General features: G+C 37.8%; 10 protein-coding genes across 25 annotated transcripts; 3 read left to right on the forward strand and 7 right to left on the reverse strand.

The window, feature by feature from the left end:
- Positions 1-1,028: 1,028 nt before the first annotated feature.
- Positions 1,029-5,269, forward strand: col10a1a (collagen, type X, alpha 1a). The gene is made up of 3 exons (XM_038272957.1): positions 1,029-1,161; positions 1,459-1,582; positions 2,822-5,269. Exons 1-3 carry the CDS (start codon positions 1,156-1,158, stop codon positions 4,654-4,656), a joined length of 1,965 nt encoding a protein of 654 aa, XP_038128885.1. The 5' UTR covers positions 1,029-1,155; the 3' UTR covers positions 4,657-5,269.
- A 10,660-nt stretch (positions 5,270-15,929) lies between these two features.
- On the reverse strand, positions 15,930-18,697 carry marcksb (myristoylated alanine-rich protein kinase C substrate b). The gene is made up of 2 exons (XM_038273130.1): positions 18,344-18,697; positions 15,930-17,455 (listed from the first exon to the last, which is right to left on the reverse strand). Exons 1-2 carry the CDS (start codon positions 18,437-18,439, stop codon positions 16,904-16,906), a joined length of 648 nt encoding a protein of 215 aa, XP_038129058.1. The 5' UTR covers positions 18,440-18,697; the 3' UTR covers positions 15,930-16,903.
- A 6,943-nt stretch (positions 18,698-25,640) lies between these two features.
- On the forward strand, positions 25,641-52,423 carry fyna (FYN proto-oncogene, Src family tyrosine kinase a). The gene is made up of 12 exons (XM_038273142.1): positions 25,641-25,798; positions 38,309-38,565; positions 42,468-42,564; positions 43,892-43,990; positions 44,160-44,263; positions 45,357-45,506; positions 45,594-45,758; positions 47,896-48,075; positions 48,203-48,279; positions 49,098-49,251; positions 50,296-50,427; positions 51,010-52,423. Exons 2-12 carry the CDS (start codon positions 38,319-38,321, stop codon positions 51,216-51,218), a joined length of 1,614 nt encoding a protein of 537 aa, XP_038129070.1. The 5' UTR covers positions 25,641-25,798; positions 38,309-38,318; the 3' UTR covers positions 51,219-52,423.
- Positions 52,424-54,280: 1,857 nt separating this feature from the next.
- On the forward strand, positions 54,281-82,080 carry si:ch211-266g18.10 (titin). Of its 12 annotated transcripts, none has more exons than XM_038273242.1 (29): positions 54,281-54,704; positions 56,445-56,642; positions 56,727-56,810; positions 56,887-56,991; positions 57,070-57,225; positions 57,340-57,483; positions 58,215-58,358; positions 58,990-59,133; positions 59,645-59,788; positions 59,882-60,001; positions 60,094-60,213; positions 60,290-60,334; positions 60,508-60,555; positions 60,640-60,666; positions 62,635-62,754; positions 62,839-63,651; positions 69,136-73,427; positions 73,875-75,063; positions 76,198-76,269; positions 76,471-76,518; positions 76,850-76,891; positions 76,991-77,059; positions 77,245-77,286; positions 77,423-77,470; positions 77,737-77,781; positions 79,792-79,982; positions 80,064-80,105; positions 80,184-80,213; positions 80,315-82,080. In XM_038273242.1, the coding sequence occupies exons 1-26, from the start codon at positions 54,695-54,697 to the stop codon at positions 79,905-79,907; spliced, it is 8,385 nt and encodes a 2,794-aa protein (XP_038129170.1). In that variant the 5' UTR covers positions 54,281-54,694; the 3' UTR covers positions 79,908-79,982; positions 80,064-80,105; positions 80,184-80,213; positions 80,315-82,080. The 12 variants fall into 12 exon arrangements, with proteins under 12 accessions (XP_038129170.1, XP_038129187.1, XP_038129195.1 ...); XM_038273199.1 differs by having other exon boundaries at positions 54,283-54,704; positions 69,136-74,033; positions 74,064-75,063; XM_038273204.1 differs by having other exon boundaries at positions 54,283-54,704; positions 73,458-75,063.
- Positions 82,081-84,113: 2,033 nt separating this feature from the next.
- LOC119775393 (fatty acid-binding protein, brain-like) lies at positions 84,114-86,484 on the reverse strand. Its single transcript, XM_038273364.1, has 4 exons — positions 86,323-86,484; positions 86,037-86,209; positions 85,853-85,954; positions 84,114-84,778 (listed from the first exon to the last, which is right to left on the reverse strand). The coding sequence occupies exons 1-4, from the start codon at positions 86,393-86,395 to the stop codon at positions 84,728-84,730; spliced, it is 399 nt and encodes a 132-aa protein (XP_038129292.1). The 5' UTR covers positions 86,396-86,484; the 3' UTR covers positions 84,114-84,727.
- Positions 86,485-87,850: 1,366 nt separating this feature from the next.
- On the reverse strand, positions 87,851-112,380 carry usp40 (ubiquitin specific peptidase 40). 2 transcript variants are annotated; one of them, XM_038273308.1, is made up of 31 exons: positions 111,709-112,380; positions 111,568-111,635; positions 106,985-107,098; positions 104,630-104,794; positions 104,346-104,492; positions 104,119-104,262; positions 102,734-102,862; positions 102,487-102,603; positions 102,197-102,304; positions 101,915-102,118; positions 100,262-100,397; positions 99,680-99,761; positions 98,934-99,105; positions 98,757-98,841; positions 98,575-98,645; positions 98,083-98,492; positions 97,549-97,690; positions 97,392-97,452; positions 95,871-95,924; positions 95,589-95,677; positions 95,338-95,424; positions 95,001-95,037; positions 94,809-94,873; positions 92,110-92,184; positions 91,818-92,024; positions 90,578-90,696; positions 90,404-90,469; positions 90,049-90,259; positions 89,807-89,902; positions 89,619-89,713; positions 87,851-89,203 (listed from the first exon to the last, which is right to left on the reverse strand). In XM_038273308.1, exons 1-31 carry the CDS (start codon positions 111,905-111,907, stop codon positions 89,113-89,115), a joined length of 3,846 nt encoding a protein of 1,281 aa, XP_038129236.1. In that variant the 5' UTR covers positions 111,908-112,380; the 3' UTR covers positions 87,851-89,112. The 2 variants fall into 2 exon arrangements, with proteins under 2 accessions (XP_038129236.1, XP_038129228.1); XM_038273300.1 differs by having other exon boundaries at positions 100,262-100,400.
- Positions 112,381-112,638: 258 nt separating this feature from the next.
- LOC119775374 (thrombospondin-type laminin G domain and EAR repeat-containing protein-like) lies at positions 112,639-130,796 on the reverse strand. The gene is made up of 15 exons (XM_038273345.1): positions 130,451-130,796; positions 129,161-129,384; positions 128,599-128,945; positions 126,634-126,724; positions 126,381-126,537; positions 126,169-126,300; positions 126,017-126,087; positions 125,775-125,936; positions 125,462-125,669; positions 123,558-123,790; positions 121,260-121,438; positions 121,031-121,132; positions 120,304-120,573; positions 114,621-114,624; positions 112,639-112,650 (listed from the first exon to the last, which is right to left on the reverse strand). The coding sequence occupies exons 1-13, from the start codon at positions 130,533-130,535 to the stop codon at positions 120,420-120,422; spliced, it is 2,145 nt and encodes a 714-aa protein (XP_038129273.1). The 5' UTR covers positions 130,536-130,796; the 3' UTR covers positions 112,639-112,650; positions 114,621-114,624; positions 120,304-120,419.
- A 1,690-nt stretch (positions 130,797-132,486) lies between these two features.
- sumo3a (small ubiquitin like modifier 3a) lies at positions 132,487-136,269 on the reverse strand. The gene is made up of 4 exons (XM_038273375.1): positions 136,115-136,269; positions 135,078-135,206; positions 134,611-134,682; positions 132,487-134,456 (listed from the first exon to the last, which is right to left on the reverse strand). The coding sequence occupies exons 1-4, from the start codon at positions 136,133-136,135 to the stop codon at positions 134,394-134,396; spliced, it is 285 nt and encodes a 94-aa protein (XP_038129303.1). The 5' UTR covers positions 136,136-136,269; the 3' UTR covers positions 132,487-134,393.
- A 2,461-nt stretch (positions 136,270-138,730) lies between these two features.
- On the reverse strand, positions 138,731-148,658 carry pttg1ipa (PTTG1 interacting protein a). Its single transcript, XM_038273354.1, has 7 exons — positions 148,411-148,658; positions 147,702-147,754; positions 147,305-147,413; positions 143,644-143,746; positions 143,240-143,305; positions 142,642-142,688; positions 138,731-139,370 (listed from the first exon to the last, which is right to left on the reverse strand). The coding sequence occupies exons 1-7, from the start codon at positions 148,493-148,495 to the stop codon at positions 139,333-139,335; spliced, it is 501 nt and encodes a 166-aa protein (XP_038129282.1). The 5' UTR covers positions 148,496-148,658; the 3' UTR covers positions 138,731-139,332.
- A 2,368-nt stretch (positions 148,659-151,026) lies between these two features.
- On the reverse strand, positions 151,027-223,659 carry myo10l1 (myosin X, like 1). 4 transcript variants are annotated; one of them, XM_038273285.1, is made up of 43 exons: positions 223,228-223,659; positions 204,636-204,734; positions 189,301-189,459; positions 188,711-188,898; positions 184,291-184,425; positions 180,989-181,113; positions 180,890-180,903; positions 180,668-180,752; positions 175,110-175,216; positions 174,774-174,903; positions 174,564-174,682; positions 174,319-174,465; positions 173,085-173,185; positions 172,940-173,006; positions 172,721-172,813; positions 172,558-172,626; positions 172,386-172,468; positions 171,140-171,242; positions 170,604-170,684; positions 170,370-170,494; positions 170,145-170,262; positions 169,489-169,595; positions 169,132-169,408; positions 166,660-167,505; positions 166,352-166,475; positions 165,098-165,236; positions 164,853-164,957; positions 164,673-164,768; positions 164,486-164,579; positions 164,336-164,391; positions 161,831-161,973; positions 161,240-161,434; positions 160,955-161,112; positions 160,749-160,869; positions 160,459-160,607; positions 157,866-158,014; positions 157,566-157,773; positions 157,292-157,428; positions 157,064-157,187; positions 155,824-156,174; positions 154,846-155,022; positions 154,568-154,759; positions 151,027-154,406 (listed from the first exon to the last, which is right to left on the reverse strand). In XM_038273285.1, exons 1-43 carry the CDS (start codon positions 223,246-223,248, stop codon positions 154,302-154,304), a joined length of 6,222 nt encoding a protein of 2,073 aa, XP_038129213.1. In that variant the 5' UTR covers positions 223,249-223,659; the 3' UTR covers positions 151,027-154,301. The 4 variants fall into 4 exon arrangements, with proteins under 4 accessions (XP_038129213.1, XP_038129206.1, XP_038129203.1 ...); XM_038273278.1 differs by having other exon boundaries at positions 165,095-165,236; XM_038273275.1 differs by having other exon boundaries at positions 166,612-167,505.
- Positions 223,660-230,822: the final 7,163 nt, after the last annotated feature.

A 230,822-nucleotide genomic window follows, 5' to 3' on the forward strand; every position in this document is an offset into this window, starting at 1 on the left:
GAGCTGTATTGAGAGAAAGACATTTGTTAAGATAGAAAAATTAGCAAATGCTGAAATAAGAATCTACTTTATAACATTTTATCCCACCTATACCGCTCTGACCAAATAGGGGTCAGGACGGAAATAAAAAAAAAAACCCTGATAACTCCCTTTAAATATAGTTTTATGTAAGTTATAAAATATTTTTGACTCATCCAAAGGGTCCAAAAGACTTTTCTCCCTACCAAAACACCCAAGAATTATATTGTGTGAACTTTAAATAATTCTTTTCAAATCCTCAGAGCAAAGCTTTCTTTCAATCCAAGTCCTTTGCCCTGTTTTTAAAGAAAATCTTGTCTGAATCACAAATAAAAACAAACAATAGAAACTATTTCCAATGAATTACTGCATATATTATCATGCAATACAATTTTTTGTTGTTGTTGAGAATATACAAAATGATTGATTTTGAAGGAAACACACTTTTTACATGTAATATCTCTGTATCATGCCTATGGTGTGTTATATCATATTACATATTACTATATATACAAATGTATATAGTAACCAAAAAGATTTGTGATAACAGACAATGCACTGAAAAATGAAATCACTAACTAAAGACACTTAAAAAATAATAAGTAATATAACCCTACCCTTATAACTAATCTGTTATAACAGTAAGGCCCAGAATAATCTTTAGAATAACTTTGGTTACTCTCTAAGTCATCAAATTGACAATCTCAACAAATTGAGTATAAAAAAATTATACTAATAAAGATCTATAGTCCAACAGCAATCAAAACTTAATAGACTCAAAACTTAATACAATTTTAATTTATCTAGTTTTAATTACAAGAATGATCATTTCTATCTTTGAAGGAAGATAGAAGAAAATGTGATAATCATGTGTCTGGATATTCAAGACATGGAGGCACCCTGACGTGACATGCCCGCTTTGGGAAGATCTCTCTGCTAATTACAGCCTAGCTCTAAGGAGGGAGGTGCTTTTTTGGTGAGTTTTTTTTAATGATGTGAGGGGCAGATATGGTATAAATACCCAGCATCATTGTACTGGAGGGCAGCATATCCTCAGTTGTGCTCTGCCCTTAAGGATATACAGCAGCACCAGGAGCTCTCTGGTGCAGAAGAAAGTTGGGTTTCTTCTTCTATTGGATGCCGGTAGGTGTGATTTTTGTTTCCCTCTCTTTGTGTTTCTTTCTCTGGAGGAACATGTAGGAGTTCTAAGATTTTGTTAGGCCTTGGTTAATTGGAGAAATTAGTTTGACTTTGGGATGCTTCATTGACAATACAAAGAAGATGATGCATGACGTCTTATGCGTATTTTACTGAGTTTTAGTGCGGATATGCAGCTTGAATAGAATAAGCAAGGACATTCTCTTTAAATGCTAACAAAAGTTTAATAAAAGCTGTAACTGTGTTATGCTTACATTGACAATCTTCTTCTGTTCCCTGCAGGTTTGGGATTGCAAGATGGACCTACGAGTGGCAAGCATCTTCCTTCTCATTGTGGCCTCTGCAGCAGCCACTGGAAAGGGCTATGTGGTGAAAAAAGTAGTCCCCATGAATGTTAAGAGCCACGGTAAGCAAAACATTCTTAACTTAAGACTCTTTAGTTAAAAAAAAATAAACAAGAGAAGCAGCTGATCTGCAATGTAAAGATCTTACCTGAGCCACTCCTTCCGACATCTTGAAACTTGAGGAAATAGGCCACTTTGTTACGGCAGATGGAGACACCACTGGCTGACAGGCAGATGCTGGTCACAGCTGTATAGGATTTTTTTAAAACTGAGCTGCACTCTGCTGAGCAGCAGTGCTGTCTTCTGATTGGCTGCCTCTGGACCTGCCTCTCTCCAGTCACCATGTCTGTTTACATCTGATGCAAAATAACAAACCTGTTTAGTCAGGGTGTTTTCTGCTCCTAAAGGTGGCAAAACAGAATAACTATCATTTTTCTATTTTACCCAGAACACAAAATCTTATGCCTTTAGAAATTGATGAATACAGTGTGATGTTAGCATTTAAACCACTGATGTTTAGATAAGTGCAAAGTTCTACAACTGCAGATGTATCACTATATTGCCATACATATTGGAGAAATATATGCCACATTTAAGCTTGTAACATCTATAAAAAGAAACAATATCTAATACGTTTTCCAGTATAGTCAAAAAGCATGTACCATCCAAGAATATGAATGTTAATATTCCTTGCAGTCTTTTAAAACATGGAAAATAAATATTCCAAGTTACATTTCTGCAAGTAAACACACCTGCTTGTATTTCAGGAAAGGAACTGTTAGTGGATTATTTTTGGTTTTGACATTGACAATTAGAACCCAGTAACTAGGGTTTTTGTTTGTTTGTTTGTTTGTTTGTTTTTTTACCAGGGTGTGCCTGCTTCACACAAGACTAAAAACATCTGTTTATGTTTTATCTAAACTGGACCAGAATTAGTCAGAGAATAAAACAGAAAGAGAGGGAGTTTTTTTTTCACAATGACTGCAATAATAAGCAAATAAAAAGGCCCCTCTCATTTAGAGCAAGTCAGATAAAAGGTCCATAATGTCTTTATTTAGGCAATAGGTTCTTAAAGGCATCAGCATATTGAATTGGAATCACCTGCATACAGATACAAACATACTAGATTTTAAAACAAAGTTGTTGTATTTTTTTTTTTTTTTTTTTTTTTTTTTTTTTTTGCTATAGCTTGAAAATGCAGAGTGTTGGATCAACCCCCTACCAAAAAAACAAGATGCACTGTAATTTTTTGTTTGTTTGTTTGTTTGTTTCTGGTGCTGATGTTGTTTCCTTTTTCACAGTGGTATCAATGGCAGGTGAGCCTGGTCCTCCAGGTGAGCCTGGCCCTGAGGGACCTCAAGGCCCACCTGGTCCCCCAGGTCAGGATGGAGTTGGTCATACTGGACCTCAAGGACCCCCTGGACCTCCTGGACATCCTGGCCGCTCTATTGCTGGCAAACCTGGAACTCCAGGTGGACCTGGCAAACCTGGCATCCCTGGAACACCTGGTGAGAGGGGAGAAACCGGAGCCACAGGCCCCCAGGGACCAAGAGGAGTTCCAGGCTCTCCTGGAAGCCCAGGACCTGCTGGTCTGTCTGCAACTGGCAAACCAGGACCTTCCGGCCTTCCTGGAGCAATGGGACCAAGAGGAGAGCCTGGCCTGAAAGGACATCCAGGTATCCCAGGACTTCCTGGGCCTAAGGGTGAAAGGGGGTATGGTGCTCCTGGACCACAAGGCGAGACAGGACCTCAGGGACCTATGGGTCCAACTGGAGCCCCAGGTTCACCTGGAATTGGAAGGCCAGGGAAACCAGGTGCTAATGGTGAGCCTGGAAAGTCAGGTAGCCCAGGTAGAGATGGTGCCCCTGGTCCCATGGGACCACAGGGACCTAAGGGACACACTGGTGCTCCAGGTGTAGGTCTTCCAGGTAAACCAGGTGAGAATGGTGCCCCAGGTTTGCCTGGTCCTGCTGGACCTAAGGGTCATCAGGGACCTTCTGGAGCTCCTGGTGCCCCTGGAGTTCCAGGTTATGGAAAGCCAGGTGCAAATGGTGAGAAGGGAGAGAGAGGTGCCCCAGGTAGCCCAGGTTCCCCAGGAGCAAAGGGAGAGCAAGGCCCAACAGGTTATACTGGTGCCACTGGTGCAACTGGCCCAACAGGTGCTGTTGGACCTAGGGGTGAAAGAGGTTTCCCAGGAGCAACTGGCCCTGTTGGTCCTAAAGGTGACACAGGTGCAACTGGTGCTCAGGGACCTAAGGGACACAAGGGAGATCAGGGAGCACAAGGTTTCCAAGGTAAGCAGGGTTACCCAGGGGCAGCTGGTCCTCCTGGACCCAGAGGTGCCACTGGACCTGCAGGTGAGAAAGGTAATGTTGGTGCCCCAGGTACCCCAGGTGCTCCAGGTATTCCAGGGCCTGCTGGACCCAAAGGACACACTGGTCGCCCTGGTGAACCAGGTGCTTCTGGGTCTGATGGAGCTCCAGGTGCCAGAGGGCCTGCTGGACCACAGGGGCCTGCTGGTGTCCCTGGCCTCAAGGGACATCCAGGTCTCCCTGGACCTCCTGGCCCCGCTGGTCTCTCTGCAAAGGGCATTTCTGGACCTCAGGGTCCCCCTGGTCAACCTGGTGAGCCTGGAGCTGATGGAGAACCTGGCCCAGCTGGCCCCCCTGGTCCCCCCGGACCTCCTGGTGAGGTTGTTTTTGAGAAAGGCATGGGATTTAGTGAGGTTATGGTCAAGTCCCCCATGTCAGCATTTACTGCTGTTCTTGCCACCCCATACCCTGCTGCTGGCACCCCCATTAGATTTGACCAGATTGTTTACAATGCTGAGAATCACTATGACCCTGAGTCAGGAATCTTCACCTGCCAGGTTCCTGGAGTTTACTACTTCTCCTACAGCATCCATGTTAATGGAGCTCATGCCCTGGTGGCTTTGTACAAGAATGGTCAGCCAATTATGTTTAGTTATGATGAGTATAACAAGGGTTTCCTGGACCAAATGTCTGGTAGCGCTGTCCTCTTACTTGATGAGCATGACACAGTCTACGTCCAGATCCCTGATGAGGATGCCAATGGTGTATTTGCTGCAGAGAATGTCCACTGCTCTTTCTCTGGATTCCTTATTGCTTCAACGTGATACGTTGATGCAGAAGTTTCCAAAAGCAAACCAACTAATTTTGCAATCTATTTCTCAAAGTAAAACTCCCTGTTCATTTTACGCAACCCAACAGACAGGCAGTACAGCCTTCTTGAGGAATAGTAGCATCTTAACTTGAAAACTACAAGAAATGGGTGCTTAAAAGAAGGAAAACTAATTTATAAAAATAGCTGATTTAAGGAGGGAGAAAGCAATACACAATGTTCCAGTGATGTTTTGTAATGTAAACAGCATGTGAAATCGAGGTGTTATAACTGTTGTGTCCGAAACTTTTCTCTAACACTGTTCCTTTAATTCTGACTTAAACTGGTCTCTTTAAACTTAGTGTCTGTCTTCTTTGTTTTTGTAAAATCTTGTTTTTTTTTTTTGTTTTTTTTTAGGGTTGAAGGGAACAACAGTCTAATAAAAATACATTAATTCTTTTCTGTGCAACATGTGACTAAATGTGACTTGAATATATTGTGAAAAATAATGATGAAATTGACTGTTTTTTTTCTAAACCAAACTGTCTTAACAGCAACATTGTTATAACCCTTGACATGCATTGTGTCATGTAAAACATAAAGACCAAAATAAATAACGTCTTAATGAATTTTTTGCCTCAGACTTATCTTTATGCTATTGTCTTCATGCAAAAATGAATATACAGAATCTGTGAAAATACTAAACAATGATAGTTCCCACTGAACCAAACGGGATAGACACATTTAACAGGTTTTTGGATAAAAGGTTTTCAAAAGTCTATTAACCTTCTCGTATAATGCTCCACATTTGTGACAAAAAAAAAATCATTTGTACATGCAGTGAGGAAAATAAGTATTTGAACACTGCTATTTTGCAAGTTCTTAGAAATCATGGAGGGGTCCGAAATTATCATTGTAGATTCCACAGTGAGAAACATTCTCTAAATAAATCCAGAAATCAAATAAGTATTTGAACACCTCAGAAAATCAATGTTAATATTTGGTACAGTAGCCTTTGTTTGCAATTACAGAGGTCAAACCTTTTTCTGTAGATTTTCACCAGGTTTGAACACACTGCAGGAGGGATTTTGGCACACTCCTCCACACAGATCTTCTCTAGATCAGTCAGGTTTCTTGGCGTTTGCTGAGAAACACAGAGTTTGAGCTCCCTCCGCAGATTCTCTATTGGGTTAAGGTCTGGAGACTGCCTAGGCCACAACAGAACCTTGATATGCTTCTTACAGAGCCACTCCTTGGTTATCCTGGCTGTGTGCTTCGGGTCATTGCCATGTTGGAAGACCCAACCTCCACCCATCTTCAGTGTTCTAAGTGAGGGAAGTAGGTTGTTCCCCAAAGGTTGCAATACATGGCCCCGATCATCTTTTCCTTAATATAGAGTAGTCACCCTGTCCCATGTGCAGAAAAACACCTCTAAAGCATGATGCTACCACCCCCATGCTTCACAGTAGGGAAGGTGTTCTTGGGATGATACTCATCATTCTTCTTCCTCGAAACACGGTTAGTGGAATTATGACCAAAACTTTCTATTTTGGTCTCATCTGACCACGACTCCTCTGGACCATCCAAATGGTCATTGGCAAACCTAAGACGGGCATTGACATGTGCTGGTCTAAGCAGGGGAACCTTTGATGTCATGCATGATTTCAAACCATGAAGTATTAGTGTATTACCAACAATAACCTTGAAAACGGTGGTCCAAGCTCTTCTTAGGTCGTTGACCAGCTCTCCCATGTAGTTCTGGGTGGATTTCTCACCTTTCTTAGGATCATTGAGACCCCATGAGGTGAGATCTTGCATGGAGCCCCAGTCTGAGGGAGACTGACAGTCTAGTTTAGCTTCTTCTATTTTCTAATGATTGCTCCAACAGATCATTTTTCACCCAGCTGCTATGCAATTTCCCCGTAGCCCTTTCAACCTTGTGGAGGCTTACAATTTGGTTTCTAGTGTCTTTGGACGGGCACTTTGGTCTGGGGCATGTTAGTAGTTGGATTCTTACTGAGTGTATGGGGTGGACAGGTGTTGTTATGCAGCTAACTTCAAACAGGTGCATCTAATTTAGGATAATAAATGGAGTAAAGGTAGACATTTTAAAGGCAGACACACAGGTCAATGAGGGTCAGAATTATAGCTGATAGACAGGTGTTAAAATACTTATATGCAGCTTTATCATACAAATATATAGTTAAAATAATAATATATTCTGATTCCTCGATTTTTTTTTTAGATTATATCTCTTACAGCAGACATGCACCTACAATGACAATTTCAGACCTCTTTGTGATTTCTAAGTGGGAGAACGTGCAAAATAGAAGGCTGTTCAAATACTTATTTCCTCAATGAAGAGCAACAGAGTTAGGGGTTGCATCCATGTAAAGAAAATCCCAAATTCTCTTTGCAAAAATCAAAAAGCTTGTGGGACAGCATCTTTTCAACTGGAAAACAAGTTTTCTATCATTAAAGGCAATCTAAATACAAAAAAATATTAAGATTAAATTACAAATCCGGTGAGATGCCATTTGTCCATGATAAGAGATTAAACTCTATCATCTCTAATATCAGTGACTGGAACCAGAGAATGGAGAGGATGAAATAAGTTCCCAGGTTTTTTATTTTTTTAACTCAACTCCACCTCACACTTGTGAGATCTTGGAAATGTTTAACTGGCTGAAAATAACCCCATTGGCTGATTTGTGACAAAGGCTTTCTGAAGAATGGATACCACCCCAGAGCAGTTTAATGGCACCCAGTGACAGTTGTGAAGGTTGTGTGTGGTTCTTCCACAGGGAATATCAAGGCCTCTGAAAACCTGATGTCAATATCTCTCATCTGTAAAGCTATCATGCAAATCAAAAAATTACACCAACCAACAAATAGCAGCAGGGTCACCTGGTGGGAATTTGTTAGGATTTATCACATTTTTTTTTGGCTACATACTAAACTTTACTACTCAAGAGTATAAAAAAAGAAAGTTGGACTCTATTTACTTGACTTCTGAAGGAGGCATTTAAGCTGAAATGTATTTATGGGTATTACAGTTAAGGGGGGTGAATTCAAATGCACATCACACTTCAGATTATATCTAAAGCTATAGTGTGTTATTTTAGGCAACATAAACTGGTCAGACTGCTGACTGCAGCAACATGAACCGAACTCAACGCCTCTCCCCCTCCAACAATATGGCTGCCTTCAAGGTAGAAAATGGCTCCTGCAACATCCGAATCAACTGTCTTGTCTGTGACGAGGAAGTTTGCTTACATAGATAATTATCTCTACCATACCAAGGAGAGTTTGTGTGTCTGTCTGTCTAAGGATCACTTGAAAAGTTATGGAGGGATTTTAATAAAATTTTTATCAAAGGAGTCCCATATACCAAGGATGATCTTAATTTGGATGCAGGATCTTTTTAAAAGATTCTCTAACATTGGGAGATAGGGATATTTGCCAGCACACGCAGTTCCCTACTATACCAGAGGGTGGCAGCTGTCACTATTGACAGCCTCAACATCAGACTCAAAAAGTCCGGAGGTGATTTACTGAAGACAAAAACACAAGAAAAGGGAATGTTGCTGTATTGGATCAATTGAAAAAATATGAATGGATTTTATGATTTTTTTTTTTTTTTAACAGATGTGTGCTTCATGCCAAGGAACAATTTCTTTAAATTTGGGAATGATCCAGATCATGTGCGAGTTTAGCTGTAGGTGTGAGACACAATTTGGGTAATAGTACTTTATTAGTCTGTATAGGTAATAGATTTTATAGACACCTAACTTGGTGTAGTCACATTTGACCCTAATGGCAATCTCTACAGTCAGTAATTTATCAGCTCTGTGATGCTGTAGAGCAGATGTCTGCTTCCATACATGCAAGACCTGCTCCCATGTAATTATAAATGGCCATTTCTAAGGCAACACGAACATAAAGATTGAGACTATCCAGGTCATAGATGATAATAAATAGCAAACCTAAGAATAATATACTACATTTCAGAGTACATCTCTGAATAGTAAATCACCCCTTCCGAGGATGCTGTTATAGCCTCACACCATGAATGCTGCTGTCAACCTTCTATAATATTCTGTGAATGTAACTTTGTGTTGTTAAATATAAATCAAGTATTTCCTTGCCTGTGTGGTAATTTGTGCTTCTGATGCATGAAGACTCTTGACTGTGTGATTTGTGTGCACATATCTTCAATCTGTGTGCATATCTTTTTGTTTTGTTTTTTCGAAGTAACATGTTCAACACTCATTTACTTGTACCTGAACAATCTGGCCGTTAATGAAGGCTATTTTTCTTTATATCTATGATGACAAAAACAACTCCTGTTAATAGTTAAAAGCAAAAGGAAAATAAAGTCTGTTTAACTGGCTGTTTTAAAATACACGGGAGAAATCATTAAAAATGTTGTACCTTGAGATGCGAGGTACACCCTGGACAGATTGCCAGTCCATCGCAGGGTAACACAGAGAAAAATAGGACAAACAATCATTCTCACGCACTCATTCACTTATAGTCATCTTTTTGGACTGTGGGAAGATTGGGTTTTAGCTGTAGTTGCTGTAGCTGTAAGCTAACTCTGGATCTCTCCTCCTTTGGTGCAAAGATTATTACCTCAGTTTTGTTTTTGTATGGCATGTCCACATATTGATCTGTTCTACTCCTATAGCTAACACTCTGATGGGTTCATTATAACCATTGTGATGTAAAGCTGTGTCTGCAGGAGGAAGAGTTAAGAATACCATGCCAATAGAAAAAAGCAGCAGAAGCTCAGTTTTATTTATTGCTTTTCTCTCTGTACAAGTAGAAATCTGCATTGTGTAAATAGCAACATGGATTAATTCAAATTTTAGGAAATATTTGTAGAAAAAGTCCTGCTGTCTGTGACAAAGCTGAGCTTGGTCTTTAGTGGAACCTCATACGGGACAGATATGGAAGTATATTTTAAGTCCACATAGTCTTAGTTTCAGCTGTAGTCCTGGAAGAAACAAGAAAAAAACTAACTTTGGTAAGATTTCTAATCATTTATAGTTATAGTCCACAGGAAAATAGTTATTATTGACCTTTATCTACAAGTAAATTAAGATTCTTCAGCAACGCTCCAAGAGGCTTGTAGCTTTGCATCATGTTTGCAAATAACACTGAAAATTTTACCCAGTGGATGATTTTCATGGCCTGGTGGAATTTTGGGAAATCTGCTTGTTTGGTGAATAATAGGGAAAGAAACATTGAAATCTTAATAATGTATAGCCTGGTTCTTTTTAAGATCTTAACCCAGGGTTTCTAGTTGGCAGCTTAAAAATGTTTTTAAACGCTTTCTTACTGTGGAAGTCTGTGTGAACTAAAAATAGTTTGGGTGTGGAATAAGGGGCAGGGATGGTTGTTTGGCAAGGCAGCAGCTGTTTGATCTTTCTATGGTGAGAGGGCGAGACAGTGGTTAGGTGAGAGGCCCAGGGCAGAGAGTAGAGGAAGCTGCTTTAATGAAACTTAGGATCGCTATCCACAGGCTGAAACCACTGAGAGACACTCTGTGGTTAGAGGATGAAGAGGGACAGACAGGAGCATGGTTTTAAGACTACCTCTGTTGATTTTTATTAACCACATTCCAAAAGGAGCTCGCCTCTCATCTGCATTCAGGATTACAAACAAAAAAAGAAACAGCAGCTTTTTGGATGGAGAGTGATGTATGGGAGTGATGAGATACTTCGGCAGTGAGGCACACTAAGGGACCCAGCTAAGGAACAAATACCTCACCAACTTAACCGAGCTGGACAAGAAAACCAGGAAGCAGAAATAGAAATATTATGTGTAAAGCACACCCTCCTTGCGGTGGCCAAAGCTGCAATGCACAAAGTAAAACTGGGTGCAAATGAAATAGATGGTTCCCAGTGAACATGGACACAGCTGTGGACTGTGAAAACCACCATGGAGAAGTTTGTGGCAGCCTTAGATTTTTAAAATAAGTCGGGTGTTTTTGCAGGGTTTGAGGTTTGGTAGGAAGAATGCCGATGTGTCAATACGGAGCAGTTGCTTAAAGCTGCAGTCTGTAACATTGAGGAGAGAGCAGACTTCGATTGAAAATTTGAAGAAAAACAGGTTTCACGCCACTCCCCCACCCTCTCTGCTTCACTCATGCCCCGCCTCCAAGCTCCACCCCTCTGACAGCATCTGCGCGGGCTACCGCATGCGACCAGAGGGGGGGGGGGGGGGGAGGGGGGGGGGGATTCAGCGTGTGTGAGCTATGATTGACACTCCATCAGACGCTCCTCTGGCTGTGATTGGTTGTTTTGACTCGTCCCGAATTATTCTTTCCAGATTGAAATACAGGCAGTAGGCGGTACCAATTGAAGCAGTTTTTTTCACAGGTTACATATCACATGTACTGCTGTCTGGGCATAGGGACAGTTTTAGCCAATATGACAAAAAAGTGATTTTTAAAAACTTACAGACTTCAGCTTTAATGTGAATGTATTCAAATTCGCTTTTATACACAAAAAAAAACTCATTTCCAAGGCATTAAACAGAAGATTTCAAAATAATTGAAACTTTTATCAGGCATATGGGTTTGTAAATATAATAGTTAATGGCTGGTAAATGTTTACTTCCTGCATTGGGTATTGGATTTTAACACAAACTTGCCAGCAACAGGAGCTCCTTAACCCTGAAGCAGCTGAGGCCAGTAAAGGCAGATTACATGCTGCCTTGTTAGAACAAATTTTTTAAAAAAATTATTTGATGTATTGTGAGAGTACTTTCAAATTTTAACCCAATCTCTAATCAAAAAGAGAGATCATATCTCTCCTATCCTGGCTTCTCTTCATTGGCTTCCTGGTAAATCCTGAATAGAATTTAAAATCCTCCTTCTCACATATAAAGCCTTAAATGGCCAAGCTCCATCTTATATCAGAGATCTGATTGTTCCTTATGTTCCTAACAGAGCACTTCGCTCTTAATCTGCAGGTTTACTAGTGGTTCCTAGAATTTCTAAAAAAAAAAAAATAGAATGAGAGGCAGATCTTTTAGTTATCAGGCTCCTCTCCTGTGGAACCAACTACTATTTTTAGTCTGCGAGGCAGACACCCTGTCTACTTTTAAGGCTAGGCTTAAAACTTTCCTTTTTGATAAAGCTTATAGTTAGAGTGGCACAGGTTATCCTGGGCTATAGTTATGCTGCTATAGGCTTAGACTTCTGGAGGACATAGGGACCCCCATTTCATCATTCTGCCTTATTCTATCTCTATTCTCCCACTCCGCAGAATCTGTTAGTTCAATCTCTAACATTATGCTCTCTCTGTTTTTTCTCATAGTAGTTTCACATCGTCTGTTCCTGTTTGGCTGTGACGCCATCCTAGAGAAATATCAGCTGTGCTGCTGCCATCAATACCCTTGTTTATAGATGTTATAGATCAGCCTGTTTTCCAGTGTAGTCCTGTTTCTCTGACTGTGACTGGCTGGATGTGCTCTCTTCATCCGCTGACATCGGAGCTGGCTCGGAGCTCGTCTGCCTAGCTGTGTGTTTCCTGTTCCGTCTTTACAGCTGCTTTTTGTATCTCTGCTTCTGTCTCCTTAAACCCTAGTTGGCCTCCGCAGATGGCCGCCCACACTGAGCCTGGTTCTGCTGGAGGTTTCTTCCTCTTAAAAGGGAGTTTTTCCTCTCCACTGTCGCTACCATGCTTAGTGTGAGGGATGTCAATGAGTTCATGGAATCAACTGGTTTTCCTTAGATAGAAAACATTGAATCAATTTGACTGTATGATCTGGTAAACTGTAAAGTGCCTTAAGATAAACTGAAATTGAATTTAGTTTAAATGAATAACTGATTTTTTGAAACAAGTCACAAGACTCAGAATATCGGGAGACCTCTGACATCTCCTCCCAGAGCGCATTTTATCTCTTGAGCTGATTTCTGAATCAGCTGGAAAACCACAAAACCTTGTCAAACCTGGCATAGATTGAGTTCTATCAGATTTTATCCATTAATGTGCTTTTTGGCATTGCATTCTTGACCTCTTTCTAACTAATTGTCTGTGAATTCTATGCCAGCTCTTTTTGTATGTTTTATATTGGATGTGTGCAAAAGGTGATTAGAAATTCGTCAAAAATATCCTACTAATCCATAACTTATTTATCATAGACCCATGTGGAAGTTTCATTATTATCAAAATATTAATCATCATACTTTTACAAATTTATTTATGTCCCAAGAATTGATTAACATTTTTTATTATTTTTTCTTAATCAACAAATGTAATCATTGCTGGAGATTTTAATACTGTAATTTACCGTAATATTGATCGCTCACACCCTCGAAATATTAAAAGAAACAAGAATTCCACTGAAATCCTAAAAACATACATGAAAAATGTTGGATGCAATTGGAGAAGTAACGCTTCATCTAGAGAATATGCTCACCTTTCCTCCATCCATCAATCCTCCTCCTGAAATGATTTTTCTCTTATTAGTACCTGACCTCACAGCACATAGGGGAGCAAAACCCACCCAATCATAAGAAGTGCTGTCCCATTCTCTCTTGCACTAAATATCAGTTCAAAAACTAAACACAGAGATAGTACTTTCACTCATCACTTCTTCAACATAACAACTTTGATATTTTTATTAAAAAATAGGAGAAATCTATCATCCCATCAACTGTGAATCCACCAGGAGATATAGTTCACCATCAACAAGACACCAATAAGTAACTGAAATCTTTTTGTAGTGATCTATATTTCATAAAATAAATTACAAATCAATCTGATCTTAAATTTCGTTTAGAAAAATAAAACTCCTCACAATGATAGAATTTAGAAAAGCATTAAAAAAATGTCCAACAATAAATAAATCACCAATAAAATATAAAACACCTAATGGAGTCCCAGAAGGATAGAACATTAGTTCTAATTCTCGATAAGTTGCAAAAGAAAATTTAATCAATCTCTCAAATATCCTCCCAAAATAAATACATGTAAATGTTTAGAGGCGAGACTCTTAAACATGTGATCATGAGTGCTATGGGTGCATTATAGTGATAAACACCTAAACATGCCATGCGCAATATTTATCACTTTCTGTGCAATATATCAGTAAGAGCAATACCAATGTAATATTAATCAAATCAGTGTAGTGTTAGTGAGTAAAATATAAATAATTAACTTTTTTGTTTCTTTTGTATAGTTATTGACTTGTTTGTCTGTACTATGATGTACTTTATGGTGTCTGTATCTGTCCATGTTTAGTGTGTTGTAAATACCTTATTTGTCTGTAACATTACTATGCATCAACCCATTTTTTCTCTAAATGAAAAATAAAAATACATATCCTCACAGATGAATACAGCTGCTATGACACTCTTAAAACCAGTCAAAAATCCTATCTATCCCTCCAACTGCCACCCACCTTCTTTAATCAACGTGGATTTAAAAATGATCGCCAAAGCACAGAATAGAAACAGCCTGACCAGACCGGGTTTATTAGAAACAGGAACATATCAGATAGCATTCACAGATTATTCAACCTCATAGAATTAACCTGAAAAAAAAACATACTAAAATTATTGTTTCATTAGATGCAGAAACAAGCACTGACTATAGTATACTATGCTCATCAATAAGGGCCATAAAAACTACTAATGGCATCACGTCACAGTTCAGCAGGGGACCAGACGAGGATGTCCACTCTCTCCCTTTTTGTTTGCCATCTTCATAAGACCGCTAGCAGCAGTAATCAAATAAAACAATAAATTTCAGCCTGTTTCACAACACACAATACCTTAATATGCAGATAATTTATCATTACATTTACAGGATCCTTATAATTATTAAAGACTTTTCCAAAATCACAAATTAAACTTTAAATTATATTATACCTCTTATAATAATTATACCTCTGCCTGAAAAAAAAGCTTAAGGCCAAAATAATGCCCTTCCACCACAGATTGGTGATATCAAATAATTAGGAATCGATACCGCCCCCAGGTTGTTTAATCTTAAATATACTCCTTTGATAGAGAGAATAGAAAAACTACCACTCTTACTTATCAGCCGAATATTAACGATCAAAATTAAAACACTACCACAAAATGATTACTTGCACTCAACTCTAATACCAACAGAAAGAAGGTTTAAATCATTTAATTCAATCATCGCCCAATTCCACTGGAAAAAAATAAAACAAAAAACACCACAACAGCAAACATTAGGCAGATTAGCAGCACTCAACTGTAAAGATTGTTGATCTGGGAGTTTCTACATGGCAGCACAGAGGAATCATTCGCCTTCACAATTTATTTTTAAAATACCAGTTTATCTCATTTGAAATGCTGTCCTGAATTTCTGAGCTGGAGAATTTTATATTAGGGACAAATAAATAACTATCTAACCTATACAAACTTGTTTACAAATTGGGACACTCCTGCCACACTCCAGGTAACCAAATTCTCAATTTCTTCCCCAAACTATGACTTTTAGATTAAAACCTGCCTTAATGTTTTATTTTCTTATAAACTGCAACACAAATTTACAACTAATTCAGTAGAAACCCTGTCACATCAATCAAGGAAATGTTTTGTGATTCAGAAACATGCACACAATACTCTATGGGTAACACTGATGATGTCCAAATCTACTTTGTATGCGTGTGGTCCTACTGAAGATAAATCCAAGAAACAGATTATAAAGGATGACTGATTCTAGTTGTAAAGCTCGTTCGTTCGTCCGTTATTAAAAATAGTAGGAAGTTAGCACTATTTCAAAGCATGGTCTGAATCTGCTTCTTTGGCCTTAAATAAACAAGAAATTATGTCTCAGATGTCACAGTGTACAGGCAATAAATATAAAGTTTACAGAAAAAAAAAAAAGAATTTTAATGTAGAATTAAGGACATTTGACTAGATTAAGTAAAAACCATCTTAAAAAGGTAGGAATTAATATATTCCAATTAAAAGAAATGTACCTCTCTATATAACTTATGTCTGAAATCAGAAATAATGCTTACAAATGTACTTTAAGCCACTGAGTAAAATCTGATCTGTAAAAATACTAATTGGTCCTCAAATTATTTCAACCTGTTTGGCTCAGAAATGTTAAATGAAAATTACTTCAGCTTCACTTTAATGGCGGGTTTGATTGCCAAAATCTAAAATGAAAAATCTCCCTTCACTTCTCTTGTGCTCCACACGAAGGAGCTGTTTAGCAAAAAGGTTGATCATTCATACTTCTGCTGAGCCTTGTTTATTTTGTAGTGAATAATGGGAAACAGAAAAGCTCACAGTTTCGATCCACACTTCATCGCTTTATTCTTCAGAATTCACAGGAAACAAACTCAACACCTTGTTACCAGATTTTGCAGGCAATATTACATTCCATACTGAAAAAAATGTGAGCCTCGTTATATACAGAAAGAGAAGCCGGTAGAGGACAGCGTCTAACATCCTGACTTAGTGTGCTTTGGACGTGTGGATTCAGAGTGGTGTTGTAGTCATCACAGCTTGATGCAAAAGTCTGCTTAAAACATCTCCCAATTTTATTCATTCTTACAAATGGCGGGGAAAAAAGAAAAACTTCATTTACAATGGGTAGTCAGTTAAAAACTTCAGTCATTAGGTACATCTCAGCCATAAAACCAGTAATATCAAAGTCTATACAACGTGCATTACTACAGAATTTTGAAACAGTGGAATCTAATGCAAGGTGGTGAGCACCAATTGTTTTTCAGCTAAATCTATTTCAGGAATGGTTTGTGTTCACAGGAGCATTGAGCTTAAAGAGTTGTAAACAACCGTACACTGCAAATGACAACTTTTAAGACTCACTTTAAGGACTTTCCTTTTAAATATCACATTATGTCAGATCTTGCAGAGACAGCTTGAGCTGCTACATCCAATTGCCCAGCACCAAATACTTTGATTAAATAGAACAGAAAAAACAAGTTCTGCAATGTCATGGTATTTCCCTTAAAAAATAAAATACAAAAAAAAAAAAAAATTCCACCCATGTTTTGCACTTTTACCCTCACCCATGTTATAAATGCAAGCAGTGAGGAAGCAGCCCTCTCTGCTGCACCTCCTATCTGTCACTGCTTGAAACTTTGCAGTTATGGATGAGATGGTTGCAGAGTAGTAAACATATACAAACAACAAAAAAGAAAAATTAACACAAAAAAAATTCCCTGGTTTTAGACAAGTCCTTGTGATCCTTCAGACAGGCTACATCGTCTTCTTCATTGCGGTGCATCGTTCAGCGGGGTTACTCTGTGGCGGCGGCCTCTGGACTGGCTGCCGCCTCTGGCTCGGATTTAGCCGGCTTCTCCTCTCCTTCGGCTACTTGATCCGCCTTTGGCTCCTCCGCCTTGGCCTCCTCAGTTGCAGTTTCCTTGGCCTCCTCTTCACTTCCATCAGAGGGCTTGGTCTCCTCTTTGGGGGCCTCAGGGGATTTCTCTGCTTCGGCCGGCTCTGCAGCCGCAGTCGCCCCTTCCTCGGTTGCCTCCTCAGATTCTTTCTTGGTCTTCTTGAAGGAAAAGCCACTGAGCTTGAAAGAGGGCTTCTTGAAGGAGAACCGCTTTTTCTTCTGTTTGCCATCCTCGCTGGTGGACGGAGTACCTTCCTCTGCCTTGGTGGTTGTCTCCCCATTTGTGGCGGACTGCTCCTTGTCCCCTTGGGCCTCAGCACCCTCTACTTTCTCACCTTCTTCTTTTGGCGCCTCTTCAGTAGGAGTGCTTCCATTGGCCTGTACATCAGCTTTGTTGGCATCCTCTGCAGCTGGAGAAGTATCCCCATTGGTCTTGGCATGCCCATTCTCCTAAAAGACAGTCACAAAAAAATAAGAAGAAGAAGAATTTTGTCCTCTGTATTCATCTCCTGAAAACCCCTCTAAATTATCAATATTGCTATAGTTAATTTAATTCTGAATTTAAGAGTTAATAAGTCCCACCAAAATTGCATAGATATCTGTTACTAGGAGAATGACGACACATCTCTGGTTTATAGGCTCAGGTTTTTAAACTGCAATAAAACTGGGACGCCACTAGAGGGCGTTCCGTCTGTGGAAAGGAATTTCAGATTTCTTTAAAAACAATAAATCTTCCTCAGCTACATAAATTCAAACCAATTATCGAAATTTTTGAAAATTCAACACATTTCAATCCAGTTAGTTTCAGAATTTCTTCATTCCAAAGGGTTTATATTGTAAAAAAAAAAAAAAAAAACGCGTTTTTTTCTGGAATCTGGCAACAAAGGCGTGGTACCGTTTTTTAAAATGGCCATGCTACTGTGAGAGGCGACAAAAAAAAAGCCTGCTACAAACAATTCTACCACAACAGAAAACATTTTCCTATTATGAATCTAACTAACCATAAATTATTAAGCTATTAAAATGTTTTGAACATTTAACTTGTAAATAAATACATTTAAAACGTAAAAAAACGCACCCGACAGAGGAGTTTTAGGACAATTAAAAGAGTCTTGTTGAAATTGGGGTTCTGAAAAGGCCTTGAAAAAATATAAATTGCATTTTGGAGAAATTGAAAGCATGTGGCCACTTTCCCTGAAAGCCGGGGAGAGCGTGGGGATGCGCCACGGGGAACATGGGGCGCGCCATTGACGCAACATATTGCTAAATTGAGACCAAATTCTGTGAAGGCAATTAAGAATTTATTAATTGGGGGGGGGAAAGAAAAAGCTTGTTTACCTGTCCATTAGTCTTCGATGCAACAGCCGCTCCTTCTGCGGGCTTCTCCACTGCGGCTTCGTCTTTTCCAGCGGTTTTGGAGATTTGCGCTCCCATGCTTTTGTTCCAACAAAGGAACCCACCGATCAAATGAATGAACAAAGACCGCAAGCTTCCTCCCGAAAAAAAAAATTCAAGGCTCGTCGATTTGCGCGAAAGTAAAGAGATAAGCGTGGAATAAAAAAATGACCGCAACGAGAGTAATGAGCACTTGGGGGGAAATGTAAGGAAGGCGCAAAAAGGAAAACGATTTTTTTATTTTTTTTTTCTCGCAGAGTTTGTAGATGGGGAGAAATTGGCCCCGCCGCAAATGAGATGCGGAGTACAACGCCCCAGTCCGCTGATGAATGGGCGCTGAGGCGATGACGACACAAGCCACGGGGTCTCCGCCAATCACGAGCCTGGAATGTAAAGCGGGGGAGATGGGGGAGGTCGCGTGGAGAAGAGGGACGTGGAGTGGGGTGGGGGGCGCGGACAATGGAAGAGACACAACAACATGGCCTACAACTTTGTGGATCCACAGGATGCAGGCAGATTGGATCGTTTCCACTGAGTTTTACTGAATTAAAAACATAACGAGGATACCGTTTTTAATGGTATATGGGAACAAACTGAGGAACCTTAAATATGAATTTTGGATTTCTTGTTTTTGTCCCCTTTTTTCCGATTTATTTTTCTCCAATTCATGGAAGAGGGTGGTTGGCCATATAATTGTGAAGAGCCCTTGTGTGGTTGTTTTAGTTTAATGCCATTTATTTGTTTTTATTCAGACATCAAACAATGATGTCATGGCTCTTTAAACTTTTGTTAGGTTAACTGAATTTTTTGCATCTGTGGGTATGCTTTAAAGCAAAATTGGTTTCCTTATCATGGAAAAATAAAAATGCATCATGATAATGGACCTCTAAATGTTTTTACCATTTTTAGATGTTTGATGATAAATAAAAATAAAAAAAATTAACTTTATTGATCTCACAATGGAGAAATTAACTCTCTGCATTTAACCCATCCCCTTCGGGGAGCAGTGGGCTGCTACTGTGCAGCACCCAGGGAGCAGTCAGTTATGAACTCACAGTCTCAGGATTCCAAGCCCTAAGTCCTAACCACTAGGCCGCCACTCCCCCTTTAATGTCCTGTTGTTCAATTATACTGGTATGAGTTACCATACTGTTCATGATGCGGACACAATGTGTTTTGGAAAAGCAGAGGACCTAATTGCAATTTTGGCTAAAGTTGACAAGGGAGTGGCATTATCCAAAGTTAAATAGACTTTTTATACACATGGACTGAAAGGCTATTTAGAAAGGAAGAAGCCATTACATAAAGCTTTATTCATATGATACCAGTGTTTAACATAAAATTGATGGCACAATGAGAATGAACATTATTTTGAAATGTTTAAGGAACATCTCAAGACACTAGCCTGGAAGTGAAAGCTTAAGTACAAACTGGTCTTTAGAATCAGCTGTAGTTTTGATGTAAATGAGCATCAAAAATACTAAAATTTGTATCATTGAAAACTCAAAAATTTGTCAAATTACTAAAATTACTCTAAATTAGTTATACCTAATCCATATATCTCTCCTGTTTTAAATTGGCCCTCCAGACTTTTGACTAAAGGTTAGGTGATGGCAAGATTTTCCAACCTGGAGGATTTAATCTGCAAATTAGAAGTAGTCAAAAGGTAAGAATGTATAAAAATCAAGTCAGAAAATACGTCAATCAGTTTAGCTAATAAAGGCTTTTCCAATGATCATACAAAACTGTACAAATATTTATCTATCTGCTTTTAATGTAATGTCAACAAAAAGGGAAGTTATTTTTAAAAGCCCTCTGTGCCATTTTAAATGCAAACAAACCTCTACATTTAGTCTCCGATCAGCTCATCTAACACACATCTTCTACTGTAATCAGAATGGAAGTTGTTGTTTCTGAATCAGAATCATTATAGTCCAATATGAAAACATCATTGTGTTTAGATCGTTTCAGCCTGTCTGCTGCCATATTATCAGGGCACCCTCCTGGCATATGCCCTTCTGAATAAACAGACCTCCCCTGTAACCATAAGCCCCTGTACCCATAACATCCCTGGTCGCTTCTCTTGCATAATAGTGTCTTGTCTGCTTGTTGCAGCTGGAGCATCCCAGTGACCCAGATATAATGAGACTTTATGGCTCTGCTGTCTGCTCCGCCAGCCTGCAGCACTCCAGCTCCACCAGCAGCAACAAATCATCTCTCTCTCTACCACTGAGCCACATCTCTATGGTTACCGGTCCAAAATGGCTGCGAGGTAGAAGCTGAGAGCAGGCTGACGCTGCGCTTTAGCAACTGTGACCTCTGGTTGTGAAGGAGCAGCGTGAAAGTGAAGTCGAGACTGCACAGCAAACACTCACAGCAGACTGAGGATTAGGGTGACTTCTTTCACACACCCCCGAGACCTCCTCTCTCATCATGCTAACTAGGCCATGTTCATTGTTGCTGTATTCTGATTACATGCAAAGCTGAAATTATGATGAGAAGCTTCAATTAATATTCAAACCTGCGGATAAAGGCAGCGGGGCATGGAGTGGTTTCAAACAACAACAAAAGATTAAACATTTAGTTCACTGAACTGAAGATTCTTAAATACAATGCTGGAAACCCAAGAAAGAAAAATGTTAAGCATATGCACTTTTCGGTTATTTCAAACCATGCAGCTGAGTTATTTCAGGGAACGTGTGCATATATATATAGTAAAAGAATAATAAATTTTTTCAGAGCCACATCTTTATAAAAGTTGAGCAGGATATTAACGCAAGAAAAAATGAAAAACAAAGCTAAAACCCTTATGGTGAAAATAAAGACAATGAATCTATTTAGGTAGTGTGTTTTTGAAATCCGAAAAATTAAAAAAAAAAAAGTTAAAAAAAAAACCTATCTACTGGAATTTGTTTCCAAGTTTGAAAGAACTTCGCTTCCAAGTTTGAAGGTAAATGTCTTAAAACTTGGAAACAAAATCCAGTAGATTTTGGGATTGACTATGACCTGGATGACAGAATCTTCACCAGCAATACCAAAACATCATCCTGCATTTAAAATTCTTACACTAAGTCACTTAATTGTATTTGTTTTGTATTATTTATCATTTTATTTTTAAAAAATAAATAAGAAATGCTCCAAAATGCAATATATGATGTTTTGTGGTACCTGACCAATAAAACACATCCAGTACATGCTATTCTAATTGAGGTCAAAGCAATGGACAATTCTTAGCTCCAACAAGCAAGGGGATTCCCAAAGAGCCAATTGGCTGGTAGCCTCAAGTCCTGTACCAGAATTTTTGCTGTTTTTCTTTATCATTTAGTAATAATGATATAATGATAAAATGATAATGAACCTTATTGATCTCACACTGGAGCAATTCACTCTCTGCCTTTAACCCTTCCCCTTGGATGTGGGGTTAAGGCACCCAGAGTGAAGGCTGTGGGGATCGACCCAGGTACTTGCAACCTTCTCAGAGCACAAGCGCACTACCAAAACCACTAGGCCAACATAAAAAGCTCAGTTTGGATATTTGTTGTTCGAGGGAACAAACTATCAACCCAACTGCATATTTCAGGAGGTATTGGCATGTAGCTATTTTATGTCCCATAAAGAACAACAGGCTTGAGATTTATTAATTCATACGAGGCATGTTCCCCTGTCTTCCCCATTTGGTAGAGTAGCTATGAGAAATGGAGCTCTAAGATTTATACCCTACTTATGTTGTGGATTGTTAAAGTCATAATTACTCTGATCACCTGGAATTGTTAATGTATAAATAAATAAAAAAGTTGTTTGTCTCTGTGTTGGGCTTTATTCCTTATCTAGCTTTCCTTGTCACTGCAAATGACTGTAGATTTAGGCAAGTTTAGGCACACAGTTTTTAAGTAGCCTTTCCCTGATGTATTAAGATTCACAAATATGGCATGGTCTCTTGCCTTTTTCATTTGAAGAGCAGTTAAACGCCAGAACACACTGTGCAAGTTCAAAATGAGTGCAGGCAGATCAGGCTCTGGGTACAGGACTTGAACATGTCACACTCTACAAGCTTAATAGCATTAATTCAGTATAATATGACTTCATGACTTGTTGCAGAAAAATTAAGTAAAAAAGAATTTAAAAAGATATCTCAGTCAACCAAGGATTAGAGTGCAGCTAATCGGACAACAAAAAGAGGACCAAAGGATGAAAAAAATTCAAAAACATTGCAGTCGGGGGGAAAAAACAGGACCAAAATCTGATGTGCAACAATTCTACTTAATAAAAATCTGACATATTTATATAATATTTGGCTCTTCTTAGGTCATCTGTGGTTTTGAGACTCCTGACCTTGCAGTCAGTGTAACTGTCACACCAAATGACCACAGACCAATAAGTCCCCCTCAGGACAAGAGATTTATTGATAAAAGACTGAATCAAAGCAACAGGATATAGCATTAGCATTAAGTTTTTTGCTCCTCAGCTCTGGAACCAACTCTCTGAAAAAATGAGATGAGTGAAACTTTTTGTTAACTTCAAATTTAGATTTAATATTAATGTTTGTTAAGTGCCAACAGCTGCCAGCAACCCCATTAAACTGGTCCTGGCCCGTGTTATGGCCCCTGTACTAAAAGCTTACAGTGCAAAATAATAAAAATGTTTTCATTCAAAAAATTTTCCATTGATTTAGGAAGGTAGATTTGATTTTCCAACGGAATAGGATGATTTATATTAAAAATAACAAGTAAAATTCTTTTAACTTATTTCAAGTGCATAATGACTGATGAGCAAAAATACTTATTACTTTTGCAGCTCATCATAAGTACCTGCTCAAATGAAGTGCTAATATGCTTATTTAAGTACGTTTTAAGACATTTAGAAGTTGCAGACAGCTTGAAGCTTCAGTTGTAATACAACAGGATCACAGTTTTTATCCGTTAGATCAGCAACCTTGGCTATGTGGCTCACTCAGTGGTGTCAAAAGTACACACATTTGTTACTGAAGTAGAAGTATAGATATTGCAGTTTAAAAACACTCTGGTAAAGGTTGAAGTATCAACTTGACCTCTTTACTAAAGTGAAAGTGAAAAAGTATGTGCTCCAAAAACTAATTAAAGAATAAAAGTATAAAAAAATTCGAAAAATTCTTTGAAATAGGGCCAAAGATAAGGGAGGTCCGATGGTCTCCATCTCCCGATACGCTCTCACCTGTTTCTGAACTTTCAGACATTTTCAACACCTTTTCTGAATCCGACATTGTAGCATGGCATAGACAATTCACGTTTACAGTTTGAAGAACACCTGCTTGCTTCTGATGATTTCCTTTAGCTAACCAATGAGTGTTTGCGTTCTATGACTCATCTAATTACACTAGTTTCCACTAGATGTGGATGGCGCCAATGATCTGCATTGGATGGCGCACATGACGTGAAATAAATATTTATAAACATTAAAGCGAAGCCAAGAGTAACGAGTAATGTTTGTTTTAAAAATGTAAGGAATAGAAGCACAGATACTTGTGAAAATGTAATGAGAAGAAGTCAGAAGTTAGAAGAAAAATAAGTAATGGAGTAAAGTATAGATACCTAAAAAGTGTACTTAAGCACAGTAATGAAGTATTTGTACTTCGTTCATGGGCGGTTCTAGACGGGGGCCAACAGGGGCCAGTGCAACTGTAGATCATGTCCTGGCCCTTGTTATGAACCCTGTACTGAAGACATAATACTCAAAGAAATTCTAATTATGATATGCGCTGGAACAGACATGTTACTGATAGTTCGTTTGGTTCTATTTCATTTTCTTCTTTACAAATCCTGTTTTTACTAATTATTTAATCACAATAAGGTGATAGCTTCAATGGATGTGAGATAGGATCCCAGTTTTCATCTGCAAAATGTTTTTGTTTTTTTTTAACAAATTGCTCTAATTTTTTACAGCTGAAATAATCAGTTTTTCTTGAATTCCAATTCAGATTTTAATTTTGACTTAAAGCTACAGTGTGTAATAATTACAGGGATATACGGTCAGAAATGTAATATATTATACATAACTATGTTATTTATCATCATCTACGAGCTCAGCCTTTTAACCTTAATATTTGCGTTGCCTTAGAATTCGTTATTTATAATTACATAGGAGTGGGTCTCGCAGCCATGGAGGCAGAAAACTTTGCGCTACGGCAGCGCAGAGCCAACAAACTAGCGATTGTGAGATCGCCCATTACGCTCGAAAGTAACTACGGCAAGTTGAGAGAGATGAACTGAACACACAGACTAATGAAATACTATCTGTAAAATTATCTATGTAAACAAACCTCATCACTTGAGAAGGTAGGTGATGCGGACGTCGTGGAAGACATTTTGTCCCGTAACGCTCGCCGTACTGTTGGGGGGGAGAAGCGGTGGGGGGGAGATGTTCATGTTGCTGCAGTCTGCAGTCTGACCGCTAGATGTCGCTGAAAATTACACACTGTAGCTTTAAATTAAGTCAAGTATTTGGATCCCTTGCCCTGTTTTTTATTTCATGCTTTCTGGGCCCCCATGATAACACGCTGGCCCCCTCCTGGCCCCCTGGCACATTTGGTCCAGAACCGCCACTGACTTTGTTGCTTGACACCTCTGGGCTCACTAAATTATGCCTTATTTGTTTTTTTGCTTGTTATTGTGTGTGTGTGGGTTGCAAGACACACTGGCCCCAGCCTGGCCCCTCTTGCTAATTTCATCTAGAACTGCCACTGCCTTAGAATTAAAATCCCTCTTTAAAACAGAAATCAGTACAGCTTCCAGAGAACTGAAATCCACTTGATTAAAAGAAAAAAACAGAGGGAAAAATATATCCAACAGAGTCCTGTTTTCCAGCATTCTGACGGATGAGGAGGTGACCCACATTGTAAACTCTCATTGAAGGAAAACAGTGTCAATCAGGGCGGCCTGGCTCTGCATCAGCCCCACGCAAAAACAACTGCCACAAGACAAAAGAGACAAACCGGAAGTTAAAGCAGTGACTCACATTTATGGAGTAAAATGTGACATATTTGCACATAAATATGTGATAATAATGTTGATTATTATACACCTATTTGATGATAAGTGAAACAATAACTTAAAAAGTGTAAGGGATTACATGTATTCAAATAGAAATCATAAGTTTACTCGAGAATAAATAGTTTTATTTTGAAGGTCAATACCGGAAGTAATGGTCATTGCTATGGCGACTTGACAGCGTCCTTTCTCCATCGTCATCATCCGGACACACGGCGGCGACAGGCTCTCCGGCAGGGACGAGTCTCCCTCCTCTGCTCTCCTTCTGTGTGAAAAAAAACAAAAAAAAAAAACAGACGAAGGAGTAAAAAACATCAAGGAATTCCTCCAGTAAACCTCTGCTGCAGACTCCGATGGATTGATCTGATTTTCTGCGGTAAAGTCGCTTTTGTTTTAATCTTACTTTTGCACCAACCGGTGCAGCCGCCTCGTCCTCTATGGGCTGAGTCCATCTCGTTTGAGAAGAGGGGAGATAAATAACACCTTTTAAAGCGCTGCGGTCATATGATCAGACTGTGTGCAGAACTGCTTTATTTACCACTTTAAGCGGTATAAGTGAGGATAAATGAGGGGAAGCTGGTGATGTTTTGCGGATGAAGGGGGTTCTTGTGTTGCATCTGCAGCAGAGACGGATGGGTTGCAGAGCAGAGCTGACTGCTGAGGCCGCCAGCACAACAGTCACCACGACCCACAGACAGCTTCTATTGATCAGTCTTTGAATCATTGAGTTAATTGCATTGCAGTGCTGTTCAATATCCAATTAAAGCTGATTTAATCGGGTTATCTGTTGTGTCTGGAGGCCCACCCATCCATCTTGGAGGCAAACACATATGGGATGATGTGTTTGCTGCCCTTTTTGAAATAACTTAGGATGCAGCAAGTGTTTTGATTGACAAATCTCCTTTGATCACCCTAAAATAGGGATGGTACATGCTGTCTGTGGATTTTTGCACAATTGTCTATCTAGATTGAAGATGGGTGGTGAATTACTGGTAACTAACAATTCAAATGTTTATAAATGAGTAAATAGAGGACTGCCATGTTTTCACACAGATTACCACTAGTTTTGAAGAGTGATCATGAAATTGTGGTACAAGTGGGAAGCTACAACTAATAAATGTAAGGGTCAACTAACTTCTGCAATAAGAGCCTCCAAGAAGGAATGACTGATCTTTGCTTTGATCCGAATCATATCAAAGTGCAAGAGACCAAATTTCACAAACTTTACAGCATTATGCTGGTTTTTAACAGCATTAACGGTCTTTCTTTCTTAAATAATATGACAAGATGGATTTGCATATTTTTTTGTATATAATTGTCATATTTGTTAATTGCCTCTCCCCATGGTTTGGGGTTTTCTGCTTTTATTTCTTTCCAATTTGTATGTTGATTCTTGGTTCAATATATTGATCAATTAACGGTTGAATTTCCCAGTTTATATCTCTATGAGAATGAATTATAAAAAAAAAAGAAGAAAGAAATCACTTAATCTTTGTACCTCTAGACTCATGATGTAACTAATTGTATTGAAAGATTTCTTTAGATAATAAAGCTGAAATCTTGTTATTTGCCTATAATTTTGGATCTTGGATTTAAAAATGAACTCAGATCCAACATAATGATGCTTCCAAATAAAAAAAAACTGGGGAATTTTCTTATTTATATTGATAGTGGCCAAGCTAACTGATATTTTAAAGTTTTTTTTAGCAACATATGTCTCTGTTCTTTGTAGATCCTAATGCTATAAGAACCTCTTTATTGTTTGATTAAATACAAAACAATAAAATATTTACAAAAGGAACAGCCCTATTGTGAAGAAAGAAAGATGTATTTGTTATATACCAATACTCCATACCTACCTATTGCTGCACACTGTTGGTCAGCTGGCTCAAAGAAGGCTCATATGCTTTCGTTGTTGCCAAGAACAGCAGAACAATGGCTGTTTGGAAATATTTCTGATCGTGAACTCATTCAATAGTTCCATTCAGGAAACTGAAAGAGACCTGCTTCATTGCTTTTTGTTTGGATAACACTGCACTCTAAATACACCAGTGAGCGTTATCACAGATCCTTCCTCCCAGCAGCTGTAAGACTCTATAACCACCACACTGTTCCCAACAACCTCAATAAGTTGTTACAATCATGCTGATTTTGCACAGTTTCTATCATTTTACACATCTCTTATGTTGTTGCTATTTTCAATCCATCACTGTAACAATGTCCATTTATTCTTCAGGCGCACAGTTTTTTAACTCTTCACTTTTATGTTATTCTTATACATTTTTCTAAGGTCCACATTTGTGTGCTGTAAACACCAGAAGGAAGACATTTATGGTGGGATTTTGGCTCTTGCCTGACATGTGTTCTTGCTGTTGTTGTTGCTCCCAAACCATCTGAAGTTAAAAGCAACTCTTAATGAACAGATCGAAAGAATTTAGACATATGTTTAAATTAACTTTTGAAAAGAGTTTTTCGCTGATTCTATATCTGGATCCACTGCATCAACTCCTAACTCTGTGTCCCCTCTTTTGCTTTGTGTTGTGTTTAGCGAATGCATTTTCAAAATTTCCTGTCCACTGGAACAAGATTAGAAAATACCAATTTACTGTTCCTAAATTTTGGCAAATATGCTCGTATCTCCGGGTGTCTTTGATAAATAATTTTCCGAGGCGATGCCGTAAATTGTCCAAAATCCAGCTGATTGAACGGACGTTTACACTGGTCTCAGTTACTTAACAGCATGACTCAAAACACTCAACTGTGAACGTTGTGACTCTTAAACGCAGCCTGGCTTAAACAACCTACTGTATGAAGCTCAGCTGTGGGTTTTACTCTGTTCATTCAGGACGGGAAGAAAGCTTTGAAAGCTTTAACACTGCGTTTCATTGTGCTCATAATCTTGTGGCCAAGTGAAATGTGGCCATTGTCCTGCTGTTGATACACTGAATGAACTTGGTTGTCTGACACAAGCAAATGTTGTAACTATCCAGAGAATGGCAGCCATAAGGAGAAGACTGTTTGCGTCGCTGCAAGTCCAGCGCACAGAGCATCGCTTGTCACATTTCGTTCGAATGGCACACAGCTTCAAGTGATACTCTTCTTGCACTTGTCTTTGTTGGTAGAACAAAACATTGAATTTTGGTCTTGGATAAGGTCAATGCGTGTGCGTTATCAGTGGGAGGAGGGTGGTAAGTTCAACCTTGACTCTTAAATATCAATAGTCTGAAAGAGGCAACAAACAGGCCTGTCTTTTAAAGGTGCTGTTTGAATTGCAAAGTGATCATATGCATGAAGAGTCATTAGTTAAGTGTTTTTAAATGATAAAGACATTCCAGGACAGAGGAAGGAGCAGCTGAGAAGAGTTTCTCTGTCTGTTGGTTGAGTTTCAAAGGCTCAAAGCCAGCATTTTAACTTTGATTTTTGGATCTCTGTATGACTGCTTTATGAAGGCAGATGTTGGTCTTTATCATTAAATAAAAAAAATGTTCAATAATAGGAAAAAAAGTATTTGAATGCTTTGAATTTGTATTTATGTGTTACAATTTACAAAAAAACTAAATACAGTGAATATTTACTTTAAAAAAAATAAGGCCTTTCCCTCTTTCTGTTGGATTGATTAACAATACCGTTCATACCTTTAGACAGTATAAAGAATTGCTTGAAATACTATCGTAAAATAATAATTTTTTTGGAAACCATACTTTTTCTAAAAAAGAAAAGATTAGATGACATTAATAATTAATAATAAGCTTTTTTTCTATAAAGTCAGGTGAAATTTTTTAAAAATGTAAAAAACAAAGATGAAAAAAAAAAAGCTTTATCAAAAAAAAGTATATATATTTAACTAGCAAGGAGCATGCCAAAACAATGCTGGATGTCTTGGAAGAAGAGGATGGATGAATTTTAATGGGATCATCTGGGGCTTGCAGCTGCAGGCTGGAGAGATCCAGACTAAAAGTGGCAGTTCTGTCAAAGCACATCCATTCCCCAAGCTTGATAAGGACCTTCACAATGCTACCTATAGGGCAGAGTAGAACAAATAGGTTAAACGAAGAAGATACGGGATGGAGTTGGTAGAGAGAATCCAGGGAACAGGATAGAGATGCTGGAGGAAGGAATTAGGAATGAAAGTTGAAGGAAGCAGGAATGAGGGTTTAAGGGGTGAAAAAGGAAGGGGGGTGGAACTGCTTTTATTCCTTAATAATAGAGCTCTAAAACATATCGCTTCCATTTTATAATTGCAATATGTCAGAGGTTAATTCCTTAAATTAACCTTAGCAGTTTTTGAATGTATTCCCCCATCAGTGTGTTTTGCATTATACCGGTATATAGGATTAGTATTAGCATGCATCTGTGGTTTAGTTTCCGGTAATTTACCCTACCCTAACACCCTTTCTGTCTTTTCAGTGTGCCACAACCATTTTCTGAACACAATACTTTTTTTCTTCATTGCTTCTTCAGGTTTTTAACTTCTGCCAGTTTATTTGTGGTTCATACTTGAAGTCTCAGACGACCCTTTTCAAAGTCAAACTCTTCTAGCTCAGCATCGTCTTTCTACTCTAACCTTAACCCTTCTCCTTAGCATGCTGTGGGCCTCCTTGAGGCAAGCTGTTCACTTGGGTCTAAAAATGGCAAAAGAATTGTTCTGTCTGAGACGGATGTGAAGTCCTAAGGCTGGGAGGCCTTCATGTGCTTTATTTGAGGGCTAAATGTGTCACAGGTTCAGTCCCTTGAAAAAGAGCTAAACAACTTTAACCTTTATTGCATTCTGTCACATTATGTGAGACCAACAAAAATATAGCAAAATGATCAAGTAAAAACAACATGTTTTGTTTTTTGTTTTTATGAATAGTAGCTAATTCAAACACAAACAATTAATCTAAACCATTTCTTTTGGCTGATAATATCTGCTCCGGTCTCAGTTATTTGGTAGCTTCTAATGCTTGGCACACACTGTTCAACTTTATTGGACCAGACTTGAACACATCACACTAAGCAGTCTAAATGTGATGATAACTCCTGTCACAATAAAATATGTTCTCCCACTCAGCCTATTACCGGAGCGCAGCCGCATCACACAGATCTGACGTCTTTATCATTATGTCAATAAATAGGTACGAATCTACTGATGCTATTAATACCTTCAACAACTTTCTGAAAAAAAACTATGAGTTACTACAACATTTGATTTCACTTAAGGGTTAATAAAACCTTTTTGAATTGATTTGGTTGAATGTTGATTAACTTATTAAAGGAGTCTTATGTTGGAAAGAGGGAAAGGAATATCTTGGGAATTGAGACAACTATAGAAGTAGGCAAAAGCGCTGTCATACTTTGCAATTTACTATGTTATCTCCTAGTATTTAGCTGATTAATTTTGGCCTATCACTACAGTTCAAACGCCTCAACGCAGCATGATGATGCTACTACTGTGTTTCTCCATGGGTTTGCTGGTAATACAATCGTGTGCAGTGTTGGTTTTCTACCAGCCAGAAGGTTTTAGACCTGAAAGTTCATTTTCAGTCTCATCTGGCCACATTTGCCCATGTTTGTTGTGTCCCTCAATATGTCTTGAAGCAAATTGCAAATAGGAATATTCGGATTCTTCTTGCCAGTTTTCTGCAATATACAGATAAATGGTGTGGACCTATCCATATCCAGAGCAATATTCTAGTCTCTTAGATATTGATTACTTACTCCAACCATTTTCCTCCTGTCAGTACGCTTAATATTTCATACTTATGCAGAGCAGCTGCAAAACATTCATCTGAAACAGACAGTGCTGCTTTTGTTGGGCTGATGAACATCATAGTTTTATAAGCTACACACAGAAAATATACCGGATTTAAAATATGTATTGATTATGTGCTTGCAGTATCTAATACATGTCTTGGGGGTGGTTGTGTGTGTGAGGGATTCTGTAAACGCCAGAATATCGAAGATGTGAATATAAATGTCAAAGAAGATTATCTGATATCTGGAGGATTAGAGCAAAATCTTCACTTTTCCTTCTTGCATTCCTGCCATGGTCTCAGCTCTGATTCAGGATCATGCTGTAATGCGTGCTTTTGGGTAGTTTATGAGGCTTTATGGGCAGTCGTGAATCCTGTTGATCTCTTTCTGTCTGTTGCTGATTCTTAGTCTCTTGGTTTGAAAAGCAGAGTGGAGCAAACATTAACCTGCTTAGAGGAAGTGAAAAAAGAAAGAATCTCATGATGCTTCCAGTCCTACTATTGCTGTTCTTTTTCTGCAGGTAGAGTAAGCAACGATTTGTACTAGTCGCCTGATTTGCCCCGAGTTATAGTTTGCTTTTACTGCTGCCTGTTGACAGACAGAGAGGCGGCAGATTTAGAAAGCAACGGAGCAGAGTAAAGTAAATGTTCTAGAGATATTACTCTTCACTTCAGTGTATCACCTCACAAGTTAAGAGGGGGGGAAAAAACATTTCAACCAAGATCCAACAATCCTGCTGCAACCTCCATCTTCTCCTTAAATACAGCACATTTCAAAAGTATTCTCACCATCTGAACTATTACACTATTTGTCATATTAAAGTCACAACCTTTGATATATTATATTGGGATTTTATTTTAGGGACCAACCTAATGTGGTTTCTGGTTTACTAGAAGATCTTTTTTGATTAAACAGATCAAAGTCTAAGAAATGTGCTCTGCATTTTTATTCAGCCATCGACCCGCCCCACTGACTAACATCTACAGGTGCTGGTCATAAAATTAGAATATCATGAAAAAGTAGATTGATTTCAGTAATTCCATTTAAAAAGTGAAACTTGTATATTATATTCATACATTACATACAAACTCATATATTTCAGATGTTTATTTTGTTTAATTTTGATGATTACAAATGACAACAAATGAAAATCTCAAATTCATCATATCAGAAAATTAGAATATTACTGAAGACCAATAAAAACAAAGGATTTATAGAAATGTTGGCCAACTGAAAAGTATGAACATGAAAAGTATGAGCATGTACAGCACTCAGTATTTAGTTGGGCCTCCTTTGGCCTGTATTACTGCAGCAATGCGGCGTGGCATGGAGTCGATCAGTCTGTGGCACTGCTCAGGTGTTATGATAGCCCAGGTTGCTCTAATAGTGGCTTTTAGCTCTTCTGAATTGTTGGGTCTGGTGTATTGCATCTTCTTCTTCACAATACCCCATAGATTTTCTATGGGGTTAAGGTCAGGAGAGTTTGCTGGCCAATTAAGAACAGGGATACCATGGTCCTTCAACCAGGTACTGGTAGCTTTGGCACTGTGTGCAGGTGCCAAGTCCTGTTGGAAAATGAAATCTGCATCTCCAAAAAGTTGGTCAGCTGCAGGAAGCATGAAGTGCTCTAAAACTTCCTGGTATGTGGCTGCGTTGACCCTGGACCTCAGAAAACACAATGGACCAACACCAGCAGATGACATGGCACCCCAAACCATCACTGACTGTGGAAACTTTACACTGGACTTCAAGCAACGTGGATGAAGTGCCTCTCTTCTTTTCCTCCAGACTCTGGGACCTTGATTTCCAAAGGAAATGCAAAATTTACTTTCATCAGAGAACATGACTTTGGACCACTCACCAGCAGTCCAGTCCTGTTTCTCTTTAGCCCAGGCAAGACGCTTCTGACGCTGTCTGTGGTTCAAGAGTGGCTTGACACAAGGAATGCGACAGCAGAAACCCATGTCTTTCATACGTCTGTGTCTGGTGGTTCTTGAAGCACTCACTCCAGCTGCAGTCCACTCTTTGTGAATCTCCCCCACATTTTTGAATGGGTTTTGTTTCACAATCCTCTCCAGGGTGCGGTTATCTCTCTTGCTTGTACACTTTTTTCGACCACATCTTTTCCTTCCCTTCGCCTCTCTATTAATGTGCTTGGACACTGAGCTCTGTGAACAGCCAGCCTCTTTAGCGATGACCTTTTGTGTCTTGCCCTCCTTGTGCAAGGTGTCGATGGTCGTCTTTTGGACAACTGTCAAGTCAGCAGTCTTCCCCATGATTGTGTAGCCTATAGAACTAGACTGAAAGACCATTTAAAGGCTTTTGCAGGTGGTTTGAGTTAATTAGCTGATTAGAGTGTGGCACCAGGGGCCATCAATTTTGAATCTTTTCACAATATTCTAATTTTCTGATATGATTATAGAGGCTAAGCCAAAGCTTTAAGCCCCTGAGGTGGTACACCAGGGTAAAGTTGACACGCCGATTACTTAGCCGCTTAATTGAAATGAGAGCCGTCCTTGATGTTAGTGCAGGTAATCCATTTATTTGCATGACTCGGCAATGTTGACAATAACACCGTATACATTGTTTCTGCGATCCACATAGCTTTCACTTCTGTATCGGTAGTATTTTGCGTTGCGTTGCGTTGCGTTGCGTTGCGGTCAAAAACTGTTTCCCCCTTTCGGGTGGAACACACCTGTCCTCATCAACACCGGATCATACCTATATAGACAGCTGACAGATCATGTGACCCAAACCATTTGGAATACAGAAATTCATAATCTGCTCCTACACACTGGCCCCTAATTGTTATGGCAGGCAGACGTAACAATTATATGCAATAACAATAGGAGCAAATGAATACATAACTGTTGATTTACACCCCCTGTATCAAACAAAGTTTGGTAATAGGTCTTTCAATGATATTGTTCTTTGTCTGCAGTTTTACAGATCGCACCACGCCTTTTTTATCAGAAAAAACCGATATTACTTTAGCAAGAGGCCAGGAGCCACGTGGGGCAGATGAATCCATGATGACGACGACATCTCCAGATTTCAAATTTTGCTTCTGTTGATTCCACTTCTGTCTTTCTTGCAATAGGGGCAAATACTCCTTGATCCAGCGTTTCCAAAATAAATCTGAGATGTATTGAACTTGTCTCCAACGGCGCTTCACATACATATCTGACGGTTCAAACAGCCCAGGTGGTAAGGCAGGTTTTCCTTTTAGTAGCAGTAGATGATTTGGTGTGAGAGGTTCCAAGTCATTTGGCTCATCTGATAGCCTTGTTATTGGACGATCATTCAATATGGCCTCTATTTCACACATAACAGTATGAAGTCCATCGTCATCCAATCGTTGCTGTCTTAAAACGGAGTTGAGGATGCGCCTAACAAGGCGTATCATACGTTCCCAGACTCCACCATGATGGGATCCTGCTGGTGGATTGAAACTCCATTCAACTCCAGATGGCGTAAGAGCATCTTGAATCCGTTTATGATCCAATGAAGCGAGAGCTTGCCTCAACTCCCGTTCGGCTCCAACAAAATTTGTCCCATTGTCCGACCTGATGTGAACAGCTTGACCCCTTCTGCTGATAAAACGACGTATTGCATTAATGCAGGCATGCAGGGAGTTTGCTACTTCCAAGTGTATTGCTCTGCTCGTCATACAGGTGAATATCACACCATATCGTTTGCATTGTTTTCTGCCTTGCTTGATTTCAACAGGTCCAAAATAATCCACTCCAACATTTGTAAATGGAGGCAAATCTGGAACAAGTCTCTCTTTTGGAAGATCCGCCATCCTCTGCTCCAAAGCTCTCCCATTAAAACGTCTGCAATTGCGGCATTCAGATATGATTTTTCTCACTGCTGCATTTGCATTGGTGATCCAATATTTCCTCCTAAGAGTTGACAGAGTATGGTTTCGTCCACTGTGTCCCAACAACTGATGAATATGTTTAAGAATGAGCCTGGAGATATGCTGATCTTTAGAGAGAATAAGAGGGTGTTTTTCTTCCATGGGCATTGCTCCTTTACTTAACCTTCCTCCAACTCTCAACAGCCCATTATCCAACATAGGGTCCAGTTTATAGATGGAACTCTGTTTGCTTACTGTTCCAGTCTTGGACAGCAAGCAGGAAATTTCATTTTCGAACCTCTGCTGCTGACAATAGCGTACAATGGCCAACTCAGCTTCCAACAGATCCTTGGGCTTTAAGGCGTTGCCCTTTGATGTCACTGCAGCCTTTTTTCCTTTCACTTGCCCATTATATTTAACCCCTCTTCTCCTTCCTCCTTCTCTTCAGACTCTGGACTTGATTCCCTCCTCACTAACCTCCATTGCTTCCTCCTCCTCACCTATCTCCTTGACCGGCAATAAATTCATTAATTAATCATGTATGCATCTTATTTCAACACACAAGTCAATGTAACCATCAAGAAACGTTCGAACTTCTGATACCAAACCATTTTGCATCAACTCTTGTATCTTTTCCTTTAAATTGCTAGCTTTATTTAGATTAGCCTTTCTATCAGCTTGCAACCGATCTAACCGATTGGCAATTGCTTTAGCAGAAAGTTTAACCACTCGTTTGCCCATTTGTGTGTCACAACTGCTGGTCAGAAAGTCCTGTTTGTCAGCAGTAGATGGCGCACTAGCACCTGCTGGTAAATCCACGTCCGCTATGCAATCCTCCATAATAAAAGTTCGTCAGTCAATAGATTGCAACCAGTTAATTGATACAAAGTTCCTCCACTTCAGCAACCAATGCATTGGATTTATGCCATTATGTGTGCACACGTTTAGATTTAGATTCAGATGGCCATCTTACTAATTGTAGTGCTACACATACCTATTTGATGCGTGCATTTCAAATCCAGCAACGAGGAAATCCCAAGTGTCCTCCTGAACGCCGATCCTGTCCGACGTCACCCCAGGCTGCAGATGAGCTGATGCCAATCAGCTGACGCTCCGTTCCCAACACACAGGCTCCATCTGCGTCCCTCGTCGTAGACAAACGCCATCCAAAGTTCCTTCTCCACGATCAGTTCTTTTCATAAACAGTTTTTGACTTTTATATAGAGGCTAAGCCAAAGCTTTAAGCCCCTGAGGTGGTACACCAGGGTAAAGTTGACACGCCGATTACTTAGCCGCTTAATTGAAATGAGAGCCGTCCTTGATGTTAGTGCAGGTAATCCATTTATTTGCATGACTCGGCAATGTTGACAATAACACCGTATACATTGTTTCTGCGATCCACATAGCTTTCACTTCTGTATCGGTAGTATTTTGCGTTGCGTTGCGTTGCGTTGCGTTGCGGTCAAAAACTGTTTCCCCCTTTCGGGTGGAACACACCTGTCCTCATCAACACCGGATCATACCTATATAGACAGCTGACAGATCATGTGACCCAAACCATTTGGAATACAGAAATTCATAATCTGCTCCTACAATGATGAATTTGAGATTTTCATTTGTTGTCATTTGTAATCATCAAAATTAAACAAAATAAACATCTGAAATATATGAGTTTGTATGTAATGTATGAATATAATATACAAGTTTCATTTTTTAAATGGAATTACTGAAATCAATCTACTTTTTCATGATATTCTAATTTTATGACCAGCACCTGTAAAAGGGAGATTTTGATGCATTCTCTTGGTTATTTCATGGTAAAAGTATGATGAGGATTTTTCTTTTTCTGCTGAATGCATGCCACCCATAAGGTAGGTAAACCCAGGTTTTAGGGGTCGTAGAGCCACAGTGAAAACCTGCTAATGCAGGAAATATATATTTGAGAAAGGGTTTTGAAAAAGAAGCCTTTCCCCCACTGTACAGTTATGCATTATTTTGTGTTGGTTTATCAAAAACAAATACCTGCAAAATGTAGAACTTTTATATACTTCTGGGAGGGTGAAGGATTTTGCAAGATTTTTACTCCTTTTATTTAGTCGATTGTATTTCGGGTGCATTGCCAAATATAATGATGCACAGAAATCATAAAGATTTTCACAGCAAATAAGCTTCAGCCATTGCAAAGTAGTTGCAATATGTTTATGACAAATATAAGAGAAGAAATTATAACTGGTGTTATTGCTAGAGATGCACTGGATCTGATATGGGAGATCCTATCCATTGCACTTCGTTCTTTATGCTGCTTATTTATTGATAAAAAATATAAACTACATTAATATCTGAGTCAATTTGTTTTTAGAAATGTTTGTGTTGGCTAAGGCTTTCACTCCTTTTAAGCATAGAGTTTGATCTTGTTTTTACATCATTGTTCCTTTTACACCCAGCACTCATGAATCATGCCCCCATGAGCCAACAGCCTATGGTTTCCTTTGATGCAGAGAGCTGTGGCAGGTTTCTATCTCACTAATACCACCTCTCCATATCCACTGACATTGCAAACATGTATGTTTCCAATTAGCTGCGTCTGAAGTCGGTGGGCTGCTCGTTCTGATGAAAGACAACCCTGCGGCCAGCCATGTTTCACCAGCTTCAAGCCCCTCTTCCAGGGACACCTTGAACGTAGATGTTGATTAGGGTAACTGGGTCTATAAAAATGGAAGGACTTCATCTAAGGAGATCGCCCCACTCATTAGAGAAGCTGGTTTAGTGAGGCCAAATCTTCCTTGCTTAGGGATAAAGAGCAGTGCCAGGAAGCGGTTGGCCGCTGTGTGTGTGTGTACGTTTTTTTTTTCCTCACTGTTTTGGACCCATAGATGCATGCGTGTGTGGAGCTCCTTTTAAAGTAAGGAGAAATTAGCTGCTTGCCGTCTTGTAAACGTGGTGGTGTGGGCGTAAATCCTTTGCATTTGTGAGATCATGTGACTCGTTGGAGAAGTAAACCGTTAATCAAACGTTAAGTGTTGCAAGTTGAGGTGGATATTTTGAAGCATGGACGTACAGTACGGTCACATCCTGTTCTCCTGTTAAATTAGAGTTAGTGTCGTGTTTAATTTCAGCCTCACTGTAAGATCCTTCTGAAGCTTTTTCTCAAGAGGAAAAATCTGAAATAATGGAAAATTTAATCATAATTTCCCCAAGAGCATTGGAGCTGTTATTTTCACCTACATCCTCATTCTCTCTCTCTCTCTCTCTCCAACCATCCATCCATCTCTCTCTCTCTGTCGCTCACAGACGATAGAGGATGGGCTGTGTCCAATGTAAGGATAAAGAAGCAGCGAAACTCACAGATGACCGCGAGACCAGCCTCACACACAGCTCTGGGTACCGCTATGGCTCCGACCCAACGCCGCAACACTACCCAAGCTTTGGCGTCACCACCATTCCCAACTACAACAACTTCCACACCGCCGCCACTCAGGGGGTGACTGTGTTCGGAGGCGTGCACACGTCCTCGCAATCTGGAACGCTTCGGTCGCGTGGAGGGACAGGTGAGGCTTATGCCCCAGCAAATTTAACTTCAGCAACACTGGGACTAGAACTTTTCCTTCAGTTGCAATTGGATATAGAAAAATATTTGCACTTCATTAACACTTGCAGTTTCTCATCTGGCAGTCACAGACTGCAATCTGGTTACCTGGAATATTCAGTATAACAACGACGAGAAGTAGCACACTCCTAACACTGGAGTTGCTTGAAGAGAGTTTTTGTTGAAGAGCTTTAAGAAGTCTCATTTAAAGTTTGCCACAAGCATTGTTGCAGACAAAGCAAACAAAAAGGTGCTCCGATCTAGAACTAGAGTTCTCGAATCTTTTAGTTATCTCTAGTTATTTTTCAATTATTCGATAAACTCCATTCAATGAAAAATATATATTAATCCCAAAAAGGAAAATTCAGTTTAAATGAATCGAAAAAGAAACACTTTTATGAAGTAAACATTCCCAAGTAAAAAAAAAGGTTTGAATTTAGTAGATAAAAATGTATTGCTTGTTATAAAAAAATACATACATAAACATGTAATGACATATATATAATCCAGATTTTAAATCCAACTTGGAAAATGTTCTTATTAAGAGTTTTTTCCTAATTACTGCAGAATGTAGTTTATTCTTTCAGCAAACGAAACATTTTAGAGTCTCTATATCAATATTTTAGATAATCGAATCAAAATGATTACCGAATTAGTTGACAATTATTTTAATTTATTCATTCTTAATCATTTCAGCCTTATTCTGGTAAGAATAAGGCCAGAAAAGCACAGTGGAGGAACAACTAGCACATCTCGTCCCGTTCCCACTTTGAAAAGTTTTTGTGGCAGCATCACAATGTGGGAATCATTTTCTTCAAAACAAAAGTAGCAAAAGGCTTCAAACACGGGTGGAAGTTAACCTCCAAGCAAACAAGCAGCCAGAGCTACAATGGAAAGATTTAGGTCAAAGCATTATTAACTTTTAAAATGCCCCAGATCTAAATCCAGCTGAGAATCAGTGGAGAGAGTCAACAATTGATTTTCACTGAAACCTTTAAATCTAGCTGCACTAGTTTGATGTCGTTTTTAACATGGCTCTATCCTCAGGTCCTTCATCTACCTGTAAAAAACTAAATGATCAGCAAGTGTATTTCTATACAAAAAATAAGAAGATTGATTGAAAAAGATTGATCCATAATTAAACTTGTTTGTTTGTGATGATATCATGAAACCGAGCTACAAACTTTCAACATAAGGCAGTGTCAGAACAGTACAATTTAAATTGAAAAACATTAATAGTGATAAGCACATCAGATTTTTTTTTTTATTATTAAAGCTCATCCTAGTTTGGATTATTAGATTTTTATGCTGTGGTATTGCCACGCTGCTTTAAAGGAAGCTCTCCGTGAAAGACATGCGACCCCAGCCCACTGGTTAATGGAAAACAGAGTGACCTAATTTATAGCTGGTGCTCTGTGAGGCACATCTGAGGAGCAGAAGGACCAGAAGAGTCTAAACCCCTCTTGGTTTTGGGGAAATGCTTCTGCTTAAGAGCTTAAAGATACATAGGATGCATTCATGTACAGTGTTTCATATTAACCGTTCTGAACCTCCCTTTTTCCCAAATTATCCTAACAAATATGTTGAGTCAGCATGTTAGCCTCCATGAATAAGACATTTCTAGGGTTTTTAACAGAACTTTTCTGTCAGGAAACCAAATAGTTTCATGTTGATACAACAAGTAAGAATCCAGCTGCTAAAGAAACCAAGAGGAGATAGAGGGCAGGCTTTCCAGTTTTAATAGGATTTAGATTCCTTTCTAATATAAGGCAGTTTTTTGGCATTTAGTTCCTGGGACTTCCTGTGCAAATTTCATCGTATGACAAAAAGAAAAAATATTAGATTCCTTTACTTACAATGCTGCCATAACAGCGTGCTGGCAGAACAAGTTGGTTACTGTGATAGAGTCTGTTTACTATGATTCAACACCATGACATTGAAGTAGCATTCCATAAAACAGGGCAGTGAGCTGAAAAATAGCCTCATGCTTTTGGAGAGACGATGCACGCTAGAATATTCAAAGAACATGTTGCCTGTTTGCAGTTTAGTTGGTTTAAAAGTTTTTTTTTAGGCCAGATGTAAAAAAAAAAAAAAAACATGAACATATTAATTTGAGACCCCACCCCCCACCCCGCAAAAATCCATGAAATGTTCCATTTTTGTATATGCTTAACAGACTCCAACATGTCGGCCTCTACTGACTCCAATCAGCATATGCTTGTTTTCCTGCAAAGGGGGTTTTGTTTTGGCTCTGCATGATTTTTGAGCCACTTCCTTTATCCATCCCTCTATGTTTCTTTACGTATTAATGTCTCTTGTGCACTTTCTCAATTGTATTTATCCCTATTAATAGTTTTATGTGTCTTTCTTTTTATATTTCTTGTGTACATCTTGCCTTTCATACTTCTTTCCACATTTTTTCCTTCCTTCCTTCCTTCCTTCCTTCCTTCCTTCCTTCCTTCCTTCCTTCCTTCCTTCCTTCCTTCCTTCCTTCCTTCCTTCCTTCCTTCCTTCCTTCCTTCCTTCCTTCCTTCATTCCTTCCTTCCTTCCTTCCTTCCTTCCTGCTTTTGTCATTGTCTCCTCCATCCTTGTATCCTACCTATTCACATTCTTCCCTTACCTGCTTCTTAGGATCCTTAATTCTTTTTTTTATGCCAGCTCTTCCATCTTTGTGCCGAACATTCCTTTATGTCCTCATTGCCTTTATCTTTTTTTGTCCATCTGTTTAAAAGTTTCCCCTCCTTTTTGGTTCTCTTGTCTCACCTTCCTTCCTCCTTACATTTGAGCAGCTTTCCTTCCTTGTTTCCTACCTCTCTCCTTTCCATGTGTCCTTCCTTACTTTACTTTTAGTTTTTGCAGCCTCCTAATTACACTCTTGCCCAGTTCAGAAATAGATCCCCCTTAAATTCAGAGAATAGTGTTTAGTATTTTAAGATGGACATAAAAACTGAAGGAAATGTAGTTAAGAAGTAGAGAATGTTTGCCTAAAGAAATTTAAACGAATAGTCAGACGTATTAAATCAGTTTTCTGCTCCCTGTTCCTCCCTTCCTTCCTTCCTTCCTTCCTTCCTTCCTTCCTTCCTTCCTTCCTTCCTTCCTTCCTTCCTTCCTTCCTTCCTTCCTTCCTTCCTTCCTTCCTTCCTTCCTTCCTTCCTTCCTATAATAAAGACATTCACTGTAAAATCAATTGAAGTTGTTCTCATAGGTCACCTGGGGTAGAAATAAGTTTCCCTATAAACAATATGTTATCTCCATCAACAATGTCTTAGTAAAGTTTTCCTCTTTTCAAACCTAGATGTAATGTTTAGAACTCACGATCCAGTGTAAAGCTTGTGTTTACTTCCTGGTTCCCCAACGAATCATGTGAGAGTTCCCCGGGTTTGCCAAACCAGAGTTTAGCAATCCTTATTTTATGTCGAGAAAATAGCGGCAGACTGCAAACTTGGAAGCAAGCGAGAGAGGTGAACCAGGAATATTCTGAGCAGTACCTAAAAAGTCTCCCAATCCTTCCAAAGTGTTACCAGAACAAATAAGAAGCAGAGTCCTTCCTTCGGCTTGTTAATACGGGTAATTTTAGATGCAAGCAGATATATTCAGATACAAATTTTCCTGACTGATATTAGAACAGTTTCTGATATATTAGTTTTTGTAAACATTTTTATTATTGTCTGAATTTATATCTTTATGCTGCATTTTTATTGTGTTTTATGTTTTCAACTATGTCCAGCAGTTCGTTTTCAGCTGTTAGCTGTTTTAAAGCACTCTACAAATAAAGTTAATGATAATGATGATTCTAAAAAGTTCTCGGTTTGTTTTTTTTATTCTCCAAGAACTTTATATGGGATACTCTTGTTTTCCCACAGGAGTTACTCTGTTTGTGGCTCTGTATGACTATGAAGCCAGGACTGAGGATGACCTCAGCTTCAGAAAAGGGGAGAGGTTCCAGATCCTCAACAGCACGTAAGTATGAAAACATCTGTATGACAGCATGGGAAGGGCGGTGGTCATTTTCTCCTCCTCTGATTTACTTATTTTCTGGGCTTTTATTTTTCCCCATAACCTAAATGTTGCATCAGGGATAAAATGCCACTGGGCACAGAGAGCAGTTGGTGTCTGTATTTCAGGCTTAGATCAGTTGTCAGTGCTGAAGAAAGAAAAAGTGTTCTCCTGACAGACGGAGCAGACTATCCTCATGAATACCATCAGTTAGATTCATCCACACACTGATAAGTTTGAAGAAAAACATTTGAAAGTACACACTGACACTAGCTGTTTAAAGGCACATTTAAACCGGTTCGTCGTTATCTTAGACTAACATCACCAAATAATTCTTACTCACTGATCTCAGTTTGTTTTAACTGTGCACTTAGAGGTACTTTATTGATTTTATGACAGCTTGACATAAAGTAGTTCATAACTATAAAGTGTAAAGTTTCCAGGGTCATGTGTACCAATTTGGCCCCATCATTGTGGCTCCTGATAACTTTGACCAAACAAATAAAAGCACTATTTGTTTAAATTGCTTTTTTTTTCTTGTTCAGTGTGATACATCCCTATAATTTATGTCAATTTATGTGCATATAAAAAGTTTTTTTTATCCATTCTCTATGAGTTTGTAAGGTCTAAGGATTTTTTTCTACTAATTTTCTTTAGCTGATTAAAGACCTTTAATTTTTTTCTTCACTAAATCTTAAAGAGACTAAAGTCATCACATGATTTTGCAATATAATAACGTTTTTCAAAGTCAAGTATTTGTAAAGCTTGACAAGTCCTTTTTCCTAGTCTCTAATATTTCCAACAAAGATTTCCAACCTCTGGCCTATACAGTGAAGCACGGTGGTGGCAGCAGTTTGCTTTCTTCTGTAGGAATGGGAGAACATGTCAGAGATGATGTGTAAAAATAAAGGTTTAAAAACCTGCAGGAGTTGGAGAATTCTTCAGACTTATTTATTAAAATGAACTAGTCAAAGTCTAAAACTAAACCCAATAAATGGGCTATTTTCTGCCAAGATGGAAGCTCACAGTCCCATCTGACTCAACTGGAGCTATTTTGTAAAGAAAATAGGTCAAAGATTTCAGTCTCTTGATGTGCAGAGCTGCTAGAGAAATGTCCCAGAAGAATGCAGCTGGATGCAACCAGTGGGATGGAATACAAGTGCCTGCTAATTTTTCAGATTGGATTTATTTAAATATCAGTCGCTGTTTCTCTCCTTAGATTTCAGCTGTTCAGTCTTTGTTTATTCGAACATGCCTGCTTCATTTCCCCTATTTAATGGTTCTTTTGTAGGGAGGGAGACTGGTGGGAGGCTCGTTCCCTTACTACAGGTGGAACTGGATACATTCCCAGTAATTATGTGGCTCCCGTGGACTCGATCCAGGCAGAGGAGTGAGTTCACCTTTTCCCATCAAATCAGATCCTGTCATTCACAGCTGTATTCAGCCTGTCCTAAACACCGTTCTTCCAACTTCCATCTCTGTCTTTTGTTTAAAGTGACACGCTGTTACACCCACTTCAGAACAAATATTAGACCTGTTGTTTTTTGTTTCCCCTCCAGCTGGTATTTTGGTAAATTAGGCCGAAAGGATGCTGAGAGGCAGCTGCTGTCCGGTGGCAATGCCAGAGGCACTTTCCTCATCCGTGAGAGCGAAACAACCAAAGGTATCACCAAGCAGTGACATGCTGACATATTGAATGGTTTTACTCTTTGGGAATGGTGCGTGCCAAAAAACAGGAACATGTGAAAACAAAGGCCACATGCTGGGGATCTGTGGAGTTTGGAAAAGTCTGCAGTTTTATTTCAATAGGTTTCAGGTCCAAATATGTATAGGGAAAGTAAAATAGCAATATAGTAAAGATTCTGTCTTTCCAAATGTTTCCCTTATTTCATTGTCGAAATGTTTTGACCCTCCTTCCTTTCTTAATTCCTCTTAAACAGCATCCCTAGGCTGTGTCCTCTCTACTCCCTCCTGTTTGATGCATGTTTTTCTTTCCTTTCTTTAAAGTAGCCTTCCTCTCTTAATGACTTTGGTTCACCGCTTCTCTTCTTTCATCTGCATTTATCCCTTCCTTCCTTCCTTCCTTCCTTAGTCTCTCCCTCCCTCCCTCCCTCCCTAGTCCCTACTTCCTTCCTTCCTTCCTTCCTTAGTCCCTCCCTCCCTCCGTAGTCCCTACTTCCTTCCTTCCTTCCTTCCTTAGTCCTTCCCTCCCCGCATCCTCCTACCTTGCTTCCTTCCTTCCTTCCTTTTTCTGCTTTTGTCATTCTGTCCTCCATTCCTTTTCACATTCTTCCCTTACCTGCTTCTTAGGATCCTTAATTCTTTTTTTTTATGCCAGCTCTTCCATCTTTGTGCCGAACATTCCTTTATGTCCTCATTGTTTTTTATCTTTTTTTGTCCATCTGTTTAAAAGTTTCCCCTCCTTTTTGGTTCTCTTGTCTCACCTTTTCTTCCTCCCTAAATTTTAGCAACTTTCCTTCCTTGTGCCCTACCTCTCTTCTTTCCTTGTGTCCTTCCTTCCTATACTTTTAATGTTTGCAGCCTCATAATTACATTCTTGCCCAGTTCAGAAATATATCCCTATATAAGATAGTGTTTTGTATTTTAAGATGGACATAAAACCTGAAAGAAGTGTAGTTAGGAAAGTAGAGAATGTTTGCCTAAAGCAATTTAAATGAATAGTCAGACGTATAAAATCAGTTTTCTGCTCCCTGTTTTCTTACTATTTGTTGAGGTGTGCCTTGTCTCTGTTCCAGGGGCGTACTCGCTCTCCATCCAGGACTGGGATGACATCAAGGGAGATCACGTCAAGCATTATAAGATTCGAAAATTGGACAATGGTGGCTACTACATCACCACCCGGGCTCAGTTTGAGACCCTCCAACAGCTAGTTCAGCACTACTCTGGTGAGCCGGCTTTATTTAAGGGTGCAGTAACCAATATGAAAGTTGTTTTTTTTTGTTTTTTTTAACACATTTCATGGATGCTTCCAGCCAGGGCTGCGGGGCTGTGCTGTCGACTGATCGTGCCCTGCCACAAAGGCATGCCTCGTCTGACCGACCTGTCCGTCAAAACCAAAGACGTGTGGGAGATCCCGCGGGAATCTCTGCAGCTCATTAAACGCCTCGGCAACGGCCAGTTTGGAGAGGTCTGGATGGGTGTGTATCTTCTGGCACATATAATTATTCAGACAGCTGTGGGCAAAGTTGCACAACAGCCGTATGTGATTGGACCTTATATGAGAGCTGTTTTTAATTTGTTGGTTAAAGCTGCACCCATCTTGCCTGGACCAAGATCCCCGAGAGGATTTTGCTTTAATCTTCATGAAACACAGCATTTCCAGTTTTCTTTTAGAAGTTGTTCTAGAGTTAGCATTGAGAAGTCATTCATTTTTCTTTCTAAACTTTAACGTTAAATCATAAAATAAAATCCTAAGCTTGGAACTTATCATGGAGATTTGTTCCGTGTTCAGAAAATAAAAAGGGTGTGGTATAATAAATGCAAACTTAACATGATATTATTCAAAAAATAATCTGTTGAATGAACTTCTTCGGAAGAGAGGCAAAAAAAACAAAAACAAAGACAAGTCTGTGGAACATGGTGGTGTCAGCATCATGCTATGGCATGGTTTTATTTAGCAGCATTAGAGAAGCTGGTCTGATGGAAGTTTTGATTCACCTTTTCCTTCAACTTTTCCTCCAATTTGATCAGATCCTTCCCCCCCAGCCCGTTTAACTGCTTCCTTCAGCCTGTCGCCTGCTTTTTGAGTAACTGCTGTGGATAAGCGCTCTACATGTGCTGTTTACTGATTGGCCTTAAGTGTGATCAGCTATATGTCGGCTGAATTGGGTGAAATTAAATCTAATTTATTAAGGTTGTAGAGAGAATGACACTTGACTGCAATGTCCTCAGCAAGTCTGTGAAAACTCTTAATCTGAGGGAAAGCAAACTCAAAAGAAATTATCTGTCCATGCAGAAGGATTATTTCACTGGACCTTTGTTCACTTGATTACTAGAAATATGCAATGTAGTCCTAAAAGATGATATCATATATAAATTTAAATCTAAGGTTTTTTGTTTTTTCTAGATAAGATCCTCCTGCCTTAACTAGGATTGCTACACGTATAATGGGGTCCTATTAGGTTTCTTTTTTCACTAACGGCAATCATAAACCATTGCTGAAGTAAGAGACAAAAACATTGTAGAGTTTCTGAAATACAAAAAGGCAGAAGGTGTTTTATTGAATAATGACCTCAAATCAGCTGATCAGACACAAAATAAGCTGCTCTTCTATATTTCCACAGAAATGCAAAACAAAACAACCATAAAACATCTTCTGTAATATTCTATTAAATAAAAAGAAAGCATCCTGTGAATCCTTCTGCAGGAGGCTTCATGCATGAACTCCAGCAGTCAGGGAGTCAATGGAACACGTGAGCGTATATTTGAAAAGACATACCACTGCTGCACTAGTTCAACTTCCAGCAGGAACCTGATTCAAAGAATGTACGTTTAGACATTTTTCAACTTGTTTTCATGCAAAGTCTGCATCGGATTCAGTTTCCACATTGAGCTGACGCATTTTACAAATATCTATCAAAACTGAATCGAAATCAGATGGACTTCTTGTTATTGTTGTAGATATTTCAACCTTTGACTTTTAATGTTTTGGTGGTGTGTCAGTCGGATATTTAAGATCTAAGTATAGTTGACAATCAGACCACTGGGATACTCCATTTCACTACCCTGACCTGGATGATTGAAAATCTAATCTAGAATTTCACAAGAGCAATATAAAAAAAGGATTTCCTTTTTTCATTAGCTAAAAAAATAACTTTATTTCTTTTTTTTTTGCATAAATATTCTAAAGACACAGTTTCAAGAGTTATTACTTTTTTTTAAATGTCTGAGTGTTGTTATTTTTTTGCTCCAAATACAAAGGAAATGTGTAAACATTTGTATTTTTTTTACCTTATTATGACCCAGTTATTTTTAGTTGGTGTATACAATCATTGAAATCTTCCCTTTTTTTAAAATAACATAGGCTTAGCAGCTCATGAATAATTGAATTTTGTTTTTTTATGAAGACAAAATGTAAAAATGTTAAAGGGGGTAGAATAATGCAAGCCTCTTTGCATTACTTTCATCCTTGTGTTTTGCTGATTCTGCAGCATTCACCTTTTAGAAGTTATTTTCCTTCGATCTTCTGTTTTAAAATGAAATTGTCCAGACATCTTTAGAGAATTGTGTCCTACTGCAGCTTTAATGCTTTTATTCATCAATTTTTTTCATAAGGCACATGGAACGGCACCACAAAGGTGGCTGTGAAAACCCTGAAACCTGGCACCATGTCGCCTGAATCCTTCCTGGAAGAAGCTCAGATCATGAAGAAGCTCCGCCATGATAAACTGGTGCAGCTCTACGCTGTAGTGTCTGAAGAACCCATCTACATTGTTACAGAGTACATGAGCAAAGGTAAAACCGACTCTATTGTTTCATATTATTCTTCTAATAAACAAATGAGACATCCAGGGAATAACTGAGATACCTCTGTAACAGATCAAACTTTAAATGATGAACTAATTTTTTTTTGGTCCATTAGGAAGTTTGCTTGATTTCCTGAAAGATGGAGAAGGACGAGGCCTCAAACTGCCCAATCTAGTTGACATGGCAGCCCAGGTGAACCGCTAATGATCCCTAATGATTTCTTCAGGCCTCTTTTATTTCCTATGGGGGAAAAATTTCATCAAACCCTTATTTTATAGTCGTTTTATTTTAACATAAGGTTGTCAAACATAAAATCTTAAGCTAAAACCACAGCTAAGGTGTTAACATAGTTTTGCTCCGTTATTATTATTTGTATTTTATTAATTTACACTTCATATATATTTTATTTCATATCAAGTTTTATGTTTGAACTTTTTATCTCTAAGAGGCTAGCTAGGGACAGTGTTTTTTTTAAGTTAGCTTTAGCTAAAAGCTTTTATTCATGACTTCTTTCTGGTATTTGACATCTGAATTGGCTGGTTCTGCTGGAGGTTTCTTCCTGTTAAAAGGGATTTTTTTTCTCTCCACTGTCGCTACAAGCATGCTTAGTGTGAGGGATTGTGTTCGAGTCAATGAGTCGATGCAATCAATTGGTTTTCCTTAGATAGAAAACTTTGAATCAATTTGACTGTATGATCTGACTGTTGCCTTAAGATGGAAAGTGTTGTGAATTGACGCTATATAAATAAATTAGTTGAATTAAATTTTGACTGCATTTTCCCCTACTAAAATAAAAATATTTATTTTTTTCTCAGGTTGCTTTAATCACTATCAAATAGAAAACAATTATTTAGCCCTATACTTCCCAGCTTAGCAGTTTCTATAAGTCAGCACCTCTAATATTGTGGCTAATATGCGTTTCTATCTAATTAATGTGCGAAACTTAGAAAGAAAGTCATTGCTTAACAAACATTTAATGAGACAAATAAAAGAAAACCTCCCTTTTCCAGGTGGCAGCAGGAATGGCGTACATTGAGAGGATGAACTACATCCATAGAGACCTGCGTTCTGCAAACATCCTCGTAGGAGATGGCCTCGTGTGCAAGATTGCTGATTTTGGACTTGCCAGGCTCATTGAGGACAATGAATACACAGCAAGACAAGGTAGGTCAACCTTGTGCTTTTGAAAATACTTTTTTAAATGCAAGCTTTGTAAAAGAAAAACATTGCTTTGGGAAATAATGGTTAGTGAAGCTGTGCACAGGATTGGTAAAGCTCTTTCTTATTGGCTATTTTTATTTCTGGTGAATCCAAACCATAACAACAGTTTCAAAGTCTGTATTTTTAACTGTATTTACTTTATAAGAACAGATCTTAATCACAAACACTATTCTTTTCTGCAAAACATATTGTGTAAGGCATTTTACTCACATCAAAAATCTTGTTTACAAGTTTATTTATTAATTTAGTTTATATGTTTAGGAGCAACTAGGAGTTGTTACAGACTTCTGTCATTTGCAGGTAAAATAGTGGCTGATAACAAAAGCTCAATTGAAGCCCTTTGAAAATAGATACCAGACATTTACAGTGTAGAAAAGGACATAACTTGATGAGGTTGAAGTTTAAAGTCTGATCTTTGCACACATTTCATGTCTTCTTGTAGTTTTCCTTCAGCAGTTGTCTTTCGCCACACGATGTTTAAAAATCCTTGTAGTTAAAGGAAAAGGTTGGTGGTTTAGTAGATGGAAAATGAGATCGGTAAACATCTAGAATTGGTTCTAATGCAGTCTTTGAAAAAACAGAAGGATGTGGTTGGAACATGGTTGAAAAGCAACTGAATATATACAAAGGAAGGGGGCATAACTGAAGCCAGAAGACTACGTCTAGTTCAGCTGTTTTTCATCCAAAGGTTGGACATAAACTATTCAGAGTGAACTGCCAAGCTCCATTAGCCACTGTGTCAACATGGCCAGCTGCTCACTGGACAACGGCTTCAAAACGTTTGATTGTTTAACCGAGACGGAGGAGGATAACAGAACTGTTCCATGATTTTCTCAGTGGATTGATATGATTTGAAACCACAGATGAAGCCTGACCTACTTAATACTGAAATATTTGTTTAGGATCTACAAAAGTGATGTAATGAACATGTTGCAGCAGCTGGAGAGACGAGTATTCCGCATAAATCTTACATCTTTGCCGTTTCAGGGGCCAAGTTTCCGATTAAGTGGACGGCTCCAGAGGCTGCCCTGTACGGTAAATTCACCATCAAGTCAGACGTTTGGTCGTTCGGCATCCTTCTCACTGAGCTGGTGACCAAGGGTAGGGTGCCCTATCCAGGTAAGAGTGAATCAGAAAAAAGATAGTGGAGCTTTGTGTGTCTTTTACGTTCAATTAGAGCTGCCTGTAGGTTCAGTTTAGGTTAGGGTCTTAGCTGAACTCAACAGCTAGTGGGGAACATGGTGGTGGTAGCCTCATGCTGTGGGGATGCCTGGACAAGAATCCTGATTTGGGTTAATCACAGGATGGATTAAGCTAAATACAGGAGGATAGCGTGTTTCAGACCAAGCATCAAGCAAGGTTTTTCAGATTTCAGTTTTTTATATTTAAACCATGAATCCTTCTCCTACCGCATCACTACTTTGCACCATTTGATGCTGTTCTGTAACATAGAACCCCACTAAGTTACACATATTCTAATCTGCTTTAGTCTTCAAAAATAAAGATAAAAACATTAAATGAAAAAATCATATGTCAAATCATATTTAACGTCATATATTATTTCACTTTATTAAAACACATAAATATTAAACTTAAATCAAGCAGTATATCACAAACTCATAGATTTATGGAGCTGCTTGTTGCTATTTAAGCTTTGGATGAGGTCAGTGAGAGTGGATTGCACCGTTTTCTTTTCCCCAGGCATGAACAACCGCGAGGTGCTGGAGCAGGTGGAGCGAGGTTACCGCATGCCGTGCCCACAGGACTGCCCCATCTCCCTGCACGAGCTCATGGTGCAGTGCTGGAAGAAGGACCCAGAGGAGAGGCCCACCTTTGAGTATCTGCAAGCCTTTTTGGAGGACTACTTCACAGCCACTGAGCCTCAGTACCAGCCGGGGGATAATCTCTGAAGCGCCTCCGCCCTCATTTCATGTCATTTCACAAACTTTCCACCAGAGGGAGCCATGTACCTAATTTTTCGGTCATCATAGAAAAGCTTTTTCTTTTTAAATGACTTCTTCCACATTTTAATGGAAACGGCAGATGAACAGACCATCAGCTCCAAGGAAGCTGATGGGGGCCAGAAGTAAATAACTTTCATAAATGAGCAACATGACTTGTGTACTTTGTATGTATTGTAAATAGAAAATGCTCGTTTACCTAACTTTTTTGTTGTTTCATTTTATATTACTTTTGATAATTTGGGAGCCTGTGGATTTTTTTCTTTTCTTTTTTTTTTAATCCAAGGTCAAAAAACGCTTTCAGATTGCATTTCTTGGAGCAGTGTATGGCACTCGGTTACTTCAACCTTCAGTAGAACAATAACTGCTTAGTGCGTAGTACTAAGCAGTATCAAACATTTTCTTGCAACAATTTTTTTATGATGCTAATTTAACAAGAAGTCTCTTCTCAAGAAAACTCAGATGTACTATTAAACCAGTTTTTGCCTTTTCATCTTTAGTAATCTTATAACGCAAAGGAATGCCTTCACGCTTTATAAACACTAACCTGCATCATGGACTTGTCCTATAAAGCCCCACCTGCTGGGCTCTGGCACTGATACCTAGTGCATCCATAGCATTTCGGCTTAAGGCAACAAGTCTTAGCTCAGCTTATTGTATTCTTTAGTTTAGCTTTTTGTAGTTGAAAAGCTGCAACATTATTTAGGGGATTGCTTATTATACCGATGATGTATGTTGCGCTGACATATGGCGGCAGGCTGCATAAGATCTCTCCTTTTTTTTTTTTTTTTTTTTTTAGCTTTGACATGCTGAGAATGAAGGATGTGTACTAGTATTTGTCTCTGCATTACGTGTATTTTGAAATAACATGTTTTTATGTTCTACCAGTGTTATATGTTACATGTTAATTTTTTTTATAACGGAAGTGTCAAACCTGCCTCTGGAGATGATCCAGGACAAAGCGCCATCCCTGTGTGTATTTATGTTGCTTTCCATGGGTGGTAAAAGAGAACAATAATTTTTCACTTTTTGTTTTTTTCCTAATTTATTAGGCATACAAATGTTTTTTTTGGTTTTGCTGTCGCTATTATTTATTGTCTGTCTGTTATTTGTGCACAGCTGGTTTTGAAATAAACAATCTTTTAATGATCAGATTTCTGTTTCTAAAGTTGTTCTGACGACTAGCAGTCACACAATGCAAACGCCCCCTTTTTAGAGAGAAATTTGAACTGGAACTGTATCGGATGAATGGAGGCTAAAGGAGGAAGGGACCCAGATTAAAATGAGGATGATGGTGGAGATGGCGTAGGGTAGCTCCATTATAAATAGAAAGAAACGAGGTTGAAGAGGCTTTAAAGCAGAGTCGTGGTTTATGATTAGCCCCAGTGGAGGTGTGGCACCTAGGCTGTTAGTTTTGTATCAGCAGGTGATTGGATGAGGCATGAGGCTGAAGACTTTTAGTTTGATTTTTTGCCTTCAATTCAAAATTTCAGAAATAGTGTTGCATTCAAACCTTATTTAGTAGCCCAACAATTGTTTTGGCTTAGAAAACATGTATTTCTGGTTAAATTATTATTAGTATACAGACAGAAAAGTGGGATTGAATAGAGAGGCAAGTGTATGGGTCATGTGCTATATGTCTAACACCACAGCAGCATCCCAAACATTTATTATTCTTTCTAGTTTTATGAAATTAGTATGGAATCAAAGCTAGGGATAAATTAATAGCTCAACTTCTTTTTTTCACAGAATGTTTTACAGACAAACAATCAGAGATCTTAGTTTATCTTAGTTTTTTATGGAAAATGAAGGCACTATGAAGACAGATTACTGTTAAATCACAAACATAAACAATCCCACTGAAAATAAATCCTTGGGTTATTCTAGATTACCCAGCTAGACATACATCTGTGTTTTCGGAGTGGAATAGATTAGAAAATCCCTTTATTGTCTCACAATGGGGAAATTTTGGTCTTTACAGCAGCAAAAAGATTATAGGAAAAATTGTCACACAAATGTGCACCTTAGAAAAATTTATAAGAATAACATAAAAGGGAAGGGTTAAAAGATAAGCAAATAAAATACTGTACTGCAAAGTGTTTTCACAATATAAATACTGTGCACCTGGAGAATAAATAACCAATATACAGCTGCGGACATTGTTACAGTAATGGATATTTGAAAATAGCAGCAATATGAGAGATGTGCAAAATGACAGCTGCATGTTATTTAACTGACTAAGGTAGAAACTGTGTAAAATCAGCCTTGAATGTAACAACTTATTGAGGTTGTTGGGAAAAGTGATAGTTATAGAGTCTTACAGCTGCTGGGAGGAAGCATCTGTGATAACGCTCCCTGGTGCATTTAGGGTGCAGCAGTCTGTTACTGAAGGAGCTCTCCAGTTCAGCAACAGCTTCATGCATGGGGTGGGAGACATTATCCAACAGAGATGTTAATTTAGTTAGGATCCTTTTGTTTTCCACCTACTGCACTGAGTCCAGAGGGCATCCAGTCACAGAGCTGGCCTTCCTGCTTTTGGTGTTGACCTGTACCTAGGGAAGACAGCAACACCCCCACGGAGATACTGAATATAACCTGGGTAGCATCATGCTAAAAAATCAAGGGTGATTGAGTCACATTGTCATTAAAACGTATTTCAACATATAGGAGAGTAGAAAGTGTCCTAATATACACAGGGAACCTTACTTATGCAGAATGGAATCATTATATAAAGACAAATCTCCCATATGTTTTGTTTATTCCATATTTGGGGAAGATAGTTTGTTGTTTATGAAGCTGATCTTAGTTGCAGCCAATAAGAGTTCCTCATTCAACCAGCTGATCTGACCTTGCACCCCCCCACAAATGCCAAAAAAGGCTCTGATAGAGCAGGTGGTGAGTAGACCTTTGGCTAAGAATAACCTGAACTTTCTGAGTTGGGGTTGCGAGAGGGGGGTTAAAGTTATCCTAAATCCATCTGGTCTCTTTGCTGACCAATACCCATGTGAGGCACCAATAACACTGGGTGGGATCGTCTGTCTGTTCCCCTAACCCCATCCAGAACTTTGCTTTGCTTGGCCCCTTCCCTCCTTGCTCTGCTGGTCCCCCACTGTCCCCAGTCCTGCCTCTTAGCTGCCACACTGGCAGCTCCAAATTTCCCTCCAAGCTTTCACTTTACCCTGTAACAATTATTATTTTTTTATTTCATTTCCCATTCCATTTTTTTTTCACCACGTCACTTCGGATAACTGGAGGATCAAAGAAGAAGAATTGAAAATGGAATAATTTACTATGTGGAACTAGGATTTATTTTTCTTTAAATAAGTTGATGTGCTATAAGTTGGATTGGATATATTGAAGCAATCCCCAGTCCGTTCTAAATGAAGAGGTTTGGTTCATCTCTCTGAGATAGTCACCATATCACCATGGCTGAAGGTAGGACAGCTATAGCAATAATCAGGATTAATTATCTAATAAATCAAATCCTGAAGGATATCTGCTCTTTTAATACATAAACAGGGATGTTTTGATAAACAGCTTCTTCTTTAGAGTATGTGCTGAAATGGTTGCTATAAATACTAGATATCATGTTGCAATAGAATTGGCATTGCTCTCATATGACAGACATGACTTCAGCTGCTGCTGCTGACTTTAGGTTTGAACAACTGTGGTGAGAAAAGAAAGTTGGGCTTTTCTGATTAAAGTTGTTTTTTTTTCTATCCCAGATTGAATCACTTCCAGTTTTTCTATAGTTCCCAGGTCGATAGCTGCTGTTTATTCCTTGGAGTCCTGGGTGTATTTGCATTTACTGAGCATTGTGAAAGTATTCTTAGCCCTTGAACATTTGGTCAAGTTACAGCAAAAAATAAAAAATACAAACTGAATTGGACATTATTAGGACTCTTATGATAGAATAAACACAATTTAGTGCTTGTTTGTAAAGTCAAAAGGGAAGCACACATAGATATAAATTGATGCTGAGTTTTTTTTATATAAAAATATGTAAAATGTGACCTGCTTATACCCCTACATATGACTGAGTGAAACCAGCTGATGCTAAAAGCTGTCTAATTAAGTAAACAGGGCCCATCCATGTTCTGATTTCAGTATAGATCCAACCGGACCGCCTATCATCAGACATGGCAGCAGCATGATGCAGTGGGCATGATTTCACTGGCATGAGTGGCAGTCCTGGTTAAAGCATCATGGAGCTAAATAAAAGTTTACGTATACAAAAACTACAGCAAAAGCAAACATTAGACTACAACATATGAGATAGAAAATGCTGCACAAGAGAAATGCTGCAAAATACATGTATCATTTTGTCTTCTACTTATTTATGTGCAGTTCTTCAAATCTTCATTGCGCTATCATAAAACTAATTCCAAGAAAATATACAATGTTAAGATATATGAAGATTGTTGCAAGGCAGTGTCGGATCATGAATAAAGTCATCTTTATACAACAGAAGCATTTAAGTCATTTCTTACATACAGCCAAGATTAAACTGTTTCTGTTTTGATTTATGTTTTTTTTAGAGACAAATTTTATTTTAAAAGACTTATTATTTAATGGGTAGAGTTTTTTATTGTTTTTTTTAAACAGAGTTTACTAAAAGCCTCTGATTAATCACATTTCCTTTTTATCAGAGGCTTCTAAAAGCTAGCTCAAGTGGTAATTCACCGCTCCTGCAAAAAGGAGGTCTGGGTTTGCATCCCAGCTGAGGGGAAGGAGCTGTCAGTGTGGGTCCTAAGGCAAGACCATTCACACTAATGCATGCTTTGGGGATTGGTGGCCCAATGGTTAGGGCTGGAATCCTGAGGCTCTGAGTATAAGCACCACTCCCATGGACTGCCGCTCTGGGTCTATGAGCAAGACCCTTTAACCCCACACTGCCCCCCGGGCGCCGCACAATGGCAGCCCACTGCTCCCCAAGGCTTAAATGCAGAGAGTTAATTTCGTTGCTCTGTACTTGTGACAGTGTAATGACAATGAAAAACTCTGGAGGAAAAAAAAGAATAAAACATTTTACATATGAAAACCATAAGGTATTAATGCCCCCTGGTGAAACAAACTCTATAATTAAGTCTCATCACTTTTGATTCCTTCTACAAATAAACAGCTTGCTACTGATGCAGCTTGACCATCCAATTATCTTGTATATCGTACTCACAGGATCCAGCCCCCCCTCGGTGGGTGCAGCCGGGGGCTCCAGCAAAGTCGCACAAACAAGCTCTCTCAGATCCAAAGGTGTCGAGCTCTTCAGAAAGGTGAAAGTATCTGTTGAACTGCTGATTGCACTAGCTGCTCTCTTGTCCTGGATAGTTGTGGGTGTGGTGATGTTTGACTTTGTAGAGTACAAAGCAGTTCCAGGTGAGTCCCAAACGCTTAGAATTGTGTTGACACATATTACACAGATTTCTGAACATTACTTTTTTTTGTCCTTAATGTCCCCAGATGTTCACCAAATCATTACGGACCCAGTTCAAGCTGTAAACGATGCTGTAGATGAGGTGTCCAGTCTGTTCAATAAGTTCCAAGGTACAAGTGGGAGAAATGCTTCATCATAAATATGCAAAGCAGCATTGGAACTGAACTGGCTTGGTTCTCTTTTCAGAATGTGCTCCTGATTTAAGTAACCCCTCATCTCTTGCATCTTATGTCGTTGAAGAAGTTACAGAAGCTAAACATGCATTTGTTCAGTATTTTTCTGATGAAGAAGGTACGACAATGTACATTTATCCAACAAAACAGATGGGAAAAAAAGGTGACATTTAATGTGACTGTATCTGAACTACAGGAACCTTCTACCTCAGCTACATCGATCCTGTAGTCATTGGAAGAAGAGCTTTCCATTCAACCAATGACTTTGTGTATGGAGTGATTGGCTGCTTCAGGGACGTACTGTGTGCCATTGTGGATACTGTCAAGGACACAGTTTTGGATCTAAAAGAAGGTGCATCTTCAGTTTGAATTCCTACTTCTAATTTCTCTAGAGATTCCTGTTCAAACCGGCAGCTTGAACTAATTATGAAAATGTTCCTCCAAAATGCTGTTGCCTTCTCCTCAGGAAAAATTGATCTGAGCTATATTGACCCTGTGATAATAGGCAGAGGGTTGTTCAGGGTTACTAATAACTTCATGTCTGAAGTGGTGGGCTTCATCCAGACTGTGCTCTGCCTCCTAGTGGACTCTATATTGGATGTAGTGAAAGGTATCTACCTACACGTGAATGCCATCTGAGAACAACTTCAAGTCATATCAGGTCAATTAGGGCACCCTATGACAACACTTTATTAACACTGGCATAAATTGCAACATTTTTACATTTATTCCAACATGAAAGTCAGAGGGAGCACTTTAGTGACACCAAGAAAGCTCCTTTAGGCCTTAGGAAAGTAGATTAGTGGTTTGGTCAGAGATAAAATAATGACTACAGACAAGAACAAAAGCTTAAATTAGATAAGCTGAAATAAGTCTGTAAAATTACTAGAATGATCTAGTGCAGGGTCTGCCTACTGTTGATATGAAAGTGCATGCCTCTGTATTCTGAAAGAGATAGCAAATGTTTTACTTTGCCCGAGAGGTGTGCGAGGAGGATTCACTTGCTTTGTGAGAAAACCATAGCTGCAAAAAAAAAAAAATTTAATAAATGTTTGACATTATTAGAGTATACCATCATAGAAGTCAACAATATTTCTGTTAGGTATCACAACCTGTTTGGAGGAAATGTTAGACCACCTGAAATTATATTGATAATGGAGCAGAACTTTACCCTGCAAATAAATCTTTTTCTTTTCCAGAAATGAATCTAAAAATAGATATCATGGAGATTCAATTTGTGGGGTGTCCTAATTCTTCACATGACTGTTTTGTTCACACAGTTTGGACTACATTTTGTATCAGGATTTTTTTTTTTTATTAGATCACATTTGTGTTTTTCAGGAACCACTGACATTAGCTTCCTCGATCCTGTGCTACTGGGCAGGAATTTTTTTAACGTTATAAATGATGCTGTTGGTGGAATAACAGGCTACATCCAGGACACACTCTGTGCCATCATAGACACTGTACTGGATATAACTAAAGGTAGTACATCTCATTTAGATAAATGAATAATTAAGATTCCAAAGATAAAATTTGATGCCGTCAAATCAGCTGGTGTATCGTTTTAAAGCCACTGTTGTTAAAGTGAACAAAAAGCATGTGGCAACAGTGGAACTAAATAACTCACTTTCAACAGCAAAAAAATGTCTCAGTAGGAAATACATTTTTGAAACTGAAAATTTAATAATTCAAAGCAGATAAAAAAAAAACTGAAATACCACATTTGGGGAGGGGCTTTCTATGAAAAAGACTATGAAAAAAGCAGCAAAGACTGAGCTTATAGTACAAATGGAAAACTCATGTTTTATTCAAAATAAGATATCTATTTTAAACGTTTGAATTAACATTTCAGTGATTTTAAAAAACAAATTTGTGTTTTTGAGTGCAATTTTTCACACACAAAAAAATCCAGCAGAAACTCTGCTTCACATATTAGCCCACAATATAATTTTTCAGATAAGAGAAATTCAAGTACATTTCTTTAATAACATGTCTCATTATTTATTTATTAACCAACAAGTCTTTTATTGACAGTGGTGTTGCAGCGCCCGATACAGTAACACTTAATTGATGTACCCTTAATTCCCTGAAGCTCTTCCTGTTTTGCTCTTAGGAACAACAGATGTCAGCTATGCCGACCCGGTGGTCCTTGGCAGGAATTTCTTCCACATCACAAATGATGCTGTGAGTGGATTAGTGGGCTACATTCAGGACATACTTTGTGCAATAATAGATACCTTACTGGATATCTTTAAAGGTACGGCCTCCCTGCTTTCTTCTTTTTATTTTGTAATCATACCAGAAAAGAAAACTATTTTGTATTCGAGGAAAAATGTTTTACTATTTTTATAGTTTAAATGTTTTTTTTTTCCTTTTAAATAGTAAATGCATGAACAATTTTACATTTTAACTGTTAGATTTTCATCCTAAATAAACTTAAACAAGGAAATCTTTTGTATATCCTTTAATTTGCTTTACTGATTTTCACAATGTTTAAAGACAGTTTAAAATGTCTGTAAAAATTGCTAAAAGTCTACGTGGTTTAGATTTAAAATTAAAAATCCAGAAGTTTTATTTAAACTGAACTTACATGTTGGGTGAGATTACGTTTACTATCAGCTAACTTTCAATGTAGGTGTTTATTTGTATTTTTGTGTTCTAAGAAATGCTTATTGTGATTCTCTTTAGTGTTGAAATGTTAATTAATTATGCATAATTATTAATCCTAATAAACGACTCTTGTCCTTCCAATTCTGTGCTTTTCACAGGAACAATTGACACCAGCTTTGTTGACCCCGTTGTCATTGGCAGAAATGTTTTCCATATTTTGAATGAATTTGTAAGTGATATCACAGGATACATCCAGAACTGGCTCTGTGCTGCCTTGGGCGTAGTATTGGATACGTTAAATGGTACAGTAACAGTCAGATTGATTGACTTTTATCTCAGTTACACAGTTTATTACAATTTATTTAAAGCTTTTGCAATTTTTTTCTGCTGCTCAGACATACAGGAGGCCGTGGGATTCAGCCCCTTATCAGCTCTGAAAACAATTGTAGAATTCGTCAAAGAACAGATAACCACAATTATGGGCTTTTTCTCCACAATGCTGATGCGTGAACAAGGTGTGCCATAAACTATCCTGATGTAAAGTATTAATTTCATATATTTAATAACATTCCTCGCATTCATTACAAAAACATGCTGTGGGTTTCAGACATCACCCCAGAAGTGTCTGTTGACCCAATGAAGGTTGTCGAGGATGCAGTGTTGGAATTTAGCAGCAAGAAGGAGTTGTTCTTGGGTTACATGTCAAGCGTGCTGGGTGGGGATCAAGGTAGGAGTGTAAGCAATATCCGTTAATCATGAAATATACTTTGAGATCTCATAAATGCTTCTTTGCTCTGTTTTAGGTGAGCCTGCCATTCCTCTGGCTGTAAATGTTGTCACTGAAAAAGGTTTGACTTTTTGATTAATGCTGTAATGCATGACTAAATATGTTGTCAGCAAATTCATTTCATAAATGTTGATAAAGATATGAGAAAAGTTTAGGGCAGAGCACGAAGCCTTGTGTTTTTTTTCAGTAAAGAAAGTGTTATAAAACAAGAACCTTTTTTTTTTTTTTTTTTAGATGAAGCTGTTGTTTCTCCATCTGATATTCACCTGGTGAGAAAGAAAGGTAGGAGCAGCAATATTTTACTGTGTGTTGTTGGAAAAAAGCCAGACATTTATTCATTAAAACAGCTACATATCTGCACTGTAGGGGAATTTTTACCTCCACTTGAAAAAGGTAAGAAAAAGCCATCATGCAGTGAAGATATTACTTTATTTAACACAAGCAGGTGTGTTGCAAATAAATGAAGTGAATGGATTGGGTGAATGTTTTCCTCTAAAAACATCCCTTGCATTTTGGCATTTAACTGCATTTCCCATAATTAGGTTTATGAAGTGATGTTTCTTATCCAACGTCTTAATGTGATACATTTGCCAACATTTTAACACAGTTGGCCTTTGTTTTTTCTTACCGTGGCATGACTAAATGTGTGTTATTTTGTCTCATAATAAATACTTTAAACAACCAGTTGTTACAGTTTTACTGGCTCTTTTCTATGTTATCAACATTTGTTGTTGTATTCTTTCACAAAACTGCATTGTGTTCATCCTGTTAATAAAAGGTGTATGTATGCATATGGGACCATAAAAAAACATGCCATAATGTTGCACTTTTCTGTTTTGAGCATTTTGCTTTGTGACTGAATGTAAACTGTATGCGAACACTATTTTCTCATTCATTTGCTTTTTTTCATACTTAAATACTTCAGCATAATGCAAATATATCCTTGATCAGTATCCAGGTGAGAATCACTGAGAATGTTCAGCAGCATCACTTTGGTCGGTACAAAATGCAGTTTTAAAATCATGATTTCATGTATACAGGGAAGAAAGGCTTTTATAAGGCCTGGCCTTATGGGAAAAATAATAGGCACTGAAACCTAACAAATTGTTCAGAACACACTGATTGTATGTCATGTGGAAAGTTTGGCTCACTAATATTGAGGTGTTTTTTTTATTTGGTCAGTTATAAAGCGTATCAAGTATAAATTACCTACTGGTATTTAAGATTCAAAGCCTTTATTCTGCCATAGATTTTTGGGCCAATCAGGTTGGACTTGCTTTCAATCTCCAGATCATTGTCTTCTACACAACCAAAGTTTGCTTAAATTCTAAACTGATAGTGGGGCATATTTTCTTTCAGGATTTTGTGATATAGAGCAGAATTCAGGGTTCAGTCCATTTGTGTGTGATCTAGGTCAGGAAAGAGAATTTGGAAAGGATCTTTGTGTTCTCTTTGTCTGCAGTGACCTTAAAATTCTCCCATTCTCACACAACTTTAATCCTCTAAATGCACTAGGATTTTGGATCATACAGACATATACATATCCTGCAGTGCTCCATATTAGCTGTTTAGTGACTTCCTGGAAGAGATTTAATCACTAATTCTAGTTGATTAGAGGTGAGGTGACGATTGCTTATAACACACTGATCCATGTCAGTGACTTTCTAATCTGTTCAGGGCATAATGGGATTTTTTAGCCTATTTTATGTTGTGAGAAAGTTTGTGCTTTCTGACATCAAGAATGGCTTTTGAAACAGAACTTAGCTTTCCTAAAAAAAAAGGGAATATTGTTCATTAGTTAATTACTTTATTATTATATTCAATTTATTTATGATTTGACAAAGGTAACAACTGTTTTTTTTCCCATAGAGTCAGGTTGATGTTGAAATTCTTTTGTCCTTTTTTAATGAAAAAACAACTGAAAACTGCATTTTGTATTTACTTATTGAAGGTCTTCCAATGATTATGTTTTTAGATGTGAATTTTTTATCCAGAGATTGTTTCAGATTGAAGTTCAGACCAAAGTTTCTTGCTTTTACTGAAAATAAATTGGTTAGAAATTTTCCTGACTGAAGGTTAGGAAAAAAATATTTATTAGGTAATTGATTCATCTGAATAGTGCCAGTGTGCAAATATTTTCAACCTATACTGTTTTTTTTTAATATGCAATTGTATTAACTGTTTTTGTTGTTGTTGTTGTGTTTGTTTTGACATATGCATGAAATCAAAGAAGTTTGACATTCATTTTTACATTTTCTGTCATTTTCACACTTAAAATTTGATCTAAAGACCAAGTTAAGCTGCATTTTTATGTAGATTATTGGATCAGAGTTTAGTGGTGATGATACGATCCTGATACAGTTGCAGAAGTGATGCATGCGGGCGAAGGTGAAGCCATCTCTGCTGCAGAGCAGGCGGAGGTTGAAGAAGCAACTGGAGCTACTGGTGACTCTGGAGTGACCATAGAAGAGGAAGACGAGGGTATTCATTCTTCTTTTTTTTTTATTCAGTCACATTCAGCAAGCTGAAATTGAGCTGCCTAATTTGATACTATCACATTATTAGTGAAACACGTGGAAGAAAAGCAACATAAGCCTTCACTGAAGGAAGGGGTCATAAACGTTGGAACTAAGGAAGACAGAACTGTAAAGGAAGAAGAGACTGTAGATGATATTACATCACTGGAAGTTTCCACACAACTGGTGCATGAGGAAGACAAAGAAGACAAAGATGAGAAATTAAAAACAGGACATGAACAAGATAAAACAGAGGATATCTTGGTTGAAGAAGGAGATGGAGTGTTTGAAGGGCAAGAGGAGGAGGAAGATAAATTAGAAATGGGACAGGAACAAAATGAGGAAGACAATAAAACAGAGGACATCTTGGCAAAAGACGGAGAAGAAGACAGATTAACAAGAGAGGGCGGGATAGATGATCAAGAAGAGAAACCCAAAATCGAAGCAAGATTAGATGAGAAAGGAGAGGAAGAAGAGGGGGAGCTTGAAACTAAAGACTTGCAAGAGGGTGGGGTAACAGAGAAGAAGGAAAAACCAGAGAAGATAAAAACTGAAGGCACAGCACTAGATCAGGAGGAAGAGGAGGAATCCACCACCAATGAGGAATTCAATGACGAAGAGGGGAAAGATGACAGAACTCAGCATGAAGGTTTGGAAAAACAGCTCAAACCTCTTCTGCCTCAAACTCCTGTTAATGACAGTGTTGTACCCGAAACTGGTGAATCCAACATGGAAAAATCTGGATTATCTCCAGCATTTAATTATAGTGAACTAAAACACGATCATGGTGAAAATAACAGCAACAACGAGACTAAAAAGCCAAAAGCGTCACAAAAAGAACACATCGACCGCTATAAGACAGGTACAACCATCAAAAATACTCAATTTTCCATTAAGGTGTTGGAATATGTAAAAACATTCCCTGCATTAACCATATTAAATGACTAGTTTATGCATTTTTTGCTATTGCTATTATATTTAATGTCATATTGAACATTCATCATAAACACTTGCCATCAAACATGAGCTTAAACCCTTTAAAAAGTAAAATATTTTTAGATAAACCTTAATAACACCAAGATAAATTTGGGCTTAATTAAATATTTTAAATGCCCACTTAAAGGGTGTTTTCAAAAGGTCATTTTAATCTGATTAATTCACATAGAACAGATATTCTTATTCATTGAATATGATTGTATATGTTTTGGCTAGGCGAGAGAGATAGTAGATATATCCACAATATAGATATTTAAAGAACTGCTGCATTGTATAACAGGGAGCTATGATCAATGGAAGATTGGGACAAAAGAGAAGAATATAGAATGTAAAAGTTTAATACATATATGATTGAAGAAAGTTTTAGTTTAATCCAGGCTTTGTCACCTATTACACCTTTGTTTTTTTAATAGAGCTTTAGTTTTCAGCTGAATGTTTAAAGCAAAATATCCACATTTGATATGGAAAAGGTGTTGGGCTTATTTTCTTACAACAGCTACTGTATCTGTTAAACAGTTGAAACTGTTTTTCATTTTATAGTTTAACTTATTAGTTAAAGGTACAGTGGAGGTTGTTCTTTTTCTGGGGTGATCATCTAAATAAGTGGTCCTCCTAATTGTAAATCATTCTGGTGATATGTTTACCTTAGCCTGTCCTATGTGCTCGTCCCCATTTTCACTTACCTTTGGTGAGTCTGACATTGTGGAAAAATTGCAAATCTTCTTTTGGAAAGTAAGCTTGTATGAGCGATGCAAACAGCAACTTTTAAACAGCGTGCACGAGGAGAAATGGGCTCCTGCATGCTCTCGCACACGTTTAATAGGCGTTCCCTCTAGGGAGTGGGTACAGGGTTGTGCATGTTCTTTTTTTTTTAAGTGGAAAGGGTGGATATTTTCAGAAATTTGCTAAAATCCTCCACTATACCTTTAAGTTTATAGTTAAGCTTATTAACTTTTTTATGCAGTTAACTTGAATTATTAATCTTATTTTTTGCTTACTTTATAGTGGGTAACATATCACACACAGTAGGCAACATTAGGTTACTATTATTATTTTATTAAGCAGTTACACTCAGCCTCAAGACGCAGGGGGACCCTGCAGACCACATACAACCTAACAATGTTGCTTCTTTTGCTGCAAAGTGGTTTATATCCAGAAATGGTAACTTGGCAGATAAAGAGTTTTAGTAATAGTATGATAAAGACAAAAAAGACAAAAAAAAAATGTACAAAAAAAATGCAACCCCATTATATGTGGAATCTGAAATTGGCTGGTTAAGGCTGCTTGTATTATTCCACTGTGAACAGGGTTTCTGCACAAACGGGACTATTTTTAGTTAAATTTAATTTTGACCATTATTTTTCACTCATTTCCTTGTTACATTCCTCTATGGCCCCTTTCCATATTTAACCTCACAGGATATATAACAGGGTTAATTATTATTTTCTTCTCCAAGCACAACATTCACAATAACACAGCTCAGCATTTACCCGAATGCATAAATACAGTCAGGTAAAGTTAGAATAAATATAAAGACTTATAACATAAACATTTTGTTTGAGCAGTCTGCACCGACATGGGAATAAAAAATCTAAATAAAAACCAACACAACCCCAAAGACTGTAAATCATAACCAATTATAGGCTCTAAAGAAAGTAGGTGGCTGCTAATGCTTTGTTGTGTTTTGTTAATGATTCTGTGGGACTTGTAATGCTGACAATAGTTTGCTCCTCTCTCAACTTAGCGTAAAATGAAAGGATAACAAGATCCCTTTATTCTTTCTTGTAATAATATTTTTCCATTAGGCTCAAAGTGATTTTGTGACAAGTTATAATAAATTATTACTGTTATAGAACTGTTGGTTATAGTTCTATGACTCTCTTATTTGAACGCCCTGAAACAGACACTTGGTGACTAAACAAAATGTATTACGTGAAATAATTACACATTTACTGCAGCTGCAGCAAATTTTCAGTAATTTTATTCAGAATTTAAACCCTAATTACTATATGCAATATTGTCAGTCTAAACACCTTTCCTCAACTTAAAAGGATAAAAAACTTTTCTGCTTATTTCTTTTTATTGTTAACTGTTGTTAAAAATATGCAAACAAAAAAGCTCTAATCTGGATTTTAATTAAATCTGAGTCTGTTTTCCGAAGACTCTTTTCAATCGAATCTTATTTTCTGCTTTTTCTTTCACCTTATTTATCTTATTCCTCCTGATTTCTTTTTTTTTTTTTTTTTTTTTTTTACAGTGTCCTGTCCGGCAATGTGGCAATAAGAATAATTGTCTTGATGCCAAAAAGAGCCCAACAGATTTTACTTTCACAAGTGTAGCAGTATGGCAATTGCCATATAGCTCCACTTGTTTCATGCATATATCTTGCTTTATTATGATTATGCAGGGAGTTTTACAGTTTATATGGACACTGCAATGTAAGTAGAGCAGAAAAACAGAAGAAGAAAAAGGAAAAAAAAGAGAAAAAAAAGAGAAAAGATGAAAGAAAGAGGAGATAGAAAGGAGACAATGACAAAACATTTTCAGTCTGCTTCATCACCTGTAGCGAGATGAAAAAAGAACAGCACAACCAAAAGACATGGTACGAGATATACAATAAGGCAACACCTTGAAATTCCTCCTGATTTCTATGACATAAGCGATTATGAACCCTTATCAAATAAGAGGAAAGTTGAACAAGCTCCTGCTGGTGGATATAATTTCCTGGAGACATTTAGACTCAGCAGTCTATAAGGAAAGAATACTAGATAAAGTTATCAGCTATCTAAGGCTGTCAAAAGACGGGGATAGAGGGCACATGACAATATAAATGTTCAGACATGGAGCTGTCTTTTAGACAGATGGAAGTAGCTTTGGACTGAACATCGATGAGAGATTAGAAAGACTTTTTTTGCAGTCCAAATTGAGAATGATCTGACTGTCAGCTATGCTTAATTATCCTTTAAACAATCAGCAGAACCCCATATAAAAAATCTTAACCTGTATACAAAAAAAAAAAAAAACTCAGTGAAATTAAGAATTTTAGGTTAAACCTGCACTGCCCTACAGTATAATGAAAGGACACTTTGCATGTCAATGCAATATCTAGCCTATTACATAAAGTCTCAAAGCAGTAAAAAAAAAAAACATGATACAGACACTAAAGCCTAACGAGCTAAAGGTCACAGAAGCAGAACAGAAGATAAGAGACGGATTAGACAGAAAATATGATTTATTATAGATGATATTGTCAAAGCAATATTTAGCAATAATAACACAATCCTGGCATTCAAACTCTCTTTGCTATTTTCCACACACAATTTACAAAGATTTACGTCTGATTTTTAATTCTGCGCCTTTCTCTCTTCCAATTCTCTTATAAGAATTAGAACATTGTAGCCGAAAGGAACTGCAGCTCTCACTGAAATAAATTGCTTCACTTGGTAAAAATGGTGGACTTAAGTTTACCCAACTTCATTTATTCGTTATGGTTTAACTTGACAAATAGAGCCATATCGTTTTCAGTTATATTTGACAAACTTACAATTTAAGAAATTGTCTTTTACATTGCTTAGGTAGATTTCGCGAAATATCAAAAAATAAAAATAAAACAAGAAATCAGTGGATGAATATCTTTATTTCTAACTTGTATATATATATCTGTGTTGTAAGTTCTGCTAATATTGATCAAGGGATGCCTTTAACAAAGATAATTCTTTCATATTTTAGTAAAAACATTTATAACTAATGAACTAAGTATTATTTCACACTAAGATGACACAAAAGCAAAATTTTTCACAGTTTAAAAGGAAATATGAATATTTGGATTTCAATTACTTTTACTTCCTGTGTATCATCTATCCAAGACGTAGGTTGTTAAATATATGAGATGTGTGTATTTCTCTATTAACTATTAATCTCTAATGAGATTTTGTAATTACATTTTTTTTGTTCTACCCATGGTATAATGTATAAATTCTTATGTTTTATCTAATCTCCCTTATCAGAAGTCAAAAGTTATCATCTTAATTTCTAAGTCACAAAGCCAGGAGAAAAGAATGGGAAGATACATCAGCCTTGATAGATATTAATAGTAAAGATGCAGTTTTTAATGGTCAGGTTTGATAAAGGTGACATTTATCTGTAGCTGTGGCAGTGGAGAGCAAATAAGCCACTTTTCAGGCCTAAAATAATGACACACCCTGTCAGATATACACCAGCTTGGTGTGACACAGATTACTGACATCACTGAGAGATAGAAACCATCCAGAAATGTTTCTTTTTTGACACTGTTGACTTCCAGTCAATTAGCCCAATGATGTATGATTCCTCCACCTCACTTAAATATGTAAAAGTTTAAGTCCCATTTTAAAGTTATTTACTAATGTAAGTGTGAATTATAATGTTATTTAAAGAGTGATCAGTCCAACCTAAAGAACAGGGGCAAAGCCTTGTGGCATAAGAGCCTTCAGAGGACAATATCCTTCATTACACTGCTAAGAGATTTTTTTTTCTACAAAGAATCTATAAAAAATGTATTTAGAGATAGGATAAAGCTTGCAATTGAAACATTTGTTTTTTGGTGCAATTTACAGAATATATGACATCCTGGAGAAAAAAAATAGAATTTTAAATGTTGAGTATTTCAGACAACTGCAGAAGTTTAAAGCCCAGGTAGAAAAAAGAGGCTAGACAATGAAGAATGAGCCAAATCATTTGCTCAGCTACCTATAAAGTGGTTAATGAAAAATAAAATGATATTTTAGAGAGTAATTTCCAAAGCCCTGATCTTAAATCCAAAATATGTGAGCATAGCTTAAAAGGTCTGAACAACCAAAGCAACATTGAATCCTGACTCAGTTAAACCAATTCTATCTGGAAAAAATCCATCCATCCATCCATCCATCCATCCATCCATCCATCCATCCATCCATCCATCCATCCATCCATCCATCCATCCATCCATGTGTAAATTACAAGGAAAAAATATACAAATGAAATAAAAAGTATCTTAACTTATACTAATATATAAGATAAAATATATAAAGTTTTAAGGTGTTTAGCAAAATGGAAATAGAAAATGGTTATCCCAACTAACCTAAAAAAAAGAGAAAAAATTGTCTGACTTTTTGTAAAGAAAGAAAAGTAAAAAGGTTATTTGTCTTTATACTGTGTGTAAAATATCCATTTTACCCTGTATATGTTTGTTTTTATTTTAATATAGGACTTTCATAAAATGTTGTATCTTTGGTACTTTTATATATTAAACCTGGAAGTGTCAATGAGATTCAGAGACTCTTTCCTGACCAGGTCCAAAAGTAAATCATCATTGTCCTCTTTTTTTTTTTAGAAGACACAGCCATAATGAAGCCTCCAAAGGAAGGCAAGGAAGAGGAAGCCATTACTATTGGAACAAAAAAGTATATCAAAGAAAAGAAAGAGGAAAAGGATATTCCAAAAGAAAAAACTGAGGTAAAAAGACCCACCAAAGAAAAGAAGGAGCATAAATTACCCCAGAAAAAGAAATCTCCCAAGACAGAGATATCTCCCAAAGATGAAGAGAAAAAGAAAACCTCAAAAGAAGAAATAAAGGTAAAGAAACTTTCCAAGGTAAAGAAAGAGGAAGCAAAGGTAGAAAGATATCCCAAAGAGGAAACAGAAGAAAAGGAACATATAAAAGAAGTAAAAATTGAAACTTCTATGAAAAATAAGACAGAAAAGACCCATACAAAAGCAAAGAAAATCGAGAAACCCAAAATCATAAAAGAAGTAAAAAAAACTAATAAGGAAGAAAAGCCACATAAAGAAGAAATAAAGCTCAAAGAGCTTACTAAAGAAAAACTAGAAGCAGAGAAACCTCACAAAATAGAGAAAGACAAGAAAACTGATGAGGAGGACAAGCTTCCTAAAGAGGAAACAAAGCTTGTGAAGCCTCCAAAAGAAGAGATAAAGCTAGAAAAGCCTGCCAAAGAGGAAATAGGGATGAAGAAGTTTGCTAAAGAAGACATCAAAATTAAAAAGCATCTGGAAAAGGAAATAAAGAAGGAGAAACATCCCAAAGAAGATTTAAAGATTAAGAACCCATCTAAAGAAAAAATAAAGGCAGATAAGTCTGTTATAGTTGAGACGACTTTTGAAGAGAAGAAAGTAAAGAGGAAACTTCCTAAAGAGGAAAAAATGGTAGAAACAGCTCAAAAAGTTAAGATGGAGAAGAAATCTCACAAAGTAAAGGAAGAAGATACAAAACCTGCTCAAGAAGAAATAAAGATTGAGAAACCTACTATAGAAAAGAAATATGAGAAGAAACCTCATGAGGAAAAGACACATCCAAAGGAAGAAATTAGCACAGAAAAAGAAGAAACAAAAATACAAAAGAAACATCCAGAAGAAAAACTAAAGACTGAAAAACCACCTGCCGCAAATAAAACTTCCACAGAAGAAATAAAAGTAGATGAAACTAGTATGGAAAAACCTCCCAAAGATCAGAGAGAAGTGAGACATCACGTTGAGAAACCCTCCAAAGAACAGAAAGATGAGAAACTACCCAAAGAAAAGAAGGCTACCAAAGACAAAATAAAAGTTGACAAACCACCCAAAAAAGAATCAAAGTTTAGGAAACATCCCAAGGAAAAGGAAGACAGGAAACATCCCAAAGAAGATATACATGTGGAGCTTCCTTCTACATTAAAGAAAGAAGAAGCAAAAGCAAATAAAACTCAAGAAGGTGAGAAGAAACTTGTAAAAGATGATAGAGAGAATGAAAACCTTCCAAGAGAAACAACTAAGGTGGGAAAACCTTTCAGAACCAAGAAGGAAGGTAAACCTACTAAAAAAGAAATAAAGGCAAGGAAACCTCTGAAAGCAGAAAAAGAAGTAAAGAAATCAAATAAAGACGACATAAAATCAGAAAAAACTCCCAAAGAGGAGAAACAAGAAAAGGAGCCCCCAAAACAAAAGATTAAGATAGTAAAAGATAAGAAAGACTGGGATGAAGAAAAGAAACCACACAAAGAATTAAAAGAGAAGAAGAAACCTCCTAAAGAAATAAAAGAGAAAAAGGATCTCCCTAAAGAAAAAGAAAAGATAGAGAGATCTAAAAAAGAACAGATAAAGGTTGAGAAGCTTCCGATTAAAGGAAAAGGGGTTGAGAAGCCCTTAAAAGAAAAGAAAGCAGAGGAAAAAAATCTCAAGGATGAAATAAAGGTAGAAATATCTTTAAAACAGGAAATACCAGTTGATACGCAACATAAGGAAGCAACAAAGGAACAAAAGCCTCTCAAAGAAAAGAAAGATGAAAAGAAGCCAATTAAGGAAGAAATAAAGGTTGAGAAGCCTCCTGAAAAAGAAAAAAACATTACAAAGCCTCTCAAAGAAGAAATAAGAGTGAAAAAGGCCAAACAAGTGGAAATAAAGATCCAGAAACAGGATAAAGAAGAAATAAAAATTGAGAAGCCTCCGAAAGAAAAGGTCAAATCTAAGGTGCCTCACAAAAAAGAGATGAAGATGGGTGAGATAAAGAAAACCAGTAAAGAAGAAATTAAGGATAAAGAAGAAATTAGGGAGGACAAACATCCGAGAGAGGAAATAAAGGTCAAGAAGCCTTCCAAAGAAAAAAGAAAGGTGGACAAGTCTCCGAAAATAGATATAAAAGTTGAGAAACCTCACAAAAAAGACTTGAAGGTCAAGAAGCTTCCCAAAGAGGAAATAAAGGTCAAAAAGCCTCCCAAAGAGGAATTAAAGTACAACGATTCTCTCAAAGAAGATGTAAAAGTCGAGAAACCTCCCCAAAAGGAATTAAAGGTCAAGAAGCCTCCCATAGAGGAAATAAAGGTTGACAAGCCTCTTAAAGAAGATGTAAAAATGAAGAAACCTCACAAAAAGGAAATAAAGGTTGAGAAGCCTCTCAAAGAGGAAATAACAGTCAAAAAGCCTCCCAAAAAGGAAACAAAGGTGGTGAGGCCTTCCAAAGAAGATGTTAAAGTTGAGACACCTCAGAAAAATGAAATAAAGCCAGAGAAGCCTCCTAAAGAAGATGTCACAGTAAAGAAGCCTCCCAAAGGGGAAATAAAGGTTGAGAAGCCCCCCAAAGAAGATTTAACATTCGAAAAGCATCCCAAAGAGGAAACAAAGGTGGTGAAGCCTTCCAAAGAAGATGTAAAAGTTGAGAAACCTCAGAAAAATGAAATAAAGGCCAAGAAGCCTCCCAAAGAAGATGTCAAATTAAAGAAGCCTCCAAAAGATGAAATCAAGGTTGAGAAGCCCCCCAGCAAAGATGTCAAAGTAAAGAAGCCTCCAAAAGATGAAATCAAGGTTGAGAAGCCCCCCAGCAAAGATGTCAAAGTAAAGAAGCCTCCAAAAGATGAAATCAAGGTTGAGAAGCCCCCCAGCAAAAATGTTGATGTAAAGAAGCCTCATGAAAAGGAGTTAATAGTCGAGAAGCCTTCCCAGGAAAAATTAAAGGCTGAGAAGGCTCCTATAGAGGATGCTAAAGTGGGTATGCCTCCCAGAGAAGATGTAAAGGTCAAGAAGTCTCCAAAAGAAGAAATAAAAGTCAAGCAAACTTTAGAAAAGGAAATTAGGTTTAAAATGGCTCTCAAAAAGGAAATAAACATCACAATGACACCTAAAGAAAAGGTTGACAAGCCTCCCAAAGAGGAAATAAAGTTTGAAAAGCCTCCAAAAGAGAAAATAAAGATTGAAACACATCAGAAAGAGGAAATAAAAGTCAAGAAGCCATCCACAGAAGAAATAAAGGTTAAGAAGTCTCCCAAAGAGGAAATAAAGGTCAAGAAGCCTCTGAAAGAAGAAATAGAGGTCAAGAAGCCTTCCAAAGAAGAAATAAAGGTTAACAAATCTCCTAAAGAGGAAATAAAGGTGAAGAAGCCTCTGAAAGAAGAAATAGAGGTCAAGAAGCCTTCCAAAGAAGAAATAAAGGTTAACAAATCTCCTAAAGAGGAAATAAAGGTGAAGAAGCCTCTGAAAGAAGAAATAGAGGTCAAGAAGCCTTCCAAAGAAGAGATAAAGATTGACATGCCTTTGAAAGAGGAAATTAAGGTCAAGAAATCTCCCAAAGAAGAAATTAAGTTAGAAAAGCCTCCCAAAGAGAAAATAAAGATTCAGACACCTCAGAAAGAGGAAGTAAAGGTCAAGACGCCTTCCAAAGAAGAAATAAATATTGATATGCCTTCAAAAGAGCAAATAAAGTTTGAGAAGTCTGCCAAAGAGGAAATCAAGGAAAAGAAATCTCCCAAAGAGAAAGTAAAGATTGAGTCACCTTCTATAGAGGAAATAAAGACCAAGAAGACTTCCAAAGAAGAGATAAAGTTCAAAAAGACTCCCAAAGAGGAAATAAAGATCAAGAAGCCTCTTAAAGAGGAAATAAATGTCAAGGACCCTCAAAAAGAACAAATAAAGATTAAGAAGTCTTTCAAAGAAGAATTAAAGCTCAAGAAATCTCCAAAAGAAGAAATAAAGATTGATATGCCTCTAAAAGAGAAAATAAAGGGCAAGAAGACTCCCAAAGAGGAAACAAAGGTGGAAACGCCTCCCAAAGAGGAAATACAAGTCAAGAAATCTAAAGAGGATATAGGGGTTAAGAAGACTCCCAAAAAGGAAACAAAGGTTGAAAAGCCTCCCAAAGAGGAAATAAAGTCCAAGAAATCACCAAAAGAGGAACTAAAGGTCAAGAAGCCTGCCAAAGAGGAAATAAAGGCTGAAAAGCCGCCCATAGAGGAAGTAAAGATCAAGAAATCTCCTAAAATGGAAATAAAGGTTGAGAAGCCTCCAAAAGATGAAATAAAGGATAAGAAATCTCCCAAAGAGGAAATAAAGGTTGAGAAGCCTGCCAAAGAGGAAATAAAGGTGGAAACGCCTCCCAAAGAGGAAATACAAGTCAAGAAATCTAAAGAGGATATAGGAGTCAAGAAGACTCCCAAAAAGGAAACAAAGGTTGAAAAGCCTCCCAAAGAGGAAATAAAGTCCAAGAAATCTCCCAAAGAGGAAATCAAGGATGAAAAACCTGTCAAAGAGGAAACAAAGGTTGAAAAGCCTCCCAAAGAGGAAATGAAATCCAAGAAATCACCAAAAGAGGAACTAAAGGTCAAGAAGCCTGCCAAAGAGGAAATAACGGCTGAAAAGCCGCCCATAGAGGAAGTAAAGATCAAGAAATCTCCTAAAATGGAAATAAAGGTTGAGAAGCCTCCAAAAGATGAAATAAAGGATAAGAAATCTCCCAAAGAGGAAATAAAGGTTGAGAAGCCTGCCAAAGAGGAAATAAAGGCTGAAAAGCCGCCCACAAAGGAAGTAAAGATCAATACATCTCCTAAGATGGAAATAAAGGTTGAGAAGCCTCCAAAAGATGAAATAAAGGCAAAGAAGTCACTGAAAGAGGAGATAAAGGTCAAGAAGCCTCCCAAAGAGGAAATCAAGGATGAAAAACCTGTCAAAGAGGAAATAAAGGTTGAAAAGCCACCCATAGAGGAAGTAAAGATCAAGAAATCTCCTAAAAAGGAAATAAAGGTTGAGAAGTCTCCCAAAGAGGAAATAAAGACCAAAAAGGCTTCCAAAGAAGAGATAAAGGTTGAAAAGCCACCCATAAAGGAAGTAAAGATAAAAAAAACTCCTAAAATGGAAATAAAGGTTGAGAAGTCACTGAAAGATGAGATAAAGGTCAAGAAGCCTTCCAAAGAGGAAATAAAGGTCAAAAAGGCTTCCAAAGAAGAAAAAAATATTGATATGCCTCCAAAAGATGAAATAAAGGGTGAGAAATCTCCCAAAGAGGAAATACAGGTTGAGAAGCATCTCAAAGAGGGAGCAAAGGTTGAAAAGCATCCCAAAGAGGAAATAAAAGCCAAGAAGCCTTCCAAAAAAGAATTAAAGACTCAAGAGCTTCCTATAAAGGAAATTAAGGTTGAGAAGCTTCTCAAAGATGAAATAAGGTTGACGGAGCCTGCCAAAGAAAAGAAAGAAAAGAAATCTGTCAAGGAAGAAATAAAGATTGTTAAGCTCCCCAAAGAAATAAAAGTAGATAAGTCTCCTAAGGATGAAAAAATGACCAAGAAGGCCCATAAAGAAAAGGAACAAGTGAAGAAACTTGTTGAATATGAAATAAAACTCAAGAAACTTCCCATAGAAAAGACAAAAGACAAGAAACCTTCCAAAGAAGAAACAGAGGCAAAGAAGATTCTCAAAAAACAAACAAAAACTAAACTTTCAATAGAAGAAAAATCTGAGCTAAAACTCCCGACAGGAAAGAGAGAAGTAAGGACATCTAAAGAAGGTGAGAAGAAATAAAAATTTCCTTTCAAAGAATACTTTTCTGAAAAAATAGCATTGAAGGAAAGGTTTAGTAAATGTAAGGTCAAGCCTACCCATCTGACATATACTTTATATAGCGATTTTTACATAGTGTGTGTCTATGTTTACACGAAACATCATTATATTTATCAAAAATTTTCTCTTAAATAACCCATACAAAAAATTATTTTTGGTTGTTTTTGCATGAGCACACTGCCATATTAAACGTGGCAGGGGGATGATCATAGCTCAGTCTTTTAAATCAAGAGCCAAATTGCAAATATTACCAAATCAATTACATTTGCTTAACAGCTAGCTGTCTCTACCTTAGCTGCTTTTTAACGAAAAAGATTTTAAAAAAGTAAGCATTTGGAAAGATTAGACTATGAGCATACAAAAAACATACAGTGATCCGAAAAACCTAAATTCATTTCTTTAATACTGGTTTACTGGTCTGTGGCTTGTTTTGCAGTAATACCAACCTAAGTTAATAGTTGAAATGTATCAACAGGCATCCAAATTAGCACTTTATCTTAATAATAGTCATAAACATTGCATTTGATTAGGGTTTTACACTTCATTCATCTTTAGAAAGCAAGGCAAGGCAAGCCAAGGCAAGGCAAATTTATTTGTATAGCACAATTCAGTACAAAGACAATGGAAAGTGCTTTACATGATTAAAATATAGGAAAATTAAACAGAATCAAAGCAAGTAGGGAAAAAAATAAAAAATGCAGAAACAAAAAAGAACATTAAAAACAATTGGATTAAAGAAAATAAAAAAGTTTAACTAATGATGTTTCAGTTAAATTCTTTAACTAGAACAGTTGAAGGCAATCCTAAATAAATGTGTTTTTAGTCTTGATTTAAAGGAACTCCGGCTTTCTGCACTTTTACAGTTTTCTGGAAGTTTGTTCCACATAAGTGGAGCATAGGAACTAAAGCAGTCAATGGCTGGACAAGGTCTACATAGGCTTCTCAGCTATGTCAAAAGAAAAGATAAATGATTAAAGATGCAGATTGACTATAAAGTCTTGTAACTACCAGTGTACCTTTTTTCCTGTCCAATAATATAACCAGTAATTTACCTTTTTTCCATCTATCTTTGTTGTTTCAGAGATCAAGACCAAAAGAACAATCAAGTTTGCATCTGTCCTCAGAAAGGAGCATCTTAATGTAACAAAATCTGGTGAGACGATATCCACATTATCTGAATATTCATTGTGTATTTCATTGTGAAAAAAAATGTATTTTTATTTGTAATTATAAATCAAATCCTATTATTTATCTTCATCCTGTTGCTTAATGTTTTACACTTGCTAACTTTTAATAAACTTGAAAAAAAATAAATTAAAGTACATTATCAGTTGTTTCTTCTTGTCCTTTTCAGGTGTTGAGGTTTCCAAAGAGGAATCAAAGCGTGCTCGTTCAAGAAGAGGTAAACCTATTGTATCTATTATATACAGTCTCAAGGGTTACAACCCAAGTGGATTTTATTAGGAATATTTAATTTTTTTATTGTTAAAGTTTATTGTTGTTGACTGAAATAGAAAAGTGTTCATTCAGGAGTCCTGCTGATTATATCAGTTAATATATAAAACGTACAAAAAAGTACTCTTATACAATACAACCTATATATAACGTTGATGCAAATAGAATAAACTATACCTATTGTTAAAATCTGAACATTTTATTACGCTGAAATTAAGACTTGTGGGTAGATTCTTGTCATGTTCTTTGGGGATGCTGAAACTACTGTCTTTATGTAGAAACTGCTACTATCGCTGCAAAAAAGGCGCCAAGGGTGAAAAGTAAGAGACACAAATTGCTATGTTCATATTTGGATTTTAAATGCTGTCTTAGTACATAGTCCAGCTTTTAGTTTTGCTTAACATTTATTTTTCTTACAGCGCTAGAAATACCAGACAGAAATGTGTCCTTAACAAAGACAAAAGTGAAGGCTGTCCCACCGAGGAAAGGTACCACTTTTTAGCTAACTTACTACAAATGTCCTAATCCAGGGTTTTTTTCTCAACCATGTAAGAATAGTACATAGAATAGTACATCCTGCTAAAAGTCTTACATTGTTGATATTTGAACTTTTGCTGAATGTCTTAATAACTCCAAACCAGAAAATAAAAACATTCCTTCTATTATACTCTAGTGGTTTTAAAGGACACAGTCAAACCAGAAAAAGTCAAAAAAGGTAATATTTGAAAATGTAATAGTCAGTTGTATATAACAATGTTCTTGTTTGATATCCAAATATATTTATAGGTCCAATTTGATTTATTATAAACCTGCTCTTATCTTTTTTTTTTAATTGACATTATTTATTTTAGTTGCTGAGGCTCTTAAGAAGAGGGTTGAACCAGTCGCTCCCAAAAAAGGTATTTCACATTGTTCATACTTTTTTATTTTATTTATCTCAGCTCAAGGTTTGTTTTATACTATTGTGTCAGTGATTTTATCACGTTAGATGATACTTTTTGTATGCAGCTATGTAATTGAGTTCTATGTCTATATTGTTGTTAATATCAACCTTGTACCAAATCTCCTTTCTAACATTTTGCCATATAGTAAACGAGGACATAAAACTTAAGTGTGCTTAGAAATGGAAAAGGGCTCTGAATGTATTATTTATTCTGTCTTTCAGCACCTGTTGTTGTGGCCAAACCAGCACCTACTGAAAGGAAGAAAGGTAACAACATGAAATGCCTGTTTGTTTTGTTGTATCTTAGCTTTATTTATTTATTGCACTGACTTATAATTAAGAATAATTGATTTGTATGCTTCTGCATTTACCAGGTAATGATGTGGTTTACTGTTTATTATTCAAACAACTGGTCAATCACAAGCTCCATACAGATTATAATCAAATTACAACAGGGGCTGAACTTTGAATTCAGTTTTTACAGTTATGTATCAGCATATAATAATGAATACATTTTTATAATGAATACATTTTTATTTCTTCTCCAATTCAGAATGGCTTTGACACATATACTGTATGGCAGTCAGTACTCTCATAGTCTGCCTAGTATAGTAAGATCCCAAAAAATTTTAAATTGCTTGTGCAAACAAAAGCTTGGTCAGGCAAATAGACTGTATGACCTAATTAGTCAGCAGTGACAATTGAAAAAAAGTGCAAAAGAGGTGCAGACTCTATTTATGTAGGGGATAATTTAGCATGTGCTATGGAGAGTTGGTTGAACTACGAGGATTTATTTTGAAAGTCCCAAATGCAGCAGCAAAGTGCAACAAAGTGCAACAAACTGCACACAGATGAGATTATCTAATATGTCGAGAAGATGCAGGCGTGGGAAAAAAGAAACACTCTTCCCTGTTTGTGTGAAATATAAAAAAAATATATATATATTATATCAGGGCCTGTTATAAGATTAATTTGAGGAACAAACATCAAAATAATCTGTGGTATGTGGATTTTTCCACTGTTGCATCCAGTCAGTGTCACTATTTCAGTTTCTGAAAGCATTGTCACTCAGAAACCTCCATTCCATTATCTTTTCAGACATCTTGGAAACACTCAGCAGCTATTTTTAATCAATGGAGATTTTTTTTTTCATTAAAGATAATAACATAATAACACAGGCAGGTGAAGAAGCCAAAGCAGACTGGTTATTTTTAGCACCATAGCTGTGTTAACAGCAGTCATAAAATATCATCATGCAGAGAGAAACTATTGGTTGCATAATGTAATATAATAATTGCATTTGATCACTGGGTCAATGGGTAGAGGTTGCCTAGTGGTTAGGGCATAGAGCTTGGAATCCTGAGGTTTTAAGTTCAACTCCCATAGACTGCCACTCTGGGTCCCTGAGCAAAGACCCTTAACCCCACACTGCTCCCCGGGTGCCGCACAATGGCAGTCCACTGCTCCCCAAGGGGATTAGTTAAATGCAGAGAGTTCATTTAGTTGCTCTGTACTTGTGACAGAGTAATGAAAATTAAAAAAGATAAATTTTCTATTAATAACTTTTCGATTAATAACTTTGCTATTTAAACTGAAGATGGTGATTAAAACTGTATAGATGTAGACACTGCTTCTGAAATCAGTTTAGGTTCGATAAATCACATTTCAGGTGGTAATTGATTATATATTTGCTTATCCTCACAGTATTTTGCTCATTTTGATAATCACCATATGTTGTGCTTCTTCATAAAGGCAAACACACTGAATTCTTCAGCATGCTGCTTTTATCATTTTCGAGATGAAAACCTATGTTCACCTGGTTATTAGATAGACTTTGCATATGTTTTTATACATGGAAAACTCAGGCCTATGAACTGCCGCTTGAACTCCAGGAGTTTAACTGCATTTTTTTTTTTTCGCTCATCAACATGCTATTTGTTCCTACAATATAATTTAAAGCAAATTCTAGGTATACAGTATACATAAATGCAATATGTTGCGGATTTGTTTGACAATGAAAGTAAATGTAGAGGAGTGCTCTTACATGCACTACATTATTATCCTTATGTGATTATGTTGATGGTGTATCAGAGTGGCTAATATGCAAAGACTTTTTATTTCATAAGATTAGATTTAGCATCACTTTCAGTTTTGAAGAAACTATGGGAGGACTAATTGAATAAGTTATCTCTTAAACTTTTTACTTTTTTTGTTTTTCTTACAATAAAAAAACTCAAAATTAACTAGCTATTTTTTTGCTCAAATTGTGTTTTTTAGAGAAAGCTGTTGCAAAAAAGTCTATTACAGACGATGTTAAAGGTATGGTGAAAAGACACTCTTGTTACAGATATACTCTAACTAAATTGTGCCCAGTAAATATGCAATGCCTCTAAATATTTGTATGTTGATCATATTGTAATTTTCAGAAGACAGAGTTTTTGAAGATAAAGAGGAGCTGGCAAAGAGAGGTAAAGATTTAAATCAATATTCTTCTGTACAGCTCATACCAGTTTGGCTTCCATTATTTATTCACAAAGCTGTTGTTCTAGAAAAACCTGTCAAGAAGACTGTCACAGAGGAGAAGGTTGAAGGTACCTAAGAGTTCTGCAATTTCAGGTAATAACTTTTGTATAAATCTGTGGATTGACCTTTTGCTCTCTTATCAACAGAGAAGCTCATGGACAGCTTCCCCATGGATGGTAAGCACAAATGCCTTATTATTGAATAAAATACACACAATCTTTGAGCTAGGAAAATATGAAATATAATATAACAGTCATCCTGGTATGTTTCTCTACAGACGAGCTACCGTACTTCCAGTGTTTCTTCCTGGATGAGGATGAGGCTCAGTTTCCATTTTACGCCTTCTCACCTCTGCACATTTAAACCTAGTCTGTATCTAATCTAAGGTTATGTTACTGATAAGGCCAAGATCCTGTCACACCCTGAGCTGCAGAGATATAGCAGCACCCTTTCACTGTGTCCAACAAGAGATCAGAGCGGGGTATCAGGTTAGAATGTGATGGACTGTGTCTATTTATTTATTTTGTGTTTCCAGGCCTGGTTGAACTCTGATTTTGATTACATGAAGACAGCGGCATTCCTTTTCCTTTTTTTTTTTAGCTTCTTTCCTAAAAAATTTGTACTGCAGTAATATTGCAACTTGAACACCTGAATATTTTTTTCATATCTTATGTGCAGATGTAAAAAGTGACACGTGTAATTTACTTATGAATGAGTTAAAGTAAGTGTGCGCTGAAGCTTATGCAACTGCAATTCACTCAAAGTTATCTTATATATTGAGCATGTACATTATAGAATGGAATGACCGTGCCCTGTATCCAAGAGTTCCCAGACGTCCTGGCAGGATAATACCTGCAATCAAGTCTTATTTAATAAAACCATCTGCACCGAGCGTTTGTTTAAAACTTGGTGTTTCAACTACTTTTCCTGACCTCTCAGGTTTGAGTTCAGGCTTATTTTCTGATGGTTTTTACCATCTGGTCTCTGAAATTCCTTGACTGACCAAACACATGACGTTACCGGCTTTGTGTACACGGAAGACTCTAGATTTACTTTATTCAGATTAAGACAAGGCAACATTGTCTGTGTTATGCTACGCATTTATAACAATGCAAGCCTATTAACTGCATATCAGCAGTGGAGAGTAGTGTCATAACTTTAACATGATTTCTTTCATCTAAACATCCTATTATTGGGATGTTTATTGGGGGATAATCCTGACATTAGTTATGCAAAACGAAAGGGATATGCTTTTCCAGTGCTTCTGAAATCCAATGTTAATGACAGTATGGTTGATTCCATGCAGAAACTTGGAAATATTACCTGAGCTGTGGTCCAACTCATACCTGGCAACACAGACATTCTAACATCCTCAGAATGAGCTTCACCAGCTAAATATGAATCATCAGATTTTGCAGCATATGCTGCGCAGAAGACAGGAGGAGTACCTGATTTATTGCACCGATGATGAGTCGAATGTAAAATAACCTACAGCATTTAATGAAGAATGTAGGAAAAAGCTCTATAAAGGTCACAGAAAGGGGTACACCTTGCAGCACTACAGTTTACTGATCCATCAAGGCTGTATATGTATAGGGATGTTTGAAAAGATACACAAAAAAATACACGGTTGCTTTGTGTCCAAAGTGATATTTAGCAATCCTGTCTCTGTATATTTATAGAAGAATGTGCAACACTTTGCATTTGATAATCCTGTTTATTTTAGGGAATAGTTAGCTGTTAGTCTTTAAATAAACTGTGCATGTTGAGTGTGTGTTTTATGCTCCCAGATGTTAAGCCAATTTGATATGTTCCTCCTTATCACAACTAAATGAAGAGCAGGAAAAATGGAAGCTTCGATGTTTTTAGAAGCCAGAATCTCAGATTGCATAGTGACAAAAATAATCTTGATGTAAATAGTTTAATAAATGAATCAGAAATGTTTATATTATAAAGGAACCATTTTTAAACCATCCCTGTTAGACATGCCCTCAGTACATTTGTCAGTAAAAACAATCTGTCATTAAATCATTGCACTTTAAATGTTGGTTTTTCTTCTTTTCTTTAGTATTCCAGTTACAACATATCTATCACCTGCAATAAACTATGTTTTAGGGTGGCCACAACATATGATGAGCAAAAACTACCCAAAATAAATAAAGTATTCTAGCTGATGTGTCCTATAGTCTATTAGCAATACCTTTCTCAAAGTAGAAGCATTTTTATTGCCACTTTACAACCACGAACACACTCCCTTTCTTAACCCAAAATTTTGATGAGTTAGGGTGTCAGACTTGTTTCTGTGAATTACTGGGAGGGATGAAGCAGATGGTTCTCAAGTTCTTAAAAAGGAAGAGTTTTCAGAGAAACATTTAGAAAATAAAGGGCTTGGAAATTTACCTCCTAATCGTATTACTAGTACTAACATTTTTTCATTCTTAATATATCCTTTGATAAACAGTAATTACTTTTATGCATAAATCTAACCGTTCTGATATATTATGTTTGATCAACTTGGTAAATATAGCAAATAAAAAAAAAGAGAATCTTTATTTGAATATTTTACATTACTAGCAGGTACTAGAATGCGTAGCTTATGTGACGCCTATATGTAATGAAGTATATATTCTGAAACCTACAGCATATTTGTTTTTAAAATAATTTGCACAAGGAGCAAGGAGTTGCTCTATAATTTACAGTCTCATTCAGGTGCATTTTAGATGTGTTAAAATCATCCGATAAAAAATCCAGACTTAAATAAATAAAACAGAATCTGTAGCAATACCTGAAAATGCATGTTCACGGATGAACATGTATTTTATTCTGATAGCTGTTAGGCTTGTAGCAATCTCCAGGGGATATGAAAAGCTGCAGTAGACTTGTACCAGCAATTGCTGCAAAGTGGGTCTGAAAAGTTTTTTGTGAAAAGTAAAAAAAAAAATCATATATTATTTCCTCTCTGCAGAAAAATGCAAAATAATCATGCTCATGTTAGTGTATTATATATGCCAACACCTAATACCAACAGGTTTTTGCAAGCGGAAAAAAAAACGTAAAAAAAAAAAAACGTTTGAATCAAGAGTGGTGAAGCCATGATCCAAATGTGTTTTAAAACCATTCATCAAATCAAACTGCTGTAGATGGTAGGAGCTGACCTTTCTGTTCTTCAACAATTAGTAACTAGGTTACATCATAAAGGTAAAAACTGATTACAGATTTTATCTTATCATTCCGATTGATAATTCATGATCTTATGTGTTAGAGGTGAGATGCCTCCACAACAAAACAATGGCAGGTCATTATGCTCCCTTATGAGGAGAGATCAGGGTTAGCGCAGGTCAGTTTCCACCAGGGACACCGATTCCTCACAAAGGAGACACTCTTGTCTCTCTCATGTAAAGAATGCTATGATTACATCCAACTGTAAAAAAAAAAAAAAAAAAGAAATGATAACCACCCTTTTTTGCAAGTATCTGTAAATGGAAAAGTTTGTCACTTCCAGAAAGATGGCAAGAGTATAAAATAAGTCACAATCTTACTCTGTCTTTTAAATTATACTAAAACTAAATTATACTATAAAGGGATTTCAGCTGGATAAAAGTAAACGGATGGTCTTTAAATCCTGCTTTAAACACTGCTGAAATCTAAAAAAGGGTGAATTGTCCGCATCCCTAAAAGCCTTTTCAGGGTTGGCCCACGTACCATCGAATGATGCCTCTACGTCATGACACCACAACTTAAACCGGATTATCCTAAGGCGGGTGACATCAGCACCCCCCAACACCCTCCAAGCTCCTCTCCGTCTCAGACCATCTGGAGGTTACTATGGGACATTCCCCTCAGTGAGTTCAGCGGTCAGAGTCGCTGCGGCCGCTTCACAGTCAGCTCTGGCCCGGACTGCAACCCTCCAGCTGTCACCTGGAGCAGGCCGGGACACAGGGGCGGCTCTGTTCCCACGACTCAGACCAGCATTTCTCTGTGGCTGCACACAGAGTTGCAAATAAAGGCATGGAGATAAAGAAGTAACCATGTTGAATGGAGGAGTTGTAGAAAGCAAATAGAGGGTCTGAGAGATTAGCAAAGTTTAGCAATTTATTTCATATTTTCACTTTTAACACATTAGACAGAAACAGTTTGGGACAAAACCCATCATCCGTGTTTCTTACAGAGGATGTTACAAAAGAATGAGCTTTGGTGTATCACCGGGATCAGGTTTGAAACTTGATACAAAACCTATGAATTTTCCATCCTAACTTTAGATAGTGTCTCTTTAATGAGATATCAGAGAATGTAATAGATATATCCCCCTCCCCAACTGGTTGCTGCATACTACCGATCACTTCCTACATTTTACCCCCATGTGAGGAAATAACTCATCTGCTTTGAAGGCCATGTTGTTGAAACTAAATAAGTGGCACAAACTATCAAGGTAAAACTGTTTAAGTGAAGTTGGCAACCTGTCCCACTTTGTCTTTTTTTTTTTATAAGAATAGTGATCCTCTTACCATGAGAACTTCATCAAGACCACAAAAAACCCTCCATTACCTTTATGTAATAAAAAGAAGTGCAAACCAATGTTTGGAATGTAAAAAAAAACCCTGAACAATTATTTCTTATTTCTTGTTGCAAGTAGAAGCCCTTTGTTGATAGTTTACAGTGTTCGGATGAATGGAGTACTCCTTCCTCGGCGTTAGGCCTTCTCATATGTTCGGACTGCTGTGACTCCCTCAAAAGTCAATGTCTAGAAAAAGAGAAGAGATGAAGCAATTAGTTATGTAGAGGTAAAATAAGTCTATGTTCTTTTTATTCAAGTCATAAATATCTTTAACTTCTTTCTAAGAAACAGAAAAAACTGGACTGGCTTGGATTCACTGCTTCATGCATAAGTAGTTTTCAAGATGGCCTCACATCATCATAAAATCACTGATGAAGTTGATATCTGATTTTAGATGAGGTAGGTTGAAGGGCTATAACATAATTTTATTTGTTCTGGAATTGGGTTCTATGATTTGTAGTTTAAAACCTAGAAATATTTAATCTAGTTTAACCATGGTGGCTCTAGATGGGGGTTAACAGGGGCTGGCTTCCCTGTAGAACTGGTCCTGGTCCTTGTTATGGCCCCTGTACAAAATACATGATAATAAATCAATTTCCTGTGATAATAAGCATTGACACAAACTATAACGATAGGTCGCTTAGACCAATTTAATCTTTATAGCTTTACATTTTATTTTAAAAGCTATTTAGAAATGAAATTGGGTCAGTTTATAGTTCAGCTGTAATAAGATAAGGTCACAGTTTTCATCCGCTAGATAAGGAGTCATCAACCTTGGCATCGTGGGTCACTTAATATACCAAATAACGCTCTGTTGCACTGTTTTCTTTTTTGGTTCATTCCTTTGTTCTGACTCCCCCATGAAAAAAAACATTGCCATCCCCTCCCCTGGTAAATTGGTCTACTAGCAGCACCAAGTTAAAGCCGGAGTTAACTAATCTCAACTATGGACTCTCAGCTTTAGGTTTATGTAACCTTGATTCTGTTTATGAGATAAAAAAAAGGTATTTTCTATGCCAGTTTGGCATCAAGCACAAACAACTGCATTTACTAAACTAAATTTTTTTTCTTATGTTTCTGGAGACACAGTTGGATTAGGTGCAATAACTTCAGAATAAACATCCAAAATATTAATTCTTATATTTCCCAAAAATATTGTTAAAATCTCCTTCTTGTTTCAATTTTTTTAAACCAAGTTGGGAACAGAATCAATGCCCAGCAGAGGGGCTGATTAGTTCATTTACTGTCAGTTAAACTCACCATCACCATCTTTCCATCCTTGATTTCTCTAACAAGACTGGTCTCTTTCCCATCCCACTTCTGCCGATGCACTAATTTGTTTCCCTCCATGGTGAGAGTGGACTGAAAGAGAGAAAATCAAACACATCAGCAGCCAAACAGCAACACACATAAAAAAAAAAAAAAAATGTTTTGTGTTTCTTACCTTTACGTGTCGGTCATCAGGTGTGGTCTCATCAAACTCCTCTCCCAGTTTGACAGAAATTTCTGTATTTTTAAATGTGCTCTGAGTTTTCACCACCACTTTATCCCCATCCTGGCTGATCACTACTGTTGGTTTGGTGACATTGCCCACTTTTCTTGTGGCAAAGCCAACCCCTGCCAAAAAGGAGATGTTGTGTGTTTATACAATAACATAATGCTTGACATAATCTTGATCTCATTAATTAAAAAAATGATAAACAATGGAGAAAATAAATGCAAATTCCTACCTAGTGCCTTCATGTATTCATCAAAGTTCTGACTATCCACCAGTTTCCAAGTTGCGCAGAAAGCTTCAACCATTTTTGCAGATGTTTTAGGTCCTGCTCAGCCTGACACCTCTCACCTCCTCTCAGCGGTTCTCTGCATCCCCTGGGCGACTGCGGGTCACTTTAGTATTGTGTCAAAGGGCGGAGCCTATTTCACAACTCGAGGAGCTGATTGGTTGACACAGAAGCAGCGTGGAATTTGATTGGTATTCACAAAACATGCTATTAGAAGAAAATAGAACACGATGGTGTTGCAATAAATCCACCTACTATCAAATGAGAGTGGGAAACAGTGCTGATATCCCGAAAACTCGGTACAAAAGTCACTAAGTAAAATAACAATTATTTAATTAAAAACTTAAATATATATTTCTGCTACAATTTCAAGCTAACTACAAATAAATATGAGATGAATGCCTGGGATAATAACATCAGAACACAGAGAAATATTTCATACAGAATACTTGTCTTAAATAAAATATCTTTTAACACCTGCAACGATTGGTTTTTAAAAAAATAGGCCAACTTGCCTACTGCCAAGTATAGTAGAGGACCTGTGATGCTGTGGGTCTGTTTCTCTTACAATGGCCTTGGGACCTGGTTAGTGTAAAGCTTTAGGAACTCTTTAAAAGATCATGAGCAAAATAATAGGTTGACACCATGAATACAGTTAAAGTGGGTCACCGTTAAAAGGAATTAATTGATGAGACACCAAAAATTGTTTCACTATTAACGTCTAAGATATTATTGGTTTAAATTTTTTTAGAAAGTCCCCCCCCCCCCCCACGAAAAAATAATAATAAAGGCATAACTTTCTGAAGGACTGGTGTGGACATGTCCCCACCAATAATTTCAATACATAGACTTTGGCAATATATGGGAGAAATTTCTAAATTTGATTTTGCTGCTTTTGAAGGAGGATAATCCCTAATGTAGCTGAAAGGAAAAATATTCATCAATAAATCCACATTTTTCTGGATGGATGAATGAAACTGTAATTTTGTGCATACTAGGGAGGCATGATATATTGCTGTTTGCATCAGAATCGGCTGTTATTCATTCTTTTTTATATACATTGTCCATTTATAAATATAAATATCAGTGTATTATTTGTCTTTTGTGTTCCCAACAATAGGAAAGCAATTAATTCAATAAATATCTTTGAGCTAATTTTTGGAAAATACAAACCCAAAGCATTTGTGTGGAGTAACTGTAGGTCCATCAGCCAGCGCCCTAAGAGTGTCCCCACCAACTTTCATCACAAAGGTACACCCTTGCTGCAACGAAACCTGGATTCCTTTTGATTCATTGTTAAATATTCTTCCAAGGTTAAATACCGCAGGGCGAACAGTTAGGTTGTGTCATCTGTTTGTGAATCGTCCTCCTGTGCCAAATGTCATTGCAACTCAGGGAAAAATTGAACATGGGCAAACAAATACTTCTAGAGCAATTCAAAGAAATCGGCTCTCGTTGCAAAGAAAACAAGACATTTTCTTTTTCATAACTTTATTATTCATTAAGGACTTTCTTTAAAAGCAGTCACTTTACAAAAAGCACTGCAACAATAATGCAGACCGATCCTCACTAACAAACAAATATCCAACCAGTGATAAAAATAATCAATGTAGGGAATACAAAAGAAAAATTACCATTGGTTCAAAGCCAAGAAAACAAATGGATAATGGTGAAGGCAAAACTAAAAACATTTTTTTAAAAAGTATAGCAGAAAAACATTTCCCTGAAGTTCAAACATAGCGCATGCAAAATAAAGCCTTAACTATTCCTTAAATGAAATCTTAGATCACATGTTATTCTTCATTTCTTGAGAAAAAGTAGAACTTGGCAATTAATGATCTAGAAAACCCCAGCTGAGGCATTAACCCGGTGCTGAGCTCTTTAAAAAGTAGAAACCATTTATTGAAGGGAGCGGGGCAACAGTTTAGAGTAAGGATAAACGGTGAAGAACAGTTTAAAAGAGGTAGAAGAAGAGGAGTTTAAGAGGTGAATTATGAGGTAGGGAAGAGAGCAGTAAAATCGCTTCTTTACATTAAGGCCCATCTGTTATCTACCCTGAAACAAACACACCAACAGTTACTGTTCTCAAGATGCCGTGTTTTTATTTGTGCAGCACAGTGGCAGGTTTCTGTTTAAAAAGCGGGCTTAACTTAATCATGTAAAGATTTAGATTTCAAAAAGAAAATGTATTTCTAAACTTTATTGAAACAAAATTTAATCCAAAAAAGGAGATTTTTTTTTAAAGTTCATTGTTTATACAAACTTTGAAATTTTAGTTGAATAAAAGCTCATCTTTCATCAAGTCTTAGGAGTCTAATTTCATCTGTAAAAAGCCAAATGAAATCAATACAAAAAGGAAAATAAGTCTCCTGATTGACTTCCAATAAACAAATGATACACTATTGGAAAAAAAATGTATTAAAAAGACCTAAAAGCAGTAATACTGCAATAAAAAAATGCATATTACAGAAAAACAGTGCAAAAATCAAAAGATTGGATATGTGTTCTGAAGGATGACCTGGATGAGAACCAGGAAGGTATTAGGATTCATTTTTGTAATCGTTACACTATTTGTGAAAAAACAGTCTTGTGTAGTATATATATATACAGAGGAAGTATTGGCACCAGATTTATTCAGGAGATTGTCCAAGAGCAACGTGGCATTTTAATTCATATGGACGATGTAATGTCATAGGACGTCCCGACTTGTCTGCGAATCAATTAAAAAGGAGGATGCTATCTGAACTCTCCAACGCTGATGGACAACGGCACCTCTACCTTCCTGGGTTTGTTTTTCCCGGCACCGTTGGAGGCTGCAGCCTGCGCTCTGAAAAATAAGCAAAAGTGCAAGATTTAACCAAAACAAGCTAAATAACTAAAAACAAACATTTTGCACTGAATTCCTGCAGTGTTTTCTTTTTTTAAACCGCATTCCAGTACATCTTTGATTCCCAGGATCCATAAGGCTGTTTTGGTTGTTTTCACAAACAAAATAATGGTTACAGAGATAACAATGGATTCATTTTAGTCCTTTCAGAAATGTACAAATGCATGCATTATAGATTTTAAACCAGATCTGATATACTGTAAGCTGTACTGATGGCAAAAAACAAAGTGAAATGATTCATTACCACAGAATGGGAAACTCGTTACATCTTTATGTGATTTCATAAACCAGTGTAAGGAAAATGTTTTATTTGATGAGAAATTGAGATTTTCTTGTATATAGAAAGAGGTCCCACCCTTTCCTGCGTTGCTCTGCCTGTTCCCTGAGCCTCTGCTGGCCTTGCTGATCCTCTTCTGTGATGAAGTCCCTGTTATTGTCAATCAAAAGGTTCTGAGGGAGGAAAAACAAACGGAGGACCAGATATAATACCCATCTTAGGAAGACCAGAAAGACTGTTTAAAAGATAAAGGGTTTTATTGATACCTTAATACCAATTACATCTCCATCTCTAAGGTTAAATGGCGGCCCCAAAAGGGATTCTGCCTTTTTCTTTTTCTTCTTTTTAGAAAACTGCTGAGTCTGAAAGGAAAAAGATGCATCATATAGCCAATCAGCTCTTACTGTTACAGCAAACATCCCTAATGCAATGTTCCTTCCCAGCTCTTTCAGGTGCACAAAAAAGACAAAATCCCAGAATGTATATTTTTCTATTATGCATACAGTACCCAGTTGGAGATTTCTTCCCAGGTGTGTTTTTCAGGCTGATGTTTGGCGAGCAGCAGAGAATCGGGAGAGAGGCCGTAATGCGCAGCCAGACTGGTGCGCAGAGATCGAGGAGAAGAGTCCTTGGAAGTGTCCCAAACCAGCTCCTCTGTAGGATAATACCTCCTCTCTCCTGGAACACCCATCTTTACATTCAGCAGCACCTGTTTTGGCCTTTAGATCAGCAAAAATATGATTTTTAAACTAGACAAAAGGGAGAATTCTGCTTTTATAAAAGTAATTAAGTTGTGAAATGAAATGAAAATAAATATAAAGCAGCAATAGAGGAAAAAAAACAAGTCCATCAACAAAACTCACCCAAGATCTTCCTCTTTGAGTAGGCCCTGCACACAAAGATCTGTCCCACTGGTCAACTTCAGCTTCCTGAGCACAAAGATAACAAACTATGTAGGAAAAAGTCCAACTCAAAGCAATCGGCAGCTGTCGTCCAACAAAACCATTCGGCAACAAGAGGGCATTAAGATTTTAGACCTGAGTGTGACTTGTTGTCCTCTAAGTATACGTGTTGGACGCCCTCCGTCCATCTGCCAAACACGCAGGAAACTAGTGACCGGGACACATACGTCCTGGAGTGCTGGTAGCGTCAAAACCTAAAGGAAAGAAGCAGGTCACAATTAAAATGGTTCATATTATACAGCCTACAGTGTGAAAGCAAAACGTAATCCTGTCCATGTTAACCTGTTGGAAGACGCTGATTAGAGGAGTCTATACTGGACTTTACTCAGAGGGGAACCTTTCAAGGTAGCAGAAATGTATATTATATTATATATTATATTTGGGTGATAAGTCAAGAAAGTTTCCATTTTCTAATACAACTCCTCAGATTGGACGCCAATATAGAGCTAGAGCTGCAATTAACCATTATTTTTTTGCAAATCAATTAATCTGTTAATTTTTTCGATTAATAATCAGATAGCTAAACGTTCCTTAAAGAAGATATTTTATGAATTAAACCTGGTGAAACCGGGCTGCTCAGTGACACAGTGGGTAGCAATGCCGCCTTGCAGCAAGAACATCCGGGTTCGATGCCTGGCTCTTTCTGCATGGAGTTTGCATATTCTCCCTCAGCATGCGTGGGTTCTTTACTGCGGTTTAAGGTTAATCGGTTTCTCTAAATTGTCCTTAGTTGTGAGTGTGTGTGTGAATGGTTGTTTGTCCTGTTTGTCTCTGTGTTGCCCTGCAATGGCATGGTAACCTGTCCAGGCGTACCCCAACTCTCGCCCTTACACAGCTGGATATAGGCACCCCATATATTTCCATGGATCCCGCTAATCCCAAGCGGGGTCGATGGAAACCAGGTAAAACCAAAACTTTTTCCACTTGAGGAGTTCTGGATAGAGCATATTGACAAACGAAAATGTTGTTTTCTATTCTAAATGCAAAATATGCATATATTGCAATGCAATATGCAAAATTACATATATTTTTTTATATTTTTGACATAATTACTGCTCTAAGTGGGTCGCTCTGTCAGCTAGAGGCATATTTTGTAGTCTCTATACTCCATTTAACGATTAATCGATTACTAAATTAGTTGACAATTTTAATAATGGATTATTCACGATTAATTGTTTCTGCCCTATATAAAGAATAAGGCTATTAGAAGGGGAATTCGCACATTTTGATATCAAGTTTTCTATAATAATAATATTATAATGCTCTGTAATTGTTTTGCCAACACTGTATAGTCGCACAGACCACAAAACCTTACCTGGGTCTTTAAGTCTTCCAGCATGGCATCATCGGATATCTCAACCTTTCCAATGTTTCTCAGCTCCACCATGTTTTCACCATGCAGTAACGGAGCACAAAATCCATCAGTAGCATCCGTTTCCCACATCCGCTGCTCAGCAGGACTGCCTTCTGTGCAATTAGATCTCAGATCCATAAAAAGCCACACAGAAAGTTTGAGAAAGCCCTGAGGGAGAGGAGAAAAAAAATTATAAGGTAGCTATGATTATTTTTTTATAACTCAAAGACAAACCCTGGAGAATTTCAGGTACCTTTGGTGGTAAAAGCCCTTCTGTAACAACTAGCGTTTCTCCATTGCTGATCTTGAGGTCTGACAGGGAAGCATCCTGGGAATAAAAGCCTGCCGTTAATATCAATCTTAAGGATTACAGTCAATCTATAACGGAAAAAAATCAAACTATTCCTGCTAAATCGAAGTAGATTTTTATTATTTTTTTAAACATGAAGGATACATTGAGTTGTTGTTTTTGATACCATTCGTTTCCTTTCTTACACCATCAAACCTAGATTTAATTTAAGACCTTGTTACACTGATGGAGTTTAAAATTTAGTTTTTTTTGTAAAATAAGTGGATTTCTTGAAATAAGCAGGTAATTGAGACACTTTGCCAATGGAATAAGACAATTTACATTTAAAATACAAAAACAACAACTGCATTCTCTTGCTTCAAGTTTATAATATCAAATTATCTTGTTTTATAAGGGTAAAAATTTCATTCCATTGGCAGAACATTTTATTTACCTTCAAAAATTAGGGTCAGTAAATTGGTTTTACTATTTTTTTTTTTTTTACTTTTTTGCAGTGTTTAAATTAGTGGTGGGCATAGATTCATTTTTTAAATCTAGATTAATCTCACTGTAATCTTGGAAATAATCTAGGCATTCATGATGTGTGTGTGCTACCTCCAGAATTTAAAATAACAGGTTTACTTTTTTTTGTTTGCAAAATCACACATATTTTCGTCTTCTTATTTAAGGATTTGACAAAGTTATAAATATTTTTATAAAAATATTTTGCTCATTTGTTACTTTATTTTTGCTGCAAAAAATAGATTCCCAAGTCCAATTATAGATGTCCCACTTGCCTCCAAAAATCCGACTTTGGGGCAACAGAGTTTAAATGCGTCTCTTGTGATGTGAAGATCCCGAGTTTTTTTAAAATGTATAATGACTCTAGCTCTAGAAATTAAATAGGCTGACATGCCGAGAATTACCTCCCCTCTCGCACACTAAGAAAATGGATTGAAATATGAACGAAAAGGTAACTTTTAAACACATTCTTAAGGTTTTCCTATTTCTTATGCATGGATTAATAAAATTGAGAGTTTTGGTAGACAGATAAATGCAGAGAAATTCCTGCCTGCCGAGAATAACCTCACGTTGCGGGAGCGTGCTTCGCCCTAAACTCTCGCACATTGATGAGAAAACGGATTGAAATGTGAACAAATAAGGAACTTTTAAACATAATGTTTTGTCAGAAATAATTTAGAATGGTGTTGATAGCAGAAGCGAGAAATACCATCCACTCAGCAGAGAATATATTCATCGGACACTGACTGTAGCACATCGACTAAAACATGCCTCCATACAAGTAAAAATTGTATTCAATTGAATTTATCCGTCTAACAAAACAAAATTTTAGGACATCAATGCATAAGAAATGTCAAAATATTAACATGTTTAAAAGTTCCCTTTTCATTCTTATATCAATCCGTTTTCTCGTCAGTGTGCAGGAGGGAAGGTAATTCTCAGCAGGCAGGTATTTCTTAGCACAGCACCGGCGTTTTTATAGCTGGATACATGTCAGCACGTCAAGTTCAATGTGGCAATTTCACAGTACGCCTACACAGGTTGGAAGAATAATTTGTCCTCATCCCCAGATATACATCCACACTAAACTATCAAGGTGAAAGTCATCATTATTTCATCATTCTTTGGCTTTTGACACCATGTAGAGCGTTGATTTTATGTATATACATGCATATTTTTATCCTGTGCGGGCAGTGCTTTTATTTTATTTACTTTTATTTATTTTATCTTTTTGTGCAGCTCTTTGGAAACCTTGTGTTTATTGAAATTGTGCTATATAAATAAAGTGGATTGGATTAGTATAGACCCAGCTCCCAACCCAACTGAGAGAATAGATTAACGGCAATATTTTTTTATGTTACTATGTTTGTTTATTAACACAGTACGTTAACGCCGATAACAGCCTACCACTAGTTTAAATATATGTTTGTATATTAGCGACTGCAAACAATAGATCATCTACTGGGCTACATTAACTTGTGTAATAAAAAACAACAGGATTAAATTCAGAAAAATAACCAACAAATATAGCTTCTCTGCACTAAGTTAATTTACTACAGAGTTTATTTTGTTTTGCTGATTTCTTAAGCAGATATTAATTTTTCTTCCCTCATTTAGGTGATAGAAATGGCACTATGGTAGCAAACTTTACAACAGTCTCAATTTAAACAAAAATAAACACGTATTAACAATTTAAAAACAAAGCAAATGGAGAAAGCAGCAATGCATTCACCTTGTGGGATCTCAAGGCATGGCTGCTTAATGCAAAGATATCATGCTAAACGCATGCACATACCGGTGGGTGCAAAGATCACTAGTATGGGTGAAAAACATTAGCTAACTCACATGTTGGTCTATCCCTAGTGTTCACCTATTAAAAACATAACTAGCAAGATATCTGGATGCCAAATAAAGATAAGTAAAGCAGTTTTAAACGTTTTAAAAAGGAGTTGATGTTGGTCCGACTTTCACATTGCTCACTAGCTTTTGATATGCAATCTATTCATGCTCCATAGAGCTACTCTGGGTTTCTCAGTGCCGCAGAGCAGAGTAGAGGGGACTAAGTGTAAATTTGGGGTAGGCAGGACCCAACTATCCGCTTACATACATAGACATACTGTCGACAAAACCCATTGATTCACCTCATCCATTAGTGGCTCTCCAACTTCCTCACACCAATCTAGCCTCCTTAAGTGCCAACTGGTACCTGAAAAGAACAAGATTACCAGCTGAGCAGGTACTGAGAGCACGGAAGCAGTGGGAATGATACAAATGATCTAAGTAAATATAGATGGTGAAAATAAACAGAAAGAGAAACAATGATAAAAACTTACCATCAAGCCCAACAGCATCCAGCATAGCTTTAAGACACTGAAATAAAACAAACAGGTTTTTGAAGAAGAACGCTCGTTCTGGGAGAAAATTATCTTAATTTCTAACCATAGTGACCAAGATGATGATTACATCTTTCAGCATATAAAAACCTGAAATATTCAACACCTGGGTTAGGATTCTTGGATCATTATCTCTAAGCCACTCCTTATTCAAAAACAAGTAATAAACATTCTCCACAACAGAATTTCAGGTTTTCATAAAAAACACAAAGATAATTGTGAAATGTTTCTACTTAGATTACATATATAAAACTATTTTGTTTTTAAATGTCCTCACTTCTTTGACGGTGCATGTCTTCTCTACGATTATGTCCATCTCCATGCCAGCAGAGGGGGCTGAACCAACAGTAAAGTGCAAGAAAAGCTGAAAAACACAGAAAGTAAGTTCTCTACTCTTCAGTCAGCCCACAGACTGTCACAACTCCTTGATTTGTTTTACGATATAGCAAACTACAAAACAATCTGCTGTTTTCATCGCTGCAGCTGCAAGGAAAGAACATTTTAACGGAAAAGAAAGAGATAACACACCTGTGATTCCTTAGGGGCATTTCCCGGGCAGAGAGTCAACGTGGTCATGAGTCGCACGCCTGCATCCCGAACACTTAACTCCTCGAATACTGTTAGGAAAACCACAATGAATCGGAATGCATTCAGTTATAATAAAAGAGACTGAATCAAAGACAGATTTACGAGAGGTAAATATCAAAGACTTTTAGGAGGTCAGATTCAGAGGAAGCATCTATTGATATTCGGTAAAAATGAGGGGGATTTCCAAATAAAGCGGCTTTCAACTGAGAAATGACACAGTACCTGGAGGAAGGAGTTTCCCAGAGCAGTCCACCTGCCTCAGACAGTACGGCGAACCTGCTCAGCAACACAGAGGAAATGAGAAGTCACACACCTTCAAATGTTTCACTGCTTGGCAGATAATGATCATACATTTAAGTCCGATGGCAACAGGTATATGAATGACCTGCAGTAGTGCTCTTTTTTACACACAGGGTATAAGTCCGTTATTAAAGGAACTGCTCAGCTCCTCTACATTCTGGTGCGGAGGTTGAAAGGTTTTGTCCATGATTGATTTAAGCTTGGACAACACCCTCTTCTCTGCAACTTCCTCCACAGAGTCTAGAGCACAGCCCAGCACAGAAGTGGCCCTCCTCACCAGGTGGTTCAGTCTCTTTCTGTCACACTCTGCGCTGCCAGGGGCCCAGCATACGACAGCATAGAGGAGGACTGAGGCCAATAGAGAGTCATAGAAAGCTTTTAGCAGGAGCCGGCTAACTCCAAAGGACAACAGCCTCCTTGACTTGTGTCAAAATGTCATCCTTCTGGGTGTGTACTACTCTAAGAAATATCTTACAGGCACTACTGGGGCACTCTTTTTACCAACTTAAAGCCACAACCTGCTTGTGTATTCTTGCTAAACATATCATTGGCTGTGTCTGAGCGCCCGCATAACCCCTAAATCCCTCAATCATTATATAGAGCTGGGACTATATAGAGTGGACCTTATAGTTAACTCAGTAAATTGACCGTTCGTACAGATGATAACTACTTTTCGCTCCCCGTTTGTCACATTACTCCCCCTTGCCGTACGGTGCATGCACAATCTTTATTATTTGTCGGCTCTGACGCTACCCGACAGCAGCGACAAATCCCGGTAACAAATCCCATGATGCTTTTACAAGAGAGCTCTCTGCGCAAAGCATTCTGGAATATATCTGCTCCTCTAGTGACCAGGGATAATCACTACTTTTCACGGTGCAGTGTGAGAAATTTTGAGTCCACTACTTTATCATCCACTAGACATTTGGACACTCACCTAAAATGGCCAAATCACTATATAGGGCACTACATAGTAATTAGGGAGGACATTCGGACATAGCTGATCATTTATGAGCAATGTCTAATTTTTCATTAGCATTCCTTTGATAGTCTTTAAAATCCCAGTAAAAAAAAAAAAAGATTAAAATCTGTAGTTATGAGAAAATTTCACTAAGTGTGATTAACACTTTAAGTCAGAAAAAGCACATTTTCTGACAACTGGTAAAAAAAAAAAGTTTTAAACATACTTATGATTTTTTTTTAAATACAAATGGGTCAAAAACCTTTGAAATCCATATTTAACAAAAAAAAAAAAAAAGAAATTTCTATGAAAAAAATTAGACCTTCCAGATTTTAAGTTGAAGTTAAATAGCTTAATGTCCACTATATTATTTGCAATACATAAAGTACGAATCATAAACTGAATTATTTTGGGGTTTTTCTATTGTTTAAGTGTACCTCTAATGCTGCAGGACTGTAATTACAAATAAAATAGCATCTTGCCTGAAGGTTCTTCCAGCAGCTGCAGCTCCTCTATGGCTCTTTGTTTCACTTCAGATAGCAGCTGTGTCAAGACAAATTAGACAGAGAAGAAATAGACTTGGTGAAGAATATGACACAATAAAAACAACTTCAATAAGGAGAGACATAAATTACTGACCATATTTCCTGTGGCTGGAACCTTTACAGTCTTCCTTAGTTCCTCTTCGTCTCCGTTTATTAGTGGTCGGAACTCCACCTGGAGCCAGCGGCAGTCTGACGGCGTAGTCACGGTGACCACATCTCCATTTTGGGTGAACACACTAATCACAGCCGAGAATAGGATTGTAAAGCTTGAGTAAAAGGGAATATGTTCTTTTTACAAAGTTTTATAGAAATAAAAATCTGAAGTGGGGCCTTGCATAGTTCAATCAAATTACCCCTTGTTGCCATTAAGAAAAAACACCCCCAAAGTATGAAGCAGCCACCACCATGCTTTAGACCTAAGCAGACTGTGCAGAAGGAATTTTCAGAATGATGTTGGTCTTTATGTAGGCCAAAAATGTAAGTTCTGTTATCATCTAATCAGAAAAAGGCCAGATTAGTGGAGTAAATTAATGTTTTTTTTTTTATCTAACATTTTCTATATCACATAATGTCCGAATAAACCCTGATGAATTCTGGAAAAAGTCCTGGAGCCTGCGACATAGCTCACCTGCTGTCGAATGAGTGCGGCTCCAACACCAGCAGAGCATCTCCATCCTTCAGCGACAGCTCCTTTAAAGTCCGCTGCATGTCATCGGGCGGGAACACCCTCCATCCGCTCGCACCCCCTCCCTCCCCCGCCCCCTGACCTCCCACCTTTCCTCTTTTATGCTCCTGACACAGTAGGCTCTCCCTCGGCTCCCCAAGTGCCTCCCTCACCTCCCCAAGAGTTGCGCCCCCCGCAAACCCCCTAGCTTCCCTTTTCAGTCCTGGGCCGACATTTTCAGAGCCTGTTCCGTTTTTTTCACATTTCACCCCATTTTGCACTTCCTGCCCAACATCTTCGCCCAGAAACGGACGGACGACAGTGAGCAATACAGGTTCCCATTCAGCTCCAGTTTGGACTGCGGAGCCACAAACCTGAATGAGACGGGAAGCACAGAAGGAATGAAATTCCATAAAATGCTGAGTAAATAGACCCCTTTAGTTTATCGTCCCTTACCTCCATCCCATTCCAGACAAACAGATCAGTATTCGTGTGGATTCCTGCACCGTAGAGAGAAACGCCGTCATCTTTGAAGAAGAAAACAAGAGAGGAATGATTAAAAAATAAGTATTTCTGATTCTAGTTTCTATCTTCAGGCTTTTTGTTTTATAATTTCTACTGAACCATAAGTCCCAAACCTGTCAGAGTATTGTAGAGGTGTAAACCAGCAGGTAGGCTCTTGGCTACCGTCAACGCCATATCGCCTTCCCACAATTCCTGCTTCTATATTTTTGTCCAAAAAAACCAAAAACATTAAACTTCTTGTAAGTAAGAATTTCCACACAATGGGTAAATATCTAATGGAATCACAATACATGGTAAATAGTTATCCTCAGATCTCCGACGGTCTTCCTCCGGTCGAAGCTCAGGTTAATGCTTCCACTTTGGTCCTCGCCGACTGGCTGCAGGACTCCATCCACCATTTTGTAAAAAGGGGCCAGGTGCAGACGCAGCTCCACTGTGTTGTTGGCGGCTTCAAACTCCTCACTGGAAAATAAAAATGGTAACACCCCCACTTGCTAGCTCGTCTGGCGAAGATGCTTAAAAAGCCTCATCTAACACTGAGAATGAACCATTTGGTTCTCTCTAATGCTAGCAACAAAAAAAGGAAATCACATAAACTCTAATCAACTTTATTTTCATTTATCAAAAGAAGAGTTTTTGTTTTTTATATAGATTTAGATTATAGAGTTTTACGTATATCGGTGAACATGGTGTGTTTTTATTTTTGTATGGTTATATCTGAGTTGAATAAGTATAACTTTATTGAAAACACTTGCACAGATTTTATCATGTTTTCTTTTAATGAATGAATAAAATAAAAAAAAATAAAAATGCTTTTCACAAATTTATCAGGAGTGGTGATGTGGAGGGCTCCGGATGTGAACCCTACTTATTTTCAACTTTTTCTGGGTGGTGTTGTAGTTTACTCTTGCCTTCTATCAGCAGGTTAGAAATCTTGGCCACAACTGAACCTTAATGACTCTGAGTCAGATCCTACTAAGCAGCTGTACATATAATAACAGAGTAACATGTTTCACGTGTGTGCTTGTTTCCATACCGCATCTGCTGCAGCCTCCGGTTCTCATCCTGAGCCATCTGGATGAGCTGAGTAGGAACTTTATATCGTGGATTGTTTAGAGCTGGAAAAAAAAAAAAAATCAAACCGATATACTTAAAAAGGAAAATTACAGCTTCCTCCATAGTTAAATGAAATCTTTATTTTATTATCAAGTTGTTTTTCCTGGACGGGGCCGCCTTTTACAGCTGCTTTTTGTATCTCTGCTTCTGTCTCCTTGAACCCCAGTCGGCCTCGGCAGATGGCCGCTCACACTGAGCCTGGTTCTGCTGGAGGTTTCTTCCTGTTAAAAGGGAGTTTTTCCTCTCCACTGTCGCTACAAGCATGCTTAGTGTGGGGGATTGTATTTAAGTCAATGAGTCAATGCAATCAACTGGTTTTCCTTAGATAGAAAACTTTGTATCGATTTGACTGTATGATCTGGTTGAACTGTAAAGTGCCTTGAGATGACATGTGTTGTGAATTTGGCGCTATATAAATAAACTGAATTGAATTGAATTGAATTTTAGAAAGGCAATGTTCCAAACACAAGATGCAAAAAAAGGAAAAAAGGTTAGCCTGTACCTTCGCCGGGCCTGTGCAGCTGTGTTTTTCTGTAGAACAGCATGTAGGCGCTCTCTTTGCCCTGGAACTGCTTCTCGATGTCCGACTCCCTGATGGAAGTCACAGCCGAGTCATTCAGGTCAAACCAGTGGCTACCCTGCTGACAGACGGGAGGAAGCACCGTGAGAAAACAGTCAGAGTGAGTCACAAGACAACCTGCTAACGCCAGATGTGGGACACATGTTTCCAGTGGGCTACATTCATGTAGGTGTGTGATATTTCTTTGCTTTTGCAGCCAGACACCAGACATATGTCAAAATAATAGAATAAACATAAATCGTCTGTTTCGCAGAAAATTTACTATCTAACTAGTTTATTTATTTATTTAGCTTTTAGTTAACCAGGAAAGCCTTATTAAGGTTAAAATCTCTCTTCCATGAGTTTTCTGGTCCAGACAGCTCTGTTTAAAATGTCCAACCGCATTCAATCAGACTAGATTTTAAAAACAGGTTTTAAGTAAATAAACTAAATAAAATCTCCAAATTAATGTTTATGTAGAAAAAGTTTTCCCCTTGTCAGTTCTCATCCTCAGGACTAAAAATAATCAAAACTACCAATAGCAAAGACTGCACTGTGCAAAACCTTTCAGCTGGAGAAATGTAGAGCACTAGAGGGAGAGTAAGTCTATGACAGCTGTTTAAGTTTTTAAATGATACGCATCATCCACAGACAACGACTCAGAGATGGTTCTCCACCGGTAAAAGGTGGCTCCACTTCAGTTTGGAGGAGAGTTCCTGCCTCAAGTGGAGGAGTTCAAGTATCTTGGTGGGGAGACTGGAGCAGGAGATCAACAGATGGTTCATTGCGGCTGCTGCCATAACGCAGATTCTGCACTGGCCTTATGTGGTAAAGTGAGTTGAGCAGAAAGGCAAAGCTCTCAATTTACCAATCGGTTTGCGTTCATGAAACCAGGATCATGGCCGAAAGAACAAGATCTTGGATACAAGCGGCTGAAATTAGCTTTCTCTGCAGGGTGACTGGGCTCTCCCTTAGAGATAGGGTGAGCAGTTTGTACATTCGTAAGAGACTCAGAGTAAAGGCGCTTCTCTGACATCTTTCTCAGATGCCGCCCGGACGCCCTCCTCTGGAGGTTGTCCAGGCACTTCCCACCAGGAGGAGGCCTAGAGGATGACCCAGGACATAATGGAGGGACTTTGTCTCTTGGCTGGCCTGGGAGTGCCTCAGGGTTCTCCAGGAGGAGCTGGAGGAGGTGTCTGAGGAGAGGGAAGTCTGCTGAGATGGGGTGAGACAGCCGCCCCAACAACCCAGTTCCGGATAAGTAGAAGATGATAAACAAAACAAAACACTTTTCTGACACAAAATAACATTTAGAGGCGAGTCGAAACATCATCACTTCCATCATTTATGGGTCTAAGCCTGTAATCTGTAGCAATAAAAAAAAAAAAACCTGTGTAGTCCAACTACATTAAATTAATTTGAGACTGCCTAATTGCTGTAGAGATGTAAACAAGTACACATACTTTTTACTACATTTATTAACTCCTGGTATGAACATGGACACCATCATCATTAGTTATCATTAGCTAAAAGACCTCTGAAATTTACAATTTTTTACATTTCAATGAGTTTAAAGCCAGGTTGATTTTTTAATACCTCTGGTTGTGCTTTATGCGTTTGATTTGCCTCCTGCTGCGTATCAGAGGCGGCTCTGTCTGAAGCTGCTGAAGGGTCAGAGGTCACGGTTTGCTCTGATGCAGAAGCAGAAGTATCAGTCACTTGGCTTGGAGGGTTTGCCTTCAGTGCCACCCGGGATCCATTGGACACCAAAATAAAAACGTCACTGTGAGACTGCAGGAACTAAAAAAACATAAAAGAAAGGATTAAATATAAAAAGTAGCTTTTTTTCAAAGTAGGTGGAAAATATAAAAAAATTACCTTTCCAATTGGACCGTAAAGTTTTCTAAACCTTTTGCTCCAGGATGATCCAGTTTTATCCAGAAGCTTTTGACCCAGCTGATCCAATAAAACACTTTTTGAAGACTCCTAGAGAACAACAATATTAGTGTGGCTTAATAATATGATTATGGCTAAAATCTGCACAAGTTTACAAAAAAAAAAAAAAACAATAAAGCAATGTAATAAATATAATTTCAGAACACTTCTACAACACATTCTAAGGTTTCCTCATGCAGCAGTAGTCTGAAGGAGAACAGCTCTAAGTGTACCTGAGCAATGATCGCAGTAATAATAGACAAAGGGTCGTCTTCTTGTAGGTTTTGCTCAGATGACTCCTTGACTTCCTTCTCGATTTTCTTTTGAGCTTTTGGTTTGCAGTCATCTTCCTGCAAAAAACACAGATTGGCTGTTTTTAGGCAGGTGCACACATTCACAAAAAAATAAACAAGAAAACTAAAACCTATCAGCAAGTTTCTCATTCGGATAAAAATAAATCTGCGTTTTTCTTCTCCTCACCGGAGGCTCCCACAGTCCAAGCTCATCGATATCTTTGATGTAAACATGGTAATGGCCGCCATAGCAGCCTCCTTTATGGATAATCACGGAAAACAGTTCATATGTGAAATCAGAGTCCTCTGCATCAGACTGTAAGAAAACAAAAAAATAAATAAATAAATGCACCCTTCAGTTCTTCTGTTGGCTCTGATGTCAAGACCAGTTTGTTTACTGATCACATTAATATTTCTATAAAGAAGGCAGTCGTATGCTTACAATGCCGACTGCTAACAGGTCCTGCTGGAAAATAAAATCAGTATCTCCATAAAGTCCTTTCAAATCTCCAGTAGGAGGGTTGCTTTGAAAACACAGCGGGTCAAAAACAAACTGCATTTCTGTGCTTCTCCGTTCTTTTTCTAGAATCTTAATTCCCATATTAAATACAAATAAATCTGGATTTTGGACCTCCGAGTTAAAAGTCCAGTCGGAACCTTATTTAGCCCCAGAGACATGCTTCTCAAGTCCTCTCTGGTTCAGGAGGGATTTAACACAAAGAAGGGAAATCAACACCGGTGTGTGCATGGACCGTCCTCCCTGCTGCCCTCTGGGAAGAGGCATCGCAGCATTCGATGCAAGACCAGCAGGTTCTGTAACAGCTTATTTCTCCGCTGCCATCAGACTGTTGAACTGTTGAAACTCTAATCAAGTCACAGATCGAGACTCTGCATTAAACTTGTAAACATCATATTTGCACTAGATGGCGAAGTTTTCCAATCCCTTTAAACAGAACTCAACTCAATGTTTCTACTGCTTTTTGCACCATATTCTTCTGATCATTGCTGCACCCTATAAATTAAAATGTTCATCTCACTGCAGTGAGCTGCTCATTCACTGTTGAAAAGCTGTATGCATTGAAATTTCATTTTGTATACACTGTGTATACAAAATGAAAATAAAGTTTGTCTAAGTCTAAGTGTGACAGCTTCCTCCACCGCCAACCAATACACCGTTTTTATTTCCTCTAAACACTTCAAGCTGGAGTTGCATTTTTTTTAACCATATTTTTTCCTTCCTCTATACTTTCCAAACACACGCTGGGATAAAGCACTAAGAAACCCCAAGCTTTTCAGCAGTGACATTTGATCTATATTCTCCTTTTGGCCTCTGACAATGACTGACTGCTGATCCTAATCATGGTTATTTCATCCACAACAGAACTTTTGTTTCTGTTTTCTCTGTTTAATTCCTTACATAATATATTTCTCATACACTGAATGTCAGGTTTTCAGTAGCTATAAGCTGTAGTTATTCAAAAGAACTGCAATAAATACATTTTTGATCATCAATACTTTCTTAAAATGTAGTTTAAATTAAAAACAAATGTTCAACTGAAATCTTTGCAGCACCTGCTCACAAAATGGTCTCAGATTGATGGTGAGCGGGAAGGTGTAGCGTCCGGTCTCCTTGTATCGTTCACATTTGGCAAAGTCAAAGCTGAATCGCAGCAAAGACATGGTGATAAACGGGGGCAGCTGCTCCAGCTTGGCCGACTGAGAAACACCAAAGAAAATTGGTTTTTGATGGAAGTGAGAGCAGAAGATGTTTTTTTCAGGGAACTTAAATGCATACGAACCTTGGCAGCAGTGACCAACCTGGAGCACTGAGCACAACGATAAAGGTTGTTTCCTTCAAACAACTCCTCCTCCACAAACATGTTCCACAGAGCCTCCTCCAGGCTGGACACGCCACAAACACACACTGTCAAATCCAGGAAGTCCTCCTGCAAATGAAGGAAAATCACATTTAAATAAAAAAAAAAATTCAAATGAGCTGACATACATTTTAAGCTTTATTATTCTGGTCCAAACGACCGTTTCCAGACATCCAGTCTACAAGGATATCTGCCCAGCAACATACCTTCCTCTGGCTCACGTTTCCACACTCCTTACACACGATGCTGTTGACAATGGTACCATGGTAGAGGCGCTGGATCAATGTACTGCCGCTGGTGTCCACAAGGGAGTGCTCCAATGCACTGAACAAAATCTTGTTGAGCTCCTGCACATCATGCTGATTCGTCCCCTTGAAAAAACATGAAGGGCAGTTCAGATGAGGAGACAAAAACGTTGTTCTTCCTTTCCTCCATTTCTAATGCAAACTTTCCTTTATCCATATACTTTTCTTTATCCCTATACTTATGGATATGACTTTTCTTTATTCACATACTTAAAAAAAAAACAGTTACCTTCTTGTAAGAGTTAAATACATCCATAGATTATCGAAAACAATATAAGAGGCGAAATGGTAATTTAAAAAAAAAAATACATTCCCAGATTATATTGAATTAAATATCATATCGATAAAAGAATTATAGTGTTTCTAGCACATCAAATTTACACAGCTACCAAAGCCAAACTGCAAAACACCAAAAAAGGAACCCAAAATGCTTGGTGATACTTTTTCAGCCCCATTTTTTTTTTTTTTTTTTTTTAGAAACAAAAAAGTCTGAGGCTCATAAAAATGCAGTGCAGCATTATTCTATAGCAGTGAAGGACAGATTAAAACATGATCGCTTAAAGTCACAGGAAAAGAAATGTTAAGCTTCAAAGGAGCAAAGATCGCCTTGATTGCTGAAAATAAATTCAGATCCAGTATTTCATCATGGGTCACTTCATCAATAAGTTAAATACTTGCACTGTCCTGCCACAGCAAAGCAATTAAAATGACCAAATAAACACACACAAAAAACAAACAAAAACCATTTATCTCAATACATTTCATGATTACATTCATATGAAAGGACTTTTATGCATTAGTATAAAGGGCATGTAGCAAGAAGGGATTATAACCTTTATGTCAAATGTTGATTAATTAGTAAAAGTTTAACAAAAAAAAGACCAACTGCAGCTGGTAAGACTGTTTGTCTGACTAAAGGACCCAAATCCAGCTGCAATATTTTTGTGCTTTATTTCTCTCATGAAAAAAAAAAAATCTTCTTGATAAAAGAAATAAAGATTATGAAATATAAAATGCACTACAAAGACAAGTCATTATCAAAAGAGTGATTACTTTATAGAGAGAGGCCGTGAGTTTCTACAAGTTTCAACAAGCTGCGGTACATGTTGGACTTTATATGGTTATTTAAAAGCTGTCGGAGTAAAAAAAAATAATTAAACTGATTAAATTACAGCTCTAAGGTGCTTAAATTTAACTATCCATTGAAGTAAGTGTCTTTAGTTCTTTAATGTGACTCCATAGCTCACCTTTGGGCTCATATATGCGATACCTTTAAAAGGCCGACATAGTTTAATAGCACTTTTATATTGTTAGGCTTTAAGTTATCCGACAAATTCATTGATCTGAAAATCAAACCAGACTAAACATTCATGATAAAGGAGTTGGTTGTAAATGAGCTATAAGAAGGATGTGATTTGGTTTACCCGTAGAACAAAGAATCTATCCCTCCCTCCAACAAACACACAGATTCTCTTCACCTTAACCACCCATTCAAACAAACTATGACGTTTCTAGAGCCTCCTGTACTAAATACATCAAGGATTTCTAGACTCATGCTTTGATGCTTAAGTCAAGAATGTCCATATAATACTTTTCTTCACTGGACCCATAAGCATGACTGTTTCCATTTTGTTTGCTATTCAGATTACAAAAAATATCGTCAAAAGAAGATCAACACGTTGCACGTCAGAGCAGTTTGGGATCCTCAGAGGCTATCAATATTTTCTGGAACCAGCTAAAATGTTCGCAAGACTTGCAAAATGTAATGTCAAACTCTGAAGCGTCCACAGCAGATTCCATTTTCTTATTCAATTAGCTATCTTTAATTAGCAATTTTTTAAATGTGAGTGTTATGAACAGCCTGTCAACAGTTATGGTTATTACTCTATCACTAGTAGCTTATCGCTACCAACCCACAGAAGCTTAGTGGTTTTAAGGAGTACAGCTGCTTGTATAATCACATTGCTGCAGTTTTTCTCCCCCCCCCCCTCACTGGAAAATTAGGTTTACATGCCCCATGGCAATTCGTGTCTCTGTAACGTTTTGTCCTCCTTCCTCGGGTAGTAATTTTGCAGCTGGACGGCCTCCAGAAAGAAGTGGAATTCCAGTCAGGTTACTTGGGCTGACTGCTATTAAATAGTGCAACCACGTTTTGTGCTCTTAAGCACGTCCTGGAGGATGTTACTGCAGGATAAAAATCCATTACTGAATTAAAGAAGTGTAACTAGAGCCTCTCCTTTTCCTCCCATCACTAACCTCGCTGCTGTTCCAGCCGAAGCTGTCTGTGAGGTCAGTGGTGGAGGCGCTCTGATGGTCTATTAGCAACAGACGGGCAAACAATCGCTGGAGCTCCAGAGGAATCACCCTGACCTATAGGGAATAAAAGAAAAAATGAAGCACACGTTAAAACTTAAACAGGCGTTAGTCTGGAATATGTACTTATAGTTTTGTAATTGTCACGCACAGCTATAACAGGACACAATAGAAAAGCAACAAATCATGTAAGAAGCAAGAAGAAAAAAAGCATGGGAGGTTTTTGACATAAAATATCTAAAACAAGGTGATAATTGCAGGACAGATATGTCACAGACTTTATTTTTTTTAAATTAGGACAAACAGTTCATTTTAACAACACTGAGACGTTCATGTACTAGATTAAAACAATAGAAGCTTAAAAAAAAAAACAGGATCCAAAGGAATAAATTAGCCCCTTCTCTTGTGAGAACTGCACTTTCACTCGTGTCTTTGTTTTTTAAAAAGGTCTTAGAAAACTGAACCAAATTTTTACTGGACACTGTTGATCCTTTGCTTCTTCTAAATTGGTTGCCTGCTTTAGATTTGAACAAAAAGTTTAAAAATAGTTCTGTGTTACAATACAATGCAAAAAAATAGAAACGTTAAATCGATTTCTGCAACCATTTTAATAGTTAAAAATGTAAATCTTGGTTTTAAAAAAAATTATTTTGAAATTTTAACAAATTTATATAAAAACCTTCACCTTGATTTATCCAACTTAACCTTCCGGACGTTTAAAAATCAGCACTCCTGTTCTCAAACATGGCTCACCTTGCAAGTTAAAAATAGTGGAGGGAAGACCAACCTTCTGTTATTATGAGTATTCTGCAGTGAATTTTTAAATCCAACATCATCAAGACATCCTCTGAGATTTTTGTCCATACTGATCAACGGCTGCAAACTTAATGCAAGATTCCCTTTCTCACCAAATCCCCAGAGGCTTTCTATTAGATTTAGAGCTGATGACTCTTAAGGAAACTGGGGCACAGTGAATTAGTTGACATAATAGAAAAAAAAAACTAAACTTAGATCATTTGATTGTGGTGAATTACCCCTCTGAAAGCAAAAAGCAGAAGATACACAGTGGTCATTAATGGATGTATAAGGTCAGCAGCTTTACCTGGTTAGGCTGAGGCATTTAATAACTATTAAAGATGCCAAAGTGCCATAAAAATACCCCCTCCACTATTACACGACTGTTAAAAAAAACATATTTCGGCAAAATCTCAATCAGGCTTTTTAAAGATTGGGGGAAACTGGCCAGAAACCTTCTATTGGTGCATCCCTAATCTTTCTATTTGTTTTTCATGCCAAATTCTGCCCCAAACATGTGATTAATGCTGCTGAAAGCAAGACTCATTGGGCCATGCAGTTTTTTTCCAACTTGAAATTGACTAATCAATACTTTGCCACCTGTAGCCTCAGTTTCCTGTAGTTCATGCATGCTGCTCTGCCTGCCTGAGTAATAATTTGAGGAAACCAATCAGTTGGTTCTCCTATGATAGAAATAGAAATTGAACTTTATTGATCTCACAATGGAGAAATTAACTCTCTGCATTAACCCATCCTCTTTGGGGAGCAGTGGGCTGCCACTGTGCAGCGCCCGTGGAGTAGTGTAGGGTTAAGGGCCTTGCTCGGGGACCCAGAGTGCCGGCTGTGGGGATTGAACCGGGTAACAGTTTTTTTGGGCTGCCAGCGGCTCTCCGCATCATCGTCTGCCATGGTTGTTCTTTTTCTTGGCGCTTCTGCGTAAGTTAGAGGGAATTATAGGTCTGGCTGAAGTAAATCTTTTTGGTATTCATCTTCGCTAACATATTGTATGTAAAGGTTATGGTTTAAATTGACACTCTGGATTACCCATGATTCCAAGTCGTAGTGTAAAAAATAAAATACTCAAATACATCGTTCTTTTAAGGTCTTTATTGCGGTTTGAAACATATTATAGGAGTGTATTTTTACCAACAGTCTAATGAACTATACACAGTTATTAACATAGTAATAAAGTACCACTGTCTGCTTTGCTATTAGTGTCGTGTTTAAACGGCTCACCATCATGTTGAAATCTGTCATGTGTTGGGGTATAAATAAGGTCTGGTCAGTCAAACTAGTATCAGATGGGTTTAAGAGGAATTTTTCGCACCATTACATCTGCAAAGAGACGTCCTAGTCCACAACTGCGTAGGGGGCCAACCAGGTGTCAGTGACGGGGCCCCTAAGCAACTGTAGTCTCTGCTGACCGATAATTACGGCATTGCTTAATGCAATGTGTTGCTTCATTGTTGACTGTCTAACAGGTGATAACAGGTGTGGTAGAAACCAGTGGTGGGCGGTGCATATGGTAACTAGGCCTTCAGTGGGCACCCCTCAACTTTATCTACTTTTTATCCCTTGAGCTCCTGTTCAAAGACTTACTTTCACTTATTATTTAGGTAGCACACACATATCATCCTTATCATATTTTTTTCTTACCCTTATCTTATTATATTCTTATCCTTATTTAATTCATTTTCTAATGGTATTTCCCGCAAGGGATTATTAAGGTAAATAAAGTAATTCTGATTCAACAAAACACAAATGACCCATTTTAATCTAGATTAATTCCAAGATAACAGTGAGATTAATCTAGATTTTAAAAAATGTATCTATGCCCACCTCTTGTGTATGTATATATATATATATATATATATATATATATATATATATATATATTCGCACACATTTTGATGTCAATTTGCAATGATGGGTGTCAAGGGGTTAATATCACCATTTTCACATTTTAACAAAAGAAACGATCAATAGTATTCAAATATGAAATGTAACAAGTGCAGGTATAACTGAGACAAAGATTAGTGTGAGCGAGAACGCTAAGATCAATTAAACAAGAAGCCCAGTTAAGAGAACCGCAATCCTCTACCTCATAACCACAGCTCTGACACATTTACACCATCAGGAGCCGTTCAAATTCAATATGCATCTAAATACCAGATAAAATGGAGATTAAGTGTGAAAATAAAATATATATAACACTCACAAGATGTGCTGATTATTTACAAACAAAATCCTTCTTCCTGTCTTTGTGCAGGAAGTCTTTGTATCTCCATTAAGGATCAGAAGAACTTTTAAAGAGCAAATCTAAAATGCAGATTGTCGTTAGCTTAACTTGGCTGTAAATATTTTGCTCTAACTGACCAATCAGAGGACAGAAAATGCTGACAAATGTGTGGGTCCTCTAGCTGCCCCCAAATCGGAAATATTATTGGTTGAAGAAAATGTTCCTCACTAATATTGTTAGGTAACATCAGCCAGTACTCAGTCATCAAGTGAAACGCAACAAAATTAAGAGAATTAATTGTTTTTCGAATAAATTGATAGAGCTGGAAAGAAGAAAATGAAAGTTTAGAAGGCTTTGAAGGCCCTCGCAGCCCGCCACTGGTCGTTACTATGCAGTTGTTTATCTCTTCTGTAATGGCAGTGCACTGTCATGAGGTGGGATATCCAGAATGTATGAGGACAGGCAACGCTATCCTTTTTTTTTTTTTTTTTTATAAATACTGGACTTTTCAGATTGTTTTTAACCCTTGTTTACACTAAAAAAATAAGCATTTTTTAAAAGTGTAGATCTCTGATTCGTAGAAAGACAGATAGCAGGCAAGCAGCCAACTTCACAGCATTAAAGGTAAGAAAACTCTCTCTTTTGAGACTGATGCTATAAATATTTAATTAGGGAACCACAAGGTAGAGGAAATTAAACTAATTAAAAACATTTATTATAAATAGCAACTAACTGTTGGTTTTCATGATATGTTTATTTGTGTAATAACTTATTTAACTGCTTTTTGTGTACTGGTACAGTTGTAAATTGAAGATAATGTGTTGACTTTATCATGCATAAGGTATGCAATAACTAAATTGTTCTTTTTTAAGCAGGATAGTCAAAAAAGAAAGAGAAAACACTGACATACACATCCACGCAATGTCTCAAGCTCCAGTGAGTCATTCTGAGTTTAAACTTTTCTTATGAAGAACCATAATTTTGGTCCACATTAGGCATCAAAAGGGGTTTACACTTTATTCAGTGGTGCCAAATAATTGATGGATTTATCGTTTTTGTTCTCTTACAGATGGATATCAGTAATGTGGAACAATTTTGTGAAGGTCAGCAGCATGTGTCAGGATGCAGCAGGCAGCACTGTGCAGTTTTCTGTTGAAGAAAATGCTCCTCACTAATATTGTTAGATAACATCAGCCAGTACTGCTGATTCTGAAGGCCCTGGGCAGATTTGATTGACATAGCAATGCACTAAGGCTTAAATCCGATTGGACAAAAAATATAGAGACCACATAAATGTAAAAGAAGCAGCTCAGTAATCAAGAGAAACTTTACAAAATTAAGAGAATTAATAAGTTGAATACATTAATGGAGCTGGAAAGAAGAAAATTAAAGTTTAGGTTGAGAATATTAGTGTTTCTGATAGATTTTAGGCCAGCAGAGAAGGCTTTGAAGGCCCTCACAGCCCACCACTGGTAGAAACTGAGTCACCTACTTTGGCTCCTGGTTTGTCTTTGTCCTCAAGACGCCCCAATTCTTCTGGTCCCAAACTGAACAGCTCCTCTACAAACAATACAAAAAAAAACAGATTAAGGAGCTGAATGGTCTCCTGCTGACCTGCTGCTGCTGTCTGTACCTCTAAACTCTGGGGTGAACAGCAGAGTCTGGAGCAGAGAGTTGAGGTAGCAGGTCCCTCCCTGATTTTTAATGCCGCACAGATTGCTTCTTCCTCGGGGTGGAGGCGGGGGCTCCTCGCCCCCTTTAGCAGTGCTCCCTTTGTTGGAGGTCGAGGCGAACCCTTCGTCCTCTTCCTCCTCAAAAAGGTTTCCAAACATGTCAATGTGGGTTTTATTTCTCGGTTAATTTCACTCCCAATTGTGATGTGGATGTTTCCTCCCAGTAAAACGCCTGTTAGCACTCCGCTGTACACTCTTGCTATCTCATCTTGGTCTTGCCAAGCTCCCGGTTGATAATAGTCGGACTGACTCGAAAATAAGAGGAATTCACGGGGCTAAACATCGCGACCAGACCCCGGTGTGAAAGCTGTGGGTGTCTGGTTGAGTAAATCAATAGCAGCTTTGATAAGCTAAGTGAAAAGACTCAAATCTATCAGTCTGTCACACACACACAAAAAATGTAAATAAAAGACACTTTGATTTATCCAAACAATGACTATAAATAAACCTCAAATATGGCTTTCAAAAAATACTCTTTCTCCTGCTGTAAGTCTCAAAACAGAAAGCTGGCGAAACGTAAATAGAAACACCATAGCTGAACAGTAGGCGGCCATGATTCTTCCTGGGAGAAACCAGCCGCGATGCATTGTGGTACTTGTAGTACCTCGCATGGTCAAAATGCGCCCTTGACAGGAAAATTAGGGATATGTTTGGAATACTTAACCTTAACATATTCTTAATCAACGATAGAAAATAAAATATTGAATAGTGTTTAATTTTATTATTATTCTTTTTTTCAAACAGAACATTTGGTTTAAATACCACATTCCCTACAGGCTCATATAACTGAAGCATTGTGGATGTTGTAGTCTTTAGTTAGAATCATTAACTTAAATTGTTTGCTGGTGGTTAAAATGATTTATGTAGCAAAAAAAAGCGATGTTAACCAAAACAATTTAAAAAAACAAGTAAGTACAAGTAAAGCAAAACTTAAAAGTGTATTCTTGACATTCTGACATGCAAAGCATTATTAAGATAAAAGCCAAAATCTAGTTTCAAACTTATTGCAGTCAAAGGCAAAAAGTGTATGGGGGACCAATCCTGCCATAATTAAAAATAAATACAGATATAAATAAATCAGTCGTGGGCGGTGAATATGGTAACTAGGCCTTGAGTGGGTGCCCCTCAACTTTATACTTTTTATCCTTTGATCTCCATATATACATAGCACAGATGCCTATCTGGGGGCGTGAACAAATCAGCCTATTGTTAACACTTTGAACATGACGTGATAACATGGATGCAGCTATAAAGCCAACATGTTTGCTTAAGAGTACATTTATTTTTAAGGAAGCCATGCGTGGTTGAAGATGATGGGCTCGAGCTCGTTCTCCAGGTGGCCACAGGTGCTCATACATGCCCAGCATGTCGCAGAGAAAGCTGCGAAAGATGAGAAGTTGGTCAAGGCGACGTGTTTAGTACTGACAGTGGACCACTGGATATCTGTCATAACTACCTTGGTGTTATTGCACACCTCATCGATGCAAGCTGGGAATTTCACACCTTTGTTTTAGGTAGGCAATGTTATGTAATTTTAAATTTCATTTTACCACGACACCTTGAATGATTACTACAAAATTATTTTTGCTTCTTGATGATTGCTTTGGTGAATGTGGGTAAAGTGGGACACTTTATGAAAATGTTGGTTCAGTGGTATTATATGATGCATTTTGGAAACAGGAAATGAGCCCCTGGTCTAATGCACCATCTGACTAGAGAAACCTGTTCAAAGACTTACTTTCACTTATTATTTAGGTAGCACACACATATCATCCTTATCATATTTTATTCTTACCCGTATCCTATTTTATTCTTATCCTTATTTAATTCATTTTCTTATGTTATTTCCCGCAAGGAATTATTAAAGTAAATAAAGTAATTCTGATTCTGATTAATGAATCCCTTTGGCAGAAAACAAATTACCCATTTTAATCTGGATTAATTCCAAGATAACAGTGAAATTAACATAGATTTTAAAAAATGTATCTATGCCCACCTCTTTTATATATATATATATATATATATATATATATATATATATATATATATATATATATATATATATATATATATATATATATATATATATATATATATATATATATATATATATATATATATATGTATACATATACATACACACACACATTTGGATATCAATTTGCAATGATGGGTGTCAAGGGGTTAATATCACCACTTTCACATTTTAACAAAAGAAACGATCAATAGTATTCAAATATGAAATGCAACAAGCGCAGGTATAACTGAGACAAAGATTAGTGTGAGCGAGAACGCTAAGATCAATTAAGCAAGAAGCCCAGTTAAGAGAACCGCAATCCTCTACCTCATAACCACAGCTCTGACACATTTACACCATCAGGAGCTGTTCAAATTCAATATGCATCTAAATACCAGATAAAATGGAGATTAAGTGTGAAAATAAAATATATATAACACTCACAAGATGTGCTGATTATTTACAAACAAAATCCTATTTCCTGTCTTTGTGCAGGAAGTCTTTGTATCTCCATTAAGGATCAGAAGAACTTTTAACAAGAGCAAATCTAAAATGCAGATTGTCGTTAGCTTAACTTGGCTGTAAATATTTTTGCTCTAACTGACCAATCAGAGGACAGAAAATGCTGACAAATGTGTGGGTCCTCTAGCTGCCCCCAAATCGGAAATATTATTGGTTGAAGAAAATGTTCCTCACTGATATTGTTAGGTAACATCAGCCAGTACTGCTGATTCTGAAGGCCCTGGGCAGATCTGATTTACATAGCAATGCACTAAGGCTGAAATCCGATTGGACAAAAAATATAGAGACCACATAAATGTAAAAGAAGCAGCTCAGTCATCAAGTGAAACGCAACAAATTAAGAGAATTAATTATTTTTCGAATAAATTGATAGAGATGGAAAGTAGAAAATTAAAGTTTAGAAGGCTTTGAAGGCCCTCGCAGCCCGCCACTGGTCGTTACTATGCAGTTGTTTATCTCTTCTGTAATGGCAGTGCACTGTCATGAGGTGGGATATCCAGAATGTATGAGGACACGCAATGCTATCTATTTTTATTTTTTTTTTTTATAAATACTGGACTTTTCAGATTGTTTTTAACCCTTGTTTACACTAAAAAAATAAGCATTTTTTAAAAGTGTAGATCTCTGATTCGTAGAAAGACAGATAGCAGGCAAGCAGCCAACTTCACACCATTAAAGGTAAGAAAACTCTCTCTTTTGAGACTGATGCTATAAATATTTAATTAGGGAACCACAAGGTAGAGGAAATTAAACTAATTAAAAACATTTATTATAAATAGCAACTAACTGTTGGTTTTCATGATATGTTTATTTGTGTAATAACTTATTTAACTGCTTTTTGTGTACTGGTACAGTTGTAAATTGAAGATAATGTGTTGACTTTATCATGTATACGGTATGCAATAACTAAATTGTTCTTCTTTAAGCAGGATAGTCAAAAAAGAAAGACATACACATCCAAGCAATGTCTCAAGCTCCAGTAAGTCATTCTGAGTTTAAACTTTTCTTATGAAGAACCATAATTTTGGTCCACATTAGGCATCAAAAGGGGTTTACACTTTATTCAGTGGTGCCAAATAATTGATGGATTTTTCGTTTTTGTTCTCTTACAGATGGATATCAGTAATGTGGAACAATTTTGTGAAGGTCAGCAGCATGTGGAAAAGAGAGACCTTGATCAGCTGAATATCTCTGAGGAATCAGTACATCGCTGTGACCACTGTGGAAAGGGTTTTAAGAGATCTCAATGTCTGAAAAGACACCTGCTTATCCACACCGACGAAAAGCCTTTCCTCTGCCATCTGTGTGGGAAGCAATTCTGCCAGAAAGGACATTTGAATTACCATCTTGCCATTCACACTGGCGAAAAGCCTTTCGTCTGCTATCAGTGTGGGAAGCAATTCCGCCAGAAAGGAGATTTGAATCGCCATCTACTCATTCACACTGGCGAAAAGCCTTTCGTCTGCTATCAGTGTGGGAAGCAATTCTGCCAGAAAGGACATTTGAATTACCATCTTGCCATTCACACTGGCGAAAAGCCTTTCGTCTGCTATCAGTGTGGGAAGCAATTCCGCCAGAAAGGAGATTTGAATCGCCATCTACTCATTCACACCGGCGAAAAGCCTTTCCTCTGCCATGTGTGTGGGAAGCAATTCCGCCAGAAAGGAAATTTTAATTACCATCTATTCATTCAAACCGGCGAAAAGTCATCTACATATCCACACCAGAGTCCCTACATGTGCAGGAGGTGTGGAAAAAGCTTCAGACCATTGAAATCTGTGCAACATCATCTGGAAATTGACACAAAAGAAGAAAATCCTACCATAGCGGAGGCTTCACTTCCTGTTATGCTTTTCCTTATCTGAGACCAAAGCTTAATTTTAATCTTTAATAAAATTCACTTGCATTCAAAGACTTTTATATTTGTTCCTTTTGCAGCTATAGTTCTGATAAAATTTGTACATATTCCTCCATTTTTAGCTTCCTTTTAATGGCTTCCTGTTAAATCCAGAATTACATTGACCAGATAATGGAAGACCCAGATTTAACCGGAGCAAGAGCCATTTAAACAGTTTATTGGAATGAAACTGGCACTGGTTGGGAGAGATTCACCAGAATCAGCAATTGCAACACAGAATACAGGTCAGAGATCCAAAAGAAACTAAGACAGGTCCGATGGGGGTCAGGCAGGTAGGCAGGTTTACAGAAATACTCGTAATAATCTGGCACTAGTCACTGGTCTGAGAGCTGGTTATACAGTTAGTTAAGAGGGAAAATCTGATGGAGGCTGAGTGGAAACAGGGCAGAGCTTACAGGTGTGTTGAATCCTGAATCAAACCAGCACTCATGCCAGGAAATATGACAAGAATAGAATTCAAAATCCCCCTTCTCACCTATAAAGCCATAAACAACCAAGCTCCAACTTATAAACTATTATTTCAAACTGGTTTAAAATAAAATCTGATGGCTATCAGCTTTTGAATGATCCTTTTATACTTAGTGTCAGGATGCAGCAGGCAGCACTGGGGAGTTTTCTGTTGAAGAAAATGCTCCTCCCTAATATTGTTAGGTAACATCAGCCAGTACTGCTGATTCTGAAGGCCCTGGGCAGATTTGATTGAGATAGCAATGCACTAAGGCTGAAATCCGATTGGACAAAAAATATAGAGACCACATAAATGTAAAAGAAGCAGCTCAGTAATCAAGAGAAACTTTACAACATTAAGAGAATTAATTGTTTTGAATAAATTAATGGAGCTGGAAAGAAGAAAATTAAAGTTTAGGTTGAGAATATATGTTAGTGTTTCTGATAGATTTTAGGCCAGCAGAGAAGGCTTTGAAGGCCCTCACAGCCTCATTGAAATAAATGGTCCAAAAATAAATAAGCATACAATTAATTGGCCCCCAAAAATACAATAAACAAATAAATGTAGAGAGAAATTAAATTATACAGTGAGGCATAAATGTATATATTTCTTTTACTTAACTTCTTTGTTTTTCATCTTTGTAATAATAATATAATATATTGTAATATATAATAATAATGACCTTATTTATTTATTGTCTGTTATAATCTTCAACTTTATTTATTTATGAAATAAATAGGGTAAAAAAATACAAAGGAAGAATAAACTAGACAAAAATATTATAACATGCACATAAATAAAGAAATAAAGAAATAAGTAATAAAAAAAAAAAGTTGAAGATTATAACGGACAATAAATAAATAAGGCAAGGGCGTAGGTTTGATTTGAACTTTGGTAGGGACACTATTGGTTGGGTGTCATTGGTGCTATGAAATATGCATGCCCTTTTTTATGTTTGACATGAGCATCAGTACTGATGAGAGGAATTCATTGTTTAAAGAGAAAAGCATCATTTTGCTACATTAATAAAATTGTATAAGCACTTCACTCACTAGATGCTGTTTATCAATGTTTGAAGTATCAGCGGCTCTGAAGAATGAATTAGGACTGTTTTCCACTTTGAAAATGGTTTCATTTGAACGACTAAGAGATAAGGTAAATACAGTATTTTCTTTTAAAGATATAGAATTGTGCAGAGTTAAACCCCACTCTTTTTACCTACTATGCTCTCTCTGTATTAAGCAAAATAATACATTCATTAAAATATTAACTTCACTATAAAAGTTGAACATCTGGGCTTTAGTTACTCTGTGTAGCCCATTTCATGTATTTTATCTGGGGCTCAACAAATGAATCATATTAATTGATTATTTCAATAATCGTCAACTAATTTAGTAAGTGATTCATCATTAACTGGAGAATAGAGACTCTAAAACATAATATAAATGTAAAATGTGCCTGTCTCCGACAGAGCAACCCACTTAGATCAGTAATTATACCAAAATTGTAAAAATACTATATATATATATATATATATATATATATATATATATATATATATATATATATATATATATATATATATATATAAGATTAAAAAAAATGTTTTGTCTGTCAGTATTCTCCATCCAGAACTCCTCATGAGGAAATATTTTAGTATCACCTGGTTTATTTAGACATCACCTGAAGCACTGAAGGGCAGCTGCTTACCTACAAGCTGCCCTGGATCTTTATTACTGCATATCTGTGTTTCCTATAATCATATAATGTATAAGTGCGTTTTTAATAGTAAAGGATTAAATGTAACACAACCTTTTATCATCGTCCTATATTGCTACTGTCTGACTGTTTAAATAGCTCCTTATGTCTATTTTCTGTTTTAGTGGCATCATCTACAAACACAACACTGAGCATGAGCCTGAGTGTATTAAAATATAAAATCACTATTAACAATTATAAAAGACAATATAACACTATCTTATCTGTAATTTAATAATATCCAAAATAAACAGCCAGATTCAAGCATTTTTACCAGACATTAATTTTTATAGTAATTTACTTATAGACTGTGTGGAAATCTATTTAAGATAAAATCAATGTTAACATTCTGCCTCTGTTTGTTCTTGTCTTTATCCTATTTCTAGAAGTAGAAATAGTCAATGAAATAGAACTATTATTATGTAGAACCCTAATTATGCTTTTAAACGATAAACAGCAGATGTTTAGGCACCATTTCTTGTTGTTATCCTCTATAAGAGAAATAACACCCGCTAATAATTATAGCTGAACTTCCTCAAAGAGTCATCAAAAAATGAAAACAGTAATACTAAATATCGGTAAAAAGGAAACCCTCACATTTTCTTTTTCAGTCGGCTGTGGCTAAGAATCAGAAATGTTGATGGCTTACAGCCTTTATTTATCCATTTTTCCAGCAGTCTCAGAACTCCTGGCTGACTCAGAATATTTCGTTTTATAAAAGAAAAAAAAGGTTTTTGTTTTTAGTGTACATGATATTAATTTTTTTTATTGGGACTAGTTTTGTAGCCTAATATTAATTGTAGTAACCGCGGCATTCTAGTGTGAATACATTTTCAATTTTGTGCTCCAAGCACACTCGGACTAGAAAACAGCCAATCAGAGAGAGAGAAGGCGGAACCTAAGGCAGAACAACCAATGAGAGTGGAGTTAAACAGCGCAGCACAGTTCCATGCGCTGCTGCGTGAAAGGGACAGGAGAGACCAGGCAGAGGAGCTGCGAGAGGAAAAGAAGCCACTGCTGCAACAACTACTGCTGTAAATTATAAACATGTTGCTCACATCCAATTATTGGTAGGGACAATTAGGTCGGTTCAAAATGTTGGTAGGGACATGTCCCTATGGTCCCTATGCAAACCTACGCCCATGAAATAAGGTCATTATTACAAAGATGAAAAAAGAAATTAGCTATTTAAAAGAGATATATACATTACGTCTCACTGTATAATTTAATTTGTATCTACATTTATTTGTTTATTGTATTTTTTGCGGGCAATTAATTGAATGCTTATTTATTTTTGGAGCATTTATTTATTTCTGTATTTATTTTTAATTATGGCAGAAATGGTTCTCCATAAAAAGCTGCTGTCCAGCAAAGTTTAAGATCACAGTTAAAAGACTCACCAAATAAAACAAAGGTTGTGTTGGAACAGTCGTTTCCCTACGATATCCTCATATTACATGAGTTACCTCTGTCGATTTTATAATCTTTTACATTTATATTGACAAATCCATGAAAAAATACAAAACATAAACATTTAAGAACAGCAGGGGAGTGAGGGTAATAATTAAAAAATGTGTGGTTGAAATACTTCAATTAGATTTTTTTTTTCTGCATATTTTTTCCTATATCTTTCTGCCATAAAGGTGCTACATTGGGATACACACATCAAATTAATTTAAAAAATGTACAAATATAACATTAAAAGGCATACTAAAAATCGCTGTTATTGAAATATGATAATTTGAGGGCTTGAGCTTTTATCTGTTTCCCAGAATATTTAAAGAATAAATCCACATCATGTGTTAAAATGATGATATGATAAAAGTTTTTATTAAATTGTGTCTATAAAACATAAACTCTCCAGTATATACAAAGATATATTAAAACATTTACATGACCACAATACATCATAAAGTAATTGAAAACACAAAGCCATTTGCACTCTGTTTTAGTAGGTTCTGAGCTTGAAAACTTTGGAGAAAGGCTCTGTGGCACTGGAATAGATCAGAAAGGATTCTCCATTAGAGCTGAAAAACTCCCAGTCACTGCATCCGATCGTTGGGAGCCAGTGAACAGGAACAAATCCTTCATATCCCTGCCACCTATAAAAAAAAAAAATAAAAAAAAATAAAATACTGTTGACTATGCTTTGCAAAACTATTCACACCCCTTCAAACTATATTTCAGTGTTGTCCTGTTGCAACGACACACTTTAGTGTATTTTCTATGTAATAGAAATACCAAATATGAAGTACATGTTAATTTAGTTCTATTTAATCTAATGTGCCAATATGTGATCAGGTTTAAGACGAAGTTCCCATAAAATAACCCGATGTTTTTAATTGTAACCTGACAAAAAAAGCCCTTAAAAATGGCACATCTATTGTGAGGTATAATACATTTATTTTAAAAAATGCAAGCGTTTTCTTTTTTTAATAAAAAGGTACACACTATATGTAAGTGTTTGCTTCTAAGATGGTTTCATGACAGGTGCCCCATGGCAATAAGGATTGACGAAAGACATCACACTGGGTGGGGACTTGTTGACAAGCCGAATACCTGTAAAGAATGCTGTTGAGAGAGTAGGATTCTCCATTATATGAGTTTGCAACAACCAAGAAATATTCTTCCCTGAGGCTGAAGAACTCCCAATCCAAAGCACTGCAGTAGGAAAAAGATGGTTAGACGGAATGTCGATAGAGTGAAATGACTGCAAACATTTTTAACCACAAATAATATTTCAAAGTCTGTGTTTGTACATGTGCATGTATCAGATTTGTCTCATTACCTGTAGGTAACTATATCCTGGAAGCGAACAAATAGCTGTCCACTCATGTCGAGCTCATAGATGGTTGAGTTGACGGTGTACTGGTCGGGTCCATTGCCCTCCAGTCTCTGACCATTAGCTACAACCAGAAATACTCTGCTGCCAATCTGGAACATTTCCCAGTCTGTGGCGCAGAATGTCTGCAGTAGCAAAAAGTCAGTCAGTAAAAAGCTTCTAATAGGGTGCAATTAAGTCCAAAATTGTTCAAACCCCTGGTAGATTTAAACTCAAAATTAGTATCATTTAATAAGATTAATTCCTGCTAGGACTAGAGACAGACATCCCTGAAAAGATGAATAAAAAGTGGTCAGGTAGTGGAATACAAATAATTGCTTTGGCCTGCATTTTAATTAAAAAATGTCATTTTGAAATTATATACAGCCTACCTCTCTTAACAATCAGTGGGGGAAAAAAATATATAGTTCATCAATCAAGAGCTTCTTATAATTGCCTTCCAGCTCTTAGCATGTTTCTGCTGGTGTTTTAATGATTTCTCTTTGGTGATGTGCTCCAAGCCTTTGTGGTTGTAATGGCTTCCTTCTAAACTTCAGATTAATTTACAGATTTACTTTTTGATAAACCGGGACTCTGGTTATTAACAACATTAATAATCACACTGGTGAGATGAACGATGTTGGTAGAACAAAATCTGACAGGGATATGAATGTTTTTTTGTTTGTGATTGCATTTTTTTAAGTAGAAGTGTCAACAAAGATTTAAGTTGTAAACAGCTGTTTAAAGGGGAAAAAATAATAAAAATTAAAAATCTATTAGAAGTTGCTGTAATATTGTGTAAAGTCTTTAGAGAATAAAATAAAAGCGTTTTGGGCAATGTGGCCAAATTTAACCGTAAAAACCAAAAAACATATCTAAAATTGTTTAAGTACCAATTGGTTTGTTTTTTTGTCAAGAAATTGCAGGAATCACAACCAGTAGGAGATATATGTATGAAGCAGAGTTATCCCATTTAGCTAATAAATGGATCTGGACATGACACCACAACCAACCCAACCATGTTCCAGTTGCAAGTCTCTCACAGAGTGATGTGCTAATTACTCTGCTGAGAGACAAATTAACCTTTATAAGAACAACCTAGCAGGAATGTACTTAACTGCCAAATTACACTCTGCTTAACAGAGGTTGAACTCTTCAATACTGATTTAAAGGGATGCAAACCATCAGATGTAGAAATTAATCCACCATTACCAGTTGCCAGATTTGACTTTGTGAATGGAGCTCATCTGCTTTTTTGGATTTCTAAACTCAGTGTGAATTTCGAGGTTAAAATCTGCTACCACATCAGAAATGTACGCCTTTTATTAAAAAACAACATTCTCGACCATGCAAAAACCCATAGTTTGTTTCTTCCAAAGTTTTTGCACGGTTTTTTAAGTTTGCAAACAAATGTTTATTTTAAATAGACTAGCTGCAGCAACAAAACATTATTACTCTAAAACCTACAGTATTTATATCGCTGATGTATAAATCATAATTAATGGTGCAACCCATATTAAAAAAATTTCCTGCTATGTTTAGATACTGGCCTGCACATTGCTGGACTTAGAGTGAATACAAGAGTAGCTACACCTAAAGGAAATATGTCCAGTGACACACAAAAAAAACCTATTAAATGTAGACTCAAACTAGTTGAGTTGACATAATTGCTAAATCAATTTGCATGGCAAGAAAACAGTGAGTGTTGTTTAATCATAACAAAACTAAAGGAAATACAGGAGCTAATGCTTATTGAAAAATGTATTTACTGTCTTCTCTGGTATTAGCCAAGCCAGCTGTCAGAAATCCAGCTTCTCATGTTTCTTTGATGATTTCAGGTGATTTATTGCAACCAGCCCCGAGGGGTTCTCTCGAACCCCCTCCCCACCTGTGGAGTTCCCCTTCATTACAAATTTCTTTGTGTTTTGTCGCATGGCAATTAATGTGTCAACACACTCACTTTAGATGTAGCCAGATACAGATAAAATAGTTCATATCAGTTACAAAGCACCTCCATCACTAGGGCAAAGCATGCCAAACCACAACCTCTATCTTGATCATTGTCCTTCCTTCCTTCCTTTCTCTTTTCCTGGCTAGATCTTTATAATCACAATGATACAGATCTCATTAGCTGAAATCAACCCCCAGCAAAACGCTACCATCAACTGTTACAGTGAGTAGATTGGCAGTGATACTATAATCAAATAAAATCCATTTTAAGTCCACTTTGTACCATTTTGATGTAAATGGGATCTTAAAACACACCTTGATTCTCTGGAACACTTGGAATCTTCCATGGATCCAAACATAGATTACAGAGTCCACAGACATGGACACTCCATCAAAAGCATTTGCCACCACTAGGAAATGGTACGGTCCAACTTTGAAGAACTCCCAGTCATAGGCTCCCAAAGTGATCAGCGTCTGGTGGGCCTCAAAAGACTTTGTTGATCTGTTCCACTTATAAATCACGCTGCTTATGGTGTGATTATTGTTTCCTTAAAGACATTGTAAGAGAAATAATTTATTTATTCAAGCTGCATTTCCAAAACAAAAAAGAGCCACTGAAATATGGTGCCAATATGGGTTATTAAACTTAATTTAACATCACATAAATATTGCCAGTTCTGGGTTCGATTCGCGGCCCGGGTTCTTTCTGCATGGAGTTTGCATGTTCTCCCTGAGCATGCGTGGGTTCTCTCCGGGTACTCCGGCTTCCTTCCACAGTCCAAAAACATGACTGTTAAGTTAATTGACTTGTCTAAATTCTCCTTAGGTGTGAGTGTGTGTGTGAATGGTTGTTTGTTCTGTGTGTCTCTGTGTTGCCCTGCAATGGACTGGCGACCTGTCCAGGGTGTACCCCGCCTCTCGCCCATTGACTGCTGGAGATAGGCACCAGCACCCCTTGCAACCCCACTCGGGACAGGCATGTCAGATAATGGATAGATGGATAAATATTGCCTAAGTGAATTCTTTAAATGGAAGAAATCTTTCTCAAACAACGTGTTGTTCCAAGTCCCTTCAAGATTTTGTCACAACTGGCAATGTGTCTTTTTATGGAGGAATTGTTCCCCATTGCTTTGCAAGATTCTTTTAATTAAGCCACATTACAGAGTTTTTTTTATTATAAACAGTTTGTTGAATATTAGGGCATGTTAGCCGGACATTCTATTTAATCTGTGCTCCAAGAGAGATATAGGCTGTGTCCGAACGCCTAGTGGATGAAAAGACTCAAAATTTCCCACAATGCATCTCAAAAAGTAGTGCTCATCCACGGTCACAAGCAGATGTATCTCAGAATGCTTTCCGAGAGCTCTCCTTGCAAAGTGTTAGTGGATTTGTTGTCACAGCGACCCGCTGTTGGTTAGCGACAGAGGTGACAAATAAAGATGGTGCAGGCACGATGCAAGGAGGCAGAATCACGTGACCAACGTGGAGCAGAAAGTAGTGATCATATGTCCAAACAGTAAGTTAACTATATAGTCCACTATATAATCCCTGTTCTATATAGTGATTGAGGGATTTAGGGCTTCTGGCAGACGTTACTTCGGACACAGCCATAATGTAGCAAATCAATCCCAGACCACCCCACTACCACTACCATGCTCGACTGTCAGCAGGTTGCTTTTGGACTGAAAGTATTTCTGAGTTTTATGCCACACATAACCTTGTCTAAATATTCCACTGACAGATCATAAAGTCTTGGAGATTCTCAAGATGTGTTTTCACAAATGTAAGAAAGGCCTTTGAGTTCTTAAACAGTTGTGGTTTTTATCTGAAAATATGTTATTATCCAGTTTCTGCTTTTTCCTACAGTGGATTCAGAACCTTAACTGAGACACGTCAAGCTCTTAGGTATATATATATGGGTCATTTTTTGACCACATGATAGATGTCAAGGTTGTGTCTCTTATCTTAATTCCTTTAAATTAAGCATCTGTTACTTTTTTCGATCTTTTCAGCTGCTTAATATTTACACATAGGTTTGGTTTTAATATTTAACTGATTCTCCAAGATAGTAAATGGAAATATGGTTAATCATAGTTTAACCACAATTCAACAAGGGGATAAATATTTTAAAAACTTATTTTTGTATTTGCACAAATCATCATTATTAAACAAATTGAATATAGAAGAGCAAAAGCATGAGTAGGACTGTAATATATTACCCTTTCTGTGATTGGCCACAGCAAGATATGTCTGGTCATTAATGTTAAAAGCCTCCCAGTCTCGAGCGCAGTAGGTCTGCAGGGTCTGGAACTTCACAAACTGTTTTCTTCTTCTGCTCCATTTATAAATCACAGAAGAGTCCGATTCAGACTCTTTCTCTAAAGATTTGTTTTTTTCAGTCCCAGAGTTTGACACCACAAGATAAGCCTAGGAATAAACAACAAATTAGAGGTAATCAAAGCTCCAGTTCAGGGTGCGATTTCAAAAATTTAGTGAGAAATAAATAGATGTGATTTTTCCATCGGTTTATACCTTCTTTCCTATTTGGAAATGTTTCCAAGCCAGAGCTCCATAAGTGCTGATGTTCTGGTAGAGCTTGAAACCCAATTGGGTCCAGAGATACACAGCTGAACCAGAGGCTGAGGATCTGTGAGCCATAGCAGCCATAAGACCCACGCCCTGGATCTGAAACACCTGAAAATGAGAAAAAACAAGAAAATTAGTTTTAAACCAGGCAACAACGCAGCATTAAAAAAGTAAAGTTGGAGAAGTACCTCCACATCATGAGTCTCAGAGCTGGTGATAAGGTCCTGATGCTCCAAAACATAGTCCAGTCTTTTATGGTCTGTTGGTGTTTAAAGAAAAGTGATTTTGCTATATATCATAAGAAGAGAAACTTGCTTGTTTTTAGAATTTGGATGCATACCCTCCAACACAGTGATCCACACTGATCCATCACAGATATAAAGTCCTTTTTTGAGAGGATTAAACCACAGCTGGCCTTGCAGCAACGTAGAGCATGGCTTCTCCAAACCCACCAACAGTCGTCCTGCAGTTCCTGAAGGATCGGATTTAGGGCAGAGCAATCAGAGCGAACTCTCCAAGATGCATTCCTTGTGAAGTCAATGTACAAATTACCAGAGGAAGTTGTATGTCTGTCATTCTGCCTCTTTCTGACAGGCAGGTCTAAGAGCAGAGGGGGAACTGACAGAGCTGTAAGCTGGGGGTCAGAAGACGGGCAGATCTGACGGGAGGCATCCGTGTTTGGCACGAGAACCAGTTGTCGCATCAGGCCCTGAACATGTGGCAACAGATGAGATATTCATCTACAAGCGTTTGGGATGGTATCAAATTTCCTTAAAAATGCATCATAGTTTTAAAGTCAACTTACTGAAAACAAGCCCTTCCATCTCCCCCGACTGCCAATGTGGAATCTGGATCCCTGAATGCTGAGATCTGAGAGGAAAGGCCTCGAGGGAACACTGTAATAAAAGACAATCTTAACCTAAAGGGCCAATACCGCTTTACCCTGGTATTCAAAACCCTTGGGTTTTTGTTTTTTTACATATGGTCATATTTTACACATTTTAATGGATTTTACTGGGATTTTGTGTGATTAACTTCACATATAGAGCATCTGTGGAAAGTGCAAAGCAAAGGTTAAGGTTTTCAAAATATTACAACATGTTAAAATCTGAAAACTGTGGAACGCAGACACAGAATATTTATTTAGTAAACTGATACAGATATACCTCACAGCTGTGATCTTTCAAGATTTAAACTGGCGATACAAAATAGATATAGACTGCGAAAAGCATCTTAATTCCATCTTAAAGTGTTTTATGAAAAAGTCTTTGGTTTCAAGCCTTTTACAGCAATGTTTAACACTTTTCCACTGAGAGACTGTTAAATAAAATTCTTCTATTCAAAATGGCTAAAGCTCTGATTGGTTGGATGACTGGTTAAATATAAAGGTTGTTGTCTATCAAAAGGTTATTTTTTCTGATAAGGTCTGGGCTTTCCTTGGCTCATTATAATACCTGCGCAGCTAAATCTTTTTGTTGGCTGTTACGTAGGAGGTTGTTCTCCTTCCTAGTAGCAGGTCTGTTGCAGCCTACAGCAGAAATTCTGTTAGGATTGTCCAACATTTAGCTACCTTTTTATTTGCTTAACCCGATTTCCTGTCCCCACTGAAAAAAAGGATTCCCAAAGTATTATGCTCCCTCCTTTATGTGTCCCTATATTTAGACCAAAAAGTTTAATTGTGGTGTCAATTGATTGGAATGCCTTATTACAAATTTTCACAGCTTTGTCACACTCCTTTTATAATAATTTCCGGGTGACAGAATGAACTGTGCTCCATGAAAAACTCAATGCTCGAGATTTTGTTTAGATTCCACCATCTTGGTCTTTTATGGAACTCTGGTCGCCTCTATAGGCCCCGGAGTCTGCAGGGCGAGTCTTGGGCCACTCATTCCTGCTATTGAGCTATTCTCTTTCTGAAGAAACCTTGTAAATGCATTATGCATACACATGCATACTGTTTTGCTTGAAGGTTAACATACCCTCCCAGTAAAGAAAATGATATATTCACACTAATAATTCAAATAATACAAAATGGAAAACAGTAATAATTAATAAAAAAAAGCTACTAAATAGTACTTAAGTGAAATAAAATACTGATTTAGAATTTAGAAAAATGTTGGACCGGATTTTGTTTATGTTATTGTGATGTAGGGGAGCTGAATGCACATTTTTATTTGTCAAAAACAGAAAACTGTGTTTCCTCTTTTTTTTTAATACACTTCAGAAATATTTGCTGCTCTGTGGCAGTCAATCGCCATGAATCCTAACAAATAAACTGAAGTTTTTCTTTAATCTTTATTTTTTCTTCCTTTGGCACCTTCTTTTTTTTTTCTTTGACTATTTGAACTAATGTAATGAGTAAATTTCTCCACAGTGAGATCAATAAAGTCAATCAATCAATCAATCAAAAAAAAAGTTTTTTTTACATAATTTCTTTCCATGTAATGGAAAAAAAAGAAGGTTAAAACCTTTGAAGGGCACCGTTAGCTATTTTTGGTGTATAAATTAACTTTATTGCTTCCGGCTAAAGTAATACTTGCATTTTGGAGTAAAGAAACAAGAACATGAGACATGAACTGTGTTCTTAGAGCTTCAGAGATTGTACTCCACTGTATTTCAGCATCCATCATTCACTGTCAGGGTGCAAAGGTGTGACTTTAAGGTGCAGATACATTTGAAGAAGTAAGACCATTTTGTTGTGGTCAGATATCAGTGTCCTATGGGTAAACAGGGTGAGGAAAAAAGCAAGAACAAAGAAAGCTGTGCTTACATTTCCAATGGTGAGCCGCAGTCCACTGTCAGCTTCATGTGTTTAGGGCCAATAACTACAACCAGTGTGTGCCACTGGTTTGGAGATAGATGCAGACCTTGTAAGCTCCAGTGCTCTGCTGTTTTCCCGTGACTTTTAAAAATAAAGGTCAGGCCATTCTGGGATAATTTCAGGCCAAGAAGGATCTCTCCTGGTTTCCCATCACTTTCGGTTTTCTTCTTTCTATTGGGCTGCCGCTCATCTTCCGAAATAAATTTCTCATTTTTATTTTCCAATACATCATCCCTCTCCTGTGCAGGGCTCTCCACATGTTTTGGTCCCATCAGAGAAAATATGTACTCATCTCTCTACAACAAAGAGAATAAATACACTATAATAAGAATTTTGGTTTTGATCAAAATTAACATTTAACTCTTTGAAGATATTTCTACTTCAGAACATTTTTGACCAAAACTGACATTTTGACTTTTTTATTACCTGAATAAAAAAAGATTCTGCTGCATCGCCATGGTATCTATGAAAACCTTACGAGAGTACCTTAGCCAGTGTGACAGATGCTTACCTTGGGTGCAATGCGGTGTACTTTTACTGTAACAACAATGGAGAACTCTTTGGGGAAAAGGTCACAGTTCACCAGGAGCTGGGAGGCAAGGAAGCTCATAGATGTATCCGGGCTGAGAAACTGGACCCCCCTCAGTCCAGCTGACTGCTTCAAACGCACCCCAGGGACAACTCTGGATGTGTCCCTCTCAAGGACAAAAGACAGAAGATCCAAGGGAACTAATTCTGAGGGAAACAGACAATAGGCCACAATGGCTGTGAATGGTATGCAATAAATAGCTGGAAAACAACAAACATAAAATAATAGAAGTTTTTTTTTTTTGTTATTGTTGTTTTAATAATCTGAAGAGATCCAAACAAAAAAGAGCTCAGAAATTGTTTGTAATCCTCTGATTTATTTATTTATGATTAAAGTTGAACCAAATGTTTCTCTATTATATATTTTTTTTCTCCTGGGCTGTATGTATTGAACTGCATTCATCTACCCTTTAATTCCATTCACATAGTTCCTACAATTTGTGTATTTTAAAATGAAACCTTTTCCAGGATCAAACTATTTTTATATTAGCTTTAAGATAACTGTTTTTATTCTATTTTTATATATTTGTTGTTGCTTGTTTATTTGTTTCTTGGAACCTCAATCAGTGTTAATCCACTCCACTTAAAATAAATATAATAAATAAATAAAATACTGAGACTTGTAAAATATGGACAAGTTTTGGGTCACTTTTATTTTTCTTCTTATTGTTATTAGTGCAACAGTTATGTACAACTTTGTTGATCTATCACATAACCCAATTAAAGACTTAGTGGTTTGGGGGTGTGATTTACCAAGAAATTTTAAAGTTAGGTTTAAAATTGAATTAAGGTCTAGAAACTGTACATTTCTATGCAGTGATTTCTATGAGTTGTTACTAATAAACAACTAGATCTAAAAGGCAGATTTAGAGAAGAAAAATCATGAGAGGTTGGTGAGGTGTCACTGGAATATTCAGCTGTAAACCATAATATCCTAATGTTTGTAGAAATGTAAAAGTCCTTACTTGTTTGTGAATGTTAAAAACACTCTCCCACCCCTACACATATGCACACAAGCACTCCCCATGAGCAGACGCAGACAGTTGGAATTATCCAAAAGAATTTTAGCTGCAGGGCCTTCCCAGCTTTTAGATGGAGCCATAAACAATCCACTGGGTAATCATTAACTGGATCACTTGTGTTGACCTGAGATGAAGTGACACCTCTAGATTGTAGAATGAAACAGAATACATTAAATTAAATAGCTTCTCACCTGTGCACTGTCTCCAGATGTCTGTCGTTGTCTCTGTGACCCTGAAAGCCCAGATAAGGAGCAGCAGGAATATGTTCATCGACATTATGAACGCGGTCTGCCTCAGTTGCCTGCTAACAGGAATGTCTCCATGTTCGAGGTAATTTCCAGTCTGTTTTTTCTCCCTTGCTCTTTCTTTACCTTCAATGATTCATGAAAGAAAACCATGCCTCCTTCATCTTGATCCCAGTAAGAAAGAATATGTTCAAACTTGAAGTCTTATATCAACTTGATCAGATGTACTGATGCAGCATGAAAGGTCCCTGTGTGTGCTGAACCAAATCCACTCCTCTGTGAAGGGAATCCTGCACCTGCAGCTCCTTTTAAACACCGGAGCCATGCAAATCACTAACCGGCATGTCACTCATCCTCCCTCGACCACAAATTTGGAAACATAGACCGCCAGAGGGGTGTGCTGCCTGGCTGTATTTATATGTTTATGCTTACAGGACGCTGACAGACAGATCAGGGGGGGAGGCACACACAACTTCTGTGTGCAAACAGATGCAAAATGTCAGTCAAAAGTCAATAGATTCAGTCTTAAAGTAAAGCAAAAGAACATGAACACCAGAGTGCCATCTTTGAACTGATGTATGAATGCATATGAGCTGTGTGTTTTAGGTCATAACCTATGAGAGAAAGATACAGTGCCTTGTAAAAAAAAAAATATTCACACCCCTTGATCTTTTTCAAATTTCCTTACAGCTGGAAGCTTTGATGAATGTGTATTTTTGTGATAAATTAACAAAAAAGTGCACAAATGTAAATATCAGAATATTTTTTTTGGGGTTGTTTTAATGATAAGAGTGAGAAAAGTATTTGTTCATATTCCATCCCCATTTACTCCAGGTCCCCTAGATAAAAGCTGGTGCAAACAAAGCCCTTCAGAGATCCTATATGTAGTAAATGACAACTATAGCTGCTCTATGGAGATCTCAGAGGTTTGATAAAATAACAGTCATGGAAACTTGATGAAAGATTATTTATCTCTGACTATATTAGAGGTTATATTAAACCTTTGAAACCCCATCCTCTCAGCCTTCAACCAGCAAATTAACAAGGCAAATGCATTCTGCCTCTCATCTTCATTTACATTAAAATAACAGCCAACTGTATGATCTGTATCCATTGAACAATCTTTCTTCCTGGGAGACACGGGTGGGTGGTAAAATCCTGTTAAGGTAGAGAAAAGTCGATGCGCGCTGCCAATATCTTATGAGTTTCCTTATTACTGGTTTGACTCATCCAACGGCGCTATGATCTTATCACTGATTCAGTTCAGATTAATTAGACCAGTCCCTTTATCAGAGATCTGGGATTCTATATATAGACTCTGGAAACAAAGAACCCAATTTGACTTTGTTAAAACAATGTAACGTTAATCACGTTTTTATCTTTTCCTTAAATCATCCCAGGCTTTGTGAACTACAGCACCCCTCTGTTCCATTGTGTACAATTGTATTTAATTAGTATTTTATAGGTGCATGAATGAGTGCTATAAAGTCTTAGATTATTCAAAAATCAAATCATTTAATATAATCATGAAACTGTAAGATTGTGTTGAGACTTTAGAAATGGGGGCTCATATTGTGGAAGTTAAAAATTACCAGAAAAAAAAAAAAAAAAACTTCATTTAACTTTAACAATAATCATAAAATGTGCATAACTGTTATGGCTATTGTGCATTTTATATAGTCATATTTTTTTGTATTTACATGCAATAAAATTGGTCAAAGTATGAAGTTACTAATTCATTTTGGGAAGTTCCTTAAGAGTAGTTTACCCAATGAGTTTTGTAGTAATTCAGTGCTGCCATCTGGTGGTCATTTCACATTTGTACGTCAGTGGGTAACATAAGCAGTTAAGAGTATTATTGAAAAATAGATTTGCTGCCAATTTTTAAAGACTTTAATCATCAAAGAAAAGATTCGGTAGGAGAGTGTTTTTACCTAAGAAAAAAATTGTTTTTGGGTTAAATAAACATGAAACTAACAACATTTCTGAGTACCAAACTATATTTATTGTATACAGTAGTAAAAGACCACAAATAATGTACAAATCAGTAGAGAAACAAACAAGACGAGACCTGGACCCCATTCTTCATCCATAACAGTGTAGTTCAGCCAGTCGCCAAAAAGATTTCTGTCCAGATAAACCCAGTTGGTAAAATGCAAAGAAAATTGGAAAGCCGATTTGTAGGTACAGATAAAATGTGCTCTTATATCTGTGATGGAAGCTAAATTCACAATCATTGCCAGTAAATAATCTGTGCACAATGAATTACTTACCACTTCTCTAACGCACCATTCAATGAGGAGAGATGGATGTTCAGGAGTTATTTGTGAACTTAAACATGGAAATTAGGAGTTTAAATAACAGATTGCCAATATGTATTTTAAAATAAATGGATAGTGCCATTTAGTCCACCGATAAAAAGGACGCATACAAAAATACAGCTGAATAAGATGGGAACAGTTTAATATAAAAGGGAAATGGCTTTTTAACAGGCTGAGGGACACAAAGGGGGTTTGCTGTTTAGTAATCTTATTCAAAGTGAGACTAAACCTGCTTATTTATAGCAAAACTAAAACTATTGCCTTTTCTGATAACTTTAAACCTCAAAAGCAACCGTAATGTTCCACAGGACGCCCAAACCAGCATGATTTTCTGTAGATTTTTTTTTTAAGCTCCAACTGTAGATTTTTTTTTTAAGCTCCAACTCATTTGGCTCTAGGATGAAAGATTTTGCTTCAGACCAGAAAAGGATCAAAAATAAGCAACTCTTTAAACCGAGCTCATCCCCGAACAAAAAAAAACACTGGCTGACTTTCCTGTTCTCCAGATACAGAGCGATGAATGTATGTTGCATGTTGCACTTCGAACAACAAAGAGGTCGTCTGAGATACCTTCTCTGTTACGTTGCAGAGCATATTTTGTCTTTAGTACAGCAGCTCAGCAGGAAACACGTCAGAGAAAATGACATGTGCTTACAATTTTCTGCTTTAGCTGAGTGTCCATCCTCTCAAATAGGAAGCTGCTGAACTTAAGAGAACAGTACTCAGGAAATCCCAACTCCTGCTGCAAGAAGAGCTGCTTGTATCACAGGGACTGATCATGACCGGCTTTATAGGCAAAAATAAAGACGCATATTACTGAGAAAAGGCGAAACCCAAACCTATTTCAGCAGTACAGAATTATTTTACCCCCTGAGCAAATGGCAATCTGTACAACAGACAGTTCTCCATTAGAAGCTGGGGAGCAGAATGCTAATGATCTAACCCAACACCTCAAAATGTTTAAACCTTGAAATTAAACATACATTGAAAGAGAAGCAGATGATCTTTGGAGTACTGTTCTTAACCTCACAACTAATTTAACAACCATTTGGATATTTCGATACAGAAAGAAAAAAAATTATCTTAAAACCGGAGGCAAAAGTACAAAACAATGAAGCACCTAAAATACATATGTTCAAAAAAAAAAAAAAAAAGAAAGAAAGAAAAAAGCAAAGGAGGAGGTCGAGTTCAGATGGTGCTTCCACTTCAAAATATTCTCGCGCCCCACCGACAGTGACCCCTAAACAAAAAACCAGCAGAGCCTTTTACGGTTTCTGTGGTGAGCCGTTGGTCCAATTACAATCTGCAGCACCAGAAAGGAAGAGAAGGTCCTGACTGGTCATCCACAAAGACCGAGAACACTGAAGCTCAGTCCTGACTAAGAGAGTACAGAAACAGCTGAAGAGCACTGACACGTCAGGCAAAGAATGTCTTTTAAAAAGAGAAAAATAATAATAATAGTCATAACAATAAGCTGGCAGGAGCAAATGGGGAGGGAGAGAGGGTGAAGGTGGTTGAGGGCATGGTCTGAACATGGCCTTCTGTGGGGTAGGTGGGGATGCCAGGGTTTAGCAGCATCCTCCAGTCTGCTGCTGGAAAACATCTATGGTGTCTTCATCCTCCATCTCCAGCTGTAAAAAAGTACAAAGATAAACCTCATATTTAATCCAACAGTAAAAAACCAAAACAATAAAAAGAAACAAGTACAATCATGTTTTAAATGTGCTGTAACCTGTAAACCTTACAAAAAAAAGCCAACGAAGTGCTGTTCTTGGACAGTTTTACCTGTGCAGGTGTATCCGTCTCATTGATTGGCTGGCCATCAAACCTGAACCTGATCTGCCTTATTGAAAGACCCTGTAGATGAACAAAGCAATAAGTGAATGAACAAGTGAAAAACACATACATGCCAACAAAGGTATTTAAATGTCTTTTTCCAAAAACAGAACCTTGTAAAACTACTCAACTTCAGGGTAGTGTAAGGGTAGGTAATTTGTACGCATCAGCCAAAAATCAGTACTTTATCAAGTCTTTGAGTTTGTCTGCAAACATCTTTGCAATGCTGACCGTCTGTCCTGGTCCAAAGTCTTTTCCAGTCCCCCCAATATTTAGCTACACCATCAACTCTAACCAGCTTCCCAGTCCCTCACTAAAAAGGCCTTTGCACAAGATGATGCTGCCACCACCACCGTGTTTGACTGCGAGGATGTATCAAATGGGCATTATAAGAGCGAACGTGGCTTGCAGGTTACCTGTCGTTCGCAGTATGCCTTCATTAGTTTGCTGAGCGGTGTGTGTCGTTTGATTTTGAACTGGACGACTGACCCATCCTGTCCTGCAACTTTGAGGTTGATGTGGTCGTTCTCAGTCTTTACTCCTTCCTGCAGACAAAACATAACATCAGAAACAGCTCTGGTAATAAAAATAAAGCAGGTGAACCAAATATTGGACATATTCTCTGTATTTTTAAACCATCAGAATTGAAAGGCTGCTGAAACAGAAGTGTGGTAAATTATGTGGCATAAAGGAAGACACCAAATAAATTATTGAGCGATATATTTTCCTAATCACCACTTCTACCACAGAATATTTAGTTGAATTTACGAGCAATAAAATAAAAAAAACAAATGAATAGGGGTCTGTATTAAAGAAAATACGAGTCAACATCGCCGTATCTGGGAAAAAACATTAGGCCTCAGAGTGTGTTTTTCGATGCTAACGTTAGCATAATTAGCTCGAGGCTAGGTTAGCACACCGGCGGTCCTTTGGGATCAACTGGAAGTTTAGCTTCAAGCTAACGTTGCTAACTGCTTTGTTTTGTTGCGCGTTTGATCCAACCAGAACCTTTCTAAATGTAAGCCAAACCAAACACAACAGCCCAACGTTAGCATTTAAACGGGTGCGTCATTAGCCGTTGCGATATTTTGCCGCTAACTGCAGCTGCGGCATTATGCGGCGTTGCGGAGTTAACGTCTGACCCTTTCGACAAAAGAGATTCGGAGGGAAAGATATAAACATTTACTGCAGTCAATTTTCTTCTGAAATAAAATATGAAAGTTAACGGGATGTTTATTAATTTTCCACCACGATACAGCGGCTTAGGTGCTTACTGAGTCTATGTTTAGATGTGCGGGTTCCCATTCATTTTGCGAAACTAACACTGCGCCAATTTGGAGAAACGTGCAAACCAAGGCCTCTAGATTGCACATTTACAGGAATTTTTCTTTGCTGCAGCAGCCCCGACTCAGCATCCAGTGCCGGTAAACTGCTGTAAGCCTCCGCCTCTTACCTTTGGCTTTTCCTCTGACATCTCGGTTGTTTTTTTGTGTTAGGGTTTACAGAACAGACCGACGCCGGGCTTTTGTCGTCTTCCTGCCGCCTTCTGCTCACTGTTCTCGTCGATTGCGGGTACGCGCTCTTTAGACCGATGTTAGGAGTAAACCATTGGCTGGGGAAGTCACGTGGTCATTTCATCTCGGGAGCGCGGATTCGGGGCGCGCACACATACAGAAAGTTCGATCACGCGCCCAAAAAAAAAAAAAACTGAGCTTTTTGAGACCCCCAAAGTGCATCTTTTACTGTTAACACAGTTGAAACGTCACTCCTGATGTATCTCTAGTTTCTTTTAAATTAAATATTTGTGTATAGTGTAATACATTTTTTCTTAAGCGATGCCCCATTGAGTTGACTGCTCCCCAAGGGGATGGGTTAAATGCAGAGGTTCATTTCTCCAATGTGAGATCAATAAATTCCAATTATTATTAATATTCCACACCTCAATCCCACAGAAAGGACTGCCTTCACAGAAAAAATGTAGGTAAACACCACCTCGCTGGTCAAAAGGGCACAGAAGCACTTGTACCTCCTGAGGAGGATGAGGATGCCCATTCTGACCAGCTGTCTCACTGTACTGTGTGGAGGCTGCAGCGCCTCAGACTGGAAGGTAAGAAGAGTATTAAGAACAGCGGAGAAGATCATCTGGGCTCCTCTTCCCTCCATAAAAACCATTTCATCCCAGCACTGCATGTCGAGAACCTATAACATCATAAATGAGCCCTCACACCCCCACCATGGACTGTTCTCTTAGCTGCCCTCTGGGAAGAGGCTTCGAAGCATTCGATCCAAGTTTCCAGCAGATTCTGCAACAGCTTTTTCCCCACTGCCAGATAGCTGAACTGTTGAAAAAACTTGGTCAAGTCAGACTCTGCTTTACACTATTACCAACCTAAAAATACGGCATATTTGCACCATACATATTTGTCTTGAAATGCTCTGAAGTTCCATATTAATGCATTTTTGCACCATGTTTTTTTCTCCCACACTGTTTACATTTGATCACTGCCGCACTTTATGAAATATAAATGTTCACTTCATTGCTACGCTTCAGTTGCTGTCTGAAAGCTGTACAAAACAAAATTTAGTTGTTTAAGGCTAAGTAAATGATGCTACTCATTTCCTTGTTGCAGGCAATGCATGTCATGCAACACTCAAAGATTTACATAACTGATAAGCTTCTTTAGGAATGTAATACCTTTTTTATTAAGAAGTGGTAAGTCCTGGGCAGATCAAATCTCATTAAAATACTGCATAGGGACAGGAAATGGGCTTTGAGCCTCGTGGCAGATGTAAGAAACTGAGAAAAGGTAACAAAAAAAAGGTAACAAAAAGCATCTTACTCATCAAAAAGCATCTTACTTTTTTATTTAATTGTAAGTTAAGTACAATTTATTGAGATCAATCAGAACGGGGTCTTCAACAGGGGGTCCATGTCCCCTAGGGGGTCCACAGAGGTACTGCATGGGGGTCGCGAAAGTTTTATTTCATTAGACTGTTTTTAAATTCCCCCCAGCAATTTTTTCCACCAATCGAAATGTCTTTAAATACACATTAACATGAATTCAACACACAGTAGTAAACGGATAAGTGGGGGCAGAAGATGTCTTTCAGTCATCAATGCACACATTCAGTGACACACAGTAGCTCTTTCTGATAACACAATTTCATACAATATATATAATTAGGGGGTCCCCGCTCCATCTCGCCATCAGTTTGGGGGTCCTTGGCCTGGAAAACATTGAAGGCCCCTGAATTTGAATATAATGGCAAAGCTAATAAGGTGTCCTAATTTGTTTAACAGCTGTACAAATATAAATTTCTTGGTCAATCTTGAATTTAAAAATTCATAAAAAAAATTGCAATGTTACATTCGCCTTCCTTAAAAGTCCAGTCAGCAAGGACTAATCAATGGGTTTTCTCAAACACCAGATATAGCATTAGGACTTGCTCAACAGCCGATACCGCACTGTGACGTCACAAACCAGTAGGTGGCAGTAGTGTACTTTGACAAACATGGATGTATCCAGTAAAGCACAGTCAAATGAAAATGATAATTGATAATGATAATTAAAAACACTTATTTATTGAACAGTATGTAATAATTTCATATTTAAAGCACTTTGTATTTGAAGGTGCAAGAAAAGTAACAGTGGCACATATTTGTGAACATAAAAATGAATATTTAACCCTTTAAAGCCTGGACCCTTAAATTACTGACAGAAATTGACTTTTTTTTTATTATAATAGTTTTAATTGAAATTTCTGAGAAATTATATAAAAAAATACAGTTTGTACAAGTTAAATTAAATCATTTATTTGCATCAGTTTTAATACATTAGGGATTTCTGCATAATCATTTATATTTTTTCTGTTCGCTACATTTGTGTAACTCTGTGTAAGTCAAGGTTTTCAAGAATAATGAAATAGAAAAGAACCCAGATGGTTTTCCCAGAGTTAAAAAAATAAACATCAAAGTTAGTGGATCTGCAACTTTCGTTAAAAAAAAAACGCCTTTCTTTAACAAACTACTAGGTTTAAGAAGCACATTCAGTGAGAAAGGAGACAAAAAGCAGTCTAAAATATTTTATTTAATAGAATTGTAAATTAATGATACATAAACCTCAGTAAAATACTATGCAGAAATAGTTATGATTATGAACTAAAACGAATCAGTTTCACACCACTTTAGTTATGAATTGTTGTAAAAATTCCCACAGGAACAAGCAATATTATAATCATTATGGCTGTAAGATATAACAGAGATAACCAGAAAAGTCATTAAAAAGAAACTTTAATTATCATTTCAAAATCAGCAGCAACTGAAACTGTGAACCTACAGGTTTTCTTAGGCAGAAGAAATTTACCTTTAAAATCTAAAATAACTTTGATTTTAAACAATTTCACTATGTACTAATAAATAACAATAATAATAGTATTAGGAACCAGAGAAAAAAAAAACAAACAAACAAAAAAAACCTTTCCTGGCTTCCCGTTGCAGCCATGTATCCAATTTCAGTGAACAGATTTGATCATCAAAAGGCAGGCTGCCTACGGAAAACTTCTTTAAAATTTCATCGTTTAAGTTTCCATCAGATATTGGATTCACTGCAGATAGACAAAGCTACAAATCAGGAGCTGTGCTTTTTGCTTAAAAACTTCCGCATGTGGATCTCAGGAAAATCTTGCATATGGGTTTGGCCCATTCAGTCCTACAAAAAAAATAAAAAAAATTGAGTTCAGTGTTTTTTTTAAATAAAAAATAAGACATTTGCTTGAATTCATTTAATAGAATAAAAAGGAGAATTAATCTTAACATTTCTAAGCATTTTGTGAGCATTTGCTGAGTTAAGAAATTTTAAATGAATCAGGCTGATTATTTCTTAATCTTTTACTTTTAATTTTAATGCACCCTAAATGCACCAGGGGGCATAATCACAGATCCTTCCTCCATAACCATCACTGTTACCAACAACCTTAATAAGTTGTTACATCCATGCTGATTTTTGCACAGTTTCTGTTGATTAAATAACATGCTGCTCTCATTTTTTTGCACATCTCTGGTGTTGCCATTTTTCACATACCCATTATTAAAAAAATGTCCACAGCTGTTTATTGATTATTTATACTACAGATACAACGTATTAAGATTGTAAAAAAACATTGTACAGTATAATATTTTTCTATTTTCTTAACTGTCTCACTGTTATTTTTATACATTTTTCTAAGGTCCACATTCAGTCCACTTCTACTATAACCTTTTGCTGCTGCTGTAACACCACAATTTCCCCATTGTGGGACAATAAAGGGGTTTTCTATTCTATTGCACCCATATAGTTTTAATGGGTTTAATCAGCATTTCATTCATGATTAACTTTTAATTACTTATAGACTTTGAGTAAATTAGAGTGAACTACTATTTGGCGTTCAATCAATTTTTATTTTTCCTGTCAACTAAATATAGTTGAAGGGGAGTGCTTGGCTTAGTGGTTAGAGCAGTGCGCTTGTGCTCTGAGAAGGTTGCAAGTACCCGGTTCAATCACCACAGCATCCACTCTGGGTTCCTGACATGGGCGTAGGTTTGTATAGGGACCATAGGGACATGTCCCTACCAAAATTTAGGACGGACCTATTTGTCCCTACCAATAATTGGATGTAAACAACATGTTTATAATTTACTATACAGCAGCCGCTTCTTTTCCTCTCGCAGCTTCTCTGCCTGGTAGCTGCAGCTGCCTGCTCTTTCCTGTCCCTTTCACATAGCAGCGCTTCAACTGTGCTGCGCGGTTTAACTCTGATTATTGTGCCTTAAGTTCCGCCTTCTCTCTTTCTGATTGCGTGTTTTCTAGACTGTATGTGCGCGCGCGCGGGTGCTTGGAGCGCGAAAAAAAAAAGACGCTAAAATAAATGAATATTGGGCTACGAAACTAGTCCAAATTAAAAACTATATTATCTACGATAAAACAGGCAAAAGCTTCTGATTGGAGTTCTGTAAAGAAGCAGGAGAGAGTTTTTTGATTTGTGGAACTTGAGAAATGTAAGTTAACAACGTTAGGATTTCTTTTAGTTTATCTTTTAATCAGATAGCCAAAGGCTCCTTAAAGAAGATCTTTTATGAAATGAAACCAGGTGAAACAGAAACGTTTAAACGTTTCCTTTGGAGGAGTTCTGGATGGAGAATATTGACAGACAAAAACTTTTTTTTTTTACTTCTTAAATGCAAAATGTTTACATATTTTTTACAATCTTGGTATAATTCCTCCTCTAAGTGGGTCGCTCTGTCGGCTAAAGGCACATTTTAGTGGCCCTATACTCCAGTTAACGATTAATCAATTACATAGTTCACGATTATTTAAATAATTTGTTAATATGATTAATTGTTTCAGCCATAGATAAAATACATGAAATTAGCTACACAGAGTAACTACAGCCCAGATGTACAACTTCTAATATTAATATTTTAAATGCTCAGTGTCAGCTCCTCTTATAGTTCCAGTGCACATGTAAATACAATACATTTATTTGCCGTCCCTTGAATGTATTATTTTGCATGATCCAGAGAGAGCATATTAGTTAAAAAAAATAAGAGTGGGTTTTACCTCTGCACAATTCTCTATCTTCAGAAGAAAACACAGGATAAATCCACATATTATAGACTATATTTGGTTAAACAGACACTGTCCTAGTCGCAGGTAAATTTAAATGCAATCCTTTTCAAAGTGGAAAAAGTCCTAATTCCACATTCATCAGAGCCAGTGATGCTTTAAATATTGATAAACAGCATCTAGTGCATGTAGTGCTTATAAGATTTGTATTAATGTAGCAAGAAATGCTGCTGTTCTCTTTAAACAAAATGAGCCCTGAAGCTCACATTAAGCATAAAAAACAGCATGCATATTTTTGCAAAGGACCAATGAAACTGAAGAATAGTGTCCCTACCAAAGTTGAAATCAAACCTACGCCCTTGGTTCCTGAGAAAGGCCCTTAACCCCACACTGCTGCACAATGGCAGCCCACTGCTTCCTGAGGGGATGGGCCAAAATGCAGGGATAAACTTCTCCAATGTGAGATCAATAAAGTTTAATTAATTATTAGAAATGGAGAGTAAATTCAATCTGGGTCAAGACACTGGATCAGGAACTCCATCTTCAAGACTAAGGTTTAAAAAAAAAAAAAAAAAAAAGTAACTAAATCTTCAAAATAACAAACATCCCATTTTCGTATCAAGCTCATTTTTAGGAGGAATTCTGAGAGAATTCTTAGTGTTTTCACAGAGTGATTTTATCATCTCAAATGTAAAAAGTTGAGTTTGTCAAACTCCTCTAGGATTTTATATGTGGAGCTCGATGTGTTTGTTAGTTAAGACATGGCAGTGCAGTGGCCCAAGACCTTTTCTGGACCACGGTCTGGTATGTCAGACAATATTTATCTATCAGTCTGTCATTATAGTGCTCTCTGGTCGCTATGGTAACATTAAACATGCCTTTAAAAATAAGTTACCGCTAAAACAAAGCGCATGAAAACAGCCTATTAACTACTTACAGTGAGTATCCAGTCATTTTTTTTTTTTTATAAAAACACCCTATAGAATCATAATGGAAGTTATTTTTTCTTTTTGTGCGGCCCAGTTCCAAATGATACACAGCCGGGGATCACTTTGGTAGAGGACCTGTGATGCTATGGGCAGGCTTCTAATTTAAATGTCTGATGAACATTTATACTCTTTGGCAACATGAGCAGGAGATTCTATACAAAGATCAATTCCATGGTCTAAATCTGATCAAAAGCAGAAGAGAGAAAAGTGCAACAGAGATTCAAAGACTCTGCATGATCTAGACACATTGTTCTAGCTAGAATAGTCAGAATCTTGTCAAATGTACAAAAAAATTTTTTAAAACACCAAGAACCATCCTTTTGACAAAAGGGGTTGCAGAAAGCAGTGTCTGCTGATAATTCTGTTGTGATTAGGATAGAAAAGCTCACCATATTTCTGCCTGATCTCCTGATGTCTCTGCTTCATCTCTGCTCTCCTGTAAAGACAGAACATCCCTCCATGAGCCAAAAACTGCCATTCAGGTCATTCTTCAGCCTACCCAGCAGTTTAAGGAGTCACGTGGCATGAAAACCAGTTTGGGCTGATTACAGCACAACATTTGCATTTTTTGCTCCTCATCTCCACAGCGTTATGCAAGAAACCTGATACAGATCATGACTAGCAAAGAAACAGCTTCCACCATGATTCTTGTCATAAGGCAGAAAGCATATATAATGGTAAAATAGGGCTCTTATATTTTGCTGAATACACACATATCCCAAATGTAAAACTGCATGATATTTAAACCTTGTATGTTAAAAACAGAATATAAAATACTTTTCTATATCCCCAGATTTTATATTGTTGCAGCAATAAACTTTAAAGTGATTAAATATGATGAAATGCCAATTTTATGCAGAACACAATCATGATATTGATGTATAAAAATACAAGATGGAATGGATACTTCTGCAAGGCATTGCTTATGTCTGGGAGATAAAAAGAACAAGAATACATTTAATCACATTTCCTGTCATCAATTCTCACCTTTCCTCCTGCTTGGTTTTATTTTTATTGGCTTGTCTCATCATCTTGGCCTCAAATCGACCGGATCTGACACACAGACACGAGATTATTGTTGGACAAAGATTAAATCATGTCACAAGAAAATCTACAAATTTCCCATAATCCACAGCAAGGCCAAAAACGATAAAGCAGAGGTGGAAGCAGAAACAATAGTGTCAAAAGGGATCTGAAACAAAACTTCCACAAAACCCAATATGTAACTGGAAGGTCTACACACGCACACACACACGGTGCATGTTTTGACATGGTTAAAGACAGAGATGTCTGTGTGTGTGTCTGAAATCTTTTGACATGGCTAAATGAAAAAAAAAAAAGCAAAACAATGGCTTCCCTTCCAGGGACACATGAAGCCTGTATTTACTTACCCAAAGTTCTCGCACTTGCAGCAACAGAACAGGCAGACCATGAAAGCAATGATGAGAACCGCACCGAGCACAGACAGCGTGATTATCAATATCTGGAAGTTCACTGCAAAAAAAAAACATTTAAATGTTACAAATCTTTAAATTTGAAACAGATTTTAAAAAACAACACCAACAATGTCACCTACCTGCATTTTATTTAAGTGATCTCAAAGATAGCCTTTTCCTAAAATAGCCATTTCAGAAATGTTTTTAATACTCTAAATAGCTTTCAATCATTTTAATTTTACAGTAAAACTCTCTAAATACAAGGATATATAGCCCAGTTATGTATGAGTCTCCTTAATTAATCCATATACTATTAACACTTGCATACACTTTAGTTAGTTAACAACTTTCACCATGGATTTCTGGTGTTTAAGCTTTTAGAAACCTTATTGTCATGTTTTAAGGCAAGAAACTACAATATAGAAAGCTGGACAAATAAAACACATTTTTCCCCAAAGTGAATTATTTATTAATTAAAAAAGAAAACAATTCTAGTTCTCTAAAAAACAGGAAGGCACAACCATTAAAGGTGATGACACTGCATCATTGCTCTTTAGCTTCTTTAGGATCCCTTCTGTAATCAACACTTGTCCTGAGAGCAAAAGTTGGGATGTCATCGCACCAACATGATGTCTCTGCACCAGCTCAGAGGTTTGCATTAAACCTCAAAACACTGTGAGGACTAATATAGTGGGGGGTAACAAATTAAAAAGGGTGGCGGCTCAGTTCACATGTGAAGAAAGAGCAAAGACGTTTGACCATACTCAGGGGTCAGTCTCATCAGCAGAATTTAATGCAGATAATTGCATTGTGAGGTCAGAGCACACCTTTGTGGTTTAAGCACCTAATGCATTTTGGCAGAATGCATTAAGAGCCAAACACAGTTCAGGGCTGAGGAAATCCCCCTACAGGTGAGTGCCGCAAGTTATACGCCCAACGCTTTGAAGTCAGCAACAATGGTAGGAAGTTGAGCAAAAACACACAAGGCTGCAAGGCGCAATATGTGGTCAGACTAAATGATTGGTAACAGGGATGTGGCTGCATTTTTACTGCAAAAAGATGGTATTAGTTGGCTTTTGATGAATTCCTAATGTGCCGTTTTTTTCTGTATGAAAAGTTTCCCAGTTAAAGCTGTGGAATATTTACATCCATAATAAACTACAATATTGAACAAAACTAATAAATTACAGATTTCCTCTTAAACTTCAGACACCACTGATTTAGAGTGAAGATGAAGTTGGCTTCATGTTCTGAAATAAAAAGGCTAAGGGGCAATTTCACATTTTACCATCACCTTGAGCATCACTGACTTTGGTTAAAAACAACTAAAATTAACAACTATTAACATAGTAATTAAATACCAGTTTTTTTAAATTGTGAAACCTTTTGGATGTATAAACCAAATTCCAAACAAACCTTTATAAGAAGACCTCCATGGCTGTGTCCATTCAAAAATACTTTATTAATCCCAAAGTGGAATGTTAATTGTTACAGAAAGACAACACGGTATTTTCTGTTTAAGTAGTGAAAAACCTAGATTAAGTTTATATTAGCTTTTCTCCACATAGAACACAGTTATCTGAAATGATATGCTACAGTATTCAGGCAGAACCATCAACTTTACAATCAAAGTTCCATTTCCCATTGCAGCATCTCCATTCTGTTTCTGGGAAAATGCACATTAAAATGTAAAAATGACCTTTAAAAAAAAAAGTTTTGTTCCTAATTTTTGTCACCATTACAGGTTTCAGATCCTCAAAAAATGTTGATAGGGCACAGGGTCCTACTAGCTTGGCTTTATGTTAAAATGTTATCTATGTTATCCCCCTTTTTGAAAATTACCTATATAAACAATTTATTAAAGTTTAACTGCTTGTCTGTAAAAGACATTTGATAAATAGAACCCCTATGGGAGAATTAAGTAGACTTAAAGTGGAACATTATGTCCTAAAAAAAAATAAAAAAAATATACAGGTGAAAAACAGTCATTGACTGCCAACTATCTTTAGAGGGTTAAAAGCCGTTAGGTGTTTGGTACACTGGTCAGCCTCAGTGAGATCAATTATCCATAGAGAGCTAAGACATGGAGCGGCAGTGAGCCTTTTCTACTGTTTAGCCAACCAATATTAACCCAGGGGAAAAAATGAAATATAAACAACCTATTTTAGATTTGAATCTGCATTTAACTCAAAACCACTTTTTTTTTTTTTTATCAAACATTCTGTCAATATTTTGAAGACAGATTCTAAATAGGCATTCCATTACATGCCAGACCCATAAATAACCTTTAAAGACTAACTCAACATACCCCTTACAGTAGGTATGTACAGAAGCATGTTTGCATTTGAATTACTGCTGAAACATCACTTTAAACCACTAACATGGACCCAGCAAAACTTCACCGCAGACAACAGGCCTTTTTTTATTTTCAAACATCCCTGCAAGATAATGTAAAACTGTCTAGAGATTATTAGCATAGGGAGAAAAGGGAGAATTAAAGAAGCATTTCAAAACCAAGGAGTATCAAAATAAAGTATGCCAAAATGCATATAACAAATGTGTCAAATGTGGGTCATCTGTTGTCAAATGTTTAAGGAAAATGATCTTATTTTGATATGTGACAGATAAATGCTTATGTGACCTAAAGTTTTAGTTGAAAAGATGAAGGACACTTTAGTTTAAAGGTGAATCAAAAAGGTATGATAGAGACCAGTGTCTCTCTATTAAACCCTTCTATTAGACAGGGGGGTTTCTGCTGTTTAATCACACATTTGAAATTTTCAGACATTGACCGGAATTTTAAATATATTTTAGGAGTGGTCTTTAAAGGAGCAATATGCAAACTTTCACCATAAAACTCTCTTTGATTTCAGCACCTTTCACTTTGCTTTGCTTTAAACATACTAAACAAGCTGAAGGCCCATGCCCATCAAAATCAGTTGTGCCTTCCTTGCAGTCTGTTGTTGGCAAGAAAAGAGATTATGCAGGTAAAGCTGATATAAAGTAAGCCACAGCTTAATGCATTGACCACAAAAACAAAACCACACATTGAAAATTCTAATTAATTTTCCCCTTTAACAACTAACACAAAAGATGCTTTAGTGATGATTTGGTCATGTTAATATGCGCAAAAGCTCAAAGTGATATTAACCATATAGTTTAAACTTTAGACAAAGGTTTTAAAAGTGAAAGCTGAACTTTGAACTTGTTCATAGTAGAGGTTGAGCATAAATAATCATCCACAGTTCATAAAGCTAGAGATAAATAAGGTCACTCCTACACTTAGTTAAGAAAAATCCTTGGGTTTGAAACTAACGTATAAAATAACCTCGTACTCATTGGTACTGACCTGTTAATAGAATTTTGTTAAAATGTTAAAATATGATTCATTAAAATAAACATTTCACACAAAATGGGCCTTTTTGCATCTATTCAGCAGTGCAAAGTAATCCTGACTTGCAATTTTACATTAAAGGACTTAATCTTCTGAAGTTTGTATTTCAAAATAAAATATTCTAAAACTATAGATCAGTGCAGTAATATAAATTACTTCTTGAAAGTTAGCTACACAGCTTCCCATTTCTGTAGATATAATCTGTGAGCGTGTGTTTCTTACTCCAGCAGAGCCCCCAGCGGGCATCATCTAGTGGGCAGAGGGAATGTGGAGGAAGGATGGTCTGCACCGGATATGTTAAACATTGCTTTGTCTTGATGCACCACAGGCACTGCAAACAAACATACACAGATCCTTTACTCCAACAACCAACAAATCTGAAACTATTTAGGTCAGTTGCACATTCAGCTGCATAACAATCACGCACAGAATGGGAGGGGGAAGTTGGGAAGGGATCAGTTACTCCTTAAACCAGTCCAACAGGTTTGAAGGAAGACAAGCCAGCAGATAAAATACCCCCACCTTAGACGCACGTATTTGTCAACTAGGCAAAAAATAAAATAAAAAAAACACAGCATAGAGCCAGATTTAGATTGTCTAAACAGGAATCTGGACTCACAGTCACATTTCTTAGACACTCCTCACAGCTCGTTCCATTTTTTCTCTCACACACTGTGGAAAGGGAAAAAAAAAAAAGTTTAATTAGTGAAACAGGATTTTACTTTTCAAAGCTTAAACCCTTTTAGATCAAAAGGAGAAGTCAAACCAGCTCTGATATTCCCTTGATTAGCAGAAAACTTTAGAGGGGGATTATATGAGGCCTGTAATTATTCTCAGGGTAATATTTGTAACCAGTGTTAATCTTCCAGGGACATTTTCTATGGAGACAGCAGAGTAAACAGACTGGCTTCAGAAAGGTGTAGCCAGGTATCTATAAAACTAATGTTTTAAAAAAAAAACGGATGTCTTTATTAAGCTAAATAAAGCTTAAATGAAACAAATGAATAGATCGGTTTTATTTGGAAGATGGAAAAAAACAAAACCACTGCTTTGTTTTCTTTATGTGGCACAAAATTAACTTGATTTTGTGAGAAAATTATGGGAAATGTAATTGACTAGATTTAATTGTCTAGAATTTTAATTGACTAGATTATTAATAATTTTTTTTGAGTAAAAAACATTTAAAAATATTTCCAAAATATAACTACTGAGGGCATCTAAAGGAATAACAAAACAAACAAAAAAAAATAAATAAATCAAAGTGACTGTTCTTAAATTATAGTAAATTTGAGGTTAATCAGTAGGTTGTCGGACGTCTGTGTTCCTACCGTGCTCAGGTGTGGAATCAGCCAGAATTGTTGCCAAACCGGCGATAAGAAGCAGAGCTGGGAGGAAAATCCGCAAACACTTCATCTTCCAGCCGCTTCAACGACGCAGATTATCCACACTTTTCCAACTTTCTGATATGTGTGAGCTTTATATTCCAAAAGATTTCCAACACATTAGAGAAGTCGAGAACGGGCTGGCTGCGCCTGGAAGACAGGAGAAACTAGAAAAGCGGAGAAGGAAACATAACAGCGCTGTGACGCACGGTGACGCAGCGCAGACAAAAGGGAAGGTGGAGTATTTATTCAATAAACACTCAAAGTAAGTCGGTAGGAAAAGAAAAATGGACAAGAATTTAACAACAATAAAATTAGAGCATAATTATCGAGGAGGAAAATTAACCTATGAATCTTTTTTTTTTTAAAGAAAAATATACTTAGGCTAATTTATTTTTAGACATGAAACAAAAATAAAAAATCATAAGCTGTATTTTGTTAATCCTTCTTTACCCAGATTCCTATCCCTTAGCAAAAAGTAGTATACTTGAAGTAAATTCTATTAAGAATACTTAAGTATAAGTTTATAAAGTATACCGAACAAACGAACTAAAGTAATACTACTTCAAACTAAATTGGGACATTTTTAAGTTTACTAAAGTATACTTAAAGTATACTTTAGTAAACAATAAAGTAAACAATAGTATAGTCAAGTAGACTTGACTATATTATTGTTAAGTATATGAAATATAGTTTAGAATAAGTAAACTCTAAGTGCACTGCCTGATTTTAAGTATGAAATTAGTGTACTTTTAGTAGCTACACTTGAATAAACTGCTTTTTGCTAAGGGATAAAGTCACGTAACCCTAAAAAGCCAATTAGTAGCTAATTAGACTCAATCTGTGTTTAATTAAATTGGCAAAAAAAATCTAAATGTTCTCCGCAGCAGGTTTTCTATGAGGCTTTAGTGAGTAAATAGCATGGATCAAGGAACACAAAATACAGGCTCGAGAGAAAGATGTGAAGAAGTTTAAGCCAGGAATAAGGAGTAGAATAGTATCCCAACCACTGTTGGTGACCAATCCCAGCTTGGTGTCTTGCAAGGACTTTGCATGTCCTAAAAGTCATTTTGTTTCACCTCGTCATGATGCTGATCACTGCTTGCATTTCCAGCCATGTTTTGATGGCATATGTGACTTACTTTTTTATGACTTTTTTTTATCTACTGAAATTCTAAAATTATTTTAAGTGGTTAGTTCTTCTCGTTCTTGCTTGGGTTCACTCAGTTCTTGGTGTTCAGACAATGGATGGATTCATCAGTAATTAGTCACCTTAAAATAGAAATAGTATGGCAAACTTACCAAGATATGAGTGTTAATCTAAAAGGGAGAAGAAGGGTTATTAATCAAAAGAATTGCAGAGATTCACAGCTAAGGTGGGAGAATCTATCAACAGGATGCTTAGTTACAAACTCTACAATGAGCAATATACAGAAGTGTCGGTAAGATTTTAAAGGAAATCTAGTTTGCAGCTCACAACAAGCCCTGTAGTAAACAAGCAGAAGATGGCGATCAGATTACTATTCAGTTTTGGAGTCAAATGCTTCAGATCCTGTTCTCTATCATGGATAGGAAGTCCCTGAGCTGATGAGGTGATTGGAGGAATCTAAATGCACGGTGATACTGAAAGGTTGCTGCAAAAACAATTAGACTGGTCTGCCAGTTCATTTTCAATTAAATTATTTAAATCTGAGAATATTGTTGGTTTCAAATGACCAAAGTTCAAACTCAAATTCAACGAAGATTCAGTGGATAGAACAAAAAACAGATCCTTTCTGACTGAGCTTTGCTACTAGTTCATAGCTTTGCAAAACTGTAATTAAAGCGTAAGGATGTTTCACTATTTCCTCCCTTTTTACAACTATGCACAAATTTGTGTTGGTCTACCACTTAAAATCCCAATAAAGTACCCTTTTCCTTAATGAATTGTCTGTTAGCTTCATGTTTTATTAATCAGGAGCACAAACTGCTGCTGTTTGTATCTGGATAAAGATTTTCTACAAGGCTAAAGTATGAGATGTTCTAGTTCTGTACCTAACATGTCATATCAGGTTTTGTCTGCAGAGTAAAAACATTCTGAAACTTCCTCCCCTCTCTTTTTCTTATCTTAAAATTATCCCGAATGAGACTCCAACAAATCAGTTTACAATAATTTATTAAAGCATGATTTTTGTAAAGCCATTTATAAATAAAAAAAAAACAACACGCACATCTCTCTCTTTCTTTTTTTCCCCCCGCCAACAAGAACAATGATTGATTCACAGTAATGATGATAATAACCAGAGCAGGATGACGGGCCCAGCTTTGGCCGCCTGCGGCTGACAACAGGAGCCCTTTGATGAAGTTGCCCTCAAAAGACAGATTTGGGATCAGATACTGTTGACATTTAATTCCAGTTCCTTTTTACTCCACAAGCTGGTCACATTTCAGCAGCTGCAGGGTGAAGTTCTCACATTAAATCTGCAATCTTATCAACACAGATCCCCTCAGGTTGCTCCAAAACTATGGCCTATGACATCAAATTGATCAATTTAAGTTACTTGAAACTTGTTTGAGTTGAGGATTATTTACGTTATATCATTTTTTAGGCTTATGAAATGTTAAATGCTTCATTTACTCATTGAAATGGCATGAAATGGGAACTGGAAATTGTAGGAATTCTTAAATTTCTAATAACATATCTTTTTTGTTGCAACCCTTTACACCACGACCCTGAAGTAATAAATATATGTTTAATTTTTTTTGTCTGAAACATCTTGTGTGAAAAGCCTAAGAATAAACATATTTGGGGTAAAAAGCCCTTATTGCCACAGGAGCTAGGTTAGAATATATTAAACAAAAAGCACCAAACATTTGAACCAAATGTTAAGGCTTTGCTTTAGGTGGCTTCACTCACTGGAGGTAACGCTCGTTAGCGATGCATTATAGATTAAACGGACCTCTTCCACGACCTCACAGAGCTAAAGCAGACTCATATCCTCAACATATATCCTCTAAGAGGTGGTTTGTGTTTGAATGGCACCCTGCCGCTCCTACCAATTGGTGCCCCATATCAAAAACCATTACTAATTTCTTTTACTGGTTCAACTCAAATGGCTGAGGTTTTTAGTTCCCTCCAGACAGACATTACAGTACAATACATAGAGTAATAAATAGGCTCCATACCCTCCCATTAAAATCCCATGCTTTGTTTCCTTACGCAAACTCACAAATACAACACCATTCCTTGCAAAAAAGTGGTCATATAAATACATCTTATTTTTAAAGACAGCTTCTCTTTTTCTTATTTCCATTAGCTTTAAACCATTAATACACTCACCCACACAGCAGCAATTCAGATAGCACATTTAAGGACAGATAATATAGAGGGCTCATACAGTAAATATATAATATTGACAATAAATTTTAAGTTGAAGTGTTCATAACCAGACTGGAAACACTAACTGGAGTATTTACACATGCTTTTCAATAAATTAGAAGATTATCAAAAGGTTAATTTAGTTAATTTATGTATTTCAGTGGTCAAAAGTTATTTTAAGAGTCATTACAGAAGAAGTTTGATCAGCTAAAATTCAGCTTCTCTAAAAATTAGAACATAGGAGCTATTAGGGAACTGTATGTGAGGACCTAAACTGGGGAACTTTGAATTGAGTCACGAAGGAGCATTGCTAAAAAGTTCTGAATCCAATCATATTAATGAAAAGTTGTTTGTAAGAAACAAAAACTGCACCACCAACAAGGATAACTGTAGCTTAGTATTGTAAAACAAAGAGCATTAATGAGTTTTGAAAAGATTCACAACATGTGTGCTGCAGCTGGAGAGGCTGCTTTAAGAGCTTATGCTCAACATGGGCTACAACTCCTATGGTTATTAGCAGTGTCTAACCTGGCTAAGAGAAAAAAGATTTGGACTTTTACTCATTATTTTGAAGTCCTATTTTTTAGGTGCTGCTGTTGTTGGTTCACTGAACTTTATCAAGTCCAAACTGTGCAGGAGCCTTGAATGAAAATTAAGAGCACTTTACAATGGCTCTACATTTACTCTGCAATGACTCTTAATAGGGGCCTAAAATGTGTTTTAACAACTAATGAAGTAGAATAATGCATACCATTCTTAGAAGCATAATTAGGTTTTTACAACGGAATGACATTAAAATACAGACAGTTATGTTTTTCAAACCTACTTTTCTGTTCATTTGCTTGGAAATGATATGTTGTGTTTTTTTTCCTATGAAGGAAATTTGCACTTCATCTTTATGAAACGTTTCATGGTTTTCTGCATATTAGAGCTAAATATAAACTGCTGGTTGTTTAAAATGGAGATTTCCTATAGCAGATATTTAACAAAAATAATAACATATGGTTGCTAATTGAATTCACAGAGAAACTTGAAAAGAGAAGGCAAGTATGCCTGACCTTTAAAAATAAGCAATTCAGATCATGGTTTTACTTTGCCTGATCAACAACGCATACAAAAGGTTGTTTAAGCTTTCAGAGAAACTGTTTTTTCTTTTACCAAAAAAGACATAATAAAAAACAATGGGAAGCTTAAAACACACATCTAATCCTTTTGATTATATTCTAATTTATTGATGCATGTGTCTTGAATCCAGCAGTGTGCATAAAAAAAAAACTGGTTGAGCAAATAGGGCTATACAGTATTTTATGGCTCAAGGTAAAGTGGGATTATAACAATGGTGGACTTTTCAAAGACTGTGAAGATATGACCTTGAGAGCAGCCAGAGGGGCTGTAGCCTGTATTTCAGCTCGTTTTTACTCCTCAGTGAGTCACAATAATGTCACAGCTGGTGAATGGTGCACAGCATCAGCATCGTAATCCTTACACATATGGTGGTCATCATATAACACTAATCCATTGCATGTATTTCACATGACAGGCGTCACATTGTGTTAGGTATGTCATCTTTAGGCTTTAGAGTGGAACAGCCATCAAAAACAATAAGAAAAAAAATACTTGCAGTGAGTGCAATTCATATAAAATGATACATTAGTTTAGTTTATGTGTACATATTTGTGACTATACAGATTTATGCAGGCTGTGTTACATCTTCACATATATAGATATTAGTTTCTTTAGGGATCCAACCTTGCACAGACTCCCAATGCCAAGCAGACTCCCTTAAAACAACCTTGGATCTCATAAAAACTCAGAGCCACTTCCTGAAGCCGTGTGTCCCTTGTGGCCACATGGTGGCGCTAACGAGTGAGCACAATGAGGGACAGTTTCCCCTGAATAATGACAATTAATCAAAACTTTTACTGGAAAGTAATACTGCTGACATTAAAGATAAAATCTTGGAAACAACATCTAAAAAGCAAGCAAGAATAAGAGTAAAACCCTACAGCTTAATGGCAACAGAAATAAGATGCCGTAAGAATAAAAAGAACATGAAGTGAAAGAGAGAGAGAAAAAATCAGAGGAGTGAGTGAACAGCTGGATAAGAGTGAAGGACTTATTTGTGCTTTTTGTTTTGCCTGTAAAAAGGAAAAAAATGGAAGCAGTTTGTCGTGTGCTTGGACTTCTACATACGTTACTACAGCTGGGGTGGGGTGTTTTAAGTGAAAGTCCAAAATAACTGACTATTTCCTCTGTCATGCCCAGAAATTTCTCCCAAGGAGAACTCAGGCCAGAAGAGTCTTTATTTGGCTTCCTTTTCCATGTCTACCTTTTCAGCCTTGGACAGCTTTTTTAAGTTGAATCAACTGTTGGGTTTACTGGCTGCTGCATTCGCCATCATCAAGAACATAATTCTAACATGGCCGATGAAGGGGCCTGTTGCAGCTGGATGGATGAACAGAGGACCGTGGTTTGGTGATCACCTGACCCAGGAACTAGCCACGCTGGTCACGGACATGATGCTACAACGCTTCTTCACCATCATGTTTATGTAAGCCTTCATGATCTTGGTGATCTCCCCAACCTAGAGAGAAAAAACATAGAAGATGGGCAAATTTATCTTAGGAAATGTATTAAAATCTAAGGAAAATTTTCAGAAGAAACTTAAAACATTTGAGTTGAGATGAAAAATGTTTAGCGTCAGCCCCAGTTGGAATAGATGAGGCGTTTTGATTCAAATTTTACCTGTGGAGTCTCGAAATACATCTCCCTTTCATCCACAATGATTTTATAGGTGCATGGCTGAGAAGCTCCAAAGAAGGTGATGTGCTCATACTGGAAGGTCTCCAGTGGTTTGGGTTCACCTCGCTTATACACAGAAACATTGTCAGCACTCACTCCCAGCCACAGATCGTGAGGGAAACCTCCCTCTTTACACTGCCAAGACAAAACATTTTATTTCCCTTATTATCATCATTGTCAGGTCCATGAAGTCCGTTCTCATTTATTTATTTTTTTCTCACCTCCACATCAAAGAGAGTGGAGCCATATCCAGGCCACTCCTTGATGATGCTCATGTACTTCAGCATGGCCTGATGCTGCGGCATTCCCTGCAGACGGGCCCACTTCTCCATGATGCTGGTGCGCGTTGCAGACGTCTCCTCCTTCACCCACATTTCCAGCCTCTGCTCCCCTTCCACCTGAAACATTGACAAACTCATCAGTTCTGTCGATATCGAAGAAATATATCGCCAGGCATATTCATAGTAAATAGTATATGAAAAGAAAGGCATATTTTATTGCATAAAATGCAAAAATTTAATTGAATTTCATTTTTGGTATAATCATTCAGCCCGGATACAAATTGTGGTTACTATACCTAGCCCTGTTCAAGAAGAACATTTGCCCCTGTGGGCCTGTAGGCAGAGGTGGTTAGTAACTAGTTACATGTATTCAGTAACATTTACTTGAGTAAGTTGCTTAAACAGTGTAACTTTACATATCTTTCAAAATATTAAATCAGATGGTATGATCAGGAGTATTAAGTCAATCAGTTACTCAGTACATTAGTGGCCTCTTAACCAAATAGATTGGATGGCTTCCTGTATTTTTACTCAACCATGCCTAATGCAATAATTTTGGGCTTTTCTACCCACCTGTGATCATATTTGTTTTCGCCACCAGTTCGACATTACTTGCCTAATAAACAGGATCTTTGTAGAGTCCATGTTTCTGAATGTAAAATTTTGGTGAAACATTCAGGGTTTCATTATTAGTGTTATATAAATAATGGCACTGATTAATACTTCTGGATGCTTATTGAGTTGTTTTATTATTCTTTTACTTTTCTTTCGCTAATTAAAACTGTGTTTCCCATTTTTTGCTAGACTAATCTATTTTTCTTTTCCATTTACCGTGATTTCTTTAAAAAAGTAAGTTTGTGAAGAGTCAATATCCTGGTATGCTTTAGGGAAGCTTTTAATCCAGGATGACAGTCATACCTTCTGCTTCTTCAGTGAACCCGTTTTGCTTTTCCTGAGGGAAGAATCCCTGAAGGTCGGAGTCTTTCGTTTCTCCATGCTGGACCCTGCCCCCCCCTGTCCTCCAATGGTACCGATCACGTCTCCGATCCCTCCGCTGCCCCTTGACCCGGGTCCGCCCACTGCGGCCGACCCCGGTTTCGTGGATTGCAATATGCGATTCCGAAGGCGTCCGATGGGATACACGCTTCCGAGGCTCCATCCAGCCCGACCCGCCCCATCGCCATGGAGATACTGGAGACGTAAAGCTGCCAGGTGCTGCAAAGTCTCCTCTGAGGCTGGGAAGTGGCCGCTGATTAAAGACTCATGGGCCTGAAACAAACAAGCAAAAAAAACAACATTATTATTTGAAAATATGTTAAAAATTAAGTCTTTAATTTTTTTGTCTTTATTTGTTTGTTTTATTTTCTAGAAGCTTAAACTAACTTAAAAGATGTTTATACATCAACTGACAAAGCTTAGAGGTTGTCCATTCCGTATTTTTTAAATCCTGCAAATGCAAACATTCAGGAAGCATAGAAGGAGCCCCAAAAAATCCTGATATACAAAAATAATCACTTTTAAACTTTTGCATATCTATCTGTTTAAATTATTTAACACTTCTCTGACTTTGAGCTGCTGAGGAACCATCAAAACATAAGAACTTAAAGCACTTCTGGGACACATTTCTGTTGCTAATTCTGTGTAGGTTTTTTTTTTCAAAAGGAATCAATGTTTCTTATCAGAAGGAACAAAATAACTCAAGTTCATTGCACAAATGTTGAAATCCTTATTGTATTGTGTTGACATTTTATTGTTTTCTACTCCTTTTACTTGATAAAACCTAATGAAGCAAAGAACATCCAACTGCTACTAGTAGTCAGGGATGTCTGGGTTAGATGAGACAAAAGTGTCATTTTTGGCCTACATGCAAAGCATGGAGGGAACAAGCTCTAAAAATCCCTTCAAATCGTTACCACCAACCAAGACACGTGATGGTCCAGGCAAGAAAACCTGTCTGAGGCTACCAAAGACTTGAGACTAGGTTGGAAGTTTACCTTCTAGCAGAACAATGCCTTTAAACCTTAAAGCCCAAGCTACAATGAACTAGTTCAGGGAGATGTAGCTACAACGTGACACAACAAGATTAAAGATTAAATCTTTTATCCCAAAATTTAAATACCTTAGCTCCATGTGATAATAGCTGTGTGATAAAGCATACCTGTTCAAACATGAATGCAAACTCCACTCCCTCTTTGGGCATGCTCTCTACATCCAGGAAGCAGTACAGTTTGAAATACAGTTTCCACTCTCCCTCTTCCTCGTCTTCTTCACTGCCTGCCAATCTGAACACAAAACGTCGACTGATTGGAAAAGTGAAGGAGACAAAATGATGACAACAGAGTGCTGATAACAAAGCATCAGTCCAGTGTGATGTTTAAAGACATACCTCTCAAATTTGGCCAGGACATCCGCCACAATCACTCTGCTCTCCAGCGCTCGGTCTGTAAATGTGTTGTGTTCAAACAGAGAAAACAGGTTCTTGCTGTCCTCCATGGCCAGACCTCTGATCAGCTTCTCAACAACCTGCAACAGCAAGAAAATTATAACGTTTAATCCGTTTTTGTGTTGATGAAAAAAAAAAAGTCAATCTTGCAGAATCCTAAATTATCTATTTGTTTGCTCTTCAGTTTAATACAGCTGATGATCATACTTCCACACACCTCTCCAGCTGTTGTGTGAGAATTAATTGAGATCTTGCAGGAGCCTCCTCCATGGCAGTAGACAGTGGTGCTCATCTCCTGTCTCAGCAGCAGGGCTGCGATCTCTTCCTGAGATGGGACAAACTCACGAGTCTTGGTCTTCTTCAGGGATTCACCAATGAAGCTTGCATAACGCTCGATCTCTGTACCAGGATAACGTTCACGAACCCTGAGTCATAAACACACAAACAGTGCGTCCCACACAAGCTTCTTTTTTTGGGGGGAAATCAGAGGCAAAGAGGTCCAGTGTCAAATCCGAACCTTTTAAGGTGGAATCGGAGATATCTGAGGATGGCTCGACTGGGAAGGAAGGTGCAGCTCATGCAGGTCAGCAGGTGCCAGTGTGCCAGATTGGCTGGGCTGTTAGGTTGAGGCACATGATTGGTCTGCTTGATCACCTGACAATAAACCTTGTAGAGAAAAAAACAAGGGACTTTAATACAGGAATACATCTCCACACATACTTAATTGTTTTTTTGTTTTTTTTTACCAAATTTCTTCCATCTATTAAACCTTTTCACATTTTGTCACAATTTCACCACAACTACTGTTAAAAAATGCAAAAATGTTCGATAATCAGCATCATGCTATGAATATGCTTTTCTTCATCAGGGACAGTAACACTATACGCTAACCTGATTATGGAAAAGTTTTGAGAATAAGGTCTCCAGTGAAAGAAAGTAACGTAGGAGATACAGAAAACATGTAGAAGGTTTTCTGGTCCCATTAGTCCAAAGATGATCTACTTGGTTGACTTTGAGTGCTACACCCATATGGGGTGGAAGCATCATGCTGCTTTTCTTTGGAAGAAACAGAGAAGCTGATCAGAGCAGCTATGGATGGACCTAAACACAGGCCAATCCTTGATCAAATGCACCGGACACATCAGAAACCTCATCCAATCTGACATAGGTTGACTCATTTTGTGATGAAGAACAGTGATTAGATGTGCACAGCTGGTAGAGATATATATCGCCAAAGGGTTGCCGCTTTTTTCTACGTAAGGCTTCCTTTTAGATTAGATCAAATGCTATCATTTGATCCTGATTCATCACATAAAAAACAAATAAAATATTTTAGTGTGAGGTTTTAAAATCACAAAATGTGGAACGCACAAATAATTTTGGGTGTAAGTACTTTTGCAAGACCTTTTACCTCATTTTATGACAAAGACACAAACTTCTTTTTTTTTGACAAAATGCAGGAGCAGCTGCAGAGATATTTCTCTGCATGTATTAAAGGGGGTGGGTAATCATTAAAATAGGGGTACTGTAAATTAAAACATATAAAAACACATGTATAGAGTGTAGTGCAATAGCGCAGTCTATAAACTATTATTATCAATTCCCTGTATTTTGTTTCCCCAGATTCGGGAAAACCTATGAATTCGTCTGCAGCATCTAGTGATGCAGATGTAAGGTTAATAATAAGTTCATTAATAATTAATGTGGAGTAAAAAATAATTAATTAGTTCAATACATGCCCACAAATTACTTTAACTTATATTTCTTTTGTTATATTGTGTAGAAATTAAGCAAAATGTTGTGTCTGAAATAGTTGCGGGAAAACTCTTTTTTTTTTTTTTTCTAAATATGTCTAAATTCAAGTAGCAGTAATTCATAGAAATCAAAGATTACATATAAAAGCAAATATATGACTGATTAAGGAGATAAATTTGTCATTGAAAGCTCCGCTATGGTTACAACAGATGATTTTTAACCTTGTGGTATTTTTAAGTGAAATCAAAGTTGAGAAAGCTCCCATGAATATTATAAAAGAGGTAGAAATAGAAATGCTTTGAAATTATGGGATTGCAAATTAAATATGAAATAATGCAAAAAATGGCCAAAGAAATGCATAATAATTGATTTCATGTAATTTTCCTGACCCAAACTTGGGGCTGGACATAATATTTTAAATACTGAAATTAAATACTTAAAAAAAAGATTTCTATAGAAGAGGTACTACTAATATGGAATATTTCAATGCATTTAAAAGTTTATTTAAATATTAAAATATTACATTTTGATTGGAACTGGATGTGTTTTTTGAGGAAAATATCACAACAACCACATAAAGAGGAATACTGATTTTCAGAGATGGCAAAAGTACTCATTTTCCGTACTTGAGTAAAAGTACAGATACTTGTGTTAAAAAATACTCTGGTAAAAGTGGAAGTACTGATTAAGCTTCTTTACTCAAGTAAAAGTAACAAAGTACAGGCTTGTAAATTTACTTAAAGTATAAAAGTAAAAGTAGAAACCACTTTTTTCATGCCGTTGCCTACATTTTAAATGGATGTCTGCCAATAGGACTAGATCTCCGTTGTGTTCATTTTCAATCATCTCGTCGTCCATGCTACTATGCTAACGCCACCGCCACCAAGCTGCAATGATTTGCCGCCAATGAATACCGCCGAATCTGTCGATTCATCTTGTAGTGGTGCGTCAAATGCAACGTAGATTCCCATCCAATTAGATTGAATTTGGTATTGATGACGTGAAAAATAATAACGGTAACTCCATTGAAATGATTCAAAACTAAAGTAACGAGCCAATTTTTTAAAATGTAAGGAGTAGAAAGTACAGATATTTGTGTAAAAATGTAAGGAGTAGAAGTAAAAAGTCGCCATAAAAATAAGTAGTAAAGTAAAGTAAAAATATCAGAAAAATCTACTTGAGTACAGTAACGAAGTATTTGTACTTCGTTACTTCCCATCTCTGCTGATTTTAAAGAAAAATGTACTATTCCAACTTTTTCTTGGGGGTGCTATGACTTTTCCCAGGGGTAGCTATAGCCCCAGCTAGCTCCCTCCTGATGATGTCACTGGTGAAATGAAAGACTAAAGAAGTACCTCATCCCTGAGAGGACGCAGATCCTGGCAGGTCTGCAGGATGCCCTGAATGATGGGCACCGTGTCTGCCAGTGTCTCCATCTCCTGTAGTGAATTGAAAACTCTCACTGCCTCATCCTGCAGACTAGCATAGCCCTGCTGCCGATGCACTGATGTGGAGAAAAAAGACTTATTGACAGTTGGAATACAATGAAACCTGAGGAATCCTGCGCATGTGGGATGTTAAAAATATTTCAGATTGCTCTGTATTATTTTTTTTTAATGCAAGCAAAAAAAATGATGTCACTCACAGCTGGTGACCTCCCCGTAAGGCAGCGGCAGCAGAGGGGAGTGCAGTGGATGCTGAGTGTATCTGAGGATTGGGTTTCTCCTGTACATCTGCTCCACTATTTCTGGGTTCACACTGTTCTCCTGATGAAACAAAGGAGGCTCATTTTAAATACAGATATCAGTTCATCTATTTTTGTTTGCACTCATATAGCGACTTTGTTTTAACCTTGATATCTCTAATGAGCTGAAGGGTCGGAGTTTCGATCGGGGTTTTGCTTTCTATGACTCCCAGGATTGCGGCCGTCCATCTCATGGCCTCATTCAGCATTTTAGTATATAGGCGATAGCAATGCTTCCTTCCATACACAATGATGTTCCAGTAGCCTGGAATTCAAACATTTCCGGTGAGGACAGAACAAATGAGAACATCTCGAGTGTCCTAAACACTCTCTGTGTGATCACTGATTAAATATTCCCTTCCTGAAGCTTCCCTTGATTTCCCATTCCTCACCAGTCTCCCTGTGAACCCGTTCATCCGGCTGGATGACAGAGCAGAGGGAGTTTAGGACTAAAGTCCCCATCTTAGAGGAGTTTTTCTCTGAGTTCTTGTAGTAATCCAGAGAGTTGTGGGTCAAAACAAACCAGCGTTTCTTCAGTTTCAGGGACGTGCTCTTAGCATTCGTCTTCATCTCCTTGTGGAGCCAACCTGAGGATGGACAAAGGGAGGAATAGGAGGCAGGGGATGCATAGATTAAAAACGAATTAAGAATTAACACAGGTTGCTGCTGTAATCCATGTGAGAGGAGTTATGTCACGCCTAAATGGGGATCAGAGCCATGAGAAGAATTGTTAATAAATGATTTCTTTTTTTATTTAAGCTCCAAATCAAAAGCATAAAAAAAGAAATATTTTAAGTGACTTTACAAATAAAAAAGGTCAAACTGTGTGAAATCAGAACAATGTCTTCCCCACAAATATAATTAATTCAAATCAAAAGTTAAAGCCTTTTCCCCTAAAGCCTTACCAGAAGTGCTAATAAATGGGTTTTTTTCATCTAATGAAGTTAGATATTGTTTTTGTTTTTATTTTCTAAAACTCTCACCTCTGACAAGGAACTCCTGTCCATCTATCCTGGCATCTCCTTTGGGTTTCTGCAGCAGACTGATCCAGTGATGCATCTCCTCGGGTGTGTCACTGTTGCAGTGGATCACCCGGTTTGCCGTAATGATGACAAACGAATTTGGGCTGTAAATAATTAGAAGGAATACGGTCAAATGAGACATTTGGAGCCCTTTTTCATCATTCTGTTTCATTCTATCTCTATCTCTCTAGCTTCATCTGATCTGTTCTTGTTTGGCTGTGACATAATCCTGGAGAAAAATATCAGCTGTGCTGCTGCCATCAACACCTTTTTTTTTATATAAATGTTCGAGCTCGGCCTGTTTTTCAGTATAGTCCTGTTTTTCCTGACTGTGACTGGATGGATGTGCTCTTTTCATCCTCCAACATGGGAGCTGGCCTGGAGCTCGGCTGCCTGGCTGTGTGTTTCCTGGTTGGGGCCTTCTGTGGAGCTGGTTGAAAGTGGCCTTCTGTATCTCTACTTTTTTGTGTATCTCTGCTTCTGTCTCCTTGAACCCCAGTCAGCATCAGCAGATGGCCGCTCACACCGAGTCTGGTTCTGCTGAAGGTTTCTTCCTGTTAAAAGGGAGTTTTTCCTCTCCACTGTTGCAACTAGCATGCTTGGTGAGAGGGATTGCCTTCAAGTCAATGAGTCGATGTAATTAACTGGTTTTCCTTAGATAGAAAACTTTGAATAAATTTGGCTGTATGATCTGGCTGAATTGTAAAGTGCCTTGAGATGATATCTATTGTGAATTGGCGCAATATAGATAAACTGAAATGAAATTAATGTTTATTCATAGCTGAAACAATTGTGAGTAATCCTCTCTCTTGGATGAGAGGCAAAAGAATGTTTTGTCTATAGCGATCCTGTTTTCAGATGTCCTAAACTGTCTAAAGGGAGGATTTATCTGAGAAAATCTGTTTACCCTAGTCCTTTTTAGTCTAGTCCAAGCACTTCCTGCAGAATTTCAGTCTGTTTTTTATTAATTACCTTGACAGGATTGGTCTTTTCCAGCCCTTGGTGCTTCTCTTTTCTACCCCACAGTTAAGGCAGAATCCCTTTTGTATACTGGCTGTAGCAATATTTATGGCCTGATTGATGTAAAATAAATGGTAAAACTTTTACTTATGTACTACCAGGCTTGGACTGGTAATCTGTGATACCGGGCCGGTCCTAATTTCAGCGTGCAAAGACCGGCCCTCCTTAAATCATACCGGCCCCAAAACTTGCTCCCCAGCCAAAGCACCTACCTGTGCCAGTAAATAACTCAAGGAGCTCAAGAAGTAATACAATGCAAACTACCTAAATGATGCATGCAGTATATGTAGCCCTTCCTTGTCATGCACATCCTTGTGACGGTTGGCATATGGTTTACTTTCCTATTTCTTTAAACTGTAAAATCATTGCAACAAACTAAATTATAATAAAACTAAATTGCTTTCTTTAAACCAAACTACGATGTTCCTCTTATATTTGGCAAATTTATGTTTGAATATTTTGCAAAAATATGTTGCAGTGCATGATGGGGTTTTGCATCTATAGGCTACCATTTCCCGTCTTACGTGCAATGTTGCAGGTTGGGATTTTTCACAATCTGCCATTTCAGGATGGGTAAAAAATGTTTTTCTTCAGATTTATGGCCTAAGAGATCAATAGACTTTGATTCAAATTGCGCAGAATTTTGTATATCCATGCAGTTTATGAAAATGTTTTGGCTGGAAAACGTGAGTCAGTGACATCTGGCATTGGTGATGGTTGTTGTGTGATGCTTGACGATAGATGGCTTAATACATAATGTATACTCTTGTCGTGTTTCATATTTGAGACGCACGCGTTTGGGGTCCATAAGTGGGCCAGTGTAGATGGAAAAATGCCAGGGCCGAAAATGATTCCCAGTCCAAGCCTACTGCTTTATCAATTTCAAGGACTCTGAAGCATTTTGCACTACACTGACCCACTGGTTATAGTAAGCTAAATTGTAGATACAGCTACAGCAAGAATAAGTGTTTTAGCTGCTACTCACTTTAAAAGACACCATTCTGCTATTCTTATCCAGTACTATTGACTAAGTGATATCTGTTGTCCAGTCTGTGTCAACTTTGTCTTTTAAGCTAGCCATTATATTGTTTAAATTATAATATAAGAACCTTTTGTTGGCCTCCTCAGAGTGCTACATGTTTTTGTTTTTTTTATTAATTTAATTTTCATAAATTTTGCAATGAGTTGCATCTAATTAACTCTCCAGAGCGGCTTTTAGATTCAGTGTCATCCAAAAAAACCAAAGCAATTAAAATTTCTAAAAGAAATGTTTGTGTCTTAAAACATCAGACAATGACTGTATGTCCTGTAATCTAAGGATGGTCCTTTTTTAATCCTTGTTTCCGCGAGTATTATTATTGCTTTTTTACAGGTAAGGCAGGAAACATTGTTTCCATAGAAAGTTTGTATATTTGAATTTCTGGTACATTGACCAGATGGACGTACCGATCAGGGTTATCTGATGCACAAACCGAGTCAATCAGGCCTACATCAAGTGTTCCCTGGATAAAAGATAAAGCAGGGAGAAAAACAATAAATGGCACCACAGTAAACATGATCAGATTCAATTATTGGAACACAAAGATTAAGACTTACAACTGCATTTTTAGGATTTGCCTGCTCATGAGACATGTCCAGCAGCTGTTCAGGGGTGCACACTCTCACCTTGCTAAGCACATTAAACCACCCACTACCCAGGCAAAGAAAAAAAACATGATTACAAGCTACTAGTTAAAAAAAGAGAGTATAATTGTAATTTTCTGCACAAAGCTCTGGGTCACACCTCGCATCTTCTGGCGACTCAGCAAACACTTGGTACGTCCTTTCTTCTGTAACGATGTTCAGAGCGTTCTCTTTTTCATGGTTGTCCACGATCTCCCTGCAGAATCACAAGGAAGGCAGATGTCTGTGATGGTGCAGCTGCTTGAATCCAAGGGTTAAATCGGGGAGGTTAGGGTCATACTTAGCCGCTCGGATGTCAATGGTTCCTTTCAGCTTCTCCTCACTGTCATTCTCATAGTACATCAGCTTGTTGTCTCTTAGAACAAACCAGCGCATCTTCCAGTTTCTTAGCATGAGAAAAGTGACAATTAGAACAACTTCAGACATTTTTGAGATCATTAGGTTGTGCTACAGTCTTTCCGTAGTCATGCATTGCATGTTTTTTTTGTAAGCATGCAGGCTGAGCTCAGTAGTGACTACAACAACCTCCGGGAAAGAGTAGAGAGTCCTCCTCCCTTCTTGTAGAGCCACCCAGACTTCAGGGATTCCTGCTTGGACCGGAACCACATAAATGTCTCATCTTTTAAGACACACCAGCGCCTTTTCCACGGGATCATCAGACCAGCTATAGAAACACAGCACACATATAGACACAGCAAAGAAAGCTACTTTTCACAACAGGTGTCTCATTTCTAGTGAAATTCAAGAACATTTAATAAAGCAAGGTTATAAAATATGGATTTGAACTGCAGGATTTAAAAAAATACGTTTTTATAAGATTCTGGTTTGACTGCCTTTGGATCAATTGTGTGTGTGCACTGTAATAACGGTTTATATGAGTAAAAAATGCTAGAATCCACATCAAAATTGCTAATAATTCAGTGAAATTACTCTTAAACTGCCAACCCCTGTATAATAACTGATGGGTGTTAATCTTATTGTATTCTACTTTATTTAGTATTTATCGATGTGCTTGGAAGATTTAGGTTTAAAAATAATTTGAACTGAGCTAAAAAGTGAGAGACATGCCTCACAAGATTATTAAACAAAGCAATACAAAATTTATATTTTAAATAAGATGTCAGACTAGCTACGAATCTTATAAATGCAAATGGAATTAATGAAAGCAAATCAATAAGTAAAAAAAAAAATGTCAGGATAAACTTTAAGGTCAAAAGTGTGACCCGAAAAGCCTCATTCACAAGGCCTCTTCAAGTCTTTTTTGAAGAGCAATGCTCAGCATTCATATTTTGTCAACACAGAGAGAGACAGCATTTTATAGTGTTAGACAGAGGTAGGAATTTAGTTATCTTAACTCAATTGTTTTTATAAGTTGAAAGTAAAATAAAAAGCTTAATTTAGGTTCAGGTTTAAATTTTGCATTGTAGCTAGATATAGTAGAAGCTCTTGGGTAGGAAACCCTTGGCTAGCCTCTCTCTATGGAAGTTTGCTTTAATGCCTGTTATTAGATGGGATTTCTCATGGATAGACAGATGTAGTAAATGTTTAGATATTAAAAGAAAAACAGAATTTAGTTCTTTACTTTAGTTTTTTGCTAAGATGGGTTAACCCCATAACTAAGTCCTGTTATTTTAATTGGTTAAAAACAGTAATCTCTGCTTTTTTCATGATTTTATTTTATTAATTATTTGCTTCAATCTCATCTGTGAAGGTACAAAAAGACAGACATAAACCAAAGAAGTGAAAAATGAAAAAGATGTCAAGGTGAAACAGACACACCCTTCATGTAGAGGTAACCATGGAAATACGGGGGTCCATTTCCATTGAGCAAAGTCACTCGACCATTCGTCACCTCTTCATCCGTGTCCAACATGCCATCATGTTCATCTTCGCTGTCTGCGTACTGCAACATTACATGGAAAAAGTATGTTTATTAACGGGAACCGGAAACGGTACACAAATATTCAGAATGTAACGCAATGCCAGTTTATCAGACGAGTGACCAAGGAACAAAGTATTCACTGGATAGCTGCTCATACATGTCTGCGTGCACGCATGTGAGGATGTGAGTAAGTGTGTGTCCTCACAGAGTCAGAGCTGCCTCTGTAGGACTCCACGCTGGTGTTGGTGCAGGTCGACTTCCTCGGGTGCTCCTCGTCTGTGACTGTAGCGCTCCCACGATTGCTTCCGGATACCGAGCTGTCGTCACCGGCATTGACAGACCCCTCTTCGTCTTCCTGATCGTAGTCCGACTCTGTATCGGCTGGCATGCTGTAGATAGGCTCCTCTCCGTCCACAAGGCTCTCCACCATGCTCACTTTCCTTTCAGTATCTTGTTTGGTTGCCTCATTTGCCTCTCCCGGGGGCGGTGGAGGAGGTGGTGGGACAGTAGCCCCATCTCCAGGTGGAGGTGGCGGAGGAGGCGGAGGAATTCCAGCAGCAGGTATGCCATCTGCTGGAAGTGGAGGAGGAGGAGGAGGCCCAGGGGGAACTGTTCCTTCTGCAAAGGCAGGTGGAGGAGGAGGGAGATGAACAAATATTTCCTGATCTATGGGAGCATCAGACTCAGCAGGGGGTGGGAAGTCCGGCAGGGGGATGCACTCCTCCTCAGCATGGAACCCTTCATCTACATCCTCTTCTTTAGATGCCCCTGCAGCTGGGCTTGCCCCTTTAGCTGTGTTCACCTCCTCTGCAGGCGTCTCTCCAACTGCTTCCACAGAAGGATCTACACCCCCAAAGTTCAGGAGATCGATCAGCTCCGTCGCCTTCCGGGATGCCTCCTTCTTCATCCGCTTGAGCTCAGCATCCCGACGCAACTGTAGCTCCTGTTTGGAGGACTCACACAGCTGCGACACCTCATCTTCTCGCTTTTTCTGCAAGCGTTCGATCTCTCTCTCCAGCTGCAGGATCTCCTCCATTTGACGAGCTTCATCCTAGAGAGGACATGAAAAGAGAAGGATGTGTGTGATTCTGTAAATCAAAATTGCTGCATCAATAAATGGATCGTTTGCAATTTGTTTTTAGTTGTTTTTTCTGTTAAGTGCATTTTGCAAGACAATTTCTATCAATTTCTTTTTTTCCCATATTTTGTCAACTTACATTCAGGAGAATTATGCAGACCTATTCAATTGCCTTTGATCTGATAACCTATGATACAATCCACAGCAACTAGCATCCTTCAATAGTTACCCCAAAAAAAATTCATCTTTATTTAATCTAATAGTATTAATCCACCTGTTCCTGAAGGTCTAAGTGGTTTGGTAGAGAAAATAAGCTAACAAACATCCTTATAAAAGACCAGGAAATGCAAGAGAGAGGTCAGACAATGCTATCTTTAAAGAGGCTATCTTTAACAATGTTAAAGCCTCTCTGTATCTACACCTTGGAGCTTTCTCTCTTCGCTTCTCCTTTCTGAAAAGAGATCACTCGGGACAAACTCTATAAATATCACTTCATAACTTATATGTATTGAATAACCATGAGATATGACAACAGATTTTGATAGAAATTGTAATCTTACTCAGTTAAGAGAAGTCGCTTAGAATAACAGAAGGCAGCTGCACATCTGCTCCAACCTTAGGTAAAAACCCACCACCTGCCAAACTAATTACAGGCACAGATTTTCTTTGACACATTTTAAAGTCAGAAGCAAACTGGCCCACAGAAATAATTTTGTTATTGTGGCCACAAAGCAGCCATTGATAATTACAGACAACAGAGAAAGAGTGCTTAGGCATGTAAACTGGACTCTCAGAAATAACAAATAGAATAGTAAAAGGTGGAGCAAAAGATAAATGCAGAAAGAGTGGGATTCTTAATGCAATTAAAACAAAGAAAAAAATCATGACTAAAGTTTAGATATTATGGTGTGTTAAGAAAAACACAAAACTAGACATTTACAGGCACAAGAGAACAAAAATAACCTTACAAATTCTCCAACTTTCTACCTTGTGGAAAGAGGTAAGTTTTTGCCCCCTGCAATGTTAATGCATTAATTAGGGCTCTTTGTTGGTACTGAATATATTAGATTAAAACAGGTTTATTGGAGAGTTGGTTGAGGTAAATCTGGCTGTTTAGAGCTAAATCTTACAGCTGTAAATGTAAATATCGCTCCAGATCTGTCAGAGAGATTATTTTTAAACAGTATTCATCATTAATAATTTTTACCATTATTAGCTTAAACCCAGTGGATTAGAACTTCGTGTTTCTTTTATAGCCACTTTTAAACTGCAGGCAGAGCACGCAATTTATTAATTTAAAGAGGACAGAACTGAACCGGTTTACAAATCATATCCATTTCATGCACAAACTCTGAAGACCAAACTCAGCAAGTCAGTTTCTGCCCATGCAATTTACCACTCCTTATCTGAATTATTTGAAGCTCAGGCCCTTGTGTGGTGGAAAACTAACACTGCTTATCTAAAGAGAATATCCTTCTCATGAATTATTCTCTATTTAATTGAGTCTGGGCTTTTATACAAAGAAGAATAGGGCAAAATTCTCAGTAGATGGAAAAAATGTCAGACTATGCATTATTTTCTTTTTCATGCCTTACTCACCTTCTTTGCTGCTTCTTCATCTTCTTCATGCTTATCCTCCTTGTTTTCCTCCTCACCTAATTTCGTCTCTTCCTCCTCTTTCTTTCTTTGCGCCTCTTCCCTCTTCTTCTTCTCTTCTTTTAATTTTCGAACATGGGCTCGGGCCACCTGCCCTCGCCTGTGTTTCTGCAGCACCAGCGCTGCCTTACGCTGTTTGACAAACTGTCTGCGCTGGATGTGCCTCCGCAGGTGTTTCTGCAGAACAACAATGCTGGTGCGAACCTGTTTGAAATGCTTCCTGTAAGAAAAAAAGAGGGGTGATTAGACCAGGTAGGAGCCGTTATCATCCCTCAATCCTAAATTTAAGATTAGCTTTACTTTGCAGAGAAAGTGAGAAGATGTGCTCTGATTATCATGGCAGCTTGACGTCGGATTTCGTCCCTGTCTTTCTCCAAACGCTGCTCCAAAGATTCCTTCATGAAAACCTACAGGACCAACATGAATTAGATCAAAAAAGTATGTATGTATGATATGTACAACAGAAAAAATAACAATTACCTTTATTAAGCTTTATTAACCTTTATTCCTCACTGTCAGATAATAAGACCAACCTTTTCCTGTTTAATGCCATCAGGTTTCTTGTTAGAATTACTTTTTAAACTGGGTTAAATATTTCTTAAATAATATTTTATCTAATTTTTATTAATTTCCTAAGCTGTTACAGAGGGAAACGGTGAATTTCAGTTTTATGCCTTCAAATAATTCCAAGAAAAGCTTTTAAATTCATGACTTCCTCGCTCAGGACTTTTCTAAACAAGTATAGAAATCTTGTGTCAACATCTGAGATTGAAGAGAGCAACAAAAGGAAAATTTCTATTTTTGCTCTACTTGTTCTTGCGTCTGGCAAAACTGAAACTATTTAGGTGACTTAAAGAAAAAAAAGTTATGTTTTGTTTTTCTATATACAGGGTATGTTCATAACAGGTTTCAAATATAGCTGTCACAAAAGTTTTTAATTCTTCCAAAACACTTGCCTTGGTCTTTCCCAGCTGCCACTCTTTCTTAGTCTTGTCGTATTTAGTTAACAGATCAGTACTTCTTTTCTTATCATCCCCTGCTGTCGCTACTCTGTCTTTAAAGATGATTTTATACCTAAGAGGAAAAAATACAGTTTGAGACAAAAAATTAAAAAAACAACTCAGCAAAATGTTAGAGCCACACAAATAGACCACTTTGCAGCAGACAATAGGGAGACATGCCGTGAGAAAAAATCTTTAAACGTTCTGCGAACGGGGAATCCTGCACGACGGATCTTCACCGTCTCCAGCATCCCTGAATATCGCAGCTGGTTCAGAACGATTTCAGGGTCAAACACGTTTGGGGTCTACAGGGACAAAGGAAACAGGTTTAACATTTAGAGTCTTACAGAGGGAGAATAGAGCGCGGCATTTATGTCAGTTAGATGCATATATGCATGACATGAAGAAAGTGACCTTTTCCATGTTGGGTTTAATGCAGCGAATGAAGAACGGATTGGATACACTGAGAGTGGCCATGAGAGCATGGAGGGAGTCCTGAGGAGACAAAGACATTGGTATTGATTTGTTTTTTTATTATGTGAAATATCCTCATGGTAACACATTATCTTAACCTATTACTGTCACTTTAAAAAGTAAACCATCAAAATAACTAACGTGGCCTAATTTTTCTGGACATAAGAACCTTTACCCTCTAAATCATGTCACAGACTCTGCATCACACTAATACTGCATATTCACACCATTTATACTATGCTCTGAACTTCCATATTAATGCACCGTGTCTCTTCTCCCAAACTGTTTACATTATATCACTGCTGCACTTTATTAAAAGGAAATGTTCTGAAAGCTGTACAAAACAAAATTTTGTTTTGTATACACTCTGTGTATACAAAATGGTGAGTTTCCAAAGTCTTATATTCATTTATTGTTTTAATCTGGCTAGAGGATATGGTTCTTTTGTCATCTGTTTAAAAAAGTGGATGACTCACCCTGAACTGAGAGCTCACTGTGGGTTTACGTCTGGCTGTCCCCATCTTCTCCTCATTGTTTCTGCTGCCGACCTTCTCAAACAAGTCGTAGATGAAGTCCAGCCTGAGAGAAAAGAGGAACCAGAAAAAAGAAGAAAACATCTAGGATGGCGGGAATGTTATGAGTGGCGTCAGCATGGCTTTTTAGAATAAATTATCCTTTTCTAGACACATTTATAGCTTTTAAAAATATAGGCAAATGTTCTGAAATACTGCAATTTTAATTTTTACAAGATATTTGTTTTAACAGGAAGAGTAAAATATAAACAGAAACTATATGAGGGAGTAAAATCTTTAAAAGAAATATGTAAAAACTTACAGTCATATTCAATGAATCAGAATATAATATATATATACAGCTTCCAATTGGGGTTGTTTTAATATTTAAAAAAAGAAAAAACCTTTTGAGTGCATATTAAGCATATGTAACAATAATCCTATATTTATGTATTTGAATGATTTTTAAGGAACTGAATAAGTTAATAACAAGGTAATAACTAAGTCTGTCATATTTCCATAAGCTCTAAACAGAAAACATCACAATCAACACAAATTAAGCCTTGAAAAATGTCTGTTTGTTTTATGATGAGTTGAGTTACTAAAATGTAAAAAACAAACAAAAAAAATCTCAATATTATTCATGGTTATTGGATGAGTCTGTATATTTAAAGAGGGATGAGCTTGATTTGATCAAAGCACTCCTTTCATGTTCACAGTTAAACTGAGACAACCTTTGCACATCATTGTCTATCTGTAATATGAGGAAATATCATTAGATTAGCCTTTGAGTTAGCCCGCAATAACAAATCCTGATGTTCCAGATGTTATATCCATGACTTTGACCAAGTAAAACAGATAACAGTGCCACTGCATTTTAGGTATTTATCTTGGAAGTTCCTGCCTATTTCTGTGATTGGCTTGCCAAACTGTAGATATGTTTATAATATGGTGCGTATCATTTTCCTCTCAGCAAAACCATTGCGTTCTTCCCATGGTGCATTGTCATGGTTTTTCCAAAATCATTAATATATGTGAGCATCCTGACTTTATGAATGTTTTTTATTAGTTTTTCAGTGAGAAATTAGGAATATTTTATGTATAATTTATGACATCCATTGTGTTAAATAGGGAAATGAATCTTTTCTACGAAACTGCAGCAATCGTTGCAAAGACAGATATGTTTGGTTTGTGCATTTAAATCCACTACCTGCTGTCCTTGAGCATGTTCAGGATGTCGTCCCTAAACGTGTCTCTGTTCTTCTCCAAGATCCCTCTCACATCATAAAGCACCTAATCAAAACACAAACACCTCTGAAGGTTAAAAAAAAAATGTGTTAAATAAAAATGTTGCTGACTCTAAGAGCTGGTTCATAGATCACCTCTCCAGCATAATGTTTGATCCCAAACTGATGATCTGCAACTCTGGGCTTCACATAGTAAGGGTTTGTCTGCAGGACACAGAGAAGGATCATTTTAAACATGAATGAATGAAAGCATTCAAAGATGTGAAGATGCATCAATGGGCTGCATGAAATGACTTACTGAGTGTCTGCTGTGCAACTTCTCCAGCAGAGTGAAATCCGTTCCTTTGGGGAACCTGCTCTCTTCATTCACCAGCGCCAGCAGGCCAAGTTTCTGACAACGAGAAAAATAGATATGAGAAAACATCTCTGTAAAAGAATCAACCTAAGCCTATAAGCGATGTGCTCCCAGAAATCCTTTACAGCAGCAACTGTTTGTATTAACAGCAACATCTTATACCTTCTCTATGAGGTCGAGGCACTCTGCATTGTCCATCCAGTCAATGGCATCCCACTGCACACCTTCCCTAAATGAACACATCCGAACCGCCACATATTAGAGGAACAGGGGAGTTTTAATGAAGCAGCAGGTTCTTCAGCATCACCTGTTGTAGTCCAGCTGCTCCAGGGAGAAGATGTGCTTGTTAAAGTACGCCTGAAGCTTCTCGTTGGCGTAGTTGATGTTAAACTGCTCAAAACGATTCACCTGCAAATCAACATGAGCTCTAAAATCAATTTATGCTTAAAGAAAAAACAAATATATATAAAATGCACAACATTATGTCCGTATAAACCCAAGCGTAAATACTTTCTTTTCAGATTTTATGCTTATCAAATAGTGCGTATTTGGAAATATTATGTGGCTGTGTATTATTTTAGCATGCATGTTTAGCAGTGCAATTTCAACGGGAAACCTTTAAGATGATTTCTTTATTATGGTTGCAAATCTAGAGACAAACATATGTAAAGTTCTTCTTTCCAAAATAGGTCAAGATCAGTCAGATTAAATAAAAACTCTTGTAAAAGAATTAAGTTTTTAGATCTTGATGATTTTTCGTCTAAAGTTGGACTAAAAGAACAGTGTCCACAAAAGAAACCTTTTGCACTGTGGGCCAAATTCAGAAAGATGAAAATACTATGGGCTCTTTTTTTTCAGTAAGTCGTCTCTTTTTACTCACAATAACAAAAATTGAAAAAAAAATCTTAATGAACTTATGAAAAAAAGAATGATTTATTGTAAATCTGTAAAATGGTCTTGGATGTTTGCCTTAGCAACAGAAATGTTGATAGTTTCCTAATTTATTTATTTTTTCTTAAAATACAGTATCTTAGTCTGTTGTTGATAGGGTCTCTTTCTGTTTTTCTGGTGTGAGTGAGCTTCCTGTCACAGAGAGGATCTTTGCTGTAGGCTCGGCAGACCCCTGCTGCAGCACACTTCTGCAAGACTCCACATTGTAGATTAGAAATCAGAGTTGCCATTTTAAATGCAGCAAATAACTTAAAGTAAGTCCAAAATTTAGGCCTAAGTGTATGAGTAATTTATAAAGAAGATAACAAAAATATCTATACACCTATTATTTATTCTCTATGTCCTGTAGTTTTAGTGAGCCAGGTCCTCTAATGTCAAGCTTTAGTAGTAAAGCTCACAATGCAGCAAATGGACTTGTTATTTTCTTGTTAAATAATCCCAAAGCTACTAAATAATATAGGTTTTGACTCAATTCTGAGGCTAAACAGTGTTTTGCAGCTCTGTTGCAAAATATGAACAAATGGAGAATGATAAGAGAATGGTCTACACAGTAAAATAAGCAACAACAAACCAAAAACTTGAGTTCAGACCTCAAAATTTTCAAAGCCAAAGATATCAAGGATTCCAATGGATTTGAAATTTTCTTTTCCTTTGATTTTCTGGTTGATCTTGAGGATGATCCAGGAGAAGCACTGGGAATATAATGCCATTGCAACAGAGTCCCTGGAATCAATCGCCTGTAGCAAGGAAGAAAAGGGTAAGGAAAGGTGTGTGAATGTCTGGAGGAGATCAATCAAAAAGGGGGGAGAGAAAATGTAAATAAATATTTGCTGACCTGTTCAATAGTGAGAGGGGAGCAGATTTCTTCTCCTCTGAGAATTATGGATCGCTGAGTCAGGACTTCAGACAGCTGGAAGGCGTCCAGACCCAACAGCTCACTGACATTACTGACCACTGGAAGCAAAAGACAAAATCGGTTTTACAGCTACTTAAACGCTACCATATTATTTCCAAATAATTTTGAATAAACAATAAATAGCCCAACCTTGCTTGGTGGTGATCTGAGCTCCTCCTGCAAGCATGAACTCCATGTTCCCAAGCTGCAAAACGCCTGACAGCAGTTTAAACATATCTCTGATCTCCTCCTCTGTGAACCCCAAAACTTTCAGCGCCTCCTGCATAAAGGACAAAGAAACAGACAATCAAATGTTTTCATAAAATAAGTCATCAATCCATAATATTCTGATATTTTTGAAAACTGATTTGTATAAACTAGAGATTAATGTTAGCACGCTCTTGGACTTTCACAATAATTTTTACCTCCTCTTGCTTGTGGACAATTATTGAACAGCATTAGAACCGAACAGAAAAAAAGACTGACCATAACACTGTTGTAAAGTTCTTTATCATTTAGGCTCTTATCCTTCAGACACCCTGATTGGCTGAGGTAGTGGAATGATTCAGCAGGCTCCTCCAGGAAGTAGAGGCCTGTTGGAAGAGAAACTTTCAGGGCTGTAGATCAGATTTTCAGAATCATACACAAAATTAGATTCTCATCTCAGTTTATACCAACTGGCCATAACTATAACATACAGTACGCAGCATGAAGGAACATACAAATCTGGTTCACTGATTAAATATCTTAATTTTTACTGTTAGAAACCATCTCATTTGCCTAATTTTTTCAGATTTTTCTCTATAAATCTGACATGACAAAATCAACCCTTATACACAAAGAAATGTTTCAGAAGTTGCAAAAAAATCTCTACACATAAAACCTGATAACAATTTGTAAAACAACCTAAATCCTTATTGCATCTTAATCTGATTTTGAACTTTGAAAGGTCTGGACCTTGAGTGGTCCACTGAAACATGTAAAGATTCATCTTGGACCATGTTTACTCTGTTTGTGTCCGGATGTTTAGATGTGAACCGGCTGTGGAGGGTGGTTAAGGGCCCCTGTATCAGCTCTTTAAGATTCTAGATTTGTATCTTATCTGGGGGGGTCTCTATTTTTTTTTCTTTCCTCCAAGCTCAGGTCCTCTAGCAGGCCTGGGAGCTTGCGAGGTCTGCGCAGTATCTTTGCAGTATCTTTTCTAATGTATTTCCAGGGATCTGCTGTTACCCCTCCTTTGGGGGTCACCGCCCCAAATGCCCCAATAACCACAGGCACTACTGCTGCCTTGACTTTCCAGGTTTTCTCTAGCTCTTCTCGTAGCTCCTGGTATTTCTCTAGTTTCTCATGTTCTTTTCTTCAGATTTTGCAGTCACTTGGTATTGCTAGGTTACCCACAATGGCTTTCCTCTACTTTTTGTCCACCACAACAATGTCTGTTTGGTATGCCATTACCTTTCGGTCCGTCTGTATCTGGAAGCCCGACAGGATCTTGGCTCGGTCATTCTCTACCATCCTTTGAAGGTGTTTTCCACTTTGACCTTGGAGTTTCCTGACCATACTTTGCACAGATGTTCCTGTACACTATTCCAGTTACTTGGTTATGGCGCTCCATGTAAGCTTTCCCTGCATGCATCTTACACCCTGCAGTTATGTGCTGGATTGTCTCAGGGGCCTCTTTGCACAGTCTACACCTTGTCAGGTGTGGTAGATCAGGGCCTATATTGCTCTGGTGCTCAGAGCCTGCTCCTGTGCAGCCATGATGAGTGCCTCTATGCTGTCCTTCAGTCCGGCTTTGTCCAGCTATTGGTAGGATTTCCTGATATCCGCCACTTCTGTTATGTTTCGATGGTAAATCCCTTGTAGGGGCTTATCCTCCCATGATTGAACCTCCAGCACCTCATCTTCTAGTCCCCACTACCTGAGACATTCACTGAACCTGTTGTCTGTTGGAGCCTTGTCCTTGATGTACTTATGGATCTTGGATGTTTCATCCTGGATAGTGGCTCTCACGCTCACTAGTCCTTTGCCTCCTTCTTTACAGCTAGCATACAGTCTCAGGGTGCTGGATTTGGGTTGGCACCCTCCCTGGATTGTTAGGAGCTTTCGTGTCTTTACACCTGTGGTCTGTATCTCATCCTTTGGCCAGCTTATTATTCCTGCAGGGTATCTGATTGATGGTAGAGCATAGCTATTTATTGCCCAAGACTTATTCTTGCCATAGAGCAGGCTTCTTAGGACCTGTTTTACTCTTTGGAGATATTTGTCCGTAGCCGCTTTCCTTGTCACCTCTTCGACATTGCCATTTGCTTATGGGATTCCGAGGTACTTGCAGCTGTCAATGTCTGCTATTGTTCCTTCTGGGAGTGAGACCCCCTTTGCGTTGACTACCTTCCCTCTCTTAGTCACCATCCGGCCACACTTCTCTAGTTCGAAAGACATCCCGATGTCGGTGCTGTAGATCTGGGTAATATGGATCTGTGAGTTGATGTCCTGCTCAATCTTAGCGTACAGCTTGATGTCATCCATGTAGAAGAGGTGACTGAGGATGACCCTGTTCTTGAGTCGGTATTCATAGCCAGTCTTATTGACTATTTGGCTGAGGGAGTTCAGACCTATGCAGAACAGCAGTGGGGACAGCACAATTGCATATTGCACTAACAAACTAAGGTTTATCTTCTGCATCCTCTGACAGGTTTTCCCACCAAAATTAATCATTCACTCTAAGAATCTTCCATATCTCTGCCACCCCAAAGAACTAACCTACCATCATTATGTTTAACTGTCGTATATAGCTTAGGGTATTGTGTTCTGCTAGCTGTAAGAACAGCTTGCAGAACACAATACAGCTTTGAACAAAGCACGAAAAGTTACATTTGGTTTCATCAAAACAGAGCACTTTCTTCCACTAGCTTTCTGTGCCCCTTAAAACTGAAAACATAATTTCTTTTGCCTATTTTTCTGGCAGTGGCTTTTTAGCTGTTCTTCCCCACTAAGGATAGAAATAAGGAGCACAAAACTTAAGGTTTTCCTTTGAAGGCTCTGCTACTTGAGCCTTAATTGGTTTGGAGTTGCGCCACACTTTGTTGGATGATTGAAAAAAACATTACCTTAAAATGTAATTAATACTTGAGAACTTGTATAACATAGCCCTGCTTTTAACTTCTCCACGACTCTAATAATGTAGATAAGTTAAAAGCCTGGCTGCCCTTTCAGGTCTGTGTCATGATACGTGGTTGGTTTGCTAGCCCAAGGATGCAGAACTCCACAGACACAGAGGCAGGATTAAAGTCCAATGTATATTTGGATGAGCACAGGGTTCTGCCCTGGAAGGCAGGGGAGACAGAGTACAGGTTAAACTCAGGGATAGATTAACAAACTGAAACTCACTGGTTTGCTGGTTCAGGCAGGCAGAGTAGCACAGGTAACGGACATGGCAAGGCGTGGCAAAACGTGGTAAACATGGCAAGGAACAAAGACTAGGGAACCCATGGCTAGGCTTGGAAACGATCCGGCTACGAGTGAAGCTGTCACACAGCCTATATGGGGAGAGGTTAATGAGCAGAGCTGATGGGAAACAGCTGTGCGCTGAGAACCAGCTCCCAGGGAAGGATCCATATCGCCCTCTGGAGGGCAAACCCCTGGATCCAAACAGAAAACAGAAGCCCACAGAATGGGATCCACACCGCCCTCAGGAGGGCAAACCATGGATCCCAACAGTACCCCCCCCTCAAGGGCGGATACCAGACGCCCAAAAACAAAAAACCAGAAACCAAAACAACCCACCTAGGGCGAACAGAGGGGGAAAACAGGCACGGGGGGCCAGGCACAAAAAACAACAGGGACCAAAACTCAAAACAACCCACCTAGGGTGGGCGAGGACAGAGAAAGTCTCAGGTGACCGGCCGTGGGGCCGGGTAGCAAGGCTTAGTCTCTGGTGGCCGGCCGTGGGGCCGGCAGCAGGACAGAGTCTCAGGTGGCCGGCCGAGAGACCGGCAGCAGGACAGAGTCTCAGGTGGCCGGCCGAGTGACCGGCAGCAGGACAGAGTCTCAGGTGGCCGGCCGAGAGACCGGCAGCAGGACAGAGTCTCAGGTGGCCGGCCGAGAGACCGGCAGCAGGACAGAGTCTCAGGTGGCCGGCCGAGTGACCGGCAGCAGGACAGAGTCTCAGGTGACCGACTGTGTGACCGGCAGCAGGACAGAGTCTCAGGTGGCCGACCGTATGGCCGGCGTCTCAGAAGCTGCAGGGGCCATGGAGGAGGACGCCTTTTCTGCTGCAGCAGGAAGCGCGGAGGAGGACGCTGTCTCTGCTGCTGCGGGAAGCGTCGAGGAGGACGCCGACTCAGCTGCTGCGGGAAGCGTCGAGGAGGACGCCGACTCTGCTGCAGTAAACTCCGGGGAGGACGCCGTTTCTGCTGCTGCAGGAAACTCCGAGTAGGACGCCGTCTCAGCTTCAGCGACACAGCAACAGGCTCAGCAGCAAGCGACGACTGTGGCTCAGGGGAAGGCTCAGAGGAAAGCGTCGACACCTGCTCAGGAGGAGGCTCAGGGGAAGCCGTCGGCTGTAGCTCAGGAGGAGGCTCAGAGGAAGCCATCGACAGTAGCTCAGGGGGAGGCTCAGAGGAAGCCGCCGACTGCAGCTCCACCCCAGGAGCAGGGGAGACCACCGATCGCGGCTCCACAGGAACACAGGTGGCTGCAGATTGCGGCTCCGGATCAGGAACAGAAGAGGCTGCCCATTGCGGCTTCACTTCAGGAACAGGGGAGCCCGCTAGTTGCGGCTCCCGGACAGGAACAGAAGAGGCCGCCCATTGCGGCTTCACATCAGGAACAGGGGAGCCCGCTGGTTGCGGCTCCCGGTCAGGAACAGAGGAAGCCGCCCATTGCGGCTCCGGATCAGGAGCTGGGGAAACCACTGACTGTGGTTCCACAGGAGGAGGCTCGGAGTAAACCGCCGACTGCGGCTCCACCCCAGAAGCTGGGGAGACCATCGATTGTGGCTCCACAGGTAGACAGGTGGCGGCCGGTCGCGGTTCCGAATCAGGGACTGAGGAGGCCGCCCATTGCGGCTTCGAATCAGGAGCAGGGATCCCTAGACGCCACCAGATCTCCTGCACAAGACGATTCCACTCCTCATCTACTCGGCACAGCTCCATCTCCACCTCTCGTAGATAATTCCCAAAACTCCGGTGCATCCGCTTCCTTAAGTTCTGCTCAGGGGTCTCAGGAAGGCAGGAAGCGGGCTCAGGGGCTAGGGAGGCCGCTAACTCGTAGTAGTGTCGTAGCAGCGCCTCCCACTTGGGAGGCAGTGGACGGCGCTGAGCGGGCCTCACCAGGTGAGCGTGGGAGTCTGCTGGGCTAGTCTGTTGGCCGGATCGTTCTGTCATGATACGTGGTTGGTTTGCTAGCCCAAGGATGCAGAACTCCACAGACACAGAGGCAGGATTAAAGTCCAATGTATATTTGGATGAGCACAGGGTTCTGCCCTGGAAGGCAGGGGAGACAGAGTACAGGTTAAACTCAGGGATAGATTAACAAACTGAAACTCACTGGTTTGCTGGTTCAGGCAGGCAGAGTAGCACAGGTAACGGACATGGCAAGGCGTGGCAAAACGTGGTAAACATGGCAAGGAACAAAGACTAGGGAACCCATGGCTAGGCTTGGAAACGATCCGGCTACGAGTGAAGCTGTCACACAGCTTATATGGGGAGAGGTTAATGAGCAGAGCTGATGGGAAACAGCTGTGCGCTGAGAACCAGCTCCCAGGGAAGGATCCATATCGCCCTCTGGAGGGCAAACCCCTGGATCCAAACAGAAAACAGAAGCCCACAGAATGGGATCCACACCGCCCTCAGGAGGGCAAACCATGGATCCCAACAGTCTGCACCTTGATCATCATGATGCTGTTTGTTTAATAATGTTTTCAGTATTTTCGCTGTGAATAAATGAGTTGGATAAATAGGATCTCTTTTTTGATGTTCTATTTGTGAGTAAATGGACCTGAAAAGAAAGACACAAAATACTTGTTAAGATTCAAGATTTACTTTTATCTTCTTTACTGGCTCCTGCCAGCAGGGCATAGAAGATGTGGTAGTTTCTCTCTCCGGGGTTTTGTCGCACCACACGGTTCTACACATAAGAAAGAAAAGGATTCCAAAGCAGCTGTTACCTTTCTGAGGATTTTTAGGACTGAACTGCATTTTTAAAACTTATTAATTGTTCCGTGAAAAGTAAAACTTGACTGAAGACGTTTAAGGTAAGTTTACCTTTTCCAGTAAATCTGAAAAGTAGAGTCAAAGAAACAACCAGGACTTGTTATTGGTCAACATAAATGTTTTGTCTACACCGCATACAGTAAAGGATACAGTCGATGACACAGCCTCCTTGGATGTTGCCGCACTCTGAGAAGTGAAGCTGGATGAACTTCCCAAAACGGCTGGAGTTGTTGTTATAAACAGTCTTTGCATTTCCAAAGGCCTCCATGATGGGACTGAAAATGACCAAAGGATTTATAGTTTTGCGATCATGCAGTTTTGAAATGTATTGGCATAGGTGCTTTTTCTTAATCACTGCATTGTTCAATTAATTGCATCATAACTAAAGAAAACACTGAAACGTCTCCTCAGTGGTTCTAAGAAACTGAATATTAGATTTGTGGGCTTTGAGGCCCGAGTTACCCCCACCTCGGGGTTAATAGTAACTTGATGTAGATCTAAAAACAAAACCTTCTCCCTATTTGATCTTTTAATCCATTAACCATCTGACTCGCCTGAATTATTGATTTTTGCATTTTTTTAATAGTATTTCTTTTACTGAGCAAATAGAAAATGTTTCAGCTTTAAACCTGTCTGATTCCTTCCATCGATGAAGAAAGAAAACAGGCCATCTTTCATGACAAGGTTTTTCTATAAAATATTAAAATTTGTCATAAAAACCTGCAACCAAAAATGAAAAACTATGCTAAACCCTTAGTTAAAGAGCAAATAGGACAACTTCTTGGAGCAGTTCCTCATATTTATTTCACTATTCTGTAAGATTAGTATTAGGAAATATTGGTCCTCTGTTCATTGCAGTATAACATCAATTTATTGATGTTTGCAAAAATTTATTTCACTTTTATCCCTGGATTTTAAATACATAGATGCGTGAGCTTTGACTGTTTTTCTGTATTTTTTTATCTGTTGGATTGTAGATTTTATTTGCTCTGGGTGGGGAAATATGTCATGTTTCATGACTGTTGGACAAACAGACTTACATACAGGTGCTGGTCATAAAATTAGAATATCATGAAAAAGTAGATTGATTTCAGTAATTCCATTTAAAAAGTGAAACTTGTATATTATATTCATACATTACATACAAACTCATATATTTCAGATGTTTATTTTGTTTAATTTTGATGATTACAAATGACAACAAATGAAAATCTCAAATTCATCATATCAGAAAATTAGAATATTGTGAAAAGGTTCAAAATTGATGGCCCCTGGTGCCACACTCTAATCAGCTAATTAACTCAAACCACCTGCAAAAGCCTTTAAATGGTCTTTCAGTCTAGTTCTATAGGCTACACAATCATGGGGAAGACTGCTGACTTGACAGTTGTCCAAAAGACGACCATCGACACCTTGCACAAGGAGGGCAAGACACAAAAGGTCATCGCTAAAGAGGCTGGCTGTTCACAGAGCTCAGTGTCCAAGCACATTAATAGAGAGGCGAAGGGAAGGAAAAGATGTGGTCGAAAAAAGTGTACAAGCAAGAGAGATAACCGCACCCTGGAGAGGATTGTGAAACAAAACCCATTCAAAAATGTGGGGGAGATTCACAAAGAGTGGACTGCAGCTGGAGTGAGTGCTTCAAGAACCACCACACACAGACGTATGAAAGACATGGGTTTCTGCTGTCGCATTCCTTGTGTCAAGCCACTCTTGAACCACAGACAGCGTCAGAAGCGTCTTGCCTGGGCTAAAGAGAAACAGGACTGGACTGCTGGTGAGTGGTCCAAAGTCATGTTCTCTGATGAAAGTAAATTTTGCATTTCCTTTGGAAATCAAGGTCCCAGAGTCTGGAGGAAAAGAAGAGAGGCACTTCATCCACGTTGCTTGAAGTCCAGTGTAAAGTTTCCACAGTCAGTGATGGTTTGGGGTGCCATGTCATCTGCTGGTGTTGGTCCATTGTGTTTTCTGAGGTCCAGGGTCAACGCAGCCACATACCAGGAAGTTTTAGAGCACTTCATGCTTCCTGCAGCTGACCAACTTTTTGGAGATGCAGATTTCATTTTCCAACAGGACTTGGCACCTGCACACAGTGCCAAAGCTACCAGTACCTGGTTGAAGGACCATGGTATCCCTGTTCTTAATTGGCCAGCAAACTCTCCTGACCTTAACCCCATAGAAAATCTATGGGGTATTGTGAAGAAGAAGATGCAATACACCAGACCCAACAATTCAGAAGAGCTAAAAGCCACTATTAGAGCAACCTGGGCTATCATAACACCTGAGCAGTGCCACAGACTGATCGACTCCATGCCACGCCGCATTGCTGCAGTAATACAGGCCAAAGGAGGCCCAACTAAATACTGAGTGCTGTACATGCTCATACTTTTCATGTTCATACTTTTCAGTTGGCCAACATTTCTATAAATCCTTTGTTTTTATTGGTCTTCAGTAATATTCTAATTTTCTGATATGACGAATTTGAGATTTTCATTTGTTGTCATTTGTAATCATCAAAATTAAACAAAATAAACATCTGAAATATATGAGTTTGTATGTAATGTATGAATATAATATACAAGTTTCACTTTTTAAATGGAATTACTGAAATCAATCTACTTTTTCATGATATTCTAATTTTATGACCAGCACCTGTATGTCTCCAGAACATTTTGGTAGCTAGACATTTTTACTAACTCACATATTTTTATGTGGACAGAAATCATGATGAGAATAAAATGTAGTTACATAAAAAAGAAACAAAAAATATATATAATAACTAATTGTGACCATATTCTGACTAAGATAATTGCATGACATATTTTGAGACCAATCAAGCTTTAATTCCATTTACTTGTGCCCATGTATCATGATTCAAAGCCATGATGATCTTGTTTGCACCAAATTAAGCCCAAACCATCAACTTTCCAACTCTGTGTTAAAGATACTTTAAGAAACCACTCGGGTCAGGGTGTGGCCATTTTTACAATCCAAACCACAAATAAGAAAATTTAGCTAATATCAGCTGAATCTTTTAATATTAAATTTTTTTTTCAAAACAGAAGGAAATTCATAGTTTTAATTCATATTCTAATTTCAAGTTGTCTTTTTACATAATTATCCCGTGGCTGCTGTTTTTTAGAGATGTTTAATTAATTTTCTTTGCTCACTTGATATTTAAAACCTTTGACAATAAAGTTCTCTCAAATACACAAAGAGTCACACAAGAAGTTTTGGAGGAAACCTAAACTTAATGTCTGTGGACTTAATACCTAATCTAATGCCTTTGGTCTCTCCCTTCCTTTGAGTGCTAGCCCTAATCCTAACAGGTCCAGCACAGATTGTATAAATGGGTGTTTCCTACTTCACGTAATAGTGAATAAACAAGTGTGAGATATAGTGCACATTATCAACAGATTAAACTGTAAAGGTTAGAGTTTCATCCTTCATACCTGCTCTGAACAATGGCTTGCTCCACGTGTGTAGTTCTCTCTGACTGCGGAGTCCCAACGGAGTTCTGGCTCATCACTGACAGAAACTGCAGGAGCAGTTTAGTGCTCTCCGTCTTCCCCGCCCCTGATTCACCACTGGAGAACGAACACAAACACAACACAAAATCCAATTATAAAGCCAGTGACCTTCTCTGACATTCCAGTATCTCAGACTGGTCTGGTCATCTAATTGATAGCAAGGCTTGATTGCTTCAAAGATATTTCATTAGCTTCCAGTCCCTCTCCATAACCATCTAACAGATGCTGAGTCTAATTGAAAGCATGATTAGATACTAGATAATGCAGTTAGATCTGAACAATTATCCATAAATCTTCTTGATGCAGCTAAGGCAATATTTTTTTAATGAAAGATGCAACAACAAATCTTTGTCTTTAACATAAAATAACTAGAACCACCTCTTGCCTCACTAACACCTATAAGTCTTTGTAGCTAAAGCTCAGCCAGAATGAATGGAGGCCAACTGTGTAAAGCATTTTTCAAGCCTTGCCACAAAATGTCAAGTCTGGTTTGGATTGATGATTTACTTGGGAATATCTATCCCATATACTTTAGTTTAAACCATTTAATTTTGTCTTTGGTTGTACGATTAGGGTATATTATCCTGCTGGTAAATAAACATCGACCCAAGTTTAAATTGAATTAAAGGAATAGTACACCCAAAACATGATTAGCCTTCATTTTCTACTCACCCCCATGCTGAACAACACTCTGGAGTACTTTTTTGATATCTCAAATGCATCTGGAGATCTGGGAGGCTTCTTGCTGTCTGCTGACATTCAAATAATGGAGGTGCCCAGCGCCCGAGACAGAAAGGTCCATAAAAGTCCACAAAAAACGTGTCAATATTCCTCCATACTGCTCGTCCAATGTATTCCAAGTGTCCTGAGTGGGTAGCATCCAGAATTTACTCGAAACGAAGTCATTTAGAATGTTTTTAGAGCATAAACAGTAGTGTATAGGATTTCCTGAAAGCGCGTTCACGACGCTACGGAAACCGCGGCAGACCAAACCAGATGAAAGTGCGCATTCAGCTCGGCAAAGAACTCATGCTCTTCCTCAACACTGAAGTCCTCAGACATTTTTCTTTCATTGTTTCTTTCTTTGCACAGGTAAACAGCACATTTCTTCTTCTACGCTTGCATTATTGGCAGAGCAGACGCTGAATGCGCACTTTCATCTGGTTTGGTCTGCCGGCTTCCATAGCGTTGTGAACGCGCAGGTGCGCGCTTTCAGGAAATCCTATACACTACTGTAAAAAGTACTCCAGAGTGTTGTTCAGCATGGGGGTGAGTAGAAAATGAAGGCTAATCATGTTTTGGGTGTACTATTCCTTTAAGTTCATCCATCCATTAATTTTCCATCATGCATATCCCTGCTGGGGTCACAAGGGGTGCTGGTGCTTATCTCCAGCTGTCAATGGGCAAGAGGCGGGTACACCCTGGACAGGTCGCCAGTCTATCACAGGACTGAATTAAGTTCAATTTAATTTATTTATATATCACCAATTCACAATACGTCATCTCAAGAGCCTTGAGACAATTCAATCAGTTACATTTTTCTTGTTCTATGATTCCTGGTTGAAGACATCTCCCTACCTCTGCCACTTCAAGTCTAACAGTTTGCCTGTGAAAAACCTTGTCCACTGTCTGGGCTGAAACTACTAAATCCACCTCTGTCTACCTGTTCTCCAGCTCTGTGACTCCACCAACCTGGCCTCCCACTCCACAGTATCACCAGACTCATAGCAAACTATGTCTTCTCTATTTACAGGTGCTGGTCATAAAATTAGAATATCATGAAAAAGTAGATTGATTTCAGTAATTCCATTTAAAAAGTGAAACTTGTATATTATATTCATACATTACATACAAACTCATATATTTCAGATGTTTATTTTGTTTAATTTTGATGATTACAAATGACAACAAATGAAAATCTCAAATTCATCATATCAGAAAATTAGAATATTGTGAAAAGGTTCAAAATTGATGGCCCCTGGTGCCACACTCTAATCAGCTAATTAACTCAAACCACCTGCAAAAGCCTTTAAATGGTCTTTCAGTCTAGTTCTATAGGCTACACAATCATGGGGAAGACTGCTGACTTGACAGTTGTCCAAAAGACGACCATCGACACCTTGCACAAGGAGGGCAAGACACAAAAGGTCATCGCTAAAGAGGCTGGCTGTTCACAGAGCTCAGTGTCCAAGCACATTAATAGAGAGGCGAAGGGAAGGAAAAGATGTGGTCGAAAAAAGTGTACAAGCAAGAGAGATAACCGCACCCTGGAGAGGATTGTGAAACAAAACCCCTTCAAAAATGTGGGGGAGATTCACAAAGAGTGGACTGCAGCTGGAGTGAGTGCTTCAAGAACCACCACACACAGACGTATGAAAGACATGGGTTTCTGCTGTCGCATTCCTTGTGTCAAGCCACTCTTGAACCACAGACAGCGTCAGAAGCGTCTTGCCTGGGCTAAAGAGAAACAGGACTGGACTGCTGGTGAGTGGTCCAAAGTCATGTTCTCTGATGAAAGTAAATTTTGCATTTCCTTTGGAAATCAAGGTCCCAGAGTCTGGAGGAAAAGAAGAGAGGCACTTCATCCACGTTGCTTGAAGTCCAGTGTAAAGTTTCCACAGTCAGTGATGGTTTGGGGTGCCATGTCATCTGCTGGTGTTGGTCCATTGTGTTTTCTGAGGTCCAGGGTCAACGCAGCCACATACCAGGAAGTTTTAGAGCACTTCATGCTTCCTGCAGCTGACCAACTTTTTGGAGATGCAGATTTCATTTTCCAACAGGACTTGGCACCTGCACACAGTGCCAAAGCTACCAGTACCTGGTTGAAGGACCATGGTATCCCTGTTCTTAATTGGCCAGCAAACTCTCCTGACCTTAACCCCATAGAAAATCTATGGGGTATTGTGAAGAAGAAGATGCAATACACCAGACCCAACAATTCAGAAGAGCTAAAAGCCACTATTAGAGCAACCTGGGCTATCATAACACCTGAGCAGTGCCACAGACTGATCGACTCCATGCCACGCCGCATTGCTGCAGTAATACAGGCCAAAGGAGGCCCAACTAAATACTGAGTGCTGTACATGCTCATACTTTTCATGTTCATACTTTTCAGTTGGCCAACATTTCTATAAATCCTTTGTTTTTATTGGTCTTCAGTAATATTCTAATTTTCTGATATGATGAATTTGAGATTTTCATTTGTTGTCATTTGTAATCATCAAAATTAAACAAAATAAACATCTGAAATATATGAGTTTGTATGTAATGTATGAATATAATATACAAGTTTCACTTTTTAAATGGAATTACTGAAATCAATCTACTTTTTCATGATATTCTAATTTTATGACCAGCACCTGTATATCCTGCCTCACTAAGACCAGTTATAACAGCCCTCTCCTTTTCAGAAGCAGCTGAACCTCCAGAGACCCGAACCTGGTCCGTTTCCATTCTCTGTTTTCAACTAAATCTTTAATCTCAGTCGGCCAAATGCTTGTGTGATTCTGTATATGGATCCAGAAGTTACCCCAGAATATAATGATAAACCTCAATCTACCTCACTTTCAACTGTACAGTGCAGTCAGGGAAATAAGGTTTAAAGAAACTGCAAAAATGCAGATTTGGATCACCAGACAGATGGGATTGATCACTTCAGGTCCATCCTTTACATTGCACTGTGTAAAATAAGACTTAAATACTGAACTGAAAATCCTTCTAAGATCATTTCTACCCAATGTTCTTCACCTAACCTGTTGACCACAGAAAGCTTATAAATATGTAGATACTCATTGCAGAGAGGTGGTGATTGCACTATGCACCTGTTTAGTCTGTGACTTGTATGTGGCGTACCACATTTAGCTGAGCTGCTGTCATTGTCCAGTCCCCTCACTTTGTTATAACAGTATCAATATTGAGAGTTAAAGGAAAACCTTAATATAATTATTTCAAAGGGTGAAGGAATACCTTTGGAAACCTCATTTACCTTAAATTTTGATCCCACAGCTGTCTCCCTGACCTCATTTCTGCTTTCCTTAGTCTTCATGCTGTTTGTTTACTGAAATTCTATAATTATACAGGGGTAGACACACAATGGTATCTCCGGACTTAAGTGACCTCTAAAGGAAATAGATGGGCCTAAATGTTCGGGGGACAAACAGATATAAAACCTGAAATACATATTTTCCACCAACTTTACAGTGATGTAATACTTTTCGTTGATCTAACAGATAAAATGACACAAAAACAGGTTTGTAATTGTAGTCTGTCAAAAGTGAAGATGTTAAGGGGTATGAATACTTACAAATAAGACAACCAGAGAGAACTTGAACCATTAACTCACCTTATGAGGACACACTGACTGTCGTGGCGCTTCCAGATGCAGCGGTAACATTCATTGGCCACAGCAAAAATGTGTGGAGGGAGCTCCCCTAAATGGTGCTTGGAGTACAAGTCAACCCTCTCCAGGTCGTACAGACCTGCAATCTGTTTATATGGGTTGACAGCAGCCAGGATGCTTCCAATATTGGTCTATAAATATAAAAAAGAATGCTCTCAAACAGTTTCCTCAAATCATCCTTATTAATTATTTTAAACCCCCTCAAAAATCTATGGAAAAAGGATAGGCATGAAAGGTATCTAACCAAACACAAAACATTGTTAATAATGAAAGGTGGTTTATATCTTCCTTCAGATTCACACAATGTACAACCTTTTTTATAGTCCATCACTAAACAAAAATCAAAGTTTTGTGGTTTCTAAAAACAATTGACTGTTTTGAGAATAACAGCACCGTCAGGTGACATGGAACATTCTCTCAAAAGGATCTTTTTCATATTAATGTCTTTTTTTTGTTTAGGAGAGGATGTGTGTGAGAGATCGATGGAAATACATACAAATTGAAAAGCCACCTGTTTGTAGCAGTGGACTTACGTAAATATTATCCTTCTGGTAGCGCTGGTAAAGATTGTGCATGATTGCAGCCTCGTGCAGCTCAGCCAGAGCTGACATGTCCTCCACCCCGTCGATGCTGGACTGATGCATGGCGTACACCCGCTCCCGAGTGACCTCAGCCTGCTGTAGGTAAAGCACCTGCACACAGGAGCCGCACAAATTTTTATACATCATAACTTTTGAGCGACCAAAAGTCCATTAGTGGCATAATCACTTATTGAAACAGACTAATTACACATATCTTATTTTATTCCTGTTGTCAAACTTACAATGATGACATGATCTAAGGGAAGTCATTTTGTCTTTGGGATGACAATAGATGCAGGCAATGCAATAACTGTTATTTTAGACCTAAATGGTGACAATACAAAGCATTTTTGACTCAGACCCAAGCCTCCTCTATGCCATCCATCACCATGGCAACAGGATTGCGTAAGAAAAAGTGTGGGTGTGGATATCAGCGTGGATAATCGGGGATCCGGGAAGAGACGAAGTGTAGCGGATCTGATGTGGTCGGATGTGACAGGTGAAAACAGCTCGCTGCATATTCAGGTCAGGGATGCACATGATGTTACTATGAATCCCTACATCCAGCCCCTACACACACAAACCTACATTCATAGGTTACGTGTCAATCAGCAACCCTGTGTAGTACACAGCATCAATTATTATTTTCCCTGAGCCACCTTTAGCCTGAAAACGGTTAAAACAATTACCCCCAGTACCTGCAAACAATTATGTTGGCTTTTTATGACCTTTTCCGGTATAGTTTGCCAACCTTCTAAAGATTGATTGGTCGATTACAGATCAAAATCTACCTTGATCGGTCGGCCCTCTGTTTTTAAGGAAATGAGCTCTCTTCATTAGAGGTGAGTTGCGAATCAAGTTTAGGCTATGGTAAGCAAAAAACAGGTTGGTGTTAGGGTGAATATTAAAATTCAGCATATATTCAGTTGTTAAATAGAATGGCAGCCAGCACAGAGTCCTAATATGACTAGAAATACAAACTTGTTTGAATGTGCGTCTGGGGGAGGGGTTTATGTGTAATTGCTGGTAAAACAGATGTTGTGGAAGTCTGTTGAGACGGCAGAGGGGCTCGCCTCAGGCTCTCAGACTGTTGGTTGTACGTCTTTTTCTTTCTTATTTTACAGGGCAGAGCTGTGTTATGGGGGTGATTCTCTCAGAAAGAAAAAAACTGGCATTATCAGTTGCAAACTGTTATGATTAAGATGTTTTTCTATTCTATAAGGATGAAAAATTCTGAAGTCTCGATAATTATCTAAACATCAAAATGATATTTCCTATTGTTGGATAAATACAGAAGAGGGTCTTAGCTATAAAGGAGCAGAGATTCTTTATTCAGCTTTGTGGACCTGACCTTAATTTCTTCTTCCTTTGATGGAAAGAAATGTTATATTTGCTTATGTAAGTTGCAAATAGCACTAATCCACAATAACAGTGCTTAAACATGCCAGGAACAACCTGGGGAACTCTTTTCCTATTTTATTCTCAATCCTGAGCAAAGTTTGGTATAAATGGTGGCTCATCAGGGATCAGAACGTTTACCATCCTTAATCAGATTCTTTCTGTAATCAGGTTCAACAAACTTATTCTGCTTTGATTAAAGGAACAGTTTACATTTTGTTTTATCACTTTTTCAGAAAGTATTAATAAAAGCTCACTTAGTATAAAAGTAAGTATGTTGTAGAGTTGAGGATTCCAAACAAAATGATTTCTACACACTTGTGGGGCTTTGAAGCCAACTGAAGAGTCTCGCCTCATAAGGTGGATTGATTCAGTCATATGATGGATGTTTTAGTACAGTAACAGCTGGTCTCTGTAAAAGCATACATATTTCTGTAATATAACATTCTACCCCATTAATATCCACATGATCAATTTGAATTTGTTTTATATTGTTCAAGTCAGCTGAAAGTGGTTATTAAGATTTGTAAGCATTCCTATTAGCTCACTTTGATATCTTCCTAATCCAAACATGGGACCTACAGTAATACTGAAGAAAACTTTCTGAAAAAAATGTATTTTACACTTTTCTGCTCAAGATTTTCTCGAACTGAATCTAATCTGGCAGTAATAACTAACATAAATTAAATTGAGGGAAAATAAAAATAAAACACAGAAAAATAATCCCCAAAAAATTTATTTGCACACTGTTATGTTGTTCTTTAAAATCCCCCAATACATTGAAGAATACATTGTCTCGAAAGCATAAAAAAACATTTACAACACAAACAAAATGCTCATCTGCCACCATCTATTGATGAACCAGAAATACATGAGAACAGAATATTGAACAGTTATTCTCCCGAAGGCTAAAAGCAAAATAAATATACCCCAAATAAAAGTATTTGACCTAAAAAGTGACTTCCCAAAAAACCCATTAGGCATTGAAATCCCATGGGCCAGTCTGTATCTCTATGGTTTTGTGTGGAAGTGTATTAATCAGTGTCCAATCTGCATGACATTCATGGTTGTATGAGAGACAATATGCACTGACATGCCTTCCTGTCATGGGTTTTGGCAGCACATACAGCAATGTCACTGCTGGATCTTGTTGTTTTAATGCGTGTCTAACTAAGTCGTTATTGAAGATGGATTTTCCATGCTTTCATTTTTTTTATTTTTATGTTTGCATATCATGCCCCCTTGACCCCTTTCTTCTGCTGTTCTCAAATCCTACCCAATAATAGAGATCCCAGTTCCACATTAACAGTCTTATTCCTACATTTCCAAATTATAAACAATATAAATTTCCTGTAATTTTCTTTAATCGTCTTCTGTTCCTTTACTCCCAGACTTTCGGATCTATGTCAGTGTGTGTGTAACATACCGTCTATAAGCCTAATGGCTCAGTCTGGGACCCCAGGCTGTTATTGACCAATCTCTAAAACCGTTTGAATTAGAGAATCAAGTGGTCCTTGGAATCCAGAGTAATTTATAGAGCAGATAGCGAGGCAAAGGTGTCACACACAATGAATCAACACATTTAAAGTGGTAAATACGCAGCAAGTTCCATTTTTATTTGGCAAAATGCATTTAAAATGTTTTAGATTTGCTTGTGCTTAGTCTTATTTACCAATCGATAATCTTTTTATTGTTTTAGGGTTTCTTTTAAACATGCACGCATACTAAAGTTGAACAAAATGGTCATATTAAAGGAAGTATGTTCCTGAACCAAAAATAAAAGACTGCAAATTTGCAAAAATTAATGAAATCCCTATTATCAATGTTAAACTTATCTCACATTTTATCAGACGTAGCAAAAGTTCCTTCATTAAATAAATCTTAAAAACAGCGTATCCCTTTAAGATTCCATTCGTTATATATAATCCATAAGTGTGATGGGGTAAACTTATTTTAGTGTAGTATTAAAATATTTCAAATGCTTTCTAATTTTACACCATATCTTGGCAGAATGAGAAACAATTGAGTTTTTAAAGTTAGCGGTCTGAGTTTTCATAGAAAAACTAATTATTGCTTGTATTGAGGTTAGATAATGGTACCAATTTAGTTTTGATCTGTGGGTCTTCCTATTTTTATGCTGGGGTTATTGATTTAATAATTATTAAATCTATTTAACAATTATTTTAATTATTGCTATAATCATACGTTAATTCTTTTGTGTGTAGAATCTTGGTTCCTCTTTTTTGGAATTTCTGTTTTATCACTCGTCTTCGCCAGATCGGTCCCTGAAAAGGCATCCTATGCTGCTTCCGGGAGCTTACTTTTCCTGCTTTGGATTTAAACATAAATCTAGTCTTTTTGAGTTTTATGTTTTAGTTACGGATTGTGCTTCCACTACAGATCGGGTAATGAGATATTGCTCTCCATTATTTACTTCCCTGATTTCCTTTGCACTGACGACATCATCGAAGCTCAGCCAGCTTGATGCCGTCAACAGACACGCAGTAGAGGGGGACAGGGGCCACACAGCTTGCCAGTAGGGGGTTAGACTCGGCTTTTCGGGTCAAATGGGGAAAGAGCCAAAAGCCAATTGTTAGCAGATCAACCCAGTTCTGAAAAACGTGGGTTTTGAGTAGGAAAGCAGCTTAAGTGTTAAAACAATTAAACAGGGTTTATTGCTAAACAGAAGGGAAAGGAGTTGCAGCTATCAGGCATATCCATACATGCAAGCTTGGTAAGTGCTCAGTTTCCACAAAGTATCATCCCCGTCAGTCCCGTTTCAATGGATTCTGGAGAAGAGAGCATTCAAGACCAGTGAAAAAAAAAAAAGAAGAGGATGCTTTGAGTGTCACCTGGTAACACTTTGGTTCTAAGAAAGGCGACTTTGGGCTGTCTTACATATCCACAGAGATTGGTTCTGTTGGTTTTCTCTAAGTTTTCAGTTTCATGTTTATCCATGTTTTTCTTTGTTTTCTAGCTTGTTAGTGTGTTCTGGATTTATTTAAGTTTCTTAGGTTTTTCTTTGCTTGTCCTCTGTTGCCACCTTGTGTTTTCTTTTCCCTTTGCTTCCTCGTCAGCTCTACTCACACCTGCTCCTTAACACCTCGTTAGTCCTTCCTTTGTTCAGTCCGCGATAAATACGCTCCCTGTGCAGTCCCTCAGTGCTGGTTCCTCATCTTAGCTCGTCTTACATTGGCTCCTCTATTGTTTTCACCTGATGTCTCCATGGTTCTGGTTTGTGTTTAATTTTTAAGTTGGATTTTTGGATTCCTGTTTTAGCCACCTGTGATCATTCCATAAAATCTGCAAGTTCTCACCTCAGCCTCCCTGCCTCTGCATTTGGGTCCTCACAAACACCTCCAACCAAATCTTGACAATAATAGTATGGTCCAGAGATATAACAGTGTGTTTTCTAGAGATATAATAGTGTGTTTTTTTGCTAGTTTTTGGCTTAATTAAGCAAATGAGATGTTTGACATTCTCTATATTCCATTAATGCTACAGTGTGTAATTTTCAGCGACATCTAGCGGTCAGACTGCAGACTGCACCAACATGAACGTCTCCCCCCCACCGCTTCTCCCCCCCAACAGTACGGCGAGCGTTACGGGACAAAATGTCTTCCACGACGTCCGCATCACCTACCTTCTCAAGTGATGAGGTTTGTTTACATAGATAATTTTACAGATAGTATTTCATTAGTCTGTGTAGGGTATAGATTTCATGTAAACTTAAGATAATAAATATACCCGTTATTTTTTCTACGTCGTTGTGACGTTTTGGTGAGCTGCTTTGCATGGTGATATAAACAGACGAAGTAATTGTAGTCATTAGTTTAACAGCGAGATTGTGTTCGCTGGAAGAATATATATTCCCCGTTTACAGAGTCCAAGTCTTGTTTGTGGCACGGGGGTTACAAGGCAAGGAAGAGGGCAGAGAGGCCGGGGTGAGCGTGCAGCTGGGGCCAGGCGAGAGAGGGGAGCCAGCGGGGTGAGAGCAGAGGAGGAAAGGCTTGAAGATCTCCAAAGGAGCCGGAGAGAAGTAACCGATGTATATATCCAGAAAATTATTTTACAGAAAATTACTGAATCATTACCTGTGAAACGTCAGGGACGTTGCTGAATAAGTATACTGGAGAGTAACAGCATCATCACGCAGCATGTTATTGTTTTAGACAGGTCTGAGCATCCTGTACTCCAAAAACTGCAGTGATATTAGACAATTGTGTGCATAGGATTAATTACCTGTCCAAGAGAAAACTGGCAACTTGAGCGTCACTTTGAAAACCTTTTTCCTCCATCAGTGACTTCCATCGTGTAAATGCCGTGCCAATGTTGATCCGTGTTTTTTGTCGTTTCTTGTCACTCTTGCGTTTATTCTCGTCGTGTTTCCGCTTCTTAGATGACGGGGGTTCGGTGTCCGCCGCTTTTCGTTGTGATACAGAGTAGACATGATCCTCCATTCGTCTGATGTTTGGCCACACAGTGCCAAACAGTTTGCAAAGTCACTCACGCCTGCCGCCTTGTTTACCTTTCTTGTTACCGAGGCGCAGTATACCTGCTTCTTCTTCTTCTTTGGTTTCAGGCAGACTAAACGCTTCTCAGGCATAATACTGCCATCTACTGTTCAGTACCGTCTCAGTTCATCTCTCTCAACTTGCCGTAGTTATTTTCGAGCGTCATGGGAGATCTCGCAATCGCTAGTTTGTTGCCTCTGCGCTTGCCGTAGCGCAAAGATGTCAGCCTCCATGGCTGCGAGACCCGCTCCTATGTAATTATAAATAACGAATTCTAAGGCAACGCAAATGTTATGGTTAAAAGGCTGAGCTCATAGGTGATGATAAATAACATAGTTATGTATAATATATTAAATTTCTGAATTTATATGCCTGTAATTATTACACACTGTAGCTTTAAACATTAGATTAATCAATGTCTTGATGATTATATCAACAACTGATTGATCAGATTGATTGTGTTAAGAGTAGAGGAAAATCTAAATAAAATTGCTTTTTTGATTTTTGACAAAATCAAACAGCCATTTTTCCAAATGGCAAAATTAACCAAAAAGAAAGACATTTCTGAAATACTGAAATAGGATTACCTCAGAGGTAATTGCACCTATGAATATATAGCTTGATATAACCATATGTTCAATGTTAAATCTACAGCTATTTCGGTTATTTAAAAGATCATTTGCATAAGAGAAGTTGAGTTAACTTGACTTTTTAGACTCTTGACAAAACAGTGACACCAGCCTTCTCATGCACCACACCGTGAGGACATCTTGGCCACATAAGGTCCCACATTCCCTCAGCACTGTCACTGTGAATTTGTGTTTGGTCACACAGGAGTATTGCCACCTCAGCTGACAGCTACCCTTTGCAGACAAGAAACAACTCCTTTGGAATATCTCAACTGTATTAAGCATGCAGCTTTATTTTTCCATTCATTTAATACAAATCTGGTGGCAACTTGCACAGGATTGTTTAAAGTTAGTTTCATTCATTTCAAATAGGTTTGCAGGGGTAACAGCATCACTGCCATTATTTATATTTGTTATTTTGTGATAAATCTTTTTTTACCCACAGAAAAAAAACATTTGAAATCAATTAATGCATTAGAAAGCTTTTTTTATACCAGAAAAAAAAAATCTAGTTTTTCCAAGATAAGATGGACTATATTGATCTCACAGTGGAGAAATGTACTTTTCAAATCGCCTCAATAGTTAAAAAGAAGCTGCCAAAAGGAATAAAAGATGCATGGAGTATATGCAGCATATACATTGAGTCCACATAGATATACACTATATTGCCAAAAGTATTTGCTCACCCATCCAAATTATTGGAATCAGGTGTTCCAATCACTTCCATGGCCACAGGTGTATAAATTCAAGCACCTAGGCATGCAGACTGTTTTTACAAACATTTGTGAAAGAATGGGTCGCTCTCAGGAGCTCAGTGAATTCCAGCGTGGAACTGTGATAGGATGCCACCTGTGCAACAAATCCAGTCGTGAAATTTCCTCGCTCCTAAATATTCCACAGTCAACTGTCAGCTGTATTATAAGAAAATGGAAGTGTTTGGGAACGACAGCAACTCAGCCACGAAGTGGTAGGCCACGTAAACTGACGGAGCGGGGTCAGCGGATGCTGAAGCGCATAGTGCGAAGAGGTCGCCAACTTTCTGCAGAGTCAATCACTACAGACCTCCAAACTTCATGTGGCCTTCAGATTAGCTCAAGAACAGTGCGCAGAGAGCTTCATGGAATGGGTTTCCATGGTCGAGCAGCTGCATCCAAGCCATACATCACCAAGTGCAATGCAAAGCGTCGGATGCGGTGGTGTAAAGCACGCCGCCACTGGACTCTAGAGCAGTGGAGACGCGTTCTCTGGAGTGACGAATCGCGCTTCTCCATCTGGCAATCTGATGGACGGGTCTGGGTTTGGCGGTTGCCAGGAGAACGGTACTTGTCTGACTGCATTGTGCCAAGTGTAAAGTTTGGTGGAGGGGGGATTATGGTGTGGGGTTGTTTTTCAGGAGCTGGGCTTGGCCCCTTAGTTCCAGTGAAAGGAACTCTGAATGCTTCAGCATACCAAGACATTTTGGACAATTCCATGCTCCCAACTTTGTGGGAACAGTTTGGAGCTGGCCCCTTCCTCTTCCAACATGACTGTGCACCAGTGCACAAAGCAAGGTCCATAAAGACATGGATGACAGAGTCTGGTGTGGATGAACTTGACTGGCCTGCACAGAGTCCTGACCTCAACCCGATAGAACACCTTTGGGATGAATTAGAGCGGAGACTGAGAGCCAGGCCTTCTCGTCCAACATCAGTGTGCGACCTCACAAATGCGCTTCTGGAAGAATGGTCAAAAATTCCCATAAACACACTCCTAAACCTTGTGGACAGCCTTCCCAGAAGAGTTGAAGCTGTTCTAGCTGCAAAGGGTGGACCGACGTCATATTGAACCCTATGGATTAGGAACGGGATGTCACTTAAGCTCATATGTGAGTCAAGGCAGGTGAGCAAATACTTTTGGCAATATAGTGTATATAACAGCTGAGCTCTCTTATTGAACAGGATTATTGCACAGGGATATCGCACAGGGTATTAAATAGTGATTGCACAATTTATTGCAGTTATAGCGCTGCATTGTGAAGTCTGTTGGTAGCAGGGAGGAATGACCTGCGTTATCGTTCCTTTTAAAAACAGGGAGAAATTGTCTTTGACTAAAGGAGCTGCCCAGCTCCTCTACAGTCTGGTGCAGGGGTTGGTTCTTGCGAGGTCAAATTTGTTTTCAACTACTCAGTCTTAAACTGAAAGTTTAACTTTAGAATAACTCAGGATTACCCACAATGAATAGATTCTGTAAAAAAATAAAATATTCTAAAGTTAAAAAATATGTCAGATACTCGTATATAATGGACCTACAGCAGGAGACAAAAAAAAGGATTTCTCTAAATGCCTTCCTCAATTTGCCCTCAGGGTTTTAACACATTCTGTTAAAATATTTGTACTTTATTTTGACTCACAAAAAAAGACAGCGGAAGTCTCTAACGCCTTCACAGCTGCACAAATTAGGTTTTATGACCGAGACAGTCTAACCAGGGGCAAGGAGCATTTCTTGCATTGAAAAAAATGCAAGAAAAATTACTTCAGATTGATCAAGAGAACAAAGCCTGATCCAAAAGTGGAGCATAAATCAACAACTCAGATCTTTACTTAGTTATAAATCACACCTCAGTAGGAAAATTAGAATGTGTCAGGTCCTTTTTCTCTCTGTTTGTCATAGATTGCATTTAAAAAGTCAGTATGCAGGATTAATTTTTAATGATGTAAGGCCAAGCCATGAACAATATTGCAGATAAATCATACAAATACAAAATTCTTAAAGTTTCTTATGAATCATTAAAGATTACAAAAAGGACCAACAAGATGTAGACAAATGCAGCACTTACTTCATTTATTGAGACACTTTTTATTCAATAAGAATAAAAATCTCTCCTTATACTAGCAAGAATGGAGGCATGAAAGGAAATTTTAAGGTCTGGAAATTAATTTTCTTGACTCTATTCCAGACAAAAATCCCTCAAGCCGTGCTTTAACAAAGTTTGCACACACTTATTAAAACAGGTTTTGAACCTTTTTCATATCTGATATTTTTCCTTCCAACAACATTGTTTTTGTTTTGTTTTTTGTTTTTTCAGTTTAATGATGTGGTGTAAATGTCACATATGTTGAAAAGCTTTCAATTCAATTTATTTATGATTATTTGTATAGTGCCAATTCACAACACATGTCATTTCTAGGCATTTTACACAGACATTTCAACCAGATGAGATAATTCCAGAAAGTTTGCATTTATCAAGGATGTATACACATTTGGGATTAACTTTATGTGATTTTTGTTAGTTGGGAAGGATCTAAGTGCAGACTGAGAAAACTGTGTGATTTCATAATGAATGAAATAATGTAGAAAGTTGGAATCACAGGGAGATACAGGCTTAAACAGGCAGTCTAGCGGAGTGACAGAATAACAGGTATAGTAAAGGCGTACAATAGTAGTACATAAGAATGCAGCAGTGAAAATGAGAAATCAGGAGCTTAAATTCTTAGGGAGGGATGGAGAATAACAAAGGAGACAATTAAGCAAACTAGAAAAAATGTGGAGCAGCTGAGGAAGAAGAAGACCCCAATGAAGCTCAAATGGCACAAAAATAAACAATTAATCCAACAGCAAAAACCTAACAGATATCTAAAAAGGCCACAATAATAAACCAAGCAAATAAACACAAAGGATGTAACTAATAGAGCAACACATATATTTCATAAACCAAACAGAGACACAAAATAAGCCAAAACATAAACACCTAAGTATCATAATAGTCATGAATATCATGTATTTGAATTAAAGGCAAAAAAGTTTTTTGATATAATGTGTATAATGCATTTTGTTTACATAATAGTTTCCATATGTCTAATTTCTATAAAATGGTTCGTAAAGAAATTACAGTTTGTTTTGGGTATATTTGTGTAGCTTCTTTGCTATATTTTAGTGTGTAGTGAATAGTAGTATTTTAAATATTTGATATGTTGATCTATTTGAATTAATGCATTAGTTATTTACATAAAATAATTCCAAGATATCCTGCTATTATTAATTAATATAATGTTTCTCACATTTTTGAGAGCAGAAGCAGTTAAAAACAGTCATACAATTAAGAACAGCCTGCATAATCTTGCTTTTATTTTGCAGTGATACAACCATTGAAACTTCCTTTTCTTTGACACACAATCCATTTTATCCATCCACCATTTCTAAATGCTTCATTTCATTACACTCACTTTGCTCCTAATCTGACTTATGGAGACACTTGTGCACATTTCATGTGTGCACTTTTTCCGTAAAGCTCTCGGATGTCTGAAGCTGCTTTGCATGATTCAGGAGCAGAGCCAGGAGGAGACTAGCCTTTTCATTTGACTTCACGAATTAGATGCAGCAAAAGTGAGGGAGCACAGGCCTGAATGATAAAAATGGAAAGCCGTGGAGAGTAGCGCTGTGGGCACAGTGACCTATATTCTGCTTAGCAGAGCAGGGATACAGTATCACACACTACTGTACACACCGGCTGCTCTAATCTCTGACCTTGGATTTGATTCCTCGGACCTATATGTGTCTGATAAGGACCGGAGAACTCTTTGGGTCAAACTCTAACTGAATTTTAGCTGCAAGCAGTGCCTTACTATTTAGATCTAAAGCTACAGCTGTTCCTATGCTATTGATGCAACGGATTAGACGAAATTATTTTAAATAAGCATGATAAAAGGTATAGTGGAGGATGCTCATTTTTCCTGGTGAATCATCAAAATTAGTGGTCCTTCTAATTGTGCTTTTCCCCCTATTTTACTTATCGGTGGTGAGTTTGACATAAGTGGAAAAATCGCAAATCTTATTTTGGAAAGTAAGCTTGTATGAGTGATGTACACAGCAAATTTTAAACAGAGCATGCACGAGGAGAAATGGGCTCGCGCACACTCTCACACGTGTTTAATAGGTATTCCCTCTCGGGAATGGGTACAGGGTTGTGCAAGTGCTTTTTTTTTTAAAGATGAGAGGGTGGATCTTTTCAAAAATTTGCGAAAAATCCTCCACTATACCTTTAAAGGTCAATAAAACCTCTCTGCCATATTGCACCCTCTTTTTCTTGTAAAGTTCATGATTTTATCTGTTTGAGCCTCGAAACTTGTGTGCACAAATTTGGGAGAGTTTGTTCTATCTCATCATTTGATACACAAAAACTTTGTAACTCCTAAAATCCTAGAGGGATGAACTCTGAAGTCTCTTTAAAGAAAAATGTGGGTCAGTAGACAGCACAGTGCTAACCTTTAAATATTAAGAATAAAATAAAGTTATAAATCCACTTCTCATCCAGTGAATTTTATTGTCTCATATGCAGAAGTGAGCTTCAATGTGGTTTTTTCAGCTCGGCTGAAATCCACTTCACACAATACATCGCTTCATCACAGCCCTATGTGTGGGTTATATCTACATTCATCATGCAACTCAGCTTTAAACTAGAGACGAACAGTTTCAGCACTTATGAGGAGACTACCAGGATGCTAGTGTAACCATAGCAACCTTAGAGAAAGGTCTAAAATCATAAAAAAAAAAGCTGGATGAATAACAATTCAATACAGCTTAAAGTTATTTTGCATCAAGAAAGAAAAAAACAAAGCAATTTATTTTAATGTTTTTTTTTCTAATACCTTTAAAGCTATATACTGACTCTATCTTTATCGGATTTCCCCCCCTTTTTTGCTGACCCACTTTCATCACAGGTTCATTAAATTTTCTCTGATCTGATCAGATCCAACCATATTTAAAACTCACTCTGTGATTATTTGACAGGGAATGAGGAAAGTGGGCTTATAAGTGGTTACCCAATATAAAGACAAGTTTAGTTATTTATTATAAAAAATAATGTATTTTTAAAATGAAGCACCTGAACTAAACTTGTTCAAAAAGGAGTTAGGTTTAAAAAAAAAAAAAGAAAGAAATTAAATTCTAAAGCTAGGGTCAGCGACCTTTACTCCCTAAGGAGGCAGTTTTGGCCTCGTTTCTGTTACCGTAAATTCAATTCCTAAAGATATCAGACATTTGGAGAAAAGATAATCCTATCAAGTTTTATCATATTCAGTGATTTTTTTTTTTTTTTGTTTCATTATGAAATTAAAAAGACCACTTTGCATCCCTTTTTTGTTTTCAAGTTCCCTTTTTGATTCAGTTTGTTAATAAAACAAATCATAACTTGAACAAATTATATTCAAAAGATCTTTCAATACAATTACAGTTAAAACGCAGCCATAGATGAGCTTAAAACGTTTCTTGCCCTCAGCAGATTTAGACTTTTTGTGAATGGAAGTAATGTTTATATTTTGAAGCATCTAAGCCAGAGTCCCAATATTAATCTGAAAGAGAATCTGGAGCAGGGCTGCAGTACATTATGATCATTGCAATGTCAGCATGATGATAAAGATTTCTACTTACCCTGGTTCTCCTCTTTCTTTTCCATTATTTCCCTACCATTCCAATAAATTTTTGAATTTTAGTCAATGACAATGCACCTTATCAAGAGCAATTAGAGTCCATCCAACTGCCTGAATATATCATTACCATTTGAATAGAAGATAAATTATATTAAACCAACTAATAAATAATTAGTCCTTTAAGATAGCAAATTTGCTACATTGCTAATGTTTGCAACATTAACCATGTTGTTCGCAATTTCATATGAGCAGGTCCACTGCAGGGAGAGCTAAACATTAGGGTGATGGCTAGAAGGTCTTACCAATAAACCAATAACCCATTAATGCTGCATACCATGTGGTTTATTTTAGTTTTTAGTAGCAATATGCTTGCAGGATTCACGTTGCCCTGTGGTCCTTGGAGTCAACCATGCTTAACAACCAAGCAGGAAAACGTCCTAAAAACAGCAGGCATAGATCGGGTGAGATCCTGTTGTACCAGGGTTTACCCCTCCCAATCCTGCTGATTCTCTATCAAATATTCACAATCTCCTGCAGAGGCAACATTTAAAACCAGCCGCTGGCAGAGAGCAGGAACACGAGGATGTAAGCAGAGCCAGATGGGGGTTGGGATGGCAATTTTTAATCCACAGCAAAGAGAATGCTTGTTTCTATAACCTCTATTTTGGTGAATGCTTTTCCATTTTTGTTGCGTCACCAAACAACACTCAAAGGAGCCATATATTAAGATCTGCTTCTTACGGTTGTCTGAAAAGCAACAGAAAAGGTGAAATAATTGCAATTTCATAAAAATGTAGCAGTTCTGTGGCATGAAGGAGTGACTGAATCCTTAACTCCTAAGGGGTTAAATCATTAAATGCTGCCAACTGGAGCACATGGGCATTCTGAGTGCTAAATGCATCTAAAAACGTTACTTCCAAGGAGAAATATGTTCATGTTTTCAACACAAATGTTAACAGGCACAAATTGAATATTTTAATATTCTGTTAACAAGGAAATCCTTAAATAGGAGGAGGAATGTTGGTGCCCCTGGTAGCCATTAGTAAAACTCAGGGAAATCTTGAATTGCAATAGTGTAATCTTAAAATGTAATCTTAAAATTATTTGGGTATAATGGGTTTTCTAGAAGAAAACAAACTAATGTTTTATTCCTTCTTCATTCCCTGGGGTATAACTCTGACATAACAAGAGACCCATAATAACTATGTGAAAATGCTCCCCTTGGTCATTATTAGGCATGGTGGGGGGCATATAATGCTGTGGGCTTGTTTTTTCTTTTTTTGTTTTGTTTTTTTCTGGTCATCAGTGACCATGGAAACTGTGTTGGAGTAAATTACATCATTAACTCTGAAATACCAAGAGATTTGGCTACGTTCTTTTGGACTCACTGGTTATGGGTTCCCCTTTTGGTCCTGTTTTCCAGTATTTTACTATTCAGTATATATTTTTCTTTTTTTTCTTCTTTTTTTTGCTGCTTTCTATTATTTCTAAGGCTGCTATATCAGGTTACCAGATTGTTTTGGTCATTATTTTACTCTGACAATATAGAAGGTTGGGAATATCTGATCTGGAGAGGTTGTCCAAGGAGAAATGCTCAAAGATCCCTGTCTCCTGTGCTCCAGCATTGATTAAAATGGTAAACTGCCTGTACTTATACATGTTGTGGCAAGCTACATTGTAGCCTTAGCTGCCTTGAGGATCACTGACCGAAGCGAGGCCACCGTACACTGGCACGACCGGGCCCTCTGACTACCATCAGTAGGCAATGCGGTCGATGTGTCTTGCCAAATGACACAACAACATCAAAAGCCAGAGCTTGGGTTTGAACCGACGACGTTTCGGTTGCACGGAAAACTCCTGCATCTGATGCAATTTTCGCCCCATGTAAGAAAAAATGCTATGGGATACTAACTGCTGTCCTAGTCACGCTAGTTGTAGTAGGAGTTGCACTGAATATATTACTGTTCATGTTACTTAAGCATTTTCTCCCCACTGAATGATGGTACATATATTAAAGATACATATATTCTGTATTTTTAAACTGTAAATCTTTTTGTGCCAGTCTAAAGAAATTCCCAGTTTTGTTAGTAACGAAGCTTTTTCTGTCCAGCTCAGCTCTTCTCTGAAGGCTAAATGTGTGCCAGAGATGAAATCAGAATATGCATGAGGATGAAGAGATGGAGAAAGGAACTGGAGCAAAAAATGTGCCGCATTAAAGCCTGTGGTTTGTATTGATCGGCGAAGAAAGGATGAACCTGCACAATGAACATTCAGTAAGTAAAGTTAAAGAGGAACACTGCAAGCGATCGAAGTAGGGAGGATGATGTTTGCATATTCCTTACCTCTCCATAGTCAGATGTGACCACTAGGGTTCCATCTCCACAGGAGTTAACAGTGGCTGGGAGAAACTGTTCCTTCTCCTTGACCCAAACCCGGGCCCCCTGCATCACACAGAAACACAAATATTCAGGTTAAGCATTGAAAACATGCACAAAGTCCTTTTAGTTTATTTAAGACACAACAGGACTAAACTGGAAAGCAGCACAACCAGTGAGTGAAATTAAACTAGAAAATAGGGTGAGTTTGACGGTAAGGAAACAGATGTGATCCGTGAATTGAGTCATTAAAAGATTTTCTGGTTAAACAAAATTACAGAAAAAAATGGAGCACATGATTGATGTCTGAGTGCATTAAGGCGTAAGATTCTGTCCATATGCTGAAGGAAACAGATGTGCAAAATAGGAAGTACTACAGACTACAACATCTGGCCAAGCAGCAGTATTAAACTTGGATTGGTCTTTGTGTGTGAATCAGTTAATGTTAGAGAAACAGTGAATTTCTCTGACCTGACATGAACCTTCAGCACTTACAAGGCTTTGGTTGGTCAGAAAACCATTGACTTCTGACCTGAAGCTAAAAAATGTCTGCAGCACAAAAGAGGAGGTAAACTTTAGGGGCAGGAAATTGAGGACAAAATTCAATGAAGCGACTGGAGCTGTGCAAATAAATAGCTCTTATGCTGTTTATGCTGCTGCAGCGGCACTAAATCTTTTAATGTCCCTAACTGGTAGTTTCAGATTCGGATTCTGGGGGCTAAATAAATTGGAATCCAATTATGATGCAAAAACTAAATTCTAATGATGATAGCATATTTGCATTTTTAAGCACAAGCATATAAATGAATAGCCTGATGCAAACAAAGCAAAGACAAGTTTCAATGTTAATTCAGAAACCTGGTCCTTCTCTACTGATTCAATTTGAGGTATTTCAGTGTAAAAATTCATTCTGAGTCAAAACAGTAATTACGGGATACACAGCAGAACATGTTTCCACAATTTTATGATTCTAAAAATCCAAATACCACAGGTTAAGATAAAATGTAACATTACTGTATAGGATTTAGATAAATTATTTTACACTATGAGACAAACAAGACAAGCAACCAGTCACACACACTCACACCTAAGGAGAATGTAGAGAAGCCAATGAACAAAACAGTTATGTTTTTGGGCTGTGGGAGTAAGCCAGAGTACCTGGAGAGAACACACGCATGCTCAGGGAGACCATGCAAACACCATGCAGAAAGACCCCGGACCGAGCAGCCCACCCAAATATTAATTCACATTAAATTTCCAAAATTCCTGCACCATAAGGGTAAAGGAGAATCTGTTGACCTGACTTTAATTGATGGATTAAGAGCAAGCCATTGCTGAAACAATGACACAAGAATTATTCCACATTCCATGTCTTAAGAGTTAAATACTGTATGCAAGAACCCTAAGGACGCACATCACGATGCATCATCATGCTGATTTTTAATCCTAAAGAATAGCTGGATAAAGAGAGTCTGTAAAAAAAAATCATTATTAAGAAGAGAAAGGAAATATCCATTAAACATATCTCAGCTTTTGTCAGGATCTTGGCACTGATAACTGGCTTAATGGTTCATTCTATTCACCTGCGTAGCTCCGCCCAGTTTCTCATCACTGTTCATCTCATCCATCTGCTCCTGCCTCTATTTAAACTGATTGCTCCCAATCATCAGTGCCAGATTATTCGAGCCTTCGGTGAAAGTTCTCTAGCGTACCTGTTCTTGTTCTGATTGCCTGATCCTGACCAGTGCTGCCCTCGGACCTTTGAGCCTGCCTGTTCCTGCTTCAGATTTGTTTGCCTGACATGTCTTTGGACTCCTGCTGGTTTCTGCCTGTGGACTGAACCTGGATCTCTCTCCTGGCTTTGACCTGGATTTCCCCTCGGTACCTCTTCAGATCTCCGATCTTCTGGTCTGGACAACTATTAATCTCTTTGACACTGGCTTTGGCTTCATCTTCTGGAACCTTTGCCTTCCTTCATCTGCTTAGATCTGTTTGTCAGCCAGTTCAGCAGTCTTTTGGCTCTGGCTCCTGGAACTCTCTGGGGAGCGTTCACCACTTGCTGTTATTAGTGAAATGGCTGGATTCCACTCCTTCTTGTGGGCGCAGACTGAACTCTAAAACCAGGTTAGTGACTCATGTTCGTAACCACCCTCCGTCAGATTTACGTGGTCACTAACCTGAGTTTTCCCACAACAGAGATTCCGGCCTTTGACGTTGAGTTGCAGATATGACGTACGTTAATAAACACCTTTGTGAATCACACTGATATGTTTGCTTCAAATTATGGGTCCTCTCAACCTTGACAGAATAATCTGGCCAAAACATGGACCCATTGGCAGATAGACAGTGGCATTCTGGGCCTTGACGGCTTTAATTTGTTGCTTGTTTTTAAAAAGACTAAAGGCCAGGAGTCAATTTATTTTTCATTTTAGCTGTGTGCGCCCTATTGTGCCTGTCGATCACATACCAGATATCACTAAAGAAGGGGTGCAACATGTTAAAAACCTTAGGAAAGCGGATACCTCTACAACTTACTTTAAGTAGTACTAAGTGGTCATTCTCTGTGTTCTTTTGAAGTCAACTAAGTTGTAAAATTGTGTCCAAGGAAATTAGTTGTGTGCTTTAAAAGATGTGAAGTTGAAATTAACTCTTATTAATCAGATGGTCCCACATGCTAACTATCCTTAGTAAACATGTGCAAGATGATTAGGGTGAGAGATGACGGTCTATCTGGTGGTTTGCTTTTTGCTAAAACTTTCAACTATTCAACCATTGCATTTAAAATCTTAACGACTGTTTCCTATCCCGGTTGTTCTCTCCTCTGACTCTCTCTCAATAAAATCCCAGCCCCTCGCTCTTCCAGATCCTTTCGCACGCAGTTTGTCGGCCTGCTCATTACTAATTCCATCTGATCTGTCAGATTCCTACACACTCGTCTGTTACAGTGATCTGATGATCTCCACTGGCTCTAATCTCTCCCTACCCACTTATAGCAAAGGCATAATCACACAGCACTATAAAATGTTCAAGAGTTTGAGAATAAACATGATTTTTATGCACAGAACTGCTTTTTGCTGATTTTTGTTCAAACACATTTGAGCAGAAAAGGAAGGTTATAAATGACCTGCCGGTGTTACAATCACCACCCACCCACACACCATTATTCTCCTCCTCTTGGTGATCTCAGCCCCTCCCCCTTGTATTGCACACTCAGACAGACAGGAATGGCCATGCATATCAAGAGACTCTTTTTATTTTCTATGCACTTATAAGCCTTAAACTTACATTTCCTCAAGCCTCATAAAATCATAACCCACCTGAAATGTCTAGAACATGACCCCTGACCTCCAGCTAAAACAAACTGGTTGAGTGCTCATCATCCTGCTAAAGAGATGTTGTCTAATGACATGTCTTGTTTGTGCCAGAGAGAAATGTTCATGGGTGGAAAAAAGCCACTTGAAAATGTGAAAGTTTAATCATAATTTATTATATGTAAAACCATTCACAGCTATCTATTCTTACACCACCATGTTGTAATGTTGCAGTTAAGACTGCACCAACTTAGACCAAGACATTACTGAGACCAGGGAGTAGTGAGAAAAGATGAGGCTAAGAGATTTAGAGGTCAATCAAGACAAAACCATGACCATATATGTTTGTGTTTATTAAGACAGATCTCTCATGTTAAATGAGATCTTGGATCTTCTGAGATTTTTGCTTTAAAATACATGAATTACTTTAAATCATAGAAAGTTTGTTGTGTTTCATTTCTTAAAGTTCCTTTTAAGAAAATTGATAAGTCACAAATATGCTACGTTCAGACAGCAAGCGATAGAAGCAGAAAAGTGCCTGCTGCTTCACTTTTAAAGCTTATGTCAGGATTTGGTTGTGGTTTGAGGACCCAATTGCAGAGTCAGGGAGGCAGAGGTGAGTTTCTTGTTGGTTTAATGAAATGTTAACAGATAAACAGCTGAGGCGGGAATCAAAGAATCCAAAAAATCAAACATGAAAAAAGTCCAAACAAACCAGGAAGTTTGACGAGGAACTGAACAGAGGGTGTTATGTTGTATATGTTGTGTTATTTATGGGAGACTGAAACAAAGAGAGGACTAACGAGCAGATTGGGAGCAGGTGTGAACAGGGCAGGCAGGAAAAGCGCTAGAGAAAGAGGAGAACACAAGATGGCAACATATAAAAACCTAAAAAACAACCAGAAGAATAGGAATAAAAAATAAGAATTAAACCACTAAAAGAAGAAAACATGGAGCACAATAAAACTGAAAACTTAAAAGAAAACATAACAGAACCAGAACTATGACAGCTTATAAACATTACGGTCCGAGTAAAGTCTGTACAGATGCGTCTGATGCTTCTGCTGCTTCTGCGTTCATTGGCAGAGAGTGGCTTTGCTATTTTATATAATGGGAATCCAATACAACAAATTAATTTAAAAAGTATCTAGAAATACACAGAAATTACATTTGTTATGCCATGAATATCACTAGACCAACACCTCTGTCGACCTTTGGAGGTTAAACTATACTGTACAACAATAAAATCCCCTTTGCAGAATAAAAACTCCAAGCAGTGATTATACCAAAAATAAACTAGAATAGAAGTACTAATGAACCCTGCTCAATAAATAATTGTTCATTAACCACAAAAACACAAAAGCCAGCCTTCCTCCCATAAGCTTGAACAGCTGTGTGATAAATGCCTTGTTTCTGCTCAAGTAATTACATAGATGCCCGTGCTATTTGACCGAGGTTCTGCCCCAGAAACGTCCATAGATGAAGGACCACTCTTGAAGACTGGAGTCCTCAGCCCTGCCCCCAACAAATAGATAAATCTCCCCCAACCCTTGTGTATAATAACATGCACAACACAAAGTAATGCAAAACACAGTAGAGGAGAAAATACCTGGCCCACTGGTTGTTAAATTGTAAATAAAGTTTTGGCTAACATTAGAGCTTAAACAAATAATCTAATCTAGGATAATTAATCGATTAATTGAAATTACTTTCAACTAATTTAATAAAATATGAATTATAAATTGGCCTTTCTTAAAAGAACAACCCACTATGAGCAGCAATTAAGTCAAAAATTGTGGGGGGAAAAAATCCATTTTAGATTAAAATAACATGTTTGCTGGTGAATCTGTTCTGTCTTGAACTCCTCAAGTATTTCAAATTCTGCAAAAAAAAATTCTCCTATAAAGGATTGCTCCAATCATTAATCGATTAATCGAGGGACTTATGACAGGTAATTCTATTAGCAAAGTACTCGTTAGTTGTAGCCCTGATTAAAACTAATGGTGTGTTGTGGAGGATTGGAAATGGCAGAAATGAATGAGATATGACCATTTAGCAACTAATGGCAGACAATTGATTAACAGCTTAGAAATGGAGAGGGACTAGAAATGGACTTTCAATCAATAAATCAGACTTTACTTAAAGAGCAATGATCAAATAGTGTTTTCACTTCAAATGGACCACTATAGAAAAAAAAGCTATATGTTGTTTTAAAAATTATTCTCTGACATTGATAAAAGCATGACAGCAACATCTAGAAGAAGGCGTTTCTTCACAAACAATGTAATGTCCTCCAGGTGAGTTTTCTGTACCTCTACCATCAGTTTTAGCCTCCCCCTGGGTAAACAAAGATCATGAAGTATTCTGTCAATTTATCACAAGAATCTGTTAAACTAGGAAGAAGAGATTCTGTGTACAAATTGCTGTATGTCACAGGATAAGATTCAGGGGAAAAAAATTAATTTGGTACAGCACATGTCTGGGCGAGTGCTAAGGGTCTAGGAAATCATTTCAAAACAAAGGACTTAAAAAAAGATCCGCCCTTGGTCCATCCCAGACTTATTTTGAGTTTTAGAGAAAATACCTTAAAGATTATAAAGGCTAAACTGAGGGACAAGATTTATGCCACAAAGAAATGTATTAGAACGATTCTCTTTCTGATACTTCCTGCAATTGCTGCCCATCCTGTGTCAGAATCCTAAACTGTGGCAGACATATCCCATTAAATGTGACAATACAATCAGGACAGAGAGGTTTTAAGCAGATTATGGCAGCTGGAAGGAGACCAACATCCGTTTATGTGAGTGGGCATTAGTGTCTGTGGGTGGGTGGTTGTCACCTGACTGTATATAAGTCACATCTGTCACAGAAAGAGATTAAAGTGAAAATATAGCGAAATAGAACTTATTTGTTTCAGATATTATTGCTGTTTTTAATCACGGAATTTATCCACTTTAATTTACTGTCATTGTAATTATTATTAGTATTAACAGTATTATTATTACCAATGTCAGAGATCTGTCAGATTTCAGTTTGTTCATGTAAATGATAAATTGTCATGATGCAGCAGAGTTACCTGTTGAGTACCATAGGGCTCAGTGCTCAATGCTGAGATTATTAGACAGCGCAGGATTAACCTTCACTGCTATGCTGATGATAGTTAACTATATTTGTTAATAAATCTAGATGAAATTAAATCATTACATTGACTTCAGGCATGTCTTGAAGACAAAAAAACCTGCATGACTCTTAACATTTACTTCTTCTGAATGCAGGCAAAACAGAAGTTATTGTCTTTTGACCGGACTCTCTGAAAAGAATCTCAGTCAGTCACTTCATTTGAATGGGATTAAATTGATCTCAGATAATAGAGGGAAAAATCTTGGTGTTGTTTTTGATATGTCATTCAAATCCCGTATCAAAAAGGTCTGTAGAATTCCCTTCTTTCACCTCCGGAATACTGCAAAAGTTTCAGGGGTGATGCTGAAAAACTTGTGCATTTACTATCAGGAAGTCCATAAACTGTAGTTAGAAGCCTTCAGCTGATCCAAAATGCTGCAGCTAGAGTTCTGATGAAACTTAAAACAGAGATCATATCTCTCCTATGTTAGCTTTCATTCATTACATTATATTCAGTTAAATTCAGAATAGAATGTCATATCCTCCTTCTCAAATATAAAGCCCTAAATAGCTCTGTCTAATATCAGATTACCTGCAGATTGAGAGCACTTTGCTCTCAATCTGCAGGTTTGGTAATGGTTCATAGAATTTCTAAAAGTATAATGGGAGATCTTTTAGTTATCAGGCTCCTCTCCTGTGGAACAAACTCCCAGTATTATTCCGTGAGGTAGACACCCTGTTTACTTTCTAGGCTAAGCTTAAAACTTTCCTTTTTGATAAAGCTTATAGTTAGAGTGGCTCAGGTTATCCTGAGCTATCTCTATAGTTATGCTCCTATAGGCTTAGACTGCTGGAAGACATAGTGAATCCTTTTCCTCTGTCTGCTTCATTCTGTTACTATCCTCGTACTCTGCAGTATTTGTTAGTTTAATCTCTAACGTTATGCTCTCCCTGCTTTTTCTAATCATAGTAGCTTTATCTGGTCTGTTCCTTTTTGGCTGTGACTCCATCCTGGAGAGAAATATCAGCTGTGCCGCTGCCATCTATGCCTTTGTTTATAGATGTTAGAGCTTGGCCTGTTTTTCAGTGTACTGCTATCAATATGTTTTATTTATTCTAAACGGATAAGATAAACTGAGAAGGTAATTAATGCTGTATGAATTTTAGATTTCAGATTAAACATTGTGGTCATGCATAAAAAAGGAAATGTTACATATCAGTACAAATATTAATATTTAAGTACAAAAATTTATGTTTGTGTACTCAGTACTATTTATTTCTGTCAGGAAGGATGGCAGGATCACCGGTCAATGTTGTATGTAAAAACAGAGAGCAATTGCAATATCTGTAGAATAGTAAGGCAAGGTAAGGCACCTTTATTTATGTGGCACATTGCAGAGGAAAAATAAAAAGTATTTAAAATAATGCTTGAAAATATAAAATTATTTTAAAAAATTTAAATAATGTTAGAATAGAGAGTTAACAAATAATTTTTTGATTTCCAGAGTAGTGGATTGCAGGAACTGAAAACTGCTTCTCCATCTAAAAAGTAAGTTAGAACCAGAAGACCTGAGAGGTCTGGAAAAGTGTCTAGAATACTGCAGATATAAAACATTTTTAAGTAGCTTCTTTTGCTTTATTCAACTGATTAAAAATGATAAATGTTCAGATTTTGGAAAGAAGGTATTTTAATATTCAGCAGATTAGAAGGTAGACATGTTATCAAATATTCCAAAGTCAACCAGATCAGAACCAATGCCCAAAATGCACATAACATTACTGTATGTGTGTGAGTATATAAATGTGTACACTTTGCATATGTCCTATTTATGCTAGCACTCCTTTGGAATGCTAATTATCATGTTCACTGCCACTTTGATTACAACACAGTCACACACACCCCCAGCCGACATCCTGGGAACGAAGCTCCTCAGAAGGCGTTGAAACAGAGCACCATGGAAACAGGACTGTTACGCTCAGCATTTGTTGATGATGGACAGTTGGTATTTCAACATGGAAACACAGAAGATTAGATATCTTGAATTAATTGCATTGAATGTTTCTTTTTGGTATGAGCAATCAGAATGGGGGATTTTCATCCAACTAACTGTAAACTGATTAAAAACGTTAATCAAAGCACTCATCGTCACACTTTAATCTGTCAAACCTGATACATAAGCTGTTGCTTATTTTCTTACCAGGAACAGACAATGCATCTTAACATTGTGGACATAGACCTATTCACATGTATGCACTAAAAAAAGTTGAAAACAAAATGAAGTGCAGTGCAAAATCTGTTCGAGTCTAATATTCTTATTGTTTTGTGCAGGAGTGTATTACTCTGGTATTGTAAGGTAGCATATCTATTTGGCATGCTACCTTAAAGTACTAGGTATAAGGGCTAAAATAATTGGATTAATCATGATTAATCGATTATTGATATAATTGTCAACTAATTTAGTAATCGATTAATCATTAAAGCTACAGTGTGTAATTTTCAGCGACATCTAGCGGTCAGACTGCAGACCGCAGCAACATGAACATCTCCCCCCCACCGCTTCTCCCCCCCAACAGTACGGCGAGCGTTACGGGACAAAATTTCTTCCACGACGTCCACATCACCTACCCTCTCAAGTGATGAGGTTTGTTTACATAGATAATTTTACAGATAGTATTTCATTAGTCTGTGTAGGGTATAGATTTCATGTAGACTTAAGATAATAAATATACCCGTTATTTTTTCTACATCGTTGTGACGTTTTGGTGAGCTGCTTTGCATGGTGATATAAACAGACGAAGTAATGGTAGTCATTAGTTTAACAGCGAGATTGTGTTCACTGGAAGAATATATATTCCCCGTTTACAGAGTCCAAGTCATTTTGGTGGCACGGGGGTTACAACGCGAGGAAGAGGGAGAGGACAGGGAGGCCGTGCAGCTAGGGCCAGGCGAGAGAGGGGTGCCAGCGGGGTGAGAGCAGAGGAGGAAACGCTTGAAGATCTCCAAAGGACCCGGAGAGAAGTAACCGAGGTATATATCCAGAAAATTATTTTACAGAAAATTACTGAATCATTACCTATGAAACGTCAGGGACGTTGCTGAATAAGTATACTGGAGAGGAACAGCATCATCACGCCGCAGCATGTTATTGTTTTAGACAGGTCTGAGCATCCTGTACTCCAAAAACTGCAGTGACATTAGACAATTGTGTGTGTAGGATTAATTACCTGTCCAAGAGAAAACTGGCAACTTGAGCGTCACTTTGAAAACCTTTTTCCTCCATCAGTGACTTCCATCGTGTAAATGCCGTGCCAATGTTGATCCGTGTTTTTTGTCGTTTCTTGTCACGCTTGCGTTTATTCTCGTCGTGTTTCCGCTTCTTAGATGACGGGGCTTCGGTGTCCGCCGTTTTTCGTTGTGATACAGAGTAGGCATGATCCTCCATTCGTCTGATGTTTGGCCAAACAGTTTGCAAAGTCACTCACGCCTGCCGCCTTGTTCACCTTTCTTGTTACTGATGCGCAGTATACCTGCTTCTTCTTCTTCTTTGGTTTCAGGCAGACTAAACGCTTCTCAGGCATAATACTGCCATCTACTGTTCAGTACCGTCTCAGTTCCTCTCTCTCAACTTGCCGTAGTTATTTTTGAGCGTCATGGGAGATCTCGCAATCGCTAGTTTGTTGCCTCTGCGCTTGCCGTAGCGCAAAGATGTCAGCCTCCATGGCTGCGAGACCCGCTCCTATGTAATTATAAATAACGAATTCTAAGGCAACGCAAATATTATGGTTAAAAGGCTGAGCTCATAGGTGATGATAAATAACATAGTTATGTATAATATATTAAATTTCTGACTTTATATGCCTGTAATTATTACACACTGTAGCTTTAACAGGAGTAGAGACTGTAAAATATGCCTTTAGCTGACAGATCAACCCATTTAGAGCAGCAATTATATAAACATCGTAACAAAATATGTAAACATTTTGCATTTAATAAAAAAAATGAAACTTTTTTTCTCCTGTCAATATGCTCTATCCAGAACTCCTCAAGTGGCTATCCAATCATTAATCGATTAATCGAAACATTATTGACATATTATTTGATTTGCAAAAAATTTGTTAGTTGTAGCCCTACCAGGTATAGGATCATCTTGCTAAAAAAATGTTGAGTAAAAACATAAAAGTTTTACAGTATCTTAGTAAATAAGCAGAAGTTATGATTACAATGTTTACTTATTGCCATGAGAAAAAACAAAGAATGAAGACTTCCTAAATTTAGAAAAATATTTTCTACTGTACTCTTTTTAAAGTAAACCAAATACAGTTGACAAATACAATGTCAACTAGTTAATTACTCAGGCTTTCTGATCAGGTAGCCGACCTACAGTAAAAGGCTTAATAGTTTTCACACAGTAGATATAATAGAGATATACTAGAGTCTTATGAACATCAATTGACCGGTAACACACAAAGTGATCTCTTTTTATCTCTGTCCGCATAAAAAAACAAAACATTATTTTCTGACTTGTAAAGTAGTAAACCCATGATCTCTGTATCCGCATGCACCAGATAAAAGAACAAGATTAATTCTAGCAGAGGATTATTGCGTATACAAGCCAGTTCTTGACAATCATCCAGCTACTGCCCAACAATGATCTGAGACATGAGATGAGATGCTGGGTTCTGATTGTTTGACAAATAATTAAAATTCACAAGTTAAAAAAACCTTACAAAAAAACATCATATTAAGCTCAAGTAATCACATTAGGAATTTGTTGAACATTTTCTCTTTATTATCTCACCCAAACTGAACTATTTAGGATTTCTTTATACTTCTGGGCATGACGAGCTAATTTCTAGGATATGTTGTCCTACACTGTGGTGTAGGACAACATATCCTAGCAGGTTTTATTTAAGTGACTGCTTGTTTCTACAAGTCTGGCAGAAGCCAGTTTGGCTAGTTAAGGCTAATAAAATATAGAGTTGCTTCAAGATTGAGGCTACCAATGGCTGCCTTTCAGAAATGGAAATATTTTGAAAGACTATCTTTGTCAGACCTAAAGACTAAGAGTGCACTGCAAAAACATTCTGAAAATTAGTAAAAATGCATTAAAATAAGTGTATTTACTCTTAATTTGTGCAAGAAAATAAGATGATCTGCCAATGGAATTAGCACTTTTACCCTTAAAATAAGATAATCAGATAGTATGCACTTTAAATAACAGACTGCAATTTTTTTTCTTATTTTAAATGTATATTCTCTTCACTGGCAAAGTGTCTCACTTACCTCCTCAATTCAAGAACAGATGCACTTATTTTAAGAAAAAATAAATGACTTCCTTAGATTAACATTTTTTTGTAGGGTGTCAACCAAAATCTGTAAGGGGACGATCATTTTCATGATACCGTGTAATGCAGCAATATAATATCTAATACAGCTTTATTTATTATGCTAGCAGCAAAAAAAAGGGCAAAACAAGCAAGAATGTAAACCGAGAAGAAAATAAAAAAAGAGAAGACTGAAACAAGAGAGCTGCCAGAAGGGGGAGGGAGATGGCAGAGCAGCGCTGAGTGTGTTTGGTTGTGTGAGCTAAAGAAGCGCAGAGAAAGTGGCCGCAAGGAGAGACAGAGCATCAGAGAGAAGGGGAGACAAGGAGAAGGAGAAAAGCAGAGCTGATGGAGCTCCTGAGCAGAACAAATGTGTTCGGAGCTGCTGAATATAGGTCACACATCTCCAGTGACTGTTTCCCTCCCTCTACTGAACCAGTTCTTGCAGTTGCTACACACTTAACATCAAATGTTATTACATACAACATGCATCAAAAATGGCTCTTCTAACTTCCCATTTTTTCTTTTATTTCCTTTATAAAATAATTAACATTAAAAAGATGCTTGGATGTTTGAGATTGTTGTTTTTCAGCTAATAATTAAACATGCATACATTTAATAGCTATATGATACAAATTCCTCCAAAATCCTAATAGTTAATATGTTCACATCATATAGAGGCCCACAGCATCACAAAATAAATGTCTCTTCAGTTAAAAACAGACTGTTATGAAGAATAATGTTGTCTGCTGTACATCCATGCATGCTGGTTTCTGGAACTAATGATAATGCCAAATGGGCCCTAGAGACTAAATATTATCTATGTTGGTCAAACAGAGGATCCCTCTTGAAAGCCCATCTGTTTACTGTGCTCTATACACACCTGCCATCTGCACATAAACTCAGTAACATCCCAGGATTAAATGAAGCCTTTTGGTGGGAAGATTTATTAAACATATCAGCCTGTGTCCAGTCAAAGACTTCTGGTTACACAAAGCACAAGCTGATATTTTGGTAAAGTTATAGAACAACTAGAAACATTTCTAAAAGAGATCTTAAAAAGACGGAGCTGTAACTGCTTATCTTTTACATTTTGACATAATTTGAAGAATGGATATCTTATATGATTTAAAACTACCTTGTTCTGTTAGAGCCACCTTATTTCTTGTAATATAAATTAAACATTTCTGAGATACCTTAATTCACCCTGACCTGATAGCGCTACTTGGCCATTAATTGAATTTTTACTTCAAAATCAACCATCACAAAGCTGGTACATCATCAGCAATACTCTGGTGGTCCCGGACTAGCCCCCATTTTGTCACAACCTGCCTCTTGGATTGGGACAAAAAAAGAGGGGAAAAGGACACAATGACCTGGTCTGTTTAAAGACTGTAAAACAAACATTTGAATGAAGAAAATCAAGCCTGTAAAAAAAAAATGGAGGAGTGAGGGGAGGTATAAGCTTAATGTCTGCTTCCCCTGCTGCTTTTTATAGACGGCTGATGAACAAACTATGGCTGTGTCCGAACATCCTCTATACAGCGGGAATATATAGCGGACTTATAGTGAACTCAGGTAACTGACAGTTCTGACAGTTGATCACTACTTTTCGCTCCAAATTGGTCGAGTGACTCTTCCACCCCGCGATGGTGCCTGCACCATCTTTGTTATTAGAAATAGAAAAATAGAACTTTATTAATCTCACAATGTAGAAAATTAATCGCTCTGTCTATGATGACAGCGGACGGCTGTGACAACAAATCCCATGATATCTTGCGAAGAGAGCTCTCCTTGCAAAGCATTCTGGGATTTATCTGCTCGTCTAGTGATCATGGATGACACGGATGGACTTTTTCAAAGTGCATTGTGGAAAATTTCAAGTCCACTACTTTTTCATCCAATAGACATTCAGACTCTCATCTAAAACGGCGTAAGCACTATATATTGCCCTATATAGTGATTAGGATGGAGATTCGGACACAGCCTAGGTGTTCCCAATTGGTGACCAATGCACTCCAAATGATAGAGCCACCTCTGCAGCAGCTCAGTCGGTCATCTGACAGGGTCGTCACAGGCTAATTTAAACAAAGCTTGATTGGTTTTAAGAGACCTAAAATGTGCTAAGAAGTTCTGACCCTATTGTCTGAACACATAAGATAAAATGAGACTTATCAGACAGAGAACATTTTTTCAAATTTGTTATTTTCCAATGCTCTTCAACCTCAGCTTCCTATGACAGGAGGGACACATCTCCTGCAGCCAAATTTTGACAGTGTCCGTTCAGAGATGGTTTTCTGTACACATTGGTTGTAAAAATCAGCTACTGTTACCTTTTTGTAGTCTCCAACCAATCTGTCCTTTCTAACCTGACCTCTGGCTTTTCGTTTGGATACATTACTCTTTTTCTGACTATTATCAGTACACCTGAGAGGTGATAGTGTGTGAGCAATCCCAGTAGATCAGCAGTTTTCTCCAATGCTTAGACCAGCTAGTCTGGCAGCAACAAGCTGGCTAAAAGTTATTTCAATCCCCTTCCTTCCCCATTCTGATACTCAGCTTCTGCAAGTAGTCTTTCTAAAAAAAACACCCTAAAAATGTAATATTAATATTTACATAGATTATATAAATTATGCCCCCCCCCCTTTTATCTGTGTGAATAGATCTTTTAGACCTTTTATATATATCTGTACAACTCATACAGAATTTTTTGCCTTTTTATTAAAGTTTTAGCTTTATTTTGTCTTCTAATCCAGTTTTCTATTGTTTTTATGTGCAGACAATAGGCAATAGTTAATATCCCAGTGTGCCACATATGCAACCCCACTAAAAGTAAAGACACAAGGTTATAGGGTTTGTGTGGAACTACAGAGCATTTTATCTTGCCACAGAATCTTAGATGGCTTCCGAAGTTTCTTACCAGATCAGGTCTTTGTGTCCTTTTTCCCTCTTTTTTACCAAGAACATTCTAACTTACCAACATATGTTGGTAAGTTAAAAAGGGCTTGATGAAGAGGCTTGATGAGTGTCACATTTTCCATATAAGAGATGTCGATTAACCTAACTGTGCCAAAACATTGAGGAAAGACTTTAAAATCTGCATTAATAATTTAAAATTTCTTTCTGAACCCAGTATAAAGTGCAAATCATATTTCTAAATGTGTCAAAACTAGAAGCTCCCAAACCAGTCTAAAGATATGTTGATTATACAGTAGTTTAATGCCACCTGACATTTCATGCTTGAATGGTGGGACAGCCATCACATTTTCTGCCTGGGTTGAGAGACCAACTAGGGGTAAGGTTCATCGTTTCCCTCTCTCTGGTTTTGGGGGAATGATTATTAATGGCGCCATGCAACAAGATGATGGAGTAAAGGAAAGAAATATAAGTGGAGAATGGATAGACACATCTGAATGAACAGACAACTCAGTGCTCAGTCCTGCTTTATGAAATAAGGCTTGTGGGTATCAAATATATAACTCAATAAATCTCTCCATTTTCACATCTCATAGAAGCTTTCAGCGTGTGCTGTTGGGGCTGTAGAGCTGGTTATATGGTGGTCTGCTAATCAATGCTGGGATCAATATTTTACAGACAGACTGTTGGGAAATGAAGCACTGTAGATGGTTGTTGCTGTGGTTGTACGCTGACTCAAAGGCCTGTCATGGTCAGTCATATTCTATAGTGAGTTTATTACAGAATGTGCCTGCATGGAGAGCACTGATGGCTCTGATTCCTACAGTTAGCTAAATCAAAACCATTAACAACAAAATATTTTGCAAATTAAAATAATGGGACAAAAAAATCCTGATGACAATGAACAGTAGTGCAAAATCTTTAAAAGAGGGAGATGAACACACTTTATTCAAAACAACCAGATTTTAACTTGAGTTGCATTTTTATCTTGCTGCTAGAAGGTGATGCTCCAACCTAGGCTCCAGCCTTCGATTCAATCATATCCATCTTCCCAGCAACTTAAAGATGCAGGAATGAATCCCCACAACATTATGCTGCCACCCTCATGTCCCCACAGCATGTTGGCTAACAGATCTGGATTTTATCTCCTCTAACTAGAGCACATTTAATGTAACTTTCGAATTTCTGTCGCTCTCTTTTAACATTGGCTTTCTTCTAGCTATCTTAAAAGCCAGATTGACTCATAATTACCTTTACAAGAAATGATCCTACTTGGGGCAAAGGTCTGTGTAGCTCCTAGAGCTAAATACCGCACAATAATAGCTACACAAGCGTAATGCACATTTGATATTTTTTTCATAAATATCTAAAATATCTTTTTGAAAGAAAAACAGCATCAAAATAACTTGCAGCTTGATGACAATAATTTCTTAATCCCACTGCAGCAATGATGTGCAAATATTGCATGGGAACAAAAAAAAAAAACATGCTTCATAAAGCAAATTTTAGGTTAATTAAAATTGCCTCAATCTACATAATTTTTACATAAACTTAGAGCCAGTAGGGGCTCTGGATGTGCATGTTGCAGACCAGTGGATGACTTTGGTAACCATATTTTGGTTTGCTGTTCTGCAACTCTGTTTCCAGCTTTAGATAACTGCTTGAACGGTTCTTGGAGACGTATTCAGAGCTTAATAAGTTTAACTCAATTCTATTCAAATTTCACCACAAATTGATAACATTTAGAGCTGTCTGCCGTGCCTCTTGGTTATGACTCTGTTATTCTCTAATTTTGTCTAACAAAACTCTTAGGACTGTACATAACAGCTGGATTTATACTGACATTTGGTTACACAAATGTGGACTGTGTAATAAATTGTTGACATCGGTTGCTCTGGATTTCAACCAAGGGGTAAAAGCGAGAGAATACAAGTTTACCCATTATGCTTCACTTTTTTTTCATTCGATCTAATACCTTAGCTCTTATTTGTTTTGGGTTGTCAAAAGAAATCATAGTCTAAGGCAAGCGGGAGTTTTTGATAGCAGCGTGGAAAAATATTTAATTCAGCGCCGGACACTTAGAGATTGCATGAAATCACTGCCAAAGTAACAAGCATTTAAACCCATATCAGATTAACTAAAAGAGAGGGGGTAACCGGATTGGAGAGGATGGATCCTGACAATAAATGAAAGTTTTTAATTGATGCTACCAAATATGGTGCAAGAAATATAGATATAAGGAATATAGTAGTGCATGTTTCACCTAGAATTGTGATTCAACTGAGGCCAGATTTTTTTCAGCGGGGGTGGAGCTAGATGGGGGGCCAGGGGTGGCCATGGCCACCGTTAGCCAATCATTGGCCACCCCTACCATTTATAACCCTCTAATACAGATGGTGGCAGCAGCAATCTCAAATGGAATATTCAAAACATTTAAATTTTTCATATATTAACAATTACTTGACAACAAAAACACTGTGGATACTTAAGCACATCAATATACTAAGAATAGAATTCAACTTTTTGTCATTCCACTGTCACAAGTACAGAGCAACGAAATTAATTCTCTGCATTTAACCCATCCCCTTGAGGAGCAGCGGGCTTCCATTGTGCGGCTCCCGGGGAGCAGTGTGGGGTTAAGGGTCTTGCGCAAGGAGCCAGTCTGTGGAACTGGGGGATCAGACTCACAACCTCAGGATTCAAAGCTGTATGCCCTAACCACTAGTCTGCCACACCCCGATGATAAAGAAATAGATTTTGTGTTTTATGGGGTAAAGAGAAAAATCATTTAGGAGTCTTCAGTGAAATCGTAGATAAATAACCATTTTAATATAAACTTATTAAATGATCAATTTATGTATATATTTGTACTTGTAAATATCAATTTTATGCAGAATGATTACTGATAAAAGTAGGTAAGTAATGAGGAAGGAAAAGATGTTTGCCCAAAACTCAAACCTGAAAGAATTGTATCCACTCTACCTTTTATCTAGAAAGCACCGATGTTTGAATATATTCGCCTATTTTTTAGCTAAGGCTGTGGGAAAGTATACTTTGTCTTTATTTATAAAATATGGATGTTTTGCTCGTTAATTTTCCTGTTGGAACATTGTAGATTGACCCTGAGGCTTTGGTGCCTATCTACTTTCGGGCACCCCTCAGTGTACATTGGTTATTGCCTGGCCACCCTTCTAAAAATGTTCTGGCTACGCCTCTGTTTTTCAGTTTAATGCCTGAAAGCTTTAAATAGCAACTCTTCACAATTATTTTTAGAAAAATGGCCAATTGTTCAGCCTCTGATACCAGTTGCCATATTAGTAAGAAGCAACCCCCTCCTCTCTGTTCCCCCATATCCACCCATGAACGCCTCTACCATCTCATTCACCCACTCTTCTCTCCATATTGTGCTGTACAGTGCATCATAGGATGACTGTTGATAAACAGCATTGCTGTCTGCTCTTCCATCACAGATTGGATTTAATCCTAAAGCCTTATGGACCCAAAAACCAGAGCCAACCTCCTTTGGCCAATTTTGCTGCGGTTCAATTGCTCTGACTCCAACAAGCCTTCAGCCAGGCCCTGATTCTCTGCAGTGATAATAAAATGAATGAGGCCCTTTTATTAACAGTACATGTGCAGATCTAAAATAAAACCTTTTTTGTTTTGGCATAAGAAAATTAGAGGAGCAGGACCGACCCAACACCTCCAACGTAGAGGACGTGAATCAAAATGGAAAAAAGGAAACAACAAAAAAAAAAAAAAAAAACCGCGTAGCATCTCGCAGCAGCCTAAAAAAAAAACAGCCTTCATGCAAATGCATTGATGCACACAGATGTAAGCATTCATGTTTATCCCTCATGCATTGACACCGATCCTGAACGGCTCACCTCTGTGAAAAACGACTCCATCCCTTCTACTCCTCCCAGACGAGGCGCGCCCGGCCCGGCTGAGCGCGCGCACCGGCTCCGCTCTCAGGAGCGCAAACCTCACCAATGGGGAGGCGCACGTGTGTGTCAAGATGGGGGGAAGGTGGAGAAGGTTCCGTGACTCTGTTTCCCATTCACCGGTATCTTATTCCTGCCAAAATATGTCTCGATCTGACGTAGATATCCACTGTCGGGGCGCTGTGCGCTATCACGGGCACATGAGAGAAATCCAAGGAGGCTGTGATGAAAATAAAGACAAAAAGCCCTCTGATGATCTCTAATTGAGACGAACGTCGTTTTGCAGGTCTTCCTCTTTTAGATGTGTGTGTTTGTGCGTGTTTGTGTGCGCAGACATGTGTAGGGATGCCTGTGTGGATGTGAGAGAGAGGAGAGAGGACCAATCCGGGGGATGAGCTTCAAACTGCGAACCGCACACACCGGTGGGGCGGTGCAGACCCAACCTCCATTCACACAGCAACAACAGAAAGATGCTGGCATACTAAAATGACTTTTCTGTTGATAATCTAGAAGATCCATTTTATCTAAGATAACAAAAAAATTAAGACAACAAAAAGTGTATCTAAGAGGCTGGGTTTGTGAGAGAACTAAATTAAAAGGTGCAACAGCTGCTTTATTTATAGGGGAAAAGTTAAAGAGCAATTGCTTAATTAGTTGTTACAAAGTTCTGATGTTGTTTTTTTAATAAAGGAAGGTTATAGTTAATAAAGGTATAAAGGCGCAGGGAAGGCCTAACCTTTAAGCCATCATCAGTTTAATAAGTTCAATGAATAACAAAAAGTGTGTTATCAGAAGAACTGGTTTGATCCCATCATTTATCTTTAAATGTGTTTTTTAATGCTGGAAGGTCTTCCGCTGCTGCCTGAGGATATGCAATTTAAAAGATGCATTAACTCTTATATTCATTTTCAACCGTTTCTGTAGCCTACCCCTAAATCTGAACATTATTGGTACATGCCTAAACCTAACCTGTTACCAATTTACAAATTAATCCTGAATCTAATCCCTACCCTATCGAAAATAAATTGAGGACCAAAAACAAGTTAAATATGAAAAGCATGTGCAACTACACCCAACCCCCCTCAGGGTGCAAGTACACACACACTCCTTCTCAGACACACAAAACAAAAGCTAAATCAATCTAAACCCTCACCAGATTTATGTCTGTGAGAATTAAGAAAAGTATTCATATTTGCTAAATTTAAAAGCAATGAGAGACAAATTTTAAATCTTTAAGTGTGTTCAGATTTTTTATAGTTTACCTAAATATCCTAAACTTGTATTTAAACTATTTCTTCGGGTCAAATGTTTTTTTGTTAATCATGACAGAACTGATGTACATCATCCAGTAGATTTGGACCAGGAGCTATGATAGGCACTCTAACCGATGTCTGTAAGCCAGTTTGCAAATGATCAGATTTAATGCTAAGCATCATCAGCCACCTAATACAATGTTGGTTCAATGTTTCCACATGCTATCCTCTCCAGAACATGTCACCTCTTTAATGAAGTTTAAGCCACCAGTTACTTCGACAACATAGCCCCACCTCCTTTATACTTTACAGTCTGGTATATAGGTGTTTACCCTGAATTTTAATTAAATGTAACAAAGTTTTTTTAGCACTGCAACCTTTCATATCCAAACAGCGATTTTTCCTGAGTCTGAGTTAGCCCCAAAATATTACATGAAACACAACCTTTTTTTTTATTATTAAATATGAGCCTAGGTGGAAGTTCAACTGAAGAAACTCATTGCTTTTCATACGTCAACCTGCGACACAGCCAATCAGCTTTGAACCACACCTCCACGAAAGCCAATCGCCAATCATTTTAAAAGGCGTACGATCCGCACCTGTCTGCTCCTGTGCGCAGGCAGAGTATGCGCTGTGTGACTTCATTCAGATGACACCATTTCAACCCACCTCCAGCCCCTCCTCCACCATTGTATCTAAAGCTTAATTAGAGCGTCATTCCTCCCGGACTCTACTGTGTTCCCTGTCTCATCTCAACCGGTCCGGCAGAAGACCGCCATGTTGAGCCTGGTTCTGCCAGTGGTTTCTTTCCAACGTCGAGTTTTTCCTCTCCACTGTATCTTCATGCTTGCTCATCATGTACAGGTTCTCTCAACCTGTGTTATCCAACTGGACTTCCATCTTCCAAGTCCCTGAGTGAAGCTCTAGTATCAGCTCATGCAGTCCACTGGATATCCCCATAAAGCTCAGCAGACCATCTCACTAACCAGCAGTCTATAGACTGACCAACTTCATCTATCTCCACTCCACAACCAGTTTCAGGCCTGGGGGGAAACAGCCCTATTCTTTGCTATGTGCTATGTTTCCTGCCCAGGTCTGAGTGCCAAAGACAATGTAATTGTATCAATAAATTTCTCCTAATTGTCTTTTCTCTTTGTGTGAGTTTTTTAGATTGAAATTTGCCTTAGGAAATCTGTTGCCATCCTAAACAACCAACAGTTTATTTGTATTTTTAGCTTTTAAAATGAGAAAAAAACATTCGTAAAATTATACAACATAAAGCATGAATTTTCTTCTGCAGGATATTATTTCATGTAAAAAGTGATCATAACAAAAAAACACAATTTACACACTATTAAAGAAAGATAGTTCTAAAAACATATTTCTGGTTCTTTAAATTTCATTCTGTTGGGAAAAAGTCAATTCAAATATAGTTTATAAAAAACACTAAAGCCTTTCAGACTGGTGTGTTTTATTAAAGAACAGTGTTTTTTTCTTTAAATAATTTTTAGCCATTGTAGAGGCTCCAAAGAGACACACGTGGTTCCAGAGCAGCAGGTTGCAGACCCATTGTTATACACAAACATTTAAAACCTTGCTAGACTGAAAGTTTTTGTTTCTGATGGCTTATGTCTGAAAACTGAACATTTTATAATTTTAAGGCATTGTGATATTAATGAATGTAAGAAAAAACAAATCATCTGTGAATTCTTCAGCTGGTTCATTGTGGTATTCAGCAAATAGAAAAAAAACAGGGTAACCCTAAGTGTGAGCTAAGTCCGATTTAAGGTTTGATTTAATATGGTTTCAGTATTTTTCTCTGTGCAGAGGTTACTAAGTCATCTACATGTTTGCATCTTTAAATGGGAGCCGATCCTCCGTGGAAACCTGGACTATACACAATTCCCAGGACATTTATGAATACCAGCTGGTGCAATGCACTTTCAGAGAGGAAGATGGAAATTGGCTCTAAGTCAGAGATTAAATGTCTGAACCCCACAGCAGTCTGGAAATGTTTAAATAAATTTAAAATGTCTGGGGGTAAAAAAGGATTTTGCTCAAAACAGAATTTTAAACTTATTATGCTGCTGTAGTTTAGAATGTAATTGTTTCATTAGATTCCAACATTATAAATAAAACAAAGATAAGGATATATAATATTTTCTTATCTGCGTTTCATTAGGGGCTTTGGTAGGGAACTGCTTATGTCAAAAAAAGGCAGTAATAATGATGCACAACACAGCTGGGCATGATTAGATATCAGAACGTCACCAATTCACCTCCTCCAATATGCTAAATGCATGCAGGAGACATGGGTTGAAATGAACAGACATGAGAACGTCTGGTGTTTTTTTGTTTTTTTTTTCTCACACTCAGGAGAGTGAAGTGAGCAAAGCTCAGCAGAGATCTTCTATTATGTCTTCTCTAGTTGCTTAGACTGACTGGGGGAGCAGTCATTACCTTCGGCCGACTTGTAAATAAGTCAGACATAAGCACTCAAGTTCATTATCATGAATTTCAATTCCATACATGCATTTATCAAATCAAATGTGGCTAACGTTAACTCTGAGCTTTTAGCACATATGTCTCATTGAGGTCTGACTGAGTAGACATATGTTGCATGTGCTAAAAGGCATGACTCACGACGCCGCAGGCAATTAGTTTTACGACCGTAGCTTCCATAAATCTCTCTTTATTTATTAACCCCCTCCTCTTTCTCCTCAAGAGTTTGGCCCTCTGTGCAACCTCTTTCAGAGATATCAATTAATGGCTCTGAAGGAGGAAACTGTTAAGTAAGAAATAAGAAAAGAAATCAGTGTGGGATGCCTGAAAGGGTGAGACAAACACAAATATGGGGATTTCCCAGTTGCCTAGGTCTAGATCTACCGGTAGGTCTATTTAAACCTATAAACCTCAGGACTACAGGATACATGTGTTTTTGAGACCTCTACATTGTCAGTGAGATATTTTTGTTCTATAAAAACCTGACTTACACAACTAGATACACGTATTTTTATTTTTTAAACCTCTAGGTTCTTCCATTTAGACTTGTAGTTTGGATTACACCAGCACGCAAAGGGTCTAATCTGGGCCAACATGTAATAGTCCACTAAGGTAGAGCCATACCCCCCTGCTCCATTGGCAGCTGAAGGGTTGAGTATTATACTCTGGGTCTTTTATTGTGCCATATAAAGCTGGAAAAATGCTTATAACTGGTAGACACGTGTATTGAGCAGAAAATGTATTGTAAATTCCACAGAAAAGTCTGACCTATTGCAAATGATATAAGATATTTACTTATCTAGTTTTACCTTGATTTAAGTAGGCAGGTAAGACAATTTGCAGAAGAAATAAGATGATTTCTGTTTTAAAAAATAACAGCTTTTATCTAATGATCTTTTAAGGACTAAAACCCTCCTTCCTTTGGTAGATCTTATTTACCTGTTCAAATTAAGGACAAACACACTAATTTTATGAAACTTTACATTTTCAAGATTAGTTTTTCAGGTGTAATATAAAATTGGTTTCTCATGATAATGTGCAATGTCAAAAGAAACCATAACTTATTTGTCCTTATGACCAATTTGATATTTATTCTTTATAATCTACTTAAATAGTTATTTAGAAAGTACAGGTTTGTGGCTCACTTAATAAACTTTTGTGTTTTTCTTTGGTTGTTTGCCTCCAAGAAAAAAACATTGACATCCTGGCAATTTTTGCCCACTGATTCAAAATGTATGATTTTTGTGTTCATCTCTCAGTATGTTCAGTGACAATTCTAGCTAAAAATAAGTTCATCTGACAATTATTTTAATGGTTTAGGCTTTAAAAGGTAATCAACCCTTACATCTTTTTTTAATGGAAGAGGTATCCAAAAGCTCATTTGAATGAGAGGTTTTAATTAATACAAGAACAAAAAAGAAAAAAAATATTTAACTGAAGGTCTATGTGTTACTAAATGTGTTGAAATATTATTATTCTTTTGTATATGACGAAGCAAGACCCTAAAGAAATATTTTAAAAGCAATATTTAATTTTTTAGTTTAAATAATAGTTTTTAGTTTAAAAATACATATTATACAAACAAATCTATATGTATGGAAGTTCCTTAATTCCAAATTCTGAATTGTTGGAATAGAATTACTTGAATCTATAACACTAACGGCTGCCTAACAATAATCAACAGCATTCAAATGAAAATGAACAATAATTAAAATATTTTCTTCTGTAAAACAGAGTTGCATACCTGCATGGAGATTTCATACCTGTTTTTTTCTATGCTGGGAAGGACCTAATCTAATTAAATTGCTTTGGAAACATGATCTCATCCTTATTATCTAATCCAGAGAGAACCCCCCAACATGCCACACCCTACCCTCACCCTTCTGTAGCCCCCACCCCCCGGCTTTTACAACAGCACGACAGTCATTGAACCAAATCGCCTCGCAGAGTGACCCCCATAATTCCCAGCAGGCAACAGAGTAATTTAATCAGACAGCTATAGTCTACAGGAGCGCACAGTTATACATGCACACACACATCCAGAACCATGAGATCAGAATAACTCATCTATAGTGAACAAATAAAAGAAAGAGGCAGAGAAATCCTTAGGTATTGCAAGATGTATTATTCTGCATGTTACCTTTTAGTTTCTATTGTCTGTTATGACAAGAAAAAAAATGGATTTACTTTATTAAAGCCTAATCCTCATCAGAATGGATTCAATTGCTTAAATCAGTGTTTAACTGGATTACATAGACTACCCCCGACTCAAGACACCTCAGCACTTTTTCTGAAAATGTGACATTGTGTGTGTGAGAGAAACGCTGGATTATAAAGATCAACACATGTTATCAAAGTTTGTGAAGGAAAACCTGATCAATAAAATCCTCAAAAGTTCAAACAGTTTCAGTCAGAAGTGCTAATAGCGCGGCACTGGTAGTGTGAATGAAGCCCAGCTGTCACTACTGAGACTTAACACTCAGATATTAATATTTATCAAGGCTGAGAGCGACAAAAGGATGAGTCTGGCTTTGTAAAAGACCTTTTTTTTGGCTTGGACTCAGCTCCTCAGCTCTAATTATGACCCAATATTATGACCCAATATTTATTTGGACAACATCCCTGCTGCCAAGGCATGATTGTGAAGCAAATATGACAGGCAAATTTAATTTTTGTTGGTTTAAATTGTTGTAATTCCAGGGGCCATATCTTTTTATGTTTAATTTAATAAAATAAAATTAACTTAAAAATTAAAAAACAGATTTAGCACATTTACAGTGAATTATTTACACCAGAAAAGAAGAGTAAGAAACACTATAAACGCTTTACGCATTAAATGGTCCAGTATTTGTTGCATTTGACCTTAGTTGGTCTGTTACCCCTAAATGAAATCCAGAGCAATAAACCCAACCCAAAACTGACAGGCTGGGTAAAGGAGAGCATCCACAGGAAAAACAGCCAAGAGGCCAATGATTCTGGAGGAGTTGCAGAACTCCACAGTTCAGGATAATCTGGTTAGAGAATAGCCATTAACTAATAGCTTCACTAATCTGGCATTTATGGGTAAGCATAAAAACATAACATGATGATGTTACAAAGCAGATTCTGTGTAAATATATATATATAAAAAAAAAAAAACAGAAAATGGTATCCTGGTCAGATCAATAGAAATCTATTAGGAATAAAACGTTAAATCGCCCTGACCTCACTATCACCGCTCTTAAACATGGAGCTGGTAACATCATCTGGAGAGGATTCTTTTCAGGAAGCTGATCAGAGTAGATGGAAAGGTTGAAAGAAGAACGGTTCTGGAAGTAAACGCTTAAAGGCTTTAAAGTACTTGAGATTTGGATAAATATTCATATAAAAAGATATATAAAGCATGTATAAAAAAAATTTCCTCTTCACAATTATGCACAATTTTGAATATGAACAAATTGAACTGAAGTAAATATTCTTTGCAAGGCACATATTTATCTCATTAGATAAAACATATTTTATTTCTTTTGGAGAAAGTCATATGACATATGGTGAATTACAACGGCTTGACCTTCAGCTCAACTGGTGCTCGGATTGATAACATCAAATTCATTATTTTTTATTTTTTTATCATGGTTCAAACTATTCCTTTGCATCAGCATCACATGAATTTTGTGACATGTCATGGTCTGTTGCTTTGGCTTTCTTTTGTCACTTATTTGCTTTAACCTCCAAAAAACATCAGTAAAAAGGTTTATTGTTGATTGAAGAACCAAAAAGTTACAGGTGCCACTTCATAGCCAT

The sequence above is a fragment of the Cyprinodon tularosa genome, unplaced genomic scaffold (assembly GCF_016077235.1).
Source record: "Cyprinodon tularosa strain WSP-4 unplaced genomic scaffold, ASM1607723v1 ctg120, whole genome shotgun sequence".
NCBI lineage: Eukaryota > Metazoa > Chordata > Actinopteri > Cyprinodontiformes > Cyprinodontidae > Cyprinodon > Cyprinodon tularosa.

Coding starts and splice junctions, on each gene's coding strand:
- sumo3a (XM_038273375.1), bottom strand. CDS start 136,135: ATGTCAGAGGAAAAGCCAAAG. Junction 135,207..136,114: donor TGTCAGAGGAAAAGCCAAAG/GTAAGAGGCGGA, acceptor TTTTGTCTGCAG/GAAGGAGTAAAGACTGAGAA. Junction 134,457..134,610: donor AGACGGATACACCTGCACAG/GTAAAACTGTCC, acceptor ACTTTTTTACAG/CTGGAGATGGAGGATGAAGA.
- myo10l1 (XM_038273272.1), bottom strand. CDS start 223,248: ATGGAGTCGTTTTTCACAGAG. Junction 174,904..175,109: donor AACTTTACAACAGTGTTATG/GTCAGTCTTTTT, acceptor TCCTTTATGCAG/GAGGCGCTGAAAGTTTTGGG. Junction 169,596..170,144: donor GGCAGCTGGGAAAGACCAAG/GCAAGTGTTTTG, acceptor TTGGTCCTGTAG/GTTTTCATGAAGGAATCTTT.
- LOC119775393 (XM_038273364.1), bottom strand. CDS start 86,395: ATGGTTGAAGCTTTCTGCGCAACTTGGAAACTGGTGGATAGTCAGAAC. Junction 85,955..86,036: donor CTGATGACCGACACGTAAAG/GTAAGAAACACA, acceptor TCTCTCTTTCAG/TCCACTCTCACCATGGAGGG. Junction 84,779..85,852: donor AGGATGGAAAGATGGTGATG/GTGAGTTTAACT, acceptor CTCTTTTTCTAG/ACATTGACTTTTGAGGGAGT.
- fyna (XM_038273142.1), top strand. CDS start 38,319: ATGGGCTGTGTCCAATGTAAGGATAAAGAAGCAGCGAAACTCACAGAT. Junction 38,566..42,467: donor TCGGTCGCGTGGAGGGACAG/GTGAGGCTTATG, acceptor GTTTTCCCACAG/GAGTTACTCTGTTTGTGGCT. Junction 44,264..45,356: donor TGAGAGCGAAACAACCAAAG/GTATCACCAAGC, acceptor TCTCTGTTCCAG/GGGCGTACTCGCTCTCCATC.
- marcksb (XM_038273130.1), bottom strand. CDS start 18,439: ATGGGAGCGCAAATCTCCAAAACCGCTGGAAAAGACGAAGCCGCAGTG. Junction 17,456..18,343: donor CATCGAAGACTAATGGACAG/GTAAACAAGCTT, acceptor ACTGTCTTTTAG/GAGAATGGGCATGCCAAGAC.
- col10a1a (XM_038272957.1), top strand. Junction 1,583..2,821: donor CATGAATGTTAAGAGCCACG/GTAAGCAAAACA, acceptor CCTTTTTCACAG/TGGTATCAATGGCAGGTGAG.
- usp40 (XM_038273300.1), bottom strand. CDS start 111,907: ATGTTTGGAAACCTTTTTGAGGAGGAAGAGGACGAAGGGTTCGCCTCG. Junction 102,305..102,486: donor TTACTGCGATCATTGCTCAG/GTACACTTAGAG, acceptor GTTGTTCTCTAG/GAGTCTTCAAAAAGTGTTTT. Junction 99,106..99,679: donor CGGAGGCTGCAGCAGATGCG/GTATGGAAACAA, acceptor TTTATTTTCCAG/TGAGGAGTTTGAAGCCGCCA.
- LOC119775374 (XM_038273345.1), bottom strand. CDS start 130,535: ATGTCGATGAACATATTCCTGCTGCTCCTTATCTGGGCTTTCAGGGTC. Junction 128,946..129,160: donor TACACCGCATTGCACCCAAG/GTAAGCATCTGT, acceptor TCTTTGTTGTAG/AGAGATGAGTACATATTTTC. Junction 125,670..125,774: donor ATTTCCAAATAGGAAAGAAG/GTATAAACCGAT, acceptor GTTTATTCCTAG/GCTTATCTTGTGGTGTCAAA.
- si:ch211-266g18.10 (XM_038273188.1), top strand. Junction 63,652..69,135: donor CATCGACCGCTATAAGACAG/GTACAACCATCA, acceptor TTTTTTTTTTAG/AAGACACAGCCATAATGAAG. Junction 76,270..76,470: donor TCTTAATGTAACAAAATCTG/GTGAGACGATAT, acceptor TGTCCTTTTCAG/GTGTTGAGGTTTCCAAAGAG.
- pttg1ipa (XM_038273354.1), bottom strand. CDS start 148,495: ATGAAGTGTTTGCGGATTTTCCTCCCAGCTCTGCTTCTTATCGCCGGT. Junction 147,755..148,410: donor TGATTCCACACCTGAGCACG/GTAGGAACACAG, acceptor CCCTTTCCACAG/TGTGTGAGAGAAAAAATGGA. Junction 143,747..147,304: donor CCGCTGGGGGCTCTGCTGGA/GTAAGAAACACA, acceptor TTTTTTTTGCAG/TGAACTTCCAGATATTGATA.